Source organism: Microtus pennsylvanicus, chromosome 12 (genome assembly GCF_037038515.1).
Source record: "Microtus pennsylvanicus isolate mMicPen1 chromosome 12, mMicPen1.hap1, whole genome shotgun sequence".
NCBI lineage: Eukaryota > Metazoa > Chordata > Mammalia > Rodentia > Cricetidae > Microtus > Microtus pennsylvanicus.
The window spans coordinates 1662471-1950828 of NC_134590.1; the positions used below are offsets into that span (position 1 = coordinate 1662471).

At 46.8% G+C, this 288358-nt stretch overlaps 1 protein-coding gene across 1 annotated transcript; it reads left to right on the plus strand.

Moving 5' to 3' along the window:
* The first annotated feature begins 39351 nt into the window (after nt 1-39351).
* Nucleotides 39352-211344, plus strand: Tgfbr3 (transforming growth factor beta receptor 3). The gene is made up of 17 exons (XM_075942916.1): nt 39352-39685; nt 61089-61264; nt 106896-107080; nt 143799-143936; nt 163262-163445; nt 168147-168315; nt 169969-170116; nt 175341-175533; nt 177220-177563; nt 177976-178128; nt 180325-180468; nt 180617-180784; nt 184565-184861; nt 187073-187190; nt 196122-196175; nt 198871-198978; nt 210818-211344. Exons 2-17 carry the CDS (start codon nt 61201-61203, stop codon nt 210934-210936), a joined length of 2586 nt encoding a protein of 861 aa, XP_075799031.1. The 5' UTR covers nt 39352-39685; nt 61089-61200; the 3' UTR covers nt 210937-211344.
* Nucleotides 211345-288358: the final 77014 nt, after the last annotated feature.

The window sequence follows — 288358 nt, forward strand, 5'->3', positions numbered from 1 at the left end:
AGCTAGGGCTCAGTGGGGAGAACACAGTTAACACATGCCAGACTGGGCTAAATCCCACCTCCAAATCCACACACACGGAAAATGGAAAGATGTCCCATCCCACACTCATGGACTGGACCAAGAGGCCCCAGTGGAAGGATAGGCATGGTGATAAAACACCAAACTGGCTGGAAAAAAGTTCCTATTACACTAGTGAAGTACAGATTCAGTGCAATCCTTATGATACTTCAACATAGAAAAAAACTCTAAAACCAATGTAAACTACAAAAGGTAGCAAATGGCCACACAATGCACAAACAAGAGAACAAAGCAGTCTCTACCTCTCACAAAACCATGGTCATAAACACACGTGTCTGGGCCTGGCCGGAATTCCTGTGATCCAGTGTTCCAGCAGAGGCAAGGAGGCTCCAGGATTCATCCTTTGCTGCTCCCTGGGGTCAAAGCTAAACCAGCCTACGACAGCATTTCTACTCACGGCTCTTGCACAGGACCTGTGTCTGATTCCCAGCACCCCTGTCAGGCAGCTCACAGCCTCCTACCGTGGGCGCCTGCACTCATGCACACATAACCACACAAAGACAAACACACACACATCATTAAAAATAATAAAGAAAAATCTTTACAAAAAGATATGGAGAAAATTTCATGTACATTAAAGTGAAAGAAATCAAGCCTATTAGTTTACGCTAGGTTGTAAGCCTGTGAACCCAGCTCTGGGGAGGTATCAAGAGTTCAAGGTCACCTTAAGCCTGTACAGCAAAGTTCAATACCAGACTGGGTTACACTGAGCCTGTCTCAGATAAACAGAATTTCTAGCTGATAGTTTGAAGTTTTGATAGATGCTTGCTTTCTGCAGGTTATTCTGACATTTTGAAAATAATATAAAGCCTAAAATTTATATTTCTGAGAAAGAGAACCTTTGTATATTTCAAAGTCATCTCTGATGTATATAACACACTGTGCTCTAAAATACACACACAGCTTAAAGAAGCTCTCAGGATATAGACAGCAAAAAAAAAAAATCCACTACTGTTTTGAGGGGAGAGTCCAATAATTTCCCATTTCAAACAAGCTAGTAAGGAAGCCAAGGTAGGAATCTTGCTGTAGGCCAGGAATTTGCAGCCACTGTAGGTAGCAGAGTCAAATCCTGTCTCCTTTAAGGGGAGGTAGCTGAGGACTAAAGATGCATAGTGCAGTGGTAAAATATTTGCCTAGCAAATATAAGGTTTGTTCCTAAGCCCTAGGAAAACAACAGGAATCAACCAAATAACCCCCCCCAAACTACCCAATTTCTTGTTTGTTCCTTTATAAAACACTTTTTAAGATTGCCAACTATGATCTGCACTGCACATCAGTCTCATGGAATTGATCCTATGGAAGAATGAAAAATAACTTACCATATCTTAAGCCTGTTTTAAATTAGTTGAATTTATTGAGACTTTGAAGATGATTTATAGAACGATTTCTAACCATCCTAAGTGGCCCAGGTCTTTCTGCTGGGGGAATTTTGGGTGAGTTTTATAGAACTTGTGCACATTGGGAATCAATGCCTAGAAAGAAGGAACTTGCATTTTGAATCCCAGGTGGCTCTAGGCTCTGATGGGACAAATCCCCCACCTGACACTGATGAGCTCTTACCCCAGCACTAAGTCCTGCTTCCCCAAAGGAGCAGCCTCTCGCATGCCAGACCTGCATTCGGTCACCAGTACCCAGGGTGCGGGACAAGCCCAGTCTCAGAGACAGTAATTCCTCCAGAGTTATCTCAGGTTTCAGATAGGTGACACCTATCTCGGCAGGCACCCAGTCTTCCCTTGGTCCCTTCAGGGTGAGGAAACTTTCTGTCTGATAACTCTATAGTCTGCTAGGCGTGTGGCCCAGGATACCTAGGCTAGTCAAAATGCGGAGATTTCCAGCTGGGCGTGGTAGTGCACACCTCTAATCCCAGCACACCAAGGAGGATTTCTGTGAGTTCAAGGCCAACCTGGTCTACAAAGTGAGTTCCAGGAAAAAGAAAAATGAAGAACTTTGTGAAATCTTAAGACCAGCAATAATGCCAACATTCGGAGGCTGAAGCAGGACCCCCCCCAGCAATAATGCCAACATTCGGAGGCTGAAGCAGGACCCCCCCAGCAATAATGCCAACATTCGGAGGCTGAAGCAGGACCCCCCAGCAATAATGCCAACATTCGGAGGCTGAAGCAGGACCCCCCCCCAGCAATAATGCCAACATTCGGAGGCTGAAGCAGGACCCCCCCAGCAATAATGCCAACATTCGGAGGCTGAACAGGACCCCCCCAGCAATAATGCCAACATTTGGAGGCTGAACAGGACCCCCCCAGCAATAATGCCAACATTAGGAGGCTGAACAGGACCCCCCCAGCAATAATGCCAACATTCGGAGGCTGAAGCAGGACCCCCCCAGCAATAATGCCAACATTCGGAGGCTGAACAGGACCCCCCCCCAAGAGTTTGAAGCCAGTCTGAACTACATGACAGACCTGTCTCAGATCAAAGCAAACTTCTTCCCTTCGAGACACAGTGATTAGAGGGTTATAATATCATCATTGTTTCTTCATACCCAGGAATCAAAGCACCACGAATTATCCTTGGAGCCTCAGCATTTGCTCAGGCACCCCAAAATCTACACTGTCTGTATTGTGTGCCTCAGGCCTGGCTTCCTCTGCCTTCCTTACAGCTCCCTATGCTAACACTCACCACGGTTAGTTGTTAAGTCCAACAGACTCCTGCTGTATCTGACCTGACCTGACTTCTCAGCAGTGTTGGTCACTAGAGTATTATTGTGACACGCCTAACTCTTCTCCGGTTCCCAGGACGCCGTCTTCCAAATTCTATCTGTTCATTTGTTCACTTTCAAGGATGCCAAAGTGTGGGAACTGAGGTTGCAGACCCCTTTCAGGCCCTTGTGAACAGGTAATTATCATTTGGCAGATGTAATTAGTACTTTGACAGGGTGAGGATGGGGTGGCAGGGAAATAAAAAGGCACATGGGTGTGCACACTCTCGCTCACACATTTTTTTTTAAAACTCTTGCCTTGTCAGGCACTGTGGCAAACTGTAATCCTGTACTGGTGAGGAAAGGCAAGGCCAATCTGGGCTACCCATCCAAGCCAGTATCCATGCATTGAAATCACTTCTACATCAGAGCTACCTGCTCTTCAAGATGGAGCTGAGCTGTCTTTTGTGAGAAGCCTCCCTCGCTCCTTTCCACCTGCTCTGTCCCATCGCTCCACAGACACCCTGCCCACGCACAGGCCAGTGCCCGGAGACGGAGCACACCAACACCACACAGCAGACGGTCTGGTCCATTCCAGGGACTTAACGGGGGGAGGGGGGTAGGACATGAACCAGGGACGGGGATCCCTGTGTTCACAGTCCACACACAGAACTGACACAACAAAGGCCCTCCCCAAACTACAGAACAGGGAATGGCCGACACCCCAACCACGAAGAAACCTAGAAAACCGTTATACCCTGGGCTTAGCCACAACCCCCTTCCAGACCCCGCCTCCGAAGGGTAAGTACGACAAGAGAAAGGGAACGCAAAAAGTGGTCCTTTGTGACCGCAAGCTCGCAGCTGGTCAAGACCGAAGGGGGGTGGCTCCCAGCTCGTTGCGGCTGCAGGCGGGCACGCACTCGGTGGGGTAATGGCCTCCAACTGCCCACCCTGCGGCCCAGCGCCCATGGGGGAGGGGAGAGGGAAAAACCGTTATTCTCACCCAAAGGGCCGCCAGGGGCGCAGCCCAGGGCAGGGCGTCCGGAGCGGGGTAGAGTACCTCTAGGAAAGGGGCCTCATCCGCTCGGCCTCTCGGTTTGCACTACGCGAAGCCGTGCGCGGCAGGCGCTCCTGGTTCCCCACCGGTGGCCGCCAGCTCTGTCCGGATGGCGGCTGTCAGCAGCCGGTCACTGGCGCCTTTATGGGACTCAGCCGCGAGCGAGCGGCCCGCTGATTGGTCAGAGCTTGCCACGTGACCAGGCCTGCGCCTCACACCCTGCGAAGGTGTGAGCCTTGTAACGAGGTGTGAGCCGTTCTCTGGCAGGTGAGGCTCGGGTAGGTTGTGTTTAACTCCAACCGCCACACCCCAAGGAAGTTGCTTGTTTGACTGGTTTAGATTTTGCATTTATTATTTATTTGTTTATCCAGAGGTGGTCTCAGCCCGGGGTGACTTTGACTGCTCCTTGGACTGGCTTAAAGGCAGGCGTGTACTACTGCGTCCAGTTCCGAGGCCTTTATTGTGCTGTTTCAAATGGAAATGGTAGTCGTATTATGTTTTTATTAATCACTTATGCGTTTGTCTGTGCAGAGGACAGCCTGCAGGATCAGTTCTTAGTTCTCCCCTGTGAGTTTAGTCTGACGGCATTTCTGTCCTTTTCTCTAGCCCTCTGCATAGCGCCCGTCTCTAGTCTCAGAAGTAGACAATAGATTGCAGCTCTATGTTTTGTTTTTTCTTTCTTCCCCCCCCCCCCCCCCTTTTGAGACAGGGATCCCTGTGTAGCCCTGGCTATCCAGGAACTTACTTTTTTTCTTTTCTTTTTTTGTACACTAGGCTGGCTTCAAACTCACAGAGATCTGCCTGTCTGTCCTCTTGAATGCTGGGGTTAAGGGTGTGCACCACCACACCCAGCACACTCACCGGTTTAAAAAATACCACTTATCAGCCGGGCGGTGGTGGGGCAGGCCTTAAAATCCAGCACTTGGGAGGCAGAGGCAGGTGGATCTCCATGAGTTCATGGCCAGCCTGGTCTACAAGAGGTAGTTCCAGGACAGGTTTCAAAGCTACAGAGCTGCACAAAGTGATTTAGGATTTTTTTTTTTTTTTGATTTTTCGAGACAGGGTTTCTCCGTAGCTTTTTTTGGTTCCTGTCCTGGAACTAGCTCTTATAGACAAGGCTGGCCTCGAACTTACAGAGATCCGCCTGCCTCTGCCTCCCGAGTACTGGGATTAAAGGTGAACGCCACCACCGCCCAGCGTGATTTAGGATTTTGATTTAGGTATTTTACCTCCTGCAAGCTCGTGGACACTTGACAAGCTTAATGATGTGTTTAGCATAGTAACTATTTTTTTTAATCTAATTGCAATGTATCCATTTGTTGTTTTAAGACAGGGTCTCACTGCAGTCCTGGGTGACCAGGCTATGTAGACCAGGCTGGCATCAACTCAGAGATCTTCCTAAATGCTGGCATTAAAGGTGTGTGCCTCAGGCCTGCCTCTGAATTCACCGTCCTAGACTCACCAAGGAGAAAGAGGGAAGGTCAGAGCAGCTGCATGGCCTTGACTTGATGAGAAACACAGCTGTGTCCTTAGTTGCTCGGCACTGTGGAGGAGATTCCTCAAGACCAGGTATTCACAGGGAAGAGCGCAGCCCACTAGAAGCTGCAGGTCACATACAACTGTCGCCCGGGAAGGCTCTTCTTTCCAAAACACTGACAACGGCTTACTTCAGACAGAACTAGAAATCCCTCCATTTTCAAGTAAAATTGTTCAGAGCCCAGAATGGTGGCGCACACCTTTAATCCCAGTACTCAGGAGGCAGGGCTGGTAGAGCTCTCAAATTCAAGACTAGCCTCATCTCCAGAGTAAGTTCCAGGACAGCCTCACAAACCTCAGACGTTGTAGGAAATTATAGAGAACGTCTCCTTGAAAGTACTGTAGCCTAGGTTTTCAAGTCCTCAGAAGGCACACCCTCTACATTTCTGTAATCCCAACCTGGGCTACAAAAGTGAGGTCCTATCTCACGTGGAGAGAGAGAGAGCATGCACTAAGGTGTCAAGACGGAAAGCAAACAGGAGCGTCTGTCTGTCTGGCCATCTGAATTCCTGGGGGTTGAGAGCAAGCCTCGCCTCCTGAATGAATGTGGAAGAACAAGCTTTGGTGACTGACTTGTTCATTTCATTTCTTTCTTTTTTCTTTGTTTCTTGTTTGTTTGAGATGGGGTCTGAGTGTGTAGCTCAGGCTAGCCTTCAGCTATAACTGCTCCTTCCTCAGCCCCTTGAATACACTGAGGACCACTTGGTGGGGTTCTTTGTTTTGTTTTGTTGAGACAGGGTTTCTCTGTATATCTCTGGCTGTCCTGGAACTAGCTCTGTAGACCAGGCTGGCCTTGAACTCACAGAGATCTGCCTGTCTCTGCCTCCCCAGTGCTGGGATTAAAGGCGTGTGCTGCCACCTCCCGGCTTGGTGGGGTTCTTAATTGCCATCTCAAATTTATAACTTAACAATTCCTAACCCACCCTTGGGGTCAGTAATCTACCAATTTTATCACATTTTAATTTTTGAACATAATTTGAGTGTGCATGTACTCATGTGCATGTGTGTGCTTCCAGACAAAACCATACACGGGTCACTGTAGTGTACAAAGTAACATATTTCCATGAAAAAGGAATGTGTGCTTAGCCAGGCGGTGGTGGCACATGCCTTTAATCCCAGCACTCAGGAGGCAGAGGCAGGCGGATCTCTGTGAGTTTGAGGCCAGCCTGGTCTACAAAGCAAGTTCCAGAACAGCTAAGGCTGTTTCATAGAGAAACCCTGTCTCAAAAAACTGAGAAAGAGACTTAGAGACATGCTGTTTTCTTAAAAGTTTAAACCATTTGTTCCTCTGGAGCCATTTTCTCCCAGCATCCTCTCAAACTCGGCTGTCAGGTTACTTAGTGTTTATTTCTCTGGAGAATTGCTCAGTTATTGGATTACTCCACTTCTTAAAACCCACCAGCTGGGGCTGTCAAGATTGTTTAGAAGGTAAAGGTGCTTGGTGCCATACTGGAAGACCTGAATCTTCCTACAGGATGGAAGAAAAACAACTTCCTCTCTTCCAACCTCCATGCACAAGAACATACACAAGCGCTTGAAATAAAAAAATGTTCAAAGCCACAACCCTGCAGCTGTGGCCCGTCTTACACAAAGACCCAACGTCAAATTTGAACTCCTCCGTGGAGCCACAAGGAGCTGGGTCCCCATCACCTCTAGGACTCTGCCCCTCCTCACCTTACTCCCCAGCTCTCCTCCCGCCTCTTTTCTGCAGTGTGATCGCATCAAACGTTCCCCACCTCAGGCTTCCTATGGAGAGCTGTCCCCCGAATATCATCAGAAACGGAGCATGTATCTCTTGCCTGGTCATTTTTGTTTGTTTTGTTTTGATACTGAGTCTCAGATAGCCCAGGCTAGCCTCTCACTTATTATATGGTCAAGGGTTACTTTAAACTTCTGATCATTCTGGCGGGAATTCATTTCTCGGTTTTATGCCCTGCTCAGCTGCGGCCAGGGCTTCGTGCATGCTGGAAAAGCTCTCTCCTAACCCAACTGTTCCCTCCATCACAGGCGAATCTTGTATTCATCTGTTTGCTGTGTTTCCCCTCTGATATCTGAAGCACAATTAATAAAACTCAGAGAAAGAAATTGGAATTCAACCTGAAGATCCAAAAAGCAAAACAGCTAGCCATGGGCTCTTACCTTGACCTCAGTCCAAAATGGCGATCTTGCCTCCAGCAATCTCAGAATGAGACTGTGACTCAGAGCTGTTTCCTTCCATTTTATAATCTTCTCTAGTTCTGGGATTAAAGGCATGCACCACCCGGTTTCTATGGCAACTAGTGTGGCTACTGTGTGTCACCCCTGCCTGGTTTGTAAGGCTGGCCAGTGTGGCTGTTTTATTTTTCTGATCCCCAGGCAAGCTTTATTTATAAAAATACAATTGAAATGCCACCACATTTCCCCTTTTATCTAAAATAAAAAAGCTATAACTAATATAAGGAAAACTATATACAGTAAATACAATAACTATAATAATATATACAGGCAATAAATACATCAACAATATCTACTCCATTTGCATGTGATAAATTCAGAAAAATCACTCCACATCTATCCTATTTGGTGAGTCCAAAGTCTTTACCTAATTTACTTTCTATCATAACTTGCCATCCACTTACCTTCTTTGAAGTAGCTTGGTGCTGCCAGGATCAGACATGTCTCCTTGTCATAAAAAAGAACCTAAGTTGTTATTATTATTATTATTATTATGGTTTTTCTAGACAGGGTTTCTCTGTGGCTTTGGATCCTGTCCTGGAACTAACTCTTGTGACCAGGCCGGCCTTGAATTCACAGAGATCCGCCTGCCTCTGCCAACCAAGGGCTGGGATTAAAGGCATGCACCACCACCGCCCTGCAAAAGAATCAAGTTATTAAAACATCTTAAATGCCATATTCTGTAGATCTCTGGTGTTTATCTAAAATATATCTTTTTTGACCTTGAAAAACTAACTAATGTGACTACAAGCTCCATTATACCAGGTGATTAACTACTAACCTGCATTTCCTCATCCTAAACAGTTGGTAATAATAATTTTCAAGGACTAGAAATTTGCATTACATTGTTAAATGAGTTATATAGGTACAATACCTTGAACAAGAGTAGAAATATATGTATAGTATGTTTTAGCAAAATTAATCTCAAATTTTTCATTATACAAAATTTGTATACAATGTACAAATGTTCAATCCAATAGATAGCATTTATAACTAATAGTTGCTTTTTAAAAGTAGATTCAAGGCCGGGCAGTGGTGGTACATGCCTTTAATCCCAGCACTCGGGAGGCAGAGGCAGGCGGATCTCTGTGAGTTTGAGATCAGCCTGGTCTAGAAGAGCTAGTTCCAGGACAGGCTCCAAAACCACAGAGAAACCCTGTCTCGAAAAACCAAAAAAAAAAAAAAGTAGATTCAATAATCTACCTTTTTATCTTATATCTATATCCTTCCTTTTTATTTTAAGAGTAGATTCAATAATCTACCCTTTTATCCTATCTATAATATCTGTAATCCTCTGAATAACCAAAACCCATCCATTCCACCTCTTGGAAATGTGAGCATTGTGTTCTTAAATTTACTGCCTGCTGCCTGGGAGTGATGGTATCTTTAGGGAATCCTTGTAGGCAGAGGCTACTTGTTCATTTCCTGGCTGCTCAGACCTGAAATAATCACCCAGAAACTATAATAATTATAACACTGGTTGGCCAGCTTAGGCATATTCCTGGCTAACTCTTATATCCTTTTTGTTGTTGTTGTTGTTTGGTTTTTTTAAGACAGGGTTTGTCTGTGCCTTTTGGACCCTGTCCTGAAACTAGCTCTTGTAGCTCAGGCTGGCCTCGAACTCACAAAGATCCGCCTGCCTCTGCCTTCCGAGTGCTGGGATTAAAGGCATGTGCCACTACTGCCCGGCTAACTCTTATATATTAAATTAACCCATTTCTATTGTTTTGTATTTTACCACGAGGCTCATGGTTTACAAGTAAGTTTCTGGGGTCTGTCCTTTGGGGAGCTACGCGGTGTCTCTCTGACTCTGCCTACTCTCTCTACATCTTTGTTCAGAGTTCCTGCCTGACTTTACTCTGTTAAGTCATTGGCCAAAAACAGCTTCTTTATTAACCAATGGCAATAAAACATATTCACAGCATACAGAGGGGAATCCCACATCAGATCCTGAAAGAAAAATTTGGGTTAATTGTCAAGTCCTGGGAGAAGTAAATATATCATTCAGTCTATGCAACATGAAACAGATCAGGACTGTCTCAAGTCCTGGCTAGAGTTAGTCTGTGAGGGTGGATCATCTCAGCCAGCCACCTCTAAATTGTTCTGAGTGGTTGGTAGTCCAAAGCCAATCTTTAAGTGGTGCTATCAGCTGAATGGCATCGTATGAACCAGGTGGGATCGTTGTGTGGGGGCCCCATCTTCTTCCTGGAGACTTCAGAGATTATTGTAGGAAAATTTATTGTTCATTCTGGAAAACTTAAACATTATTCATATCAAAGCAGAAAGTTTGAATTTCAATAGACATATATTCAAAGAAAGGTACCACAGAGATGAAAATATGTATGAGAAGAAGTAAAATTTTTGAAAGCAGAGTGTTGATAACCTTAGTCCCTAGATTTTATCTTCCTTCTGTCCCACACCAGGTGTCTCTTGAATTTTATTAACAACATGCTTGGATTTAGAGAATGAGAGCAACCGTCCAAAAGCCAGCTTTGATTGTTAAGTGAGTTGTGACTACCATTATACCGAGAAGTGGGGAGATATGGATGGTTAGGTAGTGAGATTTTACACCGAGGTGATTCTTTCTGGATAGCTATCTTTTCTTCTTCAGGCATCTAGATATCCAAGAACTGTCGACTTTTTGAAGATGGGTGTTTCCTGCAAAGACAAGAACAGAACCTGCCCCGACCCTTATGAGGCTCCCCACCACCTGTAGGATTGTCACATCTGTGGATGAGCTGTCATTTCTCTTTATCAAGAGGCTTCTCCTTTTCAAATGGAATCTTGATTAATTTGCACGGTATTCATAGTTTTTCTTCCCCTGTGGGAACAAGAGCAAAACCCCTTCCCCAGTGTAGCACATCTCCTGGTTTCCATTCTGAGGTCAACATGTCCTTGAAATACACCAGCTGATTTAATTCACAAGTTTTTTTTCTATTATCCAATGTCTCTCTGCAGCTGTTGTTCCTTTCTTATTAGTATTAAGAAAATTCAAGGTTGCTGGGTGGTGGCAGTGCGTCCCTTTAATCCCAGCACTCGGGAGGCAGAGGCAGGCAGATCTCTGTGAGTTCGAGGCCAGCCTGGTCTACAAGAGCTAGTTCCAGGACAGGAACCAAAAGCTATGGAGAAACCCTGTCTTGAAAATCCAAGAAAAAAAAAAGAAAAGAAAAAAAGAAAAATTTAAGATTATTAAAGCATTATGCAATCCTTTTCTGGGGGTCTTTTTTGTCCCTTTCTGTTTGTTTAACATATCCTTTATAGTTCAATTTAATCTTTCTATAGCTGCCTGTTCTGTAGGATTGTATGTATACCTATACTAAGTTTTTTGTTATAATAAGCAAAGAAACTGTTTCTTAGAGACATACACTGGAGCATTGTCTGTCTTTCTAGTAAATGTGTGATTAGCTAATCAGCCTTTTCTGAATTCAAAGCAGTTGCCCATTGAAAACCTGAATACGTATCAGTGGTGTGGTGTACATATTTTAATTTTCCAACTTCTACAAAATGGAACACATCTATCTGCCAGATTTCATTTGTTTGAGTACCCTTTGGGTTACTTCCTGCAGGTAGTGGTGTTTGGTTATATAAAGAACAAGTAGGACATCTCCTTATAATCTCTTTGGCTTGTTGCTTTGTAATGAAAAAGTCCTTTTATAAACTTTTGTTATTGACATGATGTTTTTGTGAAATTTTGAGGCTGTCAAGACATTTCCAATCAGTAATTGATGAATTTCTGCATTACCTTTTGCCAGAGGACCTGAAAGGCCCATATGGATCAGGTGTGTGTTATATATGTGGGATGAAGCCTATTCCTGATTATATCTTGAACATGAATAAATAATAAAGTCAATTCTGTATCAACTCATATAAATTCAGTGGTTTCAATATGCAAAACAACTTTCTGCATATTGTGAATCAGTAACTGTATTAATAGGTTCTTTAAAATCCCATAGTACCATGAGAGTAGCATATAATTCTGACTTTTAGACAGAATCATAAGGACTTGTTACTTAAATAATCCCATTTGTAGCCTGCCTTTCCAGATTTATTTGCATCAGTATAGAATGTAAGGGCTCCAGTTATTGGTGTGTCCCATACAATGTGAGGAAGGATCCAACCAGCTCTCTTTATAAGTCAAATTCTCTCGGTTTTGAGATAGTTGTTATTAATCTTTCCCATAATTTGTTAATATCATCATTAATTAAAGGCACTATAATTTAATTGACAAAGTCTCAATTTTCCTTTTATAATTAATTCAGAGAACTTTTCCACATAAGATTTTAATTTTTTAAAAAGATTTATTTATTCTGTATACAGTGTTCAGCCTGCATGTATTCTTGGAGGCCAGAGGAGGGCACCAGATCTCATTAGAGAAGGTTATGAGACACAGTGTGGTTGCTGGGAATTGAACTCAGGACCTCTGGAAGAGCTACCAGTGCTCTTAACCTCTGAGCCATCTCTCCAGCCCCAAGATTTTAATTTTTATGTGGTAAAAATCCATTCTAAGATAATATCTTCCATCTGCATTAAAATTCCTTTAGGAGACTGTTTGGAGGGTACTATGACCAGAATGCAGTTAAGATTCAGATCCACATGATCCACATGTGCCTTCTGTAATTTCTCTTCAATCAAAGCCAATTCTCTCTCAGTTCAGCTGTTAGTTCCTGGTACGATTTAAGTTTTTATCACCATCTAAGGTTTTTTTTAAATTAATCAAATCATCAGGTTCTATCCCAACAGTGGACCATAGATTGGAAATAGCTCCTAGCAATCTTTGGGATCATTAAGAGTCTGCAATGGCTCTCTCCTAATCTGTACTTTTTGTGCTCTAGTTTTCTATAAACCTATTTTATAACCTAGATAACTGATTGAATATCCCCCTTGTACTTTTTCAGAAGCAATTTGTAATTCCCAATGATGCAAAACTTTCTTTACTTCTTCAAAGATTCTTTCTAAAATATTTACACTTGAATCAGATAGGAAAAAGTCAGCCATATAATGGTCAACTCAGGAAATTGCTTATGAATCAATGGCTGACTTACAAAATATTGGCACAGTGTGGGGTTATTTAACATTGCTTTTTGAAGAATCTTTCATTAATTTCTTTTAGCAGTCTGAGATTTATTATAAGTAGATACTGTGAAGGCATTTTTTTCTGTCCTTTTCTTGTAAAGGTATAATGAAGAAATAATATTTTAAATCAATAACTATAAGAAGCCATCCTTTAGGCAATAGGGAAGGCAGAGGAATTCCAGATTGTAGAGGGCCCATAGGTTGAATTACCCTATTGACAGTTCTTAGATCTATTACCATTCTCCATTTTCCAGATTTCTTTTTAATAACAAACACAGGAGAATTCCAAGGGCTGGTTGATTCTTGAATGTGCTGAGCATCTATTTGCTCCTGTTCTAGATGTTCCAAACCCTTCAATTCCTCATTGTTAAAAGACATTGCTAACCCATACAGGATTTTCTCTCAACCATTTTAAAGTTAGGGCCATTGGTACCTCTGAGAGTTCTGTGTTTTTTGTACAGTCTGGTTATGGTCTGTTTCTGAGACTGCAGGAATGTTTATCTGGGTATTTCATTGTTGTAACAGAGCACAACCACAAAAATTCACTGTTATATTAACCATATATGGCCTCAGCCTTCTTCTCTCTCCTTCTGGCTCTATGCATTCAACCTATCTCTTTGTTTTACCTGAGGTAGAGATCCAATTCCTAAGAACTGAACATCTTGCCTCCTGAAGAAGCCAATTCAGATGCCAAGATTCTAGAGTAATAACAGTCACATCTGCACCTGTGTCTAATAATCCTTCCATTATAAGTTTTTCTAGAGTAATAACAGTCACCCTGCACCTGTGTCTAATAATCCTTCCATTATAAGTTTTTCTAGAGTAATAACAGTCAAACAGTCACACCTGCACCTGTGTCTAATAATCCTTCCATTATAAGTTTTTCTAGAGTAATAACAGTCAAACAGTCACACCTGCACCTGTGTCTAATAATCCTTCCATTATAAGTTTTTCTAGAGTAATAACAGTCACACCTGCACCTGTGTCTAATAATCCTTCCATTATAAGTTTTTTTTTATTTGTATTCTCAGCTTTGGTCTTTGATCATTTGTAGAAGTCTTCCAAAATATACATTTTTTTATCTACTGTTGGAATTTTTTATTTATCCTCCATAGTTATTCTATCATTCAGAGCAGTATAGTTTTTGATAAAAAGAGATTGGATTTTCTAATTTTCCTGAGGAGGCGTGTCCTCCTCCAGTGCCTGGACCATGTTCAACCTGGGAGCCTGTGAGAGGCCCCTCAAGAAGTTTCCTGATGATAACGGGTTGTCTTGTTTATCTCTTTTCACTCTACACTCATTTTCCAGTTTTGGCCTTTGCTGCATCTTCTGTATAAGCCATAAGGTTGGGGCCTTCTGTTTGATGATTCCCAGAATAAGCATTATTTCAAGAATGCCCTGTCTACAGTTCCTTCTCAGATGGCCTATTCTCCCACAATTAAAACATTTGGTATTTTGATCTCTCTTAATACCTTTGGAAATTGCTTCTCCTACCCAAGCCTCAGTGTGATAGTCAAACACCTCAACATTGGCTGTCTGTAGGATCCATTTGTCCATTTTTGCTGACCTGACCTTTAAGAGTTCAAGTATCTTTTTGTGTTCTAAGTTAGAATTTTCAAAAGCAAGAGACTTGATGAATACTTGTCTAGCTTCTGGATTTGCTACCAATATTAGTACAGTTTTAGTTAGTTGCAAAAAGTTACCACATGGTTCTCTTGGGCCTTGTATTGCCTTACTATATGATTTAGTTCTTTTTCCCAGTTCTTGAACCTTGTCCCAAGCATTCAAGGCTGCTGCATGACATAGGGACAATGTTTTCATTGTATGTAGCCTGACTATCTAGATCACTGTAAGGGCCCTCACCAAGAATTTGATCGTGGGAGGTCTCAAAACCTCTGACTCTACCTTGACATTCAAGGGCCTTAACCTCTTCTCTCCAAAAACTCTTCCTATGAAGCTGTGAACCATAGTCTAGTGAGGCTGAGACCAATTAAAGCCAATTATGTGCAGTAACCTTATTTCTTGAAGCCCATGTTTTTACCAACTCCCTCACATATGGTGAATGCATGCCATAAGATACTACTGCTTGCTTAATATCTCTTAGGCCTCTCATATGTATAGGCTCTCATTTACATTCTGTGTATCCATTTGTGTATTGAGTATTTGCTGGCTAACAGGATAAGTAGCTAAAACTCTTGGTAAATCATCTCTGACTCTGAGAGGTACTAGTGATGCTAAATCCCTTGTCTGTACCTCCTTTCCTTGCTTATCTGTAGTAATATGAGCAGTGGGGCTGCGTCCCCAGCACCCCGCTGCCTGGCTAGCTTATGCCCCAAAATAACAACACACAAACTGTATTCATTTAAACACTGCTTGGCCCATTAGCTTTAGCCCTTACTGGCTAATTCTGATATCCCGATCAACCCATCTCTAATAAACTGTGTAGCACTGATCTTACCGGGAAAGATTCAGCATGTCTGACCTGGCGGCTTGCTTCATCGCGTGCATCTGCCTCAGAGAGCAGAGCTATCGAGTCTGCCCGGGAGAGGGGAGCATGGCGTCTCTCTGAACTCACTTCCTCTTCCTCCCAGCATTCTGTTCTGTTCACTCCTCCCACTTATGTTTTAACCTATCAGGGCCAAGCAGTTTCTTTATTGCTTAACTAATGAAATCAACAGATTGATATATGACACTCCCACATCACTTCCCCTTTTTCTGTTTAAACAAAAAAAGGAAGGCTTTAACTTTAACATAGCAAAATTACATATAACAAAACAGTTATCAAGCAAGAATTATAGTTACAATATTTATATCTATTTTATCTTTTATCATAACAATGGAAAACTATAACTATCTATCTATTCTGCAACTCCATTAAAGACTCCAGAAGAATACAATATTACCTAAGCAAACAAAAAGTAAGCAGATGACTTCCCTCTGTTAAAATCCGGGTTTAGCTGAGACTTTCAAGGTATGGTAATGGTATGGGTGAGAAAAACCTGTGCATTTTCTAAGTAGAACTCAGAACTAAAACTGAAAGGAGTTTTGTTAAAGAGATGCTGGTCAGGGCAGCCGTGAAGAAAGTGCACACATGTCATACAAGTCATGGAGAGCTGTGGCAAACCACGGGACTGCAGGAGCCGTAGGAAGCCATGTGGGTGCCCCATGGGGTGGCAGCAAGGATGGGCCCAGCAGTGGAGGAAGCTAAGCCTGGGCAGATGGGAGCTGGGAGCCAGTGCTGCTCCTGCACCCTGTATCCACGGGAATTCCAATCCCAGGCCTGGGCTGGGCTGGCAACTAAAAAGTCTCAGGCAAATGGCTTTTTCAAAACTTCATGCTCCAAAAAGTTGGGTACCAGTTGAAGCACGACCAATAAAACTCAGAGAGAGCAATTGGGGTTCAACCTGAAGATTCAAAAAGCAAAACATCCAGCCACTGGCTCTTACCTCTACCTCAGTCTAAAATGGTGATCATGCCTCTAGGAATCTCAGATGAGACTGTGTCTGAGAACTGTCTCCTCCCATCCTGTAATCCTCTCTAGGGCTGGGATTAAAGGCGTGCCCCACCAGGTTTGTATGGCAACTAGTGTGGCTACTGGGATTAAAGGTGTGTGTTAGCCACTGGAGCACTGGACTGAGCTCCCAAGGTCCAGCTGAAGAGTGGAAGGAGGGAAAATATGAGCAAAGAGGTCAAGGCCATGAGGGGTTCACCCACTGAGACAGTTTGCCTGAGCTAATGGGAGCTCACCTACTCCAGCTGGACTGGGAAGGAACAAACACAGGACCAAAGTAGTCCCTCTGAATGTGGTTGACATTTGGGGCAGACTGAGGGGCCACTGATAGTGACACTGGGATTTGTCTCTACTGCATGTACTGGCTTTTGGGGATCCTATTCTCTTTGGAAGTATACCTTGCTCAACCTAGATGTAGTAGGGAGGGCCTTGGACTTGCCACAGGGCAGGGTGCCTGGTCCTCTGTTAGGATTGGAGGGGAGAGGGGTGTGTGGAGGGAGAGGGAGTGGGAATTTGGATTGGTAGTTTTTGAAGTAAGAAAATAAAAATTTAAAAAAGGTGTGCGTTAGCACTGCCTGGCTGTAAGGCTGACCAGTGGGGCTGATTTACTTTCCGGATCCCTAGGTGAGCTTTATTCATGACGACGTAATTGAAATGTCACTGCAGGTGTCGGCTCCACTAAGTGAGCCCTGTGCTGGTCTCTCTGCTGTGTCCAGGTGATGATTACTCTCATGTTCAATGAGGACACACTGGCAGAAAGCAGGCTGGACTTCAATGTGATGCTAGGCAACTCATAAATTTTAGTTCAAATAAATTACAGTTATGTATTCTATGTGTTCCTTATGCTGCTCTCACTACCAAATTAAAGACACAGAAGCCCAATGTCCCATTAATACTGATGAAAATTGGATACATTGAGAGATTGCTTTGAAATGCCCAACAATATTTACTTTATTCTTCCTCGGTACCCACTATATTTATTATTCCCTGTAACCACTAGGTGGCAGAATATGCCCGTATTCTTTCCAGGGAGCCTTCCTCTCTTAACCTTTGGACAGTTAGAGAAATTTCACATTTGAAGAGTACTTTGTAGTAGTATAAGTACTTTGACAAACAATGTCTCAAGCTGCTCCTACAAGCAGGGAAGACAGTTATTATTTTTATTTTATTATTTTTATTTTGGTTTTGTTTTTTGCAACAGGGTTTTTCTGTGTAACAGTGTAACAGCATTGGCTGTTCTAGAACTCCGGCTGTAGACCAGGCTAGCTTTGAACTCAGAGACCCGCCTGCCTCTGCCCCTGGAGTGCTGGGATTAAAGGCGTGCGCCACCACCCAGTTTATGTTTTTTTTTAATATTTATTTATTTATTTAGTATACAATATCCTTTCTGCATGTATGCCTGAAGGCCAGAAGAGGGCACTAGACCTCATTACAGATGGTTGTGAGCCACCATGTGGTTGCCGGGAATTGAACTCAGGACCTTTGGAAGAGCAGGCAATGCTCTTAACCGCTGAGCCATCCCACCAGCCCCCCAGTTTATGTTTTTTGTTTGTTTGTTTTGTTTTTTAAATTCACTCCAGAACCAATAACATTGGTTAGCAGTTAGAAGTGGAGTCCTAGGTATCTGCTGTGAACTACTGGCTTGCCCTGGGGTTTCAGCTTTAAAATGAAACCCAACAATGATTTTTTTTTTTTGAGACAGTCTTTCACTCTGTAGCCCAGGTTGGCCTGGGATTCACGGCCCTCTTTACTCAGCCTCTGAGGTCTTGGGATAACAGGAGCAAGCTGCCACACCCTACTGGTTTTAAAATCATTTAATTTAGGATGGATTCTGGCACACATCTCTTTTTGAGTGTCCTCTGACTTCCAAACATGTTTAGGGGGAAAAGCAGTTTAAGTTTCAAGACCTCTGCATTGCCAGGTCCTGGGGAGCCCCAGGGCGCCAAGACACATGACTTTATATACTGGAAGTTTCTGTTTCTCCAGCAGCTGAGTGCTGTTGGGTGTGTTGTTGTTGTTGTTGTTGTTTTTCCTGTGGACTGCTGTAAAATTCCTGGGAACTGTGCGTGCTTCAACGTGCCTTGGAAGGATCTGAGGGATTCTGAAATGGACTAGCAGAAAAGTTACCTACATGTAAACATTAAGGTTGTCTGAGTTTATTACATGCAATAGCAAGGGGCTATCTAATAGCGGTGCTCCACCTGAGATTTGTGGCACTTGTGGAATACTTTCCCCTTGAGTTGTTGGCTAAGAGTCTCCTGGAGACCCCCAATACAATACAGGCCATTGTCATTGATCTTGATAGTAAGACCAGGCAGTCATTTGAATGTAATTGGCCCCCATAATCTCAGGGAGCGGCACTATTAGGAGGTGTGACTTTGTTGGAATGGATATGGCTTTATTAGAGGAAGTGTGTCACTGTGGGGGTGGGCTTTGAGGTTTCCTATACTTGGGATACTGCCCAGTGTCTCAGTTGACTTCCAGTTGCCTGCAAGATGTAGAACTCTCAATTTCTATTCCAGCACCACGTCTGCCTGCAAGCCACCAGATAGTACCTTGGGCAACTGAGGAGAGGGAACCTGAAATGACCCTATCCTATAGCCATACTGATGAATATCTTGCATATCACCTTAGAACCTTCATCTGGCGATGGATCAAGATAGAGATAGAGACCCAAATAGGAGCACCGGACTGAGCTCTTAAGATCCAAATGAGGAGCAGAAGGAGGGAGAACATGAGCAAGGAAGTCAGGACCACGAGGGGTGCACCCACCCATTGTGACAGTGGAACTGATCTATTGGGAGCTCACCAAGGCCAGCGGGAATGGGACTGAGTAAGCATGGGATGAAACCGAACTTTCTGAACATGGCGGACAGTGAAGGCTGATGAGAAGCCAAGGACAATGGCACTAGGTTTCGATACTAATACATGAACTGGCTTTGTGAGAGCCTAGCCTGTTTGGATGCTCACCCTCCTGGACCTGGATAGAAGTGGGAGGACCTTGGACTTCCCACAGGGCAGGGAATCTGGACTGCTCTTCATTCTCGAGAGGGAGGGGGAATGAAGTAGGGGGGAGGGGGAGAGGGGGAGGAGAGCGCGGGGAGGGGGCAATGTGTGGGAGGAGGGGGAGGGAAATGGGGAGGAGGCGGAAATTTTTTTTCAACAACTAAAAAAAAACCAAAAAATTAAAGTCTATAATAATAGACTGAACCTCTGAAACAATAAGTGAAGCCCCAGTTAAATGTTTTCTTTGTAGAAGTTGCCGTGGTCATAGTCTCCTTTCACAGCAATAGAAACCCCAAGACAGATCCACACACTTTGGTCACAGGACTTGTGAATTCAAGCTGCTACCGCCCATGAAGCTTCTTCCCTGCTGGCTAGTGTTCATAGCACCCAAAGGTGCTGTGAAGACTGCTGGGGAAAAAGTTGTGAGCCTACAGTAAATGACCAGGATGACCAGGTATTCCCACGGATACACAAGTAACATGGACCTTAAAGGATGACCAACTGCTGTCTGGTCCAGTCCACAGGAGGAAACACATGCTTAGCACTGTGAATCTGGCCAGTAAACCATGGCTGGGAAGTCACAGCCCAGGGTGAACCTACTACAGGTTTGCTAAAATGCACATAGTATCGAACTGCTCTCTAAATTCTTACCTATACCCACAGGCTAGAGCCGCTCTCAGACCCGATCTGTGAAGTCTCTTTGTGCGGCAGACAGGGCAGGTGTAAATGCAGACAGAATGCTATATACATAATAGATAAATAAATCTTAAAGAAGGTTTCCATGTACATAGAAATAAACTTAGTAAGGCTCCTGTACACTGTAAAGATTTGACACCCATATTGGTTTAATAAAACACTGGCCAATAGCCAGGCAGGAAGTATAGGTGAGGCAACCAGATTAGGAGAATTCTGGGAAGAGGAAAGACAGAGATGCAGTCACCACCCAGATGCAGAGGAAAGAGGATGAAAATGCCTCAACGAGAGAGGTACCAAACCTTATGGCTAAACACTGATAAGAATTGTAGGTTAATTTAGTTTGTAAGAGCTATTTAATAATAAGCCTGAGCTAATAGGCCAAACAGTTTATAATTAATATAAGCCTCTGTGTGTTTCTTTGTTATTGAACATCTGCAGGACTGGGAAGGAGAGAAACTTCCATTTGCAATGGAGAAAAATCCTGTTAGTACAAATGGACAGTTTATTTTAAATGAAAAGAAAAGAAATTTGTCTCACTGAAGCTCGGGATCATCTGTGCTGCTTTGGAGCCATCAGGAGTGAGGAAGGGAGTCATGAGCTTCAGAGGCTGAACTCTTGGGTGTGGCCATACTTATTGGTGGGTCGACCTTCAGCGGCAATTACTCCTCTTCGAGCCGCACGTGTGAAATGAGCAGGGTACACCTGCTGCCCAGAGCCGACCGGGGGAGGAGACAAGACAGTGATTACGGCAGATATGCAGAAATGAAAATGTCTGGTTACAAGGTGATTGTTACTGCTTCAGGGTGTGGTGGTGAGGGCTGGGACGTGGGGCTTTTAAACAACTTGGGCCTGCCATCCTTGTCAGATATTCACATGGAGTAGCTTGCCTAGTATTCCTGAACCCCAGACTTCTTGAGGAGGAAGGCAAATAAAGCAATCAATACATTATTTATTTGGGGTTTGTTGTTTGTCTCTTTGGTTTTGGGGGGCTGTAAATCATACTCAGTGCCTGGCACCACACAGTGAACCTCTCCAGTCCTGACTGTGCACACTCGGGGCCTGGCACCACACAGTGAACCACTTCAGTCCTGACTGTGCACACTCGGGACCTGGCACCACACAGTGAACCTCTCCAGTCCTGACTGTGCACACTCGGTACCTGGCACCACACAGTGAACCACTTCAGTCCTGACTCTGCACACTCGGGGCCTGGCACCACACAGTGAACCTCTCCAGTCCTGACTGCACACTCGGGGCCTGGCACCACACAGTGAACCTCTCCAGTCCTGACTGTGCACACTCGGGGCCTGGCACCACACAGTGAACCTCTCCAGTCGTGACTGCACACTCGGGGCCTGGCACCACACAGTGAACCACTTCAGTTCTGACTGCACACTCGGGGCCTGGCACCACACAGTGAACCTCTCCAGTCCTGACTCTGCACACTCGGGGCCTGGCACCACACAGTGAACCACTTCAGTCCTGACTGTGCACACTTGGGACCTGGCACCACACAGTGAACCTCTCCAGTCCTGACTGCACACTCGGGGCCTGGCACCACACAGTGAACCTCTCCAGTCCTGACTGTGCACACTCGGGGCCTGGCACCACACAGTGAACCACTTCAGTCCTGGCTGTGCACACTCGGGGCCTGGCACCACACAGTGAACCTCTCCAGTCGTGACTGCACACTCGGGGCCTGGCACCACACAGTGAACCACTTCAGTTCTGACTGCACACTCGGGGCCTGGCACCACACAGTGAACCTCTCCAGTCCTGACTCTGCACACTCGGGGCCTGGCACCACACAGTGAACCACTTCAGTTCTGACTGCACACTCGGGGCCTGGCACCACACAGTGAACCTCTCCAGTCCTGACTGCACACTCGGGACCTGGCACCACACAGTGAACCTCTCCAGTCCTGACTGCACACTCGGGGCCTGGCACCACACAGTGAACCTCTCCAGTCCTGACTGCACACTCGGGGCCTGGCACCACACAGTGAACCTCTCCAGTCGTGACTGCACACTCGGGACCTGGCACCACACAGTGAACCTCTCCAGTCCTGACTGTGCACACTCGGGACCTGGCACCACACAGTGAACCTCTCCAGTCCTGACTGTGCACACTCGGGACCTGGCACCACACAGTGAACCACTACTTGTAGTAGTCACCCACTGGTGAAGGCTCTCTTGAATTTAGGGAGGAGAGTGATGTGCATTTCTTATGACGGAAATTCATGTAGGCCCAGGGAGTAATGGAGCCATGTCTCATGTCTTAGTGACCGGCATGCAGGAGGCCTCTGGGCCTGTGGCTTATGGAGGAAGAGAAAGTGCCTTGAACGACGTCTGTCCAGAATCTGACCGTGTCCACAGGGTATGCAAACGTGCTGCACACACCTGCACAATATGCCTGCTCATCTGGAAATGTTTGGCCTCCCTGAGAGGAAGAGGAGAGAAACTCTATTGCTTTAGATTAAAAGGCTGATTAGGCCTGGTGACACATACCTTTAATCCTAGTGGAGCTAGGAGGATCTCTGTGAATTTGAGACCAGTCTGATCTACATAGCAAGTTCCAGGCCAGCCAGAACTACATAGTGAGTCCCTGTCTCAACAAACAAACTAACTAACAAACAAACAGACAGACAAGAAGGCACCAGACCTCAGCTTGACCAAATTGCTCAGATTTGGGAAAAGTCAGTGTTTCTTCCAAATCTGAAGTCTCTAATTTTTGGCTCTCATCCTTGAAGCAAAGACAATATGGTAGACATCTGTGCATTTGTTTGCTTGTAGCTTGGGTTAATTATCTACAAAGAAAAAAATTCACAAAATGTTTCATGTTCTTCTCTTTTAACTGACAAGCCAGGAACCTCTGGGGCTTTGACAGTTTGTCACATTCCTTTGGAAGTTTTATTAACGGAGATGGAGTATGTTTTTAATCTTTTGCAATATGGTTACCCAAGTTTATTTTCTGTGATTCATTTATGCTCGATCCTACCATATTTTAAGTAAACAAAGTCAGCACTTTTTGCCTTATAAAATATATCGAGCTTCATTTCTTTAAACACTGTGCACTGGTGATTAATGAACAAATAGTTTTAAATAGTGTTTTTTGTTTCAGAGAGAAACAGTCTTTCAAACTCATGAAAGATTAGTATCTACGCAGATTTTCGTGCAAACAGCAGTCATTCCTCTGCAAACACGTTTCTTTCCAATCAAGCGCTTCTTTGCCTGGGTGTTGTATTGCTATATATCTGTGAATGTAGAGCCAGGATCAGACCACTTCCTTGTGTGTCTCAGGTGATGCTGTGGGTTGGCAGTTGTCATTTCAAACAAGTAACCAGAGAAATTCCAAAAAGAAAAGCATTTAAGAGAAACCACCAACACTTCCTGCTTTGAGTCCTTGATTATAATGGTGTTGTTATTCATGTTTTTGGTTTTTTTCCACCCCCCACCGAAACCTGCCCTTCACAGTTTACAGACTCACTGTTGAAGTTCTACTTAAGGTGTTTGGAGCACAAGTGTCTACTCTTAGTCGTTGGGTGAACTAAGAGCGATGTTGTTCTTAATGATGAGTGTATAAGAAGAGCATATTTTGAACAAAATAGAATTTGTAGTTCAATGGTCTTAAGCTAGAGAGTTTTAGTGAAATGCCCAAGCAGAGGCTATTGCAGCAAAAATAAAGGCCAAAGCATGTCCATTTTATGTCAGCTTGACACTAGCTAGAGTCATCTGAGGAGAGGGAACCTCTGTTGAGATCCGGCTGCAGGCAAATGGTTCTCAGCCTATGGGTTGAGATCTCTTTGGGAATCATATATCATATATTCTGCATATCAGATATTTATGATTCATAACAGTGGCAAACTTACAGTAATGAAGTAGCAACAAAATCACCTTATGGTTGGGGGTCACCACGACATGAGGAGCTGTATTCAAGGACCACTGCAGTAGGAAGGTGGAGAAACCCTGCTGTAGAGCCTTTTCTTCATTAGTGATTGTTGGGGAGGGCACCGCCCATTGTGGGTGAGACCATTCCTGGCCTGTTGCTCCTGGATTCTATAAGAAAGCAAGCTGAGCAAGCCATGGGGAGTAAGCCAGTGAGCGGCACCCTCCATGGGTTCTCCATAAACTCCTGCCTCTAGGTTCCCGCCCTGTCTGTGTTCCTGTCCTGACTTCCCTCTACATTGCATAGTGCTATGGATGTGTTTGCCAAATAAGCCTCTTTCTCCCCTACTTGCTTTTGGTCAGGCTATTTTATCAAACAGTTGTAGCCTTAACCGAGATAAGACTTTTGGTTGAAATATATAGTATTCTTTTTTCACAGCCTAGAATTCAGTATTTAGACCAGGTTAAGTGTAAACATACTGAGAGCAGTCTGCTTTGCTCCAGAGTTCCTTTTTTAGTTGCTTTTATTATATAGATTTTTCTATCTTTATCGTTGTTAAATTGGCACTACAAATTATACACGATAAGCTTGTAAGACAAAATTTTAAAAGTACTTTAACAGATCTCAACTCTATTAGTGACTTATCGGGTTTTAGAGCGATACAGATCCTCAGGCCTCCCAGCCTTTAAGGACTTGAAAAGAATGTTTAATAACAGAAAACTAGCTTCTTTATACCAAAGGATCTGGCACAGAAGTCTCAGAAAATGCCGGAAAGAATCACCTTCCTCATTCATTTCTTCTAGTTCCGTAGTGCTAGGGTGGGACTCGGGCCTTCAAGCCAGCTGGACAGTTGTCCGGCCGCTGGACTGCACAGCCTCCAGCCATCATTATTATCTAGTAACTAACAGCAGCTACTTCACTGCTCGACAGGCGTAAACTCGGGGACCAAAACCTCACCCATAGGAAGTGTCTGTCAGGTGATGTGGAACAGCCACCATTCAAACACATCTATTTTCAGTTTTTGTTTATTTCTTTTTATTTTGTTTTGCTTTGTTTTAAATCGGGGCCCTACTTTGTGGCTGTCAGATAAGCTCAGACTCACGTGCCCCTGCCTCCGTCTCCCCCGTGCTGAGGTTACAGGAATGTGCCTCAACCACGCCTAGTGTAACCACATCTTTTTTTATTCTGCTTCTAAAGCTGAGGGTGTAGCTGCTGGTTAGTCTGTGCTCAGCAGGTGCAGGGCCCAGCCACGTGCCGCTATGGGATTCTCATGTCTTTGCTATGGATTTCTAAGGAAGCCATGGAAGAAACACTATACCACAATTTGTTATTTGTCTGAATGTAAGAAAGTGTGACAAATCATTAGCTCATTTAAAGTTTATCATGTTAAGTGGTTACTTTCCCCAAGGATAAAGTTTATGTCGCTCCTTACTAAATTATGGTTTTATTTATACTTTATAAAGGAGACCCAAAGAGTTTAAGGCCACCAAGGTAAATTCCGGGCTGAGCTGGAAATAGAATGTTTTTGTTTGTCTGCGATACTTTGGTCTTGTTAGCCTTTATTTTAAATGCCGAGTAGCAGCTTGGTTGTCATCCTAGCCCTGGAGAACTGGAGGCAAGAGGTTCTGGGCTGAAATAAGGTTTGAACCTAGGATACTACTAGAATTCTAAGCTAAGTTTGATTTTATTTTATGTGTATGAGTGGTTTCTTTGCACGTATGTTTGCCACTTGCATGAGTGGTGACCCTCGAAGGCCAGAAGAGGGTGTTGGGTCCCTTGGCACTGGAGTTACAGATGGTTGTGAGCTGCCATGTGGATGCTGGGAATTGAACCTGGTGGAACGTAAGATCCCAGAATTATAAACCACTTTTTCAACAAGTGTCACCAGGAAGAGGTGATAGCACCCATGACACCAGTGACTTTTCTTTCTTAGGAGACTTAGCTGAGCGGTGAGAAAGGCTGGACACTGCTGCCCCGGGACAACACTTACAAGTATTTGCCGATTGGCTAATGATTGAATTTGAGGCCTTATCAATGAGATTTTACATCCCAGTGTTACTAACAAGAATTGGAATTTGGGATACATGATCGTTGGGAAGACATCTTCAGAAGGTGCAACTCATTTGTGAGTGTACGTGGTGTGTTTTGTGTCTGTGCATGCGTGTGTACCCGTGTGTGAGTGCGCGCGTCCATTTGTTTCTTTTGTGGGTGACCTTGCGTCATTTCTAACCTTTTCTCAGCACTGTTCTCTGTTCGGATTGTGTGTCCGCATGTATTCAGTTCAAAGAATTAAAAAAAAATCAGTTGCATTATGGAATATGTGTAAATATTTTTCTTGTTTTCCTCCATGATCATAAACTTGCTTTCACTCCTGGGTCTGGAATGTAACCAGATTGAAGAGAGAAGATGCTTGCAGAGCACAGTGAGGTCGTAGCAAAGAACCCTTGCGTTCGGCAGCATCGGTGGCCCCCACTCCTCTGCTGAAAGATGTCATTTAAACATTGAGATGAAGCAACACACATGGGATTTCCTTTTTGCATTTCTTAATATTCCAAATAAGGTATTTTTGCAAATATGATTCTGTTTCCTTTAGAAAGATTGACTCAGCCAATACGAGCCATTTGCTGCTGCAAACAATGCCATCTCCTTCCTTTTATTATATTGTATTTATTTTCATTATGGAAAGTTGTTATAATGTTAACTTTTGGTTTGTTTTTAAATTGGCAAAGGTTTGAACTCTCAAACTCTTGTTTACTAATTGACCAACTTAGCTTTTTAACATGGAGGACATTTTCCCCTTACTGCTTTTTCCTGGGCTTGCATATGGCTGCTGTTGTCTGTGCCAATGCCGGCTGAGCTGCTTGGGAGTTGGAGGCAGAGCACATGAGGATCACTCTGTTTTATTTATTTGCAGATGTTCACCACATGGGGAGCTTAGTTAGCATGGAGAGTCATCATGAGTCCAGAATGCTGTATCCCAATTCTTTCCCGGGACACTTTTTATGTGGTTTCAGGAAATAGCCGTGTGTTTTAACGGATGCTGCTCTGGCCATGCTGAAGTCCTGTGGCAACTCTCGCCCTTCCCTGATGTCTGCTTGACCATCTCTGTCGGTCCACGATGGGACTAGAGTGCTTGCCTACGGTGCAGGAAGCTCTGGCTTCTGCTCTTCTGCTCTGATGGTGCATGTTGATCCCAGCCACACTGGAAGTGTGCAGCCAGACTGGGATTGCAAAACAAACAAAAGAAACAAACTGGGAAGGAAAATAGGAAAGAAAAATCAGAGAATGAACAAATAAGCAAATTGTTCATACTTTTGAGGGATCCTTGCCCTCCCTTGTGCTCTGAACTAATCGGTGCCTGAGGTTTGCTCTCAAAGACTCACCATTACAGGGAAGGGAAGGCAATGGGGAGACGGAACTGCTTTGCAAGTGTGAGGACCTGAGTTTGGATCCCTAGTGCCCACACACAAGGCCTGGTACAGCAGAGAGAGCTTGTTACTATCCCAGTCCTGGGGAGGAAGGAATGGTGTACACACGGCGTTTATTGGCCAGGCATTCGAGTCGATGGTGAGCTTCAGGAAGAGATGGGTGTACACACGGCGTTTATTGGCCAGCCATTGGAGTCAACCGTGAGCTTCAGGAAGATGCCTCAGTGGGTAAAAGTGTTTCCCACTGAGCCTTAGAACCTGGAAAGGGACCCACATGGTAGAAGCAGAGAAACAACTCTCACCTGTTGTACACACACACACACACACACACACACACAGAAAAAACAAATGACCTGGAGCTTAAGATACCCTAACTTTCCAATCCATAGTGTTGGGATTATAGGCATTCGTTCCCATGACTAGTTCAAACGTTGTTTTGAAAATCTAAGCATGTTCAAGTCTGTGCTTTTAACCATTGAACATTCCAAGTCTCCAGTGTGTGTTCCTGACAGTCACACATGTTAGATTGATTCATTACATTTACCAGTCATATTTAATGATAACTTCATGAAAATTCATTCAATTATCAATTTTTCAAAATATTTTGGAAAAAAAATGTTGCTCGTGTGTGCCATTAGCCAGATGCAAGGACTTTTAGTATGTCTGGCAGTCTTAATTCAAAGCTCCTCTTTTTCTTCTTGTCATGTGTCTCTGGTGTGTGTGTGTGTGTGTATGTGGGAAACGTGCAAGCATACCTGCTTGTGTGTGCATGTTCTTGGGAGACCCAAGATTGAGATCAACAATCTTCTTCGATTGTTCTTCCACCTTCTGAGACAGTCCTCACAATCGAAGCCAGAGCTGGCTGATATGGCTGGTCTCCACAGCCACCTTGCACTGGGATCCCTCTCCATCTTCAGGAAGCAAGAGCTGGACCAGCAGATGGGGTCCCACCAGCACACATGTGGGTTGTGGGGCTCTGAACACCAGTCACTGCTTACTAGGCCAGGGTTTTGACCTCCGCGACACTGCCCTGGCCCCAAAACTCTTATAATTTTCCATGCAAAACAATGTATTGAATTTTAAATTCTTTTTTGTAGAGGTCCAGTATAGCAAGAAAAAGAGGAGATGGGAAAGAGGGGAAGGAGAAGAGGAGGAGATGGGGAGGGGGAAGAAGAAGAGGAAGAGATGGGGAGGGGGAAGAAGAAGAGGAGGAAAGAGTGGGGGTGGGGGAGGAGACTGAAGTGCTGCTGGCTGCTTGCCAGCTCTGGGATTCCTGCTTCTTCCCCAAGCGCAGGGCCTCTGGGTGGCAATGGAGCCTTGGAGGCCTGTGGGAACAACTTGCCCTGGGCTCTACCCCAGGAGCTTCTCCTCTCAGGCCAGGCCTCTGACCCCGTCCTCCGGGTGTGTGATGGTTTTCATGTCAGCTTTTCACAGCTGGATGCAGTGTTGGGATGCTCACTTGCATGAACCTCTCCCAGGGCCTTGAAAGATGTGGAAAAAAATATTTTGAAAATATTGTTTCAAATGTAACCATGGCCCTTAGTGAAGGAGTGAGAAGTCAGGATTTAGAGAGAAATCACTCAACTATGAATTTTACCTATTTATTAAATATATGTCATTGAAAAAAATTGTTTGAGACAGGGTCTTATATAGTCCAGGCTTGGCTTACACTTACTATGCAGTTTTGGATGACCTTGAACTTCTGACCCTCCTGAGTTTGAATTGTAGATATGTGACACCATGATTTATGCGGTGCCGGGGATCAAACCCAGTGTTTTCTGCATGCGAGGCCAGCACCCTACCGACTGAGCTACATCTCTAACTCCTCGAAATGGTATTTATTTAGTTCCTAAGAATACAGGGATGATTCAACCAGACCATATGATTGCTGGTGCTTTGTAAATCTGAAAGCACTGAAGTTATTATAAAACTAATATATCTACCAGGCAGTGATGGCACACGACTCAGCACTCGGGGGTGGGGTGGGCAGAGGCTGGAGGATCTCTGTGAGTTCGAGGCCAGCCTGGTCTACAGAGCGAGTTCCAGGACAGGCTCCAAAGCTACGCAGAGAAACCCTGTCTCGAAACAAAACAAAACACAACACATCCTACTAATATTGATGATAAAAACCCCCTGGAGATGTTTGAGTATCAGCGAGCAACTCTGATATGTTTATAGTTATAAACTTTTGGGAGCAGCCGAAAAGCGATAACTTGAATAAACTCTGTCACATTTGTGGTATTCAAATGTGCAACACTAGCATATGGTTGAGTGGAAACAGATGTAGATTTGCAGTCTTTGTTTTCCTTTCTTGTTTGTCCCATCAGGCTTCCAGGCAGCCTGAATAGTCCGGGCTGCTTGGCGCTCCTGTGGAGAGCAGGCTGGCCGTGATCCTCAGGCTTCTGCCCCCGTCGCTCTACGGGTGTACACCCCTATGCCCACCCAGTCCACGTAAGATGGCCTTGCATTCTGTAACTGTAAACCCAAGATACTGAGTAGACGTGGGGCGATCCCTCACACCCTCTGGTCTCCAGGGTTGATCCTCTCGGTGTGACTGGCCTAGGCAGCTGTCCCTGTCCTCCCTGCTCCGTGTGTGCCCACAAAGCTGTGCTCAAAGAGGACGGCCCTCCCCAGCAGACAGGACTGCTCTCAGCCAGGGGCACACCGGAAACAGCCTGCTCTCACTCTGGCTTAACAACCTTTTCTTTAAATTGCACTGATGGTGTGTGTTTGTGTGTGTGAATGTGCACACACGCATGCCATGGACATGTGAAGTTAATAAAGACATTTTAATACAAGCCCGAGGAAGGGCGAGAAAAGAGGCATTCAGAGAAAGCAGAGTGGGAGAGCACAGGCTAGGCGTCTCCAGGAGAGTCAAGGTCAGTACTCTGCACACAGTGTGGCCACAGGCTCCCGAAGGGACAGTCACAGAGCAGTCTTCATCTTTACAAAAGAAGGAAGTTTTGCTACACACCACAGTGTGGGTGAACCAAGGACATTATGCTAAACGAAAACATTCCAGCTACCAAACCATTATTTGTGATTCCATCTACATGAGGTAAGTATCTAAAGCAGACACACACACATGCACGTACATACACATGCACGTACACACACACATGCACACACATGCACGTACGCACACATGCACGTACACACACATGCACACACATGCACGTACACACATGCACGCACACACATGCACACACACATGCACGTACACACATGCACATACACACATGCACACACAAACATGCACACACACATGCACGTGCACACACACGCACGTACACACACATGCATACACAATGCACGTACACACATGCATGTACACACACATGTACACACACATGCACGTACACACATGCACACACACATGCACACACATGCACGCACACACACATGCACGCACACACATGCATGCACACACACGCACACACACGTGCACACACGAACGCACACACACATGCACTCACCCACACACATGCACGCACCCACACACATGCACGTACACACATGCACACACATGCATGTACACACACATGCACACACATGCATGTACACACACACATGCACACACACATGCACGCATCCATGCATGCACGTACTCACAGAAATGAAATAGGATTATCAAGGGTCAGAAGGAAGGAGAAGATAGAGAGTTGTTTCATGCTCTTATTTCAGTTTTAAAAGTAAGAAACCTACTTATGATAATGCAAATACAATAAATACTACAGAATGTTATATTTTAGAATATAGAGACAGGGTATCATGTAGTCCAGGCTAGCCTCGAACTCAGTTTAGCCTTGGACTCCTGATACTCCTGCCTCTCTCTCAAGTACTGGATTATAGTTTGTACTGTGGCTTCAAGACAGGTAAATGGTGATATATTTCATTCTGTGTTTCTTTTTAAATCACACTTTTAAAAATTATATAAAAATATTTTTTCTGTACAAGTTGTATTTATTGCTAGACATTTTAAACTTTTTTTTTTTTTAAGAAAAAAGTGTTTGAAAGTAGGTAACATAGGAAAAAACAAACACAACTCAGAAACGCTCTTGTGTAAATAGATGTAAACCGTGGCGGGCCAGCAAGGGGACGCAGCCTACAACCCGAGCGCCGCTTCTGAAACTGAAGCAAGTGGGAGGAGAGAACGGGCTCCACACTCACCAGGCTGTGGCGTGAACAGCACCCCCATCATAATACACACTAATAATAAATTAGAAACAATTTAAAAGCCCCAAAATACTGACAGTGTGCTAAGAAAGGATGAAGCGCTTCAGTAGACACAGACCACTCGGGCGGGTGGGACCACTCAGCGAGCGGCTGCGCTTGCTGGGACCCACGCAGCGGTAGTGGTCCTCTGACTTCCGCGTCTGTACCATGACCTGTGTGGAGCAACATAATGTAATAACACCACTAAGAAATAACAAAATGAAAGCACTCTAAAGGGATTAAACTTGTGGCACCTGGTCCTCAAGTCGACTGAGCTTTCACCATGTCAGTGAGCCGACTTTAAGATGTCCATCTTTAGGTGGGTTCAGAGCACGTCAGAGAATGCATGTGACGGGCTGCATGTGTGCACACCTACAACACACACACACACACACACACACACACACACACACACACACACACACACGCAGATCTGCACTGTGTTTAAAGCTGGGGCTTCCCCGGATCTCAGCCTGATATCCCACACCCACTGAGACGTGCTAATCACCTCCCTGTCTGAGCAGGACAGCAACCCAGGACAGGTCCTTCTGAGCTTCTCCACCTACATTAGTCCCTGAAGCAGACGGCACAGGCGGCAGCCCACCCTGAGCCCTGTCATTCCCAGCGGAGGGACAGGGAGCTGTGTCCGTCCTTAGAGAGGAGGATGTCTCTTCATCCAGACAGGACGCTGTGGGTCCCCTACGTGTGGCACCACAGAAGGGTGCATTCTGTGGCCCCGGGAACTCTCCAGAAGACTCTTGACCAAAGTTGCAGAAAACATTCCTGGCCTCGGCTGGTTAGAGGGATTTCTCAATAGTAGTGGTGGCAGCTCAGAGGCATTGGTGAGGAGTGTCTACAATTTGGGTCACTGAGCGAGCAGGACGGCGCGGCAGAGCAAGCACAGCTCAGGGCTCAGGGCTCAGGGCTCAGGGCGGCGGCAGCGCCCGTTAGCCACATAGCAGTTCTCAGCGTGATAGATCGGGAGGATAATCGCTGTCCACGTGGTCAGCCTCCCAATGTCCTCTTGGCCTTCTGAGGGGAACAGGGCTTGGCCGCAGGCTGTACATGCAGATGTGTGATTTCTTCAACATCAAGTGACCAGAAAGTGCAGGAGATACACGGCTTCCCTATGGCAGAGTCTGTGGTCCAGGCTGATGGATCTCAGTATCAGCAGGGCGGAGGTGGAGGGCTGGGCTAGCATGGGTGAGTTTGAGGCCAATGTGAGGACACAGACTGAGATTCTATCTTAAAAATAATAAAGAGAGCTGAGTGTGCTGGCAAAAACCTATAGTTCCAGCTGTTCAGAAGTCTGGGATGGGAGATCACTCGAGGTCAGGAGTTCAAGGCTAGCCTGGGCCACACAAGACCTAAAAGAGAAGTTTAATTTTTTTTTATACAAAAGAAAGTTAAATAATATTTTTTACTCTATAATTTCTCAAGGGCTTTATTATACTCATGTTATTATACAAATATTGTAGATAATCAATATTAATATTACTTTTAAAGTGTTTATTTCCATCATCAGTGTGGCCTGGCACACAGAGGCAGTCAGAGGACAACTTTTAGGAGCTGATTCTCACCTTTTGCTGTGAGTCATAGGGATTGAACTCCCTCTGTCCTGGCTTGTACAACAGGTACCTTTACTTCCACCAACATTTACTATTTATGATTAATATTCAATGTGTTGTTGGGTATGGTTGACACATGACTGTCATCCCAGCACTTGGGAGGCTGTCCTTGGCTTACATCATGAGTTCAAAGGCAATCCATGCCATATGAGACGCTGTCTTAAAGAAACAAAACATGAAATGTTTAATGTTGATGTGTTCGTATGTTTTTCCCAACTTTATTTCATCAAGGAACCCGGATTTGAGAATGTTCTCCTACGTTGTATGAGACAAGATGGCTCAGGGAGTAATGTGCTATTCCCTGCTCCCCCCAAATGTGTAGAAGGTAGAGGCATGACATTTTGTAAGGTATTTTCCATAAGACAGTAATTGTCATTTCTCCTGACTCTGCTTCCATGGTAACCACTCGCGGATGGGGCGGTAAATCTTTGTTTCTGTTGCTTTGAGATTGCGAGGAGACGGTACAATGACAGCCGTGCTGTGATCCCAACTCTGTTCAGTCTTTTCCAAACAGCCTCAACGCTGAGCCGTGGCACGGATTTGCGCGGGTATCAGTGTTGCCTCTGCCGCTGGCAGAAGAGATGAGTTAAAATACGCACTCTGTGTCTCCAGTCATGTGTTATCTCGGTGGAGAGCTCCAGCATGCTGTACCCAAAGCCAGCAGTTTCCTCTTTATCTTCTCAAGACCAAGACACAGCATCAAGGGATGGCAGGGAAAGCCAGCAGTGGGGAGCCCCGAGTTAGGACAAACCAATGAAAGGTAGAACCACCAATCCAAACCCTGTAAGAGATGATGGTGTCAGTAGAAAGGAATGTGGGCTATGTGTTTCTATGCTTTTGGGGGCTTTCTCTTTAGCAAAGGGGTGTTTCTGAATCCCTCTTTTGGAAATCACCCTTGCCTTATTCATTTTATTTATTCATTCAAAGCGTATTCGTTGGGCACCTACTGTCTGTTAAATATTGGGTTGGCAGTGAGGGTATCTGAGTTGGTAGCTATCATCTATGAAGTTAAACATTGGGTTGGCAGTGAGGGTATCTGAGTTGGTAGCTATCTATCTATGAGGTGCATTTTGTTTGTGTTAAGAACAATTTAAGGAGGCACTGGGGGATAGCAGGTCTTGTCTTTAAAGAAATCAAAGACAAAATGAATGGTCCTGCGGCCCTGGGGATGATCTTCCTGAATTTAGGACAAGACTAGAGCAGAAGGTGTGAGCAGACCCTTCGTTGACTAAGGGGCCCACAGTAACCCCGTAGCTCTAGAATATTTTGGGCTTACGTTATGAGCTAAGATTTATAACATTTTGAGCTATTAATACATGTCCTGGGATCTCTGTATGTTGGCTCTCCTGGAGGGAGATGACATTTAATAATAATTCATAACACTTTATTTTTCTCTTATCTAGGTTCCAAACCCACAAAGAGGAAGAAGATTAAGCAAAGAAGGGCTAGTTCTTTGCTGTGGAAAGGGGCAGGTGTGTGTGGTCCCCTTTTGGTTCCAGCTTTCAGTTACAAGTGAGAGCAAGTCCCACCCCCCCATCCCAACCCCCATCTGCTGGGCGGAGACCACAAAGATCCCAGGTGGGGTTGCTCTTACTTTGAAATGGTACAAGTTTTCTGGCTTCATCAGAACCCCTGCTGTGGGGACATTGAAGGCAGTTGAATTCTGAAGTCTCAGGACCTGGCAAGTTGGTGGAGGCTGGAGTTTTATTAGCAAGGGAATCCTCTCCACTCTTTCACTCCCCTGGCAGGAATCACCCAGGTCCCAGACAGGTGTTTTCTGGCCCTCTGCCCTGCATGCAGGCTCGTTCGGAAGTAATCTCTCTTCATTAATTGGAAATTTGCCTGTTGCATATTTTATCAGGCCAGTCTCAGAAACAGATATGGAAAAACGTGGCTCTGGATCTTTGCCTTCGATTTCGATGCCATACGAAACACTTGCAAGTGTGCACTGGTGTCTTTGGGAGCGGACCCTCGAAATGACGTCATATAGCTGCCTGTGACAACAGGCCAGCTGAGCAGAGGGTGAGCCTGTCCACTGGGGTCCGTGGACCGCATTCTGTCCCCACAGTTGCAGAGCAGCATTTGGTTTGTGTCCCGCCACGCATTCTTCAGAATAGTTGTGCAATTTCCCCCAAGCAGCTCGCCGTGCTTGACAAACTTTATTTGTAACTGGGTGAAAGGGGCCTGCTTTTCTGTGCTAGTGGAAGGCACCAGTTCCAGTCCACAAACTCTTTATCTTGTGAAGCTGCCAAAGAATTGAGCTTTAAAAAACCAAAACAAGACTTTCTGTCACTGAAAAGGGGCTCCTTGTCACCTGTGGTACAAAGTACAGACTCTGAAGATGGATTCTGGAGTCAGGGAGTCACCCCCTCAGCCACTTGCTGGTAAGTGACCAAACCTCTCTGTGTATCATTTTATACTTGGTGAAGTGCGGATCAGGGAACAGCTTCTTTGCTGTTCTCTGCCAGGCCTCACGGCACTCAGGCTGGCCGCATGATTGTTCACAGGCAAGGATATCCCTGCATTTCTGACCCATCCTCTCTCCACCTCCCATGTACTGGGAATACAGGCATCTGCTATTCTGCCCTGTGTACGTGGTGCTAAAGATAAAACCCAGGGCTTCTTCCATACCTTATCAACAGAGCTACATCCCCAGACCTAGTCAAAGGTCCAGTGAATTAAATTTCTAAAGTATAAGTAAATGGAGTTCTATGTGAGGACTTATGGAAATGAGAAACAACTGCAAGAGTTTAACATGACGGAGTCTCTCAGAAGACTGCAGTTCTGCAAGGGCGGGATGCACCTAAAGCATATGTTACTGACAACCAGGTCATTATGTATCTGTTCAGTTGTCTGCTTATCAGGGGGATCTGGAGACATGCCATGAGATGTGAGTCAGTTTAAGAGTGGGTCCCTGCTTAGGGGAGGCACCACTCCAGGGCTCTGTAAATCATTGGGACTCTGCTGTCAAGCATTTCTTGTGCAAATAAGATAACGTATGCTTCCAAAAAATGTCAGTTCTCTGTTTACAGTTCCTCTTGGGAGTGGAGGGGCCATTTGTTTGCCTAAATAAGACCTGCACAATGACAGCACCGGTTGGAATGCCAGCGTGGATAGGGGAAAGGTCACAAAGCCCTACCCTTGGATGAAGGGCTCCAGGCCATGAACGGCTGCAAAGAGAGAAGAATCAGTCTTCTCAGGGGGAGCCCCCTGGTAGGTTGTTCAATTCTGAGTGGCCAGCCTCAAACACACACTTACAGGAGCAACACTAAACAGACTCAGCAGGTTCTGTGTGTCTGTATGTGTCTGTGTGTCTCTCTGTGTGTCTACGTGTGTGTGTCTGTGTGTGTCTATATGTGTATGTGTCTCTGTGTCTGTGTGTCTATGTTGGTGTGCCTCTGTATATGTCTGTGTGTGTGTCTATGTGTGTGTCTCTCTGTGTGTGTAAACAATAAATAAAGATCATGAGTTTGAGAGGGAGTGGGGGAATGAACACAGGAGGAGCTGGAAGAGAAAGAGGGAGGTATAGAAATTATGTATTCAAGAATAAAATTCTCCAAAAAAAGTTTTAAAAGCTTAAACTATTGACTAATGGTAATGTAGAAGGTCCTTCTGTATATGTATCTCTTTTATTGGTTAATAAATAAAGCTGCTTTGGCCTATAGCAGGGCAGAATGTAGACAGACTGAAAGAGATAGAGAGAGAGTAGGTGGAGTTAAACAGACGCCATGTAGCTGCGGAAGGAGACAGACACCCTGGAACCTTACCAGTAAATCACAAGCCTTGTGCTTAAAATACAAAATAATAGAAATGGGTTAATTTAAGATGTAAGAGCTAGCTAGGAATACACTTAAGCTACTGGCCAAACAGTGCTGTGAGATTATTCAGGTATGAGCAGCTGGGAAATAAATGAGCAGTCTCTGCCCACACAGTGGGGATTGGTGGTTCCTGCCTTTTATCTTGGCACTTGGGAGGCAGAGGCAGGTGAATCTCTGAGTTTTAGGCCAGCCTGGTCTACAGAGTGAGTTCCAGGACAGCCAGGGCTACACAGTGAAACCCTGTCTTGAAAAACTAAAAGAGATGGGGGGGTGGGGCACTGGAGGTTTAGCTTAAATGTTTGTCTACCATATGTGAAGTCTCGGATACATGGTGGCTCATGCCCAGACTCCCCAGAGGTGAAGACAAGAGGATCGGTAGTTCATGGAGTTCATGGTCATTCTGTTACCTAGGAGGTCAGAGGCCAAACTGGGATAGTTAAGACCCTGCCTCAAATCAAACAAACACAAAAGACAAACAAACAAAAACTGAGAAGGAAAAAAAATGATCAAAGAAATATATCAAGATACTATCTCAGACCAAAAGAAGATGGTCTCTTATGGCAACAAATGCTGACATTTCAACAGCGAGATAGCAGGCAAAGGCACCTGATGCCCGCGCCTTAGGTTGACCCCTGGAATCGGTAGCAAACGTCACCAATGTCCACAAGAGTAGGAAGATGAGAGAGAACATCTTTAATGTCAAACACCAAACAGATTGAACTGTAAAAGCTCAGGGATAGCCCCTCCCCCAGTGATGCATTTCCTCCAGCTAAGCTACACCACGCATTGCCACTTCTCCATAACTTCCCCAAAAAGCACCACCAACTGGGGACATTTCCCACCCAACCACCACAGATAGGAAACCAAGAGACTTTCATAGTAACGAATCTGATTAATGATATTAACCTTTGTCAATGGATCGCTGTAATGAAACATAAAGAAATATTTCCTGTTTTCTCAAAAACAGTGGATTCCAATAACATTCCAGCTGCCAATTTACTTCCAGTCAGTCAGGGGAGTCCTTGCTTAACACACATGAAGCCCCTTGTCCATCCCGGCCACGTCAAATCAGATGCCCTGTGGTGGCTCATGCCTGTGATTTTCCCAGGATTCAGTAGGTGGAGGCAGGAGGATCAGAAGTTCCAAGTCATCCTGGGCTCTGCAGTCAGTTCCGCGCCAGCCTGGGCTACGTGAGGCCCCATCACAAAGTGAAAATAGAAATAATGTAAGTCATTTTATGAGACATCTCCTCAGGTGGGTGTGCTGGCTGGCCCACACCTCTAATCCTTGAACTTGGGAACTGGAAGGCAGAAGCCAGAGATTGGAGAGTTCAAGCTCTGCTTAAGGAGATGGAGGCTGGCCTAAGTCACAGGAGACCTACTCAAGGGAGCGGGGCTACTATTCAATTCTGTGGTTAAAAGCCTGAGATCCCTGCACTTTGGGAGGAAGTCTAGCTGGAATGACTGACTTGTGCAAGGTTCCCTGGATATCCAGAAGCAGTTAAGACTGGAAACTTGTCTTTGAAGCCGTCATTTCACAGTCACCCCATCTGCCATAACACCTGTTAGAGTTTCCCGTGAAGTGGCTGGTGACACTGCATCTTCAGTGCCAAGCCTGAAGAGCGACCTCAGCTGGATTCCTAGGCCCCATGTGATGGGACGGGAGGTAGTTGTGTTCTGAGCGCGCGCGCGCGCACACACACACACACACACACACACACACACACACTCTTAGTTTATTATTTTTTTATAGTCAGGGTCTTCTAAGGGACAGGTTTTGAACCTGCCTCCATGCTTGGGTTCTACGTGGTGCTGGGATCAAACCCAGGGTTCTGTGTGTGTTTATACACTTTACTATTGGAGCTACAGCTCCAAAGGGCGATTCACTTTGAATTGGAAAGCGAAGTGTAAATAGGAGTATCAAATTTGTGTTGGTGATTGCACTGACCGCACTTAAGTCTTACAGGTGCAGTTCACGGGCACAAGCGAGCAAGACCTTGCGAGCTCACCTATCCTTTACATCCGCAGCGACAACAGCTGGGGAAGACGCTTTGCAAAGACGCACTGCGCCATCCTGTAAAAAGGAGAAGGCAAGACCCTGTCTACGCTACCGGAACGTATCTTTTGATAATCAGAATTGGAAAATAAAACCAACTGGGGCAGAATGAATGTGTGCGGAGAGACTACGATGGGGAGCGGGCTTATCTGAGATAAAAAATTATATATAAATCAAAAACCACAACCAAATAAAGCCCATGTCTTCTCCAGAGCCCTGGTAGTTTGAAGGATTCAGGGAGTGGCAGCCAGTACCGGTTCCCCACTCTTTCCCCACCCGCCACCTCATCCCGGGCTGCTCCCTGACTTCCTTTCCCTTCTTTCAGCTTCAGACTTCTCTGCCCGAAGGGACGCGCAGGCTAGAGCAGGCTCTCTGGGCTCATCCATCAGCAGGAGAGGAGGGGCAGAAGGAGGAGTTTCTAGGCGGCCGAGCCCCCGCGGCCCGCGGCGCCCTTCCCCCTATGCGCTGATTGCTGTGGCTGCGCGCCCGACCCCGCCCGCGCGTGTGCGCGGCCGAGCGAGGGCGCCGCACGGGCCTGATGGGGGTGATCCAGGGTTTCGGGGACGCTGAGCGCCACTTTCCTCCTCCCTGGCAGTGAGAGAGAGAGGGACGAGGGGGAAGCGGGCTGCTGTCCTGCCAGGCCACTTTCGCTGCGCTATTCCGCGAGCTCCCGGCAGGAGGTGAAAGTCCCCGGCGGGGTCCGGATGGCGCAGTTGAGCTGCGCCTGCTGAACTGGCGGCCGCCTGCGCACGCAGGGCGCGGGGACTCGTCTCGGCTGCTCCCCCACTTCGCGGCGGACGATCGGTTCCCGGACACGCAGCCTACGAGGTATGTGCGGGCTCTGCGCCTGGTTCCCTGCTGTGCAGGCTGTGCACTGTTGCTTCTAGGGTTTGCTCCGGCCACCCAGGACCTCGAGCTCGGGACCTGGCTTTGATCCGGCCGGGTTGACGCTGAGCGGAACAGGGATCCGCGGCGGTCCCGAGTGGGCAGCGCAGGGGAGGAGCTCCCCACCGCCGCCTTCGCTATTTCTCTCCGCGGTTTCCTAGTCCTGTGCGGGGCATACAGGCCACTACCCTCCCGGCGCGTGACAGCGTGGGTGGGCACTCGACCGTGATGGATAGCAGAGGCCGCGGTCGCAGGACACGCGCGCCCAAGCCAGCCCCGGGTCCCTGCCGGCCGCGCCCTGGCGCGGGGAGGACGCCCGGGTTAACCCAGCCTCGCTCCCGTTGATGTTAGAGGCTCTCTCGGTGTGTGAACTTGGTTGGCACAAACTCGGGACTCTTGGATGTTGCTAGAAGAATCAGCTTGCAGAGTTGCGCTTATTAGGGCATTTGTTCCACTTTACGGCACCCGGAGAGAAGTGCAGACAGCCTGCGTGCCAAGCCTGAACTACCTCGGCAGAGTAGAACCTGGCGGCTTAGATGTGGGTGCCAACAGTCGCCCCACTCGCTAGCTAAGGGCAGGGGGGACTGGGTCCTGCAGGGTGGCTTTGAGGCTGCAGGAGTGCACAGATGTTCAGGACGAGGACCGCGCGGAGCGGTGCACAGGTGTTAGCGCCGCGTGCTGCGCCCTGCGGTGAGGGATCCAGCGAGTGACAGATAGAGATGGGGAATCAGGCGTTTTAAAGTTTCTTCTTCCTTCGCAGAACTGAAAGGCTTGATAGAAGTTTCCAACATACAAAACCCAAACCAAAACAAAAACACCATATCGTGATCCTTTAATATCCTTGGAATGGTCGTTTAGACCGTAGTTGGCTACTTCAGGGAGAACTCAGCTGGTTCTTTTGGGGTAATAAAATGGGAGTATATGGGTTCACTACTGTGTGCTCCATAATGTCTCCAAGGCAGCAGTCAGGCTTAAGTTCCACACCAACTCTGGTTAAAATCTTGTGATTTTAGTAGACCCATTTTACAGTTCGCGTGCCAGACTGCAGCCGCTAGAGGCTAAGTCACTTGCCCAAGGTGATATAACAGCTTTCTGTTAGTTTTAATCCAAGAGCTGCCCTGGTCCTGGCGGGAAGCAGCAAGCGGCAGTAAATCTTTGGCCCTCTGTCTTGCTTAGCTTCCTGTTTGAGTTGAATGCATCTTTTGAAATACTAATTATCTGTGATTAATTTAGGTGATCATACACGACCTTTGCAGGGGCCAAAGCCCAGCTCCCCTGAGCCTGGCTCTAGATAATTATAAATAGAACCCCGACTTGTGTTAATCCTTGCTTTTATTAATCTACCATACGTTGTTGATCAAGGCCACTAGGCTTCCTTAGGAAGCAGCTTGAGGTTGGCGCAGGAGGTAGGGAAATAATTCTTACCCCCTGAAGGGCCATTAAGGAGGAGTTGATTTCATGCAATTGTGTCAGCTAGAGGATGTTGCTCTTGTTTCTTGATGTCCCCCGCTTTTGGCTTGGATTCTGCATTGTTTAGCATTTCAAGGCTTCAGCATATTTTTTACTCTTGGCATTGCTGTTAACTTTAAAATTTCTATTGTGATGGAATATGACCACCCCACATCAGCTTTGCTTAGCTATTGGGTAAGAGATATACATTAAAAAAAGATAAAGTCATCAACAGTGTTTTGAACCCCAGCACTTCAAAGGCCAATCCCCTGGGAAATTCATTGTTCTTTTTAACATTGGCCAGTAGAGGGAGCATAGCGTACTTACTGATGTCCTGCAGGCACCTAAACTTGCTTTACTGTATGTACTATATATTTCAGAAATGGAAAATGTTGTAGCTTTATCTAGCAAAATAACTAAGCTGCTTTCTGTGGAGGGGTGGGTTATTTTAAACTGGTTAAAAGCAGGATGATCCTGAGGTCTGGGCCTGAATGTTAAATGTGTTTACAGTGGCTTGTAGGGTGTCTCTCTCTTTTTCTTCTAGTTTGCTTTCCTTGAGATGTGTGCCTGTGTAATTTTGTGTTGTTTGAATAATATTTCAGGTTGTTTAGGAGAACTGGCAACCCAAAGAGATCCATTTGTGAATCCTTTCGTAGTGACCCCTATTTGTCTCATGTATAAAACTGCATAAATGAACTTCTTGGGGAGGCTGATGAATTCAGTACCGTCTTCATTATCTTTCATTATCACCTTCCAAATTCGAGACAGTAAGAGTGCGTTCATTATCCCATGTTCCTTTTACATAGCTGTGCATTCTCTAGACACGTTTGTTTCGATACACGTTGGGTTCCCTGAGCAAAAGTGCTTGGGGGTGGGGGTGGGGTAAAAGGGCTCTGGATTTCATATCTGCATATACATATTGATCTCTTGGGAGAGGTGACCCAAATCCAAACATAATTTGGGTGTCATATAGACCATAAAGGTAGTTCCATACGATGTTTTTAGTGTAGTTCCATTATTACTCTGGCTAGTTACACAAGATCAGTGTAAATTTTCCACTTGTGGGGGTCATGTTTGTCCTGAGAAAGTTTTGGATTTCGGAACATTTTGGATGTTGGATTTTTGGATCAGGGTCCTTTACCTGTGTGTCAGTACTGAAAAATCTTATCATGTGTACCACTATGTCTGTGGTGTGTTTAGGCAACTATGCCTGCAAATATGCTTATAAAATATCTAAGAATCAACATGCTTGTAAGTCAGTCAAACTGAGTATTTTTGATTAAGTAAAAGTTTTCCGTCTTTGTAGTTCCATTGGCAGGTCTTGTTTCTTGTGTATCTTATTTTAAAGGTTTAACTTTATATTAGCTGTTAGGGTCAAATGGGACCTATTTTAAATCACTTTAGAATTTAGCCACTTTCCTAGCTCGCAGCCTGCATTTGACACTACAGACTCGCGGTTTTCCAGGGTCTCCGTTAGTCTTCCATTCTTTGATCTACTTTACTCATCTCACAAATGTTTATCAGCCCCTCCCCCCTCTAATCAGTCCCTGTTTCCGGGCTTTGGAGCTCGGGAAATTAGAATAACGTCTTCTGATAGCCGGGGTCACAATGGTCTGAGGATGCCAAGGCTTTCTCACAGAAGAGCATACACGTGGCAAAACTAGTTTGCTGGAAGGAAACTGTTGTCTCCTTCTTTTTTAATACTCAGAGGAATTAGTCTTTTCCTTTTGCATACAAACTTAATTTATAAAAATCTGCCTGCCAGCCAGGCTGTCGTAATGTACGCCTTTAATCTCAGCATCTGGGAGACAGAGGCAGGCAGAGTTTGATGCCAGACTGGTCTACAGAGTGAGTTCCAGGACAGCCAGGGCTGTTGAGAAACCCTGTCTCAAAAAAACCAAATCAGGCAATCAATCAATCAATCAATCAATCAATCAATCAGTCTGCCTGCCTAAAAGCCCAGGGAAGTCCTGTGTGGTCTTAAAATTCTACGAGTCTGTGAAAGGTGTTTTACACCAAGGACAGACAGGTAGACTTTAGAGCGGGCAGCTGAGTGGTAATGTTACAACAGCACACACATCACCTCTGTGTTTTTGTTGTTTTGAATTAACCCTGTTCTTGATAATCATTAAATTTCCTTTTTTGGGGTGTGTGCATGTACACACATCTGCCCTATGCATGTATGTGAACCTTGTGCATGCCTGGTTGTCAGAGGAGGGTGATGTATCCCCTGGAACTGGAGTTGCAGATGTTGGTGAGCCACCCTGTGTCCTTTGAGTGCAGACTGTGCCTGTTGCTGTGTGCCTATTGTTCCAGCACCTCTATAAGTCATTTTAATGTGTATTTTCTCTAGTCTCAGGGCTACTGGATGGAAAATGATGATGGCTACATTTATTGGTTAATGGAGGACAGCCTTTCCACCGCAGGCAGTTTTAAATAAGAATTTTAATAGCTATTTCAGCCAGTTCCTTATTTTCTTATGCTTTCAAACATTGATTTTTTTTTTCTCACATTCAAAAACCTTAACTGTTTTTTGAAGTTTACATGTCTGGTTAGGTTCATGTTCTTAGAGGTCTTTAACTCAAAAGTAATTTTTCACTTCCTCAGGAGTGTGGACTGTTGGGAATATGAAAACCAGCCTAGGTTATGTGGAAACATTTATTGTTACTATTGTGATTGTTATGTTGAGGAGGTGGGGTTTGCGGCCTTATGCATTTGAGACCCCACCCCCAAATAAGGAACACCAGTGTAGTGATATTTTATTTGTGATTTAACAAATAAAGCTTGCCTGAAGATCAGAGTGTAGAGCTAAGCCAGTAGAAGCTGGGCAGTGGTGGTGCATGGCTTTAATCCCAGCACTAGGGAGGTGGAGACAGGGGTGACATGGCTGGACAGAGAGAGGACTAGAAGGCGGGAGGAGTCTGAGGAGGAGACAGTCTGCGGACAGGATCTCCCATTTGGTCGAGCATTGGGAGAGGTAAGAACTTCTCTGATCCTCCAGCATTGACTCCTATATCTGACTCGGGGTTTTTAGTATTAAGACTGACTAGAATTTGAGCAACACATCAATGAGTGACATTCAACGAGGCGTCTGTGTCAGTGGAAGCAAGCCCAGCGGTGGCAGGAAGTTCTGGTTTCCCTGTCTTCCAACCTCACGTGTGAAATAACACCGCTTCTTTGTAGCATTTTGTCAAAACAAACTGTTGTTAACCTGTTCAGTTTCTAGTCCGGATGACATAAACCAACCACCTAGAGAAACTGTACAGAAAGAATCTGGGTCCATGTCCTGGGCCCTGTCTATCTCTAGATGTCTTGTCTTTATAGTGCTGAAATCACAGTTCACTTGTTAAGTGACTTACTTGGACTCAGCATGGATCTCCAAGCATGCTCCCTCTCCACCTTAGGGACCAGTTATTTGGATCTCCAGCTCTCTCAAGAGTGTAATATTTTTGTTTTGATGCAGTATTCATATAAATTCTGCCTGAGGCTACTCTTGTTTGGACCTCATTCTGCATTTTCCCCCTTCATTTTTTCAGAACAGAGATGGAGGCTGATACAGGTTAACAACTAGTTATGAGGCATGGAGTCTGTATTTAAGAAGATCCTGCAGCAGAGGCCTGGAACTATGCCTTTAGGCTATCCGAGTGCATCTGCTGATGAGAATTATCATATGGTGTTTGCCCGTGCACACGTGTGTGTGTGCGTGTGTGGTGTGTATATGTGTGCACTTGTGTATGCTGTTAGCCCAGCATGTGTTGTATGCCTATAACCGTAGTTCTTGTGAGGTAGAGGCAGAAGAATTAGGAGTTCAAGATAATATCCACAATGAGTTTGAGGCCAGCTGGCTACATAGACCCTGTCTTAAAAAACAAAAACAAAAACCAAACAAACAAACAAGCAAACAACCCCCCCCCCAAAATCAAAACCGTCTCCCAAATCTGGGCAAAGGACTCTCGAGTGACATGTGACGGTGGGCAAGTTTCATTTTTATTTCAGATTTGATGTCACCAGACTAATCATTTAGATTAAGTCTTCAGGCTTTAAGAAAGGATAATACAAAAATGTCTATTTCCCTTCACACCGAGAACAAATAGTTCATTTCTTTGGCATATGTCGAAGGTCGGGTTTTTGTATAAAATTACAGAAGGACCGTTTGCGAAAACGCATTTCCCTTGATTAATTCCTGGAGAAAACAACAACAAAATAAACCTCTCTAGAAAGCAGCCTGGGAATGGATCCTTGGACCTTTCTTGTCGATCAGATTGCCCTGGGAGCGAAGTGCTGGCTACGCTGATGGCCCATGTGGAGGGTCTGGCACAATGTTGGATTTCTTTTTATTTTTTTCTTCTTTAGCTTTTTTTTTCATGGAAACTTGATGAATACTTAATTCCATTTTGTGTGTGACAAGTCCCTCTGGCTTCTGTCACCCTGTTAGCATCTTTAGCAATTTATGTGTTTTGACAGTATGATGTTGGCCCTTGGATACAACACCATGCTGGTGACTGTTTGCAGATTTCACTTCATAATTGTCTAACTGTGCAGTAATCGCCGGAGCAGAATATGACTTTTTTCCCCTTTCACATTGGGAAGGTTATTTGAGGCGAGACACTTTGACACAAAGCCTAAATAAATATCATGGTGCAATCCTCACTCTGTTATGGGGAGTTATCTCTTTTGTGGCTTTTATTCTTTTAAAACAAAACACTCAAACACAGAGACTTCTTAGTATCCAGAAAGGGTACGGGCCTCTTTCTCTTGCATGGCTTTGTACAGTGGGCTGACAAACTCGGTTTGACTGGGAGGGAAAACACCGTTGAGTCATAACGTGGGCTGAGCATCAATGCAGTACAGGTCTTCCCTGTGTGGGGAGAAGTCTCTCATTTTCTGAATGTGCTGCTTGACTCTTGGGGTCTACCTCCTTCTGTCAAGGCCTCTTCTGCCAGACGTCCCTCTTCATTTTTCTTCCTTCCTTCCTTCCTTCCTTCCTTCCTTCCTTCCTTCCTTCCTTCCTTCCTTCCTTCTTTTCTTCCTTTGTTTTGGTTTTATGACTTTAGAGAGAGGGTTATGGTCATATATCCGTAACATGCCTTTTGAACCATGAATCCTGCATGAGTAACAGCCCATTTTGGGATGAGAGGGCTGTACCCTGTCTACTCATTATTAACTGCAGTTGGGTTCCTGATGTTTTCCACAGCAGCCCAGGAAGGAGGGCCCTATGTGCCGTATTCCGCGCTGATGGCTTTTCGGTTTGTGGCATCTGTGTCTCCTTTGCTAGAGTGTCTGTTCACGGTTTTATTTTGATGCAGTGTGTGGGCTTAAAGAAAGAGATTTCCTTTAGAAGGAGTTCTGCTGAGTTCTTGAAAACGCCTCCAGAAAACGTCTCAGATAGATAACCTTGCTGAATAGGGTTTGAATGGGGGCTCGTTGAACTCAGAGCAGGGTTCTTCGGAGTTTAACTGGCCCAGGAGGCTGGGAGAAGGGGTGGGGTGGCTGGAGAAAGCTTCCCTGTTGTGTCACAGGATGGGACTGCTAGCAAGTCAGGAGGTCTGCAGGCAGGAGCTGTAAGGCTTGTTGAGGTTGTGAGGCTACCGCTGGCAACTCTTAGGATGTCATCCCAAAGATGACACTGTTCTCCAAAAATATCTGGCTCAAGTTATGCACCCCCCCCCCCACATGCACAGATATCCAAAATTAAGCCAATAAAAATGATCACCTGGGTGTGGGGCTGTCGTTGTAGTGGAAAAGACAAAGGAACGTCGCTACATGCCTTCAGGAATCTGCTGGGTTTTCTGCTCGCTTTCAGATGCCCCTCAAGTGCTTCTCTGTACCAGAAATTAGAAACAAGTTTAGGATCGACGTTTGGTTCCCGTGTTTCTCAGAGAACAGAAGAGCAAGCAGCTAGGCAGCTTTTCGGAGGTTCTAAGGTGTCAGGGGTTCTGGGACCCGGCTGGTGTTTTCCTGTCCTCACAGTGCCAAGGTAGTGTGCAAGGTCCTACAGTGTTCCACACACTCTCCCCATTCTTTCCTGTAGTGTCTAGGCTCAGCGGTACAGGAAGCGGGGGAGGAAATGTGGGACCCAAGAGTGAGAAGATGAGGGAGACAGGATGTATAAGTAGCTAAATGATGCCACGAACACATCGTCCTTCACACTGGGCAGACACAGCTAGCTTTGCCTTTCTTTTTTTTTAATTAAATAATTTATTTATACAGTATCCTGCCTATAGGCCAGAAGAGGATACCAGATCTCATTACAGATGGTTGTGAGCCACCATGTGGTTGCTAGGAATTGAACTCAGGACCTCTGGAAGAGCAGTCAGTGCTCTTAACCTCTGAGCCATCTCTCCAGCCCCTAGCTTTGCCTTTCTTTCTGAACACAGAGGCTCACATCTCTCAGGCTGGCCTCAAAGTCAAGTGTAGCAGAGGATGATCTAAACTTCTGATCTCCCCGATGTTGGGATTACAGACATGCATCACCAGGCTTGGTTAATGTGGTACTGGGACTTGAACCCAGGACTTTGTGTTAGGCATGCACTCTGTCAACTGAACTACAACGCAAGCCCAGCTGCTAGTCGTGTTGGAGTGCTTGCTGCTGGTTGTAGGATCAGTGGGCTCAGGAGACCCAGGTGGCCATGAACCTCTTTTCTGCTCCAGTAGCTCACACCCAGTGTGTTGCTCATCAGAACACTGTCCCAGCCTGCTGCTTGCTTCTGCTCTTCTCTTCCCTCCATGTTCCCTTCTGTGGTTTTCTCAGAACCAGCTCTCCTGTCTTCTCTGTTGAGTTCCTGACCTCTCTTCAGGCTTCCCTTTCAGTACTGAGCCCCTGTGTGTAGCTTTAGCGTTAACCCATTTTCTGTCGCTACAACCGAATTTCTAAGACCGAGTGATTTATACAGAATGAAGGTTTTCTCAGTTCATGCTTCTGGCTGGGAGACCATGGTGATAAGGTGCTTGTTGCTGTTGGGCTCCACAGCATCTCCAGGCGACGGGAGGGGAAACAGAGTGTCCCAGCTCAGGTGTCTCTCTGCGGAAAGCTGTAGTCAGGGTCAGGGCCCTCGCTTGACGACCTCACTTTATTGCCATCTCTTGATCCCTCATATAGGGATTAAATTTCAGTGTAAGTTTTGGTGGGGACATCAGAACCATTAGCTCTTTCCTCGTCCCTTCTTTCTTCTTCTCAGCCTACATTTAAGTGTTCATATTTCCATGTTCAATGGCCATATCTATTCTACACACGTCTAGCTCTCTCGTTTAGACTCGGCCGGAGGTAGTCGCATGTGGTTCAAACAGGTCTTCTTGTTAAATTAAACCCTCCTTCTAGTGTACTGTGCTATTCTGTGGCCCACAGTTTTCTCTTTTGCACTTTTCATGTCAGTAATGGCACCAGAAACCAAGCTAGCATCTCGGTCTTGCTTTTTTCCCCCGGGTCCATGGATGTGGTCTTAACCCAGCAAATCTCCGCAGATAACACTCTCTCCTCCACCCCCAGGACTTCCCATCATCACCGAGCTGGTTTTCATGCTGTCTACATCTGTCACCGCCATCTTCTCAGGCCATCTGTGCCTCTTGCTCTGTGCGGCCCCTGTGACTCTGTTCTCCGTAGCGTGGACTGCGTGGTCAGTAACTTTCAGCCCTTCTCTGCCTCCTCCCTCTGCTTCTTGTGAACCTCATGGTGTTTCCCCAGTGTGCCACGTGTGCCCACACCCAGGTCCTTCTGTCACCACCTGTCTAGCGTTCCCAGCTCCCCCTTCCAGGCTCTCTCTGTCCCTAGCTCTTCACATGTTCGTCTTGGAGATGTCGTCTCTCAATAGCTCGTGAGAAACTTTCATTGCTTTGGCTTTTCTTCCTGAGGACTTTCCTGGATCAGCATTGAGCTTTTCAGTCATCTTTTCATCACCATAGCCACGTAGCTGAGATGGTCCTAATAAAGAGAGAAGGTTCTTGGCTCACAGTTTGGAGGGTCTTGTTCAGAGCTGGCCCTGTTGTCTGTGGTGAGGTAGCACACACGGCGGGAAGTATGGCAACCACATTGTTCACCTTATGTCTAGGCAAGAAATAAAAGGCTGAGGTCTCGCCACCTCTTCAGGTGCCTGCCCTCAATGGTCCAAGGCCTCTCACTAGGTAACCTCCTTCCTGAAGGCTTTACTGCTCTTTGTGGTGCTCCTATGGGGAACCAAGCCTTTAATAAATGGGTCTTTTGGAAAACATTCTGTTCTCCTAGGTATCTGAAGCTCACTTCCTGTGGATCCTTGGTCAAAACAAAGAAACAAGTGGAAGACTCACACGCGTGTTTCCTTTCCCCTTCTCTGCTTTCATCTTCCTAGCATGTATCTCCACCTCACATACAGTTGTGTGTCATGCTCACGCTCTGTCTCCAAGCCTCCTGGGGTCGGGATTCACACATTTTCTTCCCTGTTGCATTCCTGTGTGTGAAGCAGTGGCCGACTGGCGAGGGGCAAGTCCTTCAGAACTGCAACGTTTGTTGTAAGATTAAATTAACTAGAAGATGCAGGCCTTTGCTGATTTTTGGATAGCTCTGGTCCAGTATACACTCCGCTATATGTCCTGCTGGAAGGTGGAGAATTGGGTAGCTCTGGTCCGGTATACACTCCTGCTGGAAGACGGAGAATCTGATTTTTCACAGCCGCGTTGAAGACCACATGGGCGAGAACACTGACGGTTCTCCCTGCCGTACAAGTGGTTTGGGGAGATTTCCATTTCACTCCATCAGGCACAGGCTGTGGTTTCCCTCTGCCTGTGGTTTGTCCTTTAACCCATTCTGCTAAAAAGGTGAAAAATAAACACAGCACTGGAGGAAGGGGCTCTGGGAGAGCCGAAGGCAGAGCTTCATCGTGGCCCTGACATCCTCCTTTGGCTCTGAGCTCATCCTGTTGGCAGTTCACGGGACCTTCCAGATTTGCCCTGCCTGGGGCTACAATAGCTTGGAGACAGCCAGACCTTGTGTCTCTTGAGTGGTTGTTTTTGTTTGTTTGCTTTTGGTACTATTTTCTTTGAAAAGAAATGTCCTACTTTAGGCAAGAAAGACATAGAAGGAAATTAAATTACCATCTCATGTAGCTCAGGCTGGACTCAAACTCAAGAACCTTCTGCATGTACCTCTTGTACACTGGGATTACACATATGTACCACAATACCCAGTTTTTACCATCTTAGGAAACTTTTTTAAAGATTCATTTTTATTGTGTTTTATTTATGTGCCTATGTGGGGGAGGGGTAAAAAAACAACTTTGTAGAAGCTGGTTCTCTCAGGCTCCTGGATTGAACTCAAGTTGTCAGGCTAGGCAGTAAGCCTCCCTTCTCACCTGCCCCCATCTTCTTAGATTGTCACAGTGTTTCTCTATCCTCTGCTTAACTTCCACCTCACCTGGGAGGGCTTCCCTGACTTGTCTAAAACAAACTCAGCGTGTCTTTAACCCTTCACAGACCTTGTCTTCTGTTCCCCACTAGAAGGTAGAATCCATAGAGCGTTGCTAACCTGTGCTTATCTCCTGGAGCCAGCGTCCAACACATCATTGTTACTTCTAAATGTTTGTTAAATTAATGAATGCAGCAACACAAAACTGCTGGCCAGACCTTGCCATGCTGACTTCAAAACAAAGTAACTTGTCCCTATGTCAGCGCTCGTTAGCTAGGAACTGTCCCTTGTCCCTGGCCAATGTCCACGGTGATACAGGAACCTGCACAGGCCCTTTCTTTCCTTTTCTTTTTTTCTTCTTGATTGGGAGCTATTTCTGGCACAGCTCCTGTTTATAGTGGCCAAGAGCTTGGGTTGTGGATTTAGACAGACTTGGGCTCAAATTCTGGTCCAGGGCTGCTTAGCTGGTGACCTTGGGGTTGCTTAGCAACTTAAAGGAAGCATCCATCTCTGTGGGTGGTTGAGAGAATCACTGGGATGCTATGTGGGGTCAGAGAAGAAAGTCAGGCAGGATGCGCATAGGAACAGGCTACGGCACACACTCAGGGACGGTTGTAGCTGGAAAGCAGTCTGGGAGAAGTAGAGGACCAGTCATGGAGCCTTCTGAGTTCTCAATCTGCCTATCTGTAAGAGACTGCAGTAGGTATGATCCATCTCTAACGCTGAGTTGGCTCGAAGTAGGTAACAAAAAATACATTACACTCAGGAAGGATATCAAGGATAGGATTAATTGTATGTGGTTTTTAGAATAGGAGGGTGGAATGGGTAGTTCTTAAAAAAACAACTATTTATATTTCCTTTATATATAATAAAAATAAACAACATGAGCAAGTCTGGCAGAAGTTGGATTTAAATGCGTGCGTTGCTGGGAGCATAAGGCATCTTTGCTCACATAAGTTCTAGATAAACAGTGAGCGTAGTAACAGTGTCGTCCTCGGCGCTGTGTGTGAGGTTGGACGTTTGCTGTGGATGGTTTGTGATCCTGCTGGCCTGTGCACAGCAAGGCCTTTGAATCTTCCACAAGAATGCATGGGAGTTCATTTTCTGTGGGGGACTCCCGTCAGCTGTCAGTCACAATGACAACTCTACGGGAGGGATAGAAGAAAAGAGTTTTTATTTAACCTATTCATATTAAGGATGAAGAAAGTTAAAGCCCAGAATGCCTTGTGAGACCCTTGGATGGCAGAACTCTTGCCTTCTGCCCTGTTGAGCATACTCAAGAGTTCTTTCTTGCAGCTGCTTCTGGTTTGCTGGTCATTCATTACTGGAAATGTTCTAACAAATCCTGGCCTTCCATAAATTTCCTATTGTAATGTATATAATAGTGTCATTTTCTTTTTGTAGTGCTAGTGATCTGCCCCAGGGTCTTAAGCATGTTATAGGCCCGAGCCTCACCATTGAGCTATTCTCTTGTGCTGGTTGGTTTGGTTTTAGTTTAACTTGATACAGACTGGGGTCACTCAGTGACTATTGCTGTGAAGAAACATCATGACCAAGGCAATTCTTATAACAATATCTGGAGCATGTTGGCACACATGGCTTTGGAGCAGTAGCTGAGGGCTGAATCCTGATCCATAGGCCAAGAGAGAGATAGAGAGAAAGTCGGGGTCTTGCATGGGCTTTTGAAACCTCAAAGCCCACCTTGAATTTTTCAAAGAAAACTCAAAGTAACACACTCCTCCAACAAGGCCACTCCTATTCCAACAAGGCCACACTTCCTAATCCTTCTAATCCTTAAATAGTGCCACACCCTGATGACTAAGCATTCAAATATATGAACCAGGGGGGCCATTCCTATTCAAACCTCCACACCTTGGAAGAACCACAGTGAATAATCACCTCTATCATGTGGGCCTGTGGGTAGGTCTGTGGCATTTTCTTGACTGGCATTGATGTGGAAGGGACCAGGCCACGGAGAGTGGTGCCATCCTTGAGCAGGCCTGGACTGTAGAAGAAAGCAGGTTGGGGAAGCCACAGAGAGCAAGCTAGTAAGCAGCATTCCTCAGTGGTTTCTGCTTCAAGCTCCTGCCTAGAGTTCCTGTTTTGGCTTCCTTCAGTGATGAACTGTAACCTGAAAGTCAAATAAACCCTTCCCTCCCTAGGTTGCTGTTGGCCAGTGTTTTATCACAGCAGAAGACAAACTAGAATACCCACTCCTGTCACAGCTTGTTCAATGGGGAAAGAGGAGACTCACAGTTGGAAATGCGCACTACACTGAACCTTGATGGAATCCCTTGCAGCTTTGTAACTAAACCCTGGAATCCCTTGCAGCTTTGTAACATCAAGAGGGTTCTCTTGATGACAGGTGGCTCCTCATTCTGAATAGTTTGGTTGGTTTATTGGCCCTGACAGGCAGAGTTCCACAGTCCCCTGCTTAAACTTCTGAAGATTTGAGAACCAGAAGGTAGAAGAAGAAGTATGTACAGATCCCTGCCTTCGCCATGTCCAGGCAGCAGCTCCTCTATTGGGAGCAGTTGTGAGGGGTGTTAGAGCTTGTGTCTTTTCTTGTTGATTTGAGAAAACGTCCCCCATGTGTAGCTCTGGCTGACTTAGACATGGCTGCATAGATTAGGCTGGTCTTGAATTGTGATAGTCTTCCCTATCATAGAAGGCAAACTAGAGCCTCTTGAATGCTAGGATTTAACCCATCATGCCTGCTTGGCTCAAGACTCTTTTATTACTTTATTTACTTAGTGTGTGTGTGTGTGTGTGTGTGTGTGTGTGTGTATGTACGTATGTGCACACACCCATAGTAGCCATGTGGAGGTCAGAGGGGACTTTTAGGAGTTCTCTCCTGCTATCTTGTGCATGTCTCAGTATGGATATGTGCTACTGAGTGAAGCTGCCCATGGAGGCCAGAGGTATAGGATCCGCTGAAGCTGGAGTTACAGGTGATTATTGTAAGCCATCTGATGTGGGTCCTGAGAATCAACTCTTTAGCACCTCTCTCTCTTTCTCTCTCATTCCTCTTCCTTCTCTTTCTTCCTCCTTTTTCCTCCTTCTTCCTCCTTCTCTTTCTCTTCTTTGCCCACCTTCTTCCTCTTTCTCACCCTCCTTCTTCCTCTTGCCCCTTCCTCTTCCTCCTCCTCTTCTCCTTTTTCAGGACAGGGTCTCACTGTGTAGCCCTGGTTGGCCTGAAATCTTCTGTAGAACAGACTGGCCTTGAACTCCCAGAGATCCACCACCTCTGCCTCCCAAGTGCTGAGATTAAAGGCCCGTGTCACTATGCCCAGCTGTGTTCTTTTGCTGATAGAATTTTTGAATTCTAGGAAATAAAGTCTTATCTCAAAATTAATAACTCCCCATAAATTAGTATCTATGCTTTTCACTGGCAGTTTGCCTACTGAAGTCTTGTGCATATTTTAACCACTAACAACAACTGTCTCAAGTGTGGCTGAGAAATCAGTCTGTGAGTCTGAATTAAACATGGTCTTTAGCCTTGGGACATCTCTCCCCATTTGCTTTCCTCTGGGTAGTGTGTTTTCCTTCCCTCCTGAGCAGACCAGAGACATCATCTAAACAGTCTTCCTGCAGCAGCTCCTTCTCCAGGTGGCCATGTGGGCATTCCAGACAGTGTTGTGTGTGTCCCGGACATTGACACAGGCCCCAAGTTTGTTAGTGATGAGGTTATAGTGTGGCTAGATCTGGGCTGGCATTGAAGTGGGATTTGATAGCTGAATTGTTGGCTGTGTCAGGAACCCATCTCTCAAGCAGCAGCTCATCTTCTATACCATTCTGGGCTTTCCCTGTCTGAGGCCATGGATGACTCTTCTTATTGGTCATCGTCCTCTTTTTCTTCACCAGGTGAGGCTCCGTGGGGTGACAAGCCATGCCTGCGGCTTTGACTCCATGCCTGCCCTGGTGTGGAATGTGCTAAGTTTCAGCATTAAAGAAAAGAGAGAGAGAGAAAAGAGAAACCCTTCACAGACAAGTGCACGCCCACCGGCCATCACGGTGTGGGCAAGTCTCCATAAAGACTCTCTTCCCATGTGATCCCAGATTGTGGCAGGTTGACAGTTAAAACTAACCAGTACAAAGTGGATCAGTACAGCCTGAACACAGACAAGCTGCAGGGTCCATAGGAGGAGGAGGAAGGGCCCTGAGATGTTCTATGGAGAACGGACTGCAGGGATTACCAGGATACCAGGGCATGAGATCAGCTGACATTCTCAGAGCAGGTCAGACACAAAAGGATGGAAGGCAAACTCAGAATGGAGCCTTTGGGCTTCCCCTGCACTCACACAGGACATCCTCAGAGCCCCTGTCCTCTTAGCATTTGAGAAGTAGAAGCAGAAGGACTGTTAGGAGTTTAAGATCATCCTTGGCTTTTCCAGACGTTCTAAGCCAATGGGAATTCTATGAGGACCCCACCCCACCTTGGCCCACTCTCTCTCTCTCTGGGCTAAGAACATCAATGTACCTGGCCTTAGCACTTTTGGTTTTCTTAGGACTGAACCCTATTATATCCTTAAAAACCCAGGTATGCCTGATTAAACCCTTGGTGGAGAAATGAGCAGTGTTTGGTGCTCACAGTTTTCCAGTTCTTGGCAATTAACATGAACTGATGAGGCTCCCTCTTTCTCCCTCCATGTGGCTCGCCCACAGCCTTATGGGCCCCTGGCTCCTGGTCCCTAGTCACCTGAATTCCCACCCCTCACAGCCCCTGCTCAGCCTGGAACAGAGGGGGTTTTCATAATTGGTAAACTGAGATGGGAAGACACCCTGAATTTGGGCAGCACGGTTCCATGCCCCTGAGCAGTGTAAGCACAACAAAAGCAATCCATGCAAGCAAACGTTCATTTAATCTGCTCAGCTCTTGATGGATGTGACGTGACTGGCTGTCTCCAAGCACGTGACCCTTTGACTGTCAGGGCCTGCAACTTGGATCCGGCTGAAATCCAAGTATTTTATCATAATAACAAAAGTGAAATAAGGGTACTCACTCAGTGTCTTTCTGTGCCCAATAATTTAAGATATGTGTCTCCTAAGAGTCCTTCCTTTATAATTCTTTCCATACTGTGTAATTCCATGTTTGTGACTATATGCCTGTTTGCCATACTGTAAATCCGTAAGTGTAAAAGCATACCTCTCGATTCATTGGCCACTATACTTCTATTATCTGGTGCAGGACAAATAGTAATAACGGTCTGTGGACAGAAGAAACGGTGCTGAGAAATTAAATGTCTTATCCCCAAAAGCAAATGACGTTGCTTTTATTTGGCCCAAACAAAACCCCACCAAGCAGAGGCTTGGGCCCTTTTTACACTGCCACACCCTTGGCATCCGACCGGTTTGCCTGGCACACAGTGGCTGTAAATATTTGCTGGGTATCAATGGTGCTTAGATATGGTTTCAGAGATTTCTCATCCAGATCCACTCCCCCACCCTTCCTCTCTGGGTACCTGAGTGATGCAGCTTCTCTCTGTGTGGAGGGGAGTTTAGCCGCTGTGAGGCTGTGCTCATCTGTGTACCATTCCAAAGGGCATCCAGGTATTACCAGACAGCAACGGCTCTGCCTCTGCCACTTCCCCGGCTGCCACACAACAGGCTGATGTTGCAGTTCACACTGCTGTCACTGAATAGTGTATTGAATAGTGGACAAAACAGTTCTGCCTGCTTTATTTAACATTTTCAAACACAACTTGTATTTATCAAAAAGCCCACCTAATTGACAAAGTAGAAAAGTTTTAAAATATGTGTGCATATGTGTGCACATGACCACGGTCCTGCATGTGCTCTGGCACTCAAGTGGAAGATTAGAAGGCAGTTTTTGGTTCTCGTCTTTGTAGGTTCCAGGGATTGAACTCGGGCTGTTGGGTTTGTACAGCAAACACTTTTGACCTGCCGAGTCGTTTTTTGCCAGATCCCTTCATTTCTAAGCCGTCAGAAACTTGAGTAACTCACTACTTGAGCTCGGGCAATGCCATTCCCCCTGGCTGCAGAAGACCTTGGCTTTCCTGATCTTTCTGCCTCTGGAGTGTTGCAATTTCAGGCATGCACCACCTGGCCTGCTCTATGTGCTATTGTGAACAGAGTGTGTACTGTCTGTAGCCGGCGAGCATCCTGATGGAGTGTGTACTGTCTGTGTAGGGGTGAGCATTCTGATGGAGTGTGTACTGTCTGTGTAGCGGGCGAGCATCCTGATGGAGTGTGTACTGTCTGTAGCCGGCGAGCATCCTGATGGAGTGTGTACTGTCTGTGTAGCGGGCGAGCATCCTGATGGAGTGTGTACTGTCTGTGTAGCGGGCGAGCATCCTGATGGAGTGTGTACTGTCTGTGTAGGGGTGAGCATTCTGATGGAGTGTGTACTGTCTGTGTAGCGGGCGAGCATCCTGATGGAGTGTGTACTGTCTGTGTAGGGGCGAGCATTCTGATGGAGTGTGTACTGTCTGTAGCGGGCGAGCATCCTGATGGAGTGTGTACTGTCTGTGTAGCGGGCGAGCATCCTGATGGAGTGTGTGCTGTCTGTGTAGCGGGCGAGCATCCTGATGGAGTGTGTGCTGTCTGTGTAGAGGGCGAGCATCCTGATGGAGTGTGTACTGTCTGTGTAGGGGCGAGCATCCTGATGGAGTGTGTACTGTCTGTGTAGCGGGCGAGCATTCTGATGGAGTGTGTACTGTCTGTGTAGGGGTGAGCATTCTGACGGAGTGTGTACTGTCTGTGTAGCAGGCGAGCATTCTCCCAACTGAGTAACCTCCTACTCCTACCTACTCATGACAGTTTTAATTCTGGTTGCCTAATCAGTCTTCTTATGATCTTCAAATCTGGGTCAGTGAATGATTCAGCCAGTGAAAGTGCTGCTGACAACCAGAGTTCAGTCCCTGAGACCCTAGTGAGGAAGAGCATTGGCCTCTGAAAGGTGTCTGCTGCATGCGTGAGTGCTCTCTATGTGTGAACCCGTGTGTACACACACACCACTCTCACACAGACACACACACATCACACACAGACAAACTCACACACCAAACACACACATACAAGACACAGATACACATTAACACACACACACCATCACACACTCACACAGACACACACATAGACACACATACTCACACATCACACACACAAGACACAGATACACACTAACACACACACACCACCACACGCTCACACAGACACACACATAGGCACACACACTCACTCATCATACACATACAAACTCACACCAAACACACACACACACACGCACACACACGCACACACACACACACACACACACACACACACACACACACACACACAATCTTTAGCCCAGAGCAGGTTTTTCTAAGCCACTCCTTTCAAGGATTCGGTTGAGTAGGCTTTCCCCAGCTAATCCCTCTATTTACCACGTGCTTTGCTGGATCCCAGGAATGTGCAGCAGCCAGCTCAGATTAATGGCCTCAGAAGTAAACACAGCACGATCTGAAATCAACAGACTTAGCGGCACATTCTTCTTTGTTTTTAATCTGTGACTCTCGCTCTCCATGTTCTCCTGTTAATTTGTGGTGCTTGCTGCTCTCAGTCCCTGTGCTTTGAAGCTGTAAATGGTGAGCAGAGAGAGACCACTCTACAGTGGTGAGCGGGGAGACCCCTCTACAGTGGTGAGCAGAGAGAGAGACCACTCTACAGTGGTGAGCAGAGAGAGAGACCGCTCTACAGTGAGCGGAGAGATGGCTCTACAGTGGTTAGCGGGGAGACCACTCTACAGTGGTGAGCAGAGAGAGACCACTCTACGGTGGTGAGCGGGGAGACCCCTCTACAGTGGTGAGCAGAGAGAGAGACCGCTCTACAGTGGTGAGCAGAGAGGTGGCTCTACAGTGGTGAGCGGGGAGACCACTCTACAGTGGTGAGCGGGGAGACCACTCTACGGTGGTGAGCAGAGAGAGAGACCACTCTACAGTGGTGAGCGGAGAGAGAGACCGCTCTACAGTGAGCGGAGAGATGGCTCTACAGTGGTTAGCGGGGAGACCACTCTACAGTGGTGAGCAGAGAGAGAGACCGCTCTACAGTGAGCGGAGAGATGGCTCTACAGTGGTTAGCGGGGAGACCACTCTACAGTAGCCTGCAAATTGTTCCAGGACCTCAGTGGGCCTTTTTGTGTATATCCTTATAGCTCATGAGCCCTCAGAGGGTCAGCAGCCCCTGGTCTTTTCCGCATGAATATGACAGACCCTCAACGAAAAGAGAAGCTTGTGTTTTCTGATTTTATTTGAAAGCTTTAACTTTCGGAGGCCTGGCTTCCCCCAGATTCTGCCGAGGGACTGAATCTCTGAGTGTTGGCTGGAGATCAGCCAGGTAGGGCTCATGTGCTTCCCTTTTTAGTCTCCCGTGTCCTAGACCTCTGTCACCACCCTGGGGAGATTAGACCAAAGCTCTCTGCAGTTTGCTTTCTTCTTGGACGAGTTCTGTTAAAGAGGGACTTTAGCTCAAAGAAGGCCCCCTCTTTGTTTGCCACAGCTGTGTGGAGTTCCAACTTGTCTTGGACTTCCTCAGCGCTGTCTTGAGATCCGGCGTGAACTTGCTGTGGTTTGCTTTGGGCATCAATCTGTTTAGCTTGGCTCGGTTGTATAATAATTATATAATTGCCCAATATTCTTGTCAGCAATTTGCAGTCCATATTTTTAATAGAATCACTTGCCTTCCTTTCCATGGGTTCCCTCAGAACTGGTGGCTCCTGGGTTAATGCAGCCTAGCCCCACGGGCCCCATGCAATGGGGGGAGGGGTGAGCCCTGTGTTGCCTGTGGTCATTCCCCCGTAAAAATCCCCCTCTGAGCCATCTTCTTACAGCTCTTTATGGGTTTTGCTTTATTAAAATTTCTGCTAGTATTTGTTGAAATGTTGTGTCCTTTGAGAGAGATTCTTTTCTTTATTAATTAACCCCTTTAGGAAATCTAGTTTCTCAAAGAGGAAAAACTGGGACAGTCTTTCCTCGTTGTTCAGTTCTTAATTTAATAGATATAGCTATTTCCATTTCTCTGATACACCGAGGAAAAGACGGTGGCGGAAATCTGAGGCTTCGAGGGGCCGTTGAAGCTAATTGCGTGGCTTCCAAATCCGTTTTCTAGCTTAGCCTCGTGCCACCTCTGACTGCTCACGGTGCTGCTCTCTGGGCCTCCAGCTCCACTGGCCGCTTTTCTCTCTGTGGCCCTGCTCTTTACTTTGGTTCTCCCCTTTACAATAGGCAAAACTTGCTGGTAGTAGCTAAGAATTACATAAATAACCACACCTTGATCTTCCCAGTTTATCAGTGAGAAGACCTTAAAGAGAATGGAGCAGTGGTCAAAATAGCTAACATTGATGACTGATTGAATGATTCATTGTATATGATCTGGGAGCCACTTTTCTAAGCCTGTGCTTGCTCGATGTCTCTCTCTTTTTCTCTTCTCTGTCTGTCTGTCTTTCTAACACACACATACACACAAACACACACACACACACACACACACACACACACACACATTTCAAAGCAAGACCCTATCTCAAACAAAACAACAGATCCCCCAAAACATACATAAAAAAATCACAAAACTCAACTGGGCATGGTGACTCACGCCTTTAATCCCAGAACTCAGGAGACAGAGGAAGGTGGACCTCTGTGAGTTTTTGGCCCGGCCTTTTCTTCATAGTGAGCTCCAGAACTGCTTAGCTTACACAGTGAGACCTTGTCTCAAGTGAACAACACACACACACATACACACATGCACGCACACACACCACAAAGCAGCAATAATAAAACCCTGACAGGGCTCTAGATAGAACGGGGTTTGAAAGAGCCTTCTAAATCTCCTGGCCCAGGACCGAGTCTTCTACAGGACAGAGGGGCGGTGAAGACTTTATTGCTTTTTAATGTTGGCGAAAAGGTGAAAGGGCTTTGTTCTTCTATGGTTCTGTGTGTGTGTGTTTTCCAGATCAATTTTCAGTGTAATTGAATTCAATCTTGGTGATAATTCTGTCACTTTGGCACGCAGCTCGGTTTCTAGGAACTATTTCTGCTTGCTGGCACTCTGAGCTACATGTCCAGTGTTACTGTTGGCACTCTGAGCTGAGTGTTCCATGTGATTGCCTGCTGCGGGTAGGACAGGTGACCTGGAGTGTCTGCAATGGTCCAGAAAACTCTACACAGGACCACAGATCTGCCTGTGATACTAGCTATTCAGGGAGGCCGAAACAGGAGGGACTTTTGAACCCCAGAGTGCTGGGCTAGTCTGGGAAACACAGATCCTGTCTCAAACAATCCCTTCCAACTCCCCAGATATTTAGAATGTCAAGTGTAAACATGTCACTTTCAAAACTATTTTCTATGACGTCTTTGTTAAATAATCCCCGTCCCTGCCCTAATTTGCCCGAGTGCTGTCCTAGTATGTTTCTTGACAAATTGTTTCTTTTTAGAAATTCTCCATTTAACTTTTAACATTTAATGTGTGCTTGTTGGTGAAATTTCAACACCGTGTTTTCTTACTGAAATTTGTTTATTTTTATAGACAATTTGACAGTTGCAGAGAGGGATTTTAAGGCCACTTCTGACTTGCCAAGCTCGCCTTCGACCTGAAAGACCAAAGGCTGCCGTGACTGGAGGGGACCCCCGTTGGAGAAATGGCAGTGACTTCCCACCACGTGATCACCACCATGTTCGCCCTGATGAGCTCCTGTCTGGCTGGTAATGCTCGTTTTGAATTTCATCTTCTTATCGTCTTGAGTGCCTGTTTTCTTCCCCTCCTCACTCTCTTTGATGAGAAATATTTAGGCCATGTTATCTTTCTGTAAAACACAAATATTTATGTTCTTTAGGCAAATAAAATACTTGACTACCACTCAGGTCCATAATGTATTTGCCTATGTTGTAGTTTACGAGACTGGGACTAGACATTCTAACGTCACAACACGGAAGCCCAGCTACCTCTGTAGAGGCTGGCAGACCGTGAAGAGCCTGCTTGATTCTGGTACCTGTGTAAATAATAGAGAAATAAGAATTTTATGGTTCTTTTTATTATTTTCAAAGAATACTCTTGTAAAACAAGTAGATCTTCTGGATAGAGGTGGCCCTCTCATCATGAGATTGGGGAGGGGGTGTTTAGTTTCAGCCGCTTCAGAGACATTAGTAAAGACTCTTTGAGAAGTCGAGAGAGGTCCGAGAGGCGGCTGGAAGTTCTTGTCTTGCTGGGTGAGGTCTGCAGTGCCAGCTCCAGCACTGAAGGGAGAAAGTGGGAGGGCACTTTGTGTTTCCCGGAGACATCAGAGTAGAAAGTGGCATTTGGGGAGCAGATGACCATGTGAGGACTCTCATCCCGCCTACCAGCATCTTAGCATTTCACGTCAAGGCCATGTGACTAATTTGGAAGATTAATTTGCTCTATTTTGTCGTCATTTGCTCTGTGTGTGTTCCGCAATGAGCCGTACAAAAGCAATTCATTGGCTCAGGTCTGGAAACTGTCAGTTCTCAACAAGAACAATACCGACTTAAATAGGTGCTACAGCCAGCCTCTGGGCGGAATGATTATAGCATATAAAAACGAGTAGAAATTAATTTAATAAGCTCATGTAATCAAGCCTCCAATGAGGTGTAATTATTTGTGACATTTTGTAGGAGATAAAGTGAGAGACGGAGACACAGAGTTCCGTTACACGGGGTTGGGCAACTGGGGGATGGAGAATCCAGATTTTACACTTTACGTCTCGCGTGGTGTATGGAAGATAGCATCTGACCACAGAGGCTTCGCAGACAGCGGGGGCTGTTTGCAGACAGACTGCGGGGAGGCCAGTTAGCAGAAACTGATATGGAAAACTGGGGATCAGAATGCCACCCCCCACCGTGGCAAACATTTTGAAAGAAAGTTGTTAGTTTGGGTTTCTGTTTTAAAATTACCAGTGTGTGAGCTTGAACTGCCCATCCTTGTTCTGTTAGGGCGACTCTCTGTCAGCACTTCCTTTTGTATCATCCGTGAAGGCGTTCAGCGTGGGCATTAAGATGGATTTTCTTTCCTCTCTTAACTTCTTTCTTTCTTAATTTCTTTCTTTCTTCTCTCCCTCCCTCTCCTTCCTTCCTTCCTTCCTTCCTTCCTTCCTTCCTTCCTTCCTTCCTTCCTTCCTTCCTTCCTTCCTTCTTTTCTCTTTTTCTTATTTTTTTGAGGCAGGGTCTCTCTGTGTAGCACAGGCTTGCCTGAAACACACAGAGATCCACTTGCCTCTGCCTCCTGAGTGGCAGGATTTAAGGTATACACCTGTATGCTAAGGCTACAGACAGTCTCCAGGTAGGAGGACTACAGGCGTGTGCACCATGTATGTGTGTGTGTGTGCACATGCACATGTATATGTGTGTGTGCATATGCGTGTGTGTGTGCTATGAAGACCACCCACTCCATGATCATTGTAGCATGAATAATAAAAAACCAGAGACAGATATTGGGGTTCAGTCTGAAGATCAGAGAAGCAAAGCAGCCAACCACTGATTCTTACCTCTGCCTCAGACCAAAAATGGGCAATGTTCAGTCTCTATGAATTCTGAAGACTCCATACCCCACACTGGCTGGCTGCTTTGCTTTTCTGATCTTCAGGTTGAACCTCGATATCTGTTTATGCGTTTTTATTATTCATGCTACAATCATCTTACAAATAAGAAACCAAGATTCACTTAGACGACCTGGCACTTGAGCCTAGGTATTTAACTGTTGAATACAGGCCATTGCTTCCCTATTGGGGTCCCCAGGAGGAGAGTCCGTGTGTGGAATGAATGAAACTCTTGGCTTGATTAAATACCTGGTGAGTAGCCACCAGTGTGGCAATTGGTTAGAAGGTAGGGACGTGCTACCAGAACAGATGTCGTGACCTAGGTTGCTTTCTGTTGATTTTCATGTCATACAGAGAGCCTTGTAGCCTTTTGTCAGGACCGGGATGGGGAGCAGAAGGGATGAAAGAAGTAAAAGTTGTCTTGTGTGTATTTACCACGGGGAGGGGCAAGTACATGAGGCACAGCAGGGTTTTGTGTGTTGACCCCTGGCTTGGCGAGACCTTCTGTGGAAACCTTTTTCCCTTACCTTGTGTTGGGGAAGAGGAAGGTGAAGTAGGCAGGCTGTAGGCAGCCATGACCAGGTTACCAACTGGTTTGACAGAACTCATTCATCTTTTTCCTCCCAGCCTTTCTTCCTTGGAATTACATGGCAGTGTGGGCGGGAGGGTGCCGTTCTTGAAAGATGCACCGTGTAAGAACCAGATGCCTTTTGATTGGAAACCACCGTAGGCTGTTGACTGGCCCCTTTTTGGAGATGCTGTAATCTATCTCACACCGAGAAAGCAGAAAGCTTGGAAATGAATGCTTGCCAGTGCAGGCTCAAGTCTGTTTTCACTTTAAAGACATACTACACATCTCTAAAGAGTCGTAGCTGCTGCGTCTCAAGTTTGCCAGTGTTCATCAGGGGTGTGTTTCCACAGTCTCGGTAATGAGAAAAAAGCATGCAGAAAAAATTCAGGGAAGTCGGCTTGGCGAGAGGACACAGCTTTGGCTGCATTTGCTGACTGGTGTGCCCAGTCAGCAGGTCTGCCGAGGTGAACTCTGCAGAAACTCCCCTGCCGTAACACTGGGGCGAGAGGTGATGCAGAGGTGATGCTGGCTTCTCATTCCTGTCTTGATGTGGTGTCCAGGTGTGTCCTCTTGGAAACTCGCCCACAACCGCACACACGTTTTATCCATTAAACACGCTTCTTCTCATTCCATCTGGATACACCTGGGATTCCAGGTGCTGTCCACAGGGATGTTGAGATGGTTTTCATCTACATTGCTTTCCTGGTGGGAAAGCTTTGAAGTCCCTTGTCCTGGTGACAGACAGCAAGCTGAGGTGCTGGATAGGCAGTGCTAGGTTTGGAGCAGACTGAGCTGTCAGCGTGGAGAGTGTCTAAGCCAATGATGCTATCCTATCATAGCTGCCGTTTGAAGATGCTTTCTCTGCTCCCATTTCATCTGAACCTCCCAGCAGTCTCAAGTGGGCAGATTTCAGTCTCATTTCTAGAGCGAGAATGTTGGGGCTCAGATGAGTGAGTAATTTAGAAAGATGATTCAATTCTTGGTCCTGCTAGAGCTCAAACGTTCTTCCACAGATAACTTCTAGCATCTTCTGCTCGAGACCACCCCCTCCCATACAAACACACAACACCTCACCTCCCCAAGCTGCAGCCTGACGCCTTCCTTGGCAGGTGACATAGATTTGTTCATTCAATCCTCACAGAAAACTCATGACCTTGGCATTCAGCATTGCTCACTGCTGTTGTTATTGGCACTGGCTCTATGGCCAATATTTTAACTCCTGTTACAAATGAGAAGACCGATGTGGGAAGGTTAAGTGCAGATGCGTTGAGAAATAAATTCCTAAGTTGATGTACAGCCCTATGGGAGAGGGGTGGAGAAGTGGTGGTCAAAGTTCCGTGCTCTTGGGAGGCAGAGGCAGAAGAATGAGGTGTTCATCTTCAGCTACGTGAGAAGCTCAAGGCTAAGTCTGCCTTGACTATGTAATACCATTTAAAAACAAAAATCCCCTCAACCCTCCCCAAATCAAAATAAGCAAATGAAAAATGAAACTCAGAGTTTACACTGTTTCTATTATGTTGTCCCAAAGATATTGACACTCAATTTTCAATTTTATTTTTAATTGATAAATAAGATATGTTTGTGAGGTCCAACATGGTATTTAATATATGTACATTATATGTGTTTATATTGTGAGGTGGCATATTTAATACCTGAATCACTTGTCCCAATTTATTTATTACTGTTTATGTCTATGTGTGTGGTGTATTGCTGTGGTTGGTGTGTGGTGACCAGAGGTCTCTTATGTGAACTGCAGGGCTAAGACTTCCTCCTTTTTAGAGCTGACAACTCCACTGTGTCATACGCCTCATTTTCTTTGCCTATTTGTCCTGTGAGTTCTCTGGCTTTTGCATTAATGGCCCATAGATTTCAGAATGAAGACCAGATGACCATCTAACCAACAACAAACCCTCTGCCAAAACAGCAACAAAAAGGATCAAGCCTTGGAGTCTTAAAGGTTCAGAGCAGATTGAGAAATACTTTCTCAGGCCAACCTTGAGATCTTGAGACACAGGAGTCGACTTGGTTTCTGTGGTGGTTTCAATGAGAATAGCTCCCATAGACTCATGTATTTGAATATGTGGTCCCCAGTTGGTGGAGCTGTTTGGGAAGGATTAGGAGGTGTGGCTTTGCTGGAGGAGGTGTGTCACTGGGGTAGGCTTTGAGGTTTTAAAAGCCCGCACCATTCCCAGTGTCTCTCTCTGCTTCTTGCTTCAGTAAAGATTTAAGTCTCACCTACTGCTCTAGTGTCTTGCCTGCTGCTGTGTTTTTGCCAAGTTGATCATGGATTCTAATCCTATAGAACTGTAAGCCTCAAATAAACCTCTTCTTCTATAAGTTCCCTGGTCACCGTGACTCTTCTTAGGGACAGAGATGTAACTAAGCCAGCCTATAATCATTTTTGTCTTCAATTCTTTACTTTAGTGTTTAATATTTCTTTTTTACATATAGAGAGAAAGCCTATTGTCAGTAAAGTATGAGCCAACACCAGGGTACTAAATTTTATACTTATTCTATTTTTAATTATATTTATTTAGTGTGTTGTGTTTTGTGCGTGTCTGTGTGTGTGTGTTTACACGTGTGTACTACAACATAACACACATGTGTAAGTCAGAAGTCCACTAGCGTGGAGGGAGTCCTTGTGGGTCCTTACATGCTGAGTCATTTGACTGTCATACCTATTCCATCTATTCTAAAGAGCAAATGATTGTTTTTAAAAAAGCCCCGCGCAGCTGTAGTGGCCTGCCTTTGGTCTGTGTTCTCTGTGGGGGATACTCTACACATCTGGAGGTGATGAAGTATCACCTTTCTCCTTCCCACAAAAACAGCACACATACATACACATACAGATGGTGCAGTGAGTAGTTATTTCCCAAAGATTCTCTTGTACTGTGTGTGTGCATATGTGAGGTATGTTTGTATATGGTGTGTGTATGATAGCTATTAATAAAAGGATGTGTGTGTGTGTGTGTGTGTGTGCATGAATGGGGTATGTGTGTATATGGTGTGTGTGTGATAGCTATTAATAAAAGGGTGTGTGTGTGTGTGTGTGTGTTTGCAAGGTGGTTTACTAACAACTTCTTGACTGGGGAGCTAGGTAAACCCCTCAGAATGGGAAGGGTGAACGGGTAGCAGGACCTCAAGTGAGAGTGTCCACAGATCTGATGTCAGATTCGTCAGCAGCAAGTGTTCTTTCTTCCATCCGTACCTAGACTGTGTAGCTTCTGATGATTTGAATTATTTCAGGATGCCAATGGCAGTCTGATTTATGAACAGTGACTAACATTTTCGCCAGGACAGAGTTACCTGCATGCTCCCAGACAGCTGTGTAATGGCTAAAGTTTATGCTTCTGCACTGTTCTGTATGGAGGGAATTAGATAACGGATCCTTGCTACTTTGGCAGCGACACACACTGTGTGGCAAAGCAAATGCTGCTTAGCCCCTCCTGGCCCTGTGCCTTTGCAAGCAGAAGCAGGGACCATTCATCGTTTTGCATTGGCTTTAAACTTTCAGATACTCTCTGTGCTTTAGATAAAACCTGTGCTCTTGTCAAGAGATCACGAGTAACCTGCTAAGTCTCAGGCACTGTGCTGGCTTCTGAGGCACAGAAAGGGGTGGAATTTAAGAGTCAGTGCTTTTGTCCAAGGTCTTTTTGTATAGTTAAACTTCTTAAATTGCTAATTGGTTGCTTTATTCAGCCAGGATTTGTTGAGAACTTCCTGTATTTAAGACACTCTTCTGGGTATTGGAGATAATAACGGGGGGCACAGTTCATTGTCTGGAGTGGGGAGAAATGAAGCAGAAACAATAATTACGCCTCTTTAGTGAGTCCAGTCTCCCCTGGACAAAGGCCAAGGGTACAGAGCTTGGTAAGGGAGAGCAATTTAAAGCTCAGTTAGAGAGATGAGAGATTGCCCTGTGTGCCCAAAGCCCTGGTTTAATCTCCACTACTAAATAAAACAATCTGAATGGTGCATGCCTGTGATCCGAGACCTCACAAGATCAAGTGTTGATGATTAGAAGTTCAAGGTCATCCTTGGCTACACAGGGAGTTCAAAGTCATTGTTGGTTCCTGAAACTCTATCAAAAACAGAAGAGGAAGAGGAAAGGAATAGTTCGGTTGGAAAAAATTTGCCTCAATTCCACTAGGCCCTGGATTTTATCGTACTACCACCCAAAAAATATTGATTAAAAAATAAAGTTGTAATTTGGGCTTGAAGCTCAATAATAGACTATAGGCATTTAATGTGCAAGACCCATCATACAAAAGCACATCCATCCATCCACCCATTTGTCCATCTGTTCATCCATCCATCCATCTGTCCGTCCATCTGTCCGTCCATCTATCCATCTGTCCATCCATCCATCCATCCATCCATCCCTCCCTCCTTCCATCCTCCCATCTGTCCATCCATCCATCCATCCATCCATCCATCCATCCATCCATCCATCTGTTCATCCATCTGTTCATCCATCCATCCATCCATCCATCCATCCATCCATCCATCCATCCATCCATCTGTTCATCCATCCATCCATCCATCCATCCATCCATCCATCCATCCATCCATCTGTCCATCCATCCATCCATCCATCCATCCATCCATCCATCCACCCATCCACCCATCAATTAGTCCACCCTGCCACTTCTCACCCACCCAGCTGCGGATCCTTCTGTTTATCCATCCACCCACTCATCCATGTCCCCATCTATGCACACACACTCCACAGACAATGAATATGGTCAGGGAGGGCCTCATTGACTTGATGTTTGAAGGAAGTGAGCAGAACGACTCTCTGGAGAGGGAACAGTAGCAGAAGGGTCCTGCGGTGGGAGCTTGAAGTACTTGGGCTATGGCAAGCAGTGCAGGTATCTGCTGAGATAACTGAGTCGGAGAACTGACTGTGAGCTGAAAAAATCTTGGGGTGGGCGAGAGAGGTACAGTGTTGGATGTAGGACCATACAATGTGTGTAGGGCCTTTTCGGCCATACGATGGCCCCACCCCTTGAGATGGAGCTTTGGAGGATTTAAGCCAAAGAATATGATGGGTGACTTTTCTCTTTTTCCATTTTCATATGTATATGCAAGTGTGTATGCATGTATGCATGTTTGAACATGTGTGGGTGTATGCATGTTTTGAACGTGTGTGGGTGTATGCATGTTTTGCATGCATGTGGGTGTTCATGAGGAAGCTCAAGGCTGATGTGAGGAACTGCCCACCTTGGAGATCACACTTCCACTTTACACAGTGAGGCAGGTCTCTCAATCAAACTCAGAGCTCACTGATAGGACTAGTCTTACCAGCCAGCTTGTTCTGTGTATCCTGCCTCTACTTTCAGAGGCTGGAATTACAACATTTCCATGGGTTCTGGGGATCTGATCTTGTGTACTTTTGTGGCTGGTTCTTTAATCCCTCAGACATCTCCCCAGTCCTGCGAGCATGTCCCATAGGCTCACGTTCTGGAATGCTGTTTGATAGTTGTAATTGCGTTAAAAGAAGGAGTGCCTTGGAGTAGGGGGAGGCTTTCTGGTTTGCTTTCTTAAACATCATCCTTGGTGTTAAAAGGCCTGTGCAACCCCGAGCTTGCCTTCAGCCTCAGAAGACAGTCTTTCTGTTTTGGAGACAGAACTAGGAAAGGTCAGAGGACTGCTGTAGTGTTTTCTCTTCCCCCCAGGTAGCTTCTAACCCCCACCCATTTCTTTTTCGTGCCCCCCCATGTGTTTATTTTGTGGGCTGTGCATATGGAGCAGGCTAGGTTTCTGAGCGGCCTAAGATCATGAAGACTAGATAAACTGCCCAACACATGGCTGAGCTTATGAGATGGGGGCATCTTGGCTTGTGTAGGATTCTTTGAATAGAAGGTAGGGAATTTAGAGGGGGGGGAGGGAAGAAGAGAGGGTGGAGTACAGGGAGCGAGAGCAAAAGAGAAACTGTATTTTTATTTTCTTAAGGTACTATTTTGGGGGTGGGTATGGAGAGAGGATGGGGAGGTGACCTAAAAACAATGTCATACAGGAAAAAAAAAGTCTTTCTGATAAAATAAATTGTTTGAATTTCAGGCCTGTTAATGATCTAATGGGTCTCAGTTGTGGCTGTGGTGGGTGCCCCACAATCCTGCGCCCCCTGCTTGCCAGGATTAATTAGGTCTAGAGGATGCTATCAAAGGCTGTCTGGCAGTGGTTTGTTAATGATAGGGGACAGATTCAGAGGCACTAATTAATTGTTAGATTGTTTGCAAAGCACATGCTGGAAAACCTGAAGCCTGTAGTGAGCCTTGGCAGAGATTAGCCTGACCTTCCAGGCTCAATTGCCTTTTGGAGATGGGCCAAGAGGGGTGTAACTGTTCTTTGTGGAGAAACACACTTGGCCTTCTTCTTCCCTGAATTGTCAGTTCGCTGTTCCAGCTCCGGGTAACAGAGCTTTTGGGGCCCCTGAAAACGCAGAATACGCAGAGGACACCCTTAGGAAGCTGTGTGTGGTTTTCATTTAGTAAGAGCATACAATCACTTAACATTCATTAACTAATTAATTAAATTCCCAAGGTCCTTTCAGAGAATGGGTAGGGAGCTGCAGTTTGATCTCGAAACAGTTTAGGTCCTGAGGATTAAATGTTTAAAGGTATGGGGTTTAGGCTTTTAGGGGCTTGGTGTCCGGACACTTACTGACATCCCTAAGCCTCTGTCCTTCTTTTGCAGTCTTACCAAAAATACCTGCCCCCATGAGAAAGAACACTCAGCATGTTTACAGCCTGTTTAAAGGGGGTAAGCAGGAAAAAATGAAAAATATACATTCCTAGTGCATCAGGAAAATAATGCTTAGAAATTCGGAAAAGCTTAAAAACCCCTCAATTTGAAATTCTGTGTCCCAGCGGAAGATCAGTGTAGGCAGTGTACAGGAAAGGGGAAAGAAGGTTGACACTCTTTTTCTTTTGGGGGTGTATTGGTGTATATTACAGAATCATAGTCCCCAGACTTAGCTCCATCAGATGACTTAGGAAATCAGTAGTGGTACCCTGAGGCCCCTTAAAGATGACCCCCAGTTTCTGCCGGAGGGCAGTGCTGTGGAAGAAAGCAGGGAGAATTAGTTCTTATCTAAGAGCCAAGCAAGTCCAAGTAAATAAGAGAGCTGCAGGAGCCTGTGTAGAAAACAGCCGTCAGAAATATTCCAAGACCCAGGACCTCCAATCCTTCCCTGCTAGGGCAGCCAAGGAGAGAGTGGCTACAGCCGCCAGGCCAAACTGCACTTTATTAACCTGATTCAAAAGAAAAGAATTCTAATGGAAGATCTCAGAGATCTGTGCCGAGCCTTTTCATGATATTGTCAGATCTTCCTGAACCCAAGAAAGGCTCAGGAAGGGCTGTTACTTCTGTTGACTGCTCAGTTTGGAATTTACTGGAAAGAGTTTTCGTGAGTCCCCCAGAGAGGGTGAGGCTGGAGGAAGGACTGAGCTCACCCCAGCTCAACTGGTGTCCTTGTTTACCTTGAGGCCCCAGGGGCTGGACTTTGGATCTTTCTGCAGGCTTTCCCCAGACCACTCCATGGAGTCTGATGACACTGAAGCTCTTATGGCTGTGCAGAAGGGTTGATAACTGACTAACTTTGTGGTGGGTATGTGCTGTGTGTGGATTAAACCCACGGCCTCATGTATGCCAAGTCTGCACTCTGCTCTTGAGCTCCACATCCCTGCTGTTTTCGTTGCTGTCCGTTTGTTTCAGCTTTAATACACTTTTACTCTGGGAAAGTGATGTGTGTCGGGGACTGGCGTATCCCAGTGATGCTGTCTGTACCTACGGCCAGTACCTGAGAGTAAAGTGACGTGTGTCGGGGACTGGCGTATCCCAGTGATGCTGTACCTACAGCCAGTACCTGACTTTTATTTTGTCATTTTTAAAGGCTTTAACTTAGCTGTTTTAGAAAATAACCATTTTTTCTCCTTTAAATACATGAAAGTGGGGGAAGGGTCCAGGAGAGAGAGACAGAGAATTAACTGCTGGGAGTCTGCAGCTCACCGTGTTTGTTTTGCTGTTCATGAACATAGTACACCCTTCTGTTTTTTCTAGTTTTTAAAAAATTTCTGCTCTATGTTTGTAGTTTTGGTATGTGTTTTTCCTTTGTTTTTCTTTCTTTGTGTGTGTGTGTGTGGGCACGCGCTTCTTCCAGGGTCTTATGCTCTAAGCATATGTGTGTGTGCACGTGCACGTTTCTTCCAGGGTGTCATGCACTAAGCATATGTGTGTGTGTGCACGTGTGCGTGTGTGCTTGTGTTTCTTCCAGGGTCTCGTGTACTAAGCGTGTGTGTGTGTGTGTGTATCTTCCAGGGTGTCATGCACTAAGCATATGTGTGTGTGCACGTGCACATGTTTCTTCCAGGGTGTCATGCACTAAGCATGTGTGTGTGCGCGCGCGCGTGCGTGTGTGCTTGTGTTTCTTCCGGGGTCTCGTGTACTAAGCGTGTGTGTGTGTGTGTGTGTATCTTCCAGGGTGTCATGCACTAAGCATATGTGTGTGTGTGTGCGCGCGTGCATGTGTGCGTGTATGCGTGTGTTTCTTCCAGGGTCTTGTGTACTAAGCATGTACCCTATCCTGGAGACACACTCCTAACCATCAGCAGTTTATTTTGGAGGCTTCAGTGTGTTCAAGTATGAACAATATTCCCCATATATTTCTTAGACAGTTCAGGGACCTAATTTAAAGCTTTATTTTGCCTCTGTCAATCATCTTCATTAAATGATGCAGTTCACATTCACGGTGGCTGGAAGGAGCCTGAGAGTTCAGGAACAGGGAACTAATGGACCAGTTGTAAAGTAAGTCGGTCAGGATGTCTTCGTTCTACGTCATGGGAACTTCAGACACACTGAACACTGCAAGGAACATGTGTCTAGCTGAGGGTCAAGTTGGCCTTCTGAGAGTCACAGCGTCTCTTCACGGTGGTTAAAATGAGAATCCTTGTGTCTTTGGACTAAAAGTCAGAGTTAGGGTCAATCTCAGAATCCAAACATCAAATGCCATGCCTTTAGGTCCTCAGATTTCCAGCGAAATTTTGCTTGAGCATAATCACTCCAGGGAAGGGTCTTTGGGGATTTGTGACCAAAAGATTTCATAGAGATTTTACCTTCTGAGTGTGATTGTTTAAAGACTTTATCCAGGTGAGCAATGACTCTGTCAGATTGGTACACATTTATTAAACGGAGTAATTGTAGTTTGAATGTGAAATGGTCCCATCTCTTGGTGCCACTTGTAAAGATTGTGGGGCGTTTAAAAGCAGAGGCTGCTGGGGACCGTGGGGCATTGAGAAGTGAAGGCCGCTGGGGATCGTGGGGCATTGAGAAGTGAAGGCCGCTGGGAATCATGGGGTGTTCAGAAGTGAAGGCCGCTGGGGATCGTGGGGCATTGAGAAGTGGAGGCTGCTGGGGATCGTGGGGCGTTCAAAAGCAGAGGCCGCTGGGGATCGTGGGGCATTGAGAAGTGAAGGCTGCTGGGGATCGTGGGGCATTGAGAAGTGAAGGCCGCTGGGGATCGTGGGGCATTGAGAAGTGAAGGCCGCTGGGGATCGTGGGGCATTGAGAAGTGAAGGCCGCTGGGGATCGTGGGGCATTGAGAAGTGAAGGCCGCTGGGGATTGTGGGGTGTTCAGAAGTGAAGGCCGCTGGGGATTGTGGGGCCTTCAGAAGTGGCGGGAGGCTTCTGGAGGGAATGACTCACTGTGGGTGGGGCTTGGGCGGTCTCAGCCCAACTCCATTTCCTTTTGGCTCTTACTGATGTGGATGAAGAGTAACCAGCCATCCTCCTCTTCCTGCCACCATGAGGGACTGCTTCTCCTTGAACTTTAGGCCACCAGATGTAAGCTTCTCTCTTACATTGCTTTTATTAGGGTGTTTTTAATCATAAGAATGAGAATGTTAGATAGTGCTTCACTCCCTGGTCGAGACTGACCGTGATGGGCAGATGAATTCTACAAACCAGTGGTTCTCCCAAGTGTGATCATGAGTTTGAGACTTTCCCCGAAGATCTGTGAGGTCAAAATGGTTTTCTATTAAGGTTAAGGTGTCTCAAGCCAGGCTAACTTTTAAGGATGTGATAGTCTTAAGAGGATTAAGTAAAGCTGCTGGCACCTCAGAGGAATCAGGGCACTGCCTGACCAACACCCATTTACATGAAATCATTTTCAGCTTCATTTATATTGTTAATGAGCTACAGAAGCCTCCAAGTTCGTGTTAGTGGGCGGCAGCATCCTGAGCTGTTTGAGCTGTAGGTTGAACTGGTCTGTCTTTCATGAGCCACCATTTTCCTGAGGGAAAGTGAAGGAACGTTGGACAATGTTCCTCCCGACTTTACAGGCAGTTCTGAGTACAAAAGGAGTCTTTTATTAGAAGGAAAACCACTAGCCATATTTGTTGCCAATGGTAAGATCTTATTGAACCAAAGTTCATCACCACGGCCGTGGCAATGCCATGGCAGTTAACTACTTTTCTGACAGCATCAATGGAGGTGCTGTGAATGCGTGACTTTAAGGAGACAGTGTGATGAGGTGTCTTATCTGGCAAATCGCTAAAATTCAGCAAATCATTGTTTTCCAAATCAGTGCCAGATACATGAATCAAACATTCTTCACATTTAGAGTATAGGACAGAGCAGCTGACTCTTAAAACCTTTATATTTTTAGATAATTTTACATCTAACAAAAGAGTTAGGTAGCCAACACCCAGGCCTTCTGTGCTCTTCACCCAGCTTCGTCGTATATGATGGCATAACCACAGAACTGCGGTCAAAACTATGCTAAAAAAAAAAAGCCTGGTGTGATATTATTAACATTATATTAATATTCAAAAAGCATTCAGTTTATTTGGACTTTATTTGTATTTATTTGTCTTTTTTGTTTCCAGGATCCTTCCAGATTTTCGCGTTGCCTTTGGTTTCATATTTCCTTGGGTTCCTCTGTTTGTGTCTGGTCCTTGGTCCTTTAATGATTTAACCCTTTAGGAAAGTGCTGGCGAACATTTCAGTTTGGGTTTGTCTGTTGCTGTCTCTTGGCCATGTTGGCATGGGGCTTTACTGGGTAAGAGACCATGGAGCTCCAGTGCCCTGGGCATCAGATCGAGTGTATTTTGTTGATGGCACTTATGACTTGGTGATATTACCCTTGGTCACGTGGCCAGGATGGCTTATGCCAGAATCCCTGCTCATTCATAAAGTTACTATTTCCCCTTTAAAATGATTCAGGACTTTGGAAGGATGCAATGGATTTTAATGCATTGGAGTATGAAAATTTCATTCTGTGACTCAGAGGCAGCATTACAAGAAGCCTTACAAATGATTGCTTGTTGGTCTGAGATAGAATATGGACGAGGACATGGGAAGACTTGAGATTTGCAGCTTCCAGTTGCTGAGACTGCTAACCCTCTGCTTTGCTGCAGGATTCATAGCTGAGGCTTTAACCAAGCACAGGTCGGAAGTACGTAAAACAAACTGCATCTGTACCAAACCTCTCATCATTATTACCCAAATAATTCAGTATAAAAGCTGCATGAAATCCACCCTGCATTAGGCGTCATAAGTAGTCTAGAGGCGGTGAGAAGTACCTGGAGGGGGCGTGTGCTGTCTGCATGAGGGCCTTGAGTTTGCCTGATGGCAGTGGGGTCCCTGGGACCAGTCTCCTGAAGATACCTAGGGACAACTGTCTGTGTGAGACAGGGTTTCTCTGTGGCTTTGGAGCCTGTCCTGGAACTAGCTCTGTAGACCAGGCTGGTCTCGAACTCACAGAGATCCGCCTGCCTCTGCCTCCCGAGTGCTGGGATTAAAGGCGTGCGCCACCATCGCCCGGCCTCTTCGTGTCTTTTAAGCAGAGTAATGCATTGTAACAAATTAAATGCAGAAGGAGGTCTGAAACCCAGCTGTGTTTTATTAAGCCGGACATTAAAGAGATTTGCAAAAATGTAGAACAGTGTAATTCTACTCTCTGAATTGAGCTGCTTTAGAAACTGTTTTTCATGCCTGATGCTGTTTATGTTGGGATGCACTGGGTCTGAGGTTGGCTCTGAGCAACTTAATACGCACGTAGATGGGTCTCTGTGTCAGTTTCTGTTGTGGTAAACATATATGTAGTGTAAGCACACGCATATATGACTCAAAGAAATGATCTGTTTGGAGTCCTCACGTGCCTCAGCTGGCCTCAAACTATTAGGCTCAAGTAATTCTCCTGCCTCAGCCTCCCGAGGAGCTGGGAGTACCCATACACACCCATACACTATACCCAACTAGTCCTCAGTAATTTTAGGCACAAGTGGATTCTAAGACCACAACATGTCGGTTGCTACTTTCTGATAACACAGAAGAGAAAGCCAAGGGAAACTCTTCTTTTGGCTCAAGCAGAGGTTTAATGAGGGACTCTACCGAGGAGTCCTGGCCCTGGAAGAAGTCCTTCAGCCCCTCACGAGGAGTTTACTCAACCGGCAAACAAAGGGGATAGGCCTGCTGAATTAATGAGTTTCCTTCAACTCCAATCACCATGGCTTCAGGACGCCCTCTTGACAGCCTGGGCATTCTGGGTAATGTCCAGTCTTGCTGTGTGGTATGTGCAGTCTGCGATGCAGTTAGGGACAGGGATTCAAGGGCCTCGTTCTGAGTTTGGGACCTGCAGTTGATTTCTCTGACATTTCCCTTAAAGGCCCAAGTTTTGATGTTGATAGTATTTCCCTATGATGAAAAGGGGACTTGTAATTATTGCTGAGTGTTTCTGGCAGTTTATAGATATCACCAATTTAAAAGTATCCAGTTTCCTAGAGTTTTTCTGCTCTAATTTTGTATGCAAAGTTATATCACATGAGTAGTTGTTTTTCATAAATCATTTTGTTAATTTTATTGACTTTTTGAGATCGATCCTACCCATATTGTCTAGGCTGTGATCCCTCTACTTCAGCAGGGTTAGCTGGTTGCCTGTGATGTCTATATTGAAGCTGTTGGTATAGGTGGTAGGTATTTATAATCTTATAATCTTTATAAAATTGTTTTTACTCTTTAAAAATCTGACCACTAAGAAGATAGTTTAGGCAGCATTGATATTTGTAGAGAATTTTTAAAAGCAACAAGAGCTGAGCCACAGAGTCCAATACTTTAAAAAATTAATTAATAATCCCACACTTTGGAACTATTTTGTTTTTTGGTGTTCTGTATTAGTCTTTGACCATTTCATACAGGATGTACTGAGTTTGGGGCCCTTTAATCCCATATTCTGCTCTCATTCCCAGGTTTCCCTCTGAGACTCTTCCCAGCAGCATCTTTCCTCCTTTGATCTCTCTCTCTCCTTCTTTCTATCATGTTATATTAAGAATCCCAAACCGCCTGGGACCAAAAGCAGTCCCTCTCTCCTTCAACACCTCAGAATTAATTTTTTGGGGGTAGGCAGTGATGCTGGAGGTGGCACGTAGGGTTTCATACGTTCTAGGCAAGGACTTTCCCACTGAGCTACACCGTCTACCACAGCGGCAAGAGGAGGCAGGAAGGCAACAGTAGGGTCCACCTAAGTCAGGTCGTAGACAGGACCCTGTATTCCATGTAGTAGATTTTGTAACGGAAGCTGTCATTGTTGAGGTCCAGCACTGTAACATTAACGTCCAGTTCATGTGTTTGTTATACTGTCATGGGAAAACAAATATTGTCGCTGAGTTTGAGCGTAATTATTTTTATTGTCATGTGTGTGAGTGTTTTGTTGGCATGTATGTTTGTGTCCAAGTGTGTGCACAGTGTCTGAGGAGACCAGAAGATAAAGTCGGATCCCCAGAGACAGGAATTGCAGATAGATGTGAGCAGCCTTATGGGTGCTGGGAATTGAAAATGGGTTTTTTTGAAAAGCAGTCAACGTCTTTAAAGCTGAGCTATCTCTCCATCCCTTGCACCCATTCTTTTCATGTTTGAGCTACTACTTGGACCTCTGATCTCGGAGCTGGTCCAGTGCGGCAGATTAGTAAATTCCATATACACTGCACGTGGACTAGAAATGTGTGGTGCTCTTATATCAAAAGCGCTTCAATAGACTGCAAGTTTTATTTTATGCTTAGGGTATTTATGTGACCCAATCTAAAAGGAAAATCCTCCTCACCCCTAACAAGAGACCTTGATTGAGTACGGTGCTTTGGAGAGTTGATTAGAGCAGATGCCTGGGTGCACACCTCAGCTCCGCCAGGAAATGGCCTTGTGACTTCATTCGGTTTGACCCCGTATCTGTCCGGTGGCCTGGTTTTGAAGCACTAATAGCATATCGTGTTTTGTGCACAAAGCCCTACCTGCCACTTAACTAACCTGGTAAGTGTTGGTGTGGTTTTATTAATCACTGCCTCGTTAACTTGTGGCTTATTTTGTCACTACATGAGGATGTTTTGATGGCTGCGCACGTGCACGTACTCACAGGCCTGAAATGAACCTCGTTGTCTTTCCCCAGGAGCTGTCCTCCTCTTTGTTGTTGTTTCCTGGAGACGAGAGTCTCTCACTGGGACCAGAGCTCTCTGCTCTGGCTGAGCCCGCTTGTCAGTCAACCCAGAGGAATCCTTCTGCCTCTGCTTTCCCGTGTCCCTGAGAACTGGGATTACAAGTGTGCACCAAAAACCAAACTTAGGTTCCCATGTTTGCATGGCAAGCATTTTATCCACTGATCCATCTCATCAGCTCTGATATCAGAAGTTTTATCTCATTAGCAGCATTATCCTCAAGCAAGTTTTGCCTGGAAAGTTATACCTATGAACCCAATGTAGGGCTTTATAAAAGTCTAGTAATATGTTAAGATTTTTTAAGAATCTTTATCTTGTCCAGTTCAGCCTGAGTTGGTACAAGTTACCTAATAATACCTTGTTGATGGAAATCCTCAACATTTGCTTAAATGTTTAAAAACCTCCTGGCTCACGAAATTCTTATGTTGTCCTGCAATCTTCCTCCACTCCTAGCCCCAGATCTGCCCTGCAAGGCTGCATGGAACTCATTTAATGAAAACCCCTCTCAATATTGACAGTGGGCAGATGGGCTCTGGACAGTTGGCTACTGGCTAAAATGACTACATTTTGTCATAATTTAGATGGCTCAGAAGACTTTGCTTTCTACAGATGAAATAACTAAGCCTCGAGATTGTAGCTTCAGCATAGGGACTTTCCCCTTGAGCCTGTGAGGCTGTGAACTAGATGGGCATGGACAGTGTTTTGATTTCTGGGACCTCTCTCACAAAAACACCCTTTGAATGGCCATCCCTTCTGGTGGTGGTCACTGTCGCCAACACCTGGGAGGACAAGTTTGGGAGAACAGGTTTATTTTGGCTTGTAGCTTCGGAGGGCTCAGCTCTTGGTTGCTGGGTGGCAGAAGTGTGTATAGGAAGAGGTCCTTCACTTAATGCAGGATAGAAAGCAATGAACCAGGCCAAAAGAGGCCAGGGCCAAGATATCCATAAGGACTCATTCCCAGTGACCTCTCCTAGTTAAAGCTCCTTCTCAAGTTTCTAGAGCCTCCCCAAATTCTACCACGGTGTGGGGGCCAAACATTTGGCGAAGGAATCTATGGGGGACATTTGTATTCAAATTCTAATCCCTGGCTGCTTTGCCTTTAATTCAACTCTGGATGTTTGGTCTTTGTGTGTCCTCCTCAGGATGGAAGCTCTCTGAGGGTGGAGTTTACCGCTTCCTATTGACCCCTGAGGGAGGTCCTAGCAACAGGCAAGAGAGCCTGCTGGCCTGGAGCTCTCTGTGGTGAGCCGGCCTCCAGCTCATGGTGATCCTCCTGCCTCTCTATTGGTGCACCACCACACCCAGCTTGAAGTGCCGAAGTTTATACAGCTTGCAGAACTTGGCCTACAATTCAGTATTGAAATGATACCATTAAAGATGAACTAGAAATCTCCAATGTGAACCTGTTCTTCACTTTGCACAAGAAAATTAGTAATTAATCTCTCTTGTGTATCACAGCCAATCAGTTCTTCAGGTTGGGACTGAAAGGGACCCCTCTACGGAGAAAGTAAAAGACCTCGCAGGAGGTATATCTGTAATTACATGCAACTTCCACATACATTCAGAAAAACACTTTCCCCCAGTGTGAGCATTTCCTAGAGGGAAAGGTTCTAATCCTATCCAAGGCAGGAGTATGCTGTGCTATCGTTGGTTACTGGGTCAACCCAGCCGGCGAAGGCTTTCTACCACAGCCCCGGCCAAGTGTTGCGAGAACCTAGCCTGCCTTTCCCTGCTAATTAAACAAGAACTATGAATCTCGAGGTGCCATCAAGACATTACAATGTAGAAGAAAAATACAGTGTGGAAATTCCGTCATTTTATGTCCAAAGTAGTTCCATTTTTCTGGGGATTTCATTCATTTTCTTATGTAATTTGCAAAGACTACCTGGAATTGTAGAAAATATGTGTACAATTAAAGTGACAGGCGCTGAGAACCTGAGCAGATAATTAGGGAAATGTGGGTCCCTTTTCCTGGGGGGTTTGTGCCTGTCTGCCACACCAGTAGCTGCGCTTGCCGTGAGTGAGGACGTCTGTTTGGGTCAGCGCTCGCGAGCACAGTCCAGGGACTCACTGAATTGTTTCTTCAGGATTTTGGAATCAGGAAGGCAGCCTGCCTTCCGAGCCAGCTTTCACACGTGCCCTGCAGTAGGATTGGTTTAATCGTTTGATTCAATAGGTTGGTGACTTTGAGCGAGTTCATAATAATTCAACGTGGGTAGAAGGTATAGAAAACAGAACAACGGAAGACCGAGTCTCAGGCGGAGGAAGGACTGAGTACAGGTAATGGACACAAGTTATGGAAAGGGATCGGAAGCTAATTGTTTTACAGCTCTAATTCTCTCCTGGAAATTTTTGTTTCCAGTGGTGGATAGGTGTGAAAGTGTAAAATCCCGTGTAAGCTCTCTAGCTCCCTTTCCAAATGCCTGCTCTGTGTGTGGTAACAAAACTCCCTGCGTGTTGTCTTATCATTCGGTCCCTGAAGAAAGTGGCGCAGGTTTGAACATGTCATCCACCAGCCGCTGCCCAGAGTCCACCCCCCTTCCCTCTTAAAATAAATTGGCCACTATATTTAATAACACTTTAAACAGAGGTAATTAATTGTGACATGTTTTGATGTTCTGTAGGGAGAGGAAACACATGATTTTGAACAAATGTATAAGGGAGTCTTTGAAGGCTGAAGTTACTTGCCTAAGAACAATCTTAACTATTTGGTTTTTCTCTGGCTTGTAATAAAAATATAGGGGTAAGAATGGCAAGAATTCCAGGATTCGAACATTACGTCTGTTTACACAGCAGGTTCGGCCTATGTTTTCGGTTTGTGAATTACTAGGATAAATTAGGGAATTTTCAACCCTATGATGATCTGATTGGTTCTCTTGGTAAAAACAGATATGCTTTTGAGAACAGCACATCCTGTTTTCACTTGTTTTTTTTAAATGACCATGTATCCGAATGTGGTACCAGGCTTAAATGTTTTCCCCTTTGGGGCAGTCTTACCATCTGTAGTCTAAGCCAGTCTCCAACTCACTAGGTATTCCAGGCCGACCTTGAACTGCAGGTAATCTTCCTGCTTCCGCCTCCCAAGTGCGGGGATTACAGGTGTGAGCCACACACTCAGCTGCCAAAGACTGATTACTGCATCTGCTTTTCATATGAAGATGGGTCCGGAAGTTAGGCAAGTGGGGTTATGTCCACATGGATCCTGTGACTTCTGTGGGCCCCCAGTCAGGGAGATTTGATTTTGCCCAAAGGAAGGGGCTTGACTTGTAAGTCATCTTACTGGTTTTTGTGTGTGTATTTGCATATTTATGAATGTGTGTGCATATGGAGGCCGGCAGTGGATGGCAGGTGCTCCTCCACTCTCCACCTGGTATTAAGGCAGGGTCTCCCCAGTGAGCCCAGGAATTTCTGGTTGGGCTACTCTAGCTAGCCCCCCCTTGCTTCAAGGATCTCCTGCCTGGGTTACAAGTTGGCTGCCACACCTGATGTGGGACCCCCTTCTGTATGCTGGGATTACCACTGATGAATAAAGAAACTGGCTTGGCCTGATAGGGTAGAGCAAAGATGGGCGGGAGAGGGGGGAACTAAATTGAATGCTGGGAGAAAGAAGGCAGAGTCAGAGAGAAGCCATGGAAGCCCCGCTGGAGACAGATACGCTGAAACTGCTGGTGGGCCACGACATCACGGTGATGCCCAGATTAATAGAAATCAGTTAAATAAGATGCTAGAGCTAATGGGCCAAGCAGTGACTTAAATAATACAGTTTTTGTATGATTATTTCGAGGCTGAGCAGCCGGGAACCAACAAGCGGCCTCCTCCAACCCCACATGCACCTGGCACTTACAAGGGTGCTGTGAACCCAAGTTCTAGTCCTCCTGAAGGTACTCACTGAGCAGTCTCCTTAGCCCGGAATGATTCGTCTCCTATAGTCTTTGTTATAAGCCTTGCACACAAAGGACAGAAGCCACACTCCCTGATTTTTCCGCAGGTATATATTCCCAGAGCACATACACAGGCACCTGTGCTTCCACATGGGCTGGGCTCACCCCCTCCTCAGCATGCATCCCAGGCCTAGCAGATCTCCGGGCCTTTGGGCAGTGTTGCCTTGGGAAGGTGGAAACAGTAATAGTGGTTTCTAACCTGAAGAAGCCTTAGGATTCCAGTCCAGTTTTTTCTCTGCTAGACAGGAATGAGAAGCTCCTTTCTGTGGGGTACGAGAGTGGGTTCTACCTCGTCCAGAAGGCAGAAGGGCATCAGTGAGTATATACCATGCATGTCTGAGGTGAGGATGCTACCGCTCTGAGGTGTGGTGGAGGGGAAGGTTTCTATTGTAGATACGAGGGAACGTGCAGCCAGAGGCGTCTGGAAGAGTCGTTCATTGAACGTTGCCAGCAGGGTGAACTAGGCCGTGAGAGAGGAGAGAGAAAGGGAAAGAGGAAGAGAAGAGACACCAAGAGAGGGGACCATGAGAAAGGGGCCAAGAGAGTGCCTGAACAAGATGGCAGGGATATAGAGGACTGATGGGGAGGGGGTGTCCATCGATGAGGAGTTTAGGGTAGAGCATGGGTGAGAATTGCTGAGAAGAAGCCACAGGTACCCAGGGAGCCTGGAGGCCAGCGCGTGCTTTGGTTTGCTAGTAGGGACCACAGATAGCCATTTGTCCTGTTTCTTTTGTACCTGAAAATACACAAGGGTCTCTGACCCAGACCCAATTTCACTTCTCTAAGATCCTTCTCTCCTCTGCTCCCTCTCACCACCCTGGGCACTGCTAAAGCCCCCCACAGGAAGTCTCCACTCTTCCTATGCCCTTTACTCTTCCTGAGCCTCCGGGCCAAGATCTGTGAGGTGGGACAGACTCACGTCCGCATGGAGCAACTGGCTCTGGTGTCCCCAGGGTCTACACTCCTGGATGAAGTCCTAGCTGGTGTGACGGCAGTGCCTGCCCGCTCACCACCGATGCCTAGGAACGCTCTGGGTGACCTCCGCTATTAAGCAGCTGCGCACAGCCCCGGTCGCCGTGGCAACTGGGCTCTGTTTACAAAAATGAATAAGGACTTCAAGCCTGGGGCATCCACACCATGGATAGGGCTCCCCTTGGAAACTGACTGCCTGCCAGATTGCCAGGGCTAAACCAAAACAAAGACAAACTAACCAAAGTAGCCTGGAAGTATTCTACCCTTGGGGGCATGGACCAGGCCCCCAAACGTCAGGATCATTCTTCGCTGGGCAAAACATTCCAGGCTGAGAAAGACAGACGCCCAGACTGTGGCCCCAAGGTGGTGGTGCACTAGCCAGCCTGGCTTCTCAGCTGTGGGTTCAGATGGAAGTAGTGTTGGGTAGTGTTTAGTACTGGAAATGCAAAGTTTGAAATCTTCTTTTAGGTTATATACTTTTAAAAAAGGATTTATGTGCGTGTGTGTGTGTGTGTGTGTGTTTGTGTATGCACATGCCTGCCTGGGGGCATCAGGTTTGCTAGAGCTAGAGTTATAGGTAGTTGTGAGTCATCTGTCATGGATGATGGAACTGAACTGGACTCGGGTCCTCTGGGGAGCAGCGAGCACTCTTAACAACCTCTGAGCCAACTGTCCTGCTCCCAGGCTGGGTTTTGATGCAACCAGTGTAGCTGCAATTAAGTCTGCACCCTCCAAACCTGTCAGGAGCAGGTAGCGTTGGAGTGTATCCTCTCTGAGTTCTTTTTTTTTTTTTTTATGATGAGTGATGGTCTTTTGTGTCCTAAGTCCCTTGCCCTCTAGACATGGTGAGCATACTGTGAAGTGTGGAGCCTCTTGTGACCTGCGTCTGGGTGCTTCTGTGTCCTCGGGTTTCATAATTCTGTGGCTGGAGCCTTTTAGCGCTCATGGGTCTTCACCTTGACAAAGCAAAGTCAGAACCTGGGTCTTCTGATGCCCTGCTATAGAGCTCATGGCCCAGACCATGTCTTATCTCCATGAGTCTCCTTGGTGTGGCCCAGAAGACCTTGTGGAAGGAAACGTGCGGGGTGGCAGAGAAGGCGGTCACTGGTGTTTTGTCAAGAGAACACATGTCAGGATTATGAACCAGAGGAAGGGCAGTCTTGGCTGTACAGTTTACTGCAAGCATTCACTACCCCATGGCCTTGTTCACTACCCACATGGCCTTGTTCACTACCCCACGGCCTTGTTCACTACCCCATGGCCTTGTTCACTACCCCACAGCCTTGCTCACTACGCCATGGCCTTGCTCACTATGCCATGGCCTTGCTCACTACCCACATGGCCTTGCTCACTACCCCACAGCCTTGCTCACTACGCCATGGCCTTGCTCACTACCCACATGGCCTTGCTCACTGCCCCACAGCCTTGTTCACTACCCCACGGCCTTGCTCACTACTCCACGGCCTTGCTCACTACCCCACGGCCTTGCTCACTACCCCACGGCCTTGCTCACTACCCCCATGGCATTCACTACACCCATGGCATCTTGAGGTCTCTCAACTGCTCATCCCGCCCTCATCAAGAAGTTGAGGGAGACAAGAGGAGGGAGCCTGGGGTGTACCCTCAGTTGCAAAGACAGGGATGGGAACTGGCTTAAACCAGAATTCCTTCTTAGAACAATCCAGGTCTACCTTTGCCCCCTCCGCCCCTCCTTCCTTGAAGCACGGTGAGCCCTGGGGCCTGGCAGGTGTTTGGGTCTGCAGCACTGCCTGGGAAGGTATTTAGCCCTTGAGGCCAGTGCAGCTCCTGGGCCAGCTGCTATTGTTTGCTCCTGATAGTTCCTTGTGAGGTCTCCTGTTGATAAACCAAACCAAATCAGTGGTAGTTTTCCTTTAACCAAGGATTTCAGTTAAAGCATAACCTCAGGTGTCCTGGCAGTTCCCACCATCATGGTAAATTTGACTCCAATAGCCCATATGACAAATTCCTTTCTATTTGCTTGCTAATGAGGTTAAAATACTGATGGAGGGGTAGGGAGATCAGTCGGCTGTATTTGAGAATTCATCACGTGGGGTAAGGTGCTGGTAAATCTAATACCTCATTAGTCTCTCTCTGTGTGTGTATGCATATGCATGCATGTTCATGTGTGTCGGTTACACTAGTCCATGTGTGTATACGTGCCTGTGGAGTCAGAGGACAACCTGCGTATTAGGGTTCAACACTTTGTACTTTTTGTCTGAGACAGGCTTTCTCATTGACCTGGGACTTTACCAACTAGATCAGGCTAGCTGGCCACCGCCCCCTCCCTCTCGATGGGATTGCAAGCGCTCTCCTCCATACTTGGTTTTTCATTTGGATTTTGGGGATCCAACCTCGGGACCTCATGCATGCAAAGCAAGTGCTTTATTGGTGGGGTTCTTGCTCCTTCGAGTCTGGTGCTTCACACCAGGGAATTGTGAACCAGGGAAAACAGCCAGCCTTCCCAGGGTTATCCTGGCACTGCCGTGAGTCTGAGATGCTGTTGGGGAAGAGGTGCGGAGAGACTTGTCAGGTGTCCTGCCTGGTGCCGTCAGGGTCCCTATGCTGGTTCGAGCTGGCAGCAGGATGCCGTTCTGGACAGTGCAGCAAACCGGTCCCTTGGGATCTGTCAGACGGTGGGCATGGTAATCTCAAGTTGGTTGGAGGGAAGCCTGCACTGGCTATAGCTACCTTGATTCTGAATGTGAGTCGGATAAACTAAATAGGTTCATTCATTCATTTGGTGAGCAGGGAGTGACAGCATCCTTACTCAGACAGGCTGATTTTCAACATCTCAATGTTGTTGTAAATAGGAGTGGCTGGGGAATTGAAGGCTTTGCTCTACTCTGTGCACAGATTCTGTTTCCCCCGTGTCCCTGATCATTGCGCAAACATCTTTCAAGGGCCAGAAACACACAGAGACACCTAGAGAGGGGGTGTGTGTCCTCTGTGTCCCCTCTTGTTCATCCTTTGGTCCCTTCCATCGGGGAGAGGAAATAGCAGTCCATTTCTTTTTTTTTTTTTCTTTCTTTCTTTCTTTATTTATTTATTAAAGATTTCTGTCTCTTCCCCGCCACCGCCTCCCATTTCCCTCCCCCTCCCCCAATTAAGTCTCCCCCCAGCCCGAAAAGCAATCAGGGTTCCCTGGCCTGTGGGAAGTCCAAGGAACCCCCACCTCCATCCAGGTCTAGTAAGTTGAGCATCCAAACTGCCTAGGCTCCCACAAAGCCAGTGCGTGCAGTAGGATCAGAAACCCATTGCCATTGTTCTTGAGTTCTCAGTATTCCTCATTGTTTCTCAAGAGTTTTAATTTCCTGTTCCAAATCTTTCTTAAAACTGCTATTACCAAAGTAGCCAATAGAAATGGACTGCTATCATTTCTATTGGCTACTTTGGTAATAGCAGTTTTAAGAAAGATTTGGAACAGGAAATTAAAACTCTTGAGAAACAGGTGGTCTGGGGACAACTGCTGGTTCGTACTGTTCTCATTTCCCGGGGACTCTATCCAGCTACCACTGGTAATGGCTGCTTTTTATGTTTAACTAGCTTGTCGGTAAGTCAGTGACATAGACTGAGAATAGAAACCAGCACTGTCCCATGCTCTAACTGCCAGCCCGGTGTCCGTCCCGGTTCTGTGGCTCTGGCTGTTGTGATGCCTTAAATGCTAACCACACGCCTGGCATTGCCCTTCACACCTCCAGAGTCCCCACTGCAAAATGCTGCCTTCTTTCGTAGTCTGAGACCTTCCATGACGGCACCGTGAGGTGTGGAGGTGGGGAGGAACAGAGCTTGGCCTTGATATGGCATCTTTACTTGAATACACAAGGGGACCAGTGTGTTCCAGTTTTAATGGGGAGGGCAAAATTACTTTCCAAGTTTGCATTTTTAAAGTGTTTTCAGTCAAGTTCAGCAAGGATTGACACACTAGGTCCTTCTGTTGTGTTTTCTGTTCTTTATGTCACTTGTATTCTCTGACCCAGTGCTGAAATGGAAATAGAGATGCTTCCCCTAGTCCTAACTCTCCGAATGCTTCCTGACATACCAGGGCGGGGGAAGGGGGGCCGTGGTGGGGAATGTTTTATACTAAGTGGTGTCTAGCATGTGCAAGGAAGGTCCTAGGTTCCCTGTCCAGCACTCAGCTTCTCATATACCTCAAGTCAGGATAAAGATGCTATTTTGAACATTTGCTCTATTTGGTTACCTCCTGTACTTCCTGCAAAGTACAGAGAAACAGCATTACAAATGAGAGAATGAAGCCTCAGGATACAGGCAGAGCCAAGGTGCAATGCTAAGCATTTTCACAACTGCATTTTGTATGTGTGTATTCAGATAGGTCTCTCTTTAGCTCAGGGTAGCCTGGAATTTGTGGCAATCCTCCTGCTTCAGCCTGCCAAGGGATAGAACTACAGGTGTTGGGCACTATGCCTGCCAGCTAAGACTCCAGTTCTGGAGGATTGTAGACCAGAGAGGAGGAGGAAGTTGGGCTAAAGCTTTCAAGAAGACAGAAGGATGTTGTGGGGCAGGGACACCCAATGACCGAGTTCTGTGTCCTAGAGGGATGCTGGAGCTGTTTCTGTAGTACTATCTATCCGGAAGCGAGACAACCAGGGCAGAAGCTAATCCAGCAACACTGGCCTTGGTCTGAATTGCTTGTACCATAAAGGGGAGTACATGTGATAGTTTTAATGTAGCTAATACTCAAAAACATTTTCATGGCAAGAGTTCAATGACCAGGAAGCCTGGCGTGTAGCTCAGTTGGCAGAGTGCTCTCCTAGCATGCGTGAAGCTCACGGATTCAGGTCCCAGCACTGAAGAGTAGCGCATTGTAACACATGCCTGTGTTCCTAGCACTTGGAAGGTGGAGGCAGGGCTTACAGGTCATCCTTGGCTACATAGTGAGATCAGGCTAGCTCGGGGCTACATGAGATCCTGTCTCAAATACACACACACACACACGTGTACACATGCATGTACACACCTCAACATACATGCCCCCACATATACATGCACACATGCATGTACCCCCCACATACACGTGCACACATATATGCAATGTGGAAGGACACAGAACAAAGTCATACTTCATTTCCCAATTCACCTCTGGCATCAGTGGCCCCTATCTTAGGAAAATGCTGTTTACAATTAGTTATTCATTCTATCATTTTTCTGTATATATATATATATATATATGTGTGTGTGTGTGTGTGTGTGTGTGTGTGTGTGTGTGTAGTTATAAAGATTTAAGAAATCAATTTTTTTCTTTATTTCTTGTGCATGTGTGTGCATGTATGTGCGCACATGTGTGTATGTGTGTGTGTGTGTATGTGCATGTGTGTGTGTGTGCGCGTGTGTGCTTTGAGCCAGGGTCTGACACTGTATCCTGGGATGGCCTCGGGCTCACTCTGCAGCCCATATTGGTCTCACACTGGTCATAACCCTGCTGCCTCGGTCTTCTGAGAGCTGGGATTACAGACCATGCATCATAGCAACCGGTTATTCTTTACGTGTTTTTCTACCACTAAAAACTTCGCATCACTGAGACACTTCTATGAGTGTATACCACTGAGAGGCAGAGGCAGCAGGATTGCCAGAAGTTTGAGACCAGGCTTTTATTTCTATGTTACTCACTTTGTTAAAAAAAAAATACAGTTGAGATTTCTTTTTGTTTTAGCGTGCCAGAGAGAAAGAATATTATGCTTAAATCCAGGCCTGCAGATTGCTCCCAGCCACATGCCTTAGTGTTTGGAAATAAAAGGGTTTTTAGCCCTTCATAAGAAGTAGACATCAAAGAGCTCTCTCTCTCTCTCTCTCTCTCTCTCTCTCTCTCTCTCTCTCTCTCTCTCTCTGTCTGTCTCTCTGTCTCTCTCTCCCATTTCTTATCTTCTCTTTTTAGAACCATCAGCACAAGGAAATCATTTGCTACAATAAGGATTTGTGGAAGCATATTTGTTAAAATACAGAAAGAGGAAAAACTTAATGTGTTAAGCCTTTTCTACGAACAGTGTGGGGATCTGAGTTTATATAGCACGGTTTTAAGCTTCGTGGGTGACAGGCTCTTTCAGATATCTGTTGGTGCAGACATAATGCAAAGGCCCAAGACAGATCTGAATATCAAGGCCAGTCACATTTCCCCTTGTTATCAGTCCTATCCTTCACAAAATACTGATTAAAAATGAAGGCCGTTTCCACTTTCCCGTGTTTTAGTTTACTTGCCTCATGGTACACCATGTCACGGCTGAGTTGGGGCCCTCATTCCAGAAAGCATACTTCCTCTCTGGTTGGAAATTATCCATATTTTGTTTGACCTTCAGAAGACTTGTGGCCTTACTGGAGGGCATGCCAAAGTTTGTCCTGGCAAGGCCGGGGCTGTCGGAGGCTTGTCTCAATGGGGACTGCTTTACGGAGCCGTTAGAACCAGTGGGCGGAAGGTGGCTGAAGTAATACAGGCTTTCCAGTCCTTCCCAGCCAAAAAGTCAAGGGGTGGTTTTCAGATGGGCAGTATTTCCAATCCCTGCCCCAGAGTTCCTGTTTGTCTGAACCTTTGAGGACTTTGCCAAGGTTAGGGTGTTCTTTGCAGCTGACCTTGGCAGGAAGAGGGCATCATGTCCCATTTGTCACTTTGTTAGTGCCTGTGATCCTCTAAAGTTTGTCAACCACAGAGCTCGGAAAATGGGTCACGTGCCTTTTGAGCAGCGTGTTTTTCCGGGTTCTTCGTAAAGATGTCGGCAGCTGAGGCTGTAGCTTGTGCTAGCTCTTGCCTAGCATGTGTGCAAGATCCTGGTACATGTGGGAGAGAGAGCTTCGTCCATGACGTGTTTGCTGCTTGCGTGCTTGTGTTCGGTCTCAAGTCCAGTTCCCAGAATCTACATAGGAAGTTAGACATGATGGTGCGTGCTTGCTATCCGAATGCTGGGGAGAAAATAGTAGGTTACTGGGGCTCACTGCTCTGTCAGCCTGGCTTGATGATACACCCTGCCTCAGAACAAAAAACAAAAGCCAGAACATAACAAAATGGAACAAACCCAAACCCCAAACCAAGGTAAATGGCTCCTGTAGAATAATACCCAAGATTGACCTCTGGTCTCTGTTTCCATGCACACGTATGTGCATGTATATCATACGCATTCACATGTACACACACATGCAAACACGTAAATGTTCACATGAACACACCTTGGTTTGCTCACCAATACCACAAAATATAACAAACTACCACCCCCTGCCTCAGTGAACACAGTGAGTAGCAACTTCCACATTCATGTGCCCCACACAAGTGAACACACATATACATATGCATGTACAACACACATGTACACACATGCACCTTCAGCACATACACACACACACACACACACACACACACACACATGAGAAACGTTTTGCCGCTGACAAAGCAGAACTGGTAAGCGCAGGAAAAATAACCAAGGAAAATGAGTAGAAAGAAAGATGCATGTTTTGATAATCTTGGCGCAATGTTTTTTCAAAGGCCAACCTCAGATTTAAAGTATTATCCAGATGTAGTCTTTGGCCTCCAGTCATTATCTGATAGGAATCCAGCCTTGAGGTGAACTTGGACACAGGCTGTTTTCTCTTCCTTTTAATTACTGAGTGGCTGACCTGCTCTCTCTCTGTTTTCTGTTTTCTCCGCTTGTCCCCTTCGGTCGCTTTCTTCCTGAGCCGCTGTTTATTCTGGAACGCTGGATACCCACGTTTAGAAATTAGGGTTTGTGCGCCTCTGTCCTAACCAGGAATGGGGAAAATATGATCTGATGGTAATCCACAAGTTTCAGTAGACTCAGGGGGGCTGCTAATCCACAGCTCTGTGCCCAGAATTCCAATCTGCAAAGCTTCGGTTCACTGGTGATTGATAGCCTTCGAGGCTCACTCTGCGCAGGCTTTCCGGCCCTGTCTTCACTGGTTACTCCCTCACCCTGTTTAAGAGGAATCTTTCTTTGTTAGCTAGCATTAGGCTATACGCCGTAAAAATCCACATTTTCTGTTTTTGTTTTGTTTTTAGTGCTGGGATCAAACCAGAGCCTTGTACATGTTAGACAGATGCTTTTTGCATAGTCCCAAGTTCAGATTTCTTACTGGGCAAGTCTGACTCATTAATCTCTTACAGATATCTTTCTCTTAAATTTACAGAATTCTTTGATGCCCAGAACTTTAGTCCATTTCTGCAAGACAGGCAGTATTTGCTCCAAGGCAAAACTCAAGTGAAGGAAATAAAATCCGGGTGAGGCAGCTTGTGTGTTGGGGTGGGGCGGGAGAGGGTGGATCTGAACCCCTGTCTTCAGACTCTCAAGTTCAGCCTTTTTCACTTGGTTCTGGTCGTATATTTTTGTTTTCTCTTTTGGAGAAAAAAACAGGGTAGAAGAATGAATGAGATATCCTATTGCTTTTTCATATGTGAGTATTATAGTTTGGTTTGTGTCAAACTTTCCAGTTAGTTTTGAAAAACTTTTAAGCTCACAATCTTATTTGTCTTGATAACCCCCCTAGGGTGACAAGGACAGTTATTATCCTTATTCTTAAAAAGGAAATACAGGGCTGAGGACGTGGCTTAGTTGGTAAAGTGCCTGCCTCGCATGCATGGAGCCCCAGGTTTGATCTAGCACCCGCACCGCATTAATTGTGCCTGTCACCCTGCTAAAGATCATGGCTTCAGAACTACCTGTTTTTAAATTGTTCATAGTATAATGGCTCTTAGGACCTGGGGCTCCTGGGAAACACTCTGGGTGGCAGTAATTTTCAATATGGAGAGGTGGTGACCGTGGACGGCTATGGGGTCTACTCCAGCCTGGGTACTGTTTGCTTCTCTGTGTGCCTGTTTCCTATGCTGACTTATTCATTCCAATGTATTTAGATAGAAAAAATAATATAATTCTGTTTTGGCTTCTAATACACTTTTTAGTGTTTTTTGGAATTTTCTCACTTATTGCCTTTCATATTCCAAAGTTTTATTAGGACTCATTTTGGTTGTGCAGTAATAAAAGAATGGCCCCTTTGGGGGCTGGAGAGATGGCTCAGCAGTTAAGAGCACTTGCTGCTCTTGCAGAGGACTTGGGTTCAGTTCCTAGCACTTACAGCCCCTGTAATTCCAGTTCCAGGGATTCTGACTCCCTCTTCTGGCCCCTGTGGGTACTGCACACATGTGCTGCACATACATGCATAGAGACAAACACGCATATACATAATAAAAGGAAAAAAAATGAAGGCATACCCCCTTTGAAGACTGCAGGAAGTAATCTGGGGAATTATATCTTTGAAGCAATACATTTTTATTAATTTTCTTTAAGTGTTGAAATTTGTTTCTTAGTTATGAGCAGGGCATGGTCTGGTGTTCTGAATAAGAGAAGTTAAGATGCCAGGAGTTAAGTGAGCATAGTTTTTTTTTTTTTTTTTTTTTTTTGCTTTCTTTGGTCAAATGTGTAGTTTTACTATAAACTACTGAAAATTTCCTGTTCTGGCTTGATTTAAAAAAAAACACTTCCATTCACTGTTTCTGTGTAACTTCCTGTGCCCTTTATCGTAGAGAAGAATGAAATCCAGGACAAATTACCAGTTGCCTTTTAGCAGAGAGACTGCGCGTTTTAGAAAGGAGCTTGAGAAGTAGATCTTCCTGAGTCTGCCTGTGTGTGTCCTCAGACCCCTGCTCCTCTTGCGGGAACACTTGGGGACTCTGCACCATAATTTGGTTTCTAAAAGTTGCAGGAGTATTACACCAGAGAAGGCATTCTGTATGGCATCATCTGTGTTTTCTTTATGAAATGGCACTTTGCGGCCCGTAGCCCTTCCTGGACTACTTGGCACACGGCAGCCATTTGTATAGAGAGTACTGGCTGAAGGATCTCTTCTCTATGATGGTCCCAGCCGGTGCTGGTCTGAGTGAAGGTGGGAAGGAGTAGTGAATCCAGATTCCTGGGAGGAGCTGCAGAGGAATAATTTTGGCCCTGGTGCTAAAATTGTGGTTAATCTGGAGTATCAGTTACCTCTGTTGTGATAAAATGCCTGATAAAAGCACCTCGAGGAAGGAAAGGTTCTTTTGTTCACTGTCAAGAGGACAGTTCATCAAGGTGAGAAAACCTGGAAGCAGGGGCATGAGGCCTTCTGGTCACACTGTGGCGGAAGTCCAGAAGTGGAGAGATGGATGCTGGCACCCAGCTCACTTTCTCCTTGTGTCCAGTCCCGGGTGGGTCTAACCCACTCTAGGCTCTCCAGACCAGGGTCCCATACCATGGAATGGTGTCTTCCACAGTCGGGTGGGCCTTAACCTACTCTGGGATCTCTGTCACAGACTTGCCCAGGGTTTTGCTTCCTAGGTCATTCTAGACCCTGTCAAGTTGTTAAACAATACTAACCCCCACATCTGGGAGGTGTCGGTTCAATATGCTCATCATCCCACCGAGGTGTTTGGGGAAGGAAACCATGAGAACCTGGGGGTAGGGTAGCCACAGGAACGTTATCAGCCCTACTTATCCATTTAGGTTGAAGGTTTCTTAGCAATAGGAACACGAATGGTCTTTAAATGCCGTCTTGCTGTGGACTAAATTCCCAGAAGTCCAACCTTCCTACGTGAGCTCACTTCCTTCAGCTTTGTATTTAGACTTGGTGAGTGTGGGCCTAGGGTCCTTCATGGTATCTAATTCCGTGTCAGTTTTAAACATGTTTCTTGCATCATGAAAGAACCCATAATGTTTTAGTGAGTTAGAAGGAAAACAGATGTCAAAAATCCACATGGGCCATTGTGTAAACAGGCAGGGAGCAACTGAGTGTCTAGCCTTGGCTAGGGTGAGCTCACTAACACTGAGTGTGAGAAGGGATGAGCTTGAGGTGGACACAGGCCTTGTTCCAGGGCTAGAAAGGCCTTCAGAAGTATGAGAAGTGCAGGCAGAGCTGTAAGTGTATGAATATGGGGCCACTCTAGTGGGGATGGACACGGAAATATCAGGGCTGAGTGGAGGACGCAGAGGGTAGAAGCTGCGCAAGCCTGATGACCAAGTTTGATTTCTGGAACTCATGGTAAGAGGAGAGTACTGACCCCTGAAAGTTGTCCTCTGACCCCCACATGTGTGCTGTGATATGTGCATGCAGGAATGTGCGTGTGTATGTGTGCTCACACACACATACATAAATAAATACAAATTACAAAATAAGGGGCCGGAGAGATGGCCAGTAGTTTACAGGATCTGCCTCTTTTTCTCAGTAACCCCATGGTGCCTCACAACCACCTGTAACTCCAGTTCCGGGGGTGTGACGCCCTCTGCTGGCCCGCTTGAGAACTGCATGCATGTGCACATAAACATGCAGGCATGCACACATACACATAAACACATGAAACAAAAATAAATAAACATTTCTTAAAAACCTTAAAATAACGTGCCAACCTTTAACAAACTATAATTAGTGTGTATAATGGTAGACTTGAATTAATTCAGAAAAATTCAAATAAGTGATTTTCAGTAGGCTCAAAATACTTACGATGGCCAGAACGTAGTTATGTATTTGTATGTGTTTTGTAATTTTCCATTTAAAGCATTGCCATAGTTCCTTTAGTAAGATTCAGCTGGGGGTGGGGTTGCTTGTGTGGACTATCTCATTAAGCAGTGAGCTTTGAGTAGTGAGATTTTGTTGTGTGGTGGGGAGGAGCGAGACTGATATGAAAAACTCAGAGAAGGAATCGATAGTTATTTCAAATATAAATATCACCTTATGATCGTTTTCTGTTCGAGTCTTGCAAACGAAGCTCCTGCGCTGTGGGATTTGATGTGCAAAGCATTTTGGTTTCAGGACGGACCATTTGGAAGTCTGCGTGTGAGTTCCCACTGGCAGAGTGGCTTCCCCTCTCCACTCATGAGGAAAAGACAGAAGCTACTTGATCCAGAGTGGAAAAACACTGAAGCAAACTTCCCCGCAGAAAACACCCACAGATTCTAGAAAAACAGAAATTGCTTTGACTAATGTGACACACTTCAAAATAAATCCCAGAGAGCAGCCCCAGCCTGCCGCGGCCCGGCAGCCTCTCTTGAAAGGGTGCTTTGTCTGGGCAGGTGTACACGCGGCACGGTACCACGTGTGGCGTTGCCACGCACGCGCTCAGTAGCTGCTGTGTGGGATGGGTACCGGCTCTATCTCATGTTTAAATTTGGGGGAAGTTTTTTTTAAAGCTGCAAGACAGAAATCTCTGTGAAGCAAATCCTTGAACCCACCGCTCCTTTACAGTGTGACTGTAGAGTCTCTCCGATTCAAATCTGGGAAAAATACTTCCCTGACCTAATAACGTGTTTGTTTCTTTTTAATGGGATTTGCGTAAGCATCCTATGTTCAGGTAATGCTGGTTAGCAGTTATGTGCTGGGTTTGACTTCTTTAGATAGGTTTTCAATAAGATTCCTCTTTTGCCAGCGTTGACTTTTAATTGGTCGGCAGCAAAAGTGGGCCTTCTTGGATTTTTGTTATTGTTATGAGTCCTCTGATTCCTTTTATAGGAATAAGTACATGAACAATAAAAGAATATGCATATGGCATGATGTTTTAGCTAGCTCACACCGGGGTCTGCTTAGGCGTGTGATACATGACCTGGCAGATGATGTCTGAAAAGTAGGGTGGGTTTGGAAGGGTCCTCTGCTGGCTTGTGTGTAGAAGTCCTTTAAACCCACAGGACAGCAGTGAGGTCACTGGACAGCATGGCATCCGCGGTTCACCGGGCTCTACTGTCCCATGCTTGCTATGGCAGAGGGAGGCTAACCTGGATCAGGACGCATTTTTCCTTGGGGCATATCCCAAACTTGGACAGTTTGGTGCTGATGGTTACAGCCGTGTAATAGCCGAAGCCTGTTCATCCCATCGTATGGATGGAGAGATGGCGTGGTTAGATAACTGCTCGAAGTCATATGAGCTAAAGTGGGTCAGGGTTAAGATTTAAATGTAAGGGAGACACCGTAGCAGCAGATCCATCACTCAGCAAGACCTTGGGAATGCCTGCTGCATCTCAAGCGTCTAGCAGTGCAGAAGAGAGCAAGCAAACGAATGTGGTTCTCGCCTTCGTGGATGTACAGCTAAGGAGAGCGAGTCCCCCGCCCCATTCCCTCACTTCTTTTGAGACAAGGTTTCACTCCATAGCACGGCCAATCTGGAGCTCACTGTGTAGACCAGGCTGGGCTCGAACTCCCAGCAATCCACCTGTCTCTGCCTCCTGGGATGAACGACGTGTGCCAACACACCCAGCTCAACACTAGATTTTTAAGGGCTGGCCTTTGCTCTAAAGGAACACTCTAATAGTAGATTACCAGGCTTAAGGACTGTCTGAATTGAATGGGCCACTGACTGTGCTTCAGGACCTATGTTAATGAGCTGGGAATGGCCCCGCTGTGTTTCTAAGATCCTTGGTGTCCACTGAGAAGTTCTGTGACACTTGAGCCCGGCGCTTCCATGAGCTGTGGGAAGTCCAGCCCCCCTAGAGCCCTAAACTTCGCCATGAAAGGAGCTAAAAGACAGCCGTGACACGTGGACACAAAACTCCGTACAGACCGCTGGCTGTCGGCGTCCCTGTGCAGAAGCCCCCGAGCAGTGAGCGAGAAGACAGCGATTCAGGCTGGTCTTCATAGGGTTTGACATGCACAGTAAGCCGGGTAATTTGCTGTTGGAGTTGAGCATTTCCTTCATTTGTTAACATCAATTGCTGACTGCCCAGATTGTGTATAAAAGACTTCAAGTAAACATGTTAGTTCAGGTCCTGCTTCGTGCACATGGCCATAATTAGCCATGAGTCCCATGGCCAACCAAAAGTTGGTAGACTTTTCGTTTAAATCTTCCTCTTATCTGTAATCAGGACTGCTGGTTTCAGGTGATGATTCAAGTCTTTAACAGTGTGTTTTCCCTCTTCCATCCTTCCTGTCCCCACCCCGCCCTGTATCTTATGCCACTTACTGTCTGCCCCGCACACAGCATGGCAGAACGCTTCCCAGTGTAGAGCAGGCCGCACCCCAGGGTTGTGTGTCCGGTTCTTCCCACGTCTCTCGCTTCCTTCACCCCAGGGTCCTGTGTCCTGTTCTTGCTGTGTCTCTGGCTTCCTTTTCTTATTTATCAGACACCAATCAGATCTGAGAATTGAAAGATAAGAGGCCAGGACAATGGCTCAGTGCTCGCACAGAGCCTTGGATTTGACCCCCAGTGCCAGGGTGGCAGGAAGAAAATGAGCTTTGTGATTATCTTGGGTCTGTCAAGGCCTGGGTGGGAAGCGATCTGGGACGTCACCACACAGTGAGCAGAGCCAGTCTATGGCCCTCGAAGTCTCGATTTGCCACTAACTGCTGCGTCGGTCTGGGCCGAGTTACAGGGTTTGTCACATGGATGACTGGAGGGCGATATTAAAAGTTTAGAGCAATTAAACATTTTTTGGTCCTCACAAAGGAGTTTATTTTCCTTCAGTCATTTTATATTCCAAACTCAAAGCAGGAGGGAAAAAGGAAATCAGCTTGCTTTATTTTTTTTTACTTTAAATCCTAAATTATTATTATTATTATTAATATGCATGTATTGGTGTGCAGGGGTGGGTGGGGAGGGATACACACTGCCATGGTGAATGGCAGCTTGCCGAAGCTGGTTCTCTCCTTCCACTGTGTCCCCGTATTGAACTCAAGTCATCAGGTTTGTAGGGCAAACGCTTACCTCCCGAGCCACCACTCCAGCCCAGACAATCTGTTCCTCTTTCCTCTAAGCCTTCAGATTTGCCCTGGTCTCTGTGCTGAGCCGTGTGGGCAAGGCCATCGGTGAGTTCTCATCTCAAAACGGCCATTGCAGGCTGTGTCCCGTCCACTTCAGCCTCCTTCAGGTTAAGTCAGAAGAGCAGGGACATGGTACCCTCCTATAAATGGAAGATGGGCTGAAGCTTGGCCCCAGTGGAGCGAGGACTCACCAGTGTCCTCAGGAGGTGTGGGCCTGGCCCGTTGTTCCTTTCTGGGTCGCACTCCCAGAGTGCGTTCAGGAAACAGGAAATTTTACTCTAACTTTGTGTAGTTTAATATGAAGTCTTCACACTAATTCTTAGAAACACTTTGGGGCAGTAGTAGCTGGGGAGGGGCAAAGGGACTCTTATCTTAGACACTAATTTACTAAGCATTCTAAAGGCCGCCAAGAGAACATTTATCAATGGGGGAAATTCATTCATTCATTTCTCCTTCCCCGGGGGAATTTGTGTCTCTACGATCACTTGAAATCTGTACAGTGTGTTACATATTACATACGCCCCCTTTTAGCCATAGGTCAAGCCTGTAAGGGCATAAGAGAGAATGTGGGAAGCTTACAAGGTCACAGTTGGAGGCTGGAGCCTAGGGGCAGAGTACTACTTCCCTAGCAGATGCCATGTTTAGGGTTTCATCCCTCGTATAGCACAGGCATAATGTGACAACCCCCACCCAGAGATCCAGCGTCAAACGGTACTGTTAGTAGCCACTGTGGAACATAACCCTCTGACCGCTCTTCCTCCTAGATCCCCTCTGAGGACATTGTAAGGAGCAGGCTCTTGGTCAGGTAGAAGGGCTGTTCTGCCTCTATAGCTTGGCAGTTTCCCAACTCTGAGAACTTGCGTTCCCAGTGAAGCTCTGCCCTTTGTTTCCGTTTGAACATTTCAAAGCACAGTTTGAACACAGGAAAGTCTTCAACATGGTTGCACCGTGATTTCAGCACAGCCATATACAAATGTGCACTGGCTTCCAGCCCAACAAATTGGCATTTGACTCCTTGGAAGAAGGTTGGTATTGTCAAGAGGAAGCTTAGATTCTGACACTCGTGTGGAGGGTACAAGGAACCCCGAGAAGCTGAGTCAAAGACGTGGGCTCTTCTCCACCAAGAAATCCACATTTCAGGTTTAAGACTTTATCAGAATTCCTTATCAGAAATAAACTTCAGATTCTAACTAAGTCTTATTGTCGAAAACTCAAGTAGAAACTGTGGCCGAGGCCTCTTCAAGACTTTAAAGCCCATTCTTTCCCCAGCTCCATCCTCCAGGGACCTTAGAGCCCGTGAATTGTAACTTAAGATGTACAAACATTAGCTCATGTTGTGTACTGGCCAGAGGCTCTGGGGCCTAGGGCCTTCCAGGTGTTTCTTCTCTTTGAGTTTTATTTCTGCATCCTACCCTGGCATTTGTGACATTCCTTCTCCCAGAGCTCAGTGAGAGGCAGGCTGTTCTGTTGGCTGAGAAAACATCCCAGGCGCCCCTTTCTCACCGACTCTGGCATCCTCAATGGGTAGAGGGGGTTTTCTGCTCAGGGATAGAATAGGCCTTACAGTGCCCAGTCCCACAGTCTGTGGGAGTTTGTCCCTCTTTGGCGTTGACAGCATTGCAGAATCCTCTAGGGTACAGTAACACAAACTCTTATTAGCCAATGGTGTCACTGCAATAAAAAACCTCCCCACTGCACTGTCCTGGTCCCAGGCTATAATGTTACCCTTAATTCCCATCGCCTCTTTACCACTTTTATTACAGCTGAACACACGTTTCTCATTAGTGCCCTGGGCGATATGGGGAACCAGAATACTGGAAATTGTGTGGAATAGGTACCAGATGTCTGCGTCAGTTTAAGATGCTCTCAGATCACATTGCGTAGATGTGAGAACAACTTTACCCTCCCCCAAGCAATACCCTTCCCTCTGTATGTGACTCCATGTTACGTGGGGTGGAACGGCAATGATTTCTTTGGGGGACAGGTAGATTAAGTGTGCGGCAAACGCATCTGTTCCCAAAAGCTTCATCTGCGTTCTGTCAAGGCTGGGTACTGGCCCTCAGCCAGCGTGGAACTCAGCCTGGAATTCTGGGTGTAGCTACAGCATGTAACGAAGGGGCAAGTTCATTTGCATCTTTCTCTGTGAGTAGATCTGGGGATTTAGGTATTGGTGGGATAGTCAGAGCTTATGTAGTTTCCCGTGTGTCCAGTAATCAACCACTGACTGCCAAAGACAAGGAGGAGATTTGGTCCATGAGGCCATGGAGTCTTTTATCTTAGCTGCTGTATGAACTGGGCGGTTTGGGTTTTTATCGATTTTTATCGTAGTATATTGTGAGATGGGCTTGTTTGTGCTTTGTTTGTGAGTCTGTTGATGGAGTCCTCAGTAAAGACCTGTCAAGTGCCAAGCAGAAGTAGGCACTTTGTTGTTACAGGAGAGGCTGGGCCTAGAATCTGAGGAAAACGGTTTCCTCAGCCCGCTCCTGCTCTTGGCTGGTGGAGTGTGACTTTTGATCAGAAAAGCATCCTCTCTGTGCCCAGTTCCATCACTCCCAAAATTTTAGCTACATCGTCCCAGCTGTATGACAAAGATGAGAAACAGTACATCTAGGGTGTGTGACCCAGAGCTGGTACACGCTAGCCTCCCGCAGGGTCTCTTCGTGGGGTCTGCCACACACGGCAGCAGCGCTGGGCACTGTCTCACTGTTGGGGGTGCTGCTCTGTGAAGGGGGCTGATGCAGTGATGGTCTCGCCAGTATGACTGTGGTGTGCCCTATGTGGGGGGATGACGCATGGAACCGAGTCTGCCTCAGGGCAGGAAGGAAGAGGTCCTTTCAAGCAGGACACTGTGTCCAGTAAGATTTGAGGAGGCTGGAGTTCCTAAAGAGCCAACAGAGAAGGATCAACTCAACTTATACTTGGAGCGCACAGGAAATTTGGCTGTTTTGGGGGGCAGGGCAGGAGGGATAACTCAGGGCAAAGCATGTAGCAGTTAGTCGGAAGCAACAGAAAGTCCGGTGGGGAAGGCACAGTGTGGGAAGGCTCTGGAGGGGATCTCTGAACACATAAATGCCAGGGACTTGGCATCTTGGAATTATCTACATTAGTGGAATAAGTTAGATTTATTCTACTCACTTATAGAAGTTTCTGTCAGGATTCAGACCAAGTATCTGTAAGATGATTCTAGCTATGTAATAGTGATGGAAGAGGGTCATCCCAGGAACGTAGCCCGCCTCTCCTCCTTTCAACACAATAGTAGTGTAGGGGGATGTCCTGTTTGCTTGTTTGTTTGTTTGTATGAGACGGTCTTGTGCTATAGCCAGAGCTGGCCTGGGACTTGCTATGTGGCCAAGGATTGCTTTGAATTTCTTTCTTTTTTTTTTAAAGATTTATTTATTTATTATGTATACAACATTCTGCCTCGATGTATGCCCGCATGCCAGAAGAGGGCGCCAGATCTCAGTTTAGATGGTTGTGAGCCACCATGTGGTTGCTGGGAATTGAACTCAGAACCTCTGGAAGAGCAGCCAGTGCTCTTAACCTCTGAGCCATCTCTCCAGCCCTGCTTTGAATTTCTTATCCTCCCTCCTGTTTCCTGAGTGCAGGGATTACAGGCATGAGCCACCAAACCTAATTCTTAGGTGCTAGGAGGGCAAGCATTCTACCAAGACAAGTCGCAGGCCCTTTTCTGCTTTTCTTTTTTTTAATAGTGTTTGTGGATGCAGCCTACAGAATCCACGTCACCTCTCAAGGCGATGAAGCCGCCTTTGTTCCTGCTCACTGGTCTCTGATTACAGGGACAAGATTAAATAGGAAGAGGAGACTATGGGTTTCCAGCTGGGGCCACAAGAGATGGGCTGTGGAGAAGCTGCACAGATCACAGCGCAGCACAGAGCTTCCGAGTGCATTGGCCTGGCGGCTGGAGGTGTTGCACCCCAGTCAGGGGGTGGCTGGAAAAGAAACTGCCACTGTGCCCCGAGACGCACGCGGTGGGACCCGTAGAGTGGACTGCATTCTTCCCAGACGGAGTCTGCTCTGGCATGTAGCCAGGCACTGCAGTGTGTGGGCAAGCTGAAGGAGACCTCCACCACTGTGTATTACATCTGTGTTCCAGTCAGCAGGAAGAAGGAAAAGCCAGGACACCTCTCCTTCCTTTTGTAAGGACTCTTCTTTTTTTTTTCCGTTTATTTATTTATTAAAGATTTCTGTCTCTTCCCCGCCACCTCCTCCCATTTCCCTCCCCCTCCCCCAATCAAGTTCCCCTCCCTTGTCAGCCCAAAGAGCTATCAGGGTTCCCTGCCCAGTGGGAAGTCCAAGGACCACCCACCTCCATCCAGGTCTAGTAAGGTGAGCATCCAAACTGCCTAGGCTCCCACAAAGCCAGTACGTGCAGTAGGATAAAAAACCCACTGCCATTGTTCTTGAGTTCTCAGTAGTCCTCATTGTCCGCTATGTTCAGCGAGTCCAGTTTTATCCCAGTTTTTCAGATCCAGGCCAGCTGGTCTTGGTGAGTTCCCGATAGAACATCCCCATTGTCTCAGTTGTGGGTGCACCCCTCGCGGTCCTGAGTTCCATGCTCGTACTCTCTCTCCTTCTGCTCCTGATTTGGACCTTGAGATTTCTGTCCGGTGCTCCAATGTGGGTCTCTGTCTCTGTCTCCTTTCATCGTGTAAGGACTCTTCTTGGAAGAAGCTATGCATGGAGCCATTGGTTACTTCCCAGAACCTGGTCACATGACCGTGTGGAGCTACAAACGGGGATGGGACAGGAGCTCCATTTGAGATGACCCTGTGCCTAACAGTTCGAGAGAGAACAGTTAGTGTTGGGAGACTGCTAGCTGGAAGGTGCCTGAGTCAGGAGAATGGCTAAACCATAGTGAGCAAGTGATGGGGGATGGGGCTGGGCCGTGAGGCTAGGCTAGGTCTGGTCGGGCTTTGTAAGCCTTGGGGTGATTTGGGGCTTCACAGTGAGAATTTAGGAGGCCCCTTTAAAAAGGACACCACCACATCGATAGTCTTGAAATCTTTATTTTCTTTCCGTCCTCTCTCTGGGTTTTGGTTTAGCCCTTGGTGCATGCTGTTCTCTGCACACTCACCCAGCTATTTCTCTATGGTGAATTCCTGGAGAAAAGTCACCGGGTCAGAGGAAATGGCTTCTGCCCTCTCACCAGTCTGCGGTTTCTGGAGGTGGTCCCGGCCTTACAGTTTTTATAAGCATCCCCTCCCTCTCAGTGTTTTAAAAAATGAAGCATTTCAACATGAAAAGATGTTGAAACTGTGTTTGCTGCAGATCCAGATTCCACAATGGGTGTTCTGTAATAGTTGCTTTATCAGATTTATGCGTGCCTGTCCATCAGGACATCTTCATTTTGGATGTGTTTCAGAGTAAGTTACAAATCACCCACGCCTATGATGGGTTTGTTTGTTTGTTTGATTTATTCCCTCAGACTGTGTGGGCACAGCCCAGTCTTGCTCCTCAGACTGCTGTCGGCCAGAGGCAGGTCCTCCTCTGAGGCCTCAGGCGACCTTAGAGCAGACACTTACATGTGGGGAGGCATCCCTTTTAACCTGAGATGGGGAGGGTACCACCTCCCCGTGCTGTGCAGCAGCTAGCATTGCCAGCGGAGTGGGAGCTGGCTAAACAGGGATGATTTCATTGTTGTATTTCCTATATCTTTCTGACAGTAAGTTGAGCTGCTGAAGACATTGTATATAATCTTTAAGATTTGTTAGCTCTATTTTTGTGTGTACACGGATGTGTGTGTGGAGGCAGGAGGCCAGTGCCAGGTCTCTTCTTCGTCGCTCTCCACTTTATGTTTTGAGGCAGAGTCTCTCACTGACCCCAGCTCGTTAGCTGGGTTGGTTGGCCAGTGAGCTCTGGAGATCTGCTTGGCTTGCCTACCCGGTAGCTACAGTTACTTTCTACCACACGCGGCTTTTATGCGGGTGCTGGGGATCCGGGTCCAGTCTCCCTCTCACGGCAGGCACTTTCCCAGCCAAGCCATCTCCCCAGCTTCTTATGGTTCGCGGTGGGCAGATAATCACTCACACACACATTATTTGTACTCTTCGTTTGATTTTAGAGTATGCCTAGTCATAGGCTGTGGGCTTCTTTTTTGTTTTGTTTTCCAAACGTGTGGGGAAGAACATATAGTGAGTAACCACAAAACTCCAGAGTGTCGAGAACACACCGTACTGTGCCAGTCAGTTTTCTGCCGCTGTAACTGAATGCCTAGGGTGTGACTGAGGGGAAGAAAGGATCGCGTTTGATGCGCCACTTCAGGGGAAGGGCCTGGAAGTCTGTGCCCCCCTTCCTGGGCCTCCAGTGACTGCCTTGCCCTATGCCCATCTCCTGGAAATGTGGTCCCTACTCTATAGCCCAGGAAGAGACAGCCACCATGCCAGGACCTGGGCCTTAAGAGTGCATTTAAGATCCAGAACACAGCACCGGGTATATTTAGACAAGGACTACAGAGGGACTTAGAAAGGGCGGTTGTCCTGCTGTGTGATTTCCCTAGACTGTGTGCGTCTTCCATTTGACCTTGGGCTGGAACTGAACCCCAAGCAAGAACAGTCGGCTCTTCCTGGGAGAATCTGAGGAGTGATGGTGGCCTTGCAGAGGAAAGGCACGTCGAGCAGATTGCAGGCCCCTTTGTAGATGGGTTTTGGGTCAAATGATGGACCATGTTTTTATTGTGTTTAGTTTGTAATCTTTGTAAATTCATGGCAGGAGGCTCTGAAACCAACTTGTTTCCCAAGCACAGTGGTTATTGTATCATCTATGTGCCCAGAATCGGGGAACAGACTTTCTCTTAGGCTCCCCCACAGATTCACCCCCCACCATTGCTGTGGCAGCCTCTTCCTTCACCACCTCCTGCCTTCTCTGAAGCAGCTGGGCACCGTCCAGCAATGGAGTGGCACATGCTTCCATTTCAGACCAGATTGCTATTATCAACCTACATAGTTTCTGTGAGTCCCGAAATAGACGTGGCCCAGTAGGTGGGGTGCCTGTTTATGACATAGCATTGGGGTACAGCAGTGGCTAGTCCAGAATTTCAAGTGGTGTTTGTTTGAGACTGAGTCTGCAGTTCTAAAGAATGTGTTTGTTACTTAGAAAGCAGGAGGAATTCAGCGGAATGCGCCCAGGATTTTGGTCTGGGTCCCCTTAGCAAAGGTTGAAGTTTGGTGGTGTCCTGTGGCCACAGTCCCAGAGGCTCATTGGAGGGGCTGGTGAAGAATTCTAGGCACCTCTGCCTTCTGATACGTCTTTTGGACACACTGACAAACACGGATTAAAAAGGAGAGCGAGACCAGGAATTTATTGCGAAAGAAGAAAATTCACAGGGATGTGATAAATCAAAAATCCAGAAACATCTGCTCCACTTTGGAGGGAGGGGGATTGCGGGTCTGGGAAATCCAAAGGTTTGAAAATGATTTTTAGGAGAACACAGCGGGCTTAGCGAACAAGAGGGGCCCAGGACAGATACCCAGGGATGACAAAGGTTTGCATTGATCTCTCTGGAATGTTGAATGGGACGTGGACAGGGATGTTGACACACTGCGTTCTCTCAGCCTGTCATGAGCCCAGTCGGTGGAAGTCCTGGGGTCTTCTCCGGGGCCCAGACTTTAAACCCACACAAAAGCACCAGAGGGAAGTCAGGCATCCGTGGTTCTCAGAATTCCTTTCATTTCAACAGCTAACATACCAAGATGGTGTATTTTGGGGGAGACAATTCCTGGGTCCCTTCAGTATCTCATTTCCTCCTCCCAGATGTTTATCAACATGGAATGAAGCTGAGAGGTAGAGGAACTGCAGCTCATATCACTGTAGGAACCCATTTCTCATTAGTTCCTTGTAGCCAACAGGCAAGGGGTGGAGGGGAGAGGAGGGGGAGGGAGGGAGGAAATGAATGGATATATGAATATGAGCCTCCAGGCCAGGCGCTACAGTGGGGTCCTGAGAGCCTAGTGATGGGTATGAATAACGTAGCCATCAGGGAGGTGAACAGGTGTATTGTTGACTGGCTGTAGCAGGCGTATTCACCTGTAGTCACTGTGGTAAATGAAGCAGAAGAGATGAGCTAATATATTGTGGGGGTGTGCGAAGAGGTGGGGGATGGAACAGTACCTCCTCCAGTTTATGGGTGGGGCTGGAGCTGAAGGGTGACTGTGACAAACTGGAGTAGAGGCAGGGAGTTGAGAATCTCCTACCAAGACAGGAGTGAGGTTGGAAGGACGGGAGGCTAGATCAAGCCAGACCTGGTTGTGCGCCCTGCAAAGGGGCTCAGACTTTGCTTAGTTCTCGGAGTGATGGGCGTCTGAGATAGGAAGGGCGGGCATCTCCGTGTGAACAGCTGTAGAGATGGGCTCCCTGGGTTAGAAGGACTCCCTTGCTAGAGCTGGCTTGGGGAGCTTGAAGGGTGCAGCCTTCTTAATTTAGGGGGCAGTTGGGAATTAGAGACAGAGAGGATGGATGGATGGTTTAGAATCGAAAGTTTCATTGGCTCGAGGAATGGAAAACGAGGCTGCAGGAGCCAACTATGACCAGAGTTCTGCTTTTCTGATTTGTAGCGCTGCCTCAGACTCTGCCTGGTGAGGGACGGTTTTCCTCACCTCTGCCCCAAACTTGGCTGTGCAGGTCTGGCTTCAAATTCCTGTTCTTAACACATTTTGTTTTGTATCATTCCTAACAAGAAAAACTCTCAAAAGGTATCAGACTATTCGGGGAGTGTGTATGCAATTTTAGGGCTTTAATATTATTTGTGTATAGTGTTATTTGGACTTTAAATAATTTATTTCAGCAATCTCAGGCTTTCTTCCAAGAGAGGAATTAAAAACACAAATTTGTCAAATGGAAGGTATCCTTCATCCAAAGGGATACATACGTTGGTGACTGTGAGCCTAAAGAGAATTTAGAAATCAAAATTATGAGAAAAAAATTGAAAAGATTGGGATTTCAGATGATGAGTTCTGAGAACCGCTGAGTCGCAAGGGCTTCACAGTTGAGTTACAGCGAATCCATCACCCACGGTGTCTCTACTCTTGCTGCAGCTCATGTCTGTGATTCTGTCCGCAGGTCCAGAGCCCAGCACCCCGTGTGAGCTGTCACCGATCAACGCCTCTCATCCTGTCCAGGCCTTGATGGAGAGTTTCACCGTTCTGTCTGGCTGCGCCAGCAGAGGCACAACTGGGTTTCCCCAGGAGGTTCACGTCTTAAACCTCCGCATTGCGAACCAGGGAGCAGGGCGGCTGCAGAGGGAGGTGAGTGTGGGTGTTGCCGTCGGAGACGGCTCTGAGAGTGGATTCTGTGCCTCTGTCCGGGCCCTGAGGATCAGAACTCAAGTCATCGGCCTTGTAATGAAAGTACTACCTGCTGTGCTGTCTCATTGGCCCATTTACCTAAGATTTTAAATTGTCTTTTCATCTTTACACATGACCCTCCTTTCTTCTCGTCTAACTGTATCTTATGAATGTATTGCTCTCGAAAGATGAGTCAGAAAAAACTCTAGAACAAAAGGCAGTGCCCTGAGGGAAGCTCTTATTGTCATTGAGGTATCTTCTCCAAGATGGCGGTCTTGGTGGTCATGGAGAAGATGGGGAGAAAGCTCATGATTGTTCAGTGTTTGCTCTGGGCTGAGGACTGTTGGAAACGGTGCACTGGCTTGGGGTCCCCTTGGGGTCCCTTCATTGTGTGCATTCTACAGGTGTGAGGACACAAGTTTCAGGGGCAAATGATCCATTCTTCCCCGTGACTCATCTATAGCTTAGACCACGGATCAATGGTCTTCTTGTCGCTTTTAAGAGGATGGGTTTTCCCACAAAAACAACACACAGTTGTCATTTTTAGTTTATGTGTCAGCAATGTTATCAGGCAAGGACTGTCTCCCTAGGGAAACAGCGTCCACAGTAACTCCCAGTGATGTGGAGTTTAGGAAGACAGCTGTAAGATGAAATTTTTCTTTCAGTTTTTTTTTCTTGGTCAGGAAAGGGAATTCTCCATCTGCTTGTCTATGTGCTGCGGGCATCTCCTTGCCTTTTGGGGTCTGTGGGGGTAGCGCAGGCATGGAATTCTACTAGGAAAACAGAACTGACTTAATCTGATGGAAGTGTGCAGTGTTGGCTCATTTGAAAGTCAGGGCATCTAGCCCTCTCCAGCTCCGTTGGAAATTATTGTGAAGCCTCTTGGTGTCTTGCCATTGTGGCTGCAGCGCATTTTTCAGGTCAGATTTCCTTATCCCAGTAATGTGTCTTTAATTCTCAGCGTATGTGGGAGAGTTTGCGGTGGGAGGGGGTGGGGGGTCGGAAATACAGCCGCTGTGAGGCCTTGCTGACTCCAGCAATTCCTCGGTGTAGCAATTACTCATTTTATATATGCTTCTCTCAGAGGGAGTGAGGAGGAAAAAGAAAGTCCGGGCTGTTGCAGGAATGTCAACAACCAAAAATTCTTAGTGTTAAATCGTGCGATACTTCTGCGGACTCTGAAAGTGGATTTGATGAGATTGCCACAGCAAAAGAGAAAAACACTTCAGGGAGTGACATTCCAGAGCGTGGCAGTGCAGAGGTGTGTGGCTAGCTAGGGGCCTGGCGAGGCCAGTGAGAGGGCTTGTGCAGGGCAGCCCAAACCATGCTCCTGCCATGCCTGTTCAGCCAGGGCATACATGCTCTGTGGCCCGGATGTAAAGGCATTTCTGCCACTAGAGCGCCAAGGGGAAGTGCACTGTTGCCTTCCTGGAGACCTTTAGGGTTAGGTGGCTGTAGCACATGCCTGCTTGCAGACGTGATGTCGGGACTTTGGATGCTCCAGCCAACTCTGCAGAGCTGTCGTATAGCAGACCTCGGAGCACACACAAGTACTGAGGATGATACAAGGAAGAGGAGGAAGGTAGGGAGGAGAAGTGTTAAACCTTCTTCTCCAGCTCCTGCCTCTGCTCATAGTTTTGAAATAAGCTACCCAGTCTATGTGTTAGCACTTCTACTCTGGGAGATACACACCACCATAGCACCCATAAAAATTTCTGGTGTTATTCATAACACTTAAAACTTAGAAATACCTTGAATGGCTGCCATCTGAGGAATGGGCTAAGTTAAATGTGATATATCCACCCATTGGAAGGTTATCAGACGATAAAAAAGGGCACAGAGATACAGGTGATACAGCACAGGTAAAACGTAAAGCTAAGAAAGTGATAGGCTCACACCTATGCATTGTGTAATTGCACTGTAATGACGTGTACAGAATACACAGATACAGAGAGGCAGGAGTTAAATGAGTGTTTGCTTAGAGCTAGACAGAAAAGGAGGTGTGGGTTGACTATCAGTAGTGAGGGCCTTAGGGATGGAGGAAAAAATATTCTAAAATTAAATCACAGTGATGGTTACACAGCCTGCCATCTATACTAAAATGATTGGATTATAATTTGAATTTGGTGGTACATGAATTCTATCTCTATTTTGTTTTAAAGTCCTTCGACTTCACAGTGTTCTAATTAGCTCATAAAGTCAACTTTGGCCAATTCTACCCCCCCTCTTTTTTTGAATTAAAATTGCTTAATCTTTCAACCTAAACTTCATTCTTTGTTGTTGTTATTCTCACTGGATAACTTGATTTTTGTAGCTATAGTGTGGTATAGGCTATGCTAACTGTAATGGTTGTCCTGTTTGGGGTTATATATAGAAGGACCAGAGGCAAGTGGACTTTGTAAAGTCTATACCAATTATTTAAGTCAAGTATTTTTCAAAATTGAGAACAAAAGGAATGCCTTTGCTTACAAACTAGTCAAAGAATTGCCTCACTGCTCCGCCCAGCTGAGCGTGCATGGCTCTCTATAGTAGTTCCCCCTGATGTCATTCTTGAACATGAAGGAATTATGAGACCAACCCTCTTTGCCCTCAGCTAATTAGGGGTGCAGGATCAGCTCCAGGGCTATGCTAGACCCCCTTTCTCTAACCTCTGACCAAGCCCCTACTTCCTGGATGCTGTTACAGAGCTTCATCTGAGGAGAGGTTTCCTATTTTCCTCGGCAGAGGTGACAAGAATGTGTGCCTGGAAGTGGTCACCAGCAGGTTGACAAGATTTTAGGGAAGGTGGGATAAACGGTCACGTGGTCCTGAGGGGAACGGGCTTGCTACAGCCTGTCAGGATGTCCTGTTCCCCAGGCATTGCTCTTCCCCTGGCTCTCGGCTGGCATGAGCCTGGAGACGCTAGATCTAGAATTAGGGTTTCTTCATCTGGGACCTACCACTCGATGTAATCACAGGCTTGGGAAATAGCAGCCTGGAGAGAAGTGAGCAGGAGCCTGGCCAAAGGCTCCGAATACAGAGGAGAGATGAGGCCAAAGGCCCTGAGGTAGTAGATTGTGTGTTCATTGAATGTGTTGTTACTTTCTTTGCTTTGTTTAGAAACACTGTTACCATCATCATCTATACGTGGGCTGGGCTGAGTGGGTGGTGAGGAGGAACGTTCCTGGAAGCCAAAGGATAGCTGTGGAGTCAGCTCCCGCCTTCATCTTCACCAGGATTCAAACTCAGGTCTTCAAGCGTTTTGGCTCTCTGAGCAGTCTTGCTGTCCACACCTAGGGCCTGTTGAGTAAGCAGTCCCCCTCCTCTCTGTGAAGCCGGGAGTCTGGTGCCTTGGGGCACCTCCTGACTGTGAGAAGGTCACAGCACCCTCAGAGCCTGGCTGTAGCAGCATGCTTCGCTAGATGGTGGAATAGTGACAGTTTGTTTCCTATCTTTTTGTTTCTTCTTGTGATCTGTTTCCTGGGTTGGTGTGTCTTTTCCCACCTATCCTATTGTTTCTTACCGGAAAGACTGCTGAGAGTCAGCCTCCTGCACCGCTACACACGAGGGCCAGCCTCCTGCACGGCTACACGCGAGGAGACATGGACACTTATTTACGTGTGTTCTGGTGTTGAAAGAGACACTGTTCTTTTTGGGGGTGGGGGAGGGATGGGGATTAAACGTCCACCTCCCAGCATGCTGTGATTATACCTGTGTACTACCATGTTCCCTGTATGTGGTGTTGGGATTTGGACCCAGGGCTTCGTGCATTCTCCCCAGGCGCCCTGACTTGGCCCACGAAGGAGTGTCAGCGGGTGAGTGAGCCAGTGCCTGGCTGCAGGGCTGGCGTGAGAATCAGGAGGCTTCACTGCCGTGGGAAAGGGAACAGGTTCAGTAACTCCACCTGCTAGAAAGCCCGTAGCCCCTCATAATTTGATGTAGTTGCTTCTCGGCCTCTTTCCAAAAGAGGATTTGGGGGTGAGCTCCCAACAACAGACACATCAGCTTTGTGAGCAGACATGTAAGGTGAGGAGAGAAAAGCTCACTTTGCTGGCCATGTGGGTTCGTTTATTTGCTATGATGGAGTCCGAAGTGTGGCTCCAGCTCCTTGACGGTTGTGCTGATGGCTGTGTTAATCACACATGTGGCTCTAAGCTGTTCTCTCTGTATCCATCCCTCCGTAGGCAAGCTGTCCCTTCCTGGTCTCTTCCTGGGGGTAGGAAAGACCGGAGTAGGAGAAGGAAGGAAAGACTCAAAATGTGCTACTGTCCTTTTAACCGTGTTCTTATCTCCAGATAATGGTAACAACAGTCTGGTGGGAGGGGCCACAGTGGGCCTCCCCTTGCCAGATGGTCACAGACACTCGGGTAGCCCTGGGCAGCCTGAAAGGGAAGCTTGGCTGTCTGAGTGGAAGGAGACATCTGGGCTTTGAGAGGTTGTGCCACCAGTGGTGAGTGGGCCTGCTGCCTATGAGCAGTCTCTAGTCCTCTGACTCTCTGTCCACTCTGAGATGACAGGTGAGTGGGCCTCCTACCTGTGAGCAGTCTCTGGTCGTCCTCTGGCTCTCTGTCCACTCTGAGATGACAGGTGAGTGGGCCTCCCATCTGTGAGCAGTCTCTGGTCGTCCGCTGGCTCTCTGTCCACTCTGAGATGACAGGTGAGTGGGCCTCCCACTTGTGAGCAGTCTCTGGTCGTCCACTGGCTCTCTGTCCACTCTGAGATGACAGGTGAGTGGGCCTCCCACCTGTGAGCAGTCTCTGGTCGTCCGCTGGCTCTCTGTCTACTCTGAGATGGCCTCTCTTGAGCTATTACTTTATCCCAGGCCAAGTGAGTTCTGCCAGTTACTCAGTGGAGGTGGCTGTCCCCGGGAGGGTCAGGTTTGCACACGCTTGTCACGGAGGTTCTTGTTCTCGGGCCTTTGTCATTGCTGTTTTCATTCGCCAGGGCTTCACAGTAGTATTGCAATTGAGCTCCACGTGGCAGGGCCTCTTCTTTTGTGTGGTTTAGGATTAGCATAGCAAATGCCAGCAATTATAAAAGGCAGGGCTCAACCTCAGGAGCCATCGCTGGGCTCCCATGGAACACCCCTGCCAAGGGGCTTTCATCTCATTTTCAGTCCGTCTCCAGAAGCTTTCTGTGGCTGTCGTTCAAGTCATTAGACCTGACCTGAGAGCTGGTGCTTCTAATACACCTGACTCCCACCCACGGTGAAGTAAGACCCTCTCTGAGTCCACATCTTTTGGATAGCTCCGTGTAACCAGCCACTGCCTGGATGACTTTTTCCTCCTTGTTCACCTGTCTGTCAGCATCTCGTCTTTCTTTCTGTTTCTGTGATCTTAACACATGAGCAACTTTTGTCTTTTTCTCCCTTACTCTTTAAAAGTCAGCTGCAGCAGTACTTGGAGAGGGAGGAAAGAGTGTGTGTCTTGTCTGGACCCATCTCAAAAAAGAACAGATATGCCGCTTAAGGCTAGATGTTTGGAAAACACGACAGAGCAGCATGCCACTAAACTAGCTGCATCTATTCCCCAAGGGGAGCGTGTTATTCCCCAAGGGGAGTGTGTTTGTTCTGCGGTTAATCACGAATGTGTTCTCAATACGAGTCCTATGTGTATATAAAAGGAAACAAGCCTTCAGCCCCAAGAGGTTTTTTGCATTCATGACACCTTATGTGCAACCTACATAGTCGTTGTCACTAAACTAGTGTGGACGTCAACTCCTCTCGTACATAGACACTGACGAAACTTGGTTTCTTTCTTTTTAAAAAAGTACTGTATGTGTTTTGTTTTAGTGCTGGGTATCAAACCTGGGGCCTCCTAAACACTAGGCATGTTCTCTAGCTACCTTGTTAACTCAGCTACCTTCCCGCATCCTTTCTTTTTAAAAGAATGACATCAGTTTACTGATGGGTTGATATTTGGGGTGCAGAGGTCAGAGGGCAGCTTGTGGGAGTCAGCTCTCTTCTTCCCCCATGTGGATTCTGGGATCTCCCTCAGGTCCACAGGCTTGGCTGTCAGTGGGTTTGCCCACTGAGCTGTCTCGCCGGCCTTGACACGACAAGCTTCATCCGACATAAGCACTGCCTGCCCTTGGGAGGAGTCACTCCAGGGTGGCAGGGAGGATTATTCCTAAACTTGTCATTGTGTCACAGACCTGTAGCAGGGTTATTAAATGTCCCCAGGTCTCTCTCTCCCCTCTTTCACTCCACCACCTCCAGACCCATGTTCCAGGAGAAATGGCTTTCTTCCCTTCAAAGGGAGTTAGTCTGACCCATGGGACCAGAGAACCCAACTGGATAGGACATTCGCATCGTTGAAGAAGTGTCTTCCCTTCGCTCGAAGACACCCAGTGCGTTTAAATGATGCTGACTGCTGAGCAGTGGGATGGTGACAGGCCAGGCCTGGGAAGAGGAGCAGCATGGGAGACAGCAAGGCAGGGCTGTCGTCACAGAGATCAGTACGCCCAGAGCTGAAACTGCTCTGTTCAGGATGGTTTCTAACAAGTCAGGGCAAGACGTGTAATCTGAAAGACAGCTAACTCTCAACTAAGAACTTCCAAACCAAGTTTGGAATTCCGAATTTGAAAACCAAGGGTACTAGTCAACACCAGGCTTGGCAAAAAATAAATAAATAAAAATAAACAAAACAAAACAAACAAACAAACCAGAAAACACTGAGTGGAGAAGTTACAGCTTTCCTACCAGGACTCGGGCTGGTTAAACCCTGTCATTTACCACTGGACAGTCCACACGGTGTAAAACTGCCTGTCAGAGCTTAGGTTAGACCCCTGGCCCAGCAGGGAAATTGAGCCACATGGACTCCGTTCGGAGTGATGTAAAGCCGGGCTGCATTCTATGCTGCCCCGAGCTGGTAGATAGGGAGAAAATCCAAACAACCTTCTTCCTACCTGCTGGCCTCGTACCTGCCGGCCTCGTCCTCCTCTCCTGGACCCCTTTTAAGTCTGCCTGACAACAGTATTCCCCACCAGTGTGGTGTCTGACCTTCCTGGAGGTTAGGGTCACATCCTCGATCTGTATGGTCACTGCTCTTGACTCCTTAAGTCTCCTGGACTCTTGTTAGAGCATGTTTCTACATGAACGCCCTCCACGTTTGAAAATAAGATTTATTTTCCCTGTTAGCATTGCTAATAACATATAAAAGCCATAAAATAATGCAAGGAGCAGACCTGCCACAGTCTGAGCCCCTCGGCAGTGCCAATTGGGCCCATGCCCAGTGTGTGCGTGCCCAGCATCCACTCGCCCACCTTATCTGCCATCTTGACATTTTATTGGAGAATAAAGGGAATTTTACCACTAATAAGTTTATTTGAAAAATAAAGTTCCACGGGAGTGTTTATTATATTACCTTCCATCCTTTCCTTGACTGCGTTTTTGAAATATTTCTGTATAAATTAGACATATTTGTTTTACTTTTTCGTCCCCCACTTTAAAGAGGCCTCTAGGCAATATCTTGTTTCTCCCTTTTCCTCTCCTCCCTTCTCCGTTGTGGAATATTATTTTAAGATGTGTTACATTCGTTTGTGCTGTGGAATATTTGCTTAGTGATGCAAAGATGTGTTGCCTCTTTTAACTCTGTGAAGCTGTGTTACTTTGCCTGTCTGAAATACCCGATTGGTCTAATAAAGAGCTGAACAACCAATAGTGAGGCAGGAGAATGAATTGATGGGGCTGGTGGGCAGAAAGAGGAGGAGGAGGAGGAATCTAGGCTTGAGAGAGGAAGAGCTAGGAGCAAGAAAAGGAGGAGAGGAGGACGCCAAGGGCCAGCCACACGGCCACACAGCTTCCCAGCAAGCCACACAGCCACAGAGAAAGAGGAAAAGAGAGGTGTATAGAATAGAGAAAGGTAAAAACCCAGAGGCAAAGGTAGCCGGGATAATTTAAGTTAAGAAAAGCTGGCTAGGGGCTGGAGAGATGGCTCAGATGTTAAGAGCATTGCCTGCTCTACCAAAGGTCCTGAGTTCAATTCCCAGCAACCACATGGTGGCTCACAACCATCTGTAATGAGGTCTGGTGCCCTCTTCTGGCCTGCAGACATACACACAGACAAAATATTGTATACATAATGAATAAATAAATTTAAAAAAGAAAGAAAGAAAGAAAGAAAGAAAGAAAGAAAGAAAGAAAGAAAGAAAGAAAGAAAAGCTGGCTAGAAGTAAGCCAAGCTAAAGCCAGGCATTCTTAAGTAAGAATAAAGCTCCATGTTTATTTGGGAGCTGGGTGGCGGGTCTCTGAACTCCAGAGTGGACATCTGGGAATCCTTCTGCCTTCCCTGTTGCCTGATTTTTGTCCTGTGCTCCACTCTGGGTGTCATACACGATATTCTTTGAACAACTCATGGTCCAATGGGACTGGGAAGGGGCCTTCAAGTTGCCTCCAGAGGGGGCCAGACCAGAGGTACCAATCCACTCACTGTGGACAGGAACTGAGAGTCCCTAGAGCCCCATCCTGCTGGAGATCTCTTCCCAGTCCTCACCTACTTTTGCTGCCTTTGAGGTTGCTAAGCATCCTTTTCCTGGCACCGCCATCTTGGTTTCTAAATGCTGTTCATCTGGTGGTCTGACTTCTTTGTGTCTGTTTCTTGGTGTCCTCGGTTTCCCTTCTTTCCCTCCCTGGGGTTCTGGTCCAAGCCACTGTTTGGCCTTGTTTTCTTCTGTAGTCCTGCGGGCGGCTTGCCTACTCTGAGGACTTGGATTGTCACCTTTGTAACCTCTTGCCTCTGATTCCTGAAAGAGGGCTTCTCAAGAGGAGACACAGTGGAGTCTCTCTAGGACTTCACGTCCTGGGTTCCTGAGATGCAGCGTGGTTGGTGGCCGTTAATGAAGTGAGTCTCTGTTCTGGCACCTTCAGTGTGTGGGCTCCTGAGAAGCTGCTTACTCCCCCAAGCCTGACTTCTTAGGACACGGAGGGGATAGTAGCCATTGACTGGGAGATGCTGTGTGCACTTTGGGCTGGCTGGTTTGCCTGTCAATCATCAAATAACATTAATTAAAGAAAATTATCTCTGAAGTGGAATTGCAGAGCCTTCCGAAGTCAGTTCTCCTATCACAGGGCTGATTTCCTCGGTCCCTTCTGGGGGCCACAAGTGTCACCATGCCATCTCACATCTGATCATAGATTTTCCTGTCCCTTCAAGCCCTGTATTTGGTCAGTCACCAAGTTTTGTCTCCATTTCCCCTGCCGTTGCCCTGGGATTTCTGTTCCTCTCCGCTTACCATGTGGCTTCCTCAGTCCGTCTCCTGGGACTGCCATCTTCAGCCTCAAGCTCCTCTTGTTTCCACCTAGCTTGGGAACGGCTTCATAAATCCAGTCTTCCATAAATAATCCATTTGTTTACTCATTCGCAAACCCGTTTCTTGAGTTACTTACTAGGTTCTTCCTCATCCTGTCTTCAGCACCTGCGTGGGATTAGAGAAGAATACGTTTGATGCAACATGACAGGCAGTGTAACAAAAGACATTAGCAGGATTTGGCAGAAACTCATGAATGGGATGGAGTGCGGGTTAGAGGAGGTGCCCCGAAGTCGACACATTGTTGCCTGGCAAAGTACAGGAGCCTCTGCATAGCAGAGGGAAGGTTGGAAACCACACAGGGAAGAAAGATCTTTGGTGTGTGTGGTGTGGCCGTGACCGTCATCTTCAGGCCACGTACTGCCTGTTGCTTTATTTACTTTTAAATAACTATTGAGAGATCATTTATATACGTAAGTTTCACCTGTTTGAAAATGGCTTTAGTATGTTCATAGAGGTGTCCAATAAGTTGGCTCTGTTAGTAATGACTGTCAGTTGGACCCCATCTAGCCTCACCACCAAAACAAATCTCCAGGCATGCCTTGCGGGATTTTCTAGCTTAGTTAACTGAGTGCAAGTCTCACCTAAATATGAGTGGTACCATTCAGTCCAGGAGCTAGAGCCCTGGCGAATGGGAACACGGCACAAACACTCATTGCCATCTGCTTCCTGAGCTTGGATTCAGTGTGACCAGCTGTTCCTTGGTTCTGCTGCTGTGCCTTTCCCACTAGTGTGGACTGCAAACCCTTCCTTCTGCAGGTTGCTTGGCCACTTAGCTAGCCACAGCCTTCTAATCTAATCCCACACGTCCATTATCTCTCAAAGAAAACGCATCGCTCCCCATTTTTGTGCCTTCCTGCCCAGCCTAACCACCACTGATCTCCTTTCTTCCTAGATTTGTCTGTCCTGGACAATTACATAATGGAATCATGTGACAGGGTGATTTTTATGGCTGGCTTCTTCCGTTTAGCATAATGCACTAGAGATTCATGTATATTTTTAACGTGTATCTGTTATTTATTTATTTTTGTTCCTGAGTAGCATTCTACTGTAGAGGAATACCATAATTTGTTTATCCATTAATTGGTCTGTTGTCTGTTTTTGAAAATAAAGTTTTATTAGGACACACTCATATGCATTTATTTGTATTATTGTCTATGGCTGTTTCATATGATGCTAGAGTTGAATGCTATAGAAGAGACCCATATGGCCTTTGAAGTCTTAAATGGTTACTGTTTGGCCCTTTGTAGCAATAGCTTACCAACCCAGGGATAGAAGATTGGGATAATAGTGGGGTCGGATTGGGGCTAAAAAGTGGAAGACGAGATTGGAATGGCCACATCAATAAGGATTTGAACACAGTCACATGGGCCAAGGTGTGGTTTGTGAAGCCCCGGGTATCCTTGGAGATTCTTCAGAGTGCATGTTTCAAGCTCTTCCCACATGTTTGGTTGCCCGTAGTCCCAGCTACTTGGTTGAGATAGGAGAATCACTTGAGCCCAGGAGTTTAGAGCTAGTTAAGTAACATAGTCAGACACTGTTTATTTAAGACTATAAAAAAAAGGCACTGGGTGGACCTCATTCTTTACTCAACAGCTGAATCCATAGAGAGAGAGAGAGAGAGAGAGAGAGAGAGAGAGAGAGAGAGAGAGAGAGTCTACATATGGGTGTCAGCAGGCAGGTATGTGCACAGGAGTTCAGGTGCCTGAGGAAGCCAGAAGGTGGTACTGGATCCTTTGAAATTGGAGTTACAGGTGGTTGTGAGCTGCCGTGCGGATGCAGAAACCAAACCCCGAGTTATTGCAAGAGCAGTCAGTGCTCTTAGCCACTGGACCATCTCTCTAAGCCCCTCTTGTGTTCTTTACTTCTGAGTTATGTGTATTAACCCTGAATTCCCACCCACTAAGTGGACTTCAGGTCTTGGGACTCTTTTGGCTTATGCCAGTTGGCCCGCACACGGCAAGAGGACAGTGTTTGAAAGTTCACCATATGTCTTGAATTACTGCATTCTCTGGTGCATGCTGGTCTGGTTTGCTTGTTGCCCATGGACTTGCCTTGGTTCCCCAATGCTCCTGTCTGTATGGCTGCTCTCATGTATTTTCCCCTAATTAAACTCCGTCTCACTCACCTCACCCTTTACCCTAAAGCCTGCAGGTTTCTGTTCTCCACAGCGCAGTTTTAAATCCTGTTACAGTCTCCTCACTTGGGGCTTAGTCATTTGCTAGTAAACTAGTTAGTCTTCCCCTGGCTGCAGAGGAAGCCGGGAATAGTTCTTTACTCCCCGCTGCTCTCCTGGGCCACTCATTTGATCTGAGCCGGGTTTGAAGTTGGGCCATGTAGCATGATCTGTCCCCACGATGGAATTGGGGGCTCCCAGCCAGTTCTTAATGTTGCTAAACTTAATTAAGTTTGATTCCTCCAATAGAGGGGTTTACTCTACTGTGTCTTCTTAAATAACTAATAACTTGAATTTTTTTTAAACTTTGTTTTCTTGCTTGGTGACTACTTAAAATAACCCTGCCTATATAGTAATTTGTTCCTTGTTTTACGTGGCGCTTCCTTTGTTTACTCTGGACTCCAGTCTTTGTAGCTTGTTTTCTAAGGCGACTCAGAAGTTGGACTTGGCAGTGCCTTCAAGCTTTACCCACCAGAGCCCTACAGGAAGTTGTGTGCCGGCCAGAAGATTCTATTTACTTAGAGCATGGTGTCCAGCAGAAGCAAGACGTTTACAAGGGTCTGCTCTTAAAGACACAGGAACACGACCTCCACTGCCCTCTTGTGCCCTGACTTTTCCTTCCAGCATACGGGGCCACTGCAGCTAGACCTCAGGCTAATCTATTACTCCTTCCTACTGTCGGCTTAGCCTTGTCTGAAAGGCTTGGACACTAGGTAGTTCCTCTTAAGTTGAAATAAAGCTCGCTTTTGTAAGGATTCACCATGGACGAGGATTCTACGGAACTGTGCTGAAATGCCCCTGGTACCAACTCCTAGGCTGAGTCCCTGACTTCTACCATAACAGCAACAACAGTGCTTTAGAGTAAAGGCGTTTTCAGTCCTTCAGCTGAATCTCCAGTATTCCTATCTGTTTGGAGGTGAGGGATGAAGAGGAAAGAAGAGGGGAAAGGGAGGGAGCCTTTGTAGGTAGATTTGGCTCCTTTGGAAGTGAGACGAGAGAAGATATTTACGTGGCTGACAGCCAGTACCAAAGCCAGCTCCAGGACCAGAATCATCGCGTAGCCTCTGGCCCGGAACCCACACCCCATCATGCACATTAGCATGTAATTTCTATTTGTTGTCACGAGTGTGCACACACCAGATCCCTCGCGGGTTTCATCTGCCTTGGGTCTGCCGTGGGGTTGGTACTCAGTACCGTGTGCTGGTTTAAGTGACAGTCATCCAAAGAAGTGAGCCTTTGGATTAGGTGCGGTGTCACGGGTTACATGCGCACAACTCCAGGTGCTTTAGGGGAGAGGAGCAAAGCCGTCCAGTGGATGCTGAGGACTGAGGCAGAGGGAGTAGGGAATGTGGAATCCGCAGAGATAGCCATGCCCAGGGGGGTTTTAATCAGATACCATTGTTTTGGTGGAGTGCAAGTTGAGATCTTTTGCCTATTAAAACTCTTAACAGAGCAGTGACTTTATTGAAGTCTTAGGTAAGTTTAATGTTTCATGAAGTCCAAAACAACACTTTGTAACCCTCTTTCCTATGGTGTCCCTCCGCCTTAAGTGTTACTGCATAGCAACAGTGTTGCCTTGGGGATCTGAGAGTTTCTAAAGGTGTAGACAAGGCCAGGGAGGTAGACGGGTTTTGTCAGCATGCACATAGTTCCGTGTGAGGTGTGAGGCCCTTGGGTTGACTCCTCTCCCTAGTTTAATTTCCTTTTAAAATCAAATAAATAAAAGTGCTGTGTGGGGTGAGGGGAATGGTGTGTGGAGGTTAGAAAACAATGCTGGGGAGTCATCTCTCCTTCTACTGTGGGTTCTGGGATTAGCTTCTGATCGCCAGACTTTCAAATCAAGTGCTTCTAATCACTGAGCAATCATGACAGCCAGCGTTACTCTTGTTGCCGAGCGTGACAAAGTACTGATACTGATGGGAAGAAGGGCAACACTGTGCCGGGGAAGCCATGGCAGTGAGAGCTGCTTCCGGCTCCGTGTCCAATGCCTACGGCCGTTACTCACATCTTGACTGACTGAGAAGCAGAGAAAGGCAGTGGGGCTGGATTGTGTAACTTCAAGGCCCATCCCCTGCAGCTGGGCCCCACCTCCCATAGGCTCACAAATCCCCCAATGGCGTCCCCAGCTGGACCCCAAATGTTGCAACACGTGAACCTGCGGGGTCAGCGCCCTGCAGAGGGCTGCAGAACTAGCCCCTTCCTGCTGTTTGTGTGTTAGTGCACGTGTTGCTGGCGGTTTTCATTTCCTGCTTTCACTGTTTTGGAGAGTCCACTTTCCCCCCCACTGGATTCATGTGAGGATAGTGAGACTCTAAATGAAATGGTAAGAGCACCACTGTGAAAGAATCTTGTTCCTTTTTTCATGCTGTTGAAGATTTAATTCTCAGTGTTTTAATTGGAAGCCGTTCAAATTTCCCAAATCATAAAATCTTTCAAAGTCTGCCCCGAGTTACATTTTATTGATTCAGCTTTCCTCATATTTGCATTTTAAAAAGCCCAACTTGTTTGCTTATGGGGGAAGTGACTTGTGTTTGCTAGAGACCGGGGTGATAAACAAACCCATGACTTGCCGCGAGCTTCTTAGGCGTGTTGTTGGATCAACGTGCAAAGGTGATTCCGAGTCCAGTTCTGCCACGTGCTTTATATATGTTTCCCAAACGCTTTTCCTGGCTCAGTACCGTTACTGAGCATATGCTCCACATGTGTTTCCTATTTTTTATGACTCATACTTACGGTACTCATAAAGATTTCTTCTTTATCTTGGCTCTGAGTAATGAGCCTGCTTGTGCACTTCCAGCAGAGATGTGGGTTGAGGATTTTGCATGTAATCCTGCGAGAGGCCCTCTGAAGGCACAGTGCAAGAACATGGTGCAATCCTCTGTAGGTGCTGGGCTCTGCTCCCTGCACAATTCTGAAATTCTGCCTTTTGTTTGTTTACTATACTTTTATTTTCCAGATCCCCCCCCCCCATTTTTGTCAGGAATTTTGCTGCTAATGAGTGAGGCCACCCCAGGATGTTCTGCTTCTGACCTCTCTGGTAACTGTGGTAAAGAAAGAAATGGAAGTAATCAACTAAAATGACGTTTACAACCTGTGGCCACAGACACGTACGTTACAGGGCTGTCTTCTTGGGCTTAGAGAAATGTTCAGATCTGAGACACAGGTGACTTTAGTGTATTCAAAAGAATCTAGGACAGGGATGATAACCTGTGGAAGGACAGCAGTCCCTCTGTGTATGTGCATGTGTGCGTGTGAGAGCATGCGTGTGCTTGCGTGCATGCGTGTGTGTGTGCATGCATGTGTGTATACCTGTGCATGTGTATACTCAGGCATGTTCTTGCAGCTCTGTATGTGCACACACATGTGCATGTGTGTATTGCGTGCAGGGTGTGTGTGCATGTGTGTACATGCGTGCTCTCATATGCATGCACCTGCAGCTGTGTGTGTGTTACCCTAATGTAAAAGTCTTATGTCCTGCCCCTGCCCAGGAGCTTTGCTCCATAGGAATAATATACAAAGCCAGTGATCCCAGGAAGCCCGCTCACGATGCTCCCTGACAGATATTTAATATTTTCTAGCAAATACATGGGTGTTGTGATTGGCATGCCAGGTTTACAGAATTAAGAGAATTTACAGGAGATCAAATTCTCATGCAGAAGGGAAAAGTGTCTTGTCATCTCTATTCACCTCCAAAGATATGCCTATGTTCAGACTCCCCAAACATGCGAATGTTACCTTCTACAGAGTCTTGCGGGTATAATGGAGAACCTTCCAATGGGGGATATTACCTATGCATTCCAAATTCAGTCACCAGTTTCCTGGTAAGATTTGATGACATCGCCAGAAGAGGGGTTAGAGGGGTGGGGTCACGAACTGAAGGACACCAGCAGTACTGAGGAACCAGAAGAGACCAGTGGAAACTTGTTTCCTAGAGCTCGTGGAAGGAGAGCATCTCCACACACCCCGGGATTTGGGCCCAGCAATACTGATTGGGGAACTCTGGCCTTCAAAACAGCGAGAGGATAAATTTCTATTGTTTAAGTCACTACATTTTTGGTTACTTGTTACAGCAGCCACATGAAATGTATATCTTATCAAGTTTGGAGAATTATTCTGAATTTCACACAACCTTGTCTCAAATTTGTTCCGTCCGTGTGTTTTCCTTCTCTGGAAAGAGTACCTACCAGTCAGTGACGAAAACCCCAACGCCCTCGTGTTATCTCTCACTTCCAGAATCTTCCTGCCTTCAACTTCTCCCTGTGGTTTGCACCACTGTGTTCACATCTGAGATGTGGTAGGCTTCTAACCCGCTCTTTTGAGAGTTCAGGGTCTGAGGAGGGTGCGCATACTGGGAGCCAACTCACTCTTTTGAGAGTTCAGGTTCTGAGGAGGGCGCTCACACTGGGAGCCGGGTCTTTGCTGTGGCCCAGGTCACTTCTCTGCCTCATTTCCTGGGATAATGATATCATCTGCTTCATAGGGTCACTGTGACAGAAATAATTAAAAGATGACAGAACAGTGGCAGGAATCAAACCATCACTCAATAAATGCCAGTCACTATCTTTATTGGCTAATAAGATGTGTTCTCTGAACAAAAGCCAAACACAATTCTTTAAAAATTAGGCCCGATCACAGAATCCACCCATTCGGCCTTTTAAGCTGGTTTCTTATATCTAGAATAAATCTCAATCCCTCCTAGTGTTGGAGGAGGTCGCTTGTTCATTTCCAGATCACTCAGACTCCTGAAATAATCACACAGAAACTGTATTATTTAAATCACTGCTTGGCCCTTTAGCTCTAGCTTCTTATTGGCTGACTCTTACATCTTAATTTAACCCATCTCCATTAATCTGTGCATCACCACGAGGTTGTGGCCTACCAGCAAAGCTTCAGCACATCTGGCTACAGCACATGAAGCCATAGCTCCATGGCTTCTCCCTAACTCTGCCTTCTTCCTCCCAGCATTCAGTCTAGTTTCCTCCACCTAGCTCTGCTGTACCCTATCACAGGCCTAAGACAGTTTCTTTATTAGCCAATGGCATTCACAGCGTACAGAGGGGAATCCCACACCATCCCAGGGTCTCAATGACCTACCAGTTCCTCTCCCAGCATTTTACCATTTATTGATCACTGTATTGGGATCGTTGACCCTGACCCCTTCCTCCTTTCCTTGTGGGGACCTGGGGCATCTTTCCCATTTATCTGGGAGGCTTCCATCAGTGTTGCTCCTTCGTTCCATCTGCAGAGAGGCCCTCACTGGTCTCCCATTTACGGTACCAGTCCTCTCTCACATCCCACTTGCCACATGTTCCACCCTGGTTTATCTTTGAAATGATTTATATCATCACCCAAGACTCCCAAACATGCTCGCTTTCTGTCTCTTCAAGATGAATAACCATAATAATAGACGTTTTCTGTCCTCTGATATTTCCATCAACTAAAATGATACCTAACACATAGTCGGCACTTAAATATTTATGAAATAAATGCTTTGAGTGAATAAATACATGTATTAATACACAGTTTAGCTTTAGCAAATATTTGGTTAGTTTTTTAAACAATGCCTTACTGTATAGCTGAGGTTAGCCACAAACTCACAAACTCTGACCTCCACCTCCTATGCCCCGGGATCACAGGCATGAACTGCCGTGTTTACAATTTTGTATTTGGAAAATTCCCATTAATCACATTTTCTGGAAAATCCAGGTACTGATAGCTGACTATTGTAGAGGCCTATTATACAGGCATAAAATAATGTTTCCTTAGAAATTATTATTACACTCATTATTTGTGTGTCTATGTGTGTGTATGGGGTGTGCCACCATCACAGTATAGCAGAGAACAGCTTGTGTGACTCGGTTGGCAGGCTGGGCGGCAAGCACCTTCAGCCCCTATCCACCTCACTGACCCCAGTAGTTCTAGACCAGGGCTTCATGGTATAAAAGACATTATGGAGTCTATATATGATCTTCCTTTCCCTGTGCTGGTGTTAAGACCCAGCCCTGGGTTTGTGTGTGTGTGTGTGGTGTGTGTGTCTATTTGTGTGTGGTGTGTGTTGGGGGGTATGGCGTGTGTGTGTGATGTGTCTATGTGTGTGTGTAGTGTGTGTCTAAGTGTGTGGTGTGTGTGGTATGTATGTGGTGTGTGTGTGTGTGTGTGTGTGTGGTGTGTGTCTGTTTGTGTGTGGTGTGTGTGTGTGTGTGGTGTGTGTCTGTTTGTGTGTGGTGTGTGTGTGTGGTGTGGGGGGGGTATGGCGTGTGTGTGTGATGTGTCTATGTGTGTGTGTAGTGTGTGTCTCAGTGTGTGGTGTGTGTGGTATGTATGTGGTGTGTGTGTGTGTGTCTGTGTGTGTGGTGTGTGTGTGTCTGTTTGTGTGTGGTCTGTGTGTGTGTGGTGTGTGTGTGGTGTGTGTGGGGGGGTATGGCGTGTGTGTGTGATGTGTCTATGTGTGTGTGTAGTGTGTGTCTCAGTGTGTGGTGTGTGTGCGCGTGTGTGTGTGTCTGTGTGTGTAGTGTGTGTCTAAGTGTGTGTGGTGTGTGTGGTATGTATGTGGTGTGCGTGTGTGTGTCTGTGTGTGTGGTGTGTGTGTGCGTGGCTGTGTGTGTGTGGTATGTGTGTGGGGGGGTATGGCGTGTGTGTGATGTGTCTATGTGTGTGTGTAGTGTGTGTCTAAGTGTGTGTGGTGTGTGTGGTATGTATGTGGTGTGTGTGTGTGTCTGTGTGTGTGGTGTGTGTGTGCGTGTGTGTGTGTGGCAGGTGCTTCCTCAAGCTCCATCAGCCCTGTCCCCCATCTCCTTGCTGAAATTCTGGTATGTTCATAGAGCCTTGGGAATCAGTTTCCATTCTTGCCCATAGGAAGGCCCTGGTGAGACTGAACTCTTCAGGTTTCCTCCCGTGCTGTGGTTTTCTGAGTCTATACTGGGAATTAAGATTGTATTTTTAATGAAACTAGCGCAGGCCCCCAGAATGAAAGGGAGTAATTTGCATCTAGCGAGAATAGGGCAAGAGAATCGAAAGTGTTTCTGGAACTGGTAAACTAGAGAAGCAGTCCTTCAAGACACTCCCAGCAGAAGTAGCCAAGGAGCCACCTCATAGCTGAACCAGTGACTTACTTAAAACAGAAGACTTAGGTGACACAGGGTTTACAGATCTGGGGGTGCGCTTCCTCTCAATGCTTGGAAAAACACTTTCGAGTTCAGTGCTTAGATCTCCCCCAGTGCTGAGCACTCCACGGTTTTCCAGAGCGCCCTGCTGTTCTGTCCGGACAGAACGCCTGCCCTGGTGAATCTCCCTCCCTTTCTTTTGTTTATTGGAATCATTTCAGTTTGCTAAACCAAAGGCCCTCTCTGCAGAAATTAGAAGCAGGCATTTGGACAGTGGGCCGTGCCCGCTTCCAGGACTGTGCAGGGCATTGTGGGACTGATGAGGGAAGCAGGAACAGAGCTCAGGATTCCCTGCTCTGCCCAGGGAGAAAGAAAGGACAGAGACCGAGAGTAACATCGCCTTCCACACATACACAACAGAAGGTTAACCATAGCAGTAATCAGCTCCAGCTGGGCTGAGGTAAACACGCTCTCAGTCATCCAGCCTGTTGGAAGGGCCCGGCTGGAGTAATTGGAGCCAGGTGTATTAACCTGGCCCTGCTTTTTGGAGGTGAGAATTTGGAGACGTTTGAAATAGGGAAGTGGTTTGGCTGGGAGACAGAGGCAGAATTTTCCAAGGCCAGTGAGGAGACTGGTAAATAAAGCAGAGGCGAGTGGATGAGGACAGCAAATGCTCCACAGCCCTGACAGCTTGTGCCTGCTGGCCCCGCTGGAGCGCGTGCTGAGACAAGTGATCCAGCTGTACCGCGGGTCACTGAGGCCAGCTGAGTTAATATCTTTAACACTGGGCAGGATAATTTAGGTAATTTAGGATCTAAAGGGAGGGTGTCTTTAAGCCTCTGAACATAAACACTTGTCCCCGAGCTTCCCAGTTACAGATCTAGAGCAAACCACAGCATTCCCTCACCCCCACCACCACCACCAGGTGAGCCCAGCCATCAGGGAAGCTTTAGTTAGTGGTTCCTCTGCTCCTGGCTCTCCAGAAGGGGTGCCCCAGGGCTGAAAGGCAAAAAGCATAGGTGACTGAGTTTCTGCTCAGGACTTTTGAGCAGACGAGGCCCTGGGCATGGGGAGCTACTGAATAAAAGCAGTATTCTCTAAACCTTTCTCGGTTGATTCACAACTTCTGAAAACGGCAGAGCTGTTGCAGAGCGAGCCCCAGACCTGTGCAGGCTTACATGGGCTGAGGAAGTAGTGAGACACAGCAGCCAGGGCGAAGGTGATGGCCGTGACCTGCCAGGCTCTACCTCCTGATCCTTCACTAAGCCCAGGTCCCAAGAGGAAAGCAAAGACCCACAAATGGCAGAAACCATTATCTCTTTATTAAGAAGCAAAGTGAGTGTCGCTGTCATCAAAACTCAGGGACCTTGTGATGGGCGATCATGGCATCAGCACACTGCCCCGAGCCGTGAACAAACACTGGGAACTACACAAACACTGTTTTATCCTGTCTTCTCAGCACAAGGGCTATGTGCTTAGTTCCTTATGCTGGCGTGGGAATGGAGGCTCTCAGTGGTCATTGGAATTCAGGGGCTCCTAAGAGTTCACATGCCAGGTTAGTGATGTAGGCAAGACAGGTTTCCCTGAGGGGTCAATGGTTCTTCAACCGTTAACCCATTATTTGCTGCACACCTGTTGTTGGCCAGGCGCTGGCGATCCTGTGCCTGTGGCTTAAGGATTTTGCCAAACAGAGCAAACATACAGTGGACAGCATGCTTCTCTTCCCTTGCTCCCTCCTCCATTTAGTGAGTGCCCCCCCTCCTTGCTGCTTTTTTTTAATGTGGGCTTCATTCAGTGTTGTTCTGGGTTCTGTCTGTTGACATAATCATAGGAGGTAAACCTGAGCTGCCAGGAAACAGCCATCTGGTAGGAATTCGTTGGGATGGCTGCATTGTCATCTACACGTAAGGGGCTTAAGAAGAGGGACAGGTTGGGGACCACTATCATGGCTAATGTTTATCCAAACTGCTCTCTTTACTGGGTTATTTGTGCCAAAATATTACTAAGTAGCTTAGAAACAAGTTGGTGTTTTGCCCTTTACAGGGAAAAGACCATGGAGTTGCATTTGGAAACAAATATTGGAAAATGTTTCAATAACAGAATGTATCATTTCACTTTCCCCCAGACTCAGCAGTGCTAGGCTCCGGTTGGAGCATCCAGGTGAGCTGGGAGTGTACTCTAAGTGGTCTTGAGTTCTTGCCTCTCTTGATTCATTTAAAAACATGACTTTATCAGAGGTGCCCAGGAGATGCGCTGTAGAGAGAAGCCTTTGAATAGGCTTTCTGTTTTCTTTTCTCTTTCTCTTTCATTTTATAAAACTGTAAATGAGAGGATGTCCTCGCATCAAGCTGTAACCGAACCCCACATGGTGAGCCATCTTCCCTTTGTCTCCACGGTTTTACTTCATGTAACAACTCCATGTTTTCTGTGAGGTGCGCTCTAAGTTGGAGACAAACTAATAAAAGCTACGCTTCTTATCCCCTCTTGATTCCCCTCCCCTCACCCATTTATCCTTCTTGTTTTTCGAGACAAGGTCTCACTGTGTAGCTCAGGCTGGCCTTGAACGCATGCCCTATCCTAGTACTAGGCTTACAGCTGTGTGTTACTATGTCTGGATGTTGTTTCTTTGTGTTTCTTAGTCTCTGTGTTCTTAACCAGTGGCTTAAGAGCTGGTCTTGAATTCCAAAGACCCACAGAGTCCCTGTTTCACAATAACAGGGGTGAGGCTATTTAAGAGCTGGCTGGCGGGCAAGTAGAGGCCAGGTGATGAGTGGGTGCTGGGGTTCTTGTCTCAGTCACCAGCTGTGAGACTTGGATACCTCAGAATCCCCTCGGGTTTGTTTTCTCGACACCTGGAGTGGAATATCACAGCTCTCCTCTCATTTTATTACATATCTCATTTGGGCTCTGTTCTCATCTGTGGTTTTTACCAGTGTTCTTGCAGTAGCCAAGTCTCTCGTGGATTCTGATTTCATTCTCTTTGCTTCCAGAGCAGCCAATGGAGAATATATATACGTGCCAGGAAGAAGTAAACACTGGGGAAAACAGAGACCCCCCTTCCACACGTCCCTAACGGCGCCCTAATCAAGATTTGCCTCTGTCCCCTTTAAGAGAGACTGATGCCATCAAAATTATATTTTTAGACTCTGGCACCATGACCGTGTCATTTTCATTTACTCTTGACTTTTTAAAAGACTTATCTGAACATATTAGAAGCTATATATTTCAGTACAAAGCAGACAGCTCAGGCCTCCTGAAACCCAGTCTCAGCCATGCAGCCCCCTTGTCAAAACGCATCTCTAAAAAAAGTGAGCGAGAGCCAGTAAGCGACCTTGTCTTGAGGCCACCACCTCGTCTGCAATTTGTGGGTCTTTTCCCTCGCTGAGACAGGCCACTTTTTCTCTCTTGCATTCTCTTTGGCTAGTTCATTTTTTGCCAATTGTCCCTTGTATATTCGTGCAAATAAAAACCGTTAGTGTGACCTTGCACTGTGGCCATGATAACTGAGTCACACTGGCCCCTTGTTCACCCTTACCTCCATCTATTTCTAAGGGTGTGCACTGGAGAGTTGCTCTCTACCCCACCAGTCGCTCTGAGAGCCACAGGCTTTGGCATTGCAAGTGGCCATGTGTGGGGCTTGCAGGGTGGATCGAGGAACAGAACTTAGGTCCGGCTTGGTAGGAGTCATCCTTGCCCACTGAGTTTTCCGGCCTGCTAAGGAAGGTTTTTGTTTTGTTTTGTTTTCTTAAATCTGTAGGAATTAGTCCATTTAAGGTCATCTTGGGATAAAACCCGCCTAACATTTTATCTGGAAAACCACTCCCGCCCTTATTATTTCATCCAGAGTCAGGACCAACAGCTGCTCCAGCTTGCCTGGGTAACTGGATCTAAGGACATACATCTTCACCCTGCCTTGCTCTTAGGCCAGATTTGAAACGGTTGCTTTGGGAAATGTACCATGCATGAGCTCCTACGCAGACGTTCACACTGAGGCGGGAGGCTCAGCCTGGCACATGCTTGGCCTTGACATGCAGCTCTCCTAACAGGGCTTTGATGTTTCACTTGAGGCCTTGGGATCAGCACACGGAGCTTGAGGTGCAATGTTGACTTTGATCCTCTTTCAATTCCGGTGCCCTGGCCTTTTCATGGTGTCCAGATTGCTTTACCAGAGGTCCAGGCTAAAGCCCACGGAGTCTTTGTAGTCTGGTTGCTGTGGTGATACATAGCTTTTCGTGGACCTTGCGTCTCCAGGGAAACTGAAGGCCTTGTAACTGTCCCAACCTTTCTGGTGTCATACATGGTAGAGGTCTTTACCAGGCTGGCAGCAAGCCCTGCAGCGGTTGGTTTGTGGAGGAAATAAATACTTGGAAACAAGGCGTCTCACCCGGGATATTTAGTACTTCAAAACAAACAGCTCCCCGTCTCTGTCCCCCATCCTATGGGGCCTTTGAAGCATCTCCAAGTCGGGCTGCAGGCCGAGTCAAGTGAGTCCCAGAGATGCTGGCGTTGAAAGAGATGCTCGGGAGATCTGGGTGGAGGAAGTGGGTGCTGATACGAGGGAGAAAGAGTGGACGTGAAGGAGGAAGCTTACCGGAGCTCGTGTGTGGCCAGGGAGATGGAGCTGGCTCAGGAACGCTGCAGTTTTTAGTTTGGAAGACCATTAAGGCAAGCTCAGCTTCTTTCCATAGGAACCAAAGCAACGGGGAACAATTTTTGGTGATTCTAATAGGGGAGACATAAGACCAGAGCACTTACCTCATGCCCCTCGGTATTCTGAGTGATTGATACAGCCTCATCTTTAATCCTCTGACACCTGATGAGATCGGTAGATGATCTGCTCCCTTTGACAACGACACATGAAAACTCAGTAATCTGATGGCCGTGTTATGGCTGGTGGGGAGAGCTGAGATCCAGCCCAGAGTCGGTCTCTGAGTCACCATTTTTCACCACCTGCTCGGATTGCCTGTAATTTAGAAAGGAAGGCCGAGTGACCCAAAGGATTATGTTACGGGAGCTGCTGGCCATTGTGGAAGGGGTTGGATTTGTTTTATAATGTGTTTGCGTGCTCGCTTTTTCATCCCACGCTTATATACTGAGCCAGGTTCCAGGATGCTAACACAATTCTAAACTCCTCCCCTGTGTCAGCTTCATCTCGACGATGCGGCACCTGAGATAATTAACTTACAGAGAGGGAAGGTTTCGTTTGGCTCCAGCTGTGGAGGTTCTGCCTTAACTGAGCCCTTTGTTTAGGATCTGTAGCAGGGCACACAGAGGAAGAGAACAGGATCCCACAGCCCCCAGTGTGGGCTTCCGTCTCTGAGGTATCTCACCAGCCCCTCCCTCTCATTTTAGTTACAACTAGAAGAACTCAAAAAAGTAGGTATGACTAGCCACATGACTATCCAGTGTGTTTGTTGTTGTTGTTGTTTAGAAATAGCAATGCAGAGAAATCATGTGGTCAAGGGAACGACTGAGTCTTCCTATACAGGGGCCCAGAATGTCTCTGTTGTGTACGTGGATGAGCGTGCTCTCTAAGGAATGTAGTACCCAGAGGCCAGTCTACTAGATGCTGTGGTGTGGTGGCTTAAAGAAAACGGCCCCCCAAGGGAGTGGCATTATTAGGAGGTGTGGCCTTGTTGGGTTAGGTGTGGTCTTGTTGGAGGAAGTGTGTCACTGTGGAGGTGGGCTTTGAGGTCTCATAAATGCTCAAGCCCTGCAGAGTAAGATAGACCCCTTCCTTACATCTTGCCTGTGAGCCAAGATGTGAGAATCCTCAGCTCCTTTTCTATCACCGTGTCTGCCTGCACTGCCTTGCTTCCCGCCATGACAATGGTGGACTAAACCTCTGAACTATTGTCCAGCCACCACAATGAGATGTTTTCTTTATAAGCGTTGCCGTGGTCATGGTGTCTCCTCACAGCAATGGAAATCTTAAGACAGAGGCTGTATGAGGGACTGGGGTGTTGCTGTGATAGACCTATGTTTTAGTTTGGAGGACGTGGACTTTGGGAGCTTGGGTTAGGAAAGCAGTGGAATGATTTAAGCACTGCTTAATGGGCCATGCCAGTCAGGAGCATGGAGGACAGTGGTGCTGAGTGGTTGGAACTGTGGGGTCTTACTCAAGAGGTTCCAGAGGAGAAGGATTTTAATATGTTGCCTAGAGATCATTCCTGTGATATTTTAGTGAAGAATATGGCTTATTTTTGCCCTGGTCCGAAGAGTGCCTGAGGCTAAAGTGAAGAGATTTGGATTAATTCCACTGGCAGAGAAAATCTCAAGACAGCCTAGTATAGACCCTGTTGTGTGTAGTGTGGTTATTACTGGTCACTCATACCGATTTATAGTGAAAAGGAGCAAGAAAATGTACAATTTGAGAAGAAAAGGAGCACCAGGAAATGGAATGGAGTTAAGTCCTGTGTTCAAGGAGATAAACAGATTAAGAAATGGAATAAAGGGAGTGGTGACCTCAGGGAAAGATCCCACCCAGCTAAGTTTCCAATTTGTGAAAAGGAATCAAAGAAAATCTTAGAGCTGGATGTGGTGGTACACACCTTAATCCCAGCAAATTGGAAGGCAGAAGCTGGTGGATCTCTGAGATGAAGCTAGCCTGGTCTACAGAGCAAGTTCCAAATAGCCAAGTTTAGTCAGTGAAAAACTCATCAAAAAGAAAGCCGGTGAAGATGCAATTGAAAGAGCTCTGATGGTTTCAGGACAGCCAAGCATAAGCAGAGAAGGAAAACAAACAACCAAAAAAAAAAAAAAAACAAAAACAAAAACAAAAACCAAACAACCAAAAAAAAAAAAAACCCAAAAACCAGAATGCTGGCGAAGATGTAACTGGACAAGGGGGGCCGTATTCCAGCCCCAGCAAGCAGCAGAACCGGACAGCTTCCATCACTGGTTCTGGAGTTAAGGACAGAAGAAAGATGTTGTGGAACCTTCCTCTGTGAAAAGCTGCTGAGGCCAGGCGTGTGGCAGAGGTGTCTCTAACTGGATGCTGTGAAGTTGAAGCCTGGATTGCCTTGGAGACCTCAAGATACTGGAGATGCCAGAGTCTCGAGATCCTTGCCAAGCAGAGCTGCTAACAGGGAGTGGAACCAGCCCGGAGAAAGAAGTGTGCTGCAGTCAGCAAAGCTGAACAGAGCTGGAGACCTGAGGAGCGTCTTGACATCAGATAAAGAAATGCAGAGTTTGGAGTTTGCCCAGGTGGTTTTCAGTCTTGCTTTGGTTCAGTATTTCCTCACTATGCCCTACATTTTGGAATGGTATTGTATAGCCTGTGCTATTATATGTTGGAAATATGTAATCTGTTTTTTGATTTTGATTTTATAGGGGGTTACAGTTAAGACTTTGAACTTCGGACCTTTAAACTTTGTTGAGACTGTGATCGACTATGGGGACTTTTGAAGTTGGACTTAATGAGTTTTGTATTTTGATATTATTACAAGTTTATGGGGGACTGGGAGAGGAATGCGGTAGCTTGAATGTAATTGGCCCCCATAATTTCATAGGGTGGGGCACTGTTAGGAGGTGTGGCCTTGTTGGAGGAAGTGTGTCACTATAGGGGTGAGCTTTGAGGTCTCTTAAGGTCAAAATACTGTCCAATGTCTCAGATCACTTCCTGTTGCCTGAAAGTCAAGAAGTAGGAATCCCAGCTCCTTCTCCAGCACCATGTCTGCCTGCCATGCCCCACCGTGATGACAGTGGACTAACCCTCTGAACTGTAAGCAAGCCACCCCAATTAAATGTTTTCTTTGTAAGAGTTGCCATGGTCATGGTGTTTCTTCACAGCAATAGAAACCGTAAGACACAAGAAATTCATAGACTGATAAACTGTACACTTCCTCAGTTAAACATTTAGCAATCCCAATCCCCCCTCCCAAGAGGAATGGTGTCAATTTTGTCCATTATTCATACTTTATTCCTAGGGTTACTAGAACTTTCTATAGCTATTGGGAAAATATTAGAAAAGGAAATCATACAAGTTTTCTGTTTGTTGACTCTGGTTAGAAGGTCTGTTGGTGCAAGGATGTGGAAACTCATTGCTAGATGATGCAGGTAGCAATCTGGCTTTATCGAGTTTTCGACTCTGATCTGGTGGTGTCTTAGAATATTGTGCAACTGAGATGGTCTGGAAAATGTAACTTTTTTCTTTGAGATAATAAAATTTCTTCTATACATTAATTTTACAAAGAATTATATTTGTATCAAATACAAATGATTTTATTATCTTGGCATTCCCATTATTTTAAGATCAGTCTAGATTAGAGCCTGGCTCAGTGGTAAGAGCCTTGGTTGTTGTTCTAGAGCCCTGGAGATCAGGCTTTGATGTGACTCAAGTTCTAAGAAATCCAGGGCCCTGTTCTTGTCTCTGAAGGCTTCTGTGTTTGCCTGTGTACACATGCTCACCCCCCCACCCCCCTCACAGAGAGAGAGAGAGAGTGAGAGAGAGAGGGAGAGAGAGAGAGAGAGAGAGAGAGAGAGAGATACATACACATAAATAAGAAAATGTTTTAAAGTTAGGAGAGATTTAACAATACTTTATGAACTACACATGTCTCTTATAAAACTATTTTAATTTCAGAATCTTGACTTTTAAAAACAAATGGCAGGAGTCCCTCGGATTCCCTTGTCCCTGGACAAGGACAGCGTGACCTGAACCTACCAGGACATCTTTCCAAGTTCTTTAGGAAATGCTAAAATGTTCTCATAAATTTCCTTTTAAGTTGCTGTCATTTTATTCTGACATCTGTGGAGAATCACTGTGGAGAAACAAACTCTAGAACTTTGCCAAATGTGTAGATGTTTAATAGCAAACATCGGAACCAACATGAGCAAGTAAATGAAATGGGGGATAGGTAACAAGATTCTGAAAGTTTGCCTTCTTCTTTTAAGGTGCCCATCATGAAGTTACTAGATGGTTGGACTCCGGGTCAGAAGGGCTCTCAATGGTTATCCGTCTAACGTGGCTGGTGAAAATTAACCCTGAAATATTTCTGATAATTGCTCAGCCATCTAGTATTAAATAATTCAGAAGTGCAAGGAACAAGAAAATTTACCCCCAAGATGTAACATTTATTTATTTATTTTTCCTGCTTGCTCCCTTCCTCTTTCCCTCCATCTTCTCCTTTCTTTTTGTGTTTCACTATGTAGACCTGGCCTGGAAGTCACTGTGTAGACCAAGTAACCTTGACTCCCAGAAATTCGCCTGCCTCTGCCTCCTGAGTGCTGGAATTAAAAGTGTGACTCTAGGCCAGTTTGTTTCCTTCTGTTGTTGACCTATTTCTTAACAGAGGTGTGGGTCCAGTTTTAAGTTCTTTGGCCTGGTCTGGCCCACCCCATATGAAAGTCCATACCATAGTTCATTGTGGTTAAATACATGTAACAATTCACCATTGTAATAGTTGATTTAGGTGTCAATTGGACTGGGTCAAGGGATGTCCATAGAGCTGGCGAACATGACTTCTGAATGGTCTTTGAGAGCACGTCTAGAAGAGGTGTTTTGGATAGAAAACACAGAGCTGTCCCTGTTGGTGAGGACTGTCCATTCCTCCCAGAACCATGTGGCACAGAAGCAGAGAACAGGCAAATTTCTTTTCTCTTTTGAGGACATTCGATTTCCTCTGCCTATGGACATAAGGACGCCCAGTTCTTAGGGACCCTACGACTTGCATTACTTACACCCCAGGCTTGGCTCGTGGACTTGAAGTTACATAATGGCCACTGCTGGCCTCCCAGCTCTCAGTCCCGAAACTTCTCAGCTTCTGCAATCTCGTGAGCCAGTTCCATGGTAAATAGTCCTCCACGTAAGGTGCCCTTCACAAGTTGAAAGTGTATTTAACACCCTGAATGTCCACACTTAGCCACACAGAAACCCTAGAATGCCAACTGTTTGCTCTTGTGATCATGAGGACCACGGGGAATATGGCTACCCACTATACCCCAGCATTGGGAAAGAGCATCATACCACAAATCACTAGCTTGGGAAAAGATCAGAGTTCTAAACATGAGCTGGATTTGGTGTTTTATCTTTGTAATCCCAGGCATCAGGAGACTGAGGCATGAGACTCTCCAGTTTGAAAACATTCTGAGTGAGAGCAAATTTGAGGCCAGCCTGGTCAATATATTAAGACCCTATTTCAAAAGAAAAAGAAAAGAAAGAGAAGATTCTCCAAGTGTGGTTTCTATCAGTCCTGTGACTGGGGTCTTATCTGTGAGGTGTTTGTTTCTCTGGAGAACTCTGGTTAATACAGGCTTCCTAGCCATTCTAAAGTATGCATTCAGTGATGTTTGTGTATTTGCAGTGTTGTGCAACTAGGGTGATCATCAAAAAGAACCCATGCCAGTAACTCTTCATTCCTCTAATCCCCAGAGTCGGCAGCTTCCAATCTGGTTTCTATTTTCATGATTCCCTGGTTCTGGGCATTTGTTAAATGTAAACATGCAGCTCTGTCTGTAGCGTTTTCTGTCTGGTGTCTTTCTTTGCACGCCGCCTCCCCCATGCTGTGCCCCAGGCCAAGGCATCTTCTCTTGTTATGATGAAATAATACTTTAGAATTGCATGGACAATGCCATATTTTAATTATTTAAAATCACATTTTAAAAGGGAAAATTTCCTATTATGAACCTAACCTCTTTTTTCTATCTGAAGATCACACACAGAGAATTTGAGCTGCTTCTGCAAAATTCTGCTAACTGTGGCTAAATTTATAATCAAGGTCTAAATGTTTGCAGTGCAACACATACTCCCATTTCTGCTTTTCCTGTTTGGGCTCTAATTTCTGCTTATTAGTGGTTTTCCAAAGCATTAATTAGAGGCAGAATCATATATTAGTTCTACTGAAGATTAGAAGGCTAGCCACTGTTGACGTGAACTCTTAGATTCCAACTGAATTATAAAATGGCTTAAGAAGTACAATCCTGGCATTTCTAGGACCTTTCAGTTTTTGGTGATATATGAAAACCCATAGAGACACATTACAAAACAGTTAGCTCAGACCTTATCTGTTTGTATGGGAAACCAAACCTTTGTAATAGTTCAAAATCTGTACATAGGCACCCAGTGTTAGCGTCTCCGTCAAATATTCAAATACCCCACGTTTATCACATTGGGTAGTCTGAAGGCATCATTGGCTCATTTTATAAAGCACACATTGTTTAAAATGCCAGAGTGATATCTAGTACCTTGTATGCAAATTTTAAAAATATTTAAAAGTTGAAATACTTAAAATTTATTTTGTAGTTAGGAAGATAGCAAAAAAATGGAGCTCATCTTAAATATGAAAATTTGGCATTATGCGTAGAAATAAAAGTTTGACATAGTGTTGCCAAATGTTAAATAGAACCTTACATTTTTCATTTTCAAATATAGAAAAAATATTTTAATTATTTGCTTGAAAGGTAACTGATATCTTCTCTTTTTTTTCTGTTACATAATCACATTCACAAATTCTCAGGATTATGAGCTATAGACGAGGATTTAAATTGGTCAACTACACATGTAAATTTGACAGGTTTCCTGTGTTTTTGTTGCTCAGAAATGGATGTCTTATTTTAGTTATTTAACTTGAAAATCAAATGGTTTATGTTCATTTTACACATTTTATTCTGTAGTTGAGGTCTCTCCGAATTCCTGCCATGGCCTTTACTTCAAATTTACCTGTAAATAAATGTTCATAGTGTCGCTGTTAACTTCCCATGGTGCAAGTCTTTTGCCTATTCTTTCTTTTTATTTTCTTTTCAGTCATTAACAAATACTGAGAGAGGATGTGTGTGTGTGTGTGTGTGCGCGCGCGCGCGCGCGCGCGCGCATGCGCATGCATGCATTCATTTGTATGTGTTGATGGGCACGTGTGCCAGAAGAGCCATTCTGGTCTATTATTCTCCATTTATTTGTTTGAGGCAGGGTCTCTTCCAGAACTTAGGAACCATGTTTTCCCAGCTAGCCTGGGATGCAGGGAACCCCAGCAGTCCTGTCTCTACCGTCCTTGGACCTGGATATGGATATAATACTCAGAGCAACTGGAACAAGTACAGCCTGACATACAAGGAAGCACATTCAGTATGCGGGAAACACCAGGGTTCATTACTTTAATTGTTTTGCTCCATATGTGCCCTGAGAATCCGATGTCACCCTCTGATGTTCCGTTGTATTTCGTGGTCTTGCTGCCTTGGGTGCAGGAATTGTATTGGAGATGTATTGCTCGGGCTGAGTACCCCACGGGCGTTTGTCTCGAGATTGGCCAGCTATGGCTCCAGTGTACAGCCCAGCAATCCCCAGGACTTGTTTTGGTAGCTGGGATCTGTTTGTTTTTCTTGACCCTGTTTTAAAGTTCAAGTTGTACTTGATAGTGAAATGTTCTCTTGATGAGGTGTCTCCCCTCTTCTGGCCAGAAAATCAAGACAATATGACCTCGTGACCATTATTGGAGTCACATTTCATTAATTTTATCGATGAAATTTATTTATGGTTCCTTGTATTCATTTTTTAAACCCCTCTTTTGATCTCTTCCTAGTTGTCCAGCCTTGCACGAGGTGCAAGGCTGCAGAACTGAACATGAGTCCGTTTTTGCCCTTGAATGGTTTACTCTGAGGGTTTCGCAGTGCGACAGAGAACACTCTGCGGTGTCCTGTGGGACTTCCTGGCTCTTCCTAAGGATAGGGAATCTGGGAACATGGCTGTTGTGTATTTTAAGCCCGAAGTCTTTATGACCTTGATAATATATCCGTGACATAGTACACTGTCTACACAGCCTGTGCTTTGTGTCGAAGGACAACAGAAAAGAACTCTTGTCTTTGCTATGGCCAGCGGCCTGCTGAGGGCTCCAGGTGTGTTCTAGCAGCAGAACACACACCAAGACTCTCCCTTTCCCTGCCCCTTTCCCTGGAGCGGCTGAACCACAGGCTTCTCCGGGAAGGGAGGTCCAGGGTCCCTGGAATCCCTGTGTGAAGCTCCCAGGACCCCTTCAGAGGGTCATGACCTATAGTTTCATAAATACTGTTCTGTTTATGTGCGAACTTGCCCCTCACCCCCAACCCAAATTTAGTTCCTAGTATTTTTCCAGAGTATTCAAAATACATAGCAAAAAAGACAGACTTATTTCTGCATCAAAATGCAAACTTTTAGTTTTTTTTTCCCCCTTTTGTGTTGCTATATTAGATTATTTTAAGACGCTCCCAGGGAATCCAGAATCGTGTCCTTGTTGGGGGGAGGGCGGTAGTTTGGGAATTCTCTGTTCCTCTCAGCTCAGTAAGTGGCTGCAGGATGGAAGGGCAGGGAGAAAGCTTGATGTTATCTCCATGCAGTGTGAAGGCTTTGGGGCTTCTCTAGAGGCGGAAGATGGTCCTGGGTAGGGTGGGGACTCTCAGAAGTCTGGATACTTTGGATTCAGTACCAACTAACTCTTCGTTGGAAATTCAGCATCATATAAAAATTTCTAAGGGACATTCTTTGCTTTTTTTTTTTTTTAATTTTACAAAACTCTAAATCTACCCTTCCAGAATGCGTTACGGGGTCTTTTTATACTACTTCCCAAATGGCAGAAGACAAGCCCGGCCGTTACAGTGTCAGCTGTCAGAGTTCCTCAGACTGGAAGACCCTTTAAAGCACTTAGTGTTGATTAGCTAAGTACAGTTTTCTTTCCCACAGCTAGGTACATATTTCAGAACCATTGGGGTGGGGGTCACAGTTGAGTTTCTGAAAGTATTTTTGCCCGAGTATAAGAAAAATCTGAATTCAGCCAGGGGGTCCTTCATGTCTTCAGTCATCTCTATACCTCTATCTCCCTGTGTAACATCTGAGTGCCCAGAGGTGTCCCAGTCCCTGACACCACCTCTGCAGAGGGGACAGGTGAGGGACATGCAGAATGTCTCCTGCTTTTACTCTTGGTTAGGGGCACACTGCTGGAGTTCTCTTTCTTATCTGTAGTGTAAACTGATTATTGAATCATCCATTTCGGAACATTACTTGGTTTGGTTTTAGATAAGAAGTCTCCCGGGGACGAGTTTTCAATGACTTCATTGCTTCATGGGTCCACATGGGGCAGAAGGCTGGCCTAAGATTTAGAAATGTTGAAAGAAAATCTCAGTGACATGTTAGCAAAACGGCAATTGTTAGACTCACATATCAGTTGCTGTGTGAGTTTTGTTTTGTTTGTTTTAATAAACCCCAGGAGTTGGGGGGTGGGGTCTTACTAATAAGAAATCTTTTGAAATCTCTATGATAGGAATGTCTTGCTTGTAGACTATAAATTCCAGGAAATTCAAAACAATTTTTCTATGGCTTCTTTCCATAAAGAGTAAGTTTCTTCTTCTACCTGTAAGTACACAGTTCATTTTCAGAATGACTTGCAGGATTTGAGAAAATGTACATTGCTTTTTCTTATCAAGTGTAATATTTAGAAAGTGGAGAAGCTAGCTGGGCATGGCGTCACATGCCAGAAATCTCAGTACTCAGGAGACTGAGGCAGGAGGATTGTGTGTGGAGTCAAGGCCAGCCTGGGCTACACAGTTTGACCCTACTCCCCACTCAAAGGAAAGAAGGAAGGTGGGAAGGAAGGAAAGAAAATAGAGACAGCTTTTCCATCTCAAGAGTCCTTGTCTGGCAGTGTGTGGATCAGGGTGCATCTTCCGAACAGGAGGCTAGAAATGCGCCCCCCCCCCGCCCACTCAGAGGCTCCCTGAAGCTGTGCAGGGTCCCTAGGATGCTCTCAGCTCTGCTTTGAGTCGCTTTATAAAACCGCATCTGGAATGTTTGCACACAGAGAGCCTCAGTGCAGGTGTGTGCTACAGAGCTGATTAGACCAGCTGGCGTCCCTTCTTGTGGAGGAGTGGGGAGGTGGGACACAGGTGTGGCAGACCAGATTTGTTAGCACTTTCTCATGTCACCAGCATTATAGACCACTCGGTGCGTGTTGACACACCTAAGTTTAGAGCAGGATCTCTGGGCATCATGAGGAGTGGGTAGAAAGAGAGGAGAGAACAGAAACTCTAGACAGTCACTGGAGTTGTCTGTAAAGCTGTTCCCGGGAAGGATGACCTCTTAGACGTGTACGTCCTAGCTCAATGAGATGAAGCCTTTTGTCTTCAATTGCGCTGCTAGAATTTCCTGCTCTTGTACAGCGGACTCCTTCACCTGGGTTCTAGGTACATTTTTCTCACATTGGTGCAAAGTTTTGTGTGTGTGCCTATGAAGAGAGAGTTCTCAAATGCTGTGTAGCTCCCAGAGGCTCTCAGACCTCGATATAGAATCCCTTCCCTCAGGAGGCTTCCCGCTCGTCTCCTCATCACATCACCCCTCCATTGAGTTCCCTGTTGCTTTTGAAGCTCATGACACTCAGCTTCGTGTGTGTTTTCATGTGTGAGTTGGATAAAGGATTGAGGGTGGACTCTTCAAACTGCTCTTTGGATTTCTTAGAGATTGTCGCATGCTGCCTGTCCCATTTCTCAGAGGGAGATTTCTTTGTTGCAGTCTGCCTCGGCTCTTCTCTCTGACTCCCAAGGACAATATAACTATAAAAACCTCTGCAGGATTGTTTTTTTTTTTTAATTTGGGGATGGTGGCTTAAACCTTGATCCCCCTGCCTCAGTCTCCTGAGTGCTGGATTACACGTGAATCACCACATCCGGTTTGTAATTATTGTTTCTAAGCGATAACTGATCCTAAAAGTTTTCATTCTTCTGCCTTTTTTGTTTCTTTTTCTATTTCTCAGCTTAGAAGAAATTAGGCAATTTAGCCATAGTTCTTTCAAATGTTTGGGCTGAGCTCTCCTCACATTTGGGGGGGGGGGCTTTTGTACCTTCCTGCTTTTGCTGGGTTCTGGGTGTCTGCATCTGCCCTTATGTGAGGTTTGCTCAGGTGGAGAAAGAACGGGAGAGGAAGGCTTCTGAGGATTTGGTTAGCCTTAGCTCATGGAACTTTTTGTGCCTGCCAAATGACAAAAAAAGGGGGGGGGTTGTATTGAGTATTTGTATTTTCCTTTTAATTTCCCAACCATAGTGTGAATTCTTTGTTGCCAAGTGGCTTTGGGGCTTTGCCTGGGACATCTGTGCCAGAGTCAGAGAGACTCATCTTGGCCAGACATGGCCACATATTGAAGAAGGAACCGATTCCAGGAAAACTCAGAGCTAAGCTTCTTAGAAATCTTTCCTTGATTGTCGGAGCCAGGCCTCGACACTCAGACCATCTGGGGAACTTTGGACCCGAACACACCAGTGTCTGTTTCATGCATCTTCTCATTTCATAAGCTTAAAAATATTCGTGTTCATTTGAGATGTATATTTATTGATTTTACACATTTTGAGCAACACTTTCACATATTTAGCAGCTTTAAGAAAATATGTCTGCCTTCAGACTGACTGCAAAGCAAGGAAAGAGTCAGTGACCCTGGAGATGATAGTTGCTATTCTCTGGGCCTTGGTGGTTCTCAGTGAGCCACAGGCACACCCTACACAACCACTTACCTGTTAGCCAGTGTCCGCGACACTCTGTAGTTTGCAGGTGCAGAAGCCGTGCCTCCTGCCCTCCCTCTTGACAGCATGCTTTCCCTGTCGCATGTACCTATGTGTTCAGGCAGGGCTGCAGTCTGGACATCTGCCTCCGCTCTGCTTTGATGGCATCTCTTGTGTCTGGTGGCTATCGATCTGTTTATTTCTAGATGACGACGGTGACTCTGGAGTGCACTATGTGTCTGAACAACCAAGGAACACATTAGTTTGCTGGAGCTGTGGCTGACATCACAGTTCATTTAGTACTTTGATTTGCTTCTGTGCTCGCTCCAAGTCTAAAAATGGTCCTGTGTACAGAAATAGTTCCCAATAGTTTGAAAATTGCTGCTTGAGATTTGTATTTTGCTGCAAATTAACTAGCTAAACCCCTTCAAACATAGCTGTTTCTTCAGCCTCTTTCCCAATCTTTTGGGTTACCTATGCATTTACAGAGTGGATACAGGGAGTCAGTAGTGTTGCTGCCTGCAACATACTGTTATCAATACTCGATTCAAGATGCATCTTTTTGCGTAGTCTGTTTGGAAATTAAGATGGGCACATTCTGTAGTTAACAAGCAATGCTATTGTATGTGTATCTGCAAACTCTCTATAGACTCATATGCCTTGTGGCAGCAAGACATGGAGAATTAAAAGATCCTGCCGGCATTTAGAAGGTGCTTGTTATAAGCTAAAGCATGGGTTTTGAAAAATAAGAAAAGCGTGGTGCTTTATTTATCCATAACTTGGGCACTCTAATAAATGAAATTGGTTCTCGATTGTCTCTTAAAAATAAGGCAGAGATCAAAGTGGGCCAGCAGCCATAGGGAAAGTCCAAACAGTTGGGTTTCTATGCTCTGCTCTGGGGATTGTACAAACTCAGATGTGTCCAGGGGTCATCTGAGGCCAGACAAGGGCTGGATCTTCTGGGGCTGCAGCTACAGGTGGTTGAGAGCCACCACTCAGGGTGCTAGGGACCAAACTCGGGTTCTCAACAAGAGCAGTAAGTGCTCCTAACCGCCGAACTACCTCTAGCGCCTCTTTTCTTTTCCACGGAGGCTGTATATCATCACTGTTTATCCCGTCTGATCGCTGGGCTTCATGGCTTTGGAAATCCCCGTTGTGTTGGTAGCTAGAAGGGGTAGGGCACTGCCCTTGGCAGCCGCTCTCTTTGCTTTCAGCGGTTTTCTTTGGCAGAGCATACCTAACTTTGTACCAGTTGGAGGAAGTCACCTGGAAGGCCCAGAGGAAAAACCCACCATGGAGGATTCTGTTCTCTAATCCCAACTTAGTGTTCATGGTTGAAGGGTGAGGAATCCCTGAGGAAAGGTCATTTGTATTCCCACGCTACCAGTTTGGGGGCACAAGAGAGTGTTCTGCGTTCTTTGTTCCATTCTTAGTGGGTGAGCCATGTTTTAGTCTAGATGACTGGGACTGACCAGGTGACGTAGCCGCTAGGTAGTAAAACAATGGCCGGACGTGGGCAGCATTTAGCTTAACCACGAATGGCATCATATATACATTGATCTGGAGCTGCCTGTGATGCTGTTGGCCGTGAGCCGTGAAACGTCTGAGTGCTGCCTAGGTGCTGGGATGAGCGCTGAGCTCTCTCCTTGCTTTCTTGGTCTCCTAGGTTACACTGCATCTGAGACCCATCTCCTCAGTTCACATTCACTACAAGCCAGTTGTGTTCCTGCTCAACTCCCCACAGCCCCTGGTCTGGCATCTGAAGACAGAGAGACTGGCCAACGGCGTTCCCAGATTTTTCTTGGTAAGTGTTCAACACCTTCCCCCGAAATGCTCCTAGTGCAAGTTTATAACGACTCTCAATTTTTGCAAGACATTTTGTTTCTGGAGGCAATATTTTGCGATGTACCCAAGCCTGGCTTCCCTCGGTCCTTCCCAGTGTCCCAAACGCTGCTGGGATTATAGTTGGGTATAGTGTGCCAGTTTGTAATGCATTTTGAAAAAAAAATAATCCTTTCCATTAAAATGATACCAAAGGAGATTGTGCTTTTACTTGTGCGCAGGGCATGTCTGGATGGCATGGTTAGCAATCCGCAGAGAGCGGATGCAGCACGTGTTATGTGGAGACACAGTCGGGCATCGTTTGTTTGCACGGTGGAGCAGGACCTGCTGCCATGCTCTGTGTGGCCTGAGTCTTGGTGTTCCCTTCCGCCTCGTGGCATTAAGAGCTCTGTCAGAGCTGTAAACAGCCTCTGCTGTGTGGTCTCTGACCACAGAATAAATACACACGAGCCTGTTTCTGTTGTATATAACTCGGGCCTCATTCCCGATACGACAGACTGTTGACAAAGTGATACAGTGAGCTCCAAGCATGAAATCATTTGTGTTTTATTTTTTAAAAAAGCTGGAGCCCAACTCTTTGCAGAGTGCTCCAAATATTACCTACTATTTGTAAATCATGTCCCTTGGAGTTTGCCAGAACGTTCGACTTTGGTAGTTGTGGAGAAATGGATGGGTTGTTGGGTTGAAATGCTTGTCGTGTGATATCATGTCTGATGAGCAGCGGCTTGCAGCTCGGCGGGGATCCCTCTCAGTGTCCTTGTGACAGAGCCCCACGCCCCCCAGATCTCACCTTAAGCAGCGACTCTGTTAGCAGGCTTGCTTTCGCCCAGTGAATCGATGTTGCCTTTCTGGTGACTTTAGTACAGGTTCAGTTTGCTGTCACTTGCATTTATTTGAAAGGCATTTTGAACCATCGAAGGTATCTCCCGAATGAGATGAGGATTCCCATAGCTGGAAGCTGAATAAGTGTGTAAAGCAGGAAAGATAAGGCAGCTCTTATGTGTGATAAATGCTAATTATTAAATACACGTGGGGAAATGATGGAGGAGTTACTGTTTTGTAACCATCACAGTGAGAGCTGGTCAGACAAGAATCTCCAACAGATATTAGGCCCAGTTACTGGGAAAGGAGGGGTTTGGAGGGGCTGAATATTCAGATACTCTCGAAATACTTTTCCCACAAATTATATATTAACTAGAGAAGAAAAATTGTAACTATAGACAGTGGGGAATCATCGGGGGTGTGTCTATAAATGAGGAGCAACAAATATCCCTCACGTCTTAGTCAGGGTTTCTACTGCCGTGACAAAGCCACCACAGCCAAAGCATCTCAGGAGGAAAGGGTTCATCTGGTTTACCCTTCCCCATCACTGCTCATCACCAAAGGATACAAATGGGGCAGGAACCTGGAGGCAGGAGCTGATGCAGAGGCCATGGAGGGGTGCTGCTGACTGGCTTGCTCCCTGTAGCTTGCTCAGCATACTTTCTTCTAGAACCAGGAGCACCAGCCTGGACATAGCATCACCTAAAGTGAAGCGGGCCCTCCTCGCCTCCATCAGCTACTGCTTAGGTAAACGCCCTACAGCTCGATCCTGAAGATGCCTTCATCTGACCTCCGTGGGCTTGTGGCATGCATGTGAGTATAGACATACATGCAGATAAAACAATCATTACACATAAAATTCACACACACACACAGCGCAAGTTCTTAAGAGGTTAAATTGTGCCTTTCCATTAGAAATATCTTTATTTTATTTTCTGTGTTCTATGGGGCACACGTGCTGTAGGAAGCATGGGATAGCAGACTCCCTGTGGGAGTCCTTCCATTTCTCTATGTGGTCCTGGAGGTCAGCTCAGGTCACAGGTGTGGGAGAAGGTGCTATCACTCAACTGAGCGAGCTCACCAGCCCTAATTGTGCCTTTTTATGGAGAGGAGATGTCACTGTGTGTACTGGCCTTTCATTAGTATTTTAATAAATAAAGCTTGTCTGAAGATCAGAGAGTAAAACAGCCACCCTGGTCAGCCTTACAGACTAGGCAATGGTAACATGCAGCTTTAATCCCAGTAGCCACACCAGTTGCCATAGAAACCGGGTGCACACTTTTAATCCCAGCCCTAGGGAGGAATATAAACTGGGGGAGAGCAGCTCTCAGACACAGTCTCGTTCTGAGATTCCTGGAGGCAGGATTGCCATTTTGGACTGAGGTACAGGTAAGAGCCAGTGGCTGGCTGCTTTGCTTTTCGGATCTTCAGGTTAAACCCCGTTTCTCTCTCTGAGTTTTTATTAACTGTGTATCAACTGTGTATACTTTGTAGACCAGTATGGTCTTGAACTCACAGAGATCTGATGTTCTCTGCCACCTGAGTACTGAGATTAAAGGCACGCACCACCATGCCTGGCAACTTTTTTTTTAAAGACTTAAAAATCTTGCTATTTACATTTAAAAGACTGGAGCAATGATAATTAGTGGCCGTTATTATTATTAATTTGAGTTAATGCTCAGTGCGTTTGGGAATTGCGCCAAGGGCTCTAATACTTTATCTCCTGTTTTTCCTCACAATAGCCCCAGGGTATCTCCTTTTTATAGGTGACTTAGAGGTTAACAGCACTAGGCTAATTTCTGGCAGGGTTTGGATTTAAACCCAAGTTAGGACCCACTCTGAAGCACATATTCTGAACTGCCACCTTCATACGTAGTCCCGCCGGCCTTCTGTGACGGTAAGACACAAGGCTGTTATAAAGTCATACGCATTTACTCTGTATACTGTGGTCCAGTGCTGCAGAAACTACCTATGCACCACTGTTTAATTAAGTCTAAGCTGAGGTTGGTGGCACGGGCCTATAATCCCAGCTGCCCTTGAGGCTGAGGCAGGAGAATCACAAAGACTGTGAGCTGTTTAGTAAAGTCGAAGCTGGCTTTGGCAACATCGATTGAGTAGAGCATTGACGTAGCATTCACAAGGCCCTGTGTTCAAGTCCCAGAACCTAAAGAAATTTTAAGATCCAATTCTTACGCTGCATACCGGGCCCTTGGGACTTTCTGGACCATGGTTACCACCGTGGTAGCCAGGATAACGGCATATGTGATGAGCGATGGTCCGGATGGTAATTAGGAAGACTCGTCTCTGCAAACCTGACTTTTCCAGCTGTAATTTAGGAATAATGACAGCCTTATGCTTAGAAATAAGCATTATCTCGACGTGAGGAAATTGCGTGTAAAATGTTGCGTGCAGTGCTGAGTTCACTCGCATTTGCAGAAATTCTGCTGCAATTATCAGAGCTTAGGAAGGGTGTTAAGTTAGCACCGGTAACTGTAAAGTAACAGTAAATGGCTCCAGAGTTACGGTTCCCATTTCTCTGGGCTTGGGGTCCATGCTCAGTGTGGGCCACACACACTGTAGTCTGCTCATTGCTGTGGGAGTCCTCCACTCTGCGGGATTTGGAGGGAACCAGCTTTGTTATTGTTTGTGTTCTCTGTGAGCTCTAAGAGCTCTGTCTTGACTATTAGTTGGAAATACACTAATGAAGAAGATAATTTCAGTATACAACTTAACATCAACCTTATTTGGAGTTAATTCCATGTAAGGACATCGCAGAGGGACACTGGAGAGGCAGCTATGGAGAAGTTACTAACTGAAATCCCCGACACCCAAGCTCGACTTCCTTTGGCCTTCTCTGTCTGCGCGTTCTCCATGGCCTGCGTAGTCAGCAAGACATCGGTTGCTGGGCCAGATCAGGGCACCACAGGTGGTTTGAGATGGCTCACAGCTGGGAAACTCCCCCTCCACAAGGCCTGTGATAAATTAGTGTCCCTCATCCATGTCACAGCCTTTGTGATGATAGAGAACCAAGAGCGTGTTCAGTTGGTCCATCCCTGAAGTGTTTCTCCAAGGCATCAGTAGCCCAGAGGCTCCGTAGAAGCTAAGCCCTGAGATTACTCAGAGGGCCTAGAACTGGCTGGGTCCCTGGACCCTCAGTCCAACATAGATACATACATGTGTTCTCATGCCCTTGTGACATGTAATGGTAAAGGGGTCACATGACTGTCTCCAGGTTGTCTTTTCTGTTACAGTTATGATTCTTTAGTGGTTATTAATTTTTCTTATACAGGGTGGTGAGAAAAGTTTGGATAATGACATCTACCCAGCGAATTTAAATCAATAAGCCTTGGCTGTTTTAACTGCCTACAGCTTGTGTAATTAGTTAGAAAGACCTTGTGTTACTCAGAATGTCTCATTTGCTGACTTCTGCAATACAAAATGTATTTGGTTTTTCTGTTATTATTACACTATCTGGTAGAGGCATCTGCCTTTTGTCAATTAATCGTTCCTAATCCCACAGCACAAGCAAGCAGTGTGTCAGGAACCAGAGGGATAGGGGGATTTAGTTTTCCTTGCAAATGCAGTTGCTTTGTCCAGATTACCTAGCAGCTAGGGATGGATGGCGTGTTTCAAGGTGCTTCTCAAGTCACATACAGGTACATGCGTGACAAAGTTGTCATAGCTTTACAATGTTTTCTGGGTGGTCCAGAGACTATTCAGTGGGTTGGGGTTGTCCCTGTACAATCAGAAAGAACAGTGACCCTGCTATGGGGTAGAGATCTAGCTCAATGGTAGAGCACTTGCCTCGTGTGCATGAGCAGTGAGCTAGATTCCCAGCACTGCGTGCTGCTGGCTGAGGTGATCCATGCTGTTGTCCAAGCACAGCTAAACTGACAAGTTTAAACCGCACAAACTCAGTGGTCATGGTTCAGGCAGTGCTGGGAGCTGCCCTCAAGCACATTTTGTACAAGGCTCCTCACTGCATTGATCCCCAGAACCCAATGAAAGGTGGACGGCAAGAGCTACCGCCACAGAGTTGTCCTCTGACCCCCAAACCTGTGCCCTGCCCCACTGAAAATTATTATTCGTTATTATATATCATTATTGTGCTATTATATTAAATATACAGGAATATTGTATACATATAATTATAATTTCTATGGTTAGGGTCATTTTAAGCCTTGCTTTGTACTCCAAACCTGAGCTCTGTTTCCCCTTCAGACTCAGAGTCTAACATAAGCAGAAATTTCCAAGGCTGAGAGCCTAGTGGCCTGATGTAGTGGCACACACCTTCAATCCCAGTGCTTGGGAGGCAGAAGCAAGAAGATCCAGAGTTCAAGGGCAGCTTGCTACATAGTGAGGTCTGTCTTTGTGTGCATACATATACATACAAATACATGTATGTGTGTATACATATATCTGTATGCATATGTATGTGTGTATATATCTGTATGTATATGTATGCATATATATGTATATCTGTATGCATGTGTATGTGTGTATGCATATATCTGTATGTATGTGTATGTATATGTATTGTGTATACATATATCTGTATGTATGTGTATACATATATATGTATGTATACGTACAATCACACATAGACCCTAATGACCAACTCTTAGCAATACTAAACTGGTCTAGAGGCCACATCTAGACTATTTTAGAGTTAGCTCCTGTGCGTGCTAGTTATAGCGGGAAAGGGGGATATCCAAGATTAGCAAAGTCTCCAGAAGAGCGGCTTCTTCCAGGGTTACACTCTCTTGGGATTACTGTACTGTGATTCCTTCTTTCCCAGCCATTTATCATTAAAATCAGGAAAGAAAAATGCAGATATCTTTGGCAGCCAGATGGAGAGCGGGAGGGTCGATGCTGGTCTCACAGTATGGTGGCCGGAGTCTGGCATATAAAACTGCAGGCTTCCAGTTAACGTCGAATTTCAGATAAATGCTGACTAGTTTGCTTAAGTATGCCTCTGCAGTATCTTGGACATAATTATACTAACAAAAGTGATCTATTCTGGAAATTCAAGTTGAATTCTGTGTCCTATATCTTTTTTTCTGTTAGCCTGGGTTTTTGTGTTTTGGTTTAATCTCCTCAGCATGGGCGCTGGCCCTGGCCCCACCGCTAACCAGTGACACATCCCTGTACATAGCGGTGAGCTACGTGGGCCTCAGTTCCCACCTAAGATGAAGGGTTTGGATTCGGCTGCGCTCCAAAGTTCCTCCCAGTTTCAACTCTGATGCTTTGATAATGCGGCCGCTAGATACTATATCCTAATTTAATTGGAAACAGGAACTAGCAATATGAACCCTGCCCTCCTCAGCAAATCCAAGCAAGTATCAAGGCATGGCAGTTGGAATGGGCGAGGGAAAATGAACTTTATTCTTTGGCTTTGGATTAAAAACAAATCAAAACGTAATCCTAATGAAAAATGTAAATTAATACCAGGAACACACTGAATATTTTAGAAGCAGTTCTGCAAGTCCAAAAAAGGGGGAAGGGTGGTTAAAAAAATTCCTGTTGCCAAAACCTGGTTTATTCCTTTTACTTAAACCGGAGGGGGTGGGGAGGCCAAGTCTTGGGTCCCCGCCACCCAACCACAGGCACTGGTCCGCACTGCAGTTTGGATGCCTGACAAGACTCAGTGCAAACAAGTGCTGTTTGTTTCCCTGTGCCTAGTATTTCACTGGAAATCAAAAGGCTAAAACTCCAATCAATTGTTAAACAGCCCCAGATGTGAGCTCAGGGCAGCACCAAGAGCAGCCCCACACAGCGCATGCCCAGCCATTACCTCTCCACAAAGCCAAGCGTGTGTGACTGTGGGTTGCCGGGCCCAGAAATGTCCGAAGAATAACTCAGACAGTCAAGCTTACATCTGGAGGAGGGGACTTAAAAACCATCAACAAAGACCCTGTTTTCTTATTGTATCGCATTTAAGAGTCTGGACTGAAACAAAACACAGGAAACACCTTTCTTACGTCCTTCTTTGGGGGCCCTGCTCTCACACGGGAGAACCCACAAAACTAGCGTACCTATATGATGCTTTGTGTGTGAACTGGTCACTGACTCAGTGCCCACTTTTCTGCCTGTATGCTTGAGTTGAATGACCCATGGAGAATTCAGGGAATGTCGTGTGAGTCACCTGCCTTCAGGGAGCTTTCTGCTGTGTCACAGAGCTAGCTAGAAAATGGGGAGGTGAGGTTCAATATGAAAATGTACCCCCTTTTAGATCCAGAAGGTGGAGAAAATGAGAACTGTCCTCTTGCCTGTGCAGTGGAGGTAGCAGCCTCTTTGAGGCAGATGCCAGGGAACAGCATGTGAGCAGAGGGTTAAGAAGTAAACAGAGGCCGCTTCCCATACAGCCAGAGGTGTCACGCCTGTATTCTAGGGGGTCTGACTATACCATTTTGGCTTTCCCTGTGAGGTCTTTCCCCAAATAAATTCTCCTTTGAAGGCAGATTAAACAAACCGCTTCCAGATTGGCGGTGGTTCTTTTCAGTATCTGGTGGAGTGAGTCATTGTGTCCCGAGGAGGTTCCAAGTGGTTGTGTACCATGCATTACTCTTCAAGAGGCTGCTTATCTGTTGGTTTTGTGGCTTGTCCCTAAGAGTCTTAATTACATAGGGCTTGATCCTTTCATGAACTGGGGTCAGTCAACTACCGTATTTCCTGGGAATGAGTTTCTGTTCCTTTGTGGTAAGAGAGCACTTCTTAAATGTCACTGTGGCATTGAGAGCCTTGGAGAGAGTCCAGTTTCAGCTGGTAAACCTGGTCGAGAGGGAGTTTATAGAAACCGTCCTAGGATTTATCCTAGCACGTGAGGGCAAGGTGGTGAATGCTGCCAGTGGGTGAGTGGCCTGGGGCCCTGGTGCACCCTCTCGTAGTTTTCTGAGGAAGACGTCCTGTCCAGGAGGACTCACACCAGCGTGGACTTTTCCTGGCTTTGCTCGGGGTGTTGTGTCATGTCTGTGTGGAGGCACTGCCCTAACCCCGGGAAGGTTTTGCTTTCATTCAACAAACTGAGGTTAAATAAACTTGAGGACACTGAAGGGAAGACTGGTTTTTCCTTGTGTCACCCAAGGCAGTTCTTGAAAGCTTTGGAATAACGCGAATCTGGTGAGCTAATGCATCTAACCCTTCCTTCCCAAGCCTTTGGGTAGTGGTTTCAAATGCTACTCTTTGGTGCTGTGGGCAGCATGGTAGACAATCTCCAGAGAGCTATATGGTTAGAAAAACGAGTGTTTTGTTAAGGGAAGTTGCAGAATATTTTATTTTCATGTAATTGGAGGAGAAAAAAACAAACAGGGGGAAGAAGAATCCTGTTTCCCAGGAGGCTCCGGGATGCTGATGTGGAAACATTCGGTCGTGCCTGGGTGCAGGCTGGTGACGTTGTGGTGAGGTTCCCGTAGCCGTCTGCACAGCCCATCTCAGGGAAGGACTGCAGAATGGCCGGAGTCCTTTCTGGGTACATATGGTCCTGTTTATTCAAGATCATGTGTTTTTGGATCCCTGATCCTTATCATCTATCTGGCTTAGAAGTAACTCTTTTTACATCCACGTGCGGCCAGGGTTTGTGTTCTAAACCCTGCTTTTGCCATTGGTTCCCAAAACCTGGTTCTCAATGGCTTGGCATCTTTGTTGCAGCTATGAACTGCTCCCGATGCCTTGGTGAGGAGTCATTATTATGCCATTTGGATTATGAGGGGCAGTCAAAGCCCGGGGCTCACGTGCCTGCCACCTTGGCAAGAGCCCACAGTGATGGTGACACGTTTGATCTCTAGTCCCTTTATCTTCTTTTATCCTTGAGAAAGCGTTCTTCGTGTCCTGGAGTGCCAGGGCATATAGGTCAGCATTTCTTGGATGCAGGTAAAGAAATTCCTTTCCAGAAGTTTGAATAAGAAGGCTAAGCTTCTGTTCCAGGGAGGGACATGCCATGGCCTGTGAGCCTCAAGGTTGATCACACAGCTCTTGCCGCCTGTCTGGAAGATACACACGCATGAGTACATGCCATGAAACCTAAACAGTGTGCGTCCTGTGCCGAATGATTCAAAGCAGCTGCATCTGTTACTTTATTCGGTCTCTGTGCCACGTCTGTGATGTAGGTGCTATGATCATCATCATAAAATTCTTTATCTTGACGTAGGATGCAGCGTTTATAAAGGTAATTTCCACATGGGTATCATTTATCTTTATTTTAGGATGAGGAGATAAGACAAAGAGGTTAGCGTGTGTGGACAATCAGCTCCTGGATGGTGGTTGTAACACATAAACTGTTAAGGGCTGGACTAAGGGGCCTGGTTGGGGAAAGGAACATGGCCTATCGGAAGACATGACTATGATGCCGTCTGTAAGTCTGGTGTGTAGCGTGGACCCACTAATAGCTATATCAAGATTGGGACTTCAGGTTAGGCAAATAAAGACCTCGTTTTAACAACGTATGTTATGAACGACTTCAAAACTGGAATATAGGCCTTGCAGTATTCCACTTGGCCAGGACTTTGGAAACTGTTTCCTTGACCCCTTCCCCAAGTACACTTTTCCTCTGGGCTCCTGGTTGGACTTGCTTAATTAGTATGCATACATCCATAGCACCACTGGGACCATTTCATCATTGAGGTTAAATGTGCTCAGCTCAGTTTCCTTAGCTTTGGCAGAGGAGGCCATCCTGGTTGTAGAGATTGTCAATTATAAACTAGAAAATGGGGGACATAAAAATCCAACTTGGAATTTCCCAGAGGACACAAACCAGTTGTATCTGGCTTATGGCCCCTTCTCCATTGCATCTCCCCAAGGAAATGTCCTTCAGGCCCTTTATTCCCTACCCATTCGTGGATTTGGTTGCTTAGTGGGTCAGAATATATGGCTCTATTTCTCTTGGGGCTTGTATCAGCCATTCACAGAAACTGTATAAGCCAGGGTTTCAGAGAATTAGAGCCAGCAGGGGATAGACAGAAAGAGAGTTATTGCAAGTCAGCTGACCCCACTGTGGGGACAGGCAAGAGAGTTGGAGATACATAGAGAACTTTCTGGAAGGGACCCAGGTCCCAGGGGCATGAGCTACAGCTGACCCCCACAACTGGAACCTCTTCTGGGCAGCCCTCTTCTGGGCTCTTAAGGTCTTTCCACTGCCAGGTCTTTCCAATGGCCTAGGACAGTCCCTTCCTCAAAGTCAATCAGTTTTGGACTTTAGTCACACCTCCAGTACACCTTCTCAAAAGCATGCAGGCATGGGAATAGCTAATGGAGCTGTAGCTGTATAGGTTGTCTACGGCTGTGACAAGACCCGATTTGAGTTCAGCTTGACCGTCTATGGAGAGGAAGACATGGTGTCAGGAACAAGGGGCACCTGGCCATGTGCATCCACCGTCAGGAAGCAGAGAGGTAGATGCCAGGGCCCCACTTCCTTCCCTTTACCTCAGATAACAAGTCTACAAAATCCCGTACAGACATGCCCAGAGGGTGTCCAGCTGCCAATGTTAGCCATCGCGTAGCTGAGCCTAGGCTTACGTGTAGAAGGCGCATTGTGCCTGTCTTCACACCCGACATTTGTACCACCTGAGATAGTCTTCCAGCACTCTGTCCATCCTGGGTTCTAGTCAACCATTTCCAAGACACTGGGTCACTGGGGATTTGTGTTTCCTCTAACTTGGTTTCCAGCCACATAACTTGCGTCTGAAGCAGTCATCCCTGCCTGTTCTGTCCTCTTCTCTTTCTGCTCACTTTTCCTCAGGCAGCAGGAAAGGAGGGTCAAAGAAATAACACAGAAGGCCGGATGGGTCACAGAAGGGCAGCGGTGCCTTCAGCAAAGCCTCTCGCTCGGGTCCCTTGCTGCTTGCCCCCAAGCATGTTTCCGGCTGCCCACCCAGCCTCAGCAGATGGCTCCGATCTTTGCTGACCTGCAGGCAGATTCCCTCCCCAAAGGGAGATGGCCTTTCCAGGCGCAGTCAGTGCCCAGTGTCCTGCAAAGAGAGAGCGTGGCTTGGGGGAGTCCAGCAGTTTTGATCTGTATGTGTGCTTTGCTACACCGGCCCTATCATGGCTCAGAGTTCTTCAGTTGTCACACATGAAGATTCAGATTCCATGCAGGATCTTCTTAGCAAGAATGCAGATCAAGACTGTGTGACTGTTTTCTCCCAGTGTTCTGTTGATGGGGGACCAGAGTTGAAGGAGGTTGACTCCACCCCACGGGGACTGCCTGTTGACTGACTGCTCCTAATGCTGGGACAGGGAGAGGTCTGGCTGGAAGCAGGGTCTCAGGTCTACTCTGTGGCTGGGGCAGGTCCTTCAGTTTCTTTGAGTCTGTATTTCCTGTGAGACACAGAGATTACCAGTGAGAACAAGGAGGGCCTCTGAAAGGCCATCGTAAGATCCCATCTGTGGTCTGGCTTTTGTAAAATTTAGTTTGTACCCTTGAAGTTGGCATATTAGATGTAAAAGGAAAAAGTCCTGCCTAGTGAGAGGTTCCTAGAAGCATACATGGAAGGTAGCCACAGCTTGAGGAGTGTGGTAAATAGTAGTAACAGTGTCAACAACACCCAACACCACCTCCTCATGCCCCCTGCCTTCGCTAATGCACCCCCCACGAAAAAACACCTTTTAGGTGGCAAATGTACTTTGTAATTAGGCTCAAGTAACTCTTTTGTTGTTGATTTTCATTTTATTTATTTGTGACAGGATCTCACTATTAGCCTTAGCTGGCCTGGAGCTCAGTATGTAGATCAGGCCAGTCTCAAACTCAAAGATCCACCTTAGTCTGCCTCCCAAATGCTGGGACTAAAGGCACGAGTCACCATGCCTGGCTAGTCTCTCTTAACTCTGTGCAATGGTAGAAGGTGAGAAAGGGTGAACTCAGAAGTGAGGAGGATGCATCTGGGCTAGCCTGGGGTGGAATGGGAGGGGGCTGGGCTGAGGCTGACCCTCGGACCGTGGATAAGATCTGCTTCTCCTTCTCCATGCATGTTCACATCCAGCTCCATTCCCGTGCTGCCTCTGTGGGGGTTCGCATGCGGCTTTCACGTTGGCTTGTGTTCAGGTTTGGGCGTGCTGGTCTCCCTGGCAGCATCAGCATTTTCTCTGTGCTGTGCACAAGCCTGTGGAGTATGAAGAGCACAGAGCGGTCTCAGTTCTTCAGCATCTTACATTTCAGGAAAAATTAAAACATCCCAAGATGGTCATGATGAATGTTTTGAGAAAGAATTAATAGTCAAGTATGTTCTAAGTCACCTTATTGGGGGGAATGCAACCTGGTTTGGGTTACAAGATAAAAACACCCCAGAATTTACAAAAACAGTTACATGAGTTTGCATTTCCTGAATGCGTGACTGATAAATGCTGTAGTCATTTGGCTCGAAAAATATGTAGCTTTGCAGGTTATAAATGTAGGTTCATGGGCATGGAAGTTATTATTTCTTTAGAGTAGGCCCGTTCAAAACAGCGTTGAGTCATGGCATATGTTAATAGAAAACATGTTTCAGATTGAATTTCATATCACGGGACTTGGAAGGAAATAGGCGAGTAGCATCCTCCTGGGGGTCGGGTAGAACGAACACGTGACTTCTTTTGGAACAAATACTTCAGTCCTCCCTGGAAGTAAATCTTTCAGTCCCCTAGACTTTGCAGGCAGAACACATCCCAGCATAATCTCCTTGATGCCTTTCTGTGCAGGCTGTGAGGCACCCCGGGGCCAATTTGCAGATCCTGCTGGAGCACAGGGCTAGAGTCTAGTCTCCTTCTCCATTGTCTTCCCCCTGGAACTGAGCAAACAGGTTCCCAGCCTGGCCGGAGTTTCTGAAATATCAGTGTTTTCCTGGGCTTCATCTGTTTCCCTGAGCAGGCGCTCCATGTGAGCATGTCCTTGCGAGCTGAGAACGTGAGAGGCGCAGTGAAAAGAGAAAAGAGAGAGGACGTGGGGCAGGGCAGAGGGGGCTAGAAGCTGATCTCTACTGCACATGTGTGGAATCTCCACCAACATCACTTGAGCAGGCAAAGGCGGTGCATGCATTTGAGCAGCCCCATGGGTCTGTGATCTCACCCACTGATAACCCAAGCTCCCAAGCATCAGGCTTGAGCTGTAGGGGCTTTCTTGGGGGTAGAGGATTGCGTGAGTGTGACGGTTCCTGGGACAGCTTTTCCTGTGAGGCCTCCTCAGGCCTTTCTTTCTCTTTCTGGAGATGTGTTTTCTCTTATTTTGTAAGGCCCACTTCCTTTTAAATGTGCAAAGTGGCTGGCCTCCCTCCCTCTGGGGGCTCTTCTTGCTCTTCTTGGCCAACCTGATCGTGTGCTTCCGACCTCCATGTGCCCACTGTGGTAAATACCCCCCCACATCATACACACTCATAAAAACAGAAACACCGTGGGGGCACAGAGAGGCAGATACGATTTAATTCATTGTATTTTATGGAATTATTAAGGAATGTGTAATAAATAAAATCAGTACCAGGCCTAGTGATGTAACTTGATGGCAGAGCACTAGTCTGGTCTTCAAAAGTCCCTGGCTTCAGTCCCCGGTACCGTGAAAACAGATTAGTAAATAATATTTGTATCTCAGTTGTAAGAACTGTAATGTAGTTTCCTGGGTCCCAGGGTCCCACTCCCTACCACCCTGGGATCATTACCTCTAGACTGAGAACCAGACGGGTGAGCGTACATCTCCAGTCTGCAAGTGCATTCCTTCATTACGGTCACATTGGAGGAGGACGTGTGATAGAAATCAAGAGTGAATCACGTGTGATTTTACGTATAAGTAAATAAAAATCTAATTTAATCCACTCAACATGATATTTAAACATGTGATATAGAATAAAATTCACAGATATTTTAGTTTTTATAAAAATCTTGAAACTCTGGTATGTATCTTCAGTCTTCGATGTGGGTCAGTTTAGCAATAATTCAGATGCACAGTCATTGGTGACTGCGGTCAGTAGTTATTCTATCAAATAATACGTGGATAGCAGGGAAGATGGCCTTTCCGGAGCCCGACGTTCACAATGGGGTCTGACATTTGCTTCCGTTCTGCTGTTCCTGTGACCTTCGAATCCTCCTTAATACAGCCAGCCAATGAACTTCAAGATGCGTTCTAGGACACACTTACCTCTGCGCAGCCTGGTGAGCATTCCAGGCTCCAAAGGAAGAGATGGGAATGGGCGTAATAAATGAATATATTCTGTAGCATTTCGGAAAGTGATGGATACAATAGAAGTAATACACAAAGAAAGATGGGGGACCTGGAGCATCCAGGGTAGCAGGCTGCTGGTCGTGGGGTAGGTTTAAGAGCGTCCAGGGTAGCAGGCTGTTGGTCGTGGGGTAGGTTTAAGAGCATCCAGGGTGGCAGGCTGTTGGTCGTGGGGTAGATTTAAGAGCGAGAGGCTGCCTTCTAAAGGAAGCATGAGTGACCTCGAAGCCGCTGATGTGGAAGGCGAGACGTGGTCACCTGTGGTCTTCTGTGATCTGACCGCCCATCTGGGGTGCTCATCTGGGGTGTTTGTTTGGGATTGGGGATAGGGTGGAGTCAGTCGGGAGATGGGAGGATGGACCCAGGACTGCCCAGGGCAAAGCTCCGCCCTCCTCCCCTCTGACTGAACTGTGCGGCCACCCTGGACCTCTGGGGCAGCTGAGGTCAGCACTAAGAAGAAGAAGCTCACTTCCAGGAAGACACTGTAGAGACTCCCGAGGAACTCGGCCTTTGCTCTAGCCTGTGAGCTCAACTTCAAGGCGTGTGTGAGCCCACTTAGGGCTCTGAGAGTTAACGCTCAACCACAGGTGTGGAAACAAAAGGGCTGGATGCCTCCTTGGCTTTTTTTTTTCCTCGTGTACTTTTGGAAGAGGTTATTGAATCTGATCCAGAGAAAATAATAAACTTGGCTCGTGTAGCCTCGTTGTAAGTTCTTGCAATAAAACTCTAGCCTTGGCAGATAGAGTAATGCTTTGCTCTCGGAAAAAAAGGGGAAAAAAGTCTGGTAGCTTAACCAGAACTCAAAATACCAGTGCTGTGCACAGTTCTAGCAGGAAAGAACATTTTGGTGAGGAAGGGACCAGGTGCACCTTGGCTTCCTGGGAATTGTAAGACCGTAAGCTACTGGGAGATTGTTCCTTCAACAGACCCTTGCTAAGAGTCAAGGTCCTTGGAGCTCAGCGTTCTGCGAATTCCCACAGGAAGACATCTGTCATGTTTGGGGGAGGGGGCTGGGTTTTAATTAGAACGCAGGAGGAAAGTTCAGGGCTGTGTGGGTAGAGACACAAAACTGCTAAGTATGCTCTAATAATTGGGTTTTAGCTGGAGTTATTAGGTGAGAAATCAAATCATTAGCTTTAAAGGCCTGGCTGAGAGTCACTTTCTGGGGAGGTGGGGAAGCAAGAGGCTCTGTAACTGGAGGGCTCTTGTCTCGCAGGGAGCATCGGGGAGCTTCCCATCAGCAAGCCATGTGTTCTAGAAAATTTGCTTATTTATTTATTTTGTGGTTGTTTTAATACATTTTTTAACATTCCAATCCCAGTTTCCCCCCTCCTCTCCTTCCACTCTCCCTACCTTCCCCCCCCCCCCAGCCCCATGCACTCCACTCCTCAGAGAGGGTAAGGCTTCCCATGGGGAGTCAGCAAAGTCTGACACATGACTTTGAGGCCCTTCCCCCTATATCTAGGCTGAGTAAGGTATCCCTCCAAAAAGAATGGACTCCAAAAAGCCAGTTCAAGCATTAGGGATAAATCCTGGTCCCATTGCTAGCGTCCCCACAGACTGCCCAAGCCATACAGCTGCCACCCACATTCAGAGGTCCTAGCTTGGGCCTATGCAGGTTCCCCAGCTGTCAGTCTGGAATCAGTGAGCTCTCACTAGCTCAGGTCAGCTGTTTCTGTGGGTTTCCCCATCATGGTCTTGGCCCCTTTGCTCATATTATCTCTCCTCTCTCTCTTCGATTGTACTCAGGGAGCTCAGCCCAGGGGTCAGTTGAGGATCTCCGCCTCTGCTTCCGTCTGTTTCTGGTCGGGGGTTTTAGCTTCTCAGGCTGGGGACTGTAGGCTGTCAGCAGTGACCCTTAACCCCTACCTTGTGTCATGCACCGTGCCCGGTAAAGAGATTCAGGATGGGCACACGCTTCCTCAGCCCTTGGGTGTTCTTGTTCTTTGTCAAGGGGATGGGAAGGAGGCATGGAAGTCCTGGAAAGAGCGGGGGCGGGGGGCTGGGAGAAGGCAGGTGGGGAAGGCGCAGCACAGTGGTCCGGACAAGGATGGAGGATCCGAGAGCAGGTAGTCTATGGGGTGTTCTGCGGCTGTCATTGGTTCTTTATGGTGAACCCTGGGATGGAGGGAAGCAGAGACACCCTCTTCCCCACTGTGCTAAGATGCTCATCTGTTCTGTGTTATCACTTATGTTAGGAAGATTTTCCAGGTGACACTATAGACTGTGGTTGAAGGAATGGGATAAATAAATAAAGCTGTAGGAAGTTTCTGTTATTTTATCCACATATAAAATCCTTGTGCTTACCCTTTAGTTCCTTTAAAACGACAATTTCACACTCGCTTTTTGTGGTGCGCCAAGAAATAGGTTTGGTCCCTGCTCTTTGCGTCTGGCGCACATCTCCTAAAACCCTTGTGTCCCCAGAGTGATGTCACCTATGTTAATGTGATGACTGGTGACGGGGGGTCCTAGAGTTGGGGGCTGGTTGCCAGGGGAACCAGCTGCTTTATTAGAGGCTGGAGCTTTCTCTGTACCAGCTGAGGGAGGAAATAGAACTGGACCTCTTCACCACTGGCCAGGAATTTAATTCAGTCCTGCCCATTCAAAGAGACCCTGAGTCTTGCCCCGGTACTGCGGTCAGACTCTAAGCTGGTAATAATTGGACAACCGTGGTGTCTGGGGGAGAGCCGAAGACTGAATATGTGATAAAAGCCCTCTGACATTGGCAAATATTTGAAGGCACGTATAACCAAGGACTGAGTTGTCTCTGCCTTGGTTGGTAGGCCTGACTCAGACCAGCAAACAGAATCTTAGGGGCAGAAAGAAAAGAAGGCTGGAGAGATGGCTTTATGAAGGGCTCTATATACACAGGCACACCACATACACAGCACACACAGACACACATCACACACACCACATCATTTCATACCACGCACATACACAATGCGAATGTCATTTTGAAAGGAAGAATATAACCCTATCATAGCAGCAAATGTGGGGATCTTTCAAGGGTTAGAACAGAAGCTCACAGTGTCTGGAAGTCCCAAGCCCTGTGCGCTGGTCTTGTCCTGGTGCTGAGGGACACCATCTCTCTCCAGTTCCTTTCTCTACTGTGGAATCCACGGTCATCGCTGGTTCTGACGATCGTGGTGGTCACCTGTGAATGATGTCTGTAGCTCCATCATGGCAGAGGGCTTCGGTAGGGCCTGTGGAACCTGCGGTTGAGGAAGAGTGCTGACTAAGCAGGAAATTTCCACTAACCTGCAGTCAGGGACACCTCCCTACCCCTGGCAGCTTTGCTTTCTTCTAACTGGAATGTGCCTGAGGAGTGGCAGTAGCTGTGCTTCCAAATTCCTCAGCCCTGAGTTTATGAACCTTGGGGCTGCCTGGGAAGGAGACCGCGCTGAGGCAGGGTGGATGGTGTGTGGCAGGGAAGACGAACAGACCAGCAGGAGTGACCCCTTCCTGGGCCTCACAGTCACGCAGCTCTTTGATGACTTCAGGCTACATTGCGCTAGCTGCTGGGCCTCTTCTACTTACGCGATTCTTCGTGCCTTCGGAATGCACCAGCAGGATATATCTCTCCATTCACACTGAAAGGAAAAATGCTTGCTTCTCATGATGTGTTTAAAACCCAGAGTTAAATTTTATAGCTATGACACAAGAAAGGACACAGGCAACAAATATGTAAAGATCCTTGCCTTCACACCCAGACGGTGCAGGCAGTGGTCAGAGTCCATCCCGCACTGCTGAGGGCTTTGTTTTTTCAGGGAAAAGCTGAATAACAATATGGAAGTGCTTTCTGGCAGCAAGAAGGTTTTACTACAGGAAAGGGGGGAACCCCAGATGGTGTGAGGCAGGGCTGATGTGTGGCTGCTCCCCAGCAGAGATACCTGGAGGTAGCATGGTTAGTGTGACCCAAGAAGATGGATGGTGAGCCTTGACATGGACAGACAACATCCAAACAAGGCCACCGCTAAGGCTTCCACACTGCCATTGCTTAGAATCAGCAGAAGGACCCTCAGGAGTGGGTGCTGTACCTGGAGGGATGTGGTGTTGCCCAACAACTGTCATTCTTGTGACAGTTTTTACCCAACTTATTAATGACTAGTTCTGTGCCGGAACAGACCAGAAAGGCTTCCTTAAGAACCCATCAGTGGGTAAGGCCCTTGCTGCCAAGCCTGACAACCCCCAAGTTGTCTTCTGACCTCAGCACATGCCCACATACATACCTGTACCCGCATACACAAAGTAAATGAATACTGAAACAAAGGAACTAAACTCGACACATGTCATAAAACACGGAACGTGGGGATTCACACTGGGAGTCAGGCAGATGTGTGAGCAGTGAGGACACTTGGTCAGTACTCTTTCCACACAACCTTCTACAGACAACCAGTGTGTACTGTCAGCGTCTACAGCGATTCTGCTCGGGCTCGATATTAGTGGCATTACAATCTAGAATAAATTCCATGCAGAGAGTTATGCCTGCTGTTTAGGAAATGACAAAGCCGACTTTTTTTTTTGAGTGAAAGCTCATGATTTTATTGTCTTCATAACAAGGTCAGCTTAGAACTGGATCACTTGGCCCTTTCTCTTCTTATCACCACCCAGTTCAAAATGCTTGCATCTCTTAATAGCCAGCATCCTCTTAGATCTGCAGTTGGGCTCCACACATCCCAGTCTCAGCACAATCTTCTTTGTAGTTTTCACCTTTCTGAGGAAAATAGGCTTAGTCTGCCCACCATAGCCACTCTGTTTCCTGTCATAACGCTGCTTTCCCTGGGCATACAAAGAATCTTTGCCCTTCTTGTACTGGAGACCCGCTGGACATTCTGCAAGAAATGTGGCAAGCACCAAAGTCGACATTTTTAAAGTTTGTCAGTATTGAGAGAGGTGCAGTGTTTCCCCTAAATGTCCAGTTCAGTCCACGGGTGAGCACCAATGAAGACAGTGGTGCCTGGAAGGAGGGCTCTCATGGAGACGTGTGTGAAATAGCAAAGATGATTCGGACTGTTCCCAGTTCCCAGTTTCTCATCACAGGGTTCTTTCAAAGTTCGAAGGGACGTGCTGTCTGGGGTTATCTGGGAGAAGTGGGTCTGGGGGTTACTTGAGTCCGCTCCCAGAGGGCTTGCCTCTGATACATCTGCTTGCATAGCAGAGAGAAGGGACAAATTAGGTGTGATGGGGAAATCTGTTTGACTCTGGGTGACTATGCCGTGTTAATTATGCCGACCTGTTTGACTCTGGGTGACCATGCCGTGTTAACTATGCCGTCCCGTCTGCTTCAGGTGTCGAAGGGCTCTAAGGTCCAGTTTTCATCAGGAAACTTCTCCTCAACAGCGGACACAGAAGAGAGGACTTTTCCTCAAGGAAACGAGCATCTGCTAAACTGGGCCCGGAAGGTGTACGGAGCGGTGACTTCATTCACAGAACTTAAGATAGCAAGAAACATCTACATTAAAGTGGGGGAAGGTAAATCCTGCGTGGCTTCTGTTAAGGACAGATTTGTGACCATTGATTGTTGGCCTTTCTGAATCCAGGTGGTCAGGGCCAGGGACGGTAGGGTCCAGAGAGCTGGAACCAGCAGGGACCTAGGGGTCTCTTAGAGAGCGACTCTTCCCACACACCCCTCCTCTTTCTCCTGCAGAAACGGGACTGGTTATAACCAGCTGAGAGATAGGTGTAGTATGGTTGAGAGAAAAGCAGGTTGCTGTGTAGGATTTAGAGCACCGTCAGCCCTGGCATCCAGAACAAGCAAGTGGCTAAGGTGTGGGGAAAGGCAGTGGTAACTGACACCATATAGGATTTAGCGGGATGGGTTTGACACCCGGGGCAGCTTCTTACTTGCTGTTCTGCAGATGTTTGAAGCCATTGTCCCTTTATGGTGTTGAGACATCAGTTAAATCTTAGACACCAACAGAGGGAAAATATTATTTTTAGTACTAACACTTGTTACAAGGACACAGTTTGTTGAGAGGAACTACATATGCTTTGATAAGAGTTGGTTCAGTTTAATTTCCTTGCCTTGCAGAAAGTTATAAATATCCAACAGCTCAGTTTTGAAAGCCTATTTTTTAAGTATTTCAAAATCATTTTTAGTGGAGTATATTTGGAAGGTCCTCCCGCACCCCCCCGCGGAGTTACTGGGAAGTCACTGTTGTGGATGGGACCTTGTCCTCGGCTGGCTGGGGAGAGTACTGTCAACAGCACCTGCCACCTCCTCCCCAGATGTCCCGCAGGGTGGGGGTGTGGAGTGCTTGATCCCCAGCTTGGGTCTGTTTTAAAGTAAAAATGAGACAAGTGCAAGAAAGGCAGACACCGACTTTGGTGTGTAAAGGCAGGCACCGACGTTGGTGTGTAAAGGCAGGCACCGACGTTGGTGTGTAAAGGCAGGCACCGACGTTGGTGTGTAAAGGCAGGCACCGACGTTGGTGTGTAAAGGCAGGCACCGACGTTGGTGTGTAAAGGCAGGCACCGACGTTGGTGTGTAAAGGCAGGCACCGACGTTGGTGTGTAAAGGCAGGCACCAACGTTAGTGTGTAAAGGCAGGCACCGACGTTGGTGTGTAAAAGCGGACACTGACATTGATGTGTTGGCTACAGCAAAGACCATGTCTGGAGTTTTCCCATGTACGGCATGGCAATCCCAAGGAGGAGATATTGTTTCTGTCACTGTATGCGGATGGGGCTTAGGGAGGGTTCAGTGAATGTGCCACATTACGAGAAAGTGGCAAAGGCCGTTCTCAACTGTAGAGCCCCTCACTCTTGACTCTAACGCTGTCTAATGCTTGAAGGACTCTGCCCTCCCTCAAGTCTTACCCAGGCATATTCCCAAGTGAAGGTGAGGATGAAAAGTGGCTTGCAGCTCAGAGAAAGGGGTTAGATGGGAATCGGGGTCGAAAGGCCTAAGTTTGTTCCTAGATTCTCATGGTAGTCAGACCGCACTGGAATAAAGAGATTGGAAAAAAAATAATAATAAAAAAACCCCAAGATCTATGCCTGTCTGAGGCAGAATCCAGTAGAACGAAGGGTGAAGGGATAACAAGTCTTACATTGTTAGAATAAGGAGATTTGGAGTGGGAACGTGTAGAATACTGGGCCCCGTTTCCTTGACAACGTGTATAGCGCAGTAGTCACCTGTGCCGGTGTTTCCTGGTCTCCCGGCAGTTCAGACCTAAAATAATCACACAGAAATCTTATTATTTAAATCACTCCTTGACCCATTAGCTCTTGCTTCTTATTGGCTAACTCTTACATTTTAATTTAACCATCTCCATGAATCTGTCTATCGCCACGTGGCTGTGTCTTACTGGGTAAAATTTCATCCAGCATCTTTATCCGGCGGGGGCTCCATGGCTTCTCTCTGACTCTGCCTCCTTTCTCCCAGCATTCAGTTTAGTTTTCCCCACCTAGTTCTGTTCCTCTATAGCTCTGCTGTAGGCCCAAAGCAGTTCCTTTATTAATCAATGGTATTCACAGCATACAGAGGGGAATCCCACATCATGTCAGGAGTCAGGACTCCTAAGTAGCTGAGCTCCACACTGAGACAGGGAAGCAAAACTAAAAGACCTGATGTCCCAGTGGTAAAAAGTGGGTGACTCTGAGGATCCCTAGGATCCCCTGAAGTTTGACTCCAGCCTTTAGTTGGGTCTAAATCACTGGCCCATGTTACTGACAAGAACATTTGGGGTGGGGGGAAAACTCCTTTGTTAAGCTCATAGACCCCAGGCAATGTTACTGATTATCACCTCGCATCAACCTCAATCTCACCGATTTGCTTCCCAGACAGGGACCATAGGCTACGAGCCCCAGCGGGTTTTAGAGTGCAGCTCCCACCTTGGAAGCTTTAGAGTTTCTGAGAACCTTGTTAGCTCAGTCCTGGCCGGCTAAATAAGAACTTAGGTTTGGGTCCGCAAGGCAGGTTGCCCCCAGCCATCCAGGTGGTGGTACTCACTGTCCACCCAGAGTGGGATAAGTGGGCGTTCAGTGCGGGCTCTTTTCCTAGCACCGTGGAGTAATCTCCAGGTTGTAGGTCTTCACTACAAGAAAAGGAGCCTTTGTGTGACCACCAAAGTCCGTCCCTGCTCTCAGAGTCCTTAGCCACATTAACCTGCACGTTCCCTTCCAGGCTTAAGAGGTTTCTACCTGGGGCTTCCCTCTCTGCTTGGCACTTGAGTATGTTTTTGTGCTTGTGGAAAGTCACGTGACCTGGGGGACTCCTCGCAACAAAATGACAAAATGTGATTGGTTCACTCAGTGTAGTTGACAGTGAACTTTAGGAGCAGCAACTTTGGAATAGTTAAACCTTTCCGAGTGGCTCGCCCACGGGGGGGGGGGGAGGGGGATCTTTGGCTGTTTGTCTCAAATTTCACATCATCTTTTGCTGACTCCAGAAGCCTGTGCTATGTGTCTATTATGCGCCAGCTACAAGCCTAGACACACCTGTGTAGGAAATGCAAGCCACAGTCCCAGGAGGGGCCTGGCTTCTTGAGTCTTCTGGCCCATGTACACACCTCCTGAGTCTCAATCAGATTTCAGCCCTACGGTTCCAATATCATTTTCCATCTTGTGACCTGGGGGAGGCATCCCAGGGCTGCAGCTGTGAAGTACGCATTCCTCATCCGCACATCTGGAAAACCCCTTAGCCGATGTCGCGGGGTGCTGCTCCAAGAGCTCGAATTGTGAAGCTGTGGGCTGTTTCCTTGGGCGAGTTTTGTAGAAAAAAAATGCAGGATGCATACGCCAACCCTCTCTTGCAGCAATCACACAAGCAGGGCCATATTGACGACTGTGCCCTTTGTGCCGAGGTGGTGCCGAGGATATTGCCGGGGTTAGGGCCACAGGGCCACCGTGTGAGCTGCAGACCAGCAAACAGAAGCTGTATGAAGTTGGGGAGGGGGCAGTGTCAGCGCAGCCTGAGAACCTTGAAAGCTCATCTCCTGTGCTTAGGTGCCACTGTGGATGTGAAGCCCATCATCCCATCCTTAACATTTAAAAGACACAAGGCGGCGTCACGGAAGTGCCAGGTCTGATTGATTCCCCTCCTGATAATCTGCCTTCACCTAGAATTTCCTGGACGCCAGCTGTCACAGCGACAGCAGCTCCTGTTTAAATTTTAAGCCACGAGATGGAAGTCTCTTTGGGTGTCGTGCTCTGTAACTAGCATGGGTCACTGGGGAGATCTTCAGATTTTGTGACTGACATGTCTTTACCCGGGTCAGGTGGTGAGCAGTCCTCAGCCCAGTGGTATTTGTAAAAGCACCTTGAGAATGGGGAAGAGCCCTGCCAGGGTTAGTTGTGCAAGGCAGCCGTGTAAAAAAGAGTAAAAGTTTGTCTTCTCTCTCTTCCCCATGCTTCCCACTTTTAATCTTAATTTCGGGGTAGAGAACCAATAGGCATTGGCATTGAGGCTGCAGGTATCCAAGGAGAAGCCTGTAAGGTTGAAAACAGACCCAGTGTTGAGTGTCTAGGTGGGAACCTCTTGGTAGACAGATGACAGTTAGGTCTGCAGCCCAGAGGAGGAGCGGTGGTCTGGGAACAAGTGGATACCACAGGAGTGGCTAGGTTCTCTGGAGGAAAGAGCTGAGGTTCTGAGTCTGGATTATTTGGTCACATGCATTTCCTGAATGTGTCATGACTTCATTTTTCCTTATGGCATGTATATCTTCTTTGATTTTTGTTTTTTGAGATAGGGTCTGTAGTCCAGGCTGGCCCCAGATTTTCTATGTAGCCAAAGGTGATCTTAAATTTCTCATTTTCCTGCCTCTGCCTCCTGAGTGGCCAGATTATGGGGCTGTGCCATGACCACACCTCAGGCACACAGTGGCGGTGGAACCCCAGGACAAACACCTTACCACCCGAGAGTCTCAGCCTTGGCTTACGTTAGAATTAACTGTGGAGCCCTATGGAAAGGAAAAATGTCCATGATATCCTGAGTCGGAGTCTAAAGGACAGAGTCCTAACAGGTACAATCTGGATCGCAGGAAATGGGCAGGAACCTGAAAAAGAAGCCACTAGTTGCCAAAGTGCGGCACCTTTCTGCAGTAACCGAGGCACAGATGAGCCCCCGCCGCCCCTGCCGCCCTTTGGGCTTGTCTTGTCTGTCACCTCTGTCCTCCAGTCTGGTCCCATAAGCTCAGTGGTTTGATCAAGCGCCCCTTCTGTCTGCCTGCAGATCAAGTGTTTCCTCCCACGTGCACCATCGGAAAGAATTTTCTCTCGCTCAATTACCTTGCTGAGTACCTTCAACCCAAGCCTGCCGAAGGCTGCGTCCTGTCCAGTCAGCCCCAGGAGAAGGAAGTACACATCATTGAACTAATCGCTCCCAACTCAAACACACACAGGTGGGCCTGTGTGTACATGTGACTTCATGCGTGTGTGGTGTGTGTGTGTGGTGTGCAGTGCACGTGTGTGTGTGCTTGTGTGTGTGCCTGTGTGCCCGCGTGTGTGGTGTGTGTGCATGCGTGTGTGTGGTGTATGTGTGTGTGGTGTGTGTATGCATTGTGTGGTGTGTGTGTGCATGTGTGTGGTGTGTGTGTGCATGTGTGTGTGTGGTGTGTGTGTGCATGTGTGTGTGTGGTGTGTGTGTGTGCATGTGTGTGTGCGTGTGTGTGGTGTGTGTATGCATGTGTGTGGTGTGTGTGTGCATGTGTGTGGTGTGTGTGTGGTGTGGTGTGTGTGTGGTGTGTGTGTGCGTGTGGTGTGGTGTGTGTGTGGTGTGTGTGTGCATGTGTGTGTGTGTTGTGATGTGTGTGTGGTGTGTGTGCATGTGTGTGTGGTGTGTGTATGCATATTTGTGGTGTGGTGTGTGTGAGCATGTGTATGTGTGGTGTGTGTATACGTGTGTATGTGTGTGTACGTGTGTATGTGTGGCGTGTGTGTGTATGTGTGGTGTGTGTGTGTGCGTGTGTGTGGTGTGTGTGTGTCTGTGTGTGTGTTGGTGGAGTGGGTCTTCATGGTACATACGAAGGATGGCACAATTTGCCACTTATGTTCTTATTCTGCCTCTCTGTTTCCTATGCTGGCCTGGAAGTTTGATTCTTCCTATTGAAAATAATTTGTTTTTTAAGTAGAAAAAATTATTATTTTCCACGCTGATCTGTATTTCATACGGACCAGTGATTCAAAGTTTACAGTTGTATTGTAGAGGTATTTTTGAAATGATGTGTATAATAGAGTTTTCATTTCAATATTGACTACAGATCGGTTTGGGTAGGATTCTGTTCAGTTCCATGTACAGAACTCTGGAAAATTCAAAGGGACTGGGAGGATCTGGAACATGCGTGCAGACCTTTGAAGTCAGGGCACCATGGTTATCATGTTTCATAAGTGAAGCCAAGACAGACTCCCCTCAAATTCAGGATGAAGGGTGTGATCATTTAGTAAATAAAAATTGTAAATAAAAATCATTCTCTTTCATGCTGAATTCTCTGACCCATAATTTTCTTTAATAACTGTATACCCATAAGTTTGGGGAAGTAAATGCAACTCTGATTCTTTAACCACCATTGATGCCTAAGTCAACTCTTGCATAAGCCAAGAGGCCTTTTGCTTCTTATTTTATTATGAAGTTCTGAGTGTCTCCCACCTCACAGCCATCAGCCACTCTTGTCAGGATTTCAAGGGTTTCTGCATATAGGGTCTTAGAAGTCACAGGCTAATGAAGAGTGGGTTGCAGAAGCTTGAAAACAAATAATTCTGCTTCAAAATGAAGCTCAAGATCCTTCAGATGGTGCTGCATTGAGTAACTGCCTTTCTCTCTCCCCTCTCTAGAAGGAAAAACTTGTGTGGTTAATTAGCATCAGGCCCATGTTCCTATTGTTATGTAAACCCATTTTGTTATGTGTGCAACAGCAATGTGTTTTGCACATGTCATTTGCCTGGGACCCACGCCAGTATTTTAATCAACTGGCCAGACACTGGAAACACGGGGCTTGGGAGTGGTGGCAGAGTTCCTGGCATTCGGGTCTTGACTTTGCCTTGTTTTCCACACACAGCCCCCTCCAGGTGGATATAGTCATCGACATACAACCCGCTCGAGAGGGCCCTGAGGTGGTCAGAGACCTCATCCTCATCCTGAAGTGCAAGAAGGATGTCAACTGGGTGATCAAATCCTTTGACGTCAAGGGAAGCCTGAAAGTTATTGTAAGTTGGCCGCGCATTTCTTGGTCTTGTTAAACAGCAATGATTTAAACTGTGGTTGTGTGTGTTATTTTTGCAAGGATTCTGCGTCTTTGAACTTTCTAGATCTGTTACCTTCTACTTTGCAAACTTTGCTTGGTTTCGCCTGATAGGACAGTCAGTGTGGTGGCTAAAACATGGCCCTAGGGAGTATAATATGTGGGTTTGAGTCTTGGTTCTTCTACTTAAAAATTACAGCCTTGGACAAGTCCTTGAAGCTTTCTGAATTCCAGTTACCTCATTAGGAAAGTTTTGAAATGAATCAGTGTGTTTTCTAGTCATAGTAAACATGAAGCAATGAACAAAAGTACATTTTTCATGTCTGAGTATTCTTTAGAGACTCAATATCATTTTACTCTGGAGTTAGGTGCTTAGGGAGGAAGGAAGATCCATCTGATCACAGCCGTGGCATAGACTTTCCTGTTGAGATAAATATGTATTCCCAGTGCTGGAGTGTGGGAGGCAGACTCAGACTCCTCTGAGCTCATTGGCTATCTGTACAGCCTAGCTGAATGGTGAGCTCCTGTTCAGGGCGAGACCCGGTCTCAGAAACAGAGGCAGGCATAGCGTGAAGAAAACACCTGATGTTGACCTCTGGTCTCCATTCACACGTTTGCACACCACACACACACTTGTATATGTGTCACACGTGATTTTTTTCAAAAGTAACCACAGGTGTGCTCCAGTTTATCTCTGGAGCACTGTTAACGTGGTAAGGTGATAGCGAGGTAGCTAGTTTGTTGGGAAACTAGAATGTTAAAGTTTGACGGAATAAAACTCATGTCAGGGGAAAACTATTTGACTGAATATTGGAGCAAATTATATTATGTAATGGGTGTGTGTGCATGTATATGAATTTATATATGCATGTATGTATCACACCCCTTGGCATCTTTTTGAAGAGTAAAATTTTAAGGTATTTTTAATTGACCGGCATCTTTTTCAGTGCCTTTTTCGAAACAGCTGGAGTTGATTTTAGATTTTTGATTTTTTTTTAAAAGAGATTGCCTTCGGTTGTTTTGGTTCTGTGTCCACTCGCACACAGCACCTTCCATGGGATCCAGCAGTTGGCAAAGCCAACGGTTCTCTACAATCCCAGCCTCATAGGTGAACTCACCAGAGGAGCAGACAAAGCCAGTAGCACACACATCTCAATTTTAAAATAATTCTTCCTTGTTCCTAGGGGTTTTTTAAAATTTATTTTTCTTAGACTTTGAAACAGTCCAAATACCCATCAAGTGTAGTGTGACAGATGAAGCTGGTGTCGAGTGCAAACCCCAGCCGTGATTTTCCAAGGTCGTGGGTATTTTGATTGCCTTCCCCTGGCATGACATGAGGGGAGGGGTGGTGGCGACCTGGAGTGTCTGCTGCTTTTGCTGCCTGGCACATCAACCGAATGTTTTTAGCTTCAGAATAACAAAAACAGGAAAGAGAATCAAGTTTTGAAAGGCAAAAAAACATACGGTATGTTTCAGTTCCCTGCTGGAGTGCTCACGCACGCTCTCAGCCCTGACCTGTGGCTCCTGCTGTCCCTGAATGCATGTGACTGGACAGCAGCAGGCCTGGGTTTTGCTTTGAAGGTCCCTGTCTCTCAGAGGAATCAGAAAGACTAGAAATGAGATCGGCCATCATCCCAAGCAAGATCTGTTTCTATTCCTCTCTTTGGCTGGACTCGAGTTCCAGGCCAATTTTGGATAATACATGACAACATTGCTAAACAATTAGGTAATGTTTCATCATGTTCTTTTTCTTCTCCAATTCTCCACTCAGTTTCAAGCTATTTGACTTCTAACTCCCTGTCCCAGATGTGAATCCGAACTGTGCCGTGAGGGACGAGTGCATGTGAAGACATAGATTTAAGTTGCTGCTTAGAAAAGGAGACGTAGTTTGTGGAGAACTTTATCCTTGTCTTCCCTGTACTGACAAGGTTGCTAAGTGAAAAATAAATAAATAAATAAAGGATCCTGACTGGAGCAGACAAGGCCAGCTTCAAGGTCCGTCTCCCAGTTCATGGTGGAGAGTCTAACCAACAAGGGGTCTGTTTCTGTAACTGTGAAATGGATACAGGGTGACAGCAGTCGCCTTGAAAGCTATTGTGTGGTTCAGGTGACTTCGTTGATCCCTCAAGTGCTTAGGGCACATAGGGTCCCTCTCTCCCTTAAAACACACAGGTAGGTGGAAATTCTCAGCTATGTGTGTTACTCAGTTGCAAGCCTCAGATTCTCTTCCACCGTCAGAAGAATGGCAGAACCTTGCTCCTTGTATTAAAGGAAGATTACCTAAGAAATATATGTACATAGTAGCATGCACCCATTGTAAAAAGAACTCATCCTCTTTCCATAAGTGCTTGCTGGAAGAGTTTGTCCACAGGAAGTGAAGTGCTTCGTGAACCAAGGTGGAAACAGGAACCACAGTTCGTAGGGAGGCGAAAGAATGACCCCGTGGCGCGTGCGTGGCTGTGCTGAGTTGTCGGAGCTGCAGCAAGGGCAGCATGCAGCCTGTGTGAGGGACAGTGGTCAAAGAGATCGGCAGAGCGATGCACAAAGCACAGCACTAAAATGTGGCTCTGTCTTGTTCCCTGGGTGCCCTGTAGACAGCGTGCTGTGACTTCTACAGCAGGGAGAGCTCCAGAACAGGAAAGATGAGGGGGGCTTCACAGCCGTTCCCTCTTATGGGTCAGAGAAATGGGTAAAGGCTCCTGGGCCAGAGTTCTGTCCCTGGGACCAGCATGGTGGAAGGAGAGGACCAGCTCCTACAAGTAGGCCTCCAAGCTCCACCCCCCCCCTCTCTTTCTCTCTCTCTCAGACACACACACACATAATAAAATTATAATAAATTTAAAAGTTGAAAGCTATTTCCTCTTGTGCTCTTTGATGCAGCGTCACAAATATGACTTCTTCTTAGAAAACACATTGCTAGTTTAGAGCCTCAGTGTATGTGTGTGTGTGTGTGTATGTGTTTGATATTCTCTCCCCACTGCTCCCCTAAAGCCCTCCTCCCTGCGCCATCATTTCTAGGGCATGGGGCACAGCCACTTAGGGTCCACTTAATACTTCACAATAGAGTTGAGGAATATGGTGGTGGTGTTTGGGGAGACTCCCCTTGAGCCCCCACTTGACTGTATTACAGTTGGGAAAACCTGGAGAGTCCAGGAATACAAAGGTGAGGAATTTACTCAACGCTGAGAACCAATTTGCCTCCCATTATCCCGGTTCTTGCTGCTTTACTAGCATGTAGAGTGATGTCCAATCTTTTAAGTTCCAAACCATAATTAATATGAATTACCCTGACAGCATCTAGATTTATGTGGAAAGGCATGAACAGATCACTCTGTCCTGGTACAGCAGGACAGGTGGCCGTTGAGATGATGGGATCTGGAGAGAGTATTTTCTCAGCTGTCTGACAACACGAACGTCTAGGGCAGAAGAGGCCAGGCGGTATTGTTTAGGCCAAGGTTGCGGTTCCAGCCAGTCAAAACACATGCTGCTTTGAAAGGCTGGAAGAAGCTGTGTCTCAGAAACTCCCGTTGACCAAATAGTAGGCTCTGAGAGCTGCCTGGGTCTTCCTTGATTTCTGTGCCATTTCTGTCTTTCATCTCTTTTTCATTACCACTTCCTTTTCTCACCCATCCTCCCCCTTCCCTCTCTCCCTCCCTTCCCTTTCTCTCTTCTCATTATTCCCCTAGAATTTTCCTCTGAGTTTGAGTAAGAACTAAACTAATCTCAGTCGTTAACAACCAAGCTTACAAACGGTAGCAGGATTCTGTTTCTCTCCATCTGGTTTCCTGCGTGCACACATCGAGTCGTGAGCGGCCAGCCTGGCAGGTTTCCCCTAGATAAGCTCTTTGGGTAACAGGAGACGATCTTGGGTGACAGCTAGTAAGCCCTGGAGTATATGTGTCCTCAGACAGTCTCCCACAACCGAGGAGGCCAAGAGAATGAGAGCCTGTGCATCTTTTATGACTTTACAGTGGGAAAGAATTAATATTTAGTCATGTTTGGGGCCAACAGAATGGGAAACAAATGAGGCATTTAGAAAAAATGCTGCAGATATGCAGGAGAAAATCACTGGGCACGGAAATTAAAGGGATTTTGATGCAGCATGACAATGGCATAATCTATGCTCTGGAAGCTTCTCTGCTCAGCCAGAGCAGTTGTGCAAACTGGGCCTTGCCCTTGGGTCCCTCTGCAGTGGTCAGGTCCCTCACCCACTGACAAGATCCCTGTCACGGGCGTCAGTAGAGCACATAGACCCTGCCACGCCCTGGCTACCCAGAGGCTATCCGTATCCTTCCTTGAAAGAACACCAGCATTTTAGCAATTGTAGCTGATTATTACATAAGAGCTAACCTTTCAATATGGCTTCATGAATTTTCATGTTGTCGTTATATAGGGACCACATCAATCTTGATGTCCTTTCAGTTTCAATAGATGTGTTGCCTATATAAGAATATGTAGTTTGTGGATTCCTCTTTATTACTAAATAAAGTGCTAATACTTGAGCAGTTTCTTAATTAACACTCCAGACCATAAAGTGTAGTATGTTAACAGAATTGGCAAGTGTATACAACTTCAGGATGGCTAAACCCATCATAACTTATAGATGAAATGTAAAGACTTGAGTTTTACATGTGGAAGTCTATAGCTTAGACAGCACTGGGAGAGTCACGGGATCCTACTGTCTTTCCTTTAGGTCGAGGCTGCAAGAGGCAGAACCACGGAGTGTTTGTAACAGAGTGTGCACACCTGAGTACTTTATACACAATTTTGAATAAAAATAGGAAGGGAACATTTGAAATGTGTACTTAGCACAGGCAGCCAAAATAAAGTGAGAAGGCAGCGTGGGTGGGCGTCACTTTGTGTGTGTTAATTTGTATCTCAGTGTCTTATCCAAGGAAGACAAGAGTTGCAGGGTAGGTCCTCATTATACAATCTAGGATCTGCTGATTTCAGGTAAGCTCTTATTCAAAGGATCCTTTGAGAATATCTCTTATTCTTTGACAACTTTATACATGATACAATGTATCTTGATCATGCCTACTCCAGCTCCCACCTTGATCCCCTTCCCACGCACTTGTTTTCCTGTCTTTCATTTTGATGACTCACCCAGCCGGGTCAGTGCTGCCTGTTGGGCCTAGAAAGCACTTTCAGGTTTATACTCACAAGTGAAATTTTGCTCTTCCCTTTAGGCTACCAACAGCGTTGGCTTTGGAAAAGACAGTGAAAGATCCATGACCGTGACCAAGTCGATAAAAAACGACACCCTTTCCACCCAAGAGAATCTGGTGCAGTGGGCATTGGATAATGGCTACAGCCCAGTGACGTCATACACCATGGTGCCTGTGGCGAATAGATTTCATCTCCGGCTTGAGAACAATAATGGTACGCGTGGTGTTCTGTCTCTTGGATGAAGTGTTTTTGTGAAAGACACTCACGTCCATGTGATGGTTACTGGTTTTCTGTGGTGCGGTTTGATAGTTTGTCTGACGGTGTAAAGCTTAAGCTCACGTAGTAATGGAGGCAGCCGTAGCGCATATGTTCCGTGACAGATTACATGTCAGGCATGTTTTGTTCACCAAGTCTTCTGTGATTACATTAGAATGATTAGTGACCAATCACAACTGAGAAGACCAAGGGGGCAGGACCATTGGGGAAAAGCCTGTGGTCAACGGCTGAAGTTTATGGGAGAATAGCCATGGGGACTCAGACGGGGGAGAATTTCTTCAGGGTGTGGAGTTTGGCTAGCAGAAGCAGAGTCTGCAAGCCCTTGGGAGCATCTGGAGTTTTAAAGTAGGTGTGACCTGAACCCCCTAGCTCTCTGATCTCTGGACCTGTTCCTCACCCAATGGTACCGTGTGGTACAGTACTGATGGATCGAAGCTTCCCAATCGACCTTCCCACCCAGCGTTAGTGTTTCTTTACTATTCGGGGAGGTGTTACTTAATCCCCAAGCCTGAACCTCAGATTCCTTGTCAACAATCAAAATAACAAGAACAACATCTCCCCTAGTGAGTTGCCAAAATGTTTTGTTGATGTTTTCCGTGTGGGGTGGTAGTGTTTTTGTTTGTTTGTTTTTTATCAATGTGCGTGTTGAAAGCACTCCAAAGCTGTGACTTCCTTTGATGCTTTGTCTATAACATCCTTTTCAAAAGGATCATGTTGAAGGAGGCGTCACGTCTCCTAATGGTTTCTGCCTATCTTACCCTGAGCCTTAAGCATCCATCAGCTGGGCTCAGATAACCATGGATGCAGAGAATCCTGGGGAAACACGAGTTTCTCTCGCAATTATTGGAAACTTGGCGATGCTCCATGTGGCCTTTACAAAATTCTATCTTCCTTTCAAGGAATAAGTGTGCCTAAGCGGCTCTCCTCTTCCAGAGTTGAGGCTCAAAGGACCAGGGTACCTGGATATCGCCTAGATTTTTATCAGTCAAAAAGAAGGCAGCAAAGATAATTCTAAAAAAGCAGTGTTAAAGAGGCAGAGGACTCACCCACTATGATAAAGAACCTGGGCTCGATCCTTGGTGCTGCAAAATATAACATAAAAATGCCAATGTTGTTTCAAGAGATATTTTGAGAGATGATTTTAAGACCCCTGGATTAAATGAAATATTTTAAGGACCTTTGCATAGCATGTTATTGCCCCAATTGGCACAGGGATATAGTTGGTAGGAACTTAGAAATTGTCGAGCAGAATGGCTCTCCCTCGTGGTCGAGCGTTGCCGTGGTCGAGCATTGCCGTCACACTAGAAGCTCCAAACACTCACTGGAGCTGCATTTTATCCAAAGCCCCAAAGTGATTTCAACGTGAAGCCCAAGTTGAGGATCATGGTTACAATCTAAACTTTTAAAGTTTAAAACTCGGGAAACTGAGTCACAGAGAAATAAGTCACATGTCCGAAGCCACTCAGCTAGTTAGAACCCCCAATCAGAACTGGGGTTTCCACACTGCTTAGTCAGTTCTATGCCCTGCGCTTTGACTCCAAGTTTGTTACCAGTCACCCCGTCTCTAACGATGACGCAGCCTGGCATCAGCCACTCACAATGCTTCACCTTTTGTTTCCACAGAGGAGATGAGAGACGAGGAAGTCCACACCACTCCTCCAGAGCTTTGGATCCTGCTGGGCCATGGCCACGGGCCTACCCTGGATAACCCACCCTTCCTGGGAGGGAAAAACAAAGATGAAGGTCTCCCGTTCTCCTTCGGAAATATCCCCAAGAAAGGCTGGAAGGAGGGAGAAGATAGGATTCTCCATCCAAAGAATCCTGCCATTCCCAGCATCCCACTGTTTCAGGACCACAGAAAGCCGGAAGAAGTACAGGGGGGTGTGGCCAACGCCTTGTCGGTCAAGTGTGACAGTGAAAAGTTGACCGTAACTGTGAGCAAAGACTCCCTCAGAGACTCTCTCAAGGTCAGTGGCTCAGTGTGGTCCTCCCAAGAAACGTTCCCCCAGCCAGCTGCAATCCTGCGTCCATTATTTCCCTGAAGTTATTTCACTTTTGAACCCTACACTTGGTAGTTTTTCCCCTCGTTGGATGGGCCACTTCCCCTGGGCTACAACCCTCATCCGACTTCCTGTTGTTCTCAAAAGAGGAGAGGAGTTCAGATCCTCCTGTGTCAATATTTTGCTATTGGGTTTTCAGTGCCAACAAACACAATCGGGGGCTGTTGACAGGTGGTGGGTGAATGGGGAGAAGGTGGGAGGGGAAGGGGCACGGCGCAGGCCGCAAGCCGCCTCTGTCTGAGGTAGGCTGAGGTAGGCACTGCCCCTTCCTGGGCTCGTCGAGCAGCTGTGAACCCCTCCACTCTGTTGTCCATTTCAGACCGGTAACTACTCAGAGATAGAGCTCACCCTGTCAAATCATTCCTGCAAAGCCAAAATGAACGGCACCCACTTTGTTTTGGAGTCCCCCCTGAATGGCTGTGGCACTGGACACTGGCGGTCAGCCCCTGACGGTGTGGTCTACTATAACTCGGTGAGTACTAGTGGTATGGCTGGTTATCACTCAGTGTGAGTCTCCCCACGTCTCGGAAGACGACGGGGATGGAGATAAGGCCAGAAGTCAGATCTCAGCAAAATGGGATGGACTTTGACCCCGAACTCTTCTTTTGGTTTATCAGTGAGTCTGTGGGATTTGAAGGTTCTGTTTTCTCAGCTGGAGCTGTGGTAATCACACATTTCCTCCTTCCATCTGATGATGGTCAACCAGGAAGGAGACAGTGCCTGTGCCATCCTGCTCTGGTCACACCGGAGGGTCAAATAGGTTGGTCTTGATGGGAGTAAAATCCCAAAGCCCTAGGTTATATGTGCATCTCCGGACAGCTGACTCCTTCCCTCATGAGTTTAAAATCAGAAAAAAAATCTTGGTAAAATTATCAAGTCTCTCCACCTCTAAGAAAGACCCTAAATTTAAGAAATTTTATTTTTGAAGTTAACTGAGAAAAGGCTGCACAAGTGCCCCCCTCCCCTCTACAAAGATCATCCACTGCCGTCCGTATGATAGTGAGGTACTTGACTTGGACATTTTAAACTGATTTCCAAATTAGTACTGGGAAGAAACGGTGATCTACTGAGTCTAAGGTCTCAACTGCTTCTAAAGAATAAGGATATCCTGGTCCCAGAAGTCACCTCTTTCTTGTATGCTTTTGTTTTCTCGACTGTTAAGAGCAAGGCGTGAATTCTCCAGCTGCTTGCCTCAGACACCTCCAAGCTCTCTTGCCTGCCTTTTCTTCCTCCCCCTCCTCCTCCCCCTCCTCCTCCTCCTCTTCTTCTTCTTGGCAGCTCTCCACCTTTGTTTGAGGTGCAGCAGGTTAGCTCTCATCCGCGTTGACTGTAGATTCTGAACGTGGCAACAAGTGTGTAAGTTTCCAATGTGTGGAGCTTGTTTGGTGAGTCCTCATCCTCATGACGTTTTCTGGACAAACGTACCCGGATACAAACATTCCTTATTCCTTTGTCTGAGACGGCTTTATCGAGCCTGGCATCAATCCGCGCATCTGGAGTCCCCATCTCCTTCATGGCAAATTTCTGGATTGCTTTGAGTGCCCTAGGAGCATGCTTCTTGAAGCCCACCCCATGGATGCGCTTGTGAATGTTGATGGTGTTTTCTCAGGTCACCACCGTGATGCCTGCCTTCTTGCTCCTCCTAGTCTGTCCCCTTCCATGAATGACACAGCAGTTTGTAGGAATCTTCAGACTTCCTGTTTGTTTTTATTTTCCATTACGCTCACTATTTAATCATATGAAATGGGAATAAATCAGGATTTTATTTGTGGAGTTGTGATCTTTGGGTCACTTTTCCATTCTATTCAGAACCAACCCAGTAGAATAATTTCAGACAATGTTAAGACAGATTGTTGTGGATAGAACATTTTCTTTTTTATACTCATACACACAAGAAAAGATAGTGGGAAGGATTGAGAATAAAAAGGGGGCAGAGTATGCAAGACCAGAGAGGAGAAGAATTGCTCCATGGAAACATTAGGCGCCATGCTTCTAACTTAAACCAAACTTTCCACAAACCTTCGAAGGTCCAGATAGAACCAGAGGTTTGCTCAGTGGGTAAAAGCGCCTGATGCCAAGCCGTACAATGTGAGTTCAGTCCCCAGGACCCACATACGGGGAAAGGAGAGAACTGACTTGCAAAGTGTTCTCCAACACTCTCTCTCTCTCTCTCTCTCTCTCTCTCTCTCTCTCTCTCTCTCTTTCTCTCTCTCTCTCTCTCACACACACACACACGCATTATGTATGCACACATGTACACACACACATGCGCGCACACACAATCCAGACATTATAAAAGATCAAACACTGACACAAATTAGAAAGTGTCTGAGGACCCACAAGATGTGGGCCAATCTGTCAGCAGCCCCAGCTCCTCCACTTCCATGTCTAATGTCCCCACTATTTGACGTAACTTATAATTATTCAACATGGTTATAAATAAATCTATAATTTTTTGCAAGGAAAAAAAATCCAAATTTTGGTTCAGATCTCCAGCTTGAGTTGAGCTTTTCTGTATTTTCCCATCACTTTGAGGTTTAAAATCCTAACAAGTCTGGAGAATTTGCTCTTGCTGTTGTTTGTATCCAGTCCGATTTTCTGTTTGCACCGAATTGTTCCGTGGGTGCAGAGGCACATGACTCAAAGCGGTGCATCTCCTGCATTCTAGATTGTGGTACAGACGCCATCCCGTGGGGATGGCAGCGGCAGCGGGTCAGGTGGCTTTGAAGACTTGGAGTCAGGTGACAGTGGATTTTCAGGAGACACGGATGAAGGAGAGGCCGTCCCCCCGAGCCGAGCTAGAACTGTGAAGGTATGTATTGGTTTCTCTTAGTGGTTTGCTTTGTTCTGTTGTGGATTACGTTGTTCATTTGGTTTGTCTTCACTGGGAACTGTCAAAACAATGAAATTGCACGTAAAAGACCAAAGCATGTGACTGATGTAGCCTCATCTGCTTGGAGGTGTTCCAGTTTAACTGCAGCTTGCGGCAGCTGAGGAATCCCAGTGGCTTCCAGGATCCGCTCGATGGAAACATCACCTTCAACATGGAGCTGTACAGCACAGACCTCTTTCTGGTGCCCTCCCCCGGGGTCTTCTCTGTGGCAGAGAACGGGCATGTTTATGTGGAGGTAAGAATAGAGTGCTGGCCACGGGCATCCAGCCTAGTACCCCGTGCAGCTCCTGTAACACTAGCTGATGCCTTCATCTAGGAAACAGCCTGGCTCAGAGAACTCCTCCAGGTCACTTTCTGACAAAAAAGGGGGGAGGGATATTGGGATGTTATGGCATATGCTAAATGGATGTAGTGGTTTTTTTGGTAAATGTCAAAAAGAAAAAAGTGAGAAAAATGTGATGTCTACCAGTAAAGCACCCCGCTTGTTTCGCTGGCCACACTTTTAGGAACAGTTTTGTTCATTCATCCAGTGTGAGAGCTAGGCATGGACGCTTTCAGATTGCCTCCCACTTTATCGTGGATTTCCTGTCGAGTGAGAAGCTCTCTGTGTGTGCACATGCATGCGTGTGTGTGTGTGTGCGTGTATGTGTGCATGCATGTGCATGTGTGTGCGTGCGTGTCTGTGTGTGTGCACGTATGTGTGTCTGTGTGTGCATGTTGTGTGTCTGTGTGTGTGTGTATGTGTGCATGTATGTGCATGTGTGTGCGTGCGTGTCTGTGTGTGTGCATGTATGTGTGTGTGTGTGTGTGTATGTGCATGTCTGTGTGTGAAGTTGTTTCTGCCAAGTCATTATCTAAATCGCCTCCCGAATTTGTCAAAGCCATTTCCCATTTCCAACAGCAGTCATCACACAGAGCTTAAATCTGGAATGTCTATGAAAATATTAGGCAGTGGTGGTAATAACGAAATAGTAACCGCTGATATATATTGCTGTTTCATGATGTACCAAATGCAGTTGTGAATATCATCACCATGAATTGACTTGTTAGCAGGATCTTGTAAGAGTGGACTCATTTTTAAGATCCGACTTTCAGATGAGAAAATTAAGATTCAAGACGTCCAAAGTAGAGCAGCTGTGGAGTCCTACCTCTCGAGGCCACGCTGCTGGCCACCAGGCGCCTCTGTCATGGCCCCTCAGCTTGTCATTTGAAAGGGAAGAAAAGATAACTCCGTATCAACGTCAGTGTCTAAGTTCACAGATCCATTCTGGGGAAGATGGACCTACGGCAGCAGGCTGTCTGCCGTCTGTGTGTCCTGGGCAGAGTCTGTAGTGACTCCATTGGCATAGCATCTGCTGGTCTCACCGAAAGGCATCTTTGGCTTTGGTGCGAAGCAGCTGGCTGCTGTTGTGCCTCACCGTGGGAGGGTGAGAAGCTTCCTTAGGTGACAGCCACGGCAGAGCACCTTTGTCATTTCCAAAGACAGACAGTGCGCGTGGGCACTGGGTTGGCGTGGAGCCAGGTAGCTCACCATGCTTTCTGGGTCATAGTGGAGCCGTCTTCCCCGCTGCCCCTCCCCCATTGTGCATGCATAGCAGCGCTTTGGGGGAACCGCTGCTCTGTGTTGTTCCTAACCATGAGTGTCCCTACAACAGGGCTCTTTTCCTCGGCCTGTTCTGTGTTCACAGCCCACAGCCTCATTAGTCTGACTCCTGACTCTGCCGTGGGTTGGAAAAGACTACTTAGCTACAGCTTGCTCTTCTCCAAGCGCATGCCTAGATCTGTTCCTTTGTGGCTTTGCCAATTTATGCCAGCCAGTGGCTAATCTGCCTTGTGTATCCCACCCTCAGTATTTACTCGCTTACTTGAATTGTGTTGTTGGGAGGTTCCCTCTCCTGTCCCTTCCGTCCCTTCTACATTTTCACTCTTGTTTTTCCTTCTATTTCTTTTCACTTATCAAATTTTTATAGTTAAATTTGACTTTAAAAGTGGATCAAATATTTTTTGCTGCTTTACATATCAAGTATGTTAAGAAGGATTTGGAGTAGTTATGAACCGATTTAAACTTGACTGAAGCTACCTAAAACCTGAAAGAATCTGTAAATGTTTTGCTAAATAGGGTAGCAACTGGCCATGCCCTGTCTTTCTTTCCCTGTTTGGACTCCTCCTCTGGTAGGAAAATTTTTTTACTTAAGTAAAATAAAACTTCATAAATCACTGGCTTAACCTGAAAAGTCATTTCTTGGTTTCTTCTCCAGCTGCCCTCCTTAGCCTTTTCTGGAACCTTTACTTCCTCTAGTCCACAGTTCTTTCCCCTAATCCAAGGTGGTCACTCCTGGGTGACGCCTGGTGATAGACTCAGTTCTTCTTCTCAGTTCATCCGGCCTAGTCAGTATCTAGAGTCGCACTGCTAACAGTGGGAGTTCTTACCGGCGGGGACCCACGCTGTTGGCGTGAGCCTCTTCTAGTCGCTGCTTCTCACACTAACTGCATCTTCCGCATTAATTTCTGCTACCATCCTGTAGGTGGGAAGAGAGCTTTTGGTCCGCACGTCAGGAACAGAGCGTGGAGATTCCTGGGTCTGGTCTCATCCCCAGCCTATAATCTTCCTACCATTCACTTCTGGTCCATTCTGCAGCAGGACCTAAGGTTTTTCTCCTCCGAAGCACTGAGGAGACAGTCTAGGCAGACATTCTGCCTTTGCATGCCTTTGAAAGTGAGAACAGAGTCAGCATAGTTTTACACTGAAGACTGAGTTCATGTTAAATAGCACTTTGTGGTTTAACATGTATGTAACTTACCTGGTAATTTCTCTAAGACAGAATAGCTTGTTCCTCAGAAATAACTCGGAAAGATAGTGAAGGTAGTATTTGTGGAATGTTAAACACGGTGGCAACATCGTAATCCGCTTTGCCCTCTGTTCATGTCCGTGTTGAATGTCCCACAGTTACCAGTGTGGGATCTTTGGGTGTGCTGTGGATGAGGGTTCCTGCAGTGTCGGGGATTTCCCCTGGGCGGGTTCCAAGTGCAAGGTTTGTTTATTATCTCTGTCTTTTTAAGCATTTGGGGGCTCATGGTGTATGGATGAGGACTAGCTTTATTTCTAAAGTGTTGAAGTTTATTATTTATACTTGGTTTAGTCAAGGAAAGAGGCACCGAAGTCAGGCGAGCAGTTCACACAGCCATCACACATCACCAGACAGTAAAGCCAGTCTTGCTCCAGGGATTCTAGCAGGGTTCAGGAGAGCTAAGGTTTGAATGCTGTTTACATTTGGCTAAGCACTCCTTCCCGTGTCTAAACAAAAGAAACCTCAGTAAGATCTAGACACGGCACACACATGGAAGAGGGAAATGGAAATGAGTTGGAAATGTCTCCAGATTAGTTTTCCCTTTAACGCCCCCACAGGGGGATTAAAGAATGGCAGGAGAGTTCTTGGCAAGGCTGGCTTGGTGCCAGGTTGGTGACGGCCACCGGGTCACACTGTCCCTGGTACAAAGCACCACGGGCCTGCTGACTGACAAAGCAGGCTGCGTCTACCACATCCTGCTCTCCTGGCCTTGCTCCGCTTTCTCGAGTAGTCCTGCCTGCCTCCAGCACGTGGATTCTCCTCCGTCCTGAGCTACAGGGCAGCATTAAAAAACACTGGTCCCGGTCATAATCTGCTATTGTGGCATTGCAGGCTTCGCCTGTGTGTGCTTATTTCAGAAAGTCCACTCAGGTGCATAATTTAATTTTACTTTTTTATCTCCGAGGGCTTACAGAGGGCCAGAGAGCCTTAACCCATTTTGTATTTGTAACTTGCAGCGTTTGAATTAAACAGTTTGTTGTCATTCGCGTCAAGTTTAAATGGGAAATATCTTTCATCAATCAGTGTGTGTTTCTGTTACTGCTAAAGAACTGTAAATACGTTATGAAAACAGAGCAGTGTTACCCAAAGAGCTGTGTCGGGATAGCGTCTGGGTGGCTAAAGTACAAGACGCCAGCCATTTCTGACTCCGCCTTGTTCCTTGGCAGGTATCCGTCACCAAGGCCGACCAAGAACTGGGCTTTGCCATCCAAACCTGCTTTGTCTCTCCGTTCTCAAACCCGGACAGGATGTCTGATTACACCATTATCGAGAACATCTGTCCCAAGGATGAGTCTGTGAAATTCTACAGCTCCAAGAGAGTGCACTTCCCCATCCCACACGCCGAGGTGGACAAGAAACGCTTCAGCTTTGTCTTCAAGTCCATGTTCAACACCTCCCTGCTCTTCCTACAGTGTGAGCTGACGCTGTGCACCAGGAGGAAGGGCCCGCAGAGGCTGCCGAAGGTGAGTGGGCTCTCGTCTGTCTGGACCGCGATTTGGGCATATTTAGGTCAAGAGATGCCCTAATGGGAACGTGGAATCCAAGTTCCTGCAGGCTGAAGTTGTAGTTTTGAGTTTTTGAAGTCTGAGTGAAGCGACAGGGAACATGTGCTTTAGGTTTTGGAAAATAAACCCTGACAGTGAGTTAGTTTTTCCGTATGCACTTAGCTGTACCTTAGGGTGATAACCCAGGAATGACTTCCACCAAGGGAGAGGCTGGCCCTGGCTCTGTTAGTCAGATAGTGTGCTGTGCCAGAAGAACAAGGAATCGAAAGGACGAGATCAGTGTGAGGATTAATTTTTCCAGGTCCCAGTGAGACTGGGATTGCAATTGTTTTTTTGACCTTCTCTGTGTGGGTTATAAGATGGCCTTATCTCGGGAGGATTTCTAAGGGAAACTAACAAATATTTTACTTTTGCCTGGTTTCTTATCAGCTCATCGTATTTGCCTCGTGTCGTTGCCCATATTAAACGGCTATGTTCTGTTGCCACAACAGAAATTAGAACCCTTTGACCTTGTCGGAGCAGCCACTGCAGGGGCTCAGTTGGGTCAACTGTGACACCTTGTTAGGTCTGCCTTGTGTGGGACAGGTATCTCCTGCTGTTGCTATGAGCTAATGTGATTTCATATAATTTCCTCTGCGTGTTTATTCTGTAACTGTTACACACAGTCTAAACTGGATTCTAATTCCCTGGGAATCTGGGATCTACTAGTGTCTCAGAAGTCCAGAATCAAGTTGTAGCATTTATATGTTTAGAATTCTCTTATATAGAGACTGGAAGAAAAAGTAGGTGGAGAAAAATACCTATTAAATAGATTTCTACTGACCTGAATTCCTTGAATCATTTCCCTGAGAAGTCACTGATTTTTGTCTACAGCCGACCACCAATCCTCAGGGAACAAAGCCAAAGACTCGGGCTCTGCTCACCTGTCTGCTTCTATAGCCACTGCTACCTTTAGTCCTCTAGAAATGAAAGTAACACACACTTCCCTTCCGGGTAGCAGAGCAAAGGAGGCAGGATGCTGAGGAGGAACTGTTAATGCCTTCTTAAAGGCAGCAGTTCCCTGTTCCTAGTAACTCCTGAGTACTTCTGTGACCTTCTAGGAAAAGGTACCCATGATCACCGAGTCTTGCCCTGCCCTTTGCTGTGAGTTAAGTGTCTGGCCCAGGGTCAGCCTCTGAGACAGAGTTAGCATGGTACAGTCTTAATTAACTGGAGGGCTAGCCAGAGAGTCAAGGGAGCTACAGCAGTATGAGATTCACGTCTTCTCAACAGCATGCCTTCTTCCCATCATGACATGCCTTTCCCTCTGCAGCAAAGTTCTTCTCAGGGTGTTAGGGGTTCGGTGTCTTCTCACGGTGTGTATCTGGCTTATGTGTGGCCCAGAGAAGCATATCAGATATGATACCCTCCACCTCCAGACATGTCGTCCCTGATAACTTTCCAGACTTAAAATAGCTAGAAACTGCTGGTCTTGTACTTCCACGCCTGGGTGACATAGTAGAACATGTGTGAGGTGCCGCGTTAAATGTTTGCAAAGTCCAAACCAAAACAAACAGATGATGGTTGTGGGAAACCTAATTTTATAGAATGTAAAAAAAAGTCCAACAAGTATGACAATATGTTTACAATTATCAACAGATATAAATTCTATCATATCGCAATAAATGCAGTTTCCCACAATCACAGATTATAGATGTTATCACAAAGAAGCCATTATTGGACAGGGCCAAGAACATAGTTTGCCCATTTGTCAAATGAATTCTGAAACTGTTTGTGGGGAAGGGCTGAGGAGGATGTCTGTAAGCTGTCCGTTGATATTTGCATCTTCGAGTACAGTGGAAACACACCAGGGCTGCCTTGCTGTCTCCCTGATTATTTAGGGTTCTTTGAAAAGCACACAGATGTCATTCCTGTCTTCCCCATGTTAGCAGCGTGAGCTCTCTGGTGAGGGAGCAGAAGACAGCGTGCACACAGATGCCCTGTCTTCCCCATGTTAGCAGCCATGAGCTCTCTGGTGAGGGAGCAGAAGACAGCGTGCACACAGATGCCCTGTCTTCCCCATGTTAGCAGCCGTGAGCTCTCTGGTGAGGGATCAGAAGACAGCATGTGCAGGACTTGTGACTTCCCTATGAGCCATGACCGTGACTGCTTTGCTCTGCCTCTCCGCAGTGCGTGAGTCCTGATGAGGCCTGCACCTCTCTAGATGCCGCCATGATCTGGACCATGATGCAGAATAAGAAGACGTTTACCAAGCCCCTGGCTGTGATCCACCAGGCAGATTATAAAGGTGAGAAGGGGGGGCCTAAACCTGCTCCTCGTAGACATCCCCAAAACACACATGGCGAAGGAGAAGATGGCACCTGCAAGGTTCCTCTGCCCTTCATCTGCATGGTGTGACACGTATGCACACATGCATGCACACAGACACGTGGAGTAATGTTTCCTCTGACCTTCATCTGCACGGTGTTACACATGTGTCTCCACACAGATGCACAGAATAGTAAATGTCATCCGACCTTAACCTGCATGATATGATACATACACACACACACACACACACACACACACAGAGTAAATAAGTGTTTTTAAAAATTCAGTTCTGTAAATCGAAGTCCAGTTTTGTTCAAAAAAATAAAAGCCAGTGCTAGTGAGATAGCTCAGCGGGTTAAAGGTTAAAGCCATAAAGCCTGCCTACCTACATTGATCCCTGAACTCACAAGGATGTAGAATGAGAAATCCAACTTCCCCAAGTTGTCCTGACATCCATCCGCATGTGTTTCATGGTACACACATGCACACACATGCACACCCACCTGTAATGAACACATAAATGTAAAAAAAAAAATAGCATAAGGCAGTCAATATAGAAAATACTTCTTTGCCCCAAGAGAGTTCCAATTCTGCCACTGTGCTGTGTGTAATTATTTACAAATTCTTCTTTAAAGAACAGATGAGGGGCAGAGAAACAGCTCAGTGGAGGAGGGCTAGATAGGCGTAGAAGACAGTGGGTTCGATCCACGCACCACAAAAGAATGACATCATCGTAAAGGCTGGCTCCGCGCTGCTCCTCTCCGCTGCATTTCAAATGTACTCCTGTGGTCTGTGACGTGCTGGAACTTGCATGCTTGCATGGCCCAGCTTTCCATGCTATGCTCACGGGTCTGCTCACTCCGTGCTACAGAAACGCTTCATCAAAACCACAGCTACCTCTGGGAGGGCTTCTCATCCGTGGGCATCGTCCTCTCAGGAATACTGGAAGGAAGCTGAGATTTACGAAGGAGTTTTCAGAACTCCATTGCTCCTCCTCATTCCCAGGGTTTCCATTCCTTCATGTGTAAGAACACTCACTGAGCTATACTGACTAGGAAAGAAGGACAGACATGTCCTGAAATGTGTGGTGTCAGCACCGGGGCGACAGGCAGGCCCAGACAGCCAGCGGGGAACTCCAGGGACTGCGGGGAGAGCATCACAGCCCCAGGGACCCGAGAAAGCCAGGATGCATCAGGCAGCTGTCAACAGCTGAGGGGTGGGGCCGCATGTCGCATGGGTGATCTGAGTAGCTGCTGTCCTCCCTGTCTAGAAACAGCCTTGCTCTCAAAGGGTGTCAAGCTGAGAAAAGACTGGCAGAGTGAGCGGGATGAGAGGGGGTGTCAAGCATCCAGGGTGAGATAAGCCAGCACTGCAGTCGTGGACCGTGTCCTGCCACCCTGAAGGGCAGAGAGAAGCCTAGCAAAAGCCGGCCAGCAGCTCAGTCCCGGCTGCTGGGCGTTAGAGGGGAGCCATGGTGGCGCCGTGGTGGCTGGTGCTGACACCAGATCTGGGGTGCCCTGGGATGGTACTTTGGGGCCAGGACTGGCAGGACTTAGCAGTGAGTGGCTCTGGAGCAGTCGTGAGCTACCAGAGAAGAGACAGGTGGGTGCTGGTCAGTTTCTCAATAAGGGGTGGCCATTCCAGGTGCCTCACCCCTTCAAAGAAGCAGGAGGTAGAGACTGGCTCACAGCCCGGAAGTTGGGCCGCTGCTCTTATTCCCTCCATACCCAGCGGGCTATGGCAAGCCCTCACGACCTCCCTGGTTCAGGTTCTTATCTGGAAAGGAGAGGTTAGAACAGGGACATGCAAGCCCTTGCAGCCCCGACACTTAGGAGGAGCAAACAGATTCCAGTTCATTTCCTAACTGCCCTAGATGCTGGGTGCATACGTCAAGTGTTTATTGGGTTTTGTCTTGAATGTAGCTTGCTAGGCTTTTATTGGTTGGTTCTCAGTCATTCAGTAGGTAGTCTCACTTCAACTAGGTTGCCCAACTCTGCTACCCTTATCGTCGCGTCCAGGGGAAAGGAATAGGAATGAATTGCCTTGCAAAGAATTCATAGTTGAGAACAGCTGACTGTGTTTTGTGCTATAAAAGTAGTTAACAATAGCAGCAGCCACCTCGCTCCCTGTCCCTTACCCTTACCCTATTTTGAGAGCACGCATTCAGCTGGTAATTGAACGCAGCAGCTGGTTGTGCCCCGTGCCAGACAGTACTTAGGCATTAATATTACAACACTGTAACTTCAGCAATCCTTTCATTCTTTTTTTAAAACTCCAGTGGTATTTTTCTAAGTAATTTCTCTTGTAAATTAGGCAATTACTTTTATTTAAACTTAGAGTCATTATACTGAACACTCTGTGTTTTCTTTACATAAACACTCAAGAGGAAAGTGTTGTTTTTTTAACCGGATATCAAAGCGATTTCATGAGATTCGCTAATTGAGGTGAGATTTTAGTGGAGAAGCAAGTGGGTGAACAGTTTATGCTTAGGTTTGTGAAACAAATTGAGGAGGTTGAACTGCAGTTTCCCAAGGCTGTATGCAAATTCATCTTCCTTGGCAGGAGTAGGGGGGTTTGCTGCTGGGTTTTCGCTCCATAATGCCTCCCCTTACCTTTTGTGTTTATTTTCATTGGCTCTGAAATCATTTCTGTTCCGTATAGATCACTGAAATCTAATCTCTCAGCCACACAGGGCACTGGAATATTTTTGGGAAAAGGCAGGTGACCATTGGCCCAGTAGCAGTGGTGTATTTAAACGACAGTAACTAACGTTCTTTCTTGGAGTGGGAGACCAGGGATGACCTGTGGGGTAAGAGTGCCCAGCAGCTCCACTGTCCTGGTCCATCCCTCCTGACGTCCTTGCCATAGAGCCAACTGTCCTTGGCCATTTGGCCTGTCTTTCTTTTTTTACAGTTGAGGTTTTCGGGACGACAGATACAGGCAGAGAGTAGCAACTACCACTACCAATAATGATGACATCTTCAGACAGTGTTTCCTCCTCTGTGGGCAGGGAAAGTGGCCATCAAAGCTACATGAATAATTCTAGGTTCTTTTAATAGGCTACCATTCTTAGTGGAACCTTTGGTCTCTGAGTCCTTTGGAATCAGCCTTGGCTGATCATCGGGCTCCTTTACTCTTCACAACAGATGAAGATGCCGGACTGTTGAGGTGTTAGCCATGGCGATGAGGATCCAACATTCACGAAGCATTTCTTTTGCTCAAGGCCATGTCCTGAGTGCTTAGGGTGTTATCGAGTTTAGTTCTCACAGAGGCTTTGCGGAGAGGATGCTTTAACAAGCGTGGCCACACACCTACATATGGCAGACCAGGATGCGAACCCATTCCTTTGATTTTACACCTTTTGCAAACTCCTCCTCCTCCCATGGCCACTGTTATCAAGACAGTACTCAAGTAATCTAAAGAATATGAACTGAAAGTCAGGTGAAAGATTAAAAAAAAAAGAAAACACATTTCTTGACAGGGTTAAAATATTAGGGTGTGTTTAAAAGTGCAGACTCAGACATTCTGTGACTTTATGACTTGAGCACACACAAGCAGAAAACAAACAGCTGATGCATATTATGGCAAAACAATTAGAATAGCTGAGGCGGTGCCACCCTGCCATGGTCTCTGAGATGCTTCAGCGCGTTGGCAGCTTTCCCGGCTTTGCCATGATTTATACTCAGCTTTTAATTCCTCGCAAGTTAAACTTCAGGAATTCTGGATTTTCTCCACACTTGAGAATAAAAGCACCTGCCTATCATGAGCACTCAGTAAATGTGGATTTCTTCCTTTCCTCTCAGTCAGACTGGGATTCTTCTAGGAGAGAAAGGTATTGGGAAACCGTTTCAAATGTCAGTTGGAAATTAATCTAAAAGAGGTGTGACATTTTGGAACACATTTGGATTTTCCAGAACCAAAAATACTCTTTAAAAAAAGAGTTTGTCCTCAGGTTAAAGCAGAGATGAGGGAAAGACTGGAAATGCTGGCCGAGCGAGGTCTCGGTTCCTGAGGGAGCAGGGGATAGAACTCTCATCGATCCAGCTGCTTCACAGTTTTGAAAACCTGTTATTAAGAAGATTTTAAATGTATGTAAAATTAGAACGAACCCTCCAAGAACACATTATCTGGTTTTAGCAACTGCATATTCATGGTGAATCTTGTTTGGCCACTTCCTGTGGCCCATTTGTGTGGAAGGAAACCAAACAGTTCCATCCATCAATAATCCAGGAGATACCTCTCTGAAATCTAAGAAGCACCAAAAGATCTTGAGAAGGCTGGGCGTGGTGGCACACACCTTTAATCCCAGCACTTGGGAGGCAGAAGAAGCCAGATCTCTGTGAGTTCAAGGCCAGCCAGGGCTACATAGGGAGACTCTGTTGAGGGAGGGCTCCAGGGTTGAGGATTGTTTAGGATCACCACTCTAAGAGCGTGGCAAGTGTTGTACTTCTGGGAGAAAACCAGCAAGAGAACATGAAATGATACCCTGGGTTGTTAATTCCAAAACCATGTTTTCTGAGTCCCTAAGTAGGGACTTTGTAGTACAGTGTTTCTCACTCTGAATAGCACCCACCTAGGGCTGGATAACTCTGATGTGGGTGCCCTGTAGAATTAGCATCATCCTTCATTTCTAGAAACCTCCATATTTCCAAAGAGCCTCCTGCCCTGTCCCTGGGTGAGGACCACTGTCTAGTGGCAGAGACGTTAAGAGGCCAATGCAAAGCCTGCCATAAATACTGAAAAGAGCCCAGAGCAAGAACCAGAATCAGCCGAGTAAGGTTAGGGGAAAAAAAACCACTCTTGAGTAGCCGCACAAAGTCATCACTCCCCCAACCCCCACCCTGTTTCTTTGTGGGCCTTCTCAGCCCTGCAGTGTTTACAAGAACTGAATTAAAACGGGAGGCCAGAGGCTGTGGTCAGTTACTCATGCATAACCTACCCCAGACACGCCGGTTGGCGAGAGCTAGTTCTGACAATCTGGGGAGGGAGGTTTGGGTTCTAGAGGTAAACCAAAATTTGTTCAGACTATATGAGAAGATTTGATCCAGAATGTTGATTATAGTGTATTCTTTCTGCAGAGAGAGATCCACTGTTAAAATTCTCTTTACAGCAATATCTAGGATTCCTTTCTAACAATCCTTTCCCTAAGTAAATACGGCTGTTCCCTTCCTTTCGGCAGGCGGGTTCAGTTGTAGGGCGCTGGAAGAGATGAAGCTATTTTTGCTATAGTCAGAGTTATGGGGAACTGGGGAACAAGAAATGTTAGTTGGTAAATCCTGGAGCCTCAGCTTTGCGGTGTGGGGCTTGTCTCTGCACGGATGGTCACGACGAGACTTGACACAAGGAAATAAGGCAGGGCTGTTTCTGCTTAGCTCTCTGGGAGGGCCCTATTTGGGGTGAGGGAGAGTATTAGATCACAGCATAAGTCCATTTTTAAACAGTACCATCCATCACAAAGACCTTGCCATAAAACCTAAATTCTTACATGTGAGGTCCTCCCTCTGGGAGAACCCTTCTTTTCAAACCACGTGGGGATTCTGAGTGACACAGCGTAACCGCAGGTGGAAGGCTGGTTGGAGCTCTTGCCAGAAGTGTGTGTATACTTCTTGCTGATGCACGCTGCTGAGACCTTCAAATGCCTTCGCACTTAGTTCAGTGAGCCAAACCGTTACTTCTTGAAAGTAGGTGGATTTGTGGTCAGATGCTCACACTTCAGAGAGTTCCTAGGGGTATGAGATAAGAGACGGAGACTTTTTGTCTACTTTAGAGTATTGTCCAAATCTACAAATGTCAGTGCTAGTGTTATTATTGCTGCCATTAAGATGACACCCAGGAAAGGGCATTTTAGGCAAGCACCCTACCAACTAGGCTACATCCCCAGCCAGGAAACGCATCTCTAGAAACATGCATTTTATTATTTTATGTGTGCAGGCATTTTGCCTTCACATTTATCTGTGCACCGCTTGCCTTTCTGGCGTGCTCAGAGACCAGAAGAGAGCATCAGAACCCCTGAAACTAAAGTTATAGATAATCGTGAGCCACCATGTGGGTGCTGGGAACCCAGCTATTGTAGAAGAACAGCCAATGTTCTTAACCATGGAGCCATCTCTCTAGCCCCTAGAAAATGTATCTTATTTAGTTAGTTTATGACTGTTGAGTTCTGCATACTAAATTGTATCATTTTTCCTTAAGACTGTGTTCTAGCTTCACTTCTGTGGCTGTAATAAAGTATCCAAACAACGTAGAAGAGGAGGGGTCTACTTAGCTTATCTCCTAATTTAGTCTGTCACTGGGAAGAACTCGAAGCAGGAACTTCAAACATCTGGTCACATCACACCCACCGTCAAGAGCAGAGAGAAGTGGATGTGTACCTGCTTGCTTGCTTGCCTATACTCAACTCCATTGCTCCATTATGCAAACGCAGGGCCCTTGTTCTGGGAATAGTGCCTCCCACACTGGGCTGAACCTAAGCCAGCTAACTTAAGACAGCCCCCCCCAACAGACCACCCAATCCAATCTCAACAGTCCCTCAGTGAGACAACCTTCAATCCAAACTGTCACAAGCAGGTTCTCATTGAGTGGGTCAAACAGGCCTGAGGCCGCTGTGTGTCCAAGCTGCCCTCGAACCCATAGCCATCCTGTATCCACCTCCCAGGGGCTGGGATGTAGGAGCATAGACTGTGCCTGGCTCCTGGATTAATTTTTTAAGACACCTTAATTTTCTTAGTGATTGTATTGACGTATAACTTGAATGTCTCCTCAAAGGGCCACCGTGACACTCAGATTCAGGGGTCCATACAGTAGCTGGTTACCTTCTCAGAACCGGACCTGGCCAGATTGCGATGGTTAACCCCAAGAACTCCCATCTCCATTCACACTGTCAACCTTATTATTTATTTTTGTAAAGACCAACTTGCATTATTTTGTTCTAAATCCCACAAGTTGCTATGAATCCAAAGACTAAGTGTGTCCTTCTTTATGAATGATGATGAAGTTAAAGCCGAGAGGCACTTAGGACATACCACTTTGAACTCCAAAGAGAAAGGTGGTATCTGAGCCAGGGCCTCTTCACTCTTTCTCTATAAAAACTGGATAGATAAAGTATTTGGTTTGGGGACTGTCCAGCCCCTGTCTCAAGTGTCCGGTTCTATTGCTGCGGCAAGAAAATGGCTGTAGATCATGTGTGCTGTGCATGACCACGGAATACCGCTTTTGGGACAAACTTGAATTTCATGTAATTTTCACCTCCTGCAATATTCTTCTTTTGCTTTCTTAAATAAATCATTTCAAATTACAATTTCCCGTCTCAAGCCAGAGTGTCCTCACCCTGGTTTAAGCTCCTCGCACTGAGGAGAGCAGCAAGCACTGGGCACAAGCAGTTACTAAATCAGAGTTTCTCCAGCTAAGGACAGGGCACACACCCCCTACCCCCCACCTGTAACCCATGAAGCCAGAGTCAGAAATCCTGGTTCAGCCTTTCACTGATGTTTCTCAGCTGTGATCTTGAACTGGTCACAGGACATCAGAATCTCAGGCCACTCGTTTATAAAACAGCAATTGCAAATTCTCTTTCTGACGGCCTCAAAGGACCAGGTTTAACATCACTGAAAACCTTGGTCTTGTGGCATTCTAAGACCAGGAAGCATCTGGTCGTCTTATTAAGGGTGTCAGCATCACCTTCACCAAGCATTCCTGGAAGTCTGATTCTCTGCTGCTCTGAGGCTTCCCCTAAAGGCAGCGCAGGGAAAATGTTGGGACCCTCTACAGGCCTTGCCACGCCAGCCAGCGTGTCAGAGCGTGACCTGTGTAGCTGAAAAGGGGTGGAGTGAGAATCATGGGAGAGGTCAGCCCTGAAGGATAGAACCGGGGCCGGGGAAACAGAAATTGGCTTAGAAAGTGTGACGAAACTGGGGACTGAAAGGAGCCAGTAGAACATTAAATAAGGAGGAGCCACCAGCATCCATGAGTGAAGGACCTGGGAAGGGGGAGGGAGGGGAGAAGCTGTGTTTCATGCTAAACTGACTGGATTTGTTTTTCTCTGTACACAAAGGGTAGTTAGTCACTAGCGGGACTCTGGAGAATTCCCTTTGGGGGAGTTGTGCAGGAGAGAACATTTGGAGTTTGATGGGAAGAGGGAGGGTCTGGTAATGCCAGAGCAGAACTAAACCCTGTGGCTAGGGAGATAAGAAATGATGTTACGAAAGCCATAGATTTTCCCCAACAGGGTCTCACTGTGTGGCTCTGGCTGTCCTGAGACCCTGGTCACTATGTAGACCAGACCAGACTCGGCCTCGAACTCACAGAGATCCGTCTGCCTCTGCCTCCCAGGTGCTAGGATTTAGACTTGTGCTACTATGCCCGGTCAAAAGCTGTAAATTCTTAAAAAAATATTTCAAGAGGGGAACAGTTTTGTGAACGTATTGGAGAAGGCTGGTGTTTGGAGGTATTGAACAGTAACTAGAAAGATGAATGAATACATGCACACTCTGTCAGATCCAAAGTCTTTAAATCAAGCTGCTTGCCTTCAACTTCAAATTGCAGAGCCTCTGTAATTGGTCCCTAGCAGAATACAATGCCTGGAATTTCTGAGAGGTGCCTTTGATACATTAAGAGGAACTTTAGCGGTGGTTTCAGAAGTGTTTATTAGCTTGGGCTAGAGAGAAGGCTCAGCAGGTAAGAGTGGCGCCTGCTCTTCCAGAGGCCCAGCACCCAAGTCAGGTGGCTCACAACCACTCCAGCTCTAGGGATCCAACACTCTCTTCTGTTCTCTAGTAGTACACGTACACACACACACTCTCTCTCTCTCACACACACGTATTTATTAACACTTAGGAAAATGCCCTTCTGCTGAGAGTCTGATGATCCCTTGCGTAAATTCAGTGCATTGTGACTTATGCTTTTGTTTCAGAAAACGTTCCAGACACTAAAACTAAGGAGTCCGGTCCAGTTCCTCCCCCTCCACGTAAGTCTTTATGCAACTATTTCCAAACAATGCCTCTGGGCTTTTCTAAGAATGTGTTGGTTGGGGAAACCTTGCCAAGCTGAACTGATAAGGCAGCTCTGCCTCCTTCCCTCTTTCCTTTTCTCACTTTTCCCCCTCCCTCTGCCCTTCACCCTGTCTGTCCTTGTTCTGTGGTCTCTGCCTTTGCCACGTTAAAATTCTGACTTGTTGACCCACTGGCGCGGGCAGCCTGAGTGTGAAGGCTACAACTTCACACTATCAAGTTAATTGTTTTCATGCTTTTTCCTCTTGTGCTAGAAGAGTGTTTGCTTTGAGCTTCAGGGTGATTCCTTGCTCAGAGAGATGGTGCTAAGAAAACAAGACCACACACTTAAGGTAGGAAGAGCGGAGAGGGCAAGGAAGAGAATGAGAATTCAGTATCATTGGTACAGAACGTTGGGCGTCATGTAGGTCACTATCATTTTGTATATATTTGAATGAGTAATCGTTGGCAGTGAAGCCGGGCCCACCCAGAGTTCTTTTTGTCCTTGTGTCCCTGTGAGGAGAATCTGTGTTGACTCCCGGGGCTGGTTTCCAGGGCTGACCCCAAGATGTACACAACATCCTTCTTTCTTTCTTTTTTCTTTTTTGTTTTGTTTTCTTTTTTGAGACAGGGTTTCTCTGTATCGACCTGGCTGTCCTGGAACTCACTCTGTAGACCAGGCTGGCCTCAAACTCAGAGATCCACCTGCCTCTACTTCCCCAGTGCTGGATACAAGTCATTCTTTTTAACGCTTTTCTACAAAGCCCCACGAATGTCCTAAGTGACTTATTTCCAGGAGATTATGAAACAGGAGCACCACACACTCAGTAACAGACATGGCGTAGACACGTTCTTTCATTCTCATTGGGCTGATTTTCGTAAATGACATCTCTACCTTTGGAATTTCAGGATGTTTTTACTAAAAAGAAAGTTACCATCACTCTGTCCTTGCATTCATAGGCATAAGAAGGCACATTGCCTTTTTGCATCTGTCCCATGGACTAGTTTATGCTTGGGGGCTGATGGCTAGTCTGTCGTTCTGACTTCCACCAGCTCTCCCAGGTTCCCAGCTCCTGCCCAGGACTGCTCATCTGTTGTAATAGCTCTCTCTGTGTTACTCCTACCTGTGGTGGGTGGAGCCACCCTCAGTTTCCCAGAAGGTAATGAACACACCAGCAGACATAGCTGGAGGAGCGAGGTCCTTCTTGACTCCTCGCATAGGGAGTTACCTAACAGAGAGACCTCTGGAGTGCCTGGCTGGCCTAGGCTCACATGAGCATATAATTGAATCTTTTGTGTCGTGTGAGTTGGAAAACAAAGCGATTTCACTTCTAGAATGACCAGCTAGTCTTGCTTCTGAATGGAGTAGGGAGAAGAAGCTATGTTTAGGTCATGGAGAGAGCTTGTACCTCCAATTTATGCATAGATAAACAGATTTTTAGTTTACCAAACACTTCCTTACAAGCTAGTCTTAACTCAAAGGCGGTTCTTCCTCAGTGGGAGGAAATCTCAGATTTCTGTGAACTGAAATCAATTGCAAATGTAAAAAAATCTCCGCCAAGTAGAGGGACAATCAGTTCTTTTATATATTTTGCTGACCGTGACATAGCAACCCCACCGAGAAGTAATTCTCTTCATGGAAAGATGGGGGTGGAGGGCGGCAAAAGCAGGTTGTTTAAAATGAGGCAGCTCTTCAGGGTTAAGACGGGGGCTTACTGTGAAGCCAGGGCAGTGTTCTGATGCGCAAGAGTACTGTATTCTGTTCTCTTCCTTTTTTCTCACTCCCTTTCATCTTTCGTACTCTGTAGGTGTTCACAGAAGTACTGCAGAGGATGCTAAGGCTATGATGTCTGTGTAGTGTGTGGGTCACGATTGCTCGGAGGTGCTTGGTGAACTAAGAAACAATGAGCCTGGTTTTGATAATGAAGTTCACGCCCACCCCCCTCTCCCACCCCCTGAGACAGGATCTCACTCTGTAGCCTTAGTTGACCAGGAACTCACTGTACAGACCAGGCTGGCCTTGAACTCATATTAATCTACTTACCCCTGCCTCCCAGTACTGGGATTAAGGGCAAATTCCACCACACCTGTTACTTGACCTTCTTAAGAATCTTAGCCTGTGAATTTTCAAGTGACCTTCTCAGACCAGGACAATGAGACCACAGATAGAAAGTATCACAAAATTTATGTCTCATTTTTAAAAATGACTTTTTGGGGAGCTGGAGAAATTCCGCAGCGATTGAGAGCACTTGTCACCCTTGCAGAGGACCCAGGTTCAATTCCCAGCACTGACAAGATGGCTTATAGCTATTTGTAACCCCCAATCTAGGATAGGAGATCCAACAGGCACCCATGTGGTACACATACCTGCATCCAAGCAAAAGATCATACAAATAAAGTAAGATAAACCTAAATTTTTTATTTAAAAACATTTATTTAAAAAGTCTTTACTCAGAATAAATTGCTAACCGGATATTTAAAACCCAAGTGATCCATCTTTTCCTTTGTCAGCAAATTTGCAAGTAACAAACTGTAGAGTTCAGTGGAACCCTTACCACAGTGTCTGAATTTCTATCAGCACCTAGGCTTATGGCCATGCTTGTAGCGAGAATAAAATGGAAGTGTATAAGACTGACTTATACAGAATGTGTGTTTCTGGTGTTCTCCTTTTAGAGATTTTCCATGGTCTGGACACACTAACCGTAATGGGCATTGCGTTTGCTGCCTTTGTTATCGGAGCACTCCTGACGGGGGCCTTGTGGTACATCTATTCCCACACAGGTGAGTGTGACTGCTTTCTCTCAGCTGGCCCGTATCTGGGCACCTACCACATAACAGACATACACAATTTTAGGGATGGATAAAATAGTAAGCCAAAGAAAGAACATTCACTTTCACTATTCTTATATTTATATATTTGGTATAAGTTAGGTCGTGTAAAATATAACTTGTCCCAAATGATGCTTAGAAAAAGGATGGTTATCCTATGCTAGTTACAGTTTATCCTATGTTAGTTACAGTTACAGTTTATCCTGTATTAGTTACAGTTTATCCTGTTAGTTACAATTTATTCTGTTAGTTACAGTTTATTCTATGTTAGTTACAGTTTATCCTATGTTGGTTACAGTTTATCCTATGTTAGTCACAGTTACAGTGTTGGTGATATTCAGCTTCTAATAAAGCAGTGTTGTCATAGGATTTAAAGAAAGCTTGTATGGGACTAATTAGAAAACATCCCTCCAAAGAAAAAATATTGGAATCATCTGAGCGACACCCAGGATGCGACGAGAGAAGCCAGTCGCTCATTACCACAGCTGCCAGGGCACTGAACAAGGCCCACCAGCGTCCCCGTCAGTGGCCCTAAACCACGGTCCCCTGGCCTCTAACTCGTGACATCTTTGATAAACAAGTTTCTCCTATGTTTACAAAGTTAGGATTTCAAAATATATTTTTATTATTTATAAAAAGCCTGAAAAGTGAGACACAAATTTTAAAGCTATGCCCTCCCATCCCCACCTCTCGATTTTGATGTTCCCTCCAGCCAGCCCCAAGGTTGAACCTGTTCAGAAGCCAACACCGAACACAGGCCTGGCAAGGATTCACTTGCTCGGTGGGGAAGGAGACTGACCCTCCACTTCCTCCTGGTGCTCTTTGATAGCTTTCTATAGTTAGGAAGGGAGGGCTTGTATGTGGAGACATGTTAAAGTCGTGTTTGTTTGGGGATTTGGAGTTTGTGCTGTGACCCTGGGTAAACCGGCTAGATTGAAGGTTCTGAGGCAAATGGACTCACTGACTCCTGTAGCCTTTTCTTCAGCTGGAGTCATTCTGCTAGCTTCACCAAAAGAAAGACTATCGGAAGGGAAGGGAACGACTAGAGGGAGCCTCAGGTATCACCATACCTTTCAATTTTCTTCATGTCTGTGCATGTGTGTATGAATGTCCTCGTGGGTGTGAGTGTGTGTGCAGGTGTGAGCACGCACACACATGGTGGTTCCCCATCACTCACTTTATGTACTGAGGCATGGTCCTTCATTGAATTCAGAGGTGCCAACATTGCTCCCCTAGCTAACCACCTTGCCCCACTGATCCTCTCTTTGCTTCCCAAGTGCTAAGATTACAATTAGCCACCAACCTGACCTGGGTTTCACATGAGTTCTGGAGGTCCTGAACCCCAGCCCCCATACTTGGGCAGCAGGTGCTTACCCCCTGCGCTGTCTCCTCAGCCCCTGTTTTCTGTTGGTTGCTACACAAAGTCTCAAACTGTTGAGAAAAATACATGACAGAGCTCTTGTGTTAAAGTTTCTGACTCTTTCCATCAGCAATTTCACTTCAAATGCCATGGCCCTGGACGAAGGTGTCTTAGGTTATGGAACACAGAGAAGCAAGCCCTCGGTGTCTGGCCAGGCTAACTCCAAAGCCAGCTAGTGACAGAAGCTTAGTGTTTAATAACTGAGCATCGAGTCCTCAAAATTTGTTGTTCCCAGCCAGCAACCTTATAGTGCAGTGTGCTTCATGTCAGGGAAAATGAAGCCCTGAGTGGGATGGTTCTGAGCACTATATAAATGCCTCTGAATCATTTGAAGACTTTTCCTCCATGTAAAAGTTCAGAAAGAAAGAAAACAAAACCCTGAAGAGACAGCTTTTGGTAGAGTAGAATTTGGAGCCAATGCTATTATCACAGCGGTACTGACGTGTTTAGGTCTCAAGCTAATAGCTCTTCGCAACTTTTTCCAACCTCCTGCACAGGGAGGTTCTGGGGCACTTGGCACCCTGTGTTTGTCTACTGGGAATGAACTTGGAAGTACTCCAAGAAGGCTGTAGTCCTGAGGCACACAGATGTTTTCTGTATGTCTGTTCAGCCACTGACTGACTCAGGTCTCAGAGCTGATCCTGAAACCCACATGGTCCATCTTGGGCTAGGAAGCCGGGCCCAGGCATAGGAAGGGCTAGCAAATGGTACTCGCTATGGAAGCACCCCACACTAAGACCCCTCTGGCAATTCCAGATGTGTCCACAGCCAAGCCTCAAGCCAATAAACAGAGAGCAGAGCTTGATTGTATTGTGTCCTGCTTCCCCTCATTGAACTTGGAAGTGGTTGTTCCTTGCCCCCTCCCATCCAAACAAAAGCCTCAGAGGGGAGCTTCAAGTATTGTTAATACAAAATAAAGTTTGCACATAGATTTAAGACAAACAAAAGCCCTTCCAGCAAACAGTTTATGTTTATTTCTGTTTATGCCAGCCCAGAAACTCAAAGTCCTATAGACACTGTCCTTGGGACTTAAAACCCCGCTGATACTGCTTATGATTCCACTCCGAAAGTACTTTTAAGTCAAAGTTGTGGCCCCAAGTGCATTTTATGTACGGCTCGTAATTAATCTTAGTGTTACTCAAACACAAAGAGGGCTCAGTTCAGAACCCAGTAAATTTCTGACGTGGGTCAGCCAGCAGCGAGTTTAGATAAACAGGGATGGTCAGGATGGCGCGGCGAGCAAGCAAAGATGGGCAAATCCAAACACTGACTCAGTCCTGTTCAGTTTCCACAAGAAGCTCCACTGTGGAACTCAGACCTTATATGGTCTATGTGGGGGCTCGGACTGCGTCTACCTCTGTGTCCAGAACAACGCTTCGTTTGGACGACTCCCCTCTAAGCTTCTGTTTTCCACAGCACAAACCAAGTCACAGATTTGAACTGTGACTCCTTATGTTCCTGAAATCGTTTTGGTCTAAAAGAGAAAGGCAGGGCTCCCACTGTCATTTAGCAGCTCCAGGCACAGCGAGATAGCTCTTTCGGGCTCCATCAGTTCTGTCTTAAAGCCTTCTTGTGTTTAGGCATGAAGGACGAGAGGAGAACATGGCTGGAGACAGGCATAGCTCTACTCCAAGATGCCTCACCTCTGGTGCCACGGGTCCCAAAGTCAGAGGTGTGCTTCCATCTGTTGTTTCCTTTGCTCTGTAGAAACCCGTGTTAGCCTCATGGAGATAGTCCGTGTACAGTGTGACACCAGAAAGAGTTCTGCAAGAGCAGACCCTCACTACCTCACTCTGTGTCTCGAGTAACATTTATTTCCATTCTTGTCTGATTCTTCGGGATACTAACCGGCATCTCTAAATAGCAAGTAGACCATGTTATTTGACTGCCCCTTTTGGTTTGGGATCTTCTCTGTCAACATCCTACTCAGAAAGTGAGGGTTTATTTCCACTTTCCCCAGATGCCCCAATTATCATCCATTTCCCCTTTCACCCTGTGGTAGATTCATACTGAAGTCTGGTTAGATCCATATTCACTGTGTGTCGTGATGACCACGCACACGCTAACCACGATTTAGCCATTTAGTGACAGTTCTGTTCTGTGTTCTTTCGCCTGTGTTTCAGTTTTCCCAGGCATCAGTAGCATCCCCTGCCTACGTCTATCCATGCCCTGTTAGTTTAGTTTTCTAGACATTTATCATCCGTTCGTCTACTGACTGCCAGCTGTTATGACCTCTTAACACATCTGGGCATGCCATCCACCTTCCTCCACGGGAAGATAGCTGGAGACTGCTCAGCATTCAAGCGTCCTGGCCGTTCCTTCAGGGAACCTGGGTTGGGTGCCCAGCACCCGTATCCCACAGCTATTTACATGCACATGTGCTCACTCTCCCCACCCCTCTTAAAAATAAAACAATTTTTAAGTCAGTTGGGCCTAGCTCATGTCTTATGCCATATATCCTAAACCTTCCTTCTTCTTGGCCTAAGAGGTCATGGGAAATGCATATTTCCTTTATGACGTGAGTCTGAGATATCTTCATTTTATAGAAACCCTTGATAGATGAACATGGTGGAGACTATTAGATTATAAACAACCCCTTTGGAATTTTGAAAGTGCTCCTCATTTTCTTCTAGCTCTCTAAAGATTGCTGCTGAGGGGTTTGAGGCCATTGAGCTTTGGATTTCTTATTCTCTGTGTGATCGACTTGCCTTTCTGGAATCATCTTTATAACACTGTCCTGATTTAGATGTATTTCCACAGTTTGAGCTGGGAATTAATTGGGCTTTTGGCCTGGGAATGTCTGCCCTTCATTCTAGTCTTCCTCCTCTCCATCCCTTCCTTTCTTCTTTCTTGCTTTTTTTTTTTTGGAGGGAGGAGGGCATTGATATAGGAAATAACAGTGCACAATAGGTTGGCCTTGAGCTCACTGTGGCCTCAAACGTGCTGTCCTCCTGCCTCAGACTCCTGAGCACTCCGGTGACAGGCATGTGTCCCCTTACCTGGCTCACTTGCTCATCCTTTCCTCTTCCTTTCCTTGCCCCTGTTTTCGTCTTCTCTCATTACATATTATTACATTTTATTGGAGAGATGAACCTCTATAGTCCCCTACCCTTCCTCATCTCTCTTTCAGTTAACCTATCATACTGTCTGGAAATTTTTAAAATTCCAAGAACTTTGAATTTCCTTTGTTTTGTTTTTTTAAAGTTCTGTCCTTCCCTCGTGCCTGCATTATCTATCTGACAATCATCCAGGAGTCCTGAAGAATGAGGTTCTGCCAAGGGCACTTCCTTCGAGCTTGTTGGGAGGGCTGTTTTATGGATGAGCCCCAATGTCACCTCCCTGCATCTTTCCTCTGAACTCATCAGGTTTTCCATGAAGCAGGCCTTCCCATTTCCCACCTCAGGGTATAGGTCTCGCAGTTTTGAAACCTAAATGGGCGTTAATAATAAAAAGTGCTGACATAGCAACACAGGAAAAGAAGCACTCAAACTTCCTGGGCAGGGCACGGTGCTGACACTTCTCCCGAATGTGGATAATCAAAAACGTACTGTGTTCTGGGGGAAATAAACCTGTGAGCTGTGGCTCGGGGGCCAAGGCCACTCTGCTGTAGTAGCCGTGAGGCTGGGGAGGCTGGGCACTGGAGTCAGCGGGCCCCGAAGCATACGGATGTCCACTCAGCTCCTCCCTCCAGGTGTGACGCCTTGCTCTCAGCTGTGTCCGGGGTTGGGCATTTCCAGTACCCTCACTGTCACCCCCTTTAGAGAATCCAGCCTAGCAGGGGAGCAGAGGGAACTCAGGGGAGCCATATTGCTTCCCGTACAGCAGCTTGGTCTACTGTACTGTGTATAGGCCTTGAGCAGCTTCCCTTCCTTCCGTGTTCCATGTCTCCATTGTCTGGGCTTTTGAAGCCTCTGTGGTGTGAATGAACTGTTTCTCAGTCTTCGCCACTAATGGCCTAGGTTTGGGCTCTGTGATCAGCTCCAAGTCCCCCAGCTCTTCAGCATCTCCCCGTGTTTTATTGCTGTTGTCTTGGTTTCTGGGATTCTTCTTTTTTAAGAGCCCCCTCTCTTTCTTCCTGTTATCCTGGTGAGATTTAAGGAGGGGTACAAGTCTACATGTGCCTACAAAGCACTGTCTTTATCTGCCTCTTTGCTAAGTCTTGCCCTCAATGCAGATATATATATATATATATATATATATATATATATATATATGTATATGTATACGTACACACACACATGCACACACATGCACACACACAGATACATGGACACACAAAGCGCACATACACACACATATATGGGCCAGAGCACTGATGTGACTGGTGGTTCTCTACATTTTCAGTCTACTTACTTCTTCCTGTTCTGTATTATAAGCTCTAAGAACATATGGCTCCAACACTTTCATCTTTGTGTTGCTAATTGGTGAATAAGCTTATTACTGTGTGTTCAGTATATACTAATACTCCGATTAGTGATGCAGATCTCTGTTTGGCTTGTTTACAAGTCTGCTCATCCTGTCACTCACGCAGTGAAACTCTCAGCTATTGGTTAATGCCAAGTGTTGACCTGGGCCTTGGTGTAATGCCGGTGGCCAACAGAGCCGTAGCTCCCTTGTAGAACTTACACACATACGGAGAGCAAACGGGTTCCGGTGGAAGCCCAGATCCCAGCAGAGAGAGGCCAAGCCTCCGGACAGGAAGGCTTAGTGAGTTTTTCAGAAAGGCAAGTCTCCCCAGCAGGAAGAAGAGTGGCTTCAGGAGCAGGGGAGGAAGACCAGGGATGGGGATCGTGGGTGGGAGATGTACGGGGACAGACAGGAAGGTGACTATTTTGAAAAGAATGGGAGAGGCTTTTCTGTGACGAGAGGGGGTCCTGCCGTCTTCACAACGCCAGCAGGCTTGCCTCTACCTAGCTCCACCTTTCTGGGGCTCTCTTGCCTCCAACCCTGTTCAAGCCTTTCTCTAGCTTGGTGACCTCCTTTCTGTGGTAGTGGGGAGGGAGGACTTTGCTGAAACTCCAGACCTCTGCAGAGAATCTCGTAGCTGAAGCTCTCTCCCGACTCAGTGGGCTTTTAGGTGTGTGCTTGGCTTCTGTTCCTAGACTGCATGGTGGGTTCAGTAACGACCCAGTAGGCCTGAGGGATGGGAGCAGGCAGTCCTGGGCCAAAGCCTCTGCATTTTATTTTGCTCTGTGAAACACCTTGTTCCTTCTGCCTGTACGTTGTTTTCTGCTTACACCTTGGAGCGGCCTGCAATAGCTGACATTATTATGGGGCTTTGGTATTTGAAAGGCTTTTCATGGGTGTTTCTTATTTGAGCATCTCACCTCTAGGAACGTCGTGAAGTAGCCATCTACCGCGCCTCTACCAGGGGAAACGGTAGTAATATACCTGGCTCAAATGACAGGCCTGGCAGCAAAATTAACTAGAGAGCTTTAAGTCTAATTTTTTAACAATGAACTAGGCCCTATAAAAGTACATAGGGGTAGGGTCTGGGGATGTAGTCAATTGGTAGGAAGCTTTACGTCTGATCCCCAGCACTGCGTAACTGGGGGGAGGCAGGAAGATCCAGAAAGGTCTCTCTCCCTCTGCTAGTCTCCGTCTTCTCCCACCGCTCCCTCTTCTCTTAGCCTTACTGCCAGACCCAGAGTACATTCTGTTCATCACAAAGTCAAGGTAGTGTAAGGTGCAGGAAACCACAATGCGATTGGTAGCAGGTTGGCCACAGCGAGGAATAAAGACAGGGAATGACAGGCAGAGTATTTGGGAAGACTTTAATTGCCGCCTGTGGCAGTTATTTCTTTTCATCAGAACTCACGTCAACAGCTAACACCCCCACTCCCTACCCCCCACTCCTTACACCCCCACTCCCACACCCCACACTTCCACCCCCACCTCCCACCTCTGCGGTGGGAAGGAACAGGTTCCAGGAAAGATGAGAAGTGACTGATCCTCTCTAAGCTGAAGGTAGCCAGGTTCGCCTTCCTTCGAGGCCCATGACTGGTTTCAACTAGTATGTGAAAATAACAAAACAGAACAAAGGAGCAAAACCAATTGGTGGAAAACTGCAACCCACACATGGGTCTGAAGGAAAACCTCCCCCTCCCTGCTTAACTACCTCCCAAGAACAAGGACCCATAATTTCCCTCCCAGCCAAGCCAATCGCCATAACCTGCAGCTTCTTTCTATGTCTCATGAGTACCCCCCCACACACACTTCATTTCCTCACTTCCTCACCTGCAGGGGGATAGAGGGCAGCTGGTCCTCCCATGGTTCTCTCCTGGACACCTGCACCATCTTCTTTAGGCTCCATAACCTAGATTCCTGCTACCTTTCTTTCCTTGTTAGTCACCTCTCTCCCTGTGTCCTCCTGGAAACAGAGGACTCCACTCTGTCCTGGAGAGAGGCTCAGTCTTGAAGGAGACCCTGGTGTGGCTCCCAGCACCCACATTGCCAGGCTGCTCACTACTGCCTGTAATTCCAGCTTCAGGGTAGCCAGCCTCATCTTCTGGCCTCTGCACACCCGAACACACATGGACATGCATACACCCTTATGCAGAAACACATATACATGTGTTTAAAAAATCCAGTTGTAAAGATCTGGCCAATACCATGCTGAGCTACAGAAATAAAAGCCGTTGTCCTTTAGGAAATATACCTTCCTCCTCTTTAGAAGATCACTGGCCTCACTTAGGCCCAGCCCAGGCTAGGAAATGCCTCGGATTAATCCTTGCTTTTCTCATCTTGTGTCCCTCCACCCTGCCCCACCCCTGGTCCAGACTGTTCCAGGCTCTAAATGCCCCTTTCCCTACTCACTCTTCCTCCTCTCTGGCTCTCCCTTCCCACCCCTGTGTGCTTGAGATTTCAGAAGCACAAAGACTGAACATCTAGGCTCTGATGGCTAAATTTGTGCTGTGAGGAACAAGCCCCCCTAGAACATCTTACATCTCACTGAGCTGCTTAGCTACAGGGTCCTCCCAGCCCACCTCCTCCACAGGGTGCCGGCTGTACCTGTCACCAAGGTATGCTTTAAAGATAGTGTGATGGGGGGGGGCAGGAAGCCAAAGGACCACTGGGGCCCAGTGCTGGGAACAGGAGTGTGGGCACATTAGGCTTCTTCGTGATGAAATATTACAGCTCCTCCCCCATCTCACCAGAAAGGGCAGGGGAAGCTTTCCTAATTTTCTGAAGGATGAAAAAAAACTTGGTTATATTGAGAAATATTAGGTTTTACATGTGAAAATAGCCGGAGGGCAGGTGGGCTCATCTGTGGAAGGTTCTCTTCCTTTTCTTAAGATTAATGTTAGTGTGTGAGAGTAAGTGTGTGCACATGTATACACACACACTCACGTGTGCCAGAGGCTGACCTTGCACGTCTTCCTTGGTTTCTCTAGACCTTCTATATTGAGAAGGGTCTCCCACTCAACCTGGAACTCACAGATTCCTCTAGCCCAGAGAGTCAGGCTGCTTCAGGACATGGGAGGGTCTTCAGCCTTTACTAACAGGTTCGCTGACAGATTCTCCCCATACAAACTGTGCACTGAACCAAAGTTAAAATAATATCAGGTTAGTGTGGCTCACCCACCTCAGGGCAGATTCTACTGTCTTGAATAAGGGCTCTTTTATGCTCTCTTTGGGATTTTACTCTGGGAAGCATTTTCTCATTACCAAGGCAAGAATTTCCAAGACTCTAAAAGTTGCAAAATTTGTTTTTATTCTCTCTCTTTTGTTTTTTTGTTTTGTTTTGTTTTTTGAGACAGTTTCTCTGTAGCTTTTGGAGCCTATCCTGGAACTCACTCTGTAGGCCAGAGCGGCCTCGAACTCACAGAGATCCACCTGCCCCTGCCTTCTGAGTGCTGACAAGATCTCTTTTTAATGGGCACTGATTAAAATAAACCAACACAGCAACAAATTACATTTGACAAACAGATACCAAGAAGCAGATATTCTGACTTCCTGGGCAGGATACAGTGCTGACATTTTCCTGGACATGAATTTTCAAACATTTGTCCTGTTCTGGAAGACATAAATGGGACAAGGCCCTAGATGAGTAAAGATGTCCTGCCTCAGCCCCTAGATGAGTAAAGATGTCCTGCCTCAGCCCCTAGATGAGTAAAGATGTCCTGCCTCAGTCCCTAGATGAGTAAAGATGTCCTGCCTCAGCCCCTAGATGAGTAAAGATGTCCTGCCTCAGCCCCTAGATGAGTAAAGATGTCCTGCCTCAGCCGCTAGATGAGTAAAGATGTCCTGCCTCAGTCCCTAGATGAGTAAAGATGTCCTGCCTCAGTCCCTAGATGAGTAAAGATGTCCTGCCTCAGCCGCTAGAGACCAAGCTCACCAGACCAGGCCAGCGGAGCCCAAAGGGATGGCAAGACCTGTTAGACCAGTGTGCCCTTGATCTAAATGGGGAGATGTGTGTGTGTGTGTGTGTGTGTGTGTGTGTGTGTGTGTGTGTGTGTACACAAGAACAGTTAAGGGCTGGAAATACATGGGACTATAGCTTGGGTGGAGCATATGCCTGTCATTTACAAGGCAGTGGGTTCAGACTGTAGCACTGAAAAAGAAAAACACAGAAGGGAGAAAGAGGTAGGGAAAGGGAAGGGGAGGAGAAAGAAAGAAAAAAGATTGGATTGTTTTCTAGAAATAATTTCCCATTTGGGAGAAAGTAAATTTTTGGCAAAGTGTTGTTACCCTCGAAGCAATCTTCCCACCGTTGGTTACATACACTTGAAGGACCAATGCTGGGGAAGATACCAAATGCTCCAGGAAAGAAGAGCATTAAAACAGTCCGCCTGCTCCTTGGGAATATCCACCCTTTCCTCTCCCTCCATCCCTCCAGTACCAGGAGGAAAATTAATTACAGGAAATGCAAGGACCAAATGCTCACACAATAGCCTCAAGTGCTCCGAGGTGGATGCAGAAGTCCATGGGGCTGTGGTTCATAAAACAGATGTCAGAGGAAGCTGAAACCTGGCCGGGGGCACGAGCCCTTGGTGCATTTTGCAGAATGGCTCTTCTGGCCGGGATTTTTGAGGGGCCCCAGGAAGGCACTGGCAGGACAGGTCTCTAGTGCCTGAGCCTGCTCTCACTGCTGCTGGGTGGTGTTTCTGGGAAGCTGAAGGGAGGTTGCTTATCTCCAGCTGATAGCTGTGCATTTCAGCAGGACAGGAAAGAACTCAAACAGGCCTGCCTGCTGGGGGCTTCTCACATTGGTGGGGGTTGGAGACATTGGTTCCGTTGCTGAGAGTTCCTATCACTTTCCTCTTCCTAGAGTTTTGTGTTGTTTTTTTTTTTTTTTGTTTTTTCTTTTGGGGGAGGAGTTGGTGTGAGGCTGGTTTAACTGAAGATACCGCTGGGCCTCTTACACAGTTAAATGCAAACCATGTGTGTGACCTGAGCTTTCCTTACTCCCCAGAGCGTTGTGCATTTGGCACAAAACATGGGCTGAGCTGTAATGAGGTGGAGTGTGTAATGACGAGAGGGCTGCTTAATGTGTGGGAGTTAGACGCATTGAATGCAACAGAGCTGCAGTGTACAAAAGTTTGTTGGTGTGTTGGGAGATAGATGCATTGAATGCAATGGAGCTTTGGCGTGCAAGGAGGCTGTTGCTGGTGTGTTGGGAGATAGATGCATTGAATGCAACAGAGCCTCAGCATGCAAGGAGGTTGCTTGTTGGCAGCCACTGCAAGTCGCACCTGCAGTCAGCTTAAACTCCTTGCCCCAAAGAGATTTCCCATAGCAGCCCCCACCCCCCACCCCAGTTCCTACTTCTCAGGCAGGTTTCATGCTGGGCACACAAAGCTTTTTGTGCTGCAGGTAGGGCAAAGTCTTAACTTCACTGGCCCAGATTTAAACAAGGCATTGAAGCAGAGGTTGGGGATAGCTCAGTGGTATTTGGCTCTTGCCTAGTGTGTGCAAAGACCTAGGTCCCATTCCTAGTACAAAAAGGGGTTCACCAATCCACAATTTCAAGTTTACTTAGACCATTATGTTACTGTTTTGTGATTAATTGTGTAACTCATTCGTGCGTTTCTTGGTCATCAGCTCGTTAGATAGTTGTAGATGCCTGTACTTGATGGCTATGTGGTTTCCTGGCATTCAGAAGGCTCACCCCTGAGTTGTAGGCCCTAGAATCCAGAGTATTGGTCCTCAGCTGCCACAGAGCCTAGCCACAACTGGCCATACAGAAAGCACTTACTGCCTTACAAAAACAAGAACAAATCAGAAAAAAAAAATATAGTGCAAGGCCCTCCCGCCAATCAGAGTTAGCTGCTTCTGCCTACAATTAAGAAAAACACCAGGTAACATATCAAAGAAGGGGGGGGCATTCCTTTCCAGAACGCATGTGTGACATGTCTTTATTCACTGCAGGGGAAACAGCACGAAGGCAGCAAGTCCCCACCTCACCACCGGCCTCGGAGAACAGCAGCGCGGCCCACAGCATCGGCAGCACTCAGAGCAGCCCCTGCTCCAGCAGCAGCATGGCCTAGCGGGAGCCCGATGCCCGCTGCTGTCGTCGCCGCTGCCGCCGCCGCCAGGGCAGGGCCCAAACCGGCGCTGCGTGTCCAGACTCCGAAGGCTCCATCTGGGCTCCCTGTAAAGAGAGAGTGAATTTCAGTGTGCCGACAGCCTGTTGCACCCACCCCCCATCACCCCGGACATCTGTCACACATGAAAGCTAAGCCGGTGGCCTTCTCCAGACCCTCGGAGGATGAGGGTTTCAATGTGAAACACACTAGTGTTTTCTTTTTTAATGCTGCTTTGTCCAGGTGTCCAAACAGCCATCATCTGGGGTCAGAAGTTTGACCCAGAGTAAGGGGGAAGGAGAAAGAAAGACAGCCGGAGAATAGAGCCAGGGAGACGTGGCCAAAGATGCCCTCCTAGCTGCACCAAGATGTAAAATAGAAGAAATGTCCCCTCCGTATCCAATCCGCACCTCTCTGTGGGTGCCCACTCCTGACCTGCCACACCCTACATGGTGCCCTGTTTAGCTCGCTAGCCTGGGGGAGCAGGCTACACCCTGCCACTTGTTAAGGCAACATTCCTTTCTTGGGCCAAAATGAATGCTGATTCCTGTTCCTCCGCGCGCTGCGCGCGCACGCGCGCGCACACACACACACACACACACACGCCAACTCCATACATATCTTAAAGCCAAATTTGTTAATTCTTACAGGCATACAGAAACAGAAAATGCCCAAAGTATGGAACAACGGGTTGTGCCTGTTTCTGACATTTTGTCCTGACCATATTTAAACTTCAAGGGGGTGAAGGTGCCGTGTGTGTGTGTGTGTGTGTGTGTGTGTGTGTGTGTGTGTGTGTGTGCATATAAGCACAAGTGTGTGGCATCTGCACATTGGAGATAGGACCACACCCTCTTTAAAAATGTTCTATGCTTCCAGAGTTGAAACGTGAGTTATAAGCCGTAGACTATGTGGACTCAATACAGCGGCCTTTCTGATGAACCCTTTATCAAAGCCAGTCCCTTCCAGGAGGCCCCAGGTCATCTCACAATGTCACCGGTCCTGCCCTCAGAATGCAGAGAGAGAAGGGCACTAGCTTTAAAGTAGCTCACAAAAAAAGGGTTTCAGGGGAACTTCCTTCAACAGAAAAATATGAGGCCACTGTGACAGCGCTCTGTAGCGCTGTGTTAAAACTGAGCCCCAGAGGGGACTCTCCATGCCGGATCCACCGTAAATGAAATCAGATTGCTTTCCCAGAATTCCTCCAAACAACTTAAGAGTCCATAAGTAGAACAAGCTCAATTCTAGCCTGAAATTCTCAGGCGCAAACTCCACTGCCTTTCAGAGTCAGGTGGTTGTGCTTCAGGAATGAAAACTTCAGTAGGAAATGTTGCTGGTAGAAACAGGGCAAATGGATAGAGAGGGCAGTGTCTTTGTCACTGAGTCGTAGTCTGGGTGGATGGATGGATGGATGGATGGATGGATGGATGGATGGATGGATAGGTGGGTGGATGGCTGGGTGGATGGATGGGTGGGTGGGCGGATGGGTGGATGGATGGGTGGGTGGGTGGGCGGATGGATGGATGGATGGGCGGATGGAAGGAAGGAAGGAAGGATGGATGGATGGATGGATGGATGGATGGGCGGATGGAAGGAAGGAAGGAAGGATGGATGGATGGATGGATGGATGGATGGGCGGATGGAAGGAAGGAAGGAAGGATGGATGGATGGATGGATGGATGGATGGATGGATGGATGGGCGGATAGGTGGATGGATGGGTGGGCGGGTGGGTGGATGGATGGGTGGGTAGGTGGGCGGATGGATGGGTGGGCGGATGGGTGGATGGATGGGTGGGCGGGTGGGTGGATGGATGGGTGGGCGGGTGGGCGGATGGATGGGTGGATGGGCGGATGGAAGGAAGGAAGGATGGATGGATGGATGGATGGATGGATGGATGGATGGGTGGATGGGTGGGTGGGCGGATAGGTGGATGGATGGGTGGGCGGGTGGGTGGATGGATGGGTGGGTGGGTGGGTGGGCGGATGGGCGGATGGGCGGATGGATGGATGGATGGATGGATGGATGGATGGATGGCTCTTATTCAATTGGGATAATTCAAACCAAAGCAGATTCCTTCCGGGCTGACAGCTTCAGACTGATGCATTGATGAGTTGAGAGTATTTCAGATTTCCACCTATGAGTACGAATGGTGTGAGACCAGGGAAATACTTCTCTTTAGTTCATCATTTCTCGTCAAGCTGTCATTGTGGAAAACCTAGATTATGCTACCTGTGTCTAAAAATAATGCGCTTTGCCTAACCTTCAGCAGAATGTAATTGTTAAGTATATATTCTATGTATAAAATGTTTAAAGATGTCTTCAAAGAAGACTAGAGTCTTTAAATCACTTATAGCTATATTTTACTACAAAAAGTCTGTATAAAGATATATTTAAATGTTTTAGAGAAATTTAAGTTACTCCATATGAAATGTTTAATTTCAGTTACTGTGAATTCTCATCAGTTACTTTAAAAAACAAAAGAAGAAAAAACCTTTACCGTCTTGTTAAAAAGAAAATTAGCTATGGGAAGGTATTAAAAGAGTCATTTCTTAGATGGATGGAGTTTAAAAATTTTGTAATATATTTAAATGTATATTTTTGAGAGAGATACTACATTACCAATGATTTTATAATCTTAAATTAACTTACAAATTTATAAATTGCAAACAAAAATATTTTTAGAAGGAGAAAGAAAAAAATCACCTTTTATTTCCTTGGATCTCACTATCGGAAGTATTACTCAGCTCAAGAACCCCCATCCCATATTGGAGAATGAATGTGTTACATTATTTCTGAAGTATAAAGCTAGGGTCTCCTCCCCAGCCTCTTGTTACAGTGTTTCTGACTGCTTCCTGCCAATCACAGATTTAATACAAAGTATAAGCTTTACTTTTATAACATATTCTGCAAGTTTCCTAAGACTGGCTGAACCCAGTTCCACCTGCAAAGTCGTGTGTTGTTTCTGGGGGCCACACCATGGTCAGAGGCCACGCTAGACTGCCCGAGTCCATGGTAACTGCAATGCCCCGCTCTACATGTTGTGGTGTTCCCCAGCTGTAACACTGCGTTGTCAAAGGTTTTTTCCTAAACACAAAATGGTCTCTTGCTTGTCGTGAGTCCATTTCCTGCGTGTGTTCTCGGCAGGCATGCCTGAGTGTGTGGGGTGCACAGACGCGCCCTTCCCTTTTTACTGTAACTACCTCATGGTTTGAATGATGCGTGTACTGCTGGTTGTGTTAACAGCATATGTCGTCGGCTGAGTCGTGTATGCAAACTTTTTCTTAACCCTGTTTGTTTTATCTGGGGGTTCATTCATAAAACTGACAGATATTTTTCTAGGAAGGACTATTATCAGTTTCCAAATACAATACTCCTTCCTCTATTCTGGTTTTTCCTGAATGAGCCTGATTTTGTTACTGTTCTTCGTCTGTGAGGGTCAAAGCGTACCCTGAAAAATCCCTGTGGCCAGTTGGAACACCCCTGCTGTAACCTTTCCTGTTCGTGAGTCAGAGACTTGTGAACCTGCTTAGAGGTATAGTTTTGATAACCACAGTTTTAATTCCTTTATCTGTGCATAATAAAAAGATATATCAACTATTAACTTGTGTCTTATTTGGTCATTGCTAAATCTCCACTTGAGCTGACACAACTCTGACCACAGCTGCTGCACCAGATCTGATGAGGAAGATGAGGGGAATGGAGGGGAACGACACGGGTCCCAGAGAGTGGGGTGGGGGGAACAGAGAGTGGAGGGGCTGTGCCCAGAGCTCATTCCTCGGCTTTCTGCACTCTCAGCGCCAAGGGGAACGTCATGTACTTAGGCTCCACTCTTCCCATCTCCCCTAAGTGTCGACGCCGCTCCATCACTCACCGTCTGTCTGCCATTAGCTTCTTCTGGTTACCCAAGGCAGAAACTGGGATATAGCTGGAGCCTTGACACCACACCCCACCTTAGCAAACCTAGGTATCGTTCACCTCAAGAATATCATCTTTAAATGATAAACTCCTTCCTACCCGTACTGTTCTCCACTGTCTGGGAGCCATTCTCTCTCCAGCTAAGCCGACCACAGCAGCTCCTGACCAGGAACCAACTGTCTTGCTTTCCTCCAAAGTCTTCCTTCACCACAGAGCAAAACTAAAACCACTCACTTTGTGCTGCTGCCCAGCTTGAGCCTTTTAAATAATTCCCCTGTGCGCCTCACATTCTTATTAGCTGCTGAAATGAGCAGCTACTGTAGAAGATGGTCCCACAGGTACCCCGAGTTCTTCCAGTCCCTTCTCTGGAAGAACCAGTATCAACAACCTTAGTTCAAACTTATGTTTTTATAAATAGGAATGTCCTTCTATCCATAAAATAGTGTCGCAATAACAGACTCCACTAGTCACATCACACGGCATGGCCCTCCCCCTAGGTTGACAGAGAGCAACTTCATGTTTCTTGATGGGTACGCACCGTTCCCTACAGCAAGGGGTTGGAGGGGTAGCTAAGTGGCAGACCCTGGCCCAGCATGCCCGAGGACCTAGTTCAATCACACTAAAGAAGAAAAGGGAAAGAAAATGTGGGTCATCTGGCGTTGAGAGATAATTTGGTGTGAAATCGTAAACTGAAGTACCACAGGATTCGCTAGCCTCGGGAAAGACAATTGAGCTCTGAGAGACCCAGCTAAGATGTTAGCATATGACAACGGGCCATAGTTTTCTTTCCGTTCTTGCATAAGCATGAAGGGTTGTCTGATTTTTCCCCGGAAACAAATCTGGCTTTTCCCTCCCTGTTTTTGCAGAGATGTTGAGAAAAGGTGGTCTGACCAGTCAGAGAAAGCAGACCAATGCCAGACCGAAGGGTCGTGGTTCAATCCTGAGGTCATTATTTATAATGTGTTGTTTCTCCCAGCCACCTATGAATGCTATAATTCTATACAGTGAAGAACTGTTACCAATGGTCATTTTCGAGGAAAATGTAGGCATCTTTTTCTTGTTTCTTAGCAAGCCAAGCCCTCCATCGCCATTCCCTCAGGGAACCTGTTTAAAAGCAAGCGAGCTGCTTCATCAATTTTTGCAGATGTCATCAACAGTCTGAGGCTTGAGTCTGCGCATTTCTTTGCCTTTGTCTCTAAATTTCCATCTCGCTTTTTTTTTTCAGAGGAACTGCACACTGGGCTTCATGGAGATTTGATTTTCACACTAGAGTAAAGGTCATATGATCTCACCCCTCTTCCTCAGAAGGCCACAGCTTGAATTGATTTTTAATGATTTTTCTCCACTTAACTCCGAGAATTCGTTAAAAAGAAAACCAAATTCAAAAGTAGAATTCCGGGACTGAATATTTTATTTTTCTTTCTGCTTTGTCCAAATGCCCAAAATGAAGCAACTTACAGGTCTCCTTTGGCCTAAATTCAAGGGGACACAGTCTACCATGGAGCAGGAGGCATCGCAGCAGGAGGCCCTGTGGGCGCAGGAGGGGCCGCAGGGTGGGGCCCTCACCCCCTCACATCTTGCTAGGGCAGGAAACCGAGAGCACACAGGAAGTGTGATGGGACTGTAAAAGCCGAGGCCCAGCTCCCAGTGACCAACTTCCTCTGGAGCAGTTCCATCTTCCAAACAGTGCCAGTAGCCAGGGACCAAATGTCCAGACACACAAGCTACACCACCCACCACCTTGGCTTCAGAAGTGAGGTTGGGAAGGAGTGTGTACTCCTGGATAATGTGGTCCTGGTGTATGTAGGTTACAGCTGGCCCTGGCCCCATCTCTGCTTCCTGGTTCTTGAAAGCATAACATGCAGTGACCATGTGATGGCCCCACCACTATGGACAGAGACATTTCGGTTGTCACGCCTTCCTGACCATGACAGACTATTTCCTGAATCATGGGTCAGAACAAGAGCTTCCTCCCTTAAATAAGTCTCTGTGATGTAGTCTGTCACATGCCCAGAAATGTAACTAATACAGAATCCTTTTCAGGTATGGGGACCACCCCCTCTTATACTTGTGACATCATCGCCTGTTAGCATGACGTCATCCGCATAACACAGCCAGGTAACAGCAGTGGGAAATATCCATTTTCCTCACTCCTAAGTGAAGAAACCCTGCCTGTCAATCTAGTTTCAAAAGAATTCTGACAACGGCATCCCGAAGAACACGGAAGAGCCAAGGACGTGATATTTTCCAGCACTTGGGCCACGGTAGGCACCACAGCATAGGAGGCACGACCTTATTTAGGTTCCCATACTCCTCGTTCTTCACACCCCGCCCAACAGAGTGTATACACGAATACAACTTGACATAGCTACAGCCATCTTAAGTGGTAGCCATTACCACTACATAACCCTAAATGTCTTCCCCTTTCTCTTCACAATCACAGTTCTGTCTCAAACCTAGAAACAATTATTTCACTTTTACTCCCCTCCCCCAATATAAGAATCATTTACAACGGAGAGACTGGTGTGTTCCTAGTTTACTCTACAATGGAAAGAAATGGGAGTTGCCTCTTTGGGTGCATAAAATCTCTTTGTCCTAAGCTGAATGGTTCCATGTACCATATATTTTCCCTTAGAACGAATGGGATAATTGGTGACATTCAGAGAAACTTTAAAACACAACTAAACTACTATAGTAATTAAATTGATCCCTGGCGTAACTCATTAAACCACAGTGTGTCGGGAGTTAGTGGTAATCTCCATGGGGCAGACCCATGACTATGGCATGTAAGTGTCTGATGTGCAGACTTGCTTTCTTCCCTGTTTGGGGAGATGCTGGAAGCCACACTCTATTTTAAACTGATTTAGTGAACTTGCAATCGAAAGAAAGGATTCCTGTGGTGACTCAAAGCAAATACTCCTTCTGTGAAATGAATAAACACTTCCTAATCTCTCTGTAAATATAGATTTTTATACATTTGGCTGGCTTGCCATATTCTGAGAAATTTGTTTGCTAAGGCTAAGTGTGGATGTGGATGAGTGTTTGGGAAGTGAATAAAAAAGAATGAGTTTACCCAAGCCATGTCATAAACCCTGCTGGTCTGGGCAGAAGCCAGGAGGCTTGAGAAACATATTTTAAATGAGATAAATAACAACACACACAAGATGAGAAACCAGCACACACATACACACACACAAACACAAGCACAATGATAGATACACGCGAGCACACACAGGCAAACACACTGATGCACAAACAGACACACATGCGTGTGCTCACACACACACAGATGAACATACACAGAAACCAGTTTATATGCTAGTTTCAGGTCATGTCTCCGCTGTGAAACTTTGCATAGTCATTTATGATTGCAGCAAATCTTTGGTGCACGCTGTGTGCAGTTGATGTTGTAGGTAAGGGGGCCACATCAGTGGACGGCAGACCTGCCTTTCCGGAACTTCCATCCTAGCATAAGACTTTCAAACAAATGCTCGTTAAAATAGAGCAAGATAAGGATGGTAGGGTCTAGCAGGTGTGTGGATGGTGTCTGTTTAAGTAGGGCTGATGAGAAGAACCTCCTTCTCATCAGACAACAAAGAGCACGTTAGCAAAGACCAGAAGAAAGCAGAGGGCTGGACTATCAACCCAAAGATCTAAACTGGAACCGTGTTGAAGATGCTGAGGACTGGCAAGAACACGGGATGAAATCAAACTGGGAAGTGCAGGCATAATAGCTGAGCATGGAAGGATGAAACTTCATTCTGAATGAGACAGGAAACCATTGAAAAGTCTTGGCCTGCCGGACACAATCTTTCACTTGAGAAGGTGGTCCTGGCTGTTTGGTAGAGAAGAAACCAGTGAGAAGACCCGAGCAGTGGCTGACAGGAGATGGCAGGTGGCTCAAGACGCAAGTACCACTGCCAACAGTCGGAAATTCTGAGGATTTGCTGGTGGATTAGGTGGGATCTGAGACAACAGGGAGAATTGTAGCAGCCTCAGCAGTAAGAATAAGGATGTTAGGATAAAAATAAATAAAAATTTCTACTTGAACTCTTGTGTCTTTTCCTGGGTCTCCAAATGAGATGCTGGATTGCCCAGTGAACGTCTAGACAGTGTTTTGAGATGCAGAATCTGAGAGGAAGGCACAAATTCACAATCATCAATAAGGAGATAGTATTTACTTATTAATGGAACCCAGGGCATTGTTCTCCAGCTCCTGGGGCTATCCCAAGTTTAACATCACAGTTCAAAGGACAGGTCCGTGTTGACGTCACAGTTCTAAGGACAGGTCCGTGTTGAAGGAAGGCTGGTATCTGTAAGGGTGGCTGGAGCAGTGTTGAGTCAAACAGGCCCCCTGGGAAAAGGCAGTGGGCCCTGGACTGTCCCTCAGAGTTTCACGGCATCTCAGCTGACTATTTCCCTCAAGGTCAGGCCCCTGCCCAGCATCATCCTATCCTTAGCAACTAGATGATGAGGGATGTTAAGTCTTGACCTCCATCCCTCCAAACAGAACTGGATCTGAAGGGCTGTCTAGGTGCCCGGCTCTGCTTGAAGGCACAGCTAAAACTTGGGATGCAGGCTGGCCTCCCTCCACTCATTTCTCGCTCCTTTGCAGACACGTGTCCGGGGAATGCTCCCCCATAAGTCGCCTGTTTGTGCGTCTCAAAAGTCTTAAGAACCATTCAGCGGTGCGGGTAAAGAGAAATGATTGCCAGAAATAGGTACTGAAATCAGAATTTGGGCTGGTTCACCCACTGGTGGACTGGCTGTGAAAACCTTGGTAGGTTTTCTACAAAAAGCTGCCGTCTGCTGCGGGAGCTCCTTCCACTCCTTCTGCCAATAGCCTTTGAGATACCAGCCCACTAGGGTGTGGTCTCTTTCTCTTTAAAAAGCAGCCGCAGCCCTCCTTTCACTCTTGTTTCGACTCTGACTCTGGTTCCGGTGACTAGACTCCTTTCCTTGTCATGTAGACAGTGTTCTGTAAGTTTTTCCCCTCAACTAAATAATCCTTTTATCAATAATAATTCCAAACTGGTGTGGGACTGTTTCGTGCATTAGCAGTCATTGGTAAAACCTATAACTAACTAGGTCAAGTCCTAATATAACCCAGCTGAGTTCTGGGTCGACAAAGGGAAGGAAGGAACTACAGAACCTATACTGGGGGGATTTAGGAAAACGTGTGTGGGGTACTAAATCTTAAGAGTACTAAACCAAGTTTTTTGGGTGTGTGGGCAGAACACAAGAACTGCAAAGAGAACGTGTATCAGTCATGTGCTGTGTAATACTTCCACAAACCTAGTGGTTAAAACAATGCAGATTTTCTTTAGTTTCTGAGGGTCTAGAACCTGGCACTGCTCTGTTCGGTAAGTCTGCCAAGCAGAGATCCCATATGAAAGCTTGACTAGAGAAGGTCATACAGCTAAGCTTGCTTGGCTATTGGCAGGATTCAGTGATGTGAGGTGTCCTTCTGTATATGTATTGCTTTTAATGGATAATCAACCAATGGCTTAGTAGAGCAAAGCCAGGTGGGAAATCTCATATACATATATATATGAGAGAGAGAGAGAGAGAGAGAGAGTAGGCGGAGACAAAGAGACTCCATGTAGTTGCCAAAGGAGCAACATACTGGCACTGGTAAGCCACAGTCTAGAGACAATACACAGATTAACAGAAATGGGTTAAGATGTAAGAGTTAGTTAATAAGAAGCCTGAGTTAATTGGCCAAACAGTGTTGCAATTGATACAGTTTCTGTGTGATTATTTGGGTCTGGGCAGTTGGGAAATGAACAAACAGTCTCCGTTTACAATTAGGACCCTTGTAGATTGTCTAACTGAAGGCCTTAGTTTCTTGACGCCTGTTTGCCAGAGGCCACTCTTGAGTCCTTGCTACCTATCCTTTTGGGGCCACTCATATTAACAAGACTGGCATTCCAGTCTCAGATAGCTGCCCCCATCCTGACAAGGTCTCAACTGCAGTAAACAGGGGGCTCCATGGAAAAACATGGTATGACATGGTCTCAACTACAGTGACCAGAGGGCTCCATGGTATCAGCTGGTCTCAGCTACAGAACCAGAGGCTCTATGGTATGACATGCTATGACACGGTATGGCATGGTCTCTGCTACAGCAACCAGACAGCTCCATGGTATGAATACATGGGAGTCAGGATAGCAGCCTCCTGAGACTCTTACCACACTGAGAGTAAACTGTTACAGGAACACGGTCCTACAATGAAGGATTTAATACCCTGGCAATTTCCCTAGGAAGTAACACTAACATGCCTCCCAGAAAAGACAAGGGCACAAACTAAGTGAACGGTGGACTTGTGGAGGTTTTCGTGGCGGATAGTTTAAGGAACCAAAGGATTCAGACCACCAGGAGTGCAGGAGCGACTGCAGGGTATGAAGCTGGAAACCGCTGCATCCTGTTCTTCAGGAGAGCCCAGGAGTCCTTATCGACACAAGCGACGTTGCACAGGCTGAGAGGGAGGTTGGGAGCACCTGCTCACAGAGGCTGTGGCACCGAGCCAGGCACCATCAGCCTGTGGCCGGGAGGAAGGAGGCAGTTGTGGAAGTGGTGAGAAGTGGATGGATGAAGGCTTGACAGGGCTTCCTGTCCGGATGGATGCAGGACGAGAGGAGCCAGAGGAGCAGGGCATGCCTGAAGGCTTGGGCTGAGCAAACAACTAAGGTGCACGAAAGAGCAGGAAGACAGTTAAGGAAAGTAGATTTGTGGGGAAATCCAGGAGCTTTATTTTCCAGTCGCATATCTGTTAGACACTCACATAGAGATGCCAGCAGGCCACTCGGTATGAGTCTGGAGTTCAGGAGAAAGGTCTAAGGCAGGTGGTATAAATGAGGCAGTCATCAGCGTAGGGACGCAGAGATCTTCTCATGGATTACTTCATCTAGTGAGTACATGTAAAGAGATAGGGGCCTGAGAAACTGGGACCTCAGAGCATGTCAGCATCATGAGACTGAGGATGGAAGAGATCTCGGGAATAATGGGGACGGGGCACACTGTAACAGATGGGAGGATTCAGGCAATAATGGGGATCACACTATAACAAGACAAGAGGATTCAGGGAACAATGGGGAGGCGCCCTGTAACAAGGAGAGTTGGTTGGTCAGCTATGAGATCGTGTAAGTTAGAGTTGGAGATAAACTACTCCTGTTATACCCCGGAAGGACTCTACGTCAACACACCACAGAAATAGGTGTCCATCTCTGTTTTTAAGTAACTCTTCACAATGGCCCAAGCTGTGGAATCAGCCTAAATACCCATGAACAAAGGAGTGGATGAAGGAAACGTCACATGTATACTCAGTGAGCTGGAGAGATGGCTCAGCGGTTAAGGCTCTTTCCAGACAAAGAATAGCAAACTGAGTTCAGTTCTCCAGATCCTACAAAAATGCCAGGCGGGCATGGCAGTCACCTGGAATACCAGAACTGAGAAGGTGAAGACAGAGGAACTCTGGGGAAAGCAGGATAGCTAGGCTAGCCAGAATTAGCAAGCTTTGAATTCAATGAACGACCCTGCCCCCAATGAATAAAGTGGAGAGGAATTGAAGGCTCCCTACATCAGCTTTGGGCCTCCACATAGAAGCAAGTCATTCACAAACATGTGTGTGCCCACACACGTGTAAATATGAATGCACACACACTAAAAATACATAAACATGTAAAAATGAAGCAAAATAATGAATGAAATTGTGTCATTTACGGAAAGATGAATCTAACTGTAGACATTAAAAATAAAGCTACCAGCAACCACATGAAGGCTCACAACCATCTGTAAGGAGATCTGGTGCACATGCAAACAGAATACTGACAATACTGTATACATAATAAATAAATAAATCTTAAAAATAAAGCTAAATTAGTCAGACCCAAAAGATATATACCACTTCCTGTTTTTTCTTTCATTTGTGGATCCTAGATTTTATAAAGATTATATAAATATATAAAATTTACATACTGTGTATGTATATGACAGAAGCAGAAGCAAGATTGTCTGGGGATCGCATGAACATAGGGGACAGGAAGGGGAAGGATGGGAGGTAGACATGGATAAAGTACCTGAAGTACTCATATGAAAATGTCCTTATGAAACTTGTCATTGTAGACAGTGGGTATCTTAATACCAATGTGTATTTTGAAAGAGAATGAGAACCATCTCCTAGGTAACGTCACTCGGACATGTGGAAGATGTCTACACATCCCTAGACTGACTTCTCATGTTTACAAATCCCCTGAACTCTAAGACAGTATAGCCAATGGTCTGCTCACATCTCTGGCTAGATATCTCGCAGCAGTCCTACAGTAGAGCAGAGTGGTCAGACAAACAGCATGGGAACCCTTGCCAGGGTTCAGAGAGGTCAGGCTGGGAATGCAGGACCTTACTAATGAGGGACTAGGAGATGGTGCCTCTCTCCCTTTCCCACAGTGGCGAGCCACCGAAGACAGTGTGATTTCTAGAGCGTTCTGTCCAGCCCCTGCTCCCATCTTGCACGAGCACACTGGTCGACCTCCTGCTGAACTTCAGTAAAGGCATTAGGCTTAGAGACCAAGATCAGAGGTAGGCAGATGGATGGGGTGGGGGGGTTACAGCGAGGAGCTGGCCTGGGCGAAGATAGGAAGTGTTGGAAGTCCAGTTTAAAAAAAAAGTTTAGGTTGCTCTGGGAGCTTGGAGGCAGGAGAGAATTGGGTAAAAAAGAGAGACTGAAACTCTCTGGTCCATCGGGAAGACTAGGAACAAAGGCCAGGCCTTGTCAATCATTTCTTTATTCATCTGTGCTTTTTGTTTCTTTGTTTCCCAGGGTTAGGGCCAGGCTTGTGGGTGTCATCTAGGGTAAAGTGGGGTTTAAGTTAAAGATACTTAGGGTTCAAAATTCTCTTTTGTTTGTTTGTTTTTCGAGACAGGGTCTCTCTGTATAGCCTTGGCTGTCCTGATTATTAAGTCAAAATACTTGATTCAAGTCAAGCTCAGGATTCCTAGAAGAAGCAAAACTCAAGCAGACAAGTCATTAAGAAATACTATCACAGAATGCCTAGCCAATGCATTCATTCATCAGTTTTTTCATTGGTCCGTTCTTGCAGTTGTCTGTCCCATTTCTCTTGCATTCCCCACACCTGCAGGATGGACGAACGGCAAGGTGCTCGGCTGTGCCATTCCCTGTGCCCGCTGTAGAGGAAAGCCATGTGTCGTATGCTGTGTTGGCAGACCACCTCATCTGAGAACGCTGTGACCAGTCCCGCACAGCATCAGCTGTGGTCCTTTTCCAGTTGACTTTCTGTTTTTCCTACAGTTAACAATGGCAATTTTCTAGTCAGGAAGACCTGAACATACTTCATTGCTTTGACTGTATTTTTTTGACAGCTGTCAAGCAAACATCCCTTGTATATTAGGCAATTTTCCCACTATGGCGAACTGTGTATATGCCTTGCCAATTCCCCTACTTAGAATCTGCCCTTTTTTCACTGATCATATAAAGATATTTACATATTATTCCTGACGAGAGAAAGAGTCACCATCGTCAAATGTAGATCTGTCAGCTGTGAACTGTCTGAAAGGGGCAGCTCACTTTTTGCAGACACGGGCCTGCAGATTGTCCTTTCGTCTCTTGGTCCTCAGCATCCTATGGGTGATATGAAGTCAGGTGACAGAACAGGAAAACCTGTACCCAGAGGAGAAAACAAGAGTTTCCCAAATCTCTCAGCCCACTGCATAAAGCCCCAGCCCCACCACCAGGTCCCACCTGCTGCCCCTCCCCCCACAGCGGGTGGTCTCCTTGCCAGGCCTGAAGGGATTATCCGGGATCAATATTTGAAATAGTTAAATTTTTTTTTTTTGGTCTAACTGGAGTTAAGTTTATAAGCTTTTTTTATTTAACCACCAAACACCAGAAATAAAAACCTGGAAGGCCGCCAACTTGATTCAGAGCCAGGGCCGTCCCTCTCTGAGGAGAGGCATCCGCCCCCGCCCCCGTTGCTTTCCCCTTGCTGATTGTTGACAATTCCTTTCAAAAGCCGAACAACCCCTTCACTTCTCAAATTCTTCACCGGAGTAATGCAGCCCCCAGCGATTCCTAGAGGTCCTGTCTACCCAGCTTGGCTCCTGATACCTGAGCTCTCCCTGGGACCGGGAGCCTCCCGAGGCCTGGGACTCCACCTGACCTGGGCCCCAGCTCTGGTACTTTCCTAGGGGGATTTTCAGTTGCTGGCTCTGCAAATGTTAAACAAGTCCCCGCGGTGGATCAGTGGGGCAAGGATCAGAGCGGTTGAGCTTCGGTCCCTGGGAAGTGGGGGAGGGGCTTTCATCGTACTGCTCCCCAATTAAAGACGAGACTGCGGAGTTCTGGAAGGGTTTGTCACCTAACACCCACGTATGGAGAACAAACACACACACACACACACACACGGCTATGGAATCCACAGTCCAGTGAAAAAGACATGAAATAAATAATCCTATAACCAAATTTCAATAGTTACAAGTGTGAAATTTTTGTTTAGTCAAGTGGAAACAAATCCCTCACTTTGTGTATAAGTTCCTTTCCTTTTAAAGAACCAAAGAAACATCAAGGGAGTTTTGGTGGTGTCCCTTTCTCCTGCCTCACACTTAGGGATGACAGGCCCCGCTGACCTGAGCTGGAGGGGGGGGGGAGCAGTGAGACACCAGATCCTGAATTTCTTGTAATCCCCCTGATCTCAGAGTGCCTACAGCTGCTCTGAGCGCGAGACCTTCAGGAGTTCCTGATGGCAGGAGAGTGGTTTCTGGTGGGTTTGGCTGGGGCGTGGCTATCTCTATATAATCTGCCCCTAAACTCAATAAAGGGGGCATTCTTGGGGAATTCAAGGATGACCTGTGTAGCTGTCTCTGTCTGTGTGTGTCTATGTATTTTAACCTCCAGCCTCCTTTCCAGAAGCTCGTGAACTGGGTGCCAGCGCACAGAGCACAGACACGGGAGTGCGGTGTGCAGTAGGGCTGGGCAAACCTGACTGTGGTTCTTGCTTGGGGAGCTGCTGGATTCAGCCCTGACACCCTCACAATGCCCCAGTCAGCGCTAAGCCCTGTGGGGCTGGTCCCAGGGACAGCCTTTGTCCCAGGCTGGCCTTGGATGTGACTTCTGACTGAGCTTTCCCCGACTAGTGCCTCGAGGGCTCCTCCTCTCTCCCACTATTCATGCTCAGAACTCAAGTTCCAGATGGGCTCAGCTGGCAAACATTTGAGACGTGTCTCAGCCTGGTGTGATGTGTTCCTGAGCCCCTGGGCCCAGTGAGTCACTGACTCTGACTGGACTCCTGATTCAAGCTTCAAGGTCCTCGGCCCATAAACCAAGGTCCAACCAGACTGCAGGCACTGTGGTCGGCAGGCTCTGCTCTCCCCTCTCTGCGATGATTCTTCTTCAATCCTTCTGGTAATGGGGTTTCTAAGCACCCGACCTGGCCTCCGGGCTCATTCTGAAGCCCCGTTGTCCTCTACCTTCTGCCGTGCTAGGCTATAAGACTGGATAACAGCCGGGAACCCTGTCAAGGCAGGGCTATTGCTGTTACATCCAGAAGGAAGGATTTCTCTCTAGAAACTTGGATAGGTGGAATGACCAGCTCAGGCAGTAGGAGGAGGAGAGCCCTTCACCACAGCATGGTTGAGAAGGCAGACTAGATCGGGATCCTGACGCTGCTGCTCTCTGGCTAAGCAGCAAGTTCTCTATGCGTCAGATTCATCCTCTATAAAATACAAGCACCCGGGTCATAAAAATTATGATGATGAAATGAGTTAAAACATACAGATCTTTGTGAATTCCTGGACGTTGTTAGTAGTGGCGTTTCTTGTCCCTGTTCTTGTGGGCACTTAGCCAGGTCCTGCAGGGCATCTTTCTGCAACTTCGGGTTGATAATGTGGATTTTTGTGAAAACTGTCTTCTTCCTGCTGCCTCTTAGTCTCCCCAATAGCATCGTTCCTCCCTCTTTAAAGCTACATTTTATTCTATTTGTTTGTGAGCGTGTGCAAGGACGGCTCTGAAGAGGCATGTCTCTCCTTTCACTACATGGGTCCTGGGGGTCGCTCAAATCATCAGGTGTGGTGGCAAGAGTCTTCACCACCGAGCCAACTTACAGGCCTCAAACAACAGCCTCTTTTCTCCCAGCAGATCAATAGCAATGGGCTAGACCACGGCACGCTGTTTCCTGGTGTGTTGGCTCGAACTGCCCGGTTTTGGATCTGCGCTCAGCCCATCTACTGCTTGGCCCTCAGGTCACTTTACAGGAGGCTGCTCACAGTGGTTCCAAGCCAAAGTGGGCATGGGGAAGTCAGTTCCCTACATACAAGGCCAGTTCCTGTGGTAAGCCTTCATCAGCCTGTATTGCAGCGGCTGAGAACTGAGGATTTAACCCTAAATGAGATACACCTACTAGAACAGATGAAAGGCTCAGAGGTGGAGCCATGAGGGAGATGCTGGCTGAGAGCGAACAGCTGACCCACACACTTGGAAGCCCAAGGAAAGGCCTGTGGGGTGCTTCTGACCAGTGTTTAGATTCAGGACACCAAACAGAGCAAAGGACTTCTGGGGGAGCACCTAAAAGTGGAGAAGTGGTCCCCCAAACAGGATGACTCCTTGTTCTGGAGGTGGGGTCCTGGCCCCTTCCCCACGCCACTCATAACTGTAGCTATCAGACCCCAAGAGCCTAGCTAGGCAGGGGACAAGAGAGCTTTCAAGGACAAGCTAGAACAAGAGACAAGTCCCAGTGGTTCCACTGGGGACTATCAAAGAAGTTAGTCACCTTATCAAAAGCACTGATGAAGATTACCAGGTAACAAAATTCATTCAGTCATATGACCTCATTCAAAATATTATGTCAGTGATGGCCCTATGTACTTGACTAAAAGCTGAGCACAAGGGATTTAAGAAAATATTTATTTTTATGTCCTCTGCCTATCAATATTATTAATAAATATATTTTTAGATCCTATAGTTTGAATGTGCACCCCAGAGTTAAATGCTGGAAGCTTAAACCCCAATGTAACAGTGCTGAGAGGCAGAGCCTTACAGCAGGTGATGAGGTCTTGGGGGTCCCGCCCCTGTGAACAGATGGCTGCCTCTGTAGTGGGAGTGGTCGGTTGTTGCCAGTGCAGACCTGTGGTCAAGCTATCGGCTCTCTCTGAACATGAAGCCTTCTGCCGTGCTGGGTGCAGGACAAGGCTCTCAGCAGATTCACCCCTTATGCTCGGGCTCCCCAGGCTTCAGAGCTGAGTGAGTTTCTGCCAGTTAGAAGCTTTCTGATCCGTGATAGCAGGAGACAGCCCAGAGAAGAGAACCTGCAAAATGACAGTTCAAAGTTTTTCACAGAAAAAGTTCTCAGAATGTGACCCTCCTCTCACAAAAAAGAAAACTGAAGCCCTGAGAAGGGAGAGACCCAGCTGGCTCTAGAACCTGCTGGTGATGGATGAAGCCACAGAAGACCCAGCCAGACCCTCCACCTGTCTTCATGGTCTCTCAACTTGCCCCCCACCACAGCGTCCAAGCTGCATTTCCCACAGGGTCCTCATTTTGGGGGAATTCTAGGAGCCATTTCCCACAGTTCCCAGCTTGTTTTGAAGCCAGAGGACAAACAGCTGAGAGGATTTTAAGCTAACTTGAGAACCGTCAGATCCGCTACAGTTTATCAAACCTTCCGTTAGCACCTTGCAGGTGTTTATCACACAGTGTTCAGCTGGATTGGCTCTAAAGTCAGTCACCAGGATTAGCGAAGCCCTGTCCCAGACGGAAAGCCAGCCACCGACCTCTCCACACCCCACAGCAAACAGTCATTTCAAAATATATTTTAAAATCTTATTACACCAGGTTTCACAAATCCAGTCATCTTTCACGCAAGTATAAAATGTTCTTTGAGAATGTCCGCCCCGTTCCCAACCACTCGCTCCCTCCTCCCGCTCACTCTCCTTTTCATCCCTGGATCCCCTAGACAGCTGTTTCTACTTTCACATCATCTGTATGAATATGATTTCACGTGTCTCTATAAAAAGCTAGGCTCTCAGAAATGAGAAAAAATGTGGCGTTTGTCTTTCTGAGGCATATTTCGTTCATTTAAAAGGATTGTCTTTGATTGTATCCATTTCCTTCATGTGACACAGTGACATAGCTTCATTCGCCTTTATGACTGAAAAGGAATATACCAGGTATGTAGAGACCACATCTCTCCGTGCTGCGGTAAACACTGACGTACAAGCCTCTCTCCGATGTGTGGCCTTGGGGTCTCCAGAGGTAAATACCGGTAATGGCCAGACTGGGATTTTTAGTTTTTGAGACCCTTCCATACTGACTGTTACAATGACAGGACTAGTTCACACTCGAACCACCAGTGGATTGGGGTTCCTCCTTGTCCACATCTCCACCAGCATTTGCTGCTTTTTGTGTTTGTAACAACCGCCATAGACGGGCTGCCCATGCCTGCTTCAGCATTGCCAGGGCATAAGTTTCATCCAATCATTTCAACCTCTACAAGACTCCCGCTGTTCCCACCTTAGCATCCTGACACCAAGACTGTGGTGTAGCAAGGAATTTGCCGAAGAGCAATGGGGCACTAAGATCTAGTGCGCAAACCGAAGGAAGGAACAGGAGGCCTCGGCAGGATTCTCTCCAGTCCAGAGTACATGTGAGCTACGGTGTCTCATTGACTCTCAGTTTTGAGATTTGATGCAGTTTAGAAGGCCAGACACTGGGTTTTTCATCTTAGCTTGTCATTTCTTTTCCTTTAGCAGCAGTGTGTTCCAGCCACATAACATCAGACAAGTGTCTCGAACCGCTAGCAAGAGGAGATCAGATTAACTCTCTGTGTAGAGAACAGAGAGATTTGAAATTGTGGTGACATGGTCCTGAACCTCCAAAGAGCAAATACCCCCCCCCCCCCACACACACGCACACAACAGCATCAGCAGGAGAGCAGAGATTACGTTCTCTACTCCTGAAACATTGGATTTCCAAAACTATTCACCAAATAAAGACCCATACTGCTCAGGCCAGGTCAGGGTCAGGGGGTTGGTTCTCGGCAGGCAGGGAGAACTGAAAGCAGTAACAAGATGGCCTGTCCACCATTGCGTCACACCCCAAACACCTGCAGCACGCTCGCTGCCAAACCCAGTGACCTGACTCTGATCCCTGAGACCCACACTGCGGAATGAGAAAGGACCCCTGCAAGCTGTCCTCCAACACGTTCACCATGGCAACAGGAAAACAAACACACACAGCATGCACACACCCACACCCACACACAAATGTAATAACTAAAATGCAAATAAAAAGATATATCCTCGATACATATTGACTGAGGCATTGAAAGGGGTGTCCAGGAGAAAGCACATTATGGCAAAATAGGGGTGATTTTTTCATTCTCTATGTAGAGATACCTTGCTCAGTCTAGGCAAGATGGTGGTGGTGGGGAACCTTGGTCCTGCCTCAAGGAGATGTGACAGACTTGGTTGACTTCTCAAGGAAGGCTTTAACCTCTCTGAAGAGCAGATAGGGGTGGGGTGGGGGAAGTGGGGAGCAGGAGGAGAGGAGGGAGGGAGGGGGAACTGGGATAGGTCTGTAAAAAATTTATTAATTTTTTAAAAAGTGGGTAATTTTAGTATGTCAACAAGACCCCAAAGAGAGCTCCTTCTGGGCCTTCTTTATCACAATTGCTGACATAAACAAATTTTATAAAAACTCAAATTTATTTTGTCTTCACTTGCTAGCTAAATTATTAACCATCCTAGTAAAAAAAATATTAAGTGAAAATAAGAGTGTAAAGGAAGAGAACGTTCTCGCCTCACCACCTTCCACAAACCATCTTGTAACCCCTGGTCTTGATCTCACCATGTCCCCAAACTCATTCCTTATCCCTCACCTGCCTCCTCAGGCATCACCAGATGACTGGCAAGCCAGGCCTGCTTGAAGGAGTGACCACCCGCGGAGGCGCGGAGGGTGGACAACTCCCTGTCAACTTGACCTCTCTGACTTTGCAGTCCTGGGAAAAGGAGCCTGAGCCCACCCTCCCCTCGGACTGGGAAGCAATGGTGGGACATCCCCACAGCTCCGACTCCCAGGCCAGCCTTATCCATGCTGTGGGGCCAAGGCTTCCTGGCAGGAAGCCCTGGGCCTGCACACAAAAGGGGTTATCAGTTGCCATCAGGGGATTAGGACCACGGGTGCCACACTCTCAGTGGCCAGGCCTTTCCTGTGTGAATCCTTACTTCCGGAAAAGCTCCTACATCAGTCTTTTCTGAAATGGAAGCCCTTCCACCTCCTACCTCTTTGACTCTGAGCCACCAGCCCTTCACTCTGACACTTCCTCTTTTGGGTTCAAATCATCCAAACTGAGGAAGAGCAGAGCCTAGGTGAGATGTTTTCATTTTTCCTAGAGCTTTTTCTCTTTATATCGTGCACAGATTTGACGTACTGACTGACTTGTGTTCCTCATGAGAACCCTTTTATTGGCTGAGAAAATTAAGAATGCATACCTGTGATGAGATTTGCATAATTAACCTAATGGTTGATTTATTTACCAGCCCTTAACAGAGGGTGATCCATATTTTTTAAAGCAGAGATTTTTATAAACAAAAGAAACAAAAACAACCCTAGTAGATTGCTTTAAAAAGAACTTGCAAAGGAGCACAATGTCTGCGTGTGGTGATACAATGTATCCACAGGGCTTGGGATGCGGTGATACAATGTAGCTGCGGGGCTTGGGGTGTAGTGATACAATGTATCCACAGGGCTTGGGGTATGGTGATACAATGTAGCCACAGGGCTTGGAAGGGTGAGGCAGGGACCTCTTGGATCTTAAGGCCAATATAGGATCCTGCAACATCTTGTCTCAAGAATAAAGTTGGAACTGGGTGGTGGTGGTACATGCCTGTAATCCCAGTCCTTGGGAGGCAGAGGCAGGCGGATCTCAGTGAGTTCGAGGCCAGCCTGGTCTACAAAGTGGTTCCAGGATAGCTAGGGATGTTACATAGAGAGACCCTGTCTTGAAAAACCAAAAAACAACAAAGCTGGCTGTTCTTCCAGAGGACCTGAGTTCAATTCTCAGCATCCACATGGTGGCTCACAACCATCTATAACTGGCGTCCCAGGATACACAACCCCCTTTTCTGGCCTTCTTGGGCACCAAGCACATAAGTGCTGCACAAACATATATGGAAGTGGAACACCCATACACACAAAATAAACATTTTTTAAAGCTGAAGGTGTGTGTGTGGGGAGGAGTGATAGAGCATAACTTATCACATTGAGATTCTAAGTCTTCATAATAAAAATAAAATTTATTAAAAAAATCTGTTTTTGGTAGGCAAAGATATACACACAAATAATCCTGTACCTCGGAGGCTGAAACAAGAGCCAGGCAAGTCAGAAGCCAGGATATGTTTTGTAGAAAGACCCTGTCTTCAAAACAAGCTGTAAAGAGGTATTCTTCTTAAAGTCACTGTCAAGGGGCTGCGTGAACTAAAGATCCCTGGCTTTATGAATGACGAAAGGGACCTGTTGCCTGAGGTTTATATCCTGCCCGATTCCTGCAGTCATTAAGTCCCAAAGAAATCACACAGAGGTCTACATTAATTATAAACTGATTGGCCTATTAGCTCTGGCTTCTTATTAACTCTTATAACTGTCTGTGTTAGCCACATGGCTTGGTACCTTTTTCAGTGAGGCAGTCACATCTTGCTTCCTCTGTGGCTGGGTCATGACTGCAAACTGAAACTTCCCTCTTCCCAGAATTCTCGTTGCCCTGTCTCTACTTCCTGCCTGGTTACTGGCCAATCGGCATTTATTTAAAATACGAGTGACAGGGTAGAGTCCATTGTCCCACAGCAGTGATACTCTGACTAGTTTACAGAGATCACTCAGAGTGGAAATGCTAGGCTTGAACCCAGCCTTTGTGGCTGCAATCTGCTGCCTCCCAAAGCTGCTGACAGGTCCACACTGGCCAATAACACTGGTGTTACTAGGTAACCACACTAACCTCAAACATCTTCCCAAACCCCAGCACCTTGCCCAGGACCCTGCATGCTCAAGGAGATGAAACTGCACTGGTGTTTGTTCTTATAGCACCTCACGTAACCCAAAGAATAAGGTAAGCCACAAGAAATGTGACGTTGAGGTTAACAAAGGTGTGGCTTTTCCCCCCTGAAGCTTGTATCTCTGGGTATGATTTTATATCTATATAGATATGATACTTTTCTGAACAATTATGGGGGTTCTGCCCCATGGACCATTGGTCCAAGCTTATCTATTTATTGGTTAGTGAGATATTCCTAACTTTACTTCTCAATGGGGGAAAACAGAAAGAAGGATTGGCGGGGGCAAGGGGAGGAAGGAAGTGGGGAGGGAAGGAAGGAATAAAGGGAGGGAGGGAGAGGAGGAATGGAGGGAGGGAGGGAGAGGAGGAATGGAGGGAGGGAGGACTAATCAGAACCTGCTGACCCCTTCTAGCCTGTGATTTGTGATTTCTGTTCTTTCTTCAGGAGTCCAGGGGCAGCTGTGGCCCAGGGTGCAGCCTGACTCAGCGGGCCCCCAGCCATATCTGTACCTCCCATCCTCACTCAGACCCACAGGGACCCATCCAAATCTGATGAGCTCTTGCTGCCCTGCAGAGCCTGGTGGGGATGTCCGTGTTGCTCGGCGCAAACACCCTAACAGCCAATTTAAAGCACTGAATTAATTTTTATGGCATCCAGTCAGCCGCCTGAGAGACTGATCTCTGAGCTCATGATGACACATGGTTGGGGCTCCTCAGATGTCTGCAGTTGCCATGACTTCCTTGGGATCGTGGTCTGATGAGCATCTGGAAAGTAGCTCATGAGAGAACACATGTAAGGGGACAAAGGACCCTTCTGGGAAGGGTGGTGACTGCTCACTCTGGGGAGTCGCATACTGTATGCCTCGGGCATGAGACCTCATACAAGCCTGCGACTCCATGGCCTCTGCTGGAAACCCCAGTGTCTCTGTGTGCTCTGGGAGCTATGAACCTTCGAGCAGCCTCGAGACTTTCAGAGGAATTCAAATTATCTTCCCAAGGGTACCGAGGTTGCCTTAGTTAGGTGTGCCTTGGATAAGCGCAGGGCTTCGGCATATTTTATTTTATTTATTTTTTGAGGCAAGCTTTCTCTGTGTAGCCCTGGCTGTCCTGGAATTCTCTCTGTAGACCAGGCTGGCCTGGAACTCAGGTCTGACTGCATCTGCCTCCTGCAGCACCACAGTCTGGCTGGCTTGGTGATCTTTAAAGATTTTAGTTTTAATTATGTGTCTGTGTGTGGGTGTGTACTCATGAGGACAGTTCCAGCAGAGGTCAGGAGAGGGGGTTGGGTCTTCCACAACTGGAATGACAGTTGTGAGTCTCCTAATGTCAGAGCCAGGAACTGAACTTGTGTCTTCTTTAAGAGCTAAATGTGTCTTAACTGAGCTACAACACACACACATAACCTTTTTAGAAAAGATTTATTTTATGCTCAGAATATTATGACTATCATGGCCTGGGAGCCTTGGTGTGATCCTCAGAACATTGGGGAGGAGCACTCTTACGCAGCAAGTTCTCAAAGGTCTTCGGACCCAGCCAAAGAAAGAGTCCAGTCCTGCTTCATCCAAGTTAACAGTCCCTGTCAACCTGGGCAGAGGAAATTCGCCTTCCTCAGCGGGGATTGCCAGAAGTAAAAAGCTGGCTGCATGACGGTTTTGACTAATTCTGGTCTCAGGCCCCAGGGAGGCTGGGGTGTGAGGTCTGTGGAAGGGGCACACCCGAAGTCCCTGAGAACATCCTTGTGCATACTGTCTCTCTGACTCCTAGCATCCTCCTGGAGATGTCCCAACACAAGCCTCTCCTGCTGGGGGTGAGAATGTAAGTCCTGTCCCGGAGGCTCAGACTCAGGGTGGGGGTTATGTCCCACGTATAATCGGGGCTCCAGGAGACATCGGCTGGTAGTGAAGTCTATAGCAGCGAGGTACAATTTACATGTAGGCATTTGATTCCCGTTTCACCAATGCTTTATGGTTTCCATGTATATTTTATCTAGTTTGCTGTTATTACAAATACAGTTTTTCTTTATTCCTTTTCTTGGATTGGATATTGCTAATGAACAGAAATAAAACTGATATTTGAATATTGATCTACTATCCTTCAGCCTTGGTAAACTCATTTAATGGGTTCTGTGCAGTTTTCTAAGGTCATTTTATCTACAAATTCTGAGTTATATTCTCTTCTGATGGGAATGCCTTTTATCTCTTTCTTTTGTCAAGTTGCACTTGGAGAACAATATTGACTAGAAGTGGCAGGAGCAGACGGCCTTGGGTTTCCCCTGATATCAAAAGAAAGCAATTGTCTGTCTGCTCAGAGTGTGAGTTAGCTCTTCATCAGGTTAAGGAAGTGCCCTTCTTGGGCTGTTGCAGCCAGCTTGAGGCAGAAGCACCATGGCTGTCCCTGGCTAGCCGTGGACTGTGTCCTGAATGGTTTCTCAACCAGGCACAAGAAGGCAGAATGAAGTCATTTTTCCAAATCTGCAAATGTGCTCCTTACTCTGAATAAAAGAAGGCAGGGGAGTCACGGGTCTGAAGGAGGAGCTGAGCTGCTCTCCAGTCAAGACAGACGCCGTTTTGATCTGATGTTTTAATGAATCAAAGCTGCTTCCAGAAGGCGCACAGTGAGCCAACTGTCAGTTGTTAGGTAAGGACAGAAAAAAGCCAGTAGAGAATGTCGCTGCGCCCACCACGGTCACGCATCCCGGGTCTTCACCTTTGCTCTGCATTGAGCCCACTGGGGACAGTGACCGATGGTCTATTAGAGTGCTGGACACAGGAGGCAGCAGCTCAGCGCCAGAGCAGTCCAAACTGTGGGTTTGATCTAAAGCGCCAAAAAGAAAAAAAAAACCCTGAAATCTGTTTCTGAATGAAAAACAGCATCTGCTGGTAAAATTATATATAAGACATCAGAAGCTCAGTGGAGACACATACAAAAGAGTAACCATAGTCTCTGTTTTTAACATGTCTTCTATAATTTTTTTCTTTTCCTGGTATTACCAGTTCAATGACCTAACTTGCTTAGAAAAACAAGCCTTCTCCAAGAGAAACAGCACTTAAATCAGAGAAAATTCTTACCCCAACAGATTTAAAAAAACAAAGAACTGTGACTGTTTCAAGCCCTCCAATGCTTCTGACAGACAGGGCTTGGGAGCTGGAAGCCGGGGCCATCGTCCCTCAAGGAGCCAACCCTTCAGGAGACTTTGAACTGTGTTTTGGAAAGTTATTAAAAGCGGGTGTTTTATCTTTGTGCTTCGGTACAGAAAGGAGGTTTCCATTGTTATTATTTATACTGGAACCCAGTGACAGATAGCTAGTATTAGCCACTCATTCACAGGTCCCCACATAGTTAAAACACTCTGCTGGGCTTGGTGGGAGTCTAGCCCTGTGGTGGAGCGTGGAGCATTGCCCTGCCGTGCACACGGCCTAGGGTTTCATCAACAGCATCACAGGTCCATAATGTGTGTGTAGGGGGGGTGTACAGGGGAGGGGGCAGAAGGGAGTCGGGGAGGGAACCACGCAAAGACGTTAACTAAGAATTACAGACCAATCTCCCTCATGGACACTGATGCAAAAGTGCTCACTGAAATACTGGCAAACTGAATCCAAGAACAGATCAGGAAAATCATCTGCAGATCCCAGAGATGCAGGGATGATCCAACACACAAAAATCTGTCAATGTAATCCACCACAAACTGAAAGAAAAAGACATGTGATCATCTCATTAGATGCTAAAAAATTAGACAAGGCTGTATGCATCTACACCCAACCCCAGTGCTGGGGAGAGAAAAGTCAGGAGGAGCCTGGGTCTTGCTGACTGTCAGCTTCTCCTCGGGTCCAGTGAAGAGGGCACCATGTGTCCTGCATGTGCACGTGGGTGTGCCCATTGGAGATGCACCACACACACACACACACACCACTCGGGAATAATTTATGTGATTAATACGTTATATTGATGAAATATATAAAGAGATTAGTTGTCAAAATGGAATTATTTAGATTTAAGGCTTGATAGTAACTTGATAAGTATTGGGGAGTCTGGCATTTAATAATTACATAAATGTGTACTTTTTTAAAAAAAATCTGATTTTACCCTTTATGCGAGAAAATGCTAGTAACTAGTTTTTAATCTCTTCTTCTCCTTCTCCTTCTTCTTCTCCTCCTCCTCCTCTTATTATTATTATTATTATTACTATTATTATTATTCTTTCTTCTTTGGTTTTTCAAGACAGGGTTTCTCTGTAACTTTGGAGCCTGTCCTGGAACTAGCTCTTGTAGACTAGGCTGGCCTCAAACTCAGAGATCCGTCTCCCTCTGCCTCCCGAGTGCCGCCTGACTCTTTAAAAAAAAAAAATTCTTAAAAAGAAAAAAAAATTGTTTGCACTTCTGGGTTTGTATTGATAGAGAAGTTTTCTGATCCCTCCCTTTTCACCCATCTTTCTGAGATTAAGTAAGCAACAATGAATTTGTGAATTCGGCCCTTTTTATTTTTATTTTATCATGAAAATGATTATGGGAGGTTAATTTCATGACAATTCAAATTTCTGCTTGTAAAGTGGTTCCATTTGCTTTCGACTGGCTATGAACCTCTCTGCTCTGGGACACACCTCTCCTGGTGATGTCACAGACCTGCTCTGGGACACGCCTCTCCTGGTGATGTCACATACCTGCTCTGGGATACGCCTCTCCTGGTGATGTTACAGACCTGCTCTGGGACACACCTCTCCTGGTGACATCACAGACCCGCTCTGGGACACACCTCTCCTGGTGACATCTCAGACCTGCTCTGGGACACACCTCTCCTGGTGATGTCACAGACCTGCTCTGGGACACGCCTCTCCTGGTGATGTCACAGACCTGCTCTGGGACACACCTCTCCTGGTGACATCACAAACCTGCTCTGGGACACAACTCTCCTGGTGACGTCACAGACCCGCTCTGGGACACGCCTCTCCTGGTGACGTCACAGACTGACTACATGGTCACGGTGCTCTCCCTGTCCCGCTATTTCAGTTCCCTGATCTGCGAGGCAGGTCTTCGGCTCTGGTGCTGGCTCCGCCAGAAGACACCTGCAGGAGAACCTCCTGGTGCCATAGTTTACATCATTCCCTTTGAAATCTGTTCTGGAATAATCCGTCCCTCCTCATGGAGTACCCCGAAACCAAAGAGGCACATGGATCTGGAACTCTGTGGGTGCAATTTGTTGGGGGATTTGTTGACAGAGTGTAGTCCTGGGTGGCTGCAACAATAGTTTGACTCCAACAGGCAGTTTGCTGCGGTAATTCCCTGGGGATGGTGGTGTTCTAGGAAGCAAGAAGACTGTTTGACTATGAAGTTGACCTCAAAAGTCTTTCTTGCTTGAGGGGCCTTACACTTTGAGTGCAGCAAACGGAAGTTAATCTCTGCTCTGGATAAGGATGAAAGGTTTGGAGAAAAACTACCCCTTCTCGCTTTGTTTACTGCAAAGAACAAGAGCTTCCTAGGTAGGTACAAGAAGAAATCTAAGAGAAACACTAGTTAATGGATTCAAAGGGCCATGTCAAGGGTAGCTCTCGGTGTGACTGTTCCGGCAGGAGCCATCTTTTTCATTACCAGGCTATTGAAACCATGGTCCCCAAGGGAATGGAATTCCCCCTGGAATTCCAAACTGAGAGACGGAAGAGTCTGGGGCCCTGAACCAAGCCAGAAGAGGGATTTGTCTCCCAGAAAGGGCTTCATGCTGCTCTGGACAGCTTGGGATGCAACCTGCAGAAGGGGAACACGGTGGGCGAGCGAGGGGCAAGCCCACACCTTGGCCAGGACCGCCTAGTCGTGTTCGCTCTTGTTCTCTACCAGGACTAGACAAGACTGCACCTCTTCATTTGTCTGTTTTCTCAATGTTGAAAAAGATCTTTCTCTGCTTGTCACCATTGTTTGTCTCTTTAGCTGACCTGAGGGGACAGGTAACAGGGCTGTTTGAGCCCAGGCTCCGACTCTCACAGCTCCAGGAACACGAGTGCCTTGGCAGAAGAGTCTTCCATGGAGCACGTATGGGTGCTCCTAAAGCGGCCATTGTGCTGAGGGGGGAGCACCGTTCTGTAGCTGGGCGTGGGGAGCCCATTGGAAGCTGGAGTTGGACCTATGACTGGCTTATTTGTTCACTTTGTTTTGTCTTTTGAGACAGGGTATCTATCTATCTATCTATCATCTATCTATCTATCTATCTATCTATCTATCTATCTATCTATCTATCTATCTATCTCTTTCTCTCTCTCTCTCCCTGGCTGTCCTGGAACTTGCTCTATAGACCAGGCTGTCCTGGAACTCCTGTGTACATCTGATCTAAAGAAACCGAATGTGGGTTCAGAGAGATGGTTCATTCCTTAAGATCAGTTGTTCTTTCAGAAGACCCGAGGCTAGTTCTCGGCACCCACATCAGATGGCTCACAACCATCTGTAATTTCAGATCTCTGGCTTCCATGGGCACCCTCGAGCATGTGGCATCCATGCACAAAGACACAGACCATGAATTAAAAAAGAAGAAATCTGAATTTGGAAAGGAAATGAGCTTTCACTTCCAAGCTAAGAGGAAGAATGGTAACTCTTATTCTTATTGGGAAAGTGAGGTGGTGACATGTACTTCCTGGGTCAAGGAAGATCCTGTACTTTTTTTTTTTCTTAAAAAAAAAAGTAAAAGCAATTGTCTGTAAACTGAAAGAAAATAACCACACACCACCATAAAAAAAAATAGCCCAAACAACTTCATTTATTTCCTTAGTTTCTCCCATGCATTTACGTAATGGGGTAACACTCTACACTGATCTAAGAGTCATTGAATTCAGAACCACTCAGAGGTAGTAAACTTAGAAAGAAGATTCATGATATATAATGTCTGTCCTAGGGTGATTTATTGTTTTCACCATTAAAAAAAACAAAACTCAATGAGTTAGATCATTTAACATGAAGCTTAAAGATTCATAAAACCATTTCTCACGTTCCTCAGCAATGAGAAAGTTCATTATACGATCCGATGCAATACAGCTTTTGTGTAGAGAGAGAGAGAAAGAAGAGACCCTTTGTTTAGTGATTTTTCTTGGCATAAGGTCTTTGCTATGCAATAAGCTTAGCTATTGTTCAAAATTCTGGACGAGAACAGCACCCACTACTGTTACCAGTGACCGTCAAATAAGGCAAGAGATTCCATACGAACTCGGGGTTAAAGGATGCGGCTCCAGAGATGTTTCTGGGCACCAAGAAAGGCGTAGGAGAAACAGCCAACACTGCAGGGCTTGTTCCTTAAAACGACTTGGGCTGTGTGTGAGCACAGATTGGGCTCATTTGTGTTTAATAATAAGAACGGACAGTATTGCACTGTAGTCCAAGCTTGGTTAACTTAGCTAGTTAGCAATATCAAGCAAGACCCAAGTTCCTTTGTATCCATTGACTCTGTCACCTTAACATGGTCAGATGGTAAATCCGCATTCACGATCCTTCTCTGTGGTCTGTAGACATAACTACACTGCTTTCTGGGGAAAGTGTGCAGGGCTTGCTATTTCTTTGTTATGCTGTAAATAAGCCATTATTCCTTTTTTTATCCTTTTAAAAAGCATGTTCTGGGCTGTATCATGTCTTTAGTTTTACCTTGAGTGAAGTGACCCAGCCCGCACGCTCCACTGTTCTTTGGGGATGTCTTCTTTTGCCTGTTTGTTCCATCCCTTCCAGACACACTCATTTGAATCACGCTCACTCTCTCTCTCTCCTCCTACTGTCTCCTTTCCCAACATGAAACCTTTTCTGTGTGTTATTAAGAATATCTTCACCATGGTCCCAGAACACAGTGTCTCCACCATTGCCTCCAGAACGCTAACCTCCTGTCTGGGGGCTTAGTGCTTCTCCTCACTCACTCCAGCTGAAGCTAATTTGCTCACTGAGAATCATACTGGACTCTCCGGCTACCATTTTGTTAATTTAATTTGCCTGGCCCGTGTCACATTGATGCTTAATGTCACTCTGTTATCCTTGCGCCTACCCTCCTCTCTCTGATTATTTGTATTTCTCTCACAGAAGCCATGTCTTCTTACATCCTTCCAAGACCATTACACTTTACTAAAATGTTTTCTTCCCTGCTACGGAAGTTGCTGTCAGAGGAATGCCTTGTCTTCTAGTTGTTTCAGTGTTCCCAATGTTGGCTGGTTTTCCTTTGAAGGGGTGAGAAAAGTCAATGTCAGCATCACCCACAGACAGAGTGGAGGTTTTATTGGATTCTAGTGAGGCACTTGGGTAATGATTGGATCATCACGATGCTGCAGCTGGACAACAGATTGATGTGGATGCGTTCCGGCCCCTTCCTGAGAGCTCGGCTTTCATGCTACCACAGCCCTGATACACCTAATTGCTGTCCTAACCCCCAGTTCCAGGCTACTTTTCTGACTGTGCATTGCTACCGGGGTTCCTCCTCCTTCTATTTCTGAGTATAGCTTTTTACTTCTGGTGAGAAGGAGCACACTCAGTATCCAAGAACACGTCTCTGAAGGGAGCTTGAAAGACAGACAAGAGAAGAGAACCAGAGAATCAGTCCTTTAGCAAAAGAATACAGAGAGATGCTGGAGGACCAAGGAAGGCAGATGGGGTAAGGAAGGATAGAGGACCAGCCACCCCTAGTCTCGATGAATCTGTCTATGGAGGCCGTTGTTAAGGGTTGGACAGTGTTCAGGATAAAATTTTGGTGGGAAAACTGAGTTTCACATTCTTGGGCCAACTGAGGAAGAAATAATGTTAATTATTTTAGTGCTGTGGTGGTTTTAGCTTTGGGTAAAGGATATTTTGTGTGGCCTAAAACCCAGGATGGATGTTTGAGATAATATATTATCTAGCTGCTCTTGGAGATTATTTTAACTCCAGGTGTTGGGTGTCTGATGAAATGCTGGCCTAGCAGTTTCAAGTTGCCCTTCTCAATGTTCTAGCCTCTTGCCTATACTCACAGAACCGGCAAGAAGCCTTTAACCTCAGCTCATGGTGTAACCCCAGCATGGCAAAGTGACAGCGCCAGGTTTCTCACGGTGTCCACCGAGGTCTTCAAACAGCTTATGATTTAACACCAGTGTGGCCAAGTGACATCTCCAGGCTTCTCATGTGTCCTCCCAAGTTTCCAAACATAGGAACATTTTGTTGGTGGTCCTCTTAGCTTTGAGTGATACACAGGGCTTTGAATCATCTGTGACTCCATGCAGGACTTTAGAGGATACTAAGGCAAATTTCCACTCCTGAACATTTACCCTGATTCATTTAAAATCAGAAATGAAGGTGAGTGTTTGCCCTGAGTGTACCAGGCCCTAGGCTCTGTTCCTAGTGCTTGAACAACACAGCTCCCTTCTGTACAACCTCAGCACTCAGGAAGTTGAGGTCAAAGACCTTGAGCTCATGGCATGGCTGTGCTCTAAAGTGAGACTCATCTCCCAAACAAAACCGTGGGCTGGGAAGGCAGCACAGTTGGTACAGGGCACAGAGCCTGGGATTGTACCCCCACCACCACATAAAACTGGTACAAACATGCAGCCAGCCCTAGGGAGGAAGAGGCAGAAGATCAGACGCTCATGGTCATCCTCGACTGTGTAGTGGGTTTGAGGACAGTGTTGGCCTCTAGAGTCAAACAGCAAACAAAACAACAATAAAAAGAACTTCATAAATAAAAATAATTTTAGTTGACCAAACTAGATATGAGCTAATAACACACCTGGCTGTTTTAAAGAAAGGCTTTCTTAGCATATGGATTAGTGTGGAGGTTATTTTTATTTTTTAAACTATGTGTAGGGTGTACCTATGTGCATGTGAGCAGGTGTAGAGACCAGCAGTAGTTGGGTCCCTTGAGCTGGAGTTCCAGGCAGGAGTGAGCCCTTCAGAAGATGAGTACACTCTTCACCTCTGAGCCTCCCTCCTGCCACAGGCAGAGGTATTATCATCCACAGGTTTAACCTATAAGGCTATTTGAGCTAATTTATGTCCCCTATTGCTAGTGCAAATTAGGACGGTTTTTGTGATGAACAAGAGCAAATTCAAACATGGAAAACAGGATGCTAAGATCCTGTGAATCATTCTGAGGTGGTGGAGAGAATGGGGTGAAAAGCACAGAGAGGGTAGAACGGGGCTGGGTCTCTTCTGGTTTGCTCCAGGGACAGAGCCAGGTTCACGTGATAGGACCAAGAGGGAAGTGGGTTTAGCTTAACTCAGGCTTGTTTGGCAAAGGAATGGATGCTTCACCCCAGAAGGCAGCTGTCTGGTTCTAGGAGCTGAGATAGCCCTAATCACCTGGAAACCCCCTTCCACTCTTTTCCTTTCCCTCAGAAACTGAGGGAGCACTTCTCGTCCAGGATGACCTGTATTTTAATCTTGATTTGGGGGTTTTACTTTTCTTTCTTTCTTTCTTTCTTTCTTTCTTTCTTTCTTCTTTCTTTCTTTCTTTCTTTCTTTCTTTCTTTCTTTCTTTCTCCTTCCTTCCTTCCTTTCTTTCTTTTTTGTCAAAAGAGGGACTTGGTTCTCCCCCCTCCAAAAAAAAAAAAAACCACTTTGCTGGAGAACTCAGCTGCTCTGTATATTGGGTTCCTGATGACCAGTGAAGACACAGACAAAGCACGGTCCATCTGCTCTGGAGTCCCATGCTCAGCTCCCCCAGAGCAGAGGCTACCTTAGGAGACAGGTACTGAGCTGAGCAAGCATTTGGGTAGCACACCATCTCACCCCAGCCCTTACTACAGCCTAGGGAGATCTTTCTTTTTTAAAACATGTTTGTTTATTTATGCATGTGTGTTATGTTGCGTGCGTGGTATGTGTACTTGTTAGTGTGTGTGTTCATACATGTGTTGGCGTGTGCACATGCATGTCGATGTGTGGAAGACAGACCTTGACTTGGGTGTCTTCCCTCAATTACTCTCCAATTTTATTTTTTGAGACAGGGCCTGACAGTGAATCTGTAGCTAGATTTGGCTGGCCTGACTGGCCAATGAGTTTCAAGGATCTACGCATTTCTGCCTTCTGCCACCCTTAATGCTGGGGTTACATGTCACCAGGCCCAGCTTTTTACATGGGTTTCTAAGGTTCCGGAGTGGGGTCCTGATGCCTGTGCTGTAGGCACTTCACGGACTGAACCCTCTGCAGTCATGGATGGCATTTTCTAGGTGAAGGGGCTCCAGAATTGGGTTTGTTTGTTTGTTTACTAGGACAGGGTCTCTCTTTGTACCTCTGACTGTCCTAGAACTCACTGTGTAGATCAAGCTGACCTCCAACTCAGAGATCCTCCTGCCTCTGCCTCCTGGGGCTGGGATTAAAGGTGTACACCACCTCACCCAGCAGAGGCTCCAAAATTTTAAGCCTCAGGGCAGCAACTGGTTTAAAGTGAGCCTGTTGTAAAGCCGTACTTGAAGAATGTTTTTCTGGCGATACATTGGTTTGCCTTTTAGCTTCAGCCTTGTCATCTGTACTGAAATGTTCATCTGATGTTTGGGATAGCTACGGGGAGTCGATAGAAACAGGGACAAAGACTGTGCCTCTCTACACCTTGTCCAGTCGCTCTCTGGTATCTAATGGGTGAGTGAAAATTAAGACCCTGGTCTGATCCAAAACATAGTTTGACCTACGAGCGGAGCAAAGGCCTCTTTGGAGGCCAGGGATGGTTTGTTCTGCTTTCTTTGGCTTCATTTAGACTAATCTAACTAAACGAGGCAGGAGAAAGCGGGCCGCGTGACTTAGCCTTTTTCCAAAACCTTTCCCAAACACCCGAAGCCTATTCAGAGCCTGGCCTCTGGCCTCTGAGCTGGCTCCCCCCTTGGTGGTCTAGGCCCCTGACTGCGCTGCTTGGGTCCACACACCCGCAGGAGAGCGCTTGCTGTCCCCGGTGGGGCCCTGTAGTCAGTTTGCTTCCAGGCTAGAACTCATTCTTCCTCCAGTTCACCCTGCTGGACTCCGCTGTCCCGGATGTGTGAGGTGCGGACTCCGGCTAAGCAGTCTAAGCTCCGGGCTTTTCTGCTGCATTGTGTAAGCGGCAGCGCCCACGTCATGTTTCCATGGGTTTTGGACTGGGCTGCGGAGTCCCTTTGGGATGTTCTAAAGTTCATGGCCCCTCGGAGTCAGCAGAGGAAAGCCCAACAGCAAAACAAGTGGAAAGAAAGACAGGGTGTTCTGGTCACATGGTCTCAGGCCTTTGAAAGGCCTGCCCATATCTATTTTGTTGCTGGGAGGTATTTGTTATAAAATCTTGTTAAATGCTGGGTCTACTATTGTCTTTCCCGCTCATCTAAATCTTCTTTTCCCTTTTAAACATTCAGCATCCTTGATCCCAATCACACTGAATCTAGGGAGTTTGTCTAGCTTCTCTAATCTGTAATCACCCCAATTTTCCCCTTAGCTCCATTGCCTGGACATTCTTTACAATCTTCCCTGAAGGCCAATGTTCAGTATCAAAGAAATCAAAAGTCATAATTGCTCTCATAAAAGTGGGCCGCCCCTAGCCGTGCGTTAGCCTGCAGAGGCCTTCCCTGTTAGCAGGTGGGTTTTCTCCGCTACGGAACACAGCGTCCTCCTGCTTTGGGTTTTTCTGCCATCACTGCTGAACCTAGGAACGCCCCGTTTCCATAGCTGATGTAAGACACTCATCCGCTCAGCACACAGAGCTCCCGATTTGTCCTTCAGGTGTGAGTTTGTTACGTGGTCACTTCCGTATGCCATGAGAAGTACGGCTTGTAGCTGGGCAGTCCTTCGCCAGTTATCAGCTGTGTTATAAGAGAGGTGGATTGAGAGTGTGCTTAGTCGTCTCTGTCACAGTGTTGGGTCCCTGATGAAGACCGTGGTCCTCTGGAAAGGATGTCCTTTTACTTTCTTGTGTCTTTTTTTCTTTTGATTTACTACAAATATTTTGTGCCTACTTTCCTTGGGTGTCTTTACCCTTGTGAAGAATTATTTTCTTCTCTTCCTCCTCCCACCCTCCTTTTCTTTCCTTGTCTGTGTTGGGAATCAAGCTCAGGGCATCACATGTGCTAAGAGGTCTTTCACTATGCTCTATCACCATCTCCATCACTGGACTTTTTGTTTTGTTTTGTTTTTGAGACAGGGTCTCTCTGTGTAACAGTCCTAGCTTGTCCCAGAACTAGCTCTTGTAGAAGACCAGGCTGGCCTCGAACTCACAGATCAGCCTGCCTCTGCCTTCCGAGTGCTGGGATTAAAGGTGTGCGCCACCACCACCCAGATCATCACTGAGCTTCTATTTTCATGTCAACACTGATGGATCCTTAAGTCTGTGGTTTCTGCTGTCCTCCTCACAGTGATGTCTAATCTTACATTTCTGGCTGGCTTGTAAACATCAGCCTCCTTGATTCATTGAATAGCCTCTCGGATGTACCTAACTAAAGAATTTGTTTCTAGATATTTATAATAAAACATACTAAAATGCAAGTCAAAGTCACATTAGTTTATTAAAAATGTCGTAATAGATACAATAATAGGGCACTGAAAGGCTTTGTGTCAATTTTATGGTCATGGTGACCCAGCACCTGGAAAATCAACTTGAAAGTAAGAAGATGGCTCAGCAGTGAAGAGCGCTGGCTGCTCTCCCAGAGGTCCTGAGTTCAATGGCTGCCGACCACATGGTGGCTCACGCCATCTCTAGTAGGATCTGCTGTTCTCTTCTGGCATAAAGGCATACGTGAAGGTAGAGCACTCATATACATAAAATTTAAAAAAGAACTTATTTTGACTCAAGACTTTAGATAAGCTCATCTGACTTAAAATGTCCAGAGAACATAGAAGGGCATACAAATCACATGTGTGAGCTGGAAAACAGAGCAAGGGCCGAGAGCCAGGTCTAACCTTCAAAGCATGCCCCGTGGCCTACATTCTTCAGGTAGGTCCTGCTGTCTAAAACATACACCACCTCCTTAGACAGTCCCTAGCTGACCACATGTGCCGACAGTGAGCCTAGAGAGGACAATTCATACTGAAACCACAGCAGTGTTATTTCCAACAAACCAAGCTACCTAGGTTCAACCACATCCGAGTCAGGTACATTGCGATGGCTCATTCTCACGGTCTTTCATTTTGATTGGTGTGTGCCATCGAAGAGGTGACATGAAGTGGAAGCTGAGATCATCTTGGTTGACTTTAGCGTGTTGGAAACGAAAGCCCGTGAATTAGACTGAAGAGTAGAACCAGTGTGAGCCACATGTCTCAAAACAAAGTTTGGGAAGAATGGGTCGCCCATGGTTTCCCGCCAGTCAGGAAGGCTGATGGGCAACAGCTGCTGTACCAAAAGTCCAGATGATCTTTTTGGGTCCTCCAGAGTTTTCTGCCACTCTCCCCAGCCTGGGCAGCTCTCTGGCAGCACCTCCTGTGCCCTGGCACCTCCCATACCTCTCCCCTTCTTTCCGGTGCCCATACTCAGTGCTCTGAGCCTCCCTAGCTCACCCCCTCTCCAGTCTCCACTCTCCCTCTTTCTTTGTTAAATCTATTTAGGGCACTTCTGACAGGCTAATCTTTCTAAAACACTTTCGCTGTGTCACAGCCAAGAATTCTGCTTAAGAACCTGTTGTCACTTTGGAAATGTGGAATTGCTTTACATAGTAACAGTCTATAAATAAGACCACTTGTTAGGCGAAGCAGCGCGTTTGGAAGCTGAGGCCCAGTCCGGCACAGCCAATGCACGCACGGACTGATGGACAGAAAGGCAACATCACAGTCCCCCTTGCCTCTGCTGCTAGCCAGGTCTCGGAGGCATTGTTTTGGCCTGAACTCTGTGGGCTCTTAGGGTTTTCCCTTTTCCTCACAGCGTGGGGACTTTAAAGACATAACGCTCCTTCGCCTATAGTTTTTAGCTTCTGCTCTCTCCCAGCCTGGTCATCCAAATCCTCCTAAGTGCTTCCACGCTCTGTCTAGTTGCTTTTGCTATGTTCTAAATGATGCTGACTGTGGTGGCATCTGAGTTCTGAACCGCCTGCTCATCCGTGTCGCAGCGGACGGTCGATGGGCCACCTTGGGCTGCTATGGAGGACTTGAGGTATTTATAAAGGCATTGCTGCATGTTAGGTATGCAACTCAGGGGCTTTGTGACCTCCATCATAGGGAAATGACATGTGTGCATATGCACACACACACACACACACAGAGTGGTCCAGCTGCGAAGACTTAGCAAGATATCACATGTGCCTCTCGCTTTGAAAAACGCTAAACCACACATTAGCACCATGACTGAATGGTGAGTTAGCTCTGCTCATAAACTGACTAGAATCAGTCGGTCAGCAAACGTTGCATAAGACCAAACCATTTGAAGTTGCTGCTATTTGATCGACGTTACTGTGTATCCCCAGAAGTCTCCTATGCAGTCTTACGTGGTACGTGAGAGATACTTGCTATTCTTTACACTGCACCTTCTTAAATCCCCCAAGACCAATGAAACCAGCATCTGAGGATTCAGTCAAAGCCACCTCAGAAGTAAGGGCCATCTTCTCTTTCAGCGGCTACTGCAGCCTCTGGGATTACAAGGCAAAACTGCACCAGAGAGGTTCTACACAGTGACTTCATGCCTTAAGAAGGCAGTTGTGGTGGTTTGAATAAGAATGTCCCTCATAGACATTTGAATGCTCTGTCACTAGGGAATGGCATTATTTGAAAGGATTAGAAGGATCAGGAGATGTAGCTTTGTTGGAGGATGTGTGTCACTAGGGGTAGGTTTTGAGATTTTCAATGCCCATGCCACCCTAAAAGTCTCTCTACCTATGGATCAGAATGTAGCTCTCAGTGCCTGCCTGCATACTGCCATGCTCCCCACCATGATGATAATGCACTAACCTTCTGAGACTCTGAATAAGCCCCCAGTTAAATGCTTTCTCTCATAAGAGTTGCCTTGGTCATGTGGCTCCCCACAGCAACGGAACAGTAATTAGGACAGTAGTGGCCCGGGGCCCATGGCAGGCAAACGCTCTATGCTATGGAAGTGGACTGGAGAGGTTAACTTCAACCATGTCTGAACCTGTGACTTCATCCGTACCATCCAGAAGGTTTCTGATGTGGTATTAAGAGGGCCGGGTTTGGAAGCCATGTCTCAAGCCTTCCTACTTCAATTTCTGTCAGAGAAAAGCCCCTTGCTTCACTAGATCTTATTGGAACTGTAACAACATGGCCACCGTGAAGAGCACTAAGGGGATTTGTGGAAGCTGGTCATAATTATGAAATAAAAATAAATAAATAAAACCTAGAGGGGCTGGAGAGATGGGTTGCTGGTTTTGCAGAAGGCCTGAGTTCAGATTCAAGTACCCACATCTGGTGGCAACAATCACCTGTAACTCTAGCTCCCTCTTCTGGCCTCTGCAGGCACTTGCACTCACATGTACGGGCACACACACACACCAAAAAACAAAAACACAGCATATTACTTTCCCTCCCCTGACTTATTACTCTTACCCCCCTCTTCCTCCTAGAATATCTCCTGCTGTATGTTAGGGCATAATACGTGGTAGCTATTGATATAATCACATTATTCTAAGACATGGGTGAGAGCAGAGGCTTTGTCAGTATTTGTGGACATTACAAATAAGGATCTTGGCATTTTGATTCCAGGCTAATGTTGCTCCAGTGGGACTCACCCAGTGTGGTCATGTGCCACAGTTGACCCCTACTCATGAGATGCCCAAAGGGGAAGGGCTTCAGAATGGGTCTGGTTAGAGAAAGCCTAGAATCTCTCAAAGCTGAGCAATGGTGGCACACACCTTTAATCCTAGCACTCGGGAGGCAGAGACTGACAGATCTCTGTGAGTTCAAGGTCAGCCTGGTCTACGGAGTAAGTTTCAGGACAGGCTCTAAAGCTATACAGAGAAACCCTGTCTCAAAGAATAAAAAATAAAATAAAATAAAACACAAAAAAGAAAGAAAAGAAAAAGAAGAAAAGAAGAAAGAAAGAATCTATCGACCTGTCCACCACATTCCCTTCTTCCAGTGCCATTCCCAGACAGTTCACCCCCGTGAAGTTGGCCTGGAGGTCTCCACAATGTACTGTGTTGGCCGTCGGCCACAGGTTGAGACAACTCAGTTGCTTCTGCTCATCCCCAGGGAGCCAGAGAAATGTCAGCAGTGGCCTGTCTCCTTCACACATTCTGGGGAACAGTGGCTTGGCTCCTGAGGAAGGTTACCTTCCATGTTCCCTGTTTCCTCCTGTTTCTGTGCTGAGGACATGGGATGGACTGAATAGGTCACACGTGCCCAGGGGATAGGTGGGTTACTTCGTAGAAGCTGGCCTCCGGGAACCCCAGGAAGGAAGGAGTTTTATGAGGTCTCAGATACCCACTTCCCTCTGGATCTCCATCCATACAGGGACTGTTTCAACTCATAAAACCCAAGGTTCTCTCTGTAGTCTTCACTCTGAGGTCACCAACACCCACACACAGAGTGGGTGGAACCCATCTGTTTCGTCTCTTCAGGTCCATGGCAGACACTCCCTCAGTCTGGTGACACAGTCACCCCAGTCTTGCAGAAGCTGGGTACACAGCAGAGGGGACAGGGAGTGTCCTGTGCTAGCAATGACAATGAGTTGGATGATCTGCTCCAGCTCCCTTGAAAAGCCCCAGGAGCCAGGGCAGTGACTTCTGAGGCTCTGCAATGGTGCCACACCCTGCCACGCACCTTCCCAAGTGTGACGGGACTGTCTAGCTTCCAGCACCATCAGATTAGATTCAGATCCTGGGTGGAGGGTGCTGGTGTGTCAGATTTTTGGGTGTTGCCTCTTTGTCTATTTCAGAAGGATTTGTTTGTTTGCAAAAATGGAGGCTGAACATGATAAATGTTAAAAGTAAGCAAATAAGATCATCACACGTAGAAGGGGAAAAGGCAAAATATTTTTACTGCGATGAGGATTAGAATGACCTGCTAGTGTTAGAAGAGGAGACCACTGTCTTCCTTGGAAACTCCCTTCTTGATAATAGCTGGCATTTATCGGGGGCAATTACTATGCAGCATCCTCCATTCTAAATACTTTGTTAAATAATTTATTCCCCACAACAGAGAAGGAAAGAATGATATCATTGTTCCTATTCTCCAAACAAGGGAGCTCAAGGCCAGAGTAGTTGAGTGCAGAGCTGGGAAATGGAAGATTTGCACCAGCATTCTGGTGGCTTCCTACCTTTTAAGTCAAGGCTTAAAAATGTCTGCATTGCAATTCTCCCAGCACTCAAGCAACAGAGCAAGGCCTGAATTAAATATGCTTATAAGCAAGTGAATAAGTTAATGAAAGATAACCTCCAGCCACAAACTTCTCTGATAAGAACGCTTCAATTTGAAAAAAAAAAAAAAACAAGACCCCCCCCCCCCCAACTCCTAGCATTTTGTCTACACTCCATGTTTGTCCTAAGTGCCTTATTCCAAACCTCAGCTCTGGTTGCTCCTCCATTGTTGACTTTCCCACCTTGGATTCTCCCTAAGCTCCAATTTATATTAAACTGGGATTTTAATTGTACACAAGCTTTCATTGTATCGTTTTGTTTACTGCATGGATCAAATCAACTTTCTGAAACATAATGACTTTGGGAAAGGCTGCTTGTCAGTGCCAGGGTCAGAGGGGAGTGTAGATGGAAGTTTCTGTTCTGCCTGGTCCAGCAGCCATTCAGTCTCAAAGAAATACACGAAGGCTAATCTTAATTATAAACGGTTTGACCTATTAGCTCAGGCTGATTATTAACTACCTCTTACAACTTAAATTAACCCATAATTCTTGTCTATGTTTAGGCACATGGCTTGGTACCTTTTCCCTAAAGCATTCTCATCTTGCTTCCTCTGCATCTGGCTGGTGACTGACTCTCTGCCTTTCCTCTTCCCAGAATTCTAGTCTGATCACCCTGCCTATACTTCCTGCCTGGCTACTGGTCAATCAGCATTTTATTAAGCCAATATGAGTAACAAACCTTTATAGTGTATAAGAGCATTATCCCACGGCAGAGGAGGACTGGAATCGTGGATGCACTGACAACTTTTCTGGGAATTTGTGTAAGCTGCACTGTCTCACAGAAGAGGGCTGCAGGCTGCAGCCATCCTTAACTTAGAGATGGGGATACTGAGATGCTGGGGTGTGGCCTGTCCCTGTAGGTGGAGCTCAGGTCTCTGGAATCCTAACTGAGATGCTGATCAGGGGCTGCGTTCTACCATCTGTGTGACCACCTTGAGGCTCTGGGTACCTTTGCTTTCCCTGAGTCCCTCAGGCCAACCCTTGCCTTCTCTCCCAGTTTCTGCCTGCATAGAGGCTGAGGTTGTGATTACTCTTGGTGCCTCATCCACCATCCAGAAAATGGGGGGCTCCCAGGTGGTGCTGGAATGTGTAAGTCCCAGGACTCTCTAGTGGGCTTGAGCCATCTCAGAGGTTCTCTGTCACACGTCCAGGTGACATGGGTCCCTTGCAGGTCCTCCAGATGCTCTATCCGGGTTACACTGAAAAGGATCCAGCAGATTTGTAGTCTTGTCCCCTTCTCAGATGCTGGAGGGCAGCAGACAGCAACCCAGATGTTCAGTCACCCCGAGGGAGGGTCTTGCCTGTATTCGGGGTTCTGTTGCCTGTGAGCAAAAGCGAGTTCTCAGCCTTTCCGCTCAGTCTGGACAATCACTGTTTGCTAAGGAACCCTCATTCTGCTACCTCGTTTCCACCAAGAATGTAGCAACCCAGCGCTGTGTCTACTATTCCCAGGAAGACGTGAACAAGCATCTCCTTGCTCCAGATAGAGAAGCAGTGACAGACCAAAGTAAGGACACCACCAAAGTCAACTTTGGCGAACCATCTTTATTGGAGTTACTTACAGGAGTATAGCCGAGGGGTTCCTTACAGGAGCTGAAATGACTCAGAGACAGCTGCATCAACAAAGCCCACCCCTCCGTGGGTGACAGCTCACAGAGCTGGGAGCCTGGAGCTCACTGCACAGCCTGCAGGCAGCTCAGCAGATGGAGAGCATCCTCTCCAGGTTATTGGTCTGGTCTGTGCCTTTGTTAGTAGTGTCTTTACTGCTTGCATAAGGTGGAGGCGTGAGGAGCCTAGTGAGTTCAGTCAGTTTCGAGGACTTCCTGAGCTTTTGAGTTGTTCATTTACTATTTTCAGTGAACTTCTGCTCAGGATGGGATGCTTCACCTCCCTCTAGAACATCTTGTGTTTTAATGGGCTTCATTCCGAGATGGAATGTTTTACCTTAGAGGAAATTGCTACCCAATACGCAGCTGCATTCCATGATTCTATGACCTAATTTCCAGAGTGGAGGACGCTGCCGTGTTCTGTGAGTCTGTGACCTCATTTCCATCTAGAGTGGAGGATGCTGCTGTGTTCTGTGATTCTGTGACCTCATTTCCAGAGTGTAGTGACACTACCATGTTCTGTGATTCTGTGACCCCATTTCCTTCCAGAGTGGAGGACGCTGCCATATTCTGTGATTCTGTGACTTCATTTCCATTTAGAGTGGAGGGACGCTGCCATATTCTGTGATTCTGTGACCTCATTTCCTTATAGAGTGGAGGACACTGCTGTGTTCTGTGATTTTGTGACCTCATTTCCATCTAGAGCATCATGACCCTGTGTGGTCCATGAAGACCTTACTGGTTGTGATGTCGGACCACCCAACCCCTTTAGTTTTCCTTTTGATTTCTTAACCAGAGCAGAGAAAAGGGCTGATGATGAACAGGATTTGGAAATGTCTGTGCACAGCCAGGAGCTGATGGACAGAGAAGTGCAGACTCTGCCGTTCCAGAATCTTGATTTCAGGCTCCTTCCTAATGCCATCCCTAGTGCCGGGAGCAGCTCACCACTGGTCCTTTAATCTGAGAGGCTCAGTTTGTTCCACCCACACATGACACAGCACCTGCGTATGAGACAGCTCTCAGGGGTCTTCCAAAGCTCCGGGTTAGAAGTGCACCCAGTGACTCATCCAAACACAGGCCGTGAGGTGTGTCCTGGGAATGAGAACACGCTGACTTGAGCACAGTCCCGGGATTGGGTGGCGGCGGGACCCTGGCAGTTCATCCCCACTAATGCCCTCAGCCTCTCTCCATACACTCTGTGTCTTGGGTGTGACCCGCAGTGTTTGCGGCTTTAATAAGCTGTTCCTCTTCCACGCACAGGGACCTGTGACTCATGCTGTTCACTGCCGGGCTCGTATTATACTAATAAACCATTAGTAACGTGGATGCCCATCTGTCGGCGAACAGTTAGGTAAATTATAGTGCCGCCGTTCGGTGGAATCTTTTGTAATATTAAACATAACCATAGAGAACATTTGCTAAGTAGAAGAAGCAGTCTGTATAGTTTTGCCAACTTATGCATTCTTGCCCCTGCCAAAGAACAGTGTATACACATGTGTGTATTATGTATGCACCACTATTTATGAAGCTACCTTTTTCATTTATACTTTTGTGTTTTCTCAAAGCTATATTTTAATTTTTAAGAGTGCTATGTTTTTGAAAAGGTACCTTAGAAATTGTTTTGGAAATTCATGAGGTAGATAAGAACCTGAATCTTCCACCAACATACGCAAATCGAGCCTTGAAATCTAACTACTGACGTGAGCTGGACCCCACAGATCACAGTCCGTGGATTACCAGGGATTAACTTGGCTGTAACCGTCCCCTCATATTTCTGAGTCGTTCATCCTTAACCAGAGGATAAAATGACACAGTGTCCAGCGGAAACAACACCCACACTGCGCTGTGCCCAGCTTGTTTTGCGCCCCTGTGGTTTGCTGCTCCAGCTGCCTGGACTGATCTAAGGCAAGGAGAGACAAGTGGGTCCCAACAGTTGCATCGGGCATTAACTCCGTCTCCTGCTGGTGGCTCACATTAGTACTCCTGAGGCAAAGGGTCCACCTACCTCTACCCTGACCACGCTAACCAAACAGACCCAGTGACAAGCTGGAAGGGTAAGAGGGGTTTCAGGATGTACATGGCCTGAAAGACGCGGAAGTGTTTGGCTGGTACGCTGCCCCCCTTTAACTTAGTGGCAGAGGGAAGGGGTATGCGGGTTCCCCAGGCTGCTCCTGGGACTCCAGGGATCGTTCAGAGCAGCTGAGAGCCTCGCAGAGCTATTGTGTAAATTCTGCCACAGATGAAGCAAACAACAGGAATGCCCCCTTCTGTGCTTCCAAAGAGAGGATGTAAGAACCTCTCAGTCCCTCGTGGTTATCCTGGCTGGCAAGGGGTCCCTTAAGGTGATATGTAGTTTAGCTTTTATGTCTAGCAAGCACATGGATGATGCAGAGGCATCAAGGCAGTGACAGTCACAAAAAAGACGCAGTCATCTATGCTCAACTGTCCATGCATGCTTGCCGAGAGCTCTCCCCATGGCCCATGCTTACAGCACGGGATCAGACAGGTAAGGACTAAGGTCTCACAGAGCTCGTATTTCAGTGACGGGAGACAGAAATTACAAGTCGTGTTTTTATAGTAATATAACAACCACCCTGGGCTAGACATTAATGGCTTGGTGGTTAAAAGCTCTGGCTGCTCTTCTGGAGGACCCAGGCTTGCTTCCCAGCACCCACATTATGGCTATGACCATTCGTAACTCCACTTCCAGAGGATCCGTTGCTCTCTTCTGGACTCTGCAAGCCTCAGCATGTGCACAGCACACAAGACACACGTGAGTGCAAACACCATGTCCATAAATACTCAGGGCTTCTCTGGGTAACAGTCCTGGCTGTCCTGGAACTCACTCTGTAGACCAGGCTGGTTTCGGACTCAGAGATCCACCTGCGTCTGCCTTCCAAGTGCTGGGATTAAAGGCATATGCCACCACCGCCCAGCAATACTCAAGATTTAAAAGAAATAAAATAAAACAACACACTGGGAAGGAAAGTATAAGTATTTGGTTCATATGTAAGGCCCCAAATTCCCACCAGGAGCCCATGAAAGGGGAAAAATATGAGGGGCTCTTTCACCAAAAGCATTATCATTCAGATACTCAAGTGGAGCCTCTTCATTTGTGTGTGTGTGTGTGCACGCACATGTGTGTGTGCGTGTGTATGAACATGTGTGTATGAACATGTGTGTGCGTGTGTATGAACATGTGTGTATGAACACGTGTGTGCGTGTGTATGAACACGTGTGTGCGTGTGTATGAACACGTGTGTGCGTGTGTGTGAACACGTGTGTGCGTGTGTATGAACACGTGTGTGCGTGTGTATGAACACGTGTGTGCGTGTGTGTGAACATGCATCCTACTCGTGTGGCTACACTGTGGCTCTCCCGTTAGCTACATTTGTTTCTTCTGACATTTCAGATATGTGTCTTAGTCCGTTCATGACATCATAATAAAATATCTTAGAGTCATTTGTAAGCAACCAAGATTTATGTGCCATGGTGGTGGAGGCCAGGAAGGCTGAGATCACGGCACCAGTAGATGTGAAGTTTGTTGAGAACTCTTTATAGCTGTTTCCTCAAGTGCAGGGAAAGAGGGTAAGTCTTCCTAATGTCCCTCGTGAAGGTGGAACCCTCATGACCACATTTTCCAGAGTTTTTCCAAATACGGCTTCTAATACATAGCTTTGGTAGGGACGGGAGACGTTAATATTCAAATCATAATTGTGTGATTGGACCTGTCTCGTCTCTCTGAATGGCACAGGAGGGTTGGTTCATGTGTGAGGCTGAGAGAGACAGAGAGAGAGAGAGAGAGAGAGAGAGAGAGAGAGAGAGAGAGAAGGAGGGAGGGAGGGAGGGAGGGAGGGAGGGACAGAGAGGGAGGGAGGGAGGGAAGGAAGGAGGGAGGGAGAGAGAGAGGGAAGGAGATCAAAGGAGTACTGGGGTCCTATGTAGAACAAGAAGACAGAGGAGATCAGAATGGATGTTTCCTAGCCCGCTTTCTCCCTCCCAGATTACAACCTATGAACTCATGTCAGAGAATTCTGGAGAGAAGCTGCGGGCCAGGCTATCTGTGCCCTGAGAACCACAGGGCTGAAAGCAGTGTGAGCAGGCAGGGTCATGTGTGTTTCCAGTATAATAAACATGAGAACTATTAGGTGATAAAACAGAGACAGGTAGGAGGGGGCATTAGCCAATTTAGTGCTGGATTTTATTTCTGCAGCTTCTAGGTACCAGCTAAATGTTGATATCTGCACTTTCAGCATTGGGGAGGCAGAGACCCACACCCTCAGCACAGGTCTGCCTTCTCGAAGGAGCCTCCCTAAGAACCAGAATGGTAACAAGGACGGGGCATTGGCTTTGCCTGAAGGTGAGGGGTGAGGGAGAGCAAGATGCAGAAGCCACACAGGAGCAGGAGAAAAACCAGAACACACACACACACACACACACACACACACACACACACACACAGAGAGAGCAAAATTGTCCTGACACAAACATATGGGAGAAAGAATCACCAAGGATTCTTTTTGTGTTCATTTTGTGTTGGCCGTCTACTGTGGTCATGGAGTCTGCCCTTAAGAGCGGTTTGTTTCCCCTTTGAGACTCCCTTGGAGAAACCTAAATTTTCATTTGCAAGTGTCTATCCCTTGGAGATGTATCCACCCTGACCCGGAAGCTATGTGTCTGCTTCCTTCAGCTCCAGGACCCCACTTGGTGCAGACCTGTGCAGTCTGATCCATGCTGCCAGTTGCTGTGAGTGCACATAGGCCATGCTGTGCGTAGGTCTTCCTTCCTTGGGGTCCTCCATCCCCTCTGGCTCTTGTGCTCTTTCTGCCTCCTCTTGCACAGAGTCCCTGAGTCCTAAGGGGAGTGGGCAGGGGGTGGGGGGGTGGAGACGCCCATTTAGGGCTGAATGTTCCAAGGTCGCTCACTCTCTGCACGTCGTCTGGCTGTGGGTCTCTGCGTTTGTTCCCATCTTCTGCAAAAGGAAGCTTTTCTGATGATGGCTGAGCAACGCATGGATCTAGGAGTGTAGTCATCTAAGATTCTTAGTAGCGCATATGCAAATGCACATGTGAATATGAATACATATGGATACGTCTGTGCATCTCTGCATCTGCATGTGTATTTATATGTATATGAACATATGGATGCAAGTGTATGTGTGTGTACTCTTCATACATGTACTTGTATGAATATGTACAGATGTATGTGTGCATGTGGATGAATATGTGTGAATGTGAGTTATATACGTGTGTATGTATGCATGGGCATATGCATATGTAAGTGTGCACATAGACATAAATGTATGTGTGTGCATTCATACATGTATGTGATATGTGCACATGCGTGTGTGAATGCCTGCATAAATGTATGTGGGTGTATGTGCATGTGTATGTATGCACATGAATATTGTCCTGGCTAGTTTTATGTTACCTTGCCACAAACTAGAGTTATTTGTAAGGAGGGAACCTCAACTGAGGAAATGCCTCCATTACATCCAGCTGTAAGGCATTTTCTCAATTAGCGACTACAGGGAGGGTCCAGCCCATTGTGGGTGGCGCCATCCCTGGGCTGGTGGTCCTGGGTTCTATAAGAAAGCAGGCTGAGCAAGCCAGTAAGCAGAACCTCTCCATGGCCTCCACATAAGCTCCCGCCTCCAGGTTCCTGCCCTGGTTGAGTTCCTGTCCTGACTTCCTTTGATGACGAACAGTGATGTGGAAGTGTAAGCCAAATAAACCCTTTCCTCCCCAAGTTACTTGGGTCATGGTGTTTCATCACAGCAATAGTGACCCGGAATAGAATATTAGCATGTGTTGTAGGAAGGCCACTTGGTCATTCTGGCTGCTCAGTAGCTCAGACCCGAAATAACCACACATAAACTGTAGTAATTAAATCACTGCTTGGCCAATTAAGTGTATTGCTAGCTAGCTCTTACATCTAGAATTAACCCAGCTCCATTATTTTATGTTTTACCATGAGGCTCATGGTCTACTGAAAAGGTTTCAGCGTGTCTGTCTCTGGCGGCGGCTCCATGGCTTCTCTCTCCTCTGCCTCCTTTCTCCTAGCATTCAGTTTAGTTTTCCCCACCTAGCTAAGTTCTGCCCTGCTGTAGGTTCAAAGCAATCCTTTATTAACTAATGGTATTCACAGCATACAGAGGGGAATCCCACATCAAACATGTGTGCATATGCAAGCATGTGTGTATATATATGTAGTAGTGATAAGAGCGGCGGGGCTGCATCCCCAGCACCCCAGCCGCCTGGCTAGCTTATGCCCCGAAATAACAACACACAAACTGTATTCTTTTAAACACTGCTTGGCCCAGTTCTATCTAGCCTCTTCTAGGCTAATTCTCACATATTAATTTAGCCCATTTCTAATCATCTGTGTTGCACCCCAAGGTGCACTTACCGGGAAGATTCTAGCCTACGTCCATCCTGGGTCGGAGCTTCATTGCGTGTGTCTGCCCAGGAGAGGAGAGGATGGCGTCTCTGAGCTCACTTCTTCTTCCTCCCAGCATTCTGTTCTGTTTTCTCCACCCACCTGTGTTCTAACCTATGAGGGCCAGCCAAGCAGTTTCTTTATTTTTTTAACCAATGACCTTCCTCCATCATATATATGTGTGTGTGTGTGTGTGTGTGTGTGCGCGCGCGCGTGTGTGAACGCATGTGTTAATACGTGTGTGTACATGTATATATTGTGTTTGTGTATGTTTCTCCCTCAGGACGTATCTTCAGATTCAGAGCTTTGTCAAAGCTTTGGTGCTCTGGTCTGGGATCTCAACTGTCAGTTCTCAGTGGGTAGCAGAGGAGGCAGTAGCCAGGCCCACAGTCTTGTATCCCCCTCACGGCTGCTGTCAGCACTCTAGAGCTAGGAGAAAGAGCGGTGATGGCTGATGAGCTGGTGACAGGCCCGGGAACAGCTGGACTGGGAGGACAGGTCTGTCAGGGTGGGCAGCTCCTCCAGAGGAAGGCAGCGAGGGTGGGGAGGTGAGGAGCCCTTCTAACAGGGGAGTGAGGACAAGCCGTCAATCGCCACCAGCAGGTGACACCTGGGGTGGTGTCTGTCATGGCTTTCTTTTCTCCTACGCAGAATGCATGAGTCAGGCAGCAGAATAGACATCTGTACCAGGCCTTTCATGGGCCGGGGCAAATGCTCATTGCTGCCTTCAACACAGGAAACCTGGAGCTGGAGACGGGCTGCTTGCTTAGCATGCTCAAGGTCCTTGGTTCTATCCACAGCACTTAAAAAATGCAAAGCAGGAGAAAAATAGTGTCTAAAAGCTTCCCTTGTGTGTGTCTTCACGAGAGAGAGGGGAGAAAGGGGGAGAAAAAGAAAGACAGAGAGAGGAGGGAGAGAGGGAGGGAGGAAGGGTGGGAGAGAGAGAGAGGGAAGGAGGGAGGGAGTTATTTTAACCATTTGAATTTGTGTTTTCTGGACTCTTCAGTGGTGATAATTTGTTTTCCTCAATGTCTAACGATGTAGGATAGCTTTCAAGTGACATTTGCCATTCTCAAATCTCTTCGTGAGACATCTGCTCAAACCTGCATGACGGCACCATTATAATTGTGTCGGTGATTACCCGGCAGTAGTGCCCAGATGTGAGCTCCAAAGCACCAGCACCTCTCAGGAACTTTGTAGCAATGTGGTTCCCAGGCCTCTTCTGGGTCCAGCTGACTCAGAATGTACTGTTTACTCTTGTGGTTTCTGCACTGTTTATAGGTACATAAAAACCTGTGTGTATGACAAGAAAGTACGAGAGAAACTGTCTAAGGAGATAAAAGGGGACTAACAGGAGGGAGAGAGGCAGAAAAAGGGAGAATGTGTTCAACATATACCCATGTGGAAGATTAAAAAGTTAATTTTAAAATCCAGGGTTTGGGGAGGCTTCTCACGTCGCTAGATTTCTTGCCTAGCATGCATGGAGCACTGTGTTCTGAGGACTGTAATCACAGCTGCTGGGCAGCAGAAGAAAGGGCAAAGGTCATCCTCTGCCACAAGTGGAGTTTGGGCCAACCTGGGCTACAGGAGACACATCCTCACCACAACGAATGGCAAATTAACCAGTCTTGAGCTCGGCTGAAAAATATGACAGATTGCAGGGAAAAAATCCTACGGTGGCTGATCTTTTTAAAAAGTCCCCTCGCTTGTGTTTGCTGGTCGATGCCAAGCAGCAGTGAGGGTTTAGGAAACACTAGAGAAACAAAGTAAACATACTTATTTAGGCAGCTGTGAGAGACTATGATCTCAGGGAAACCAAGCGGAACAGTCAGAAGCCCTAGAAATAGGAGCGGACACCTCGGCCAGCTTGGTCCCGGGGCTTGACTCTAGGTTTGCTTCCTGTCTCTTAGCTGATCCCACTACCGGACAAAGGCCCTTACACAGAGGGTCCCTCAGATGGAACCATGCCTGCGACAGCAGACATGTCATGAGCTCCAGGACGGCAACAGGAAGACCTATCGGTCTGCGAGGCAGAGCAGGAGACAAGAGTTCCATGGGTTACAGAAGTGTGTGATGGAGTACACCCGGATAAGGCCCAGCCCTCTGAGGAGCGCTCACGGCTAGTTGAGGGAGCAGGCAGACTTACCGTTAGTCTGTCAGGTATCGTAGCAGAAATACTACTGTACAGTCCCGAGAAGGTGGAGATTGAGGGGGTGGAGAATTGAGGGAGGCAAGAGCCGGATTCAAAACAGAGCCAATAACCAGCCTGAGTTGTAGAATTTTAGCAATAGCTAAAACTTACGAGATACGAAGGGCTACTCTCAGAATTGTATCAGATTGTATCATATTGTAGCTTTTGAAACAGAGTCTCAACCTAACTACATGACAAGTTGGAAGCCAGCCTGGGCTATGGATAACATTCAGCTTTTGGTCCTCTTGCCATTACCTTCCCAGGAGTGGGGTTACAGGCATAAGCTCCCCTGCCCCTTTATCAACACAGAGCACTCTCCTAGATTCAGAATTTTATATCATATATAATGTATATAAGAGTCCCACTACTCATTTGCGCGGAGCTGGTTACCATGGTGCTGGGGATTGGTAACTTGCTCCTTTACCTCCCAGGTGGATCCTCACTCGGTCATCTGGCATTGATATTTGTGTTCACATCTGAACATGCATTGTGAGCCTGGGCACTCCAGGAAAAGTCAGGGATAACAGAACACAGTCAGCTGCAGACCCTGCCCCTGCTTTTCCCAGAGGGATTAAGGACTTGCCTTCTGGTTGCCTGCGGAAGAAGACTCAGCTCTGGGGCACCTGGATTCCCAGCACTGTCCGAGCCGCCCGGGGTCAAGCCTCCATGATCAACTGGTCCTGCTGGTGCCTTTCCCTGCAGGCAGAGCTGGACAGTGTCAGAAGCTTGGCTCTCCCTGGATCCCACATAACTGTGGATTTCCCCTCTATCTAAGGAGATAAAGGCCAAGGCGGGCCTTTGCTGTTTCTCAGCCTTCTCTGACAGCGTAAAGGCCTGTACATTGTAAAGATTTCCAGAAGGGAACTCTGTGGGGGTTTGGAGAAGTAAACATGGGGGATGCAGGCTAGACGTGACCTTTCCCATGCCTTTGGAAGGCTCAGTGCCCCTCCACCTGGAGAAGAAGCCTTTGCAAGCTCCTGGACTCTGTTCCCTTGCCTTTACTCCCATGGAGCCTTGACACTGGCCCACGACTGGCTATCAGGGTGCTGGGTGTGCCAGTCACCTTAGAGGCTGATCTTGGAGGGGCTATGCCTCACAATGAGGCTGAGCATAAACTCTAGCGCCAGGTTGTCATGTTGAACTCTGTCTCTGCCACTTGCTTGTCCCATGCCAGAAGAAAGTTGCTTTATGATTGGGCCTCAGTTTTTCCTTGGTGAGATAGACGGGGATGTGACTTTCAATACATTGTTACAAAAGCAGTCCTGGGAAGAGTAGCCACTATGATGCCCCGTGTGATGGGTCACCGTGGAAAAGTAGTCTTTGGAATCCACCTGCCTAATTGGGTCAGAATCCCAGTTCCACCTACTTGAAGATGTGACCTCTAGAAAGAACCTGACCCTCCAGATTTCAGATTCTACTTCTGAAAACTTGGCATGATGGTACCATGCCTTCCAGGAAGAGGACTCAAGCAGTCAGGAATGCCATTTGGCCTAATGCTGTACGGAGCCGTGCTGGAACAAAGGGGCTTCCAGAACCACTTCCAGCCCACTAGAGCTGAGGTGGAGGGAGTCAGGCCATAGCTGCTCTCTGGCTGGTCCAACAAGGTTGCCTTCCCACCTAGACAAGGCAGCTTCAAGGCAGGTGAGCAACTGAGACGTTGAGTTGTTCGGTAAGACCGGAGTCCATGCTGACTTTCTCAGTGTGGCAGAGGGGCCACAAAGAATCCCGCCCCCTTGAACATCTGTTAACAAGACTAAGATCTTGCGAAAAGAAGCCTGGCTACTTGGTAACCAACTGGCTTTTGGCACACATTAAACCAGAAGCAAAATATCACTGTACTTGGTAGGATACACCTGTCTTATTTAGGATTCTATTGCTGTGATAATAACCATGACCAAAATCAACATGGGGAGGAAAGGGTTTATTCCAGGTAGGTTCCAACTCTCAGGTCACTCCACACCTGAGGGAACTCAGGGCAGGTACTCAGGGCAGGAATGTGGAAGCAGGAACTGAAGCCAGGGCCGTGGAGGAACGCTGCTCTCTCTCTCTCTGGCCATGGAGGAACACTGCTCTCTGGCGGTGGAGGAAGGCTGCCCTCTGGCTTGCTCAGTTTGCTTTCTTATACAACTCAGGACCACTTGCCCAGAAGCAACCTAGCCCACGATGAGGTCCCCCAGTGTCAATCATTAATTAAGAAATTATCCCACAGGCCAACCTGGTGAAAACATTTTCTCAATTGAGGTTCCTTCTTCCAAAATGTCTAAGCTTGTATCAAGATGACAGCCCAAACAGCCCACAGTCTATAATCTCAGAACTCCCGAGGCAGAATCAGGAAGATTGCTACAAATTTAAAGTCAGGCTAGGCTATGAGGCAAGTTCCACGCCAACCTGAGCTGTAGAACAAGGCCCTGTCTTAAAAACACAAAAACCAATAAAGCAAATATCTGAAGTGTATAATCTGTAATCGTCTAGGTGCCTCTCCTTCGCCTTCCGTGAGTTTTCGAAATATCTCAGAGGCCATCCACCCTCTTGGATTCCCAACCAGCCAGTTACATACTTTGCCTCACTGGAGATTTGTAGTAATCATTCAATAATAGAAGAGAAAATTGTAAATGAAACTGTGGAGTCCAGATTAGGAACTCCACGACACCATTATCATTAGTACCAGGGAATGGAGGCGGAGCTAGGAGCGGCAGGGTCCCTCAGGGCTGTTTTCCAGAATCAGCTTGGGACCCCATAGATGAGCACTTCTTCCTGTAATCAGAAGAAAGAAGATTCTCTGGAGACATCATGCTGCTGATGAAACCCAAGCAAGAATGGAGAGTCAGACACCCCCTAAACCTTGCAGCTGGCCAGTGAGCACCAGACTCCCCTAAACCTTGCAGCTGGCCAGTGAGCACCAGACTCCCCTAAACCTTGCAGCTGGCCAGTGAGAGCCAGACACCCCTAAACCTTGCAGCTGGCCAGTGAGAGCCAGACACCCCTAAACCTTGCAGCTGGCCAGTGAGCACCAGACTCCCCTAAACCTTGCAGCTGGCCAGTGAGAGCCAGACACCCCTAAACCTTGCAGCTGGCCAGTGAGAGCCAGACTCCCCTAAACCTTGCAGCTGGCCAGTGAGCACCAGACTCCCCCTTAACCTTGCAGCTGGCCAGCGAGCGCCTCTTCCCTAAAAAGGGATGAGGTTGGAGGGAACTGCAGGCTCATCTGGAGCCTGTTTACAAGAGTCAAGTTATCAGGACAGCCGGGACAGGACAGCTCATTAGTCTTGTTTTCAAATGCATTTGAAATAGAAATCAACAAAAGTCAAGCTGAAAAATTTAGAGTCGTCTGGAAGAAAGTGTTCTGTTGAAAACAAACAACAGAAGGAGGGGGGAAGGAGGGGGGAAGGAGAGGGAGGGAGAGAGGGAGGGAGGGAAGGAAAAGAAGGGGAATGGGGAGAGAGGGAGGAAGGGAGGGAGAGAGGAAGGAAGGGAGGAACAAATTATCCCAAGTCTGTGATGAGCTGGCTTTGTACATCATATCAGCCAGCAAGCAGAACCATGAAGGATGATGTAGGAAATGAGGCTTGTTCCTGACTAAGATTTAGACCTTAAGCACCTGGGATCCGGTGGAGAAGGCTGTGCACACCGTGTGATTTTGTGTCTGGTATTGGCTCCAAAGATGCTTTAGATGGGCAGATAACACAGATGTCCTGAGGAAGAGAAGAGACTAGGCTTGTGAAGACAATGGGTCCCCCACTTTCCTGTCCAGCCTTGAGGGTGGGAGAAATGGAAGTCTGTACCCTTTGTCAGAGGAATACCACAGCCAGTCCCAGAGGGAAGAGCTGGAGGCTCAGACACTGTACAAGGACAGTCTGACAAGATACAAAAGCCTCAGAAGCATACGACAGGTGATCTTTTAAGCATAAAAGTGGAAGCGGCCAAGCTGGGAAGATGGCCACGATGAAGGTGCTTCCCACCAAGCCAACAAGGTTGGGTGCCATCAGCCCCCACAAGTTCTCCTCTGACCCCCACATGAATGTTGTGGCAACCCCATCCTTCCTAGCCCCATAAACAAATGCATAAATGTAAGTTTGAAAACTGTCTAAATAACCATTAACTCAACTCCTTTTTCTTCTAAGTCTCTTAAGGAAAACAAGAACAGAAAGAGAACCCTGGGGAACCAGGTGTCACTGTGAGTTGACACAAAGCCATGACACTGGAACATCGTCTGTTTCCAAAGCCACGACACTGGGGCATCGTCTGTTTCCAAAGCATCTGCCTAATGGAGGGACACATGGGGCTCCATGAAGCCAACTGTGGGCAAAGCCGGAGCTTTGTACAAGGAAAGAAGGCAGCCCAAATGGTACAGTTTGGACCCAAAGTCACCCCCTGTGGAACTGCCCAGATGGAGGCATTTGGAGCCCCCCTTTTTTCCTGGTCGTACAAACAAGAGAGCAGAGACCTCCAACCTGCTGCCAGTACTGAGTGTACTGTGGAAACTACACACTGCTGTTCTGTAAGTCACTGCAGTGAGAAGTCTGGGGTAAAAGAAGCAGAAGCCCCCTCCCAGGAGTTTGGCAAGGTAGCCTTAACTTTTTCTTCCTGGCTTGGCACATCCTGGTAACACAGCTTTGCCAAGACATTGAGAACGGCTTCCCTAGACAGCCCCACAGTCAGCACCTGGTCCGAGAGGCCAACCCTCCTGTGAGGACAGTGCAGCTGTGGTTTTAAACGCCTCTGCGACCCTCAGATCCTCATAAAGCAGCTCCCGTACTAACCACCCCATCAAGCATGGCTGAGATAGCACAATGCCAGCTGGACCCTCTGCAAGACACTGAGAGGCCACGCCCTCTTGAGTCTGAGAAAGCCAGCCGACGTGCCTGGTGTGTGGGCTGCCACCTTCATCTCTACCTGGCCTCTGACTCGATCCAGGTTCTGTGCAGCTGATGCTGGCTGTGTACTCTGACTTCTGCCCTCCCTGCCTCTAACGCCCAAGTGCTATGTCACAGACATGGCCATGCGTGCAGCCTTATGAGGCACTGGGCTTCCAAGACTTTGTGACACACTTGGAAGACTCTACCAACTGGGCTACAGCCCAAACCTTACTTCACTTCAAACACGAGATCAACACACACTAGGAATTAGACGGCCAAGACCCTCCCCCATAAGCCCAGAGGGCCAGGTGACCTGGGAGAGGGTCGAATTTTAGTCAGGTATGGACCACAGGCATGTAATCAAGCTACACAGGAAAGTGGGATCATTTGATAGGACTTGGATTTGAAGGATTTGGGAGAATATTCTCAGAACCATAGAAGCTGGCCTCTCATGGCCTCTATTCCATGGCTCTCCCTTTTCCTTCTCTGTGGTTTCCTTTTCCTTCTGCCTCCCTTTGCTTCTCTCTGCCCTTCATTCTTGTTCCGGGTGCACAGACACAAATACCCAGAGACAGGCCGGTAACTAGGCTGGGGACCAAGTGGAGAGACAGTGCCTGGGGGACCGGTTGACCAGCACACCACGGTATGTTGTCGCAGCAGGGGGACAGGAGGAGCGTGCTGGTGGCTGAGGCGGGAAAAGAATCACCTGATGGTTTCTTTCACCTTTGTTTCTCATTTTCCTTCCCTGTCACCCCTCTTTCAGAACTTTGCTGTGACTGGATTGTCTCTGAAGAAGGGAGGACCCTAGGAGTCCCAGGGTGGCTTGAAGTCATCTCTCATGCCAGCTCTGGACCCTGCCTTCCTGGTAAAAAAAGGTATTCTAAGTGCCTACATACCCTAACTTCCTCACTGCCCAGAAGAACCCAAAGCAGTTTCAAGCGTCCAGCCAGGTACCCACCCTCTTGTAATTAGAGCTAGTGAGGACTGGATGATGCTGGCCTGTGGATTTTTCTGCAGTTCTTCTAGATGCAAACCTGCTGCTTTCAAGTCACTTTCTGGCACGCTGCAGTTTGTGCTGTTTTTCTCTCATGCCCCATTCACGCCGGTGCCTGCCCAGGGTCCTAAAGGAGTCGGGAATGCAAGTTGGCTCCTGCTTTCCAGTTGAATTTATCATGCTTCCTTGCCCTTAAATCACAGGGGTCCTTCCAATAGCAGATCCTAATCTTGTCTCAGCTGTTTCCTGAAGGAGCTAATTGTCAAGATTAGAACCAGCTCTTAAAGGAGGGGCTTGGAAATGCTGGCCGTGTAGTTGTCAATTCTACAAAAGGGTGCTGAGCTCCAGGTTGCTGTGAGACCACAGGTGAGCTGGGTACACATGTCAGACCTTAGACCTGGTATCAAGAGGGAGCATGCTCAGCGCTGCCTGCTGCAGGCTCTAGAGACAGCATGGCCTTTCTTCACACCTCGTGGAGCAGAGAAGACAGCTCAGGGTCCCAGCTAGCTGTCTTGTCTGGTGACCAGACGGTACCTCATAGCAAAATGATAACTTGGAAGCTTTGAAGCAGAATCATGCCTTTGACTTGGGAGCTCGTTAGAAATACCCAACTCAGGATCCACACGTATACCAGTTACAGACACAACGGACATTTTCAATAAGACCCTAGGTGATCCATACAGGTAGTGTTTGAGAAACTCTGCTGTAACACACTGTTAATTCACACAAAAGCCTGGTCTGAGGGAGACTAAGGAAAGAGTTGCTTCCCCAAGGTGCACAGCTAGAACTAGGCATTTCTGGGTATATATATTTTTTACTATATTAACTACATTTAAGTTTATAATCTAGCAGTCAACTATTTACACACTGTGCAACAGATTTTTAAATTTAAGTTTTATTTTAACAGTGCTGGGGACTTGTATATGCTGGACACTGGCTCTATCACTATGCTTCCAGCTCTAGAAACTTCTGAGCAGCTGTTATTTCAGAGATCTTTCTACTGAACCTATGGCAACAGTCAGGAGAGATGTTTCTCCCTTTCAAAGACTGTGTGTGTGTGTGTGTGTGTGTGTGTGTGTGTGTGTACACACACGCACACATAGATTCTCTTGGAGGCCAGAAGAGGGCATCGGATCCCCTGAGGCCACAGTTACAGGAAGTTATGAGCAGCCTGTCGTGGAGCTGGAAATCACTCGGGTCCTTTGCAAGAACAGCCCAGGCTCCTAACAGTCGAGCCGGCTCTCCAGCTCTGTAGAAATGGACTAAGTGTTGCTTCCACTGAATCCTTCTGGATCTGCCATGTGGGATTCCTATTTTCTTACAATAGTTAAGTGAAAAAAAGACAGTGAACGCAGGAGCTGAGTTGGCGCTGGAGCTGAGTTGGTGCAGGAGCTGAGTTAGCGCGCAGGAGCTAGAGTCTGGATTTCCCAGTAGTGCCGAGAATAAGGAGGGAGGGAGAATCTGTTGGGAGCAACCCCTGTGACCCTGGGTGTGACACCTCACCTCAGGTTGTTATTTGGAGGAGTGAGGTTGAATTGAGTGTGTCCAATCTGCTGTCATTGCAGCACGATTCTGTCATCCACAAGGTTCATGCTCAAGAACCCAAATCTGAGTTACAAAAAGACATCGCCCAAAAGGAAAATTCTCATAATGCTGTGTGGAAGCTTAGGATTCTGGGTTGAACCACATTCATAGCTGTCTTGGCCATGTGTGGAGGCCACAGGCTGGAAATACCTGATCTTTAAAACAATTTCCAGATTTGAGATCTTAGGAATCAAAATTCTTTCCTTAACCTATTGATTTTTTTTCTTCTGGGTGGTTTTGATTTGGGATCAGAAAATGTCCACTCAGACCAGAGGACAGGAGACGGGGACTGGAAGGAGAAATAGTTCACTACAGATGACACAGGTACCAAGCTGTGTGTCCGCCTTTGGGTGGTGTCATGGGGTAGCCGTCAGCGTGGCTTTGCTACAGGATTTCTCACAGTAATTCAGGGTCAGTTCTTCCTGCCATACCTTACCTTTCCAGTTCAGCCACCAAGATGGCACCTTCACAGAATTGGTGGCTGGGCCTAGAAGAGTTTCCTACAAGCCCGGGACCACAGGATGAGTTCACTGCCAGCAAATCAAAACCATACGGCACTCAAGGAGCTGCCCTCAGAATGTGCTGGCTTAGTAATCCAGGGAATTGCTGTTTGTCAAAACATTTGGGGCTTATTAGCAAACCCAGGACATCTCGATTCATTTTGAAATCTACTGTCAGACAAACCACCGTCTTGTGGGTCACAGGGAGGCGTCTTTGCTCTGTCCACTAAATCTTGTTGTCTAAGTAATCTGTTTACTAACTGTGACCACCTCGGGGTCTGCCTGGGACCCAGGTTTGTCTTTAAGACACCTGGTCCATTGTGCCTCTGCATACGTGAAGTCCCACCAAGCCTTAGTTCAGGCACATTGTGAAGGAACACACATTCGCTGCTTCTATTTTCAGAAAATTAATGAACGACTTTAGTTATGGTGAAACAGCCATGCAGAGCAAGGGTCAGTTTGCTCTTTTAATCAGGAAACTTTGCCAAGTATTTACTAAAATAGGGCAGAGTCCTTGTAAAAGTATAAATAGTTTTGTTTCTTATTTAAAATAAAAAGGTCCCTGACACCTTATATGGTCTGCTCCTTTGATAGCACTCAGGGGTTTCTACAACAGGATTCCTATTGTGGCTTCTGCTAAGAAAAAAAGAAGAGAAACAAAATCAGAGCATAAGGTTCAAGAAAAGTGATGATTTGGGTGAAGAATTATAGAAGAGTGCAGAATAAACTAAGTAGTGCCATCTCTGGAGGACAGAGCCATCTCTGGAGGACGGAGCCGTCTCTCTCTGGAGGACGGAGCCATCTCTGGAGGACGGAGCCATCTCTGGAGGACGAAGCCATCTCTGGAGGACGGAGCCGTCTCTCTCTGGAGGACGGAGCCGTCTCTGGAGGACGGAGCCATCTCTGGAGGACGGAACCATCTCTGGAGGACGGAGCCATCTCTGGAGGACGGAGCCATCTCTGGAGGACGGAGCCGTCTCTGGAGGATGGAGCCATCTCTGGAGGACGGAGCCATCTCTCTCTGGAGGATGGAGCCATCTCTCTCTGGAGGACGGAGCCATCTCTCTCTGGAGGACGGAGCCATCTCTCTCTGGAGGATGGAGCCATCTCTGGAGGACGGAGCCGTCTCTGGAGGACGGAGCCATCTCTGGAGGATGGAGCCATCTCTGGAGGACAGAGCCATCTCTGGAGGATGGAGCCATCTCTGGAGGACGGAGCCATCTCTGGAGGACGGAGCCATCTCTGGAGGACAGAGCCGTCTCTGGAGGACAGAGCCATCTCTGGAGGACGGAGCCGTCTCTCTCTGGAGGATGGAGCCATCTCTGGAGGAAGGAGCCATCTCTGGAGGAAGGAGCCATCTCTGGAGGAAGGAGCCACCTCTGGAGGATGCAGCCATCTCTGGAGGATGGAGCCATCTCTGGAGGAAGGAGCCGTCTCTCTCTGGAGGACGGAGCCGTCTCTCTCTGGAGGACAGAGCCATCTCTCTCTGGAGGACGGAGCCGTCTCTGGAGGATGGAGCCATCTCTGGAGGATGGAGCCATCTCTGGAGGAAAGAGCCATCTCTGGAGGACGGAGCCGTCTCTGGAGGACGGAGCCATCTCTGGAGGACGGAGCCATCTCTCTCTGGAGGATGGAGCCATCTCTGGAGGACGGAGCCATCTCTGGAGGAAGGAGCCATCTCTGGAGGATGGAGCCATCTCTGGAGGACGGAGCCATCTCTGGAGGACGGAGCCGTCTCTCTCTGGAGGACAGAGCCATCTGTCTCTGGAGGATGGAGCTGTCTCTGGAGGACAGAGCCATCTGTCTCTGGAGGATGGAGCTGTCTCTGGAGCACGGAGCCGTCTCTGGAGCACAGAGCCGTCTCTGGAGCACGGAGCCACTTCTAGAGGACAGAGCCCATGGCCGTGCATGTGTGCACAGAGGCCACAAGAGGTGGGCTGAGCTAGGTTGTTGTTCTTCCTCACAGAACCTTAATTGCTCTGTTCTCCCTCTTTCCCCAGAGATGAACTCAGGCTGCTTACTCAGCTCCAAGGCTATGTTCCTCTTAGGCTGATCATGGGAGTCTTAGAAACAGGAATGTGACCCGATTCTGGGCAGTGAGAAGTGGGGGTTTGACCAGGGAGGGGCAGGAGGCGGGGGTTAGGGGTTTGGGAGACGTTCTTGCTCCTAAGGAGAACCAAGAACAGGCAGACGATTCTTCCCTTGATTGTCATGTGTGGGCACGCTTGTGGGGGAGTCTCTTGCTTTCGGGAGAGAAAGAAGGTTGGGCAAGGTGATTGTGAGAATCGGTGAGAATGAAGCCCCATTGGATCACATCTGGAGCGCACCTGGCTTTGCGTTTCTTGCTCTCTGAAATAAGTTTCCTTAACTCTGTTTGAGTAGGAATTCCAGCTGCCAAAGCCTCCAGACTGGCCTAATGCAGCTTCCACATCCTCATGAAGGCTTTTCATCCGTCTTTCTGCCACACTGCCCTGAAAACTTCACCAGTAGCACGTGTGTTTCCTGGACTGTTGCATGGGTTCACCACACATGTTCCTACATACCACATGTAAGCAGTAACTGGGACCATCAAGATAACTGGTAAGGGACAGGGTTGGTGATGAGGAGCCACGATAGTGGGTCTTATCAAGAGTCAAACCTCTGAGCAATCCCTCAGAAACACAAGTCACGATACAAGTGTAGGCTTTATTGTTCCAATCCCCCAACTGGGATCTCAAGTCTTATAAAAATCTCCTTTGCCGGGGTGGTTTGGAAGAAAATGGTCCCCAAAGGGAGTGGCACTATTAGGAGGTGTGGCGGTTTGGATGTAATTGGCCCCATAATTTCATAGGGAGTGATGCTATTAGGAAGTGTGACCTTGTTGGAGCGGTGTGGCTTTGGAGTGGTATGTTAACGTGGAGGGGGGCTTTGGGGTCTCTTTTGCCCAAGCTTCCCTCAGTGTGACTCTCCATTGACTTCCTACTGCCTGCAAGGTGTAATGCTCTCAGCCCCAGCACCACACCTTGCCCACAGGCTGCTTTGTCTCCATCACGATGGTAATGGACTGAACCTCTGAAACTGCAAGGCACCCCAATAAGAGTTGTGTGGTCATGGTGTCTCTTCACAGCAATAAACCCTCCCCCCACCCCACCCCCGCTAAGACAGGGGGTGTGGCCTTATTGGAGTAGGTGTGGCCTTGTGGAGGAAGTGTGTGGTTGTCAGGGCTTTGAGGTCTCCTATGCTCAATCTACACGCAGTGACACAAACCACTTCCTGTTGCCTGTGGATCAAGATGTAGAACTCTCAGCTCCTTCTCCAGCACCATGTCTGCCTGCACACCGCCATGTCCCGCCGTGATAATGGACTAAACCTCTAAAACTGTAAGCCACTCCAATTAAAATGCTTTTCTTTATAAGAGTTGCTGTGGTCATGGTGTCTCTTCACAGCAATAGAAACCCTAAGACATTTGCCTTTGGTGAAAAGTTTAAAAACCATTGTATTTAAATGAAAAGCTTACATGAAGATCAGAGAGTAAAACAGCCCCACTGATCAGCCTTACAGACCAGGCAGTGGTGACACACCTTTAATCCCAGTAGTCACACTAGTTTGCCATAGAAACCAGGTAGTACATGCCTTTAATCACAGTGGTGCACGTCTTTAACTCCAGAACTTGGGAGGATTATAAAATGGGAGGAGACAGCTCTCACACACAGTCTCATTCTGAGATTCCTGGAGGCAGGATCACCATTTCAAACTGAAGTTGAGGTAAGAGCCAGTGTCTGACTGTTTTGCTTTTGGATCTTCAGGTTGGACCCCAATTTCCCTGAGTTTTTATTAATCATGCATCAATGAAGTCTGTTATGTACAATATGAATATTCATGCTGTTGTTTTCCCAATAATTAGATCTCAACTTTTCCAGTGTTAACTTGATTTTAAGTTGTCCCTTTTGCAGGGATCAGCTGATATAACTAGCAGCAGATATAACTTTTTCATTTAGAATTTATTTCTCCCTTATTAAACATCTTTATATAGAATATTCCAGAATAAAACAATGTAGTAAAAATAACTAAGATGAATTCTGTTTTCTTTTCTAAGATTTATTTTTTTTAAGGTGTGTGTGTGTGTGTGTGTGTGTGTGTGTGTGTGTTCATGTGGGCATATGTGTGTGAGTGCAGTTGCCTGCAGATGCCAGAAGAGGGTGTCATGTCCCCCTAGGGCTGGAATTGCAAGCATATGATTACCATCCAACACAGGTGTTGGGGACCAAACTTGGGTCCTCTGAAATGCAAGAAGTGCCCATAGCCTCAGGTTCTTGGCCTCATTAACAACATCAGGTATGGTTCCATCTCCTTAAGGCCAAATCATTTACAGAGTGGCTTGGCGTTCCCCTGTTGTTCTTGCCACTACTGTATCAGTGGGCATATCTTACAAGCAGGTTGTTATTATAGCTCACAGTGAGATTGCTGAGGCTACACGGGTCACAGGCCCTGTGGAAATGTCCCACTGTAGTCTGCCTGAGGAACATGATGAGAAATGATTCCTCATGACAGACACAAGCTCTCACCATAGACCAGTACATAACCCACAGCCGGATCATGAGCCTTAGGGGTATCCTATCACACCCCTCCATCCATGACTTGGGGATCTGTGAAGACAGACGAGGGGGCAGAAAGTAAGAGCAATATGGGTCGTAGATGAGTTTAAGGAAACAGCATTTTCCAGACACAACAGAGCATACGAGTTCATATATGAACTCCCAGACTGTGACACGCAAGACCTGGACAAGTCAGAAAGAAATCTCCAGCACAAAAGAGGGGCAGTGAGCACAAAGTCCTACCCTACATAAGAAATGACTCAAAGATACCCGAAAGGAGCGGGAGGGGGACAGTTTCCACCAAGGCAGTGAACACTCTGGGTGGCCCCTGCTCCAGAGCTGCTAGACAGCACAAATCGGATTCCATAAATTTAGGTGCTTTCTGTTTGTCCTTTCGTTTTTTTAAAGAAGGAAAGAACATTTAGTTAGGTGGGTAGAGATCAGGGAAGCTCTGGGAGGAGATATGATGAAAATGTATGACATGCTCAAGGAATAAATAAAAAGTTAAAGCACGCAGTAACAGTGAGATGCTGAGCCATCTCTCTGTCTGAGAAGAGGAGCAACACGGGTGGATTTTCAGCTCTGTTGTCAATGGCTCTGGATACATGCCGTCCGTCAGTAGGATTTCTGGACTTAACAGTCGTTCTAGTCCTGACTTTACAAGGAGCCTCTACACCAGTTTCCACGGTAGCCACACCGTCTGTATGGCTATCACAGGTGCGCCAAGTGTTTCTGTTTCTCCAAGTCCTTCCAGGTTCCAGCCAACATCTGTCATGTTTCTTTTCCAGGGAGGGATCTCTCTGTGCTGCTAAGGCTGGCCTTGGACTTAAAATACTCCTGCCTTGAGGTCCCCCGTAACTGAGGTTACAGACCACACACACCTGGTTTACACACACACACACACACACACACACACACACACACACACACACGTACTTGACATCCTGACAGTTGTGAGGCAATTTCTCGAGGTGATTTCGATTTGCATTCCCCTGATTATCAGTGACAGTAGACAGTTTTTCAGGCACCTGTTGGCCACTTTGCACTTTTTTTTTGTTGAGAAAACGACATTTCAAGCACTTAGCCCTATTTTAAAGTTAGCCAGTAGTTTGTCTTACTGAAGTTGTTTGAGTTGCTCCTATATTTTGGGAATTAACTCCTTGTCAGGCATGTGCCTTTTTAACATTTGTTAAAAATGTTGAAGACTAGTGTTTACAGTAGACAGGTGTACTAATCAGTGGAACCTCTTCACAAAGGATGGAGGGGACTACAGACACATGACTGGGAAGGTGCTCAGTCCCACACAGGCCAGTCATACCACCCATCACTTCTGAAGCTCAGGGAACAATCCGGAAGGCAGAGTAGGAAGGATGTAAGAGCTGGAGACATGGAGGTGGGCTGAGAAATGCCGTCCTGCACACAGCACAGCCATTGCAATCACACACAGTGCCTGGCCACGCAAAGCGCCTGCCGAAGATGACACCAGTCAACAGTCAACTGTAAACCGATGAGGAGTCCCAGTGGCCCTGGTCGTCCCTGCTGATCTATGGGCTCCTGACGGGTCCAGTGGGGGAGCGGCGTTACCTTCCGTTGTGTACCCACTAATGAAGCCACAGGCGTCACGGAATAGCTCCAAACCCGTGGTCACACAGACAGCCCTGGTTACGACACACAGTAGCCACAAAACAAAGAGACATGAAAGTGGAAAAGGCATTTGTAGGGAGGAAGGGGAGGGTAACAAGTGGGAGGAAGATGAGGGGAGAGTAATCAAAGCAATCTATATGCCTGAAATTGTCATAGAATAAAACTTAATAAAAGAGTTTTTAAAAACCCAAGCAGAAAACCTCACAAATCATAAACCAAATGCCTGTGCTCCTGCAGTTTAAGCTGCACTGACATCTTGGCCCATGTGACCACTCTCTCCAGAGACTGTGAACACAGCGCGGTGTGAGCAGAGCTCGGGAAGAATTACTGCTCTATAAACACAAGGAGGCACTGAGCGTCCTTCCCCTCCTCTGTCCTGGAAAGGTACACTGCCTCCTTGTTTATGTCCTGCACAGTACGACACACACGCCTCGCCCCTCAGTGCGCACAGCCTGACCCTAGATTCACGGCTGCTGGAATTCTGCCCTGTGATGTGAAACCCAACCCCCGAGGCTCATGAGCTGTGCTATCCTGGGCTTTTTTCTGTTGTTACATTTCAGTCAGAAGGAAAGCGAGTCAGAGCCCTAACACAAAGGCTCACGGGACTTCTCCTGTGGCAATCACGCTCTCTCAGGCATCAGTTTGAAAAATGCCTTCCTGTTTGTTATCGTATGAGAAATTCTTAATCCCAGTGAGGTTCTATAGGCATAAAACACAGAGGAGAAATTTAAAAGCTCAAATTACTTTCTCAAATTCATAGTCTGATATAAGGCTGGCCCTTGCACACGGCCCCTTTACTCCAAATATTTCCCCCCCTCCCATGATACCATCTTGGTCTTGCAGAAGCACAAGAAAGCCATGAGTGTGGCTGATCTCTGGGCCACATCCAGTACTGCTATTAGCATGGTGAACTTGGGAAAGTTGCTAAGCCTGAAGGCCTGACTTGGCTTTTGCACCTATGAAACAGAAATGGTACTGTGTACGTCATTGGGTTTGGAGCTAAAGTGTCAATACAGCAAGAGCACTAGTCACAATGCTTAGCACAAAGCATGGGACTCAGTACTCAAACAAGATGAGCCTTAGTTAAGAACTTGGAACTCAGTGTTGTTGACCGTGTTGATTTAAAATGGCCCACGAGCTCATTTTCTGTCTCCCCAAATCAAAGCAACGGGGGCACAATAAGAAAAGTCCTAAGAACCAGTCAATTGATCTCCAAATTCCTTGTAACAGTCTTCATTGTCTGGGGTATATGCAAATGTGTGCATACGTGTGTGTGTGTGTGTGTGTGTGTGTGTGTGTGTGTGTGTGTGTGTCTGTGTACACTAATGTGCATGCTCCCTGGATGTCTAGGAAGAAGGACGAAGGGGGTGCTGGGGCTTCAGTATCAGATTTACTAGAATTTCCTTCATGTTAACATTTAGCCTACAACCAGCCAAGAAGTTAGCAATGCAGATTAAAATGCAAAGCACATTTGGAAATGGCCCCAGCTCTTGTGGGAAGTGTAAGAACCACAGACAAAGCCACCCCTGATTTCATGGAGAGAAACGGTATGACTTGGAAGTCAGATTTCTTAGGTTCACGTCATTTGTTTAAAATGCTGCAGGGAAAATAATAATACTACTTCCGGGGACAAACAAGCCAGCTGTAGTATTCCAGCACCTGAGCGAACACAGGAAAATGAGAAAGCCGGCGCCATGCGAGACTGAGTCTTATTCTAGAGCTAAAGGACAGAACATTTAAAGTAGGGATGATTACTCTGCCACACAGCACACTCTCACCAAAGCCCAGGGGCGGGGTCACCACAAGGGCCCCTGGTCCTCAGCCCCAGTGCTATTAAGTGAAACTTACTGTTTGCTGAACGCCCACAAAAAGAGAATAAACAGGAACTGGTAAAGATTCTTTCACAGGGCAACAATGATCTCTGAAGGACTGCCTCAAGGACCAGGTTGCTCTTGGCCAAGGTGACCGCGGCTTAGCTTCCAGAGGGCTGACTGTGTCGGAGTTCAGCTCTTTCCGGGTGTGTGGCAGTGATGGGGTGCGTGTGAGGGACAGCCACATTATGAAAAATTTCTTACCTCCCTCTTCTGGGGCAATGAGTGCCCAAGGCCTTAAGATGTAAGGGATGGAAGAAGGGCCACTGGGCCTCTTCCCAAAGCAGATTCCCAGTCTCATCCTATAGGAAGACTACAGCTGCCACTAAACAACAGCTCCTGCTGAAGGAAACCTTAATTTCCACCCAGACAAATAAATGTTCATTGTGTTAGAAGTACTGACTGCTGGCTGCTATGCTGGAGAGATGGTACTTGCTGTACAAACATTAGGATTTGAGTTCGATCCCCTTTACCCTCATAAAAAGCCAGATGTGGTAGCATGTGCTTGGAATCCCATGGCTGGGGAAGAGACAAACAGTTCACTGCAGCTGACCTCGTGCCTCTACACACACACTGACTATACACCCAGATACACAACACCCTGACCACATACACACCGCAAGCACACACACACCGCAACCAGACACGTACCCCAACCACAGACATGCATGCCGACCACACACACATATCCCGACCATACACACATACACCCCGACCACACACACACGTCCTGACCACACCCACACACCCACTGACCACACACACCTGCTGCCCACACACACCCCGAACACACACACACACACATTGACCATACAACTCCCCAGACACACACACCAATGACACAGACACACACTCTGACCACACACATACACCCCCACCACTCTCACACTCACAATAGCTGCCTAGGCTACAGCTTCCTCCCATGGGTTTAATACACTGGAGTCTTCACAGTGTTTCTGAAGGGTCTGCTCTATTGACAGGGGCATGATCATCAAGATGTGTGCTAAAACATGGATTCCTAAACTCTCTCCTTGGCCTAATTACTCAGAAGTCCTGGTAATGGCTTCAGAAATGGGCATTTCACTCAATTCTGGTGTATGCCAAAGCTGAACCGCGATGAATGAGCACTTGTCTTTTCTGGTATTTACCCATTCAGTTCCTGAAGACTTGTTAGCATTAGCTATGCAACAGGAATGCTCCCGGGTCTGGAAGTGTGGGAACGAGTAGACCCAGTGGGGCGTACCTTCTAGATGGGGACATGGCGCTGCTGTGGTCTGAATGTGGGCTGCCCTCTCCAAGGGCTCATGTGTTGAAGAAAGCTTGGTCCCTGGTGCAACGTGTAGAGGTGAGAGTTTTGAAGAGTGGTTGGGTCCCGAGGGCTTGTATTTAATTAATGGATTAATCTATTGGTCAATCCGTGATTGTTTTTTATTTTGAGACAGGTTCTCTTATAGCCAATCCTGACCTCAGCTTGCTATGCGGCCAAGGATGACCTTGAACTTCTGATTTTCTTGACCTCCCGACGCTGGGACTATAGGCTTTGCCACTTGTTGTAACCAGATGCGGTGCTGGGTTTCTAACCCAGGGTTTTGTGCACGCTAGGAAAGCACTCTGTAAACTGAGTCTGAGATTCACGCACGGGAATCACAAAGAGGGGTGGAGACTGAGAAGAGATAAAGCCTGGTTAGAGACTGCAGAGTGCTGGAGAGTAACCTTTGGGGGCGGATCTTGTTCTTGGCTTTCCCCGCTTGCCCCATGTGCCTCCTGGGAGACAGCAGCTGTGGTTCTGACCATCTCCATCAGACTCTGCCCACAGGGATGAGGTTAAGAGAGCATGGACTCAACCCCTGAAACCATGCAGTCAACAGCTCCACCATCTCTTCAGTTTAATTCTTCACAGCCTCAAGAACTAACAAGATAAGCCGTTCTAGTAACATGTAGTGGTAAAAATAAGAAAAATAAAAAGAGGTGAGCATAGAGGCCACAAGATAATTCTTGCTTCCTGGAAAGATAGCTAAGCAATGAGGTAAGAAGGGGCAAACACCCACACGAAGGCTCCAAGTCAGGGAAGATGGCTGGCTTGAAATGTAGAGCCCAGAGGGAGTCAGGGGCAGGTGGACAGGTAAGGGATTGGAGGTGTGGGCTCAACCAAGGCCCTTAGGGGACCTTGGGTGTTTTGACAGAGGCGAGGCACTCTCCACATCTGGGCTAGAACAGGCTCCGTCCGCCGCGCGCTCTGCTGCCTCTCTGTATCCTTCTCTTGTTCTCATCCAGTTCTGCCGCTAAATAAGACTGTTCACATCAGCGGAGCTCCTTCATGATGCGTGTCCTTTCGTGTGCAGCCCGAAGTCCCATCTCATTCAAGTCGATAATGCAGGCCAAGCGCTCCCCCCCACCCCCGCCCCAATGTGTTCATGTGGGAACTCCAACTTAGAAGCCGCACAGCTTGGAACCTGTCGGGGCAGCTTTTAATCCAGTTTCGGATTTGTAACCAGCATCTCGCCCTCTCTTCCCTGACCCAACCACCTAGCTTTCCTGTGCTCCTGCAGGTAGAAATCAAACACAAGGGGGGGGGGGGATCCAGAAGGAAAAGCAGGGCTCAATTCATGACACCCAGGAAAGGCTGGAGCAGACGCGCACATCGGAACCCTGGATGTCTTCTAACTGCTCTGTGTACTCAACTGTGAGTCACACAGAAGCCCAAAGTCACAGCCCAGAAAAGCTCCCTAACCACAGGAGCTGAAGCCTGTTTACAGGCTCTGCCCCCCCCCCCCCCCCCCCCGCAGCTGACCACATCTGCCTCCTGCTCTAGGAACCGCAGCGCAGTGCTGCTTCCAAACCTGCTTGTTTGTCCTTTCCGCGTTTAGGGAGTTCTCCCTGCACAGCACGTGAGGTTAGAAATCACAGTCTCTGTTTGGTTATTCTCAGTTACCCAGGAGGTTGCAGAGAACCCTGGCCGGAGACCATTCCCTTCCATGTTCTACTTTTTTATTTCCTGTGCACTGTTGCCATGGGTGTCGGGTCCCCTGGAACTGACAGCTGTGAGCTGGGAATTGAACCCAGGTCCTCTTGAAGAGCAGTCAGTGCTCTTAACCACTGAGGCCTCACCTCCACACTCTAAAAGACAGTTCTCTGTACTTGGTACCAAGGACACAGGTTCCCCCTCCCCTCGTGTGTGTGTGTGTGTGTGTGTGTGTGTGAAGGACAACCTTGGGTGGCATTGCTCAGGACACTAACCACACCTTGTTGATTGAGATAGATCTCCTGCTGTTCTGGAGTTCATCGGTGAGGCTAGCATGGTAGGACAAGCACTATCTTGGAGCAGAGGCCTCTGCCTCCTCACGAGAGCATACTCAGCATTTTTTTAAAAAAAAATATTTGAGTCTTCTGGGACTAGAGCTCAGGCCTTTATACTCGCAAGGCAAGCAGGTTACTGACTGGGTTCTCCAGTCAGTAACATTTATTTAGCAACATTTATATAGCATTTTACAGGTGTCCATAGTCAAGAGCATTCTGTAGGCAGCCGTAGTCAAGAGCATTCTGTAGGCAGCCGTAGTCAAGAGCATTCTGTAGGCAGCCGTAGTCAAGAGTATTCTGTAGGCAGCCGTAGTCAAGAGCATTCTGTAGGCAGCCATAGTCAAGAGCATTCTGTAGGCAGCCATAGTCAAGAGCGTTCTGTAGGCAGCCGTAGTCAAGAGCGTTCTGTAGGCAGCCATGTTCAGTCAGGGACTGTCTAATACAAAGACATAAATATGAGCTGATAGTTTAAAACTTAAAAACAGGAGCTCGTAATTGGTAAATTAAGGTAACCAGCATAAAAATTACCAGGAAGTGTTTCCCTTCACTAACACAATAGATTGTTAGTCAATCACGCCTAAATCGAATCCCTCAATTCTGAATTAAATAAACTGCAGATATTTATGTTTAACTTACTCAGATGTCAGGAAAGGTTTATATTTTCTTACAGCAGGTCCAAGAGCAGAACTTTTTTTTTTTCCTTCTTGGTCTACAAAGAAGAAAAAAGGTGAGGGAGGAGGGGGTGGGAACCCAGCTAACTCCGAGCCAGCTGCGTTTCTTCAGGAAGGGCCACTGAGGAGGCCATAGCTTGTTTAATCTCAGCAATGTAAACAGAAGGAAGCCTGTCACAATTAAGTTAGAATTTAAGCACTAATTAAGCCTGATGTCCTGCAACGAAGATTTGGATTTAGTAAATATTGATCCCAAGTGACTCTCCCTTCTTTACACATCTCAAACTAATCTCGATGTCAAAAAAAGCGCATGAGATCTTTTCACAGTAAAAGTTGCTCATATCTATATTCAAAGAGACATGAGATTAGAAACCACAGAGATTACGTTTCCCAGGGATATATGTGAAAGACCGCAGCCTTGGAAACAGAGTTTTCTGTATTTCTGCTGTATTGCTTGGGGCTGGTCAGAACACACAGAGCAACAAAGGACTGCTAGGAAATCCTGGGCAAGAGCAAACATGCGCATGCGCGTGCACTCTAGCAGGCATTGACCAACCCCTAAGCAGTACGGACGCCAGGGGTTTACGACCTGCGGGAACTGCGTGCTAAGAATATCTGAAACAATTGTAATTAATCCGCCAATGACTCCAGCACCCATTCCCTGCGATGGAAGCAGAAATCCAGTTTTTAAAATGATATTAGAGGAGGTGGCGGCTGCCCAGTTTACCTAGGCCATCTTTGCCACATTAAAAGTAAATTCCTGTCAAAGGTTATTAACACAGAGCATTGTTTTTTTTAATGCACACAAAATAGGCTATAGTATCTCCAAGTTTAAATCCGTTGGCACCAGAGAAGCAAAAAAGGAAAAAGTCATCAAAATAAATCATTATTTTCTCCCGAGACAGGAATTTTTTTCATGCTAAATTGAATGACTAGATCAAAAATTAATTGTGGTAATCGAAACGTATAGAATCTTAAATTTTATTTTAGAACCAAAAGAACTATGCCTCTATTCTGGGGCTGGGCAGGGGAGAGACTATCCTTGAACACATTTATATTCCTCTCTCTCTCTCTCTCTCTCTCTCTCTCTCTCTCTCTCTCTCTGACACACACACACACACAAACCCTAACAATTTTTTCATATGAATGAAATGTGGACATCTGTGTGCTGCCATTTCACAGGCAGTCCGTGTCCGTGGCCCCTTCTGTGTCCCTTGCACAGAAGAAAGCCTGGATGAGACTCGGGATGTGCATCTGTGCTGGCCAGCTTTCTTGATGTTGAAGGGCCCAGCCCATTGTGGGTGGTGCGATCCCTGGACCGGTGGCCCTGAATTCTACAGGAAAGCAGGCTGAGCAAGCCAGTAAGCAGCACCCCTCCATGGCCTCGGCATCAGCTCCTTCCTCCAGGTTCCTCACCGACTTCCTTCTAAGATGGACTGTGCTATGAAGTGTCAGTCAAATGAGCCCTTTCAGCTGCTTTTGGCCGTGGTGTTTTATCACAGCAGTGGAAATCCTAACCAAAGGATGAGACCATATTGGATGGGATGAATGAAGGCTTCACCAGTGATTCCCAAGTTTGGGGTTTGGGCAATTGGGTGGGTGGTGGAATCTCTTCCTGAAATGGTGGTCACTGGGAGCAACAATTGTGACGGAGAGGACAAAGCTTCCACGTGGGTGTCTGTGGCAGCATTGTGCATACAAATGGGCATCCAGGAAGCTTTGGAATGTGGAACTCAAGGAAGCTCAGGGCTGCAAACAGAGCTAGGGAGGATTCCCTGATAGAGGAGGGAGGAGAGAGGGGCTGGCCCGGAGAGCCCTGTAGGAGCAGCAGAGTGGAGATGCTCATATTTTGGTATCATTTACAAAATATTTTAAAAACTTTTAAGGGCTATAGAGATACCTCAGCAATTCAGAGAACTTTCTGCTTCTCCAGAGGTCCTGAGTTCAAGTCCTGGAAACCACATGGCGATTCACAACCATCTATAAGACCTGATGCCCTCTTCTGTAGTGTAAGCATGCATGCAAATAAAGTACTCATATACAGAATTTTAAAAATGATTTATGTTGTGTATGTGTGTCTGTGGTGAGTATATGCCACATGCAGGCAGGTGTCCTCAGAGGCCAGGAAAGGTTGTTGGATCACCTGGAGCTGGAGTTATAGAGGTGGTTGTGAACAACTCTACATGGATGCTGGGAACCAAATTTGGGTCTTCTGCTCTTGGGAGCCTTGAGTACCAGCCTCAGTACCCCCTCAGGGCTCAGAATAGGATGTCTGCAGCAGGTGAGATCTGAGGGTGAAAAAATTAACTCAAGTACATTATCTCTGCATGGTCTTTATTTTTCGGGTGAGGGGAAAAAGTGAAGTGAAGGGGCAGGGAGAAGAATAAGGAGTGATCTCCATGAGGTTTCTAATTTTACAGACATAGTTGGAAAATTCCATAGGCAAGGACAATGATAATATGTATATCAAAATCACAGGGCAGGTAGAACCTGGCAAAGCTGTGAACAGGTGACCCGACCCAGGAAAGAGCCAGCATCCAAGGGGAAGTACCTGACATCCCAAACCATTAGATAAAGTTACTAAGCATCCCTGAGTCCTGAATTCACCCATTCTCCTCACCAAATCTCTTTGGTGACAACGAGCTTTGGAGCTTTGGGGACGCCCAGATTTGTTTGTTAGCAAAGGTGGGGCACACTGCCTTCCTGCTCAGTGCTGGTCTTTACACATTTCTGTGGGGTTAGTTAGCAGATGATTTTGTGGGATTGACTCTATGTAAATTTGACTGTTAGAACAAAGAGTGAATGCCATTGCTCCAAGGCCTCTTGGTGTGGGGATGGAGCAAGGTTCACTCCCTTGTCCAGCAGAAGTCACACTGATGAGGTGTTTGGGGAATGAATCCCATTTTGAAGGGAGAATCATGACTTCACAAGTTTTTTGCAGATAGGAGAGCGACTTTCCCAAGAGACAAGTGTTCCCACAGCCCTGTGAAACAGGTGCCCCATAAGTTGTCCACTGTGGCTCTGCCTTTGTGAACCTGTCAGCTGCACATTTACTGTAGAGTCCTGTGGGCTCCAACACTGTGAAGAGCAGAATGTGCTCTTAACTGCTGAGCCATCTCTTCAGCATCTACTAAATATCTTTATTACTTTGCTTGCAGTTGTGGACTCCTAGGCTAGGAATCATACCCACATTTAAACATGAACATAAACATCCCAGGGCCAAGTTGACGAATTTTGGAGTAATTGCCTTAGAATTTGACAAAATTAAGAGTTTACTGTAGCAATATTTTTATATCCAGGTTAGAGTCAGACATCTAAGGCTTATATGGTTGTTAACACCAGTTAGCTGTGTGATCTTAGACACACAGCTACGATCTGAGCCTTGTGTATTGGAGGAGGGAGATGACTTAGGTTCAAATACCTGGATCAATTCCTAGCACACACATACTGAGCTCTCATGAAGTCATAGTTAAAGGGATAACGCACGCTCTCCCAGACTTTCGAATCTGGGGAGAAAACAGATGCGACTAAGACATCCCTCCAAGAATATTTAAAGAAGTGCTGAAGTAAACAAGCAACCTTGTGAAGACTCTGGGACCTTCCAGACAGCAGGAATCAGGTCCCAGCTTCAGGGCAGCCAAGCTTCAAAGCTCCAGGAACCGCATCTTTGCTTATGAAGGACACAGACCCCTCAGGACCAAGGCCCCCTTGGTCCCTTCCTGCCCTTGCAAGGGTCCATCTTCCCTACAGCTTGTCCCATACCCACCCTCGTCTCCTCTCAACAGGAGCCTACTCTGCTTTCCCAGCTCACACTTGGTTCTTGACATGCTGGCGTTTGCCCAAATAAGCAGCTTCGGTCCCAGTAATAAGGCCATAGCAACCCAATGACACAGTTTGGTCCAGCTCTGACTATTGGGGCTCAGATTCTACTAGGTCACCCTGACACACAACCAGTCACTTGGGCTGGAGACACTGAGCTTCAAAGGGCTCTTGGGGGATCAAGGCTGAAATCCCCGTTTTCATGGCCAACTCAGGTCTAAGGCTTCGTCTTTACTTTCATAGGTAAAGATTCCCTCCTCTATGGTGACACGGGCTGTTGTCCGTGCTGGATTTGGCTGTTTAGGTCATTAGCCTGATTCCCTCTGGATCCTGAAGCGTTTCTTCTTAGTCATCACAGCGCCAGCTGGAGGAGCCAAAAGATGAAGCCTGAGCGGGGACACCGTGTACTTCCTGCCGTACACTCGTCCCTCTGGCAGCCGGTCTTGCTTCAGAGGCCAAGGGCAGAACTCAGTGCATTGCTAAACATGGAACTCAGCCAGGGCTGGGTAGCAAGGAAGTGGGTGATCCACACCACCAGGCAAGGCGACGGGGTGATGCACGGCCCCAGGAATTTATAGCCCGAGGAAGGCAACAGCTAAACGCCAAACATAAGTGCCGTTTGCTGAAAGCAGCGAACGTTCCCTCCGACAGCAGCTAACTCCATCTTTCAAACTGATAGCTATTGGCTGATTGACTGTCCTCTCGCTGGTCTTGCCAGGTTCATTTTTACTTTCTGGTTCTGATCTTGCTACTTTACTTTTCCACCTTGTGCTTGGAGAGCCAGTAGTGAGGCATCTTGGTGTGCCAAGGGACTCAGGCCAAGCCTGGCCTCCTACCAGACAGGGCCAGCAAAGCACTGCTCTTGGTCAGAGCTCGAGGAGGGCCAGAGATAAGTTTATTTCAAAGATAGACTTAAACTTTGGGCCCTTCTCTCTTGCACTGGCCTCTCTCCAGGCTCAGGGTCAGAGTTTATGTATTACGATTTGAGTTCTTTTTCTTTAAAGGGGACAGAGAGAACATGGCTTGAAGAATTCTGCTAGCCCATCCTTGGTGACTGGGAAACCATTTAGGGTGTGGTCTCTGTGTCAAACAGCACCTGGAGAAATGACCAAGAATCATTTAGACTCCCAGGGCTCAGAAACTCAGAGAAAAGTTGAGAACACTTTAAAACCAAAATTTTAAGCCAAAGTGATGTTCTTTTCAATGGACTATCAGAGCAACAAATTCACAGAAAAGAAGGCTGTGGGCTAGTGATGTGACTTGGTAGAATGCCTGTCCGGTGTGCACAGAGCCTCGGCTTCAATCTCCCAGCACCACGTTAAACTAGGCAGGATGGCAAATGCTGGTAATCTCAGAACTCAGGAGATAGAGGCAGGAGAATCAGGAGTTCAAAGTCATCCTCAGCTATATAGGAGACATAAAGACCCCAGTCCCAGGAAACAAAACAAAAAATCAAAACCCAGGCTGTGGGGTGGTACTGAACACCCACCTGCCAATTTTGGGAGCCTCTGAGGGTCCCCACTGGACCTCCTCACCTGGGAGGCTGCATTTAAGGTTCCCCATTCTCTCTGTAACACTTCCGTGTCCCTGCTGCCGCTGTTTCTGCGGTTTCTGTATAACCCTAGTCATTCCCCAGGAGGCTCGCCAAGTTCCCAGCTCCACGTTACCTGATGGAGAGCAGGGAATGTGAATAGTATATAGATTCCAAACAACACTGTAAATACTTTACAGACCATGTGTTCCAGGGAGTAGCTGAGCCATAAAATCAAAATTAAAGCAATGTGTTTACAGAAATGTGCCAATTATAAGACCTCTACTTTCTAAATGTAGTTTTGTGATACGGTCCTCAGAGGGTGGCTCAGAGCTGGGAGAGGCCAGGGAGGTCTGTGGTAGCCTCTCTGAGTCCTGCAGAAACATCTTGGTCCTATTTCTCCACAGCGCTCTGCAGGGACTCTTCTTGTGGGGCATTTGATCTTCCCTGAATGTGTGATGACTTGGAGATGGCTCTTCACACAAGCAAGCCACTGCCTCCCTCTGCTTGACAAACACTGTTGTCAACCCCTGAAGCCACGGTCTCCACCTCCCCTCACCCATCAAACAAGAAAGGCTTTTCTTTGTGAGCATGCCCACAGGAAATGCCTTTGGGATCACGATTACCAGATCTAGGAAAGGCAACCTTCCTTCTTTCCTCTTTCCCCTCTCTCCCTTACTTCCTTCTTCCCTTCCTTCCCCTTCCTTTCCCTTCCTTCCTTCCTTCCTTCCTTCCTTCCTTCCTTCCTTCCTTCCTTCCTTCCTTCCTTCCTTCCGTTCGTCCTTCCTTCCGTCCTCCCTTCCCTCCCTCCCCTTCCTTCCCCTTTCTCCCTTCCCTCCCTTCTTCCCTTCCTCCTTCCCCTTCTTTCCTTTACCTTTCTCCCTTTCCTCCCTCCCTCTTTCCTTCCTTCCTTTCTTCCCTCCCTCCCTTCTTTCCTTCCTTCCTTCTTTCCTTCCTTCCTTCCTTCCTTCCTTCCTTCCTTCCTTCCTTCCTCCTTTCTCCTTCCTTCCTTCCCCTCCATTCCTCCCTGCCGCCATGGTCCCTCTGAGCGCTCTGACCCATTTCCTCCGTCCACACTTCTTTTGGCTCTGTCATGGTGGGGCTCTGCTAATGCTGTGTGAACGGAAAGCTGCCCCTGCTCAGAGGACTCTCATACCCCAACATCTGCTGGTAACAGGAAAAGGAGGCAGTTTTGCATCAAAAAGCCTGACCATCCTAGCCTTGGAGGGCCTTGGGCAAGTCACTTAGTCCCTGTTAGGCTCTAGGTTCCTTCCCCCAGAGGATAACGTGAAACCTTTGGAAGCTAGGACTTCAGGTCTAGATGGTAGGTACCGCTAAGTGGCGAGCTTACATCATCACTTACATGGTTGGGAAAATTTACAGAGTTCTAGAAGTTCTAGAAGAAATAGCCCAGAGATGAGTTACATGGGCCAGCATCCCAATGGCGGCAGATGCTGACAAGTCAGGAGCTAGCAAAAGCCAGCAGGAGGCTCAGCTCAGGCCATTTTGGACTAATCTTGGCTTGTGACTCACTGAAGACCAACCCTACCCAAGTTCATTCACTGTGAGCCAAATCAACAAACTAGGGTTGAAATTGGCAATAGCTGAGCCTATCCGATAG

What these genes read in the sequence shown, in the direction of transcription:
- Tgfbr3 (XM_075942916.1), top strand. Translation starts at nt 61,201, where the DNA reads ATGGCAGTGACTTCCCACCACGTGATCACCACCATGTTCGCCCTGATG. An exon ending in GCGTTCCCAGATTTTTCTTG is followed by an intron (nt 143,937 to 163,261) that starts GTAAGTGTTCAA and finishes CGTCTGCTTCAG; the next exon opens with GTGTCGAAGGGCTCTAAGGT. An exon ending in GCCCGCAGAGGCTGCCGAAG is followed by an intron (nt 184,862 to 187,072) that starts GTGAGTGGGCTC and finishes GCCTCTCCGCAG; the next exon opens with TGCGTGAGTCCTGATGAGGC.